Consider the following 288,358-nt stretch of genomic DNA (forward strand, 5'->3'; position numbering starts at 1 on the left):
GTTCTGAATGAATCCCAGTTATGAATTGTCCTTGCCACCATCACGATGGACATTCTTTACTGTAGGAGAACTTTTTTTGCAGTGAACAGGATTTGGTTCTATAATAAAATCTATCAGCAGTTCTTTGGAAAAACAAATAACATGAAGACAAAGACTGAACCAAAGTGGTAAAAGCAAAGGTTTATGTTATAAATGACAAAGGAGATACTGATCATAAGCTGAATGAGACAGGAATATTGTTAAATTGTTTTTCTAAATGTTTTTAAGAATAAGATATAACATTGTTATTTTGAGGGACATCATAATGTCAGCACCATAGTGTCATCATAAAGAAATCATTGTGCTATACTTGACATGTTAGATCATTGGGAAATAGTATTCTAATTTTAAGTTTGAGGGCAAGATTGTTTTCACTTTAGCACATAGTAATCTTTTAATAAATGTTTGTTGATTAATTGATAAATGCTGTCCTTTAGAATTAGATGGCTAAGAAAAACAGAATCAACAAAACTATACCTGCAGGGTCAAGCAATATGATGAGAGATATGTGTGGATAGGGGGAACACTGGCTTTAGGATTAAAGGACATGGATTCAAATTCTCCTTTTACTCTTGTTATTTATTACTGGGAAGTCATTATACTTGTTTCCTCTTCTGTAAAATGAGGAAAGGGATTGAACTTGATCAAGGGTTCTTAACCTAGGGTTAATGAACTTGTTCTTTTTTAATATTTTTTTGGCCAGGCAATTGAGGTTAAGTGACTTGCTGAGGGTTACATAACTAATAAGTGTTAAGTATTTGAAGCCAAATTTTAACTTAGGTTCTCCTGACTTCAAGGCCAGTGCTCTATCTACTATGCCATTTAACTGCCCCTTTTAAAAATACTTTGATAAAGGAAACTAAATTAGTTTCCTTTGTAATCCTACATATTTTAATACATCTAAAAATAATGTTCTGAAAAAAAAGGTCCATAGATTGTATTAGATGGGAAAAAAGAGATTCATGATACAAAGAAGATTAAAAACCACTGGCTTAGATGGATTTTAAGATTCCCCTGTTCCCCATCCAACCCAGATTTACATTAATAGTCTTATAATGCACTGAATTGTGGGTTTCATAGTTTATTTCTCTACTAGGTTCATCCATTGGCACATTTTCTTTGTAGAACATTTATGAGGAACCATTTTCTCCACTGTGTACATCAATTTTCCCCAGGGAAATTTAGGAAATAAAAACAACATGTTTTTTCTATCTAGATAGAGGTCTATACTAAATACAAAACTCATTAAGAGTAAGGGTGCCCAGCTACAGAAGGATAAAGTAAACAAGAAATAATGCTTTTATTTGGTCTAAGCCAAATGGAACATGGTGTTCAGAAGTTTCAAATTAAGCTCCAAAATTAGAACTAAATTTGGCAAAATACATTCTCCTGCCCCTTAGGAATCTTATCAGTTGAATGTCAGTGCTGGCTGCCTGTCTCCATGATTCATTTCAGTAGCTCTCAGGAGGATGGAAGATCTGACCTCATGAGTTTCTTGACAGACCTAGTGCTGGCCATTGCCAAATCTGGGTCTCCTCTTAGGAGAAAAACAGGCAAAATCAAACTCTGTGGATGCATGACCTATCCATCTTTCAAGGACCTTCTCAAGGTTGCTCTTCTCCACCTGACATTTATCTTTCTGTGAGACACTCAACACCAATGCACTGAGCATCTGGCATTCTGTAAAATATATCTAGAGGCCCAGAGGTCAGTTCATTAAGTGCCTGCATTTCCATAAAGTCTTTGGCCACTGAGAGGACATAGGACCATAGATTTAGAACATGAAGGAACCTTTGAAGAAGAATTCAATTCCCTCATTTTATAGGAAATGGAGAAATAGAAAGATTGTGACTTTCCCAGCATCGTGGAGCTAGAAAGTGTTCAGATAGGATTAGAATCCAAATCTTCCTGACTCTGAGGTCAGCATCTTTCATGACATTGCTCTGATTCTGTATCACTGAGCTTCTGGAGTGATTGGGTGAAACAGATCTGGTCCTAGTCCATTCCACTGGGTCTTTTGGGCAGACATCATGGTGGAACTTAAGGAACACTGTCTCTGGAGTCACAAATCTTTCATTCAAGTTTTCCACAAATGATTTTTCTCTAAACCTGAATTTCCTCATATACAAAATGGGGATGACAATAACAATTCTTTTATATATCTACTAGAGTTGTTATGAGGAAAGTTCTTTATAAACCTTAAAGTGCTGTGTAAATGTCAATAACCATTATCACCATGATGTTATATTCCATAATTGCTTGCCATTTGACTGAGGTATCATTAGAATGAATAGTGGGCGGTCATGCATTTCAGGAGGCTAATAAATGTACTTATAGGTACTCAGGAGGAGGACAATGGACTAGACTGCATTTGAGAAACTGAAAAAGTAGTTCTGAAAATCCTAAATTGTTCATCATAGCAAAACAAACAAAACCCATCTTTTTAATACTAATATTTTCTTGTCCCTGGAATACTATGATCTCAGAACAAACTGAAATCACAAATACCTCAAAGTTTAATGAAAAGATGCATAATGGGAGAAAGCAGGCTACAGCACATCGTCAATGAGTGCAAGATATGGCATAAAAAAAGTTATCACTGAGGATGTGTATGATTAGAGAAGGAGGTAGGTCAGTCACGTAGCAAGAATGAGAGATGACATGCAGACAGGCTGAGTGACCCAAAAGAACCTCCAGACACTGAGAAAATGAGAAGTCAGCTTTGATGGAAGATTCATGAGAAACCATGGTCAAGAATTACTTAGGAAGAGACTCCAGGGCTATGTTCCATATTGATGAAGAGATTATCCATAGGAGGAGACCATGGCTCTTCCTTATGAATATCCTATAAAATATAATTTCCTCGTGTATGTATGTATGTTACAACATTCCTTCCAGCTGCTTTATTGCAGTGACTCAGGATAAAGCCAAGAAGAAAATATGATTAGATAAACAGACTCACTTACAGACTGATCTTTCAAAGCTCATAGTAGCACTGGGAATGATGGAAAACTAGCTTGAACCAAGAAGCACTTCACTGTCCTGACTCATCTAGCTTTATAAACAAAAATAACTTTATGGATATGCTTTTCCTTTGGTTACACTATCTTTATTGATCATCCTCATGGATTCTTCCCATTTCTATAGAAGCCATTACAATCTATCAATGGAAATTGAGGCTCCCCATACCCCTCCAATAGTGAGTGGGATTTGATGATTATCTTGCTTTGGCTTGCTTATTCTCACAGGCTAACCTTTCCATCTAGCAAATCCTAGAGGCTCCCACTTCAGCATACTGGTAGCCAGGTGGTACACAGGTAGAGAGCTGGATTCTAGAGTCAGAAAAATGATCTCAAATCCAGCTTCAAACATGTAGTAGTTGGGTAGTCCTGGGCAAGCCATGCAGCCACAATCTGCTTCCATGTTCATAAAATGGGGATGGTAATAGCATCTTTGTACAGTGCTTTGTAAAACCTTAAAACTCTATATAAATGCTTGTATTTGTATTATCATTTTTAAAAAGCACTATGTAAATATCAGTAATTATTCCCAAGACAATTGTAGTTCCTTGAGGCAGGGACAAAACATGTAGATCTTGGGGCAAAGGTCTTTAACTCTTCTAATCTCTCCAACTCAACCAATTTCTTTAGTTTATCTTTTATCCAATTTATGATCAGAAACTTATTTTAACTCATAGTTCTTATTATCTCTCTCTCCCCTCCCCTTTCTTCCCTTAATCAGGTAAATAACTATTCAAACTTAAAAATTGTTGAATAACACTGAAATAAGGTAATTGCTTTCACTCTCTCTTTACCTTCTGTTGTTCCATGCAAATCATAGTCTTGTTTAAGAAGATTTAAAATCCTAGTGACCTGGATGATACTCTTGTCTTCTTTCCTCCCCTCTTTCTCCCCCCCAAAAAAATCATAGCCCGGGCTTGCTTTATTTCTCTGCCTCTGCCTCTCTGCCTCTGCCTCTGTGTCAGTCTCTTTCTGTCTCTCTGCTCTGTATATGTTTCTGTCTGTCTCCATGTCTCTGTCTGTCTTTGACTCTACTCTGTCTCTCTTTGTTTCTGTCTCTGTCTCAATCTCTGTTTCTCTCTCTGTCTCTCTGTTTCCATTTCTCTCTCTTCTCTGTTTCTGTCTCTGTCTTTCTGCCTCTATCTCAGTCTCCCTGTCTCTGTCTGTCTCTATCTCAGTCTCTCTCTGTCTCTATCTTCCTGTTTCTGTCTGTCTTTGACTCTTTGCTCTGTCTCTTTGTTTCTGTCTCTGTCTCTGTCTGTCTCTTGTCTCTGTTTTTCTGACTTTGTCTCTCTCTGCTTCTGTCTCTCTGTTTCCATCTCTGTCTCTGTCTCTGTGTTCCTGTCTTTGTCTTTGACTCTTTGCTTTGTCTCTTTGTTTCTGACTCTGTCTCTGTCTCTGTCTCTGTCTGTCTCAGTCTCTCTGTCTCTGTCTGTCTCTTGTTTCTGTTTTTTTGACTGTCTCTCTCTGCTTCTGTCTCTCTGTTTCCATCTCTGTCTCTGTCTCTCTGCCTCAGAGAAACGCAATAACAAGTGTCCTGGCTTAAAGGGTAATAAGTTACAGAGTAAAGATGAAAACTCAATTCTTCTGACCCCATATCCAGTGCTCTACCCATTATATCATACCGCATTATATGATACCCTGCATCCTATAATCGTGCCATTGATTTTTTAAATCTATGTAGGACTTTCTATTTATCCCTATCAAACTTATCCCAATAAAATTCTCCTTCTTACAATTTATCCATCATCTTAGCTTGTCAAAATCTTTTTTTTGGATCTTAACTGTCTTCCAAGATTCTCTCATGTGTACTCAGGATATCCAGGATCTTCCTCTGGAGATTTACATGGAGGACTGATCTCAAATGCAGTCTTTTAAAGCAGAGCTTCCCCTCAAGCAGACTGAAGGCTGCTGGTTTGGCTCTTTCTTCTTCCAGTGGAATCTGGCTCTCTTTGCAAATCACATTGTGTTTGGGAACACAGTATTCTTAATATTTTCCCAATACTAAGCCATAATCAGCCTGTTCCTCATCATTCTCAAAGGTGAAGGAGCTGATGGCACAATGAAAAAAGGCCCTGAGGCTAAAGGTTAACTGGAAGGGTTTACACAATCCTGATTAAGTAAACACACAATCCTTAGGTCAATCCAGTTAATTAGGGCAGATATCATTGCCAAGCTTGGGAGCCCTGGGGTCTTATTGCCCCAAAAAACAATTAAGTGGCCTGGGACAGTAGTCCAGAGGCTTTCAGAATAACCTTCCTTTCTATTTTTTTATCTTTATCTTTTATTTTATACACCTGATTTATGCCTTAACTACTAGTCTGCTTTGTTTTTCCCAGAGGACTTTGGTCTCTGGCAGTTTCAATTGCTCCCTACTATTAAGAACTACACTTAAAAAAAATGACTGGAAAGAAAGTATGTAGGTCACTTGAGGGCAGGAGGGAAGTTAACCTGACCCAGTACATCCCAAGGGCAAGGTGGGTTCAGGGTAAAATCCAGGATGCAATTACATGGACAGGAGCCATGTTTGATTCTTCTGGTTATGGCCAAGCCAGTAGGACGGAGAGCACTGTGTTCCCGACAACAGACTTGACAATAATAACATCATCTGTTTCACGTCCAAAACCAAAAATGGTTTCTCTGTTTGAGAGGGGGAGCTTTCTTCCAAGCCCACGGATGTGACAGCTGGACGGGGCTTCTGAGCACAGAGAATGCCGGCCTCCATCTGAGAGATCCGCCGTGAAGGACCACCTGGCAGGAACGATCCATTAACGACGAACAGCCGTCCCTCATCTTGGAGCATCTTCTCTCTTTTTTGGCCTTTGCTGAGTGGGGAAAATTTCTGTCCAAAAGCTTTCTTTTTCTTATTCATCATCCTGAAACACACTAAGACCCAAGGCTCTGGGCTCTTTCACAGAAATTTAAGTCTGGGGCCAACTGCCTTTCTCAGATCCCCAGTTCTCACCAGTGGGAATGGGTGACTTTTCTTCAGACACATTTTCCTCAGTTGCTTGGGATCAGCTGGTGCTATTCATCCTTTGTTCTCAGAAAGAACCAATGACATCAGTAGAGTAAGATTCTGTATTTTACCACACTCCTTATGCATATTTGGAAATAAAAATTCTATAAAAATACAGTCCTGAAAGAATGGGGCATCTCAGATTGCAAGGAATCCCCTGAGGTCCACTTCATCAGAGGGGAACTTTAGCAAAGTGCCTCAGTCTCTTATATTGTAGGTTGGACAGTTTAAATCTCTACACTAGTATCTCTGCTAAAAAAAACTCCAAATGGTCATGAGTGAAACAACTGAATAGCAAAATGGGATGGGTTCCCCTTATGGGAGGTACGGGAGTCCCCTTCTTGAAAGTCTTCCAGGAGAGCTTGGATGTCCAATTATCAGCTTTGTTATGGGTTTGGGATATGGATTGGACAAGATGGCTGTAATGGGCTGAGGTTTGAGCTGATGCACTGAGGTCCCAAGTACATGAGGCTAGATAGTAATTGGGCTATACTCTATTAATATACATGACTGGATAAGAATGGTCCCTCCCACTTCCGTTCAAGTCCTGATGTGTTGTATGGAAATGACGATTTTGGTGGGTGGAGGCAGAGAGGGGAAGAAGACAAGCTAGGAGAGATTGGGCTGGAGTTCGAGACTCAAGCTGCTGGTTGTGTGGCTGCTGTCGAGCTAGCTTCTTGACTCAGCTGCACACATTGCTATTGATTCTCTTCCACCTCCGATCCTTCTTCACTGAGAATAAAGACTGGCCGATTTTCCCTAACCTGAATTCTGACTCGTTCTGATCTTAAAATACGATCTTAACTTTTGGACGTAGGGATATGGTCATTAATCTCTTCATTGTCTTCCTCCTTAATATCACAGCTAATTTGAGGAGGAGTGGAAGAAAAGCAAGGGTTTTTCTTTCTTCTAAGGGATTCTTAGTGCTAATTGAAATACATTGATAAATAAAATACCTCCATGGAATTGAATGAGACCATATTCTCTGAAATGTATGAACATCTCTTTCCAACAAGGGACCAGTTATCTCGAGAGATCTGCTCCTCCTCTACGATCAAGGGAGATGCAGTTTAATATACCCAAATCTCGCTATCTGTTCCCAAGTTATAAGTAACCCATGTATTTCTGTCAGCTTAATCATGCTTTCCATACCCACTCTTGGGTGGGGTTGGGCGAGGATGGAGAGTCTTTGCTTACATTTGTCCCTTGCCAAAAAAAAAAAAAGATTACTGGTTTAGTTTTAAGAAAATAAGTTCCTTTTTGTCTGGTAACAATACTCACCCAAGTTCCTGGTCACGGAGACTTCTTCAGTCCTTGGTTCCCACCGTTGGGCTAAAAGTTAAGGCGTGTATTTTAAGATCACCCGAGTCAGAATTCAGGTTAGGGAAAATGTCAGTCTTTATTCTCAGTGAAGAAGGATGGGGTGGAAGAGAATCGCGATAGCAATGTGCAGCTTAGTCAAGCTAGCTCGACCAGCAGCCACACAACCAACAACGTCCGAACCCAGCCCAATCTCTCAGCTTGTCTTCTTCCCTCTCTCTCTGCCTCCACCCACCAAAATCTCATTTCCTATACAACACATCAGGACTTACCGGAGAGTAGGCAGGGACCATTCTTATCAATCATTGTAATTAATAAGTATGCCCAATTACTATCTAGCCTCATGTACTTGGGACCTCAGTGCATCAGCTCAAACCTCAGCCCATTACATTTCCGCTTTCTTTATTTAGAACACGGTGGTCATGTCCCTGACTCCTCAGGGAGGTCAAACCCTCAAGGGGAAGGTGATCACGTCCCCTAACTTCTCAGGAAGGGAGGTGAAACACCGAAAGGAGGTGATCACAAGCCTCCTGACTTCTCAGAAAAGCGGTGAAAGCACCAAAAGGGAGATGATCCGCCTCCTGACATCTCAGGAAGGAGATGAAAAGCACCAAGAAATGGGGGTTGCTAGCGGGTTTCTGGGCTGAAGGTTATTATGCACAAACCCATCAACATGGAGGTATTACCAGCACACTGAATAGCAGGGCTATTAGGATGACCCTCCCCTCAGTCAATGCAGGCTCGTGTGATGTAACAAACATGATTGTACACACAAGTAAGCGAATAGCAAACAATATAAATCAACATGGTGTTGGAAAAGATCACCAGAAGTCCTAGAAGGTGGGTATTAAACAACAGTCACACATACACCTTCTTCAGCAAGAGATAGTCCAAACCAATCCTATTGTCCATTGTTTCACATGTCAGGGAATCAATGATCCCCTGAGTTTTGAAGTCCTGAAAAAGTCTTTTTATGTGTTAGGGAATCCAATGATTCCAGCAGATTTTGAAGTGTTGTAACAGTCTTATCATTTCTCAGAGAATCAATGATTCCTGAGGTTTTCAAGTCCTATGTCTCAGAGAATCCAATGATTCCTGAGGTTTTCAAGTCCTATGGCTCAGAGATCAATGATTCTGGGGTTTTGAAATCCAACAATCTTTGATGTCCATGGGTCAAGCCATGCTCCACGCTCTTTCAATGGTGGCACAATCAGCACAGCACCACCGATATTTCTTGGGTCTTCTCCTTTGTTTCAAAGGTCTGCTCTGTCTCTCACGATGGACAAAGGAATGGCTCGTTGGCAACCATCTGATTCCTTCTCCACCTGTAGAGATACAAGCAAACCCTCTCCCAAAGCAGTTAGCCTTCTGGTCCCTTTCCATTCCCTTTCTGGATCTCTCCACATCACCTGGCGTTATCTAAAGATTTGGAGCTGCTCTTACCCTGGACACTGACCTTCCGGTGGGTTATAAAACCTGTCAGCGGGCCAGTGCATCTTTTCAAAAATCAAAGTTAATAGTATAAGAGCTAGATTTAGAAGTTCTCTAGGGTTACCTGTGGCTCCCCCTTTCTTTTGTTTTGGAGTAGTGTCTTAATATCTCTGTTTCTCCTCTCCACTATTGCCTGTCCTTGAGGATTAAAAGGTATGCCTTGGTGTAAAATCTTATACTGTGCAAAAAGTGTACAAAATGTTTATATAAGCAGGACCATTGTCTGTTTTTATTTTTGTTCAACCATAATGCAAATCTTGTATGAGAATTCAGTGACCCTCGGGCTGTCTCTTTTTGCTGCTGGCATTGCAAAAGTGAATCCTGAAAGTATCTACAACATGGATGAAAGACAGACGACAAAAGATTTATAATGGGTCACATCCATTTGCCAGATTTCATTGGGTCTCAAACCACGGGGTTCTTCCCTGAGGCAGTGTAGGAGGCGTGGAAAGGAGGCAAAACCATTACAGGCTTTTACTATGCTCCTAGCTTCCTCTTTTGTTATTCCAAATTAAGGAATCCTCTGAGGTCCACTTCATCAGAGGGGAACTTTAGCAAAGTGCCTCAGTCTCTTATATTGTAGGTTGGACAGTTTAAATCTCTACACTAGTATCTCTGCTAAAAAAAACTCCAAATGGTCATGAGTGAAACAACTGAATAGCAAAATGGGATGGGTTCCCCTTATGGGAGGTACGGGAGTCCCCTTCTTGAAAGTCTTCCAGGAGAGCTTGGATGTCCAATTATCAGCTTTGTTATGGGTTTGGGATATGGATTGGACAAGATGGCAGCTGAGGTCCCTTCCAACATCTCCACAGAATAATGTATGTGAATATATGATCATGAGGCTAACTCTGAAAGAACAAGTAGGAGGAAGTTAGAGATCCTAGGAATGAAGAGAACATGGAAACAGCAATATTATTAATATATTATATATTATTAATACATTTATTATATATTATTAGTATATAATATTGTATATATTATAATTACTATATTATATTACATGAGATATATATGTGTGTTAATATGAGTTCTTAGTCAAAAGTTCAGTGCTTGTAACCACCAGATTGCCTGCATAAAAAAACATAAATGACCACAGGTACACTGAAAGATACAGGGAAGTTCACTGAGTCACTGAATCTTATAGAATGTGACCACTAGAATGGACACCAGAGACTATTTAGTCCAATGCCTACCTGAGCCAGTGACAGGAGGCTAACCGCCGTAGAGGCGTGAGGAATTACAGCGTGGAAAATGATTTAGGAAGTCTGTCCAAACTGCTCTATGGATTTCTTTCCACCCCAAGTTTCCCTGTGTACCCATACTCATCTCTTTCATTTAGTAACTGTGACCATGAGCATACCTCTTTAACTCTGTGTGCCCCAGGTTCTTATTTGTAAAACAATAGGGCTTTTTTGAAGTTCAAACAAGATAATTTATGTAGAGGACTATATAAATTTCGGTTATTGCTGTTAGCTTCTCTTAATAGGAGAGTGCTCTGGGGTTTGGACTTTGAATCAGATTACAGAGACTGATATGAATTATAACATGATATTTCCATTGAATCCTGGGGAATCAGGAGACCTGAGTGTAAATGCATTTCTAACACTGTCTGAGTGACTTTATTTTGGTAGGACATTTCACTTAACTAGCCTCAGTTTCTGTATATCTCAAATGGGAGTGTTGGATTAGATCCTTCAAGATAATGTAGCCCAGGAAGCAATGATTCCCTCTTTCTCCTCTTTGTTCATCTCAATTCTTTGGATAAGAAGCAGTGCAGAGCTGAATGTTGTCATCCCAGCATCTAGTTGGCATTGAAAGGCTGAAATATAGCATCCAAGGGGGCACAAGGGCCAGGAACAGAAACAGTTGGGTTCAACTGAGTCGAAGCAATCAGAAAGCCCCCTGAGAAATAAACTGTGCCCCAGGGATCCAGGTGTGTTCCAGTGAAATCACAAAGTGTTGGGGAGGGGAGGGAATGTGTGGTGCAGGGAGAGATTCAACAGCAAAAAGAGAATGCCACTTTCTCAAAGGGCCATCAGCTCTCCTCCCTGTGAGAAGGAGAACAAATCAGCTGAAATAGGGTCCTCAGAACTGAGGCTGCTGAGAAATTGGTCAGTAAATGGCCGGAGTCAACGGCCCCATTAGGAAGAGGCTGCTATTTGCACTTGCTAAGAGAGGGAGGCACAGTGAACAACAGGTGAGGTCAGAGGGGGAAGAGAAGGACAGGGATAGAGAAGACATTTAAATTATTAAATTTAAGTATGTGTGGGAAAGGTCATTTTGTTCTTATGAGAGAGAAATAAAAACAGATATATTATATATATATATATATAAATTATATCACATATATAAATAAAGTATACGTATAAATATATTTATATATGTATAAATATATACATATAAATTTCCCTATATATATATATATATATATATATATATATATAAAATGTTTCTGTCTCCCATATGCCTCATTAGAACATATATATATATATAGAGAGAGAGAGACAGAGACAGAGACAGACAGACAGAAAGACAGAGAAACAGAACAGAGAAACAGAAACAGAAAGACAAAGCGAGACAGTGAGAGAGAAGGAGAGAGAATTATTGGGGCTGAGGTAGCTTTCTTATTTGGAGCTACTTATGGTCTTTTTTTTATTCAGTGTTTTATAAAAATCATTTTGGGAATTAATGACAAAACTAAAGAAGAGAGTGCTTGTATAGGATAGATCTAGTGATGAGAAGCCATGAACTTCTCAATAAGGGATGTCATGATGAAATGGAAGGAGCATTCGCCTTAGAGTCTCTAGTTCTGGACGGGAATTCATTTTCCACTGGAGAAAGGCAGCCCAGACTTTGAGTTGGGAAGAACTGTTTTTAAAACTCAACTTTGACACTAGTTGTGGTCTCTTGGGCAAGTCATTTAGATTCCTCAAGCCTCAGTTTCTGCATCTGTTTTGTTTTGTTTTACAAACAGGGATAATTGACCTACCTCTTAGAGTTGGTATCAGCCTCAAAGAGGAAAGATATATCAATTGTTACTAACCTGTATGACCCTCATTTTCCTCATCTGTAAATGGGAGAAATAATTCTTATGTTACTGATTTCCCAAGATTGTTTTGTTGGAAGTCTTCTGTAAACTGTAAAGTTCTATATAGATGTGAGGTATAATTTATTATAATAAAAAATTTGAAGTCAAGATTTTCCAGGTAATTTAAATCTAAATTCTGCTTTCAGAATTGTGGCTAAACCAGGTGGAGGAGGAGGCCATAATTAGGATCTGTAATCTAGAGCTGGAATGGACAGTAGAGACCCTCTAGTTCAATGCCCCCCTCCCAATTTTACAGATGAGGAAATTGAGGTTTAATTAAAATTCAAAATCATTCAGTTAATAAACTGCAGAGCTGGTATTTGAACGTAGGTTCTTTGACCCTAGTCCAGTGCTCTTTCCAATGAACCTGGCCACTTTACATATTATTTGTTCACTTTTTTGTATGTGTGTGTTTTTTTTTTTTTTAAGAAAAAGAAAAGAACATTCTTCAGAGGAATATCTTTATTCTTCCTTAATAGTAATTCTCATTTCTTTCCTTCTTTTTTTTTTTTGCAAATGCTTTCTTCACACAATGAAATAGAAATATTATTTTCCCCCATTTTTCAAATGATGAAATTGAAACAGAGATTAACTGACATTCTCAAGGCTACAGACTCACAGACTCAGAATCCAGGTCTCCCTGTTCTCCTATAGGAGAGTCAATGTCAGACTTGTTTCTGGCACATGACACTTTATCTCCCAATTCTGAGAATTTTCACTGATTGTATCCAGCATCACTAGGACATTCTTTCTCCTCTACCTCCTGGCCTCCTTAGATTCTTTCATATATTAGCTAAAGTCACCTTCTACAAGAAACTTTTTCCAATCCTCCTCCTTATTCTTAGTGCCTTTACCCTTGAGAGTACCCCAATTTATCCTGTAACTTTCTTGTTTCCATAATTGCTTCCATATTGTCCTCCTCATTAAACAGTAAGTTCCTTAAAAAGAGGGACAACTAGCAGCTCTTAAAAAATTCCTGTCCAATGTCTATTAACTCCTATTTTGAGATGGTCTTGTATCTAGTTAATATAAACCCCCACTCCTCAAATTTGCTTATTCCTTTTCTGCTCTGTCCTGTCTGAAGATGGAGAGCAGCAAGTTGATAGTCTTCTTCTTCCTTGACTTTTTACCTTAAGGCCATGACATGGATACAATCAAAAGATTTTCAAATATTAAGGAGAAAAATGAGTAAGGGGGGGGAAAGAATCTCTACAGCTAATCCTTGGAGAGAACCATAATGTCACAAGTGACAGTACTTAAAAATAATTATAAAAGTTGAGAAAGAAATGTAGAAACTATACTCCAACTTCACATCAGAGCCGCCAGGGAAGCAGATTATACCATACAACTTTCTACCCATTCCCCAGTCCTCATTATTCAGTAGGGCAACTCTTTGCTTCCTGACTAATTAGGCATGAATACAGCAAAGTCCCTCTGAGGTAATTGTATAGGTAGTCTCATAATCTCCTTTTTGTTAATGGGAGTGCTGGAGCCAGCTCTTACCTGCTTATTTAACCATTATTAAATTTTTAGTGCAAGAATTTACACCTTAGAAATCTGCAGAGGCTATAAATCAGGGCTTGGTTTATTTATTTATTTTTAATTTATAGAGTTAAGAAAATAATTTTAAGTGTTAATAATGCAGGTTAAACTTAAAAGTGTGTCCTGGGTACATTTTTTCACCTTGTTAATTATTTACCAGCACACTCTTTGTGTGTGACTGCACTGAGGCCTTTTCAGGGTGCGTGATTTATCCCAGTTTATACAGGAAAGCAGAAGTAGAGGTCCCCAAGTGCTGGGTTTAGCTCCAGGCAGAAAGTCTAAGTTTCTTATTCATGATTTTTTTTTTTTTTTTGGTGAGTCAACTGGGTCAAATGACTTGCCTAGTTTTAAGTGTCTGAGATCAGATTTGAACTCAGGAACTAGTGCTCTATGTAGCTGCCCCCATTATTCATGATTACTCTTACTGGAAAAAATGAGCTAAAATGGGTTTGAGAATGCAATTGTGCTCAAAAGACAGAGGTGTCCAAATCTCAGCCCACAAAATTCTCTTGTATAGCTAAAACAGGTTATTATGCAATTAGGAAATATTTCATACAATAAATAAAAATACAATAAAAATAATGCCATTTTGTGGTTTTCTAAGTTAAATAGGACCGATAAGAAACTTTTTGTATTGTTTGTTGACCTCTTTCTATTCAAGTTTGCCTGCACTGATCAAAGAGAAAGATTCCTAAACTAAGGAAAATGATAAAGAATGAGTAATCTCCTGAGTGGACAAGTATGCTTTAGGGATCAATGTGAAGCTAGTAAGTCCACTAAGATCTTCCTTAGTATTGGGAAAGAAGAGTCTTGTTAATGGTCTAGTCATGAACTTCTCACTTGGCAAGAGAGTCCTTGGGCTAATAATACTACCTATGAGGGGTGTAATGTGTAACTTACCAACAAAGGCAGGAAATAGTGAGAGAAAGCTGCAGAAGATGACAGTTTTTTTTTTTTTTAATTAAAAGAGAGCATGAGACCCAGAAGAGGAAGCAGCCATGGACAGTGAGCAAGCTTATGTGCCTACATGATGGCAAGAATTTCACTTTGTTCAGGCTAAAGAATTTCTTGTTGAAGGAAGCACAAACTACAGAAAGCAGGAGACATTTTTTTCCCACAGCAGTGGTCCATATGATCAATCTTATCCCAGAAAATAATAACCGAGTGATCAGGAGGTGGTTTAGAATTACTTTGACACAAGCTTTTTTTCCCTTATTTATTTCAACTAACATTTATTAAACCCCTCCTAGTTGCAGAACACAGAGTTGGAGGGGCAAGTGAGTTTAGAAAAGGTATCCTGTCTCATTATATTCTCTCCAAAGTCCTGGTGAGGTAAATGCTATATATTCTATTATTATCGCTATTTCCTAGCTGAGGAAACTGAGGCTGTGAGGTTAAGTAATTTATCCAGCTTAACACTTCTAAATGCCTAATGTTGGATTTGAACTCATCTTCCTTCCTTCCTTCCTTCCTTCCTTCCTTCCTTCCTTCCTTCCTTCCTTCCTTCCTTCCTTCCTTCCTTCCTTCCTTCCTTCCTTTTCCCCTTCTTGGGGCTCACAAACTAGACTTCTTCCTTAAGCACCATATCTTAAACTCAGATCATTTTGGCTCTTTTTACTTGGCCAACAATAGGTCCCAGGCTAAGCTCCACTTGGTCTTTGGTCTTTGGGCTCTGGTTGCTTCAGAATGGATATAAGTAGCCCTTGTTTCTGTTTCAGCCAGAAACCTGAGGGTCTTCCTCTCCCAAACTGATTTTTTGGACATTCTTTGCCTCCCTTCTTACCTAGCTTTGATGACTGATTGGATGTTGCTTCAATCAAACTGAAGCATGTTAAAGACTTCAGCTTAAGCAGACCAAGGTCTCCCATTGCATCCAGGGCCATCTCCAGTCAATTTGATCCACACCTGGCCACTGGACCCAGACGGTTCTGGAGGGGAAAGTGAGGCAGGTGACCTTGCAGCCTCTCTCACTTAAATCCAATTCACTTGCATGTCATGATGTCCCCTCCCTGATGTCATGGTTGTCTAGACAAAGAAGAACAAACAGCAACAACAATCCTGACCTCAAGTATAAAACCTTCTCTATCCCTTGCATACCTGGCTACCCTCATCCTTACCAGCTAGGTGCCTTGCTCAATGTCTCCTAGCCTAATGATTGGTAGAGTCACAGTTTAAACTCTAAATCTAGCCCTCTTTTCACTGTGCTTTTTTGACTCTTCTGAAAGAAGTAGCATTTGATCTAGGCAAGAATTACATTGTCTGTGAATTCACATTGAAGTTATTTCTGTGTCAATGCCCCAAAATGGGTGATTTGCAAATGGCCTACTTCCCAATTGCAAAATACCTCCTAGTAGGGGTCCATGGGTAAGGAATAATTTAACTCAGAACTTAAAAAAAATTTAAAAGAAAAATAATGTAACTTCTCATTACATGAGAAATGTAAGGAAGGTCTAATGTACAACATAGAAGCTTAATACATTTGTTGAATTTGTTTTTATAAAGTTAACTCAAAACACTTTTATTGAGTTAGCCAATAGAGACTTCAAAGAAAGAAAAGGTTAGGGAGGGGGAAACTTTCATGGACTTCAAAAAACAGAGAGAAATTTATTGATTTGATTGTTTTTCTGAGCTTACTGCTTTTGAAGTCAACACAACTGCTTTTTAAATTACTTTCATTGTGCTTCATCTTGTTTCATTTTTTACATCCTGATTTAAAAGCCTTTTTTCTGCATCCAGCTAAATTTTGCCTGCATGTTTTTCATTTCTAGTTAAACATGTATATTTGTCTTCTGGGAGGTAAGTATCATAAGCATAATTATGTAAAAAACCAAAGCCCCATCAAACTTGCTACTGAATCTCAGTGCCTAGAAAGACAGGTTTCTGAGGACTTTTTTTTCCCCCTGGGGAGAAAACATTGAGAAATCTTAACAATTTAGTAATAGGCAGAGCCTTGGACGAGCAAGTTGATGTTTTGGAAAGTGTTAGATGGAAGAGGGATTGGGTATGGAAGCCCAAAATTGGATATGGTGAGGATTAGAAACTGAACCAAGAACCAAGAGTTTTTGTTTACTACTCAGGAAAACATTTCTGACAGGAAGAGAAAATTCATTTTGATTGTATGGAATGTCACTGAAGTTAGGTCTATGCCAAGCTGGAGGAAAAGAGGTTCAGAAATATAGAGCTTTCAGACCCCAAGCAGTCCAACTTCCCCTCATTTTATACATAAGGAACTGAGGCACCATAAGGTGAAGTGATTTGATTGAATTAAGGTCTTCCTAATTCTAGGTTCAGAGCTCTAACCATTATTGTAACTGGTGAAGACAGTAACAGTAATTGTATTTAACCCATTAAAAATAAAATGGAATTTAGAGTTGGAAAGATTCAGTTCTTGTAAAAGGTCACACAGCTACTAATTGAGTCTTTATTTGAACTCAATTCTGTTCCTAGTCTAGGACCTCATGCTTCCTTGCCATTTTCAGAGTGTAATTTCAACCTACACATCCACCTGTACCAGCCCTTTGCAGTTACTTAAAAGATAAACCACCACTACCGAGGATAGAAGCAATTTGCTTTGTAATAATTGCTTTTTTTCTTATTGCTTTTAAAATGTAATTCTTAAAAAACACTCTTATGCAATCCCAGCCCGTCTAATTCTTAATGACTTTCCTTGGTTCCCCAGTCATTGACCTCACCACTAGAACAATTATCCCGATAACTGGTAGCAATTTTCTTTTCTTCAGTTCCTTCTCATTACTTTATGGTCCCGTGTCATGCTGAGCAATTCTCAGAAGGCCAGTTGGCTGGGATGAGAATACAGCCCAGGTCTGAGTCTTAGAGAAGAGTTTTTTCTCTCACCACGTTTGGGGCAGCCAATTGTCTTGTGATTGTTAGTTTCCTTTGTGAACCTTATTTTTCTCCAGCCGTAAAGTGAAGAGGTAGGACTAGAGTGACCTCTGAGGACCTTTTGTGATTGACATCTATATAATCTTTCTGTCTGAAATAGGATTTGTGCTGCCAACGAGACACACAGACAGACACCTTCAGGCTTGGTGACCAGACCTGGGATTTCACTGGCATATGCAATTCTCAGGGAAGACATTCCCTCTGCCAGCGCAGGTTAGGCCCTGCATGGCCACTTCATAGGTTTAGAGAGTTAGCTGAGAGCCCTGAAAGATTTAATGACTTGGTCAACTTAACTTGCCAACATGAGTCAAAGCTAGGATTCCTTGCCAGGTCTTTTCAGCTTCAAAGCCAGCTAGGAAATGTCACAGGCTGGGTTTGAACTCAGCTTATCCTGGCTCCAGATCCAGCACTATTTACTATACCTTGGGGCCCTTCATGCCATACATCTTTATTAGTGAAGATGTGTGTGTGTGTTATAAATATTATATATGTGTATATGCAATCTATCTTATATATCTGTGTGTATATATTTAGAAGTGTGTAATGTGTGTGTATATTTATATGTGTGTGCATGCAGGTGCACATACCTATATGTACTGTGTATATGTGTATACTACATTGCATATAAGAGTGTATATAATCTATATTTATATATCTATGTGTATATATTTATGTGTGTGTATATATGTGGACATGTATGCATGTGCATGCACATGTGTATATGGACATATTATATGAGATATTGTGCATATGTGTATATAAATGTATATTTGTATATGTATATATCTATAAATGTGTACATAAGTGTACATGAATTTATTATATGTAAGTATGTTGTATATTTATGTATACATGATATATTTATATAATTATGTGTATCTCTCTATATGTGTATCCAAGTGTGTATATGTGTATTACATACAAGTATATGTGTGTATGTCTATATAATTGATATTTATATATCCAGGTGTGTATCTATCTACCTATCTATCTATACACATATACACATATAGGTGCATGTATATGTGTATGAGCACATATGCTATATATTTGTGAATATATGTGTAATGTATATGCATTATATTACACATAAGTATATATGTATGTGTGTGCATGTATAATAGATGTACATATATGTGTATAGAGACCTATATATGTGTACATAATGTGTATATGTGTATTATATTACATATAAAATATTTATATGTTTGCATATGTGTGTACATGTGTGCATATATGTATTCATGCATATGGATGTGTATTGTATTGTGTCATGTGTATATATTATAAGACATTTATGTCTATGTTTACATCTATATACATGTATGTACATAAAGGTGTATATATGTATGCATAAACATGTTTAGGTGTAGACACACATGTATATGTGTGTGCATATATGTGCACAAAGCACACCTATGCACTGCAATGCACACATTATCTTATATGCTCATGTGTGTACATGTATGTGTATGTAGTCATATATGCATGTGCACGTACATGTATGTGTTATATCATGTATATTATATTGTGCACATGTATAATATATTCTTATATCTATGTGTGTATCAATATGTATGTGTACATATATGTATATGCATTGTGTATATATGCATTATAAATATTATATATGTATATATTACACATGTGTGTGTATGTGTTTGTCTAAATGTGTATATATCAGTACATTGTACATGTATATATACATGAATATGTATATATATATATATATATATATATATATATATACATGTGAACATAATATTTATGCAGCTCTGAATGTATATATCTATATATGTATGTATGCATGTATACAAGTGTATGTGTATATATATGTGTGTATATATACATTGTATTATAAATATTATATATTATATGCATATTATATGCATGTAAGAATATATTTAGTATATATATACATATCTATATGTGTGTACTTATGTATATAAGTGTATATATGTATGAATGTATATACCTTATGTGTGTACATCTATATGTGAGTATAAATACTATATGTGTGAACATGTGTGTATATATTTATATATAGCATATATGCATAGGTGCACATGTACATATGTATATACACGTGCATGTATATGTTGTGTGTGACATATACACACATATCTATACACATATGCATAAATATAAATTCTTCTGGGCAGTTAGCTAGCACATTGTATAGAGGGCCAGTCTTGGAGTCAAAAGGACCTGAATTCAAAAACAGCCTCAGAAGTTTACTTAGCTGTGTGACCCTGAGCAAAAGGAAAAGGCAATTAACTCCAGTATCTTTGTCAAGAAGATGCCAAATGGAGTCGTGCATTGGTATATGTGACTGAAATGACCCAACAATAAAAATATATTCTTATGTTATGTACCATATCCAATTACATCACATCAGGTATCTCATTATCTTGTGTTATGTGTTATGTTATGTTATATTAATTCCTATATAAAAGTGTTGAAGAAGTTAGGAAGACCTGCATTCAAACATTGCCTCGGAGGCTTGTGAACTGGGGATAGCTGGGTTACCTAAAACATGTCCTTTACCTCCCCAGGCTTTAGTTTTCTCATCTGTTAAATGGGGACAATACATGTAGTAGCTGATGGTGAGGCTCATATGAGATAATATTTGTAAAGTGTCTTGCAAACTTAATTCTCAATATGTCAGGTATTGTATATAAATATATACGTGTCTATTTGTGTTTGGGTAGACACATGACTCCTACATCTCATTCTCTACAAATCCAGAAAGTGGATTGGGCAGAAAACCTATTCCTTTGGAGTCTCCATGTTTCTGGGCTCTGTACACTGACATCTATTCTTTTTTGTCTTTCCCTCCCACTCAGTTCTTTTTTTTTCCATGGGGAATCCCCAGTACTAGCGTGAGGTCAGTATGTGTCTGGGTGTGTAGTGTGGTGAGTCACGCCAGCCGTCCTCCCCGTCCAATTGGGAGGAAGTTGAGTCATGGTCTTCCCACGGGGCGTGCAGTGATGCTCCCCGGCCCAGGAGGAGGGTGTGGGGAAGCGGGCAGAGGGGTCCAGCCCTGGATTGGCTCCGCCTGGAAGGTTGCCTCCACAAACCTAGGAAGTAAGCCCTGAGGCACCCCGCACACCTGGGGTTGCCAGGTTCCCGGGCTGGCAGCCCCGCCCTAGTGGTACACAGGTGTATCGGGGCGCTACGTAAATGGGCCGTGGCTGACCTGACTCATCCGGCATCACCCCAAACAAGCCTGAGCCCCGGCTGCACCCAGCAGCACGGAGCAGCGTGGATGGCGGGAAGATGGCTTCTTCTCATTTGTCATGAGATGGCCCAACACTCTCTCAGCCCAAAGAGTCTTGGAGCGCTTCTCCCATGAATCATGTGGGCACGTCCCTCTCAATGGAGAACTGAAGCCCTTGCAGATGGCTCTCCTCTGCAGATTCACTTTCTTTCCCCTCAGATGGTGAGGGAGTGGGTCACACGGCTGGCCATAGCTTCGGATCAGCATAGGAAACATGGCTGATGTATAAGCTGAGAGAGATTTTAATGAGGTCTGAAGAGCAAAGTTGAGAAAGGGAAGTCCAGAGGACAACTTGCGTCTTGGGACATGGAGACTCCTTTGATTGCTACCTCTGCTTTTACCTCTGATCGTGGCAGAAGGAGCAGACAATGTAGGGATGACCTGTTGTTTGTGTCCTGGGAGTCAAGGAGACAGACCTCTGTCAGGAAAAGAGACAAACTTAGGAAGCCAGCTCAGTTTTTAGATCTGGACTGTTTCCAACCTCCAGCTTGCTTATCAGTCCCAAAGCTATGTTGAATTTAATGATTTACAGCGCTCTCTCTCTCTCTCTCTCTCTCTCTCTCTCTCTCTCTCTCTCTCTCTTTCTGTTTCTCCTTTTCTTCCCTCCACCTTCCCCTTCTATTCCTTCCCCTCCCCCCTTTTTCTCTGTTTCTGTCTCTCTCTCTGTCTCTCTGCCTGTCTTTCTCTTTTTGTGTTTGCCTCTTTTTCTTTCACTTTTCTCTATCACTCTCTTTTTTCTCTTTCTTCCTCTCTCTCTATCCCTCTCTGTCTCTCTTTCTTCCTCCCTCCTCCCTTCCCCTTCTATTTCTTTCCCTCCCCCTCTCTCTGTCTCTGTGTCTCTGTTGCTGTCTTTCTTTTTCTTCCCTCTTCCCTTCCCCTTCTATTCCTTCCCCTTTCCCTGTCTCTGTCTCTCTTTCTCTGTCTCTCTCTTTTTTGTGTCTGTGTCTCTGTTTTTCTTTCTCACTTTCTTTTTTCTCTTTCTCCCTCTCTCTATATCCCTCTCTGTCTCTGTATGTCTCCTTTCTCTCTCCATGTAATTAATATCACATAGTGAATAAGGAGTGACCAACAGGACCCATAGTGCCCTGTGTGTGGAAATAGCCATGTCTATGGACAGCAGCTCACCTTTCAAAGCTCAGCTCCAGGGCCACCTCCTACATAAGACCTTCTAATTCCAATCTCTTTCCCTGACTGCTAGTACCTTCCCTAAATTACCTTGTTTTATTTTGTATGGATTGGGGGAGGCAGATAAAGAGCTGGACTAAGAACTAGGAAGTTCTATGTTCAAATCCTACCACCGACACACACTAGCTATATGACTGTGGGCAAATCACTTAGTAGAGGGAGTTTTCTCATCTAGGAAGTTCCCAACATTTATGAAATCAAACCTTTATTACCTCTTGCTATTTATTTTTATGGATTTATGTAGTGTGTGTATGTGTGACACATGTAGGATATATATGTATCTACACACATTAGCTATCTAAATTCAGCTTGTGAGGAGACATGAATGGATATTTTGGGAATATTGCCCATCCCTCTCCAGTGCAGATTTTGATTACTGCTAGGAAGAGAGTAGAAGGCATCACAAAGCTGGCCTCCATGCTCTTCTCAGAACAGGGATACTGGATCAGAGTTAAAGCTATCTCCCTGCTTTAAATATTGCTAACCTAGGAAAATGATTCCTTTTCTCTCTCCACTCCCCAACTCCCCTTAGTTCAATTCACTTTCCTTGTCACTATCCTTTAAAGAGGGACATCTAGGTAGCAGAGTGTCCTGGAGTCAAACAAAACAAAACTTAACTAATCTTCTTCAATTCAAATCTGGTTTTAGAAACATATTAGCAATGTGACCTTGGGCAAGTAATTTAACCCTGTTTTCTCAGTTTCCTCATTTGTAAAATTAATTTGGAGAAGGAAATGTCACTCTAATGTCTTTGCCAAGAAAACCTTAAATGGTGTCAAGAAGAGTTGGACACAACTAAAAATTATTGAAGAACAACAATCCTTTAAAGAAGATGCACCCCAGATCTGTATCCAAAGGCTTGACCCTTTCTTACCAAATGCAAATTACACAAAAGATTATCACAAATGGTTAACAACACAAACTCATTTACTCAAGAAGATAGATGTCAGGAATCATAGAAGTCATATAGATTGGAATATGCCAGATGGGAAAGAGAATGAATGAGTTTTCCTTTTAAAAGCAACATAGCTCAGCTTCGCCAATAGAGAGACCCCAATATGACCCAAAGAAAACTCCCCTAAGTCTCTGGGGAGGCAAGAGGGTGGTCAGGAACATATTGCAGAATCTGTTTTCTCCTACAGATTTGTCTTCCAAGATCTTTCTAATGTGTGGATAGTTACTCCCTAGCCTAGGTAGTATGTCTTGCCCTATAGGAAATCCAAAACTTCATATGTCTTTTTGAAGTAGGAAGAAGCATTGATTCTATTCCTTACATAGGCACATAGAGTCAAGTCATTGTTCTCTCTGTCAATAAGGACATTATATGCAAAGATTCTAAGCTTGAGACCTGAACTATATTCTTATATGTTCAAACTCTTCTGACCTCCATGAGGTATTATCTTATTTTTGCTTTTGTATCTCAGCATCTCACAATATCTGGAATGTACTCAGCACTTAATAAATCTTTGTTGATTGATTGATTTATCTCCCAATAAAATCTAGACATGTGAACTAGAAGGAATCTTAGAGATGACTTAGTTCTCAACCTTATTATTTTATAGATGAGAAAACTATCTGTTTTGTTACCATCATCCTCATTTTTGATCAAGAAACTTGAAGCTTGGAGAACTTACGTCTCTTCTGGTTATAAATGTGTGATTTTATGGACCAGTGATCAGTGACCCTTAGTCAGCAGCAGAACAAGGACACAAAGGCTTGTGATTCCAGATTTAGGCTTTTTTATGCTATATGATGTGAACAAACCTGACTAAAGCAAGGAAAGGTGAAGAGGTAAGGAAACAATCGCATTGGCTCATAGGATGTAAGCTTCTTGAGGGCAGGTAACAATTTCATTTTTGCCTTTGTTTCCCCACTGCTTAGCTAGTGCCTAATATGATACACAGTAGGCTTAAAATAAATGTTTATTATTACCAGGTCAATAGATAGATATAAATACAAAATAGGGATAGAATAGACAGAGATAGATAGATAAAAGATAAAGTTAGAGTAAGTAGCTAATAGGTAGAAAATAGGTAGATCATTAATAGATGGATGATAGTGAGATAGTATATAGATAACAGACAAATAATGTAGACAGATAGTAAAAAGAGATAGGAGGTAGATAGATAATTAATTCACAGGGACAGATAAATAACTAGATAGATAATAGATAATAGAGCTAGATAGATGAATAGATACAGTAGATAGGCAAACAGATAATAGAGATAGATAGGTAAGCAGATACTAGAAATAGGGGGATGGATAAATAAATAGATGGATAGATAGGCAGACAGATAATAGGTAGTAGCTAGACAGACAGATAGATGATAAATACATTATAGAGATAGATAAATGAATGGGTAGATGTTTAGATAGATAAATAGATAGGCAGGCAGATAGACAGACAGATAGATAGATAGATAGACTGATAGAAAGAAAATAAGATTATAGAGATAAGTGGATGAATGGTTAGATGGACAGATAAGTAGATAGACAGACAGACAGGTAGGCAGATAGATAGGTAGATAATAGCTTATAGAGAAAGGTGAATGGATAGATAGAAGCAGATAGGTAGATAGATCAATTTATCAGTCAATATATATTTAGATAAGAATTGTAGAGGTCATTTAGTTCACTTCCCTCATTTTACAGGTAAGGAAACTATGGTCCAAACAATTGAAATGCCATGGTTACACTCATGGAGCCAATTAGTCACAATGGAACTGAGAATTCAATCCATTTCTCGGCATTCCACTTCCCAAGAAAATACAGAGCTTTCTAACTGTTTGGATCATAGTTTCATGGCTCTCCAGGTAAAAGGGACTTCACAATCCATTTAATCCACCCCTCCGATTTTACAGATGTTAGGGCATAGTTAAGGATATATCATATAGATAAAAGGATATAGAAATTGAGAGAAAGTTGAGAAATTGAAAGAGGTTGAATATTAGAGAATAATGCAGAGATAATCAAAGAAGAGGAAGAAATTTAGTCTCAGAGAAATCAAATGTCTTGCCTAAAGTTACACAGGAAGTTGTGTAACAGGTGGTTTTTGAACCCAGGCCCTGTGATTCCAGAGTATATACTTTATTTTTATTTTTTGGTGAGGCAATCAAGGTTAAGTGACTTGCCTAGGGACACACAGCTAATAAGTGTCATATCTGAGGTTGAATTTGAACTCCAGGGCTGGTGTTCTATCCACTGTACCACTTAATTTTCCCAGTCTGTGCTCATTTTACTGATCTAAGCATGCGTTCTTTAAGCCTGCATGGAGATTAACTTGGCCACGAGCACTCCCTTCTCTGAGATCTTTTCTCAAGGGAGCTCATTTCCAATCAGCCAGCCAGCTGGTAAACATCTACTGTGCTCGGCGTGGCAAGGAATAGAAAACATACAGATGGCAAAGCCTTCAGGAGCTTACAATCCAGCTGTGGGATCAGGGCCCACATGAGGCAAACACTTTTACAGGGAAATGAATCAACAGGTGTACAGTAATGCAGTGGAAATAGATTGCATAAGCATCGAAGAGGTGCCCAGGAGAGGAGTGCCATGAATTATGTCAGGTCAAGCCAGGAGATTCCCAAAAGGAAATGGAAACTCAGAATCCCAGAATGCTGGGGCAGGTAGAGTTCTCTGGGATCTGCTTGGCTCCATCTCATTTTATGGACTTTGTCAGAACTGAGTTTTCAAGAGAATAAGGGCTGTAGCTTCATGGAAAATAGGGAAGAAGAGTTCATTTCAGCAAATTGTGAATCTAGGGCAAAAAACAAGACATCTTGGCTGAGGAGGCCAGCCTGGGCAAGGGGGAAATGAGGATCAAGGCTAAGGAGATAGGGAAGTGCCAGGAGCTTGAAAATGAAGCCAAAGAACTTGATTTGATAAAGTAAACATTGGGGAACCACTGGAGGTGTATGAGATCCAACGTAACATGGTAAAAGGGAAGGAGCCATTTTTTCTCTGGGTTCTCTGAAGGGAAGATTTGCGCATCTAGTGGGGAAGGAGAGAGACCAGCTAGGAGATTGTGGCAATAGATCAGGATGGGGGTAGTGGCCTTGGAAATAGAGAGACAGAAGCAGCCTTAAAGAAGAAATTAGAAGCATTTTGGCTCTGGTAGATAAAGGAGAAGGAAGCCTTTTAAGATGATTTCAAGTTTGCAGGTTGAGGTATCTGGAAGGTTGGTGATATTGTTGACAATAATAAGGAAATCATTGGAATATTTCCATTGTGGTAGGAAGATGATGACCTAAATTGGTGACATTGTAAATCTGAGGTGGTGACAATACATGTTGGTAGTAATTCATAATACAGGTCTAGAGGAAGGATTGCAGACCTTGGCTAAGATTGAGGGGGCAGTGTGGTAGAGCAGAGTGAGTCAGAATTCCTTAGTTCCAATCCTGCACCTGCTAATTACAACCTACAACTAACCTAACTTCTCTTGGGTCTAAATTTCCTCATGTGTTAAACGAGGGAGTTGGACTACGTGACTTTCAAACTTCCTTCCAGTTTTAAATCATCCAACAATCCAATCCAGCAAGCATTTATTATACCCATCATGTACAAAGTACTGTGTTGACTCTAGTGTGGTATGGGGACCAATGGAAAAGCAAAGCCTACTCTCAAAAAGTAGGGGTAAAGGGGAAGAGGGGAAGCGAAGGGATGGAAATAATCTTATGTATATTTGGAAGTTGTCTTACATACTTTCCTTTTCAACTGTTTTTGACTGAGCTACTGAGAAAATCATTAAAGTATCTCCTCTTTCCTTTTATTGCAACACAGAGCCAAGGCAAAGTGATTCCAATATATAGGTACTCAACAGATTCCATTGAATTCTGGAATGAGGAAAGTCATTTGACCATTGATTGGAACTTTTCTCTGAAACTTCTAGTCTTAAAGAGTTGCCTGAGACCCTAAGGATCACACAGTCAAAAGTCAGAGGCAGTTGAAGAAAGTCCCCTTGACCACTAGTTGGAACTTTTCTCTGAAACTCCTAGTCTTTTTTTTTTTTTCTTTTTTGCTGAGGCAATTGGGGTTAAGTGACTTGCCCAGGGTCACAAGCCAGAAGTGTTAAGTGTCTGAGGCCAGATTTGAACTCAGATACTCCTGACTTCAGAGCTGGTACTCTACCCACTGCACCAACTAGCTGCCCTGAAACTTCTAGTCTTAAAAAATGACCTGGGACCCTACGGATCACACAATCAAGGGTCAGACGCAATTGAAGAAAGTCCACTTGACCATTGGTTGGAACCTTTTTCTGAAACTTCTAGTCTTTAAAAGTGACCTGGGACCCTAAGGATCACACAATCCTTAAGGTCAGAGGCAGTTTTTCTGGCTCCAAGATCAGCTATCTATCCACCATGCCTTCTAACCTCCTCCACAAACAATTCTGGGGGAAAAAAAAACCTGGTGTTCTGGACTCTCAGTCACAGAGAAGGCTGCTTAAGCTTGTGTGTGCAACTGATAGAAATGCACAAATGACCTTGGGTCTTGGCTGGGGCTTGGGTACTGATGCATGCTATGGGATGTCACTGAAGACTATAGATTGGCCCCTTCTCAATGTGGAGAGAGCCTTAGAACCTTGCTATGGGTTTGGAGGTGAGAGGCCCAGACCACAACTTTTGAAGCCGACAATCTCAGTAAACAAATGGAGGCTGAGAGCTGGAAAGCTGATGTAAGATCGAAAGAATGTCATGGAGGGGTATTGTTGTGAAAACGAGAAACAGCAACTGATACATGGTATAGCACGCATTTGTAGGACTCAATTGTGTGGCGTCTGACTGAGCATGTTAGCAAAATAAAGACAGATGGTAATGGATTAGCTCCAGCACTTCTTCAAGACAATAGCAGCCAACATGGAGATTTTGAGTGTACTCTTTTAAAAAGCCCTCCCCTAGCAGTTTTCTTCTGTGGGGCTCCATCAGCTGCCATCTAGTGATCCCTGAAGATATTGCATCTTATGTAAGGGCTAATGTTTATTTAGCACACACTGGAGGCCAGTTGCAAGGTTGTTTCTAGATAGGAAGAAAAGAAAATGGAAGGAAGGAGTGAAAGACGGGAGAGAGGGAGGAAGAAGAGAGGAGGAAGAAAGGAAGGAGGGAAGGTAGGAAGGGAAGAGGGGAGAGAAAGAGGGAAGAAGGAAGAAAGGAAGGAAGGAAGGAAGAAAGGAAGGAAAGAAGGAAGGAAGGAAGGAAGGAAGGAAGGAAGGAAGGAAGGAAGGAAGGAAGGAAGGAAGGAAGGAAGGAAGGAAGGAAGGAAGAAAGGAAGGAAGGAAGGAAAGAAGGAAGAAAGGAAGGGAGAGAAAGAAGGAAGAAAGGAAGGGAGAGAAAGAGGGAGGGAAAGAGAGAGGGAAAGAGGGAAGGAGGGGAGAGGAGGGGGCAAGATATCTGATTGTGTATGCTCCTGGCATTGTGAAAACCCTCAAAATTCCATGCCATTCCCAGAGTACAAAGCTTGGGATTTAGTTAACAGAGTGCTTAGAACACACAATTTAGAGTAAGAAAGAGTGGGGTTTAAAGTCTGCTTCTGACATTTACCAGTTATATGACAATGGATGTCATTTAAACTCTCTAAACCTCACTTTCATTATCTATAAAATGAGCTGGAGTTTAACATAATGTCTCCAAGGTCCTTTCCACTCTAGGATTCTATATGATGTCCTGTTCCATGCTAGGTGACAATTGCTTCTATTTCCTCATTTGTAAAATGGGTATAATAATCCCAAGGTTGTTGTGAGCAGCAAATAATATATGGATATAAAATATAACATAGAGATATAATAGCTGATATGTGCATATAGTATATACAATAATATATGTATTATGTATAAATAGCTAACATATATCATTCTAATGTTTAAAATCCATTTTACCTACACCATCTCATTTGTTCCCCATTGCAGAGATTAAGACCCAGATAAATTCAAGCATTGACTCAAACACTAGGAATGGGGTGAATGGAAAAGTCAGGGTCACAGCTCCTCAGGGCTTCGAGCACGCATTTGTATTAATGACTTTTCTTCCATAGCTTCCCTCCCATACCTACCACCAACCAGTGCTCTTGACCAAGAATGCTACATGACCTGTAAATTCAGGAGAGATTATCCTTAGACTCCTCAGTAAGAGTGATTGGTCTAGAGATTTTGAGAGAGTTTCCTTTGGGGTTCATATGCTGGCATGTCTGCTGCTTGCATAGCTAAATATGTTCTTGCATTTCCGCATTTCCAGTGGTAAGAGTCTGTGCTCCTAAGGGATCCTAATTGCTGGAGCAGCTATTGCCCAGGGCTCACAGTACAGTGGAAAACATGGAAAACACAGGAGCTAGACTTGGCAAATCAATTAAACTCTCTGTGCCTCAGTTTCTTTCTCTACAAAATGGGAAGTGGGATCTTGGACTGGATGGTCCTACCAGCATGAAATCCATGATCTCATCATCTCATGATTTAGAATGTATACTTTTGTTTCCTTAAATGCAAAAATGAGATGGTTATAGTTACAACAAAAATATACAATGTAATACAAAATAGGCATGGTTGATAGCAGACCTTAGAGTCTAAGTTCAAGGTCTGCCCCACTAACTATGTTGATCCTGTGTAAGTCACAACCTCTAAATTACACTAAAATTATCTGAATCCATTGGTAAATGATATTTCCTCACAAAGACTGTCTATGTCAGTGAAATCACTAGTTTGGAAAATACAACATTATATATTATATAGTATTTTTGTTATGTTATTGCTTATATCACATTATATGTAATATCATAAATGATTTGACTCTTTTGGGGGGGATTAAGTGACTTGCCCAAGTTTGCCCAGCTAGAAAGTATAAGAAGCCATACTACATCCACTTGACTGTAGGACCAGTGCTCTATCCACTGTGCTCCCCAGTTGCCTTCTTGAAGCTTAATAATAGCATTTTGAAGTTCGTCAAACATTTTATATATATATATATATATATATATATATATATATATATATATATATATATATATCATCTCATTTGATCCTACCAGTAATACTATGTTTGAAGTAGGTGCTATTTTAATGGCCAAAAATTTAGCAAGATCAAGGGACTTGCCCAGAGTTATCCAGTTATCCATCTATTGAGATCTTCCTGACTCCAGATCCAGCACTCTATGGACCACCCAGCCAAATTGCTGATGTCTAACACTAAATGTTCTGAAGACATGAAGTGACTTTTGGAGAGTTTCACTTGCTTAAATTTTGTTTACACAATTTCATTTACAGTCACTCTTTAGCTCCTCCTTTCCCATAGTCACCCCACTCTCCAGATCTATGTTTTGCACCTGGAAGAGGAGGTGCCTGAGGACAATAAAAAGTAAAAACAAGGAAGGAGATGGTGGTATGATTGCCAAGAGACATGCCAGGACTAGGGCAGTCAGGCAGGCAAGCCCTGGGGAGATGTGAGAGGCATGGGGGATGCCAGAGGAACGAATGGGGTGAATCAGATAGTCTTTTACTGTTCCAGGAAATGAAAAGACACAACCAGTAAGGAGTCACATAGAGTTGCCCAAGAAGTCTAGAAGTACCAAACCAGGCTGGGTTAGTCAGGTTAGTCAGAAGCAGAGTGCCAAATATCAAGGATCAGCTCTTTGACCTCAGGAGTGGTTATACTCAAACACTCCAAGCCTGTCTTTCTGCCTTTATGAGATAATCCTCTGCCCTCATACCTCTTAGGACATCTATGATATATCACCTCTCATCGGGCCAGATAAAATGGGAGCCCATCAACATCAGAGAAATAACAGGAACTCAGTACCAGACCCCCGTCTTCCTCCACCAAAGAGGGGCTACATCTAGATTGGGGCCCTCTGGACAAATGTGTTAATATCCAGAGTCATATTGTTTATTCTTTCTCTTTCCTTTCCTTTCACATCCCTTCTCCATTCTTTCTGTCCTACCTCCATCCTTCCTAATTTTGAATTATCTCTATAACCTTTCCAAATGTCGCAGAATGCCCAAATCTTAAATTTGGAAGGAATTTTAGAGATCACTTTGTCTAAACCCCAGCTTCTTAAACTGTGGCTGGAGATGCCTAATGGGGTCTTGTAACTAAATGTAGGGGGGTTGTGAAATTATGTTTTATTTCCAGTAAATGTCCATGACATCAGAGAGGTAATGCCATGCATGACCTTTAAGGAGTTGGATTTAAGTGACAGAGGGCTGGACAAAGTCACCAACCTTATTTTCTCCTCCAGAGTTGTCTGGTTCTAGCAGTAAGATATAGATCAGGATGCCTGGAGATGGATCTGGATGCAGGGGGAGACTTTGGCCTTTATCTAAGGTTTTTTTCCCCCTCCAGTTCTCAGTTGGATTAAAGTAATGCCCATTTAGTGATTAAGGTCCAAACCAAAAAAGCAAAAAAAAAAAAAAAAAAAAAAAAAAAAAAAGTGAATAAGAGGTGCATTGTGTTGTTTGTTTTTTTTTAAAACTCTCTCAGGGTTGTTGTAAAGAAGGTGTTTGGAAAGCTTTATATGCTTATGTCAATAAAATAAAGAGCAGAGCAATGAGTTGCATATGCAATTAAAAAAAACTAGAAAACATATTAAAAGTCCCCAATTAAATATCAAATTGGAAATCTTAAAATTAAAAGTAAGATTGATAAATATGAGTGTAAGAAAACCATTAATTTAATAAATAAAACCATGAGTTGGTTTTATGAAAACAAACAATAAAATAGATACATTATTGGTTAATGACTTTAAAAAAGATAGTATAAAACCAAATCACTAGTATTTAAAATTTTCAAAGAGTAAATATACCACTAATGAAGATAAAAATCAAAGAAATTATAAAGATTTTTGTCCAATCATATGCCAATAAATTTAACAATTTAAGTGAAATAGAAGAATATTTACAAAACTATAAACTTCCTAGATTGACAGAAGAAGAAATAGATATCTAAATACACCTAATTTAGAAAAGTAAATTGAACAAGTCATAAATGAGATTCATAAGAAAAAAGCATCAAGACCAGTTGGAGTTACAAGTAAATTCTACAAAACATTTAAAGACCAACTAATTCTAACATTAGTTAAATTATTTGGAATAGGCAAAGAAAAGGAGTCTTTCCAAATTACTTTCATGAAACAAATAGGGTACTCATACCTAAACTAGGAAGAACAAAAAACAGAAAAGAAAACCATAAACCAATTTTGTTAACAAATATGGATGTAAAAATTCTAAATAAAATACTAGTTAAGAAACTGCTATAATAACTAAGATTATACATTGTGACTAAATGGAATTTATATGAGAAATGCAGCAATGGTTTAACATAAGGAAAACTACTAATAAAATTGATTATAGCAATAACAAAAGTAACAAAAATCATGTAGAGTAATAGTTGCAGAAAAGGCTTTTGACAAATTTACACTTATTCATATTAAAAAACACTTGAAAATGTATAAAAGGATTTTTTCTTTAAAATGATAAGAAGCATCTACCCAAAACCATCATCAAGCATTATTTGTAATGGGGATAAGCTAGAAGTCTTCCCAGTAAGATCAGGAGAGAAAAAAAAAGATGGATATCAACACCAGTATTATTTAATGTTGTCTTAGAAATGAATGCTAGCAATAGAAATAAGAGAAGAAACAGAAATTAAAGAGCTCAGAATAGGCAATGAAGTAACAAAACTATCTATTTCTGAAGATGATATGATGATAGACTTGGAAAATCCTAAAGATTCAACTAAAAAGTTAGTGGAAACAATGAATAATTTTTGGCAAAGTAGCAGGATATAACATAAACCTCACATAAAATTAGCATTTCTATGTATCACCAACAAAACCTTGCAAGAAGAGATAGTAAGAGATGCCCCATTTATAATAATTGTAGATTATATAAAAAGTCTGGAAGTAGACCTGCTAAAACAAACCCAGGAATTACATAAACATAATTGTAAAATACTTTTTATATAAAGTCAGATTTAAATAATTGGGAAATATTAATTAATTATGGATAGGGAGAACCAATATAATAAAGAGACAAATTTACCCAATCTACTTATTTAATGCCATACCAATTAAAGTACTAAAAATTATTTTACTGAGCTAGAATAAAGGGTAACAAAACTCATAGAAGAACAAAAGGCCAAGAATATTAAAGAAACTAAAGAAGGAATGTAAGGAAGGAGAGTTAGCACTATTATATTTTAAACTACTATAAGACAGTAATTATTAAAAATCATCTGATACTGGATAAGAAATAGAAAGATAAATCAATGAAATAGAGTAGATATACAATACACAATAGCAAATGATTATGGTAACTCTCTGTTTGACAAATGTAAAGATTTAAGCTTTGGGGATAAGAATTCATTATTAAATTGTTGGGATAAAAATTGTTGGGAAAGCTGGAAAGCAGTCTGGCAGAATTTGGGCATAGACCAATATCTTACATCATTTACTATGAAAAAGTTAAGATGTATACATGACCTAGATATAAAAGGAAATAGAAGAAAATTAGAAGTATATGCAATATGTTTTCCATCTGAATTATGAATAGTAGAATAATTTATGAATAAACAAGAGATAGAGACCATTATAAGGTATGAAATGGATAATTTTGATTACATACTCTTTTCTAGACTTCTCCAGATTCTCAGACTAGAAAGCACTTTTCTAGATTCTTAACCTAGAAAACACTCTTCCATAAATTCTCAGTCTAGAAAAGATTCTGGATTCTCATTGGTTAATTCAACACTCAGCTTAAATCATAGCCTTTTACAGAAAACTGCCCTGGATGCTGGAGTCTTCCTCTTTGGAATTACCTTTCATTTGCTTTCTCCAAATCTTCTACATATCTATATAATTTCCCTCACTAGAATGTAAGTTCCTTGAGGGTGTGAATTGTTTGGGTTTTTTTTTTTTTGCTTCTTTTTATGTCCCCAGAACTTTGAATAGTTTCTAGCACATTGCAAGTCTTTGATAAATGCTCATTGACTGAATGAAAATGTCTCAGTGCCTTAAGACTGAAACCATAATTGAAATATAGTTTCTGATTCATATAGGTAGAGCCAGGTTCTCCCTTAATAGAAAACACGGGTCTAAACAAAATGGCCTTTCCTCACAATTATAATACAATAAAATTATATTTTACTGCAATATGTCCACATGGATAATAATCTTCCCTGCAAGTAGAAGACATTCATTTACTTAGGGTGAATTTGACTTCATAATAGGGACATTTTTTTCTTTGATGACCATCATGGGAAAAAAGAAATGAGTACAATATGTCTTTGAGCCTGGTCAACTACAATATGCTTTGTTTTCTCTTCCTTCCGAACTCCCAGAACCCTACAGTTTTGCATCAGATGGGTAAAAGATGGGAATGTAGGGGTTTGCCTGCCTCTTGCCCCAGATTCCCTGCCTAAAGAAGTACTAGTATCCACAGCTTTCCTTCTAAACCCAATTATGAATTCTTGTTCCAACATAAAGTATTCTTCTGCCTTAAACTTGACCCAAGATCAAGCAATTTTCCTTGTTGACCTTGAGAAAAAGGTGAGAAGACTAATGGGCAATGACATGTTTTTCTTGGCGCTGATCAGTGGTTGGTCCTGACATATAGGTAACCTGGTTCCTGACTCTTGACTCTGCTCTGATGCTGGCGTTTGACTCAAGTCTGGTCTCCTGACTAGTTCTGCTATACCTATTGGTTCTCATAGATTATCAGAGGACTCTGCCATTGCCTTAAGATCAGCCTGTGATATCCTGACCTATTTTCCTTCTCATCAAAGACAACCATCCCATTTCATAAAACACCAAAAGAGTCTCTGATGATTAAGGAAATAACTGTAGGGAGTCTGGGACAAGATGACCATGTCAAGAGTCTCATTAGCACCTGGTCTGAGCAAGGAGACTTAGAGAAAAGAGATCAGACCAAAAGTCATCTAGAACCCAATAGGAAGCAAAACACCTAATATCTGCAGATTAAAATGACTCTAATTGGCTCTGCGTAGAAGATAATTTTGGTTTCCTACAAATAAAGAAGTCTGGTCAAAATGAATGTGGGAGTGTGTGAAAGTATTGTCTTATAAGCAATTCTGTAAAACTATTAAAGCCAGAGCAGGTGCCTGGGAGCAGATCTTTCTGGGAGGAGGACTTTATCAACAAAGAATGCCCTATACCAATGACAATATAGGTATCAAAAAGTTTATCTGACAATGTATCTATTTCTATATCTATCCATCCATTATCTTTCTGTCATGTCTATCCATCTATTATCAGTACTCATCCATCTATAACTATGTAATTTATCAATTATCTCTCTGCATTATCTATCTATCTATCTATCTATCTATCTCCTACCAGTTGAAAGTTTTAGGGCAGATAGTGTGGAATAGAGTGGCAGAACTGGTGAAGTAGAAAAAATATGAAATTTGAAGTAAGACAACCTGCAGTTTTTACCACTGAAGAATTGGATCACTTCTGATAGACACTGTGTGATCTTGGGCAAGTCTTTAATAACCCCAATTTAATTGCCCCAAGCAATTCTCTAAGACTAAATCATGACAAAAGTGCAGATTTCCTTTGAAAAGAGGGAGCTTCTGTACTCAAAAATTCTCTTCACCAGTGAAATCACAGGTTCAGTCTCTATATCTGTCCTCTATTTTATATATTTATACACTTAGAAACAATGTGCTATAGTGGATGGAGAGACAGAAATGAGGAGGATACATAATGACCATATGACCATTAGCCCCCAATTTCAAAACTCAAACTCTAAGCTACAGAATAGGTGCTAAGTTGCATTCGTAGGAGTTTTCTCACTGGGAGCTCCCTGAATACCAGGTCTTATTTTAAAAATATATATGTATATTATATACAATACACATATGTGTACATATATGTTATATATATGTGTTTATATGTATTAAGCTTTAATAGTGTCTAATAATTCTAAGACTTTGGGGATAGTTTATACACACACACATATAAAGTGCTTCCTTGTTTAATGCAAACTTTTAGGCAGTACTCAGGATAATTACAGTTGTAGTGTTGCTACACACGTTTCTAGGAATTCCCGGATGACATGATGAGCACCTTGAGGGAACAAAACATATCTTACTTTTCTTCTGTCACTTCCCATGCCTAGCACAGATAGCACAGAATATGTACTGAGCACTCAGTACCTGCATGGTTGATGATTGATGGGATGCTATTGCTCCAGTGCTAAGCATGGCCGATGAGAAGTCTTAGCAGCCACTGGAAGCTTTCCTGTTTTCATCATTTGACCTCTCTGCTTCATCATCAGCCCATACTGTTTGTTCTGGGATTGTCCAGGACCTCTGAAATTGCCTCAGGCCTCTGCTGTCTGTTTTCTGGTCTTCCTTCCCAGCAACCAGTGGTGGTGTTAAACAGATTCAAATTATTGCTCATCATAATAAACAGTCTCAGTGGTGCAATGGCTTCATTCATTGCAGGATCTCTCAGTGCTTTGTGGATACTTAACAAATCCTTTGAACACAAACCACCATGGTGAGCGAGGGAGCAAGTCTTTTGATTTCATTATTGAGAGGTGTGAGGGTTAAATGACTTCCTGAATGGAGTCTATGATCCTTAACACAGAATCATGTCCCATTATTGCAGAAGCACAATGCTCATTGCCTCCCTGGTACTTCAATTCTAACCTTCTCTTTTCTTCACACACTAATTCTTTACTCCACTCCCATCTTCATAAATTAATCACACAGAATTTCAGTGTTGGAAAGGGCCTCAGCTGCCATCTAGCCCAACCTATAGATAGAAAGAACACATCATTATAACAGATTTGACAAGCCTGTGCTTGAAGACATTCAGTGAGCAAAGACCAACTATTGCCTGAGGTAACTTAAAGCATCTTTTTCAATAACTCTAAATGCTTGTTGAATGAAAGACTAAATTCCTACACTCAAAATATGTCCTCATCTTTACTAAAACAGGTGTTGGACAAATAACTTAATCTCCTGACTTCACTTTCCCCATCTGTAAAATTAGGGATTTACCCAATTGATTTTTAAAGCTCCTTCTGACTCTACATACAGCAATATTTTCATGTCTAACCTTTGATTTTTCCCTCCATTCTTTCGGAAGGGCTATCTTCATCTTTTTCTCTAAACTAACTCCTCTAGTTAGACTTTGTTTAAACCTATTACCCTTTCTAGTGAGCATCCACCTTTTCTCCTTTATTCAATAAAATTCTTTAAACATATGGTCTATACCCAATTCCATTTCATGTCCTTTCATTTCTTATTCAATTCTCTATAATTTGACTTCCAGTCATCCTTGCTGTACTGAAACTGGTTATTAAAAATCCAGAGACCTTCGGTAGTATCTCTCCTTTTTTAGCTTATGCCATACTATACTCTCCTAGTTCTCTTTTTATCTCTTTGGTTATTCTTCTACCTCCTTTTCTGGACCCTTTTATTATCTTCTAGATCCTTAATTATAGAAAGGTTTTGGTTTTTGTCTTTCTTTCTCTATTTCTATCTGTCTCTGTTTTTGTCTCTATCTCTCTGTCTATCTCTGTATCTCTCTGGCTCTGGCTTTTTCTGTTTCTCTGTGTTCCTGTCTCTATTTTGTGTCTCTGTTTCTATCTCTGTCTTTCTGTCTCTCTCAGAAATAATATCAATTCATCTGGATTATACAATTACTTTTATGGGATAACTCCCAGAAAGCTACTGATAATGCTCTTTTGCCCCATATTTCTAACTTCCTCTTTCTTTATTTGGGTAGACCACCATCTACTCAAAATGATCAAATCAAAACCTGAATTCTTAATCTCAGACTGCAAGTTGTCTCCCCCTTTCCAACAACAGTCCTTTTCAGGTGTGTTAACTCTTGTCTCTTAACTCAGTCTCTTAACCTGAGAGTAATTTGACTTATTTGACCTAGCTGAATTGACTCCTTTCCTCTCTATCTAAATTTTTCCTAATTTTTCAAGGCCAAGTTCAAATATAATTCCCTCCATGAAGTTTTTTGCTGACTACTCCAGATCTTAACTGATTCCTTCTTTGAGTTCCTATTATACATTTAGTAGTACACAATTTACTAGTTATTTTTTCTCTTATTGTGTCATGTATTTGGTTCCTTAAGGGCAAAGACTAGTCTTCAATCTCTTTGTTTTTCCCATAGTAAAGGGCCTGCCTTAGGAGGACTGAGTTTCTCCTCATTTTGTGTCTTCAGGTCACATGGTGTCTTGGAGAACGAACTCTTGTTCAAGCATAAAATTGGAAGGAAGGAAGGAAACAAGCATTTTCAAGTGCCTATTATGTGCCAGGCACTGTGCTAAGTATTTCTCAAATGTTATTTCACTTAATCCTTACAACAACCCTGGGAGAAAGATGCTTTTATTATCTCCATTGTACAGGTGAAGAAACTGAAGTTAAATGACTTTGCAGAATCACACAATTAATGTGTCTCAAGTTGAATTAGATAGAAATGTGGTTATTTGTCCTGGAGAAAACCAATAGGAGATATGATAGTTGTCTTTAAAATTTTTAAAGACTCTCATATGGAAAACGAATAGTCTGTATTAGTCTAGGAGTCCAGATGAAAATTCATGGCTAGAGGTTAAAAAGAGGTATATTCTGTTTACTATAAGGGGAAAGGGAAAATCTTTCCTAATGAAAAATCTGTCCAGTGGATAGATAATTTGAATAATGGAATAGACTTCCTTGGGAGGAAATGAGAATTTTTTTTTTTACTAGAGATAAAAAAAATCTGAATTTATCCTGTTGAAGAAGGGAAGCCACTTTAGTTATTTTCCAAAAGGGTAAATATTTGGAAGGAAGTATATTGTGGTAAAAGGAACGATGGATTTTGGAGTCAGAGAGTCCGCATTCAAGTCCTGACCCTGCCGCTTACTATCTTAGCAAACAACCTCTTTGGGCTTCAGTTTCCTCATCTATAAATAAGGAAGTTGGACTAAATAACCTTGAAGCTCTAACTCCAAATGTATGGTTCTATGTGAAAAGTAGTGCTTTAGGAAGAGTAAGATAGAGACAAATAGAGACAGGTAGACCAGTTAGAAAGATATGGCATTATTTCTCTCTTGAGATACCTAGAGAACTAGACTAGTAGCAAAAAGAATGAGAAGGAAGAGAGGTCTTAGGAGGGGCATTGGGAAAGAAAAACTTGCAAGACTCAGTGACTGGTTATGTTGGGTTGGCAGTAGTGAGGGGGAGGGGAGGAAGCAAACAGGATCAGATGCATAGTAAAAACCAACTAAGGAAGTCTGTTCTAGATGTGCTTTGAATGCCTTTTGGAACAGGGTAGGTTCAAAACAACTTAAAGCTTTTAATGTGTATTCTTTGAACATTATAAAGAAAAAAAGTGAAAAAAAAAGAATCTTGGGGTCAGGATGAGGCAGAGAGGGATGTAAACACAAATTCATACACATACACACCCTCATACACAAATTATATAAACCCACCCAACTCTACTCTCCAGATTCTGTCTTTCAAGTTGACTGGCTTTAGGGGATAACCAGTTTGAGTAACTAAGGAAAGGACAGACTTAGAAGTTTAGGAAATTACGCTGAAGGATTTTCCATCTTTGGGAAACCATAGGTATTGCCACCCAGTGAGCCAGCTTGGCAAAAGGGATTGCAGGTCTTGTTTTTCCCTGGCTGCCTCACTTCCCTGCCCCAGCCAAAGGCAGGGAATAATAGAAAATGGTACCACTCGGGCATCACTTTGATTGGCCAGCTCACAGTTCACCTCATCCACTTTGCATTAATGACTTGGCAGTGGGATTTGGGTGTTGCAACATATAATCTACCTCAAAAGTTGTTTTTCTCTGTCCTCTCTGTCTCTTTGTCTCTGTTTCTTTCTGTCTCTTTCTGTTTCTCTGTCTCTGTCTGTCTCTTTCTGCCTTTTTTGTTTTTCTCTCTTTCTGTCTCATCTCTTGTCTCTCTCTTTATGTCTTTGTCTGTTTTTCTGTTTCTCTGCCTATGTCTCTGTCTCTGTGTGTCTCTATCTCTATCTCTTTCTCCATCTGTCCTCTCTGTATCTTTCTGTGTCTTGTCTGTCTTGTCTGTATCTCTCCCTATATCCCTTTCTCTAACTATGTCTCTGTCTCTTTCTACCTCCTCCTCCTCTCTCTCTCTGCTTCGTCTCTGTTTCTGCCTCTCTCTGTCTTTTTCTGTATCTGTGTTTCTGTCTCTCTGGTTCTGTTTTTATGTCTCTCTGTCTCTTTGTCTCTGTTTCTCTGACTCTTTTTGAATGTCTCTGTCTCTGGCTTGTATGTCTGCCTCTACGTATATCCCTTTCTCTCTCTCTGTCTCTGTCTTTTTCTGTCTCTCTCTATCTCTGCCTGTGTCTCTGTCTCTCTGTCTCTCTGTCTCTGTGTCTCTGTCTTCCCTCCTTCCATCCTTCCCTCTCTCTCCATCTCTCTCTGTCTCTGTCTATCTGTCTCTCTTTCTCCCTCCCTCTTTCCTCCCCTTTTCTTTTTCTGCAGAAAACCAAACTCTGACTTTACATATTAATCTTTAAAACACTTGAGAAAGAACATCTCCCCAGTTGCTAACTCCACCTACTTGAGTAAGAAGAAACAACCCATTCCTTTAAAGTGAGTTCCCAAATCAATATTCAAGGCCCAAAGGATGACAAAACAACCTTGTGCATTGCAGAACCCCAAGTGTCACCTCCTCTTGATACCGAGGCAAAATTTCACATCCCCAGCCTCAGGGAATCAGAGTCAGACTTTCTCTGGATTCTTCTTTTGACTCAGAAAACCCAGTCTTATTCAACCGTCCTCTGCAGATACTTGATGACTCTTATTTCACTTTAATTGTTGTAGAAGAGGCTCTAGATCTAGGTTGCCTAGCAGCACCGCTTGTTTTATTAAAAACAAGTTTCTGTGAGGTAAGCAGACTCTTGTTTTCTCGAGGATTCATGTCTTCGACTTAATAACTGAGTTATGCAAAAGATTTCCTTCTTTTATTATCTAAAGGGATGCTGAGAGAAAGGGGCTGAGAATATATTTTCAGCAAATCTCTGTTTAACAGTTGACTGGAAATCTTTAGGTAACCAAGATACCATGTTTCTTAACAGGTACAAAAAAAATGAAGTGCTTTTTATGATAATAACTGGGGAGATGACATGTATATACAGAATAAAATATTTTTTGGTGCTTTAATGTTTACAAAGTACTTTAAGATCATGGATCTAAAGCAGAAAAGGACCTTAGAAACCATCTAATCCAACCCTCTCCTTTTACAGATGGAGAAACTAATGACAAGAAACATAAAATAACAATCTGGCTCTTGGCCACACAATAAAACAAAAGTAGAATTTGATTCTAGGACTTTTGGCTCCAAATACTTAAATCATTCCACATATGTTGCCTTTAACAGGTTTTCCTCATAACAACCCTAGGTGATAGGTAATATCAGTAATAATTCCATTGTACAAGTGAGAAAAACTAGTTTTGAGGGCCACTTAATAAGTCTTAGAGCAGAGATTTAAATGTGTTTTTTTTTCTGGGTCCATCATTCTTTATACTAAGATTTGCCATATCTCAAAATTTGGGGGTGACATTGGACGAAATATATATATTAATCTTTGTGAGGTACATATTGTAGTTATAGATATAATGACCTCATTTTCTAGGTCAGCTCCAATTAGGAAAGTGTCCTTTGCAAAAAAGCAAACCATAGGTCAGATATGGATGCTTGTTTTTGGTTCACAAGATATGGTTGCTATTGTTTGGGTGTGCTATCATCCAGGTGTAGGGGAAAATGTCAGGACCAGCCCAGTGCTTTTGATTAATTTTTGCCTGGGGATAAAGCACTAGTATCAATTAACCAGTAGAAGGGAAAAGAGAATTGGAGAGAGAATACACTGAGAGAGAAAAACAAAGACAGACAGAAAGACAGAGACAGAGAGACCAAAAGATAGAGACACACACAGAGAGACAGAAAGACAGAGAGTCAGAGACAAAGATTGACAAAGACTGAAAAACAGAGACAGAGACTAAAAGGGAGGAGAAGAGAGATTGATAGGGAGAGGGGAAAGGGGGGAAAAGGAGAGGGAACCAGAGATATTAAAAACAAACAAAAAGAGATATAGAGGGAGAGACACAGAGACAGAGTAAACAAGACAGAGATGGAGATCAAGATACAGAGCAAGGGAGAAAACAGAATCCAGAGATGAAGGAAAAGGGGAGAAGTCAAGACTCAACCAGTTCTGGGGAATTGATTCTAAAATGACAAATGGCAAGGGGCAACAGGCCAAGCAAATGCCAGGGAGGATAGGGACTCTTTTGCTTATGACTTGGCACATACAAGGTGCTTTAATGGTTCTTAAGTTGATTTGAGTCATTCAAGTTTGCTAACATGGTGGCTTTAGTGTTCTTAAGTTAGTCATTGAGCAAATATCTTTGTTAACTTTGGCTTTCTCTTAGAAATGCCATATAATTTGTGAATTTTCCCTCTCTTCATGAATAACAAAGTTGGTTCATGTCTACAATTGGGAAAAGGGAGTGTAACCTCCATGGACCTGGGTATCCTGGTGAAAGTGAATGCCAGGGACATTCAGGAGGTACATCAAGAATGGTACAGCCCAGAATCAAGTCTAATGTTTTGACTTGTGAGGCAGTGGAATAAGCCTGCCAGGAGATGTTTGTCTTGGCAATTCATCTGATCTTAGGGGCTGTCTGGCTCACCCTGGTGACAGAAGCCCTAGAGGTGCCTAAATCTAAGATCATATTATCACTCCAGGAAATAACACTTAGAGGATCTTTGGAGTTATGGCTAACTTTGCACTTTTTGGATTTCGCTGTGGGTTCCCTTGGGTTAAAGGAGGGACAATGTGTGTTCCTTTGGGTCCAAATGAAGGAGGATAAATTGAATGCAATGATTTGGGATATTATAGATGGACTAGTTCCTGTGGTCTGAATTATTGAACGATCTCTGTGTGGCTTGACCTTGTGAGGGGAATGACAACCTTTCGTCATTTTGCTCATATTTTGCTGGCCCTAAGGATGTTTAGGATGCAAATTGTGTCCAGCCTCAGTGCACAGGATCAGTGCTGAAATCTTTTGAAAGTCAGGGGATAGATAGATAGATAGACAGATAGACAGATAGATAGATGGATAGGCAGACAGACAGATAGATAGATGGATAGGCAGACAGACAGAAAGATAGTTAAATACATAGACAGAAGAATAGATAGGTAGATAAATAGAAAGATATTGACAGAAGGAAAGATGTGGATAGACAGACAATGACATAGACACAGAGAGATATGAATAGAACATTTTCAGTATTGAAACATACAGATTGTTGAAAGTTGTGAGAGTAGAGGCATCAGTTTTAGTCTACTTTCTCTTAAAAGTGGACAGAAAAAAGGCAGAAAGATATGTCATGGCAAACTGGCCAGTGCAGAGCAGCAAAGTTGAGAAGAGAGTTTTTTTCAGCATCAAGGAGACACTAGTATTTTTCTAGGAAGATGAGAACAAGATAAGGAAGCTGGACAAAAGAAAGATGACTGAGGGAGCAAAGTTGTGGAAGAAATGGTAAGGGATAGAAGGAAACAAAGTAGCATTTATTGTGTACTCTCTGTTCTCAGCACTAATGAATCCAAGTAAAAGAAAGGGAGTAAGACAGGATAGAGGTCTTTGACCCCATCAGAGAGAGCAGCGTCAATGAGAATAACATCCTTTAAGAAAGGTAGATGGGGAAGAGAATGAGTTAAGATACTGAGAAATGTTGGATTTTGGTGGGGGATAATTTGAGGGAACTCCCATCAGATGGGTTTGATCTCAGCAAAGTAGGGGCTAAGACATTTGGTGTCCTCAATTAGATTATGAGATTTGATGGATATGTGGGTTAGTTTTGCTGAAAATGTGGTTTTTCCCTTTTTTTAAACATTCTTTGTTATAAAATCTAGCTCTTTAAGAAGGGAAGATAGGCAAATCTACTTGGAAATGAACGTGATATAAAAACAAATGATCTCCATAAAAATAGTTTTAAAAATGCTTTTGGGAGAGAAGCAGTTGGAGGCTTAAGGTCAATGTAAAAAGTTTGAAGTAGGGAATGAGACATCAAGGAGAACCAATGAAAGATGAATAGAAGGAATGAAGATTATAGTGTGGACCCAGCAAAAGTTATATATTACATATTACATATATACACACACACACACACACACACACACACACATATATATATATATATATATATATATATATATATATATATGATGGCTACAATCAGCATAATATGATTTTCCTTGGCTCTATTAATCCAGAAACATGAGCAGAGAATTCAAATGGAGATGTTTCCCAGAGCTGAGATTTAATAGACAGAGTACAATAGAAGGCTGGATTAAAAGAGATGGATCCTGCAATGATGACTAGTGAATCAATGAATTGGTAGGCCATGGGTGAAGAATTTGTATGAATGCAAATGAAATGAGATTGGAAGAGTTCTGGCATAAGAGTTTATCTTGGGGTTAAATTGAAGGATTGGTATCCTTGGGAGATGGGGAAGAATAGGAAATTGTCATTTAACAGAGTACTATTTTAGAGTCTGGGTTCTTGGCGGTGTAGTTCTATGTGATGGCAAGGTCTAAGCTGTGACTTTACTGAAGTTGTGTAGACACAGAAGCAGTAAGGGAGAAAAAACTGGATTAATGAAAATAGAATGTTTACATGGAGGGCAGGAACTCATGGAAACTGAAATTAAAATATTTCACTTCTTTTTTTTAATTGTATCTATTTTCCCCCTTCAAACATCTACATATTCATTTTTGACCACCAAAATTATATAGCAATTTGATATTGATCAATATAGATAGTGATCCTTTCCCTACTTTCCTCCAGTAGAAGGTTGCCTTTTTGAAGGCAAGAACCAATTTGTTTTGTCTTTGGGTCCCTAGTACTTTGAAGACAGTAGAAACTTAATACATTTTCATTGCATTAAACCAATTACCATTTGTGGCCTTGGATTAAATTACTTTACTTCTATGGCCCTAGTTTGTCATCTATTAAATGAGAGAGTTGCTATGTTCCCTTCCACATCTAAAGCTATGATCCTATGATCCCATGAACTGATAAAAAGTCTCAGATAACTAGGGAGGAATAACTGGGGCTTTGACCTTAATAGCTAGAATTTATCAAGAACCAATAGAAGTCTTTCAACAATAAGGAGACAATTGAGTTTAGAGTCGAATTAGAAGAATAACTTATTAAAATAGGATGCTATAAGATAGCTAGTGGCCATCTCCAGATTATTTCTTCTTTATGTCCCCCTTTTGATTTTCCCCAGTTTCCATGACAACATTTAAGGGCACACTCCAATTGTTTATCTTGAGAATGAAAACTACTAGTTATGGTTCTTCCCAAAATAATACAGTATGATAGCGATAGCTCATGTGTACATGGCACTTTAAGGTTTGTAATGACCCTTACATTTATTTGTTGCTCATAAAAACCCTGAAGTGGATACTAATAGTATCTTTGTTTTGAAGAATCAATAACGGAGGGAGTTACTCTTAGCCAGCTTCCAGGGGCACCATTGGCCAGTTCCCTGGCACAGCTTGTACCTATTTTTCTGATCCACTGTGATTGAGCAGATATTTTAGGAGCAGCATCTCGGGAATTCAGGGATGTTTTTCTAGGGTAGGAAGAATTAGGGGGGTTGACTGTCTTTGGTCGGCAATCCAGTGAAGACTATTTCCTATTTGTTACCTGATAGATGCCAACACTTTATCCCAGTCCCTTCCATCAGCAGTTGCCCTTTAAATCCATTCTATGTGCCTTCTTTGTCACATAACTGACTGTTATCCCCTTCTGCAGTATCCTCTTCCACTTGTATTGATGCTGAGGATCTCAAGGGTCTCAGTTTCCTAATGTCCTGAAGGACTCGATGGAACAGAGAGACTGCAGGATTAGAATAGCCTTGGTATCCATGGGGACTTAGCTTTCTCTTTTACTGTTTTTGAATATGATCCCTGGAGCCATCCCAGATTTACTCTTGATACAATCTAGTCTTGATTTTTTTCCCTCCATAAATGGCTTATTGCACTAAAAATAGATCTGCCTGTATTTTTGTACGTCTGAAATTTATTCAGAGTTCCTGCTCAGTGACTGGATCTGACTTCATGGTTTTGGTTCAGTTCAGTACTGAGATGGATCACTTTCTCTAATCTTGTGAAACATCTTGGCCCAAATCCTTGAGAGTTTTAAGTTTCTTATTTTTTTTCCTTTATTCAAGCAGCCTGTAGCTCTCAAATTCTGTCCTTGACTCCTTTTTATTGATAAATCTACTGATGAACATTATATTAGCTTCTTGGTCTTTTTTGAAATTTCATGTGTCTTATTGCCTAGTAGAGGTATAACTAAATTGAGGTGATGGAGATTCTGCCATAAGGTGCTAAAATTTAGAAGGCACTGATAGAGCTGTAGTCCTTTACTTTCATATGGACCATTTGTGCTTGACTGGTAGTAGAGTCTTCTGAGTCTGTTCAGTCACAGTTGAACACATTGCACATCCTATAGTAATAATAAAGCAAAATAAGAAGCGTTTCCTTCTCTTCCTCCCATTATACACGCATGAGTTTTTTTTAGTCCATATTGTATCCTAGGTCTCTGACTCCCGGCCATGGGGCAATATCCCTGCTCTGTCATTTGAATTTTTCATAAAATTTTGACTTTTATACCATATGTTCTAGGTGTAAGATATAACTAGTTACAACTGTTCTCTAATAGTCTAGGGGTAGCTGGACAGTTCTCAAGTTACCATTTCCAGTTTCCTTTCAATTAAAAAAAAGGCTTATTTTCAATATTTTTTGGAACTTACCCAGAATTCCCACTTCCTTTAGTTTCAGCTCTTTTGATGTTTTAAGGAATCTATAGCCCCTTCCAATCATTTCTTTCATATGGTGATGTTCATGAGACACAGGCATTACCAGGTCTCTGTCTCCTGCTATGGGGTAATATCCCTGCTCTGTCATTTGAATTTTTCATAAAATTTTGACTTTTATGCCATATGTTCTAGGTGTAAGACATAATTAGTTACAACTGTTCTCTAGTAGTCTAAAGGTAACTGGGCAGTTCTCATTTTACCTCCTCCAGTTTCCTTTCAATAAAAAAAAGACTTATTTTAAAATATATTCTGGAACTCCCAGAATTCCCACTTCCTTTAGTTTCAGCAATTTTCATGTTTTAGGGAATCTATAGCCCCTTCCAATCATTTCTTTCACAGGATGATGTTCATGGTGAGACACAGACATAGCAACCACATGCACATAATTTTTAAGGAGCTAACAAGATTGGGGCAGGTCATTCATGTAGCCCATCTTTTACTCCTTTGCTTTGACCATTCTCCGTCCTAAGACCCTGGCTGACCACAGCTGTCCAGAACAATGAGGTTGGGGCCAGGAGTTCTGAGAATGGTGACATGATATTCCTTCCCACAAGATTTCTCTTTGAGTCTCTTACCCTGTAAGAGGCTCTGATTCTCCACTGGCTCTTATCGACCTAGACCCTCTCCCCATTTGATTTCTTCCCCTGGATATTGGATGGAAGACCATCCCTCCAATGTTTCTCATCCATTAGCCTGATTTTGGACCACGTGTGAGAGGGGACAAGTCACAGAGGTGCTCTGAGATGTCCCTGGGGTTTTGTTACAGAGCCAGAATGAGTAGCGTGCCATTGGCATGGTACTAGGCGCTTGCAGTCTCTTTTTATAGTCATGATCCTGGTGCTTAATTTAGAAATCTGCTTTTTCTTTCTCCTTTGCTGGCAGCATTGGGCTGTCTGGCACCAATGAGGTTTTAAGCTTTTGACCTATAGAAAGAAATTTTGTGGGAAAAGGCCAGCAAGCTTGCTAGTGTGGGGAGGTGGGAGCATGTGGCCGAGTTATTTCCATCTGCTTCTGGATACATTTCATTTATCATATCATCCTTCACCAGGAACAGCAAGAAAGCATGGCCCCAGACAAGCTAAGTCCCTGAAGAATGGCAGGAGCAAACTGAGCCTTGGAATCTGATCTCAAAGATCTGGTTTATGCTGGTCCAAGACACAGTGTCTGACTTCAGGAATGTCAATAAATACCAGTTCACAGTATGTCTTGCCTCAGTTTCCTTATCTTTAAAAGGTATGTGATTATTCCTTCCTTCTTTCCTCATCCCTCTCTCCTTCCTTCCCTGGAAGGTAGACAGTGAGGAATGAGCCAATCCTCTGAAAATTGCTTCAAGCTACTTGGAGAAAGGTGCTGACGTAAATAAATAACTAGGTATAGTTATTCATGAGTACTCTCTGACGAAAATGATTTCTACAATAGCAAACACAGAAGTAGCTGCTGCCTGCATGATTAATATGGCCACAGTGATTTCTCTAGATGGAATTTAATGGGTTCGTGATGAATTTGTTTTCACACTAGCGAAGTGATGTCAATTATTTACTAAAATGTAAGAGACTTCAAAGCTTGAGACATTCATTGTCTGAGAAATGTAGCGAGCTGCAGCATTTTTACATATAATGCAATGTGTCATTTTACCAAGAACCACAATTGGCATTTTAAAAATGTTTCATTTATTTGCTTATTTATCTATCTACTCCCTATTGAAAATCATGTATCTATTTCCACTCATTAATTCATTTATGTGACTTAACTGAATTGTTTTACTGGTGAGAAAGCTCTGGTAACCTGTACACAGGCCCTGTTTTCCAGAACTCCAGGATATTCACCTAAGGCAATACCAATTTGATCTGACAGAGAACTAGGTTGGCAGCTTTTCCTGCTTTTGTCTGTTTATTTCTTAGAACTGAAAATCTTTTACAATATAAAATTATGGCTGGGACGTCCCACTTTGTCATGTTGGGTGAGGACTGTGTGTTCCTCTGCATAATGGGCATTATCTGAACCACTCAAAAGCATTTCACAGTGCCAGACAGAATAATTTACCAACAGTCATTGCCCTTTTGAAAACTGCAATCTAAGGCATACTGAAACATTACTCCAGCTAAGCTCATTTTGGAAGTATTTTCCACATCTTAATTTTCATTTTTTTTTTTTTTTTGTAATTTAAGAATCAAAACTCCAACTAGACTGGGACACTTAATCTTTGTTCTGATCACTGACCAAGCTCACCCCCAGCCCCCGTTTTTCTTAAACATCAATGATTTCTATTTCTCATCCAGTTGTTGTTTTCATATTTCCCATGGAATCTTCCTGGAGTCAAAAGTATTTTGATTCACTCCTTGAATTAACCTCAAAGTATCAAGGAAAGTATCAAGGAACTCAAAGTATCAAAGAAAACATCCCCAGTTGGAAGATGCTATTAGAGTCACATGGAATAAAATATAGAGGCTTCTACACCCAAGCCCCTTGAAATTGTTTTGGGAATTTTTATTGGGAGTTATTTCTAGGCTTCCCCGAGTCAGCAGCTGCCTCAGTTCTGTGTCTGTAAGATTGACTGGGTTTCCTCCATTGGATCCATTACATGTCACTTATAAATTATTCTCCCTGCCCAACCAAATCCTTGGGCATACAAGGAATTCTGCACTTGGGACTACTTCAAGTAAGGGGGAGAAGACTTGAAATGAAACTTCTGATTTTAGAATAAAAGGTGCAGTGATGGCCCAGCCACATGAGGTTCAAGGCTGGGGTCTAGCAGACTCTTTCCTCTCCATCCCCCAACAACTTCATGTCAGTAAAGTCCTTATGGTCCTACCTGGCTTAAAAGTTCTATCCAAATACCAGTGGGGATGCTTTGCAAAAAAAAAAAAATAATAATAAGAATGATAATATCTATATGTATAAATACATAAATGCACATATATATGTATTTTTAAATATTTTGTTATATATAAAATAATTGTATATGTATATAAATAGTTGAGTATATGTGCATTTTAAAATATTTTTAATATATAAAATAGTTGTGTATATATGTTTACATATAAATAATTGTGTACGTATATACATATGTACAAATATGTGTTTTAAAATATTTTGTTTTATACATAAAATAATTGTATATATGTATATATACACATTTTAAAATATTTTGTTATATATAAAGTAAAAATATATAATTAAAATATATAAAATAGTGTATATATACATACATATATATGTATATGAGTACATATATATACACACCTTTATATTTTTGTTTTACGTTTATGAAACAGTTGTGTGTGTGTATATATATATATATATATATATATATATGTATGTATTAATACATATGAACATATATGGGTATGTAAAGTTTTTTTCCCTCCAAAGGCTACAGACTGGGGACATTGTAGCTGATTGTTCTACTGTGCAGTAGACCTCAGACTCCTTGGATTTTGTCACTTTTACCAACTTTCCCAAAACTCTGCCCTGGTTACTTTTAGTCATCCCTTTCACTTCTAAGAACATACTGTGGGATTGACAAACATGCCCGAGCCTGACTGGAAAGGTGGGGTTGGGGCTCCAGAACATTCTTCCTTCTGACGAAATCTCCTTGGTTACCGTGACAGGTTATGAGAACAAGCATCCATCACTCTCAATGGTCTTTCCATATTTGGGGGAGGTCATCAGCTGTACCAATTATCCATTTCTTTGAGACGGAGCCAAACTGGGGAGCAGGGAGGGCCCAGCTTCCACCTGCCTGGCCTTGGACTGCCGGATAAGGGCCTGCTCAAATGTGTTCTTGTGATGGACCCCAGGACTGGGTATCAGTATCCTGAAATCACTACAAAGGCATCTCTAAGCATCTTCAGACTAGACACACATGCTGAGAACGGCAGGACTGTAAATCATAGATTTAGACCCTGAAGACACTTCAGAGATGGAAGGACGAGCACTTAGCACACGTGTGTCACATAGCAGCCCCTGAATATAGGCTTCTTCCTTTCCCTTCATGAGAAAAACTCTGACTTTTGGGTCAGAATATTTTCATTTTTCTTTATTTTAAGAGTCAAAACTCTAACTAGGCTGGGACACTTAATCTGTGTTCCAGTCACTGACCAGCCTCACTTATCTCCCTTTTCTCATTCATGATGATAATGATGATGATTGTAATGATAACAACAGTATTTCTCAAGGACAGCTTCTCTGGGCTCAGTTTCTTCCTCTGTTAAAACAACAATCGTAATTAGATTTAATGACCTATAAAGTGCCTATTGGCTCAACATCTGTGATTCTATGAAACATCATTTGATGCTAGAACTGAGATTAAGAGCTCAGGAAGTTTTCTGATCTAAGGCCAGTGAAACATTATTCTACCACCCAGCAGGACTTGAAAAAACCCACTGAATTTGATTCTTTAGATGGTGCCTCGTGGAGATGGCCAGTGGGTAGGAAGAAACAATCAGGATCCCAACTAAGTATTGCCCCTTTGGCACAATAGGACCTGATGTTTTTGGTTGCCGAGTATCTTTGGGGACACAGCAAACAAGAAGGTATGGCATGGAGGATGTAGAAAGTGCTAAAAAGCAGAAAAGGGGTGTGTGTGTGTATCTATATTTATATCTTGCTATTTATATAGAGATATAATAGAGAACAGAAAAGGGGTGTGTGTATATTTATATAAATATCTTTATATATATAAATAGATATAGTAGAGAACAGAAAATGGGTGTATATATGTATATATATATGTGTGTGTGTGTGTGTGTGTGTGTGTGTGTGTGTGGTAGAGTATGGTATGGTAGAGAGTAGAGAGTTACATATATACATATACATATGTAACTGAGGAGTGTGTTCCTAAGGAAATTCTTCTGGTTAACTTCCTGAAAGATAATTTCAGAAGAGAAGAGTTTCAATCCTACCTTTGATATAAAGGCATGGGATCATAACCATCTATAAGTCACTCAGCTTCTGAGATTCACTTTCTTCATCTGCAAAACAGAGTGAATAATACCTGCCTCACAGGATTGATATGCTATTGTGTCTATGCATTGAAAACTCCAAAGCTCTCTATAAATGTCAGTTACTATTATTCCTGGAATCTTACCCCATCCTTGTCTTTTATCCCTGACCCCCTATTCCCCATCCCCAGGAGCAGACACTCAGAAAATATCTCAGATATAGAATTACAGAACCCTTTCTAGGGACAGAATGTGGCATGATATCCCAACTGGGAAATAAATCTAGGATGTAAAGATTGGTAAGTTTTTCCTTTGATGCTCAAGTTTTTCCTTTAATTCACTCTTTAATGGAAAAGAAAGAGGGAACTGATTTCAGTGTCTTTCAAGAGAAATTAAGGTTAATCCCAACTCAGTCTCTTCTTAGCTTTGTGACCCTGGACAAAGCCCTTCCCAACCTTAATTTCCTCATCTCTAAAATGGAGGAATTAGACTTTGTGCTTCTAAAGCCCCTTTCAGTTATAAATCTATGTGTCTGGCCTCTTAAAACGTTAAAGCTGGGAATTTTTGTTTTGTTTTGTTTTTTTGGTTTTCTGGTATCACATGGATTAGGGAGCAAATGCATCCGAGTCTGGCTATACCTTCTCAAGTAAAGCAGACTTACCTAGCAAGTATTAGCTCCTGGGGTATGTGAATAAGATGAAGTTTTTAGATTTGTCATGTTTTTCCTTCGATCCATGCAGGTAACCTCTCTAGTACGAGTCTCCCTAATTAAGAGACCATCCCTTGAGTAACCTTCAAGCCCCTAGTCAGTGCAGAAAGGAGAGTCAAAGATCTCTAGGAATCTCTAGGGAAAGGCAAGAATTGGGCTCCTGGGTCCATTTGTTCCCATGGAGGATGGCTTCCAAGCGACAACAGATTGGACTCCAAAGCTTCTAGTCATGTGAAACCAGGCGTACGTTCTTAACATTTCATAACCTGCCTCCTACAAAACATACGGCACACTTCCTTCCCCTTGTGTTCCTTGCTCCCTCGTTCTTGACATTTTTAATGAGGCGAGTCTATATCAGACTTTGCATCTCTCAGACCGCCTACTTGCCCTGGCTCTTGGTCCCCGCATAGATTAGCATCCCAGCCACAGGCTTTTTAACAGAGGACACTTTCAATTCTATTTCTTTCTGGACAAGCCTTGGGTCCTTGTTGTTCTGACATTTATGGTCTTGTTTCTTTGCCTCCTCTGTGCTAATAAATCAATGCTACTCATTATTAACTGCCCAGTAGGTATTTTTGGAGAAGGCAGAATTTGGATGTTTTTTCCCCCCTGCAATTGTTTAAATACACACACATACAAACACACAAGCAATCATTCTCCTCCTTGTCAGGCTTTTTAACACAGTATGGCTTTGAACTATAAATCTGGACACTATTTTTGCCATCTTGTCTGATCTGACCTGCACAGGTCATACGTAGCATATCTTCTTGCTAAGATCTTTTTTTTAAACTGACACAAAGAGTGGACTTTTATCTGAGTCTCTCATGATTTCTGGCCCAGAAGTACTGGTTTAGTACTTCATAAGGCATTCAGCCTCAAATCTTGAACCATCCTCAGACTCAAGAACCAAGAAATCAAGAACCAAAATGGTGGTTCTGTGGCTGACGCTGCATTTTGGGCTTATTCTCAGGCAAAAAATAGAGCCTATCCCTAGTTATATTAAGGAGTAATAGCTATATTTTTGCTTAGCTAGTCTAATGGGTAGGAAAGACAACAGGAGGAAAGGAAGAGGGAGGAAGAAAGTATAAAAAGAGAAGTATAAAGGAGGGGACTAGTTACTTTTGTGAATGAACAAAGAATTAATAGAAAAAAGCATTTATTGAGAACTTTTTGTGCTGTTATATGCCAAACACTGTACTAAGTCTGGAGATAGAGGTATAAAAGTACAATCTTTGTCTCCACGAAGCCCACATTCTAAATAGGGAGATAGACGATTCACATAAAGCAATGGTAGTTTGGAAAGAGCATTTTGGTCCAGGATAGTGAATGAGTAAAAATGAGTGTATTGAAATAATATTTATAGTAATAATAGATTGATATGACAATCGTGTCAGAACTGTTGGGTAGGCCTATGCCATATAGGTCTAAAAATTGCTGGTTTTAAATCGACCTCTCTCCAAGGTTGACCTGTCTCAAAAATCACTAAAGTTTATGATTTTATGGAAGAACTTCCTCCAAGTATTGCTTCCAAACTTCTTTTTTTCCCCGATTTTTTATTTTTTAAAGCTTTTTTATTTTCAAAACATATGCATGAGTAATTTGACGACATTGATCCTTGCATAGCCTATATTTCAGATTTTCTCCTCCTTCCCCCCTGCCCCTTCCCTTAGATGGCAAGCAACTTAATATATGTTATACTTGTTAACGTATATGTTAAATTCAATATGTATCAACATATTTATACAATTTTCTTGATGCACAAGAAAAAATCAGATCAAAAAAAGAAAGTAAATGAATAAGAAAACAAAATGCATTACTTCCAAATTTTCTCAACCCCTTTCCCCACTTCCTATTTTCAATTCTTTGCCCCAAAGGATATTCAGAAAAGTAGAATGCCTGGCACATCATAAGTACTTAATTCTTTTTTTCATTCGTTGACTTGGCAATATGCTTAAGAATTAATAATTCCAAATGACCTAGTTTTAGTCTAGATGTCCAGAACATACTGTCTAAATTTCTAGAAATAGTCTAAACTTACTGGTACTTCACCACTTCTTAACCATTCACTCTTTCCTTATATCCATCCTTTGGATCTGAATTTCATCAGCACCTCTCTACTAAAATTATTCTTTCCAGTGTCACCAGTGACAGCTTAGTGGACAAATCCTAAGATCTTTGTTTTTTACTCATTCTTTACTGTAACATATACTATTGGCTCTCTGCCTATTGGGGAAATTAGAAAGAAGTCTGGCAAAAATTAAATATGGATTAATATCTCACACTGCAGTATAAAATTAGCTCCAAATGGATATATGAATTAGCATAGTTCACTAAAATTCTTTTTTTATTATTATAGCTTTTTATTTACAAGATATATGCATGGGTAATTTTTCAGCATTGATAATTGCAAAACCTTTTGTTTCAATTTTTCCCCTCCTTCCCCCAACCCTCTCCCCTAGATGGCAGGTTGACCAATACATGTAAAATATGTTAAAGTATATGTTAAATACAATATATGTATACATATCCATACAGTTATTTTGCTGTATAAAAAGAATCGAACTTTGAAATAGAGTTCACTAAAATTCAGATTTAAAATGGAGAAGAAAATCTTTTAGGCAGTATGTAATGACAAGATATTTTTCCTACATGGAAAAGTAAGACTTGTCACTCCTATGAACATCATCTTTGACATAGCACTAGATAAAATTGGAAAACATTGGAGGTTCTCTCCAAGGAGGTGCTACTGGAAGACAGAGGGAGGAACTCATCAAAATAGGTCTTTAGAGCCACATAATAGGCACGGGGTACCTTGCTAGGAATTTTATAAACACAATTGTGTCTATCATCCTAAGAGATAAATAAAAGCAGATAAAAAGCATTTATGTTCCCCCAAACTTTGTCTCTCAATGGAGATTATTTCCTTGAATGTGAGATGGTCTTTTAGATCATTTATTTAAATAATAAATAATTATTTAACATCAAAGCCAGCTACTCATAAGCTGGGCTATTTTCTTGCCATCTACCTTATAGATCTAGGGACTGTGACCTAGTTGATTTAATCCACCCAGCTTTGGAACTCTGCCCTTGGGCCCCAACTGTCCTAATTGATCACTGTGTGAGGCAACTTCACAAGGTCCCAACTATGCTTTGTATCCCAGCTAATCATACATTCCAATCATTTCTTGCCATCTGTCCTATTTCTAGGAAAGTTTCTCAGTTGAGAAGGGGAACTATGAGTGATTTAAGGAAGAATGAAAAGGTTCAAGTGAGTGGGATAGCGAGTTAATTAAGAAGATGTAGAAAGATTGCCTTGCAGCAGTGAAGATCACATTGAGGATATGGAAAGTTAATTGTAGTGGACTCAGTCAGCACAGTTGAATGATTTTCATCATGTTTGTTTAGTGGTTCATGCAAAGGTTGCTATATGGAAATGATCCAAGACTTGGCAGGGCATAATCAGTGACATGATAAGGGAAAGGGAGACTAAAGGACAATGTAAAGTTAAAATAAGATGTCAAGCTGGGGAAAGAGAGAATATAGCTAGTACAGAGGTGATGGTTTGAGAAAGACCTGGAAGATCAAGTGATTGGGGGTCACAGTGTAATAAAAAAGTTTCATACAAGGCATAAAGGGAAAGGTAGAATGCATTAAATTGTGATCAAATAAGGAGATTTCAGAGTTCTTGAACATGGAGGTGGTGGCCATTTGTATGTGTGTGTAGCTTGAGTGGAGATAGGTCATGGAACCCAAGTAAATTGAGGAACCGGCAGGTGAGAGTATTTGAGGGAGCATCAGGATGTATGCTGAAGTCTCCTTAGAGGAAGGACCTGGAGAGGAAAGAAAGATTGTGAGTCAGATACTGAACTGATTTAAGAAGAAAAGGTTTATATACCACTATAAGGATTTAGTTTGGGTAGGAGATATGGATTAAATAAACCTCATAAAGAGAGAAGTTTTCTAAATTATTGTGGTAGGGGAGAACCTGGAATTTCCAATACAAAATCACCTTCTACAAGACTCCCCTAATCCCTCTTGATTCCAGGGCTGACCCTCTTTTAATTACTTCTCATTGGTTGAGTTCAGAGCTTCCTTTATTTTTGTTTGCATGTTATCTTCTCCATTAGCTTGTAAGCTCCTTGAGGACAGGAACTGTCTTTTGCATCCCCAATGCTTAGGACAGTAGCTTGTACACAGTAGGCATTTAATAAATGTTTATTGAGTTGCCTTGGATTGGATGGAGCAACGATGAGCATGGAATATCCCCTTTCAGCACAACTGCAGCTGTCTGCTGCTGTCCCACTCCACCACAATTTTAATTATCTCTGATCCCATTTTGATCCTAAACAGTATCTTTCTACATTAATTGGTCAAGTTCCTTAAAATAAAGTCAGTTTTACACAGCAGCATAGCAGAGAAGTTCCTGGATGATGTGATTTAAGACTCCCACTTCCCACCCCTGCCAAAGTCAGTTTACTTAAAACTATCTCTCATAACAGTCAATCATGATAACTGAAATTGCCACCATTTGAACTGGGCTAAACCAGAATGGGATTTTGACAATCCTTTGGTATGGCTCATTAAATATAATTACCATGACCATTGGTTGTCACCTCAAAATAGAGAAGGACTGGAGTGAAGAAAGGAGTGGGAGGGTGGTTGTCAGGATGTCACTAGGAGAAGTAAGAAAGCTGAAAAGCAGAAAAAGTCCAATATAAGAGCTTCTGATTTGACCAAGAGTAGGAGCTAGAATTTCCCAGTATTTGCAGAACTTTTTTTTTTTTTGCTTTTCAAAACTCATTGCTATGAAAACATTCTTTTCCTTGTTGGTTAGCACAACTTTAAATGTCTCTATATTGTAATATCATGTTAAGTCTTTCAAAGAACATACTATTATTGTTACTCACAGCGGCATTACAATTAGTTATAGCAATTTTTTCCTTCACATTTGCGTCACAGGCTGTACAAAAAGCCCTGAGGATTTGTACATGAGTATTTTTAAAATGGTATGTTAAAAACACACACACACACACACACACATACCTTAATTATGATCAATCCAAAATACATAATAGCAGTATCTTAGAGACTAATACAGGATTTCCAACAATGTATTTTCCCCAAAGGTACACTAGATTCAAGACTGATTATTTTGAGAAGACTAATTAATAAATTGTGTTATAGGAAATAAGTATATATAAAGTTCCCTTGATACATATGGGAAAGATACCTTGACAACAATTCCTGCAACAAGATAAACTTTTCCCCCCTCCCAAAGATCAAACTTCATTATGGTTAATTGAAGAAGTGAAAGAGAGGGAAAAGTAAATGGAAGAGGTAGAAAACAAGCTGACAAAATGCACAAAAACAAGAATAAGAAGTTGGTATTGAGAAATTTTGGATCAGTTCTACTTACTTCACTCTGTCCCAATTTCCAAGTGAAAAATATGTATCAAGGGAACTTTAGATACACTATTGAGTGTAATACTAACTCTGTTGTCAAGCAGAAATGACACTGTCCAATGTACCATTCTTCTTCAGTTGCTTTTTTTTTTATCCCAAGCTTTTGTGACTTTATTTATCACTGCAATTCCTTCAGTGGATTTTACATAGTAGGGGCTTCATAGATGTATAACTGTTGTAGTCAGTTCCCAATTTTGCCTAAGGTCACTCTTCTTCATAAAAGTCTAACTATTGTGGTCTGTTAAGGTCTAACTAAGGTCTAAGGCTAAGGTCACTTTTCTTCAAAGTATATTTGGCACACCAAAGGTCCAGGCAAATGGACTCCAACCCTGACTCATGTTGAACAAACATGGTCCTTGTACCAAAATCTAGACTATTTTAATTATATTTTAGCTTTATTCCATCTATGGAATCTTTATTTTGGACAATTCTCCTATGCAGAATAAAATATATATTTTATATGTTAACAAAAGCAGAAGACTTAGCTTTGTTCTCAATCAGGGGGTACTGATAAATGTTTAACAACAGGCCCTTAGGGAGGGAGGAGAGCAGGGGATATATGAATGATACAACTTTAAAAAGTTCAGTCTATGTTTTCCCATAATTTTCTTAAGTCTAGATCATCAAATTAAGTTGTAATTTGTAACATTTGCCAATTTCTAGGGTGTAAATTCTCATGATAAAAGTTTAACAATCAACTCCTATGAATCAGCAAGAACTGATTCCAACATATCGTAGTATCTCAGATCAGAAACAACTTCTATCACAATCAGAAAGTCACTTAAACTCTTTATGCCTCTGTTTCTTCATCTTCAAAATAGGAACAATAATTCTTTCAGAGTCTGTTTCACAGAGTGGTGAGGAAAATGCTTTGTAAAACAAAAGAATTTTATAAATGTGAATTGTCAGCAACCAAGCAAACTATTTCCCCCTGTGTTTTCTAAGCTGGTCCCCATCATACTATTAAAGTGGGAAAGTAGGTTAGTCATGGAGGGAAATCATAGGATAACTGATGGACTATCTTTGGGATCCATCAATTGAGGAAATGTGTGTAGAGCAGTTTCTCACAGTTAAATGATATAAAATGTGAATTATTATTATAACAAGCAGATTTGCAGTGCACCTAGGATCAGTGCACAATCCAACCACAGTCAGCATAGAGTGAATGAATAACCACTTACTTACAAGGTGGTTGTGAGGAAAATGTTTTGTGTCCCGAAAAGCACCATGTGAATATGAGTGATGGTGCTAGAGTTTATCATACTGATGAGGAGTTACAGAAGAATCTGTTGATGATAATTTGTAATAATCATGTATTAAACATGGATACCACGTGACCTTAGAAAGGATTCTGACTCCTCCCTTCTAGAAGTTTATTCTTTATGACATAAATGTAGAAAATGATATTGAAGGACATGGATACATATTCATACAACCAAAAAGATGATTGTCTTTAAAAACTAAATATTTCAACATATGATATATAAAATACACACATATATATATATACACATATATATACACACACATACATATATACATATACAAACTTACTAGCTGAGTGATCTTGGGCAAATCACAACCCTGTTTGCCTCAGTTTCCTCATCTATTAAAAAAAATCTGAAGAAGGAAACAGCAAATCATTACAGTGAGTTTGAAAAAAAAAATCCCAAAAGAGATCATGAAGAATGGAAAATGACTAAACAATAGTAAGGCTGGAGAATGAGAATATGTGAAAGTTTTCAAAGGGAGGTTAAATGAACAGTTGTGAGGATTATATTAGAGGCCATCAGAGGATCATAGTCCAGAGTTGGAAGGGATCTCAGAAATCAAGTCATCAATCTTTCTCATTTTTCCAATGAGGAAATGGAGGCTAAATAAGTGAATATGGCTCACTCATGGTCATGTGGATTGTTTCCATCAGGTGAGGAATTTGAAACCAGGACTCTTGAATATAGGGCCAGTGCTCTTGCATTATAACAAATTTTTATTCCATTGAATTAATAGTAATTCTTTGCATTTAAATAAAGTCTTAAATATCCTTTGAGGTCCTTTCTAACCCTGAAATTTTGTAATTTTATGCACTTTTGACAGCCTGGTACAATGGGAAAAACAGTGGTCTTCACAGGGTTTACCATCTAATCCCATTTTTCCCACTGACTATCTGTGGAACTTTGATCAGGTCACCCTGGACCTCAGTTTCCTTATCCACAAGGAGATTAAATTAGATGACTGACTTCTGAGGTCATGTATAAATGATAGCTTCTCTGGATGAATGCATGCTTAGAATCATACATTTACATTCACTTATCCAGAGAAGCTATCATTTTCCTTACCTGAAAGTCCATCCTCTATTCCCTTTAACAAGCCAAATCCAACTTATCCTTCAAGTCTAGCTCGAATTCCATCTCTTCTTGAAGCCTCCCTTCATTTCACCACATGGACACACTCCCTCTTCCTCTGAACTCTTAGAGTGCTTTTGATTTGGGCCACATTGTACCGTCAATCACATCCAAGTCAACATTGTGAGTTACATATTCATGTATATTTAGCCTTATATCATCAACCAGATCATAGACTATTTAAGGCCAGTGATGATGTCTTTTGGACTAGCTAAAGTCTATCCCTTGGTACCTCAGGGGATACAGAATTTATCTACCCTCTTAGACTCTCCTAATAGGGTCTTCTCTCCAGCCCAGGCAATTCCTTTACATATCTTTTCCCTCACGTGGTGAGCCAATGCCTAAAGGCTGAGTTCATTGATCAAGCAAAAGCAAAGAGTGTCATAATAATATTTCTAATTCCTATAGTGCTGCAGAGTTAAAAGATAATTTAGACAGTATATCATCGGGGTAGTTCAATGATAAACCCATAAGATTGGCCAGGAAGGGATTTCTTATTCATTTTTTTTTAAGATGAGCCAACAGATTCAGTAAGGTTAATGACTTTCAATATTTGTTGTTGTTATTCAGTCATATATGACTCTTCATGATCCCACTTGGGGTTTTCTTGGCAAAGATACTAGAACAATTTGGCATTTACTTCTTCAGCTCATTTTACAGATGATGAAACTGAGGCAAAATGGGTGAAATGAGTTGTCTAGGATCACACAACTAGTAAGTTTCTGTGGCAGATCTGGCAGCCACATTTTTCATTTTTTTATTGTTTCTACTACACTATATTATGAAGCAGAACATTTTGGGATCCAGATCTGTGAGTATCCATCAAAAGACAGCCTTTGTCTATATTACTTCTATCTTGTCCAAAGGAGGAATTGCAGAAATCTAGGCTATAAGCTCCTCGAGGGGCACTATAATAATATATAATAATAATAATAGCCAACACATATGCACATAAACATGTATTTGTGCATATTTGCACATCTGCATATATTTTATACATATGCAGTATTCTATGCACAATATGTATGTGGATACATATGTATTGATATATGTCTTCTATAATATAGGTGATATATGTATTATAAAATATACAACATATAATATGTTATATAATATATGATATATACATATATTTTACATATGTGCAGTATTCTAACCATGTGCATGCATACACAATATGTATATGGACATGCATATGTATTGATATAATGTGTTATATAATATTTGTGATATATTATATAATACACAAGATACAACGTATGTTATATAATATGATACATAACATGTTCTTTATCACATGCACATATTTGTATATAAAATGCTGAACATTTTTGTGTATGTATATGTTTGTATGTATATAAATACACATTTTAAAATTTGTTTCTCTATTCTAGCACCCGGTTTCTTATGCACAATTTAGTAAATGTCTATTGTATTTGAATTTATTTTTGCTGAACACATTGTCCCAGAATCCACCTGACAGCTCAGCCACCCTGGATCTCAAACCCATAGGACATCCCTTTTCAGACTGTTTGTAACGCACTGTTGCTTTTATTCCCTGCAAATATTGCCTTAAAAGGAGACAAAAGAGGCAACTGGTGGAGTGCAGCCCAGAGCGGAAATTGTTCTCAGTCGAGGAAGCTGGCTCCTTCTTTTCCAGGGGCCTTCATCCCTATTGCTTAAGCCCAGGGGTCAGGAGCCAGCCAGCCTGTCAACAAATACTTACTGTGCACCTGCTCCTAGGCGCTGTTCAAGAATGAACCCAGACTTGGAGACTCAGTAAAAGGCATCTCTAATCCCTCCGAAGCAACTCCCTGCCAGCTCTTAAAGCACACTGATTTGCTGTTGTGCAAACCGAGTGCCTTTAAACCATTTCCAGCCATGTTGGCACCCAATTACTCACCAGTGGATAAACAAGCAAGGATAAGACCCCATCCTAAGCAGTTTTTTTTACCCACAGTTCCTTGGCAAGAACAGGGGAGCAGCCTCTCCCAAGAGGACAGTACTTCTTGTAGAAAAAAAAGTCATATTTCTCTAGATTGCTGGGGTAAAAACATACAGGGCTGGGAGTCAAAAGATAGAGCTCTGTGATGCTATGAAGATCAGGACAAGTCATTTTCCATTCATTCTGTCAAGAATCTATCTACACGAAGTGCTTTCCATCTCTAGAGAAAGAAAGAAACCTGAATATGGCTCAAAGATATTTTTTCATTATATTATTTTGAGTTTTTTTCAGTATTTTTTTTCACAGCATGACTTAGATGGAAATGTGTTTTGCATAATTACACAAGTATAACCTATGTCAAATTGCTTTACTTCTCAGTGGGGGGAAGAGGAAGGGATTGAGGGAGGGAGATAATTTGGAACTCAAATTTGAATTATATATATATATATATATATATATATATATGGGACAAAATATTTAATAAAAAAGACCTATCTACATTTTTTATATAGATAATGTTATATGAGGTACTTGGTGAAATATAAAACATAAATAAAATAGTCCTGGTCTTAGGGAGTTTGCAAATCAATGAGGTCAGATACTGGGGACTGGTTCCTTATTTATAATATGAAAGGGATAAAATGATCTAGATTTATAAGGTTTTTTCCAACTTTATTACATTCCTATTATCCAAAGCATAATTGATGATTTCTCACAGGGATTGAAAAGTAGGAAAAAATTGGCAATACCAACCATCAACAAAGGAAAGCAATGGAGGCCACTGAATTTCCCAAGTTTCAAGTGAATGAATTGGTACCCCACTTCCACTATCACTGTGATTTGATAATATTATCAGCACTGATAACAACTAGAATAGAGAAATGAATTAAGCAACAAAAATGTAGTCAGAGGACCATAGATGTGGAGCTGGGATTCAGTTCCTTCCTTTTATGGCAAAAGCGCAAAATAAAATTATTTTTCCAAGATCACAAAGGCAGGAAACAACATAGATGATATTTAAACTCTGACTTCAGAAGCACTCCTATTTCTATCACGCCATATGCTTATGTATAATAACTATGTTAAACTGAAGGAGGACAAGACCATTATACATGGAAGGCTACCTGACATTTACAAAGCAATTTAAGAAAATCCTTTTAAGATTAGGTACTTACATGCATTAAAGTCCTCATCTTAACCAGAAGGGAACTGTGGCTGAGAGGGATTTTGACTTCATAGTAACTGTCATTTATAAAGTACTTTGTGGAATGTACATTGCCTCATTTGGGCTTCACAATAACGGTGACAGGTAGGCACTAAAAGTATTCCCATTTTACAGATTCGGAAACAGAAAGTGAGAAAGGTGATATGGGTCCATTCAGGGTCACACATTTTTAGAAGCAGAATTATAACCCAGGATTTTCTGGCTTCAAGGTCACACTCTAACCTTAGCACTAAAACTCACACAGCAAATACATGGCCATCCCTGGAATTGAATCCAAGCCTTTTGATACCAAACCAGGAGCCATTATAAGGACACTACCTCTTTTGTGTGCAGGGCTGTTGACCTAAAGAGAAATGAAACAGCTCCTTGCTAAAGTTGGAAATCCGAGCCATTGTTCCTAGGGATAAAATGTTCTCAAGAACAATGAGATGCAGGTTGAAGCCAGAACTGTTGCCTAGAGATAGGAAGAATAAAAGGGGAGAGGGGGAGAAACTCTTACAAATAACTCTGAGTCTGCAAGCTCCCTCAGCAGCTTTCTCCTACTCAGAGAATGACTTCCTGGGGACCTGCTAAAGCAAGAGCACTTATAGGAACTGCAGGGGCTTCCTGCAACCAGCGCTTGGGGAAAAAGCCAGACTAGCTGAGGTGTAGAGAGAGACCACTGTCCAAGGTGGCAGAAGCCTTTTGTGCATCTGCCTTGGCTGGTGGTCTTGTTGATTTCACTTGCACCCAGTGACGTGGTTAATGATGCTCTATTTCTCCCCTGCAAAGGCTGGGGGTGGGGGTTGGGGACGGCACAGTTCCACTGCTCAGCTTTCTCCCTGCACCGATGCATCAACACGGCCAATTTACCCAGTGCTATTAGTCAATCTTAGTCCTGCAAGACTCAAGGAAGTTATAGAATTAATATGAGGTTAGGAATGTTAATTGTCCTATGTTGATATTTTTGTAGCTGGTGCTAATGTGAAAATAATTACTACCCTGTGTTTTTATAGCCCTTTTCATTGCCCTCTGGTGGATAAGGAGCTATACGGCTATTGACTGTAGTGACATAATGCAAAAGGGCTTTTATTGCCTGAGAAACACAAAGGGGGGAAGGGAATGGCAAGCAGTGGGAGATGTTGGGGGGGGGGGGCTGGGTTTGGAAATATTGCTTTCTTTGTGATGTTTTCCCAAGAACATTTAATCGGCTATAACAATAAAGAGGCTGAAAATATCAATATGTCTTCTCCCTAGATGGATTTTTAGGATTTGGGCAGAATTAAGTAAGGTGGGGCAACTGGGGCTTTGATCCAGAGAAGAAAAATTTAGAGGGCATTAAAAGTGCACACATGCTCTCTCAGAGGACAGAAATCACTGCAACATGGCACTTAGTTCATAAGAATAATTGCTTAAATTCCGAAAGATGATGAATGATGAAAAATGCTATCTCCAGAGGAAGAACTGAACTCTGAGTACAAATTGAAGTAGTCTTTTTTTCTTTATTTATTCCCCCTCCCTCTCTATCTGCGTGTATTTTCTCTTACAATATATAATATGGAAATATGTCTTGCATGATTTCAAATGTATACTATGTTATTTGCCTTCTCAAAGAGTGGTGAAAAGGCAGGAGAAAGGGAGAAAATTTGAAACTCACATTTTTTAAAGGAATTAATATTTTTTATATGTAATTGGAAAACATTTCATGAAATAAAATATATTTCAAACATGAAAATTAGTTAAAACAGGAAGGTCCCAGACACAAGGAAATTATTGATTCTGTCCCTAAGATGAGCTTTTCCCTCTAGGTGGTGTCCCCACCTATAGCTTCTCTGTTTCCCTTTCTTAGGACGTTTTGGGCAAAGGTTCAAGTGGTCTACAATCCCTACCTCAATTCATCTTTGAAGGTTTCTTTGAGGACAGCTTTTGGGTTGTGCCTGGTACCAGGACCACTAGTTTTAATTTCAGGACTCAAGGGTCTATTCCTAAGCACCTCTTTATTGAGAAGTTAGGACAAGGGTGGACCTCATTAGGACCTCCTAGGCTGAGATAGCAAGAGAGCTTCTTGTAGCTTAGTGAGGTCACCTGGCATGTCCTATATTATTCATATACAATATTCGTACACACTCACTTCTGTTTGGGAGAGATGTTCCCATTGGAAAGATACTTGGGCATACATAGTTCCAATTTAACTAACAGAAATGATCCTCTCTGTGGATCATGTTTTGATTGAAATATTGATACTTCAGAATAATTCAAGCTCTACTGAAAAGTTTTCAAATCATGATTAAAGTGTAGAGTGAAAAAGACTAGGACAAACTGATCAAAAGTTTGAATTATGAAGCATTTTTCAGAAAAGTAATCAAGCAAATATAATTTCAACTAGTGTTGCTGAATAAAGGTCTTGTTTGACTTAAACATAAGAATCCCTTGTAATTAGAGGGATCCAGACACACAGTTAACATGCCAGTTCTGCACAGACTTTTCAAGTAAGTATGTTTTAAGTTATATTTGTAGTAGGGAATAATCAGAGGAAGACCTAGTCAATTTGGTGAGTTTTGCCACCCTACAAACTATGTGAATTGATTTTGAGGGACTCACAAAGCTGATTAGGCATTCTTCTGTTGAACTGATATCCAGACCTTTACAAGCCTCATAAAGTAAAATCAACAATAATTAAGAAGAGACTTGCCTAATCACCTGTACAGGAGAAATAAAATGGATTTTAAAAATGCATATTTCTCAGACTATGTTGAACTATTGAAATAGATGGACAATCAGATGAGCTTATCCTGTAAGATCAGGATGAATTACATTTGGGAAATTGTGTAGTATTTATAATAATCCAAAAATGCAAAAAAACCCCACTACATTAATGCTAATATTCTTCTAGAAAGGTTCTATAGTGGGAAATCATGAAATGCCTTCATCTAAGAATTAAAATTACAAATAGCTCAAAGTGAAAGAGAAAGATCCATGTTACATGTCAACAGTCATGATTTACATTCAAGAAGTGGCATTAAAAATTTATTTGTAAAATATATAACCAGAAAAGGAAGTGAGGAAGAAATGTAGGCAGAGAGCCTGAGTGTTCTAGATAATAGAATGCTATATTTGGAATCAGGAAGATTTTGAATTAAATACTACTTCATATATATATATAGTACTTCATATCAGGATCAAGTCATTTAACATGTTGGACTTCACCCATCTATAAGATAATTGAGTTGGATTTTATGGGTCCATAGTTCCCTTTTAACTTTAATTCTCTGATCTCATATATTGTTGGTACCCTAAGACAGTAAAAACAAAACGAGATGGAAAAGAGAAATTATGAGAAAACATGAATAAGAATTATATAGGTCAAGATAGCATCTCAGTATTGCAATCTGCCTTGATGGAAGGAACATCCACATAGATGACTCATTTAGTATTTCTATCAACCTCTACTTCCTAACCTAATGATGTGAAAATAAATTGCCATAAAGATCAGTTCCAAATGCCACCAGTTTTAAATAAATGGCATGGAAATATTTGAAGTTTTATTAACCCAACTTCATTGAGGAGTCTTCCACATTTATCAGTTCTGCTACTGCAGAACTGATTTGACTAGGGGAGACATTTGACTGGGTCACTCCAGTCTTAAGTTTCTATTTTGGAAAAGTGATAATGGAAATAATGAAGAGATTCAAAGATATTTCCTATGGAGATTGGTTGAATTTCATATAGTTAAATTAGGAGGATGCTGAGAGGAGCATGACTAATACATTCAACTATTTAAGAGCTGCTATGTGAAGGTCACATGATATAGTGAAATGAGTCTAGACCTAGAGTCAGTCTACCTCATACTGGTCATGTGGGTTTGGGCAAGAAATTTCTTCTCTTTGTGTCTCAGTTTCTTCATCTATAAAATTAGGAGATTGAACTGAATCATCTCTAGAATCTCTTTCAGATTCAACAATTTATGAGGTTTATTCTATATAGATTGATTGATAAGACAATACAGAGACATACACACAGATAAGAAATAGGTGGTTAGATAGGTAATAGACAGGAAATATAGATGGACAGATGGGAAATAAGTAGGTAGGTAAATAGATGGATAGATAGATAGGAAATAAGTAGAGGAAGAGATAAGTATTAAGTTACTATGTGCCAAGCCCTATGTTAAGAATTTAAAAAAAAATACAATTACAAGTAGAAAGATAGTTCTTGTTCTCAAGGAATTTACATTTTAATGGAGGAAGATAATGCATAAAAGAAAAATGAAAAGTGCTCGGAGAAGGTACTAGTCTGAGAAGTTGTAGAGAAAGTCCAGAGAGTCAAGAATACATCCTGGAAACAGTGCAGCTGGTAAAAGATGAGAATGAGATAGATTTCAGAGAGAAGGCAAGAGTGAGGTGAAATATGGCTGAAATCCTTCCCAAAATGGTGTCTTCAGAGATGGAATTACCAATGAGGAGAGGGGAGCCAAGGATTGCAAATCTAAAGGGCAAGACTAGTACCACTGGATGATAATAGGATTATATTTTCCTCCATTTGAGAAAGAACATTCAAGCAACCCCAAAATGGAAGAGACTGCTTCCTGCAGCACTGAGTTCTGTATTACTGGGAGATGTTAAGGCACAGACTGGATAATCATTTGTTGGAAAGGAGAAGGGATTCACGTATGGGGGAGGACATTAGACTACTTGATCTATAAGGTCCTTTTCAAACCTGGGGTTCTATGATTCTATGATGATGGATAGAAGGCATCCTTCTGGATCTTAGCTATTTTTGACCTCTATAGAACATTAAGGATTAGGCCCTTGTAGAAAACTTATTTTAGCAGTTGAACTATTTCTCTCGGGCAAAGTTGCAGATGTCTTCGTTATTCAGGGCCTCAATATTCCAAATTATACATTTGAAATCCAATGTTCAAACTGGCCACAAAAACTTATTTTGAAATAAAGGTACTCTTGCATGTCGTATATGTGTAATACCCAGATCACTGCTATTACTGGCCTTTAAGATATTTGCCATACCTTATTAGCTTGGAATCATCTTTTAATATTCTTTATTTTCTTTGATATAGCTACTTAGAAAATGGCTTTAAACAGACTCCATTAGGCTCCTAATGGACTAGGCAGATCCTGGCCAATATTCTCTCTCCTTTCTAAAAGCTGTAAGCAGAGGATAGAACCAGGTGACCAAGAGCCCTGCAGCTGAGCACTGGTGCATGGAGTTTATCATGGTAATCAAATAAAACCTACAATAAAGACAACCTGGCATATTTAACGGGATGCATAATCATCCTTGTGCTTTGTGGTAATTAGGAACAAATGATAAACACTTCATGTAAACAACTGTAAAGAGTGTTGTTCTCACACACTCTAAATGAGAACTTCTGGACTCAGCTGGAAAGAGGGAAAGGGAAGATTGATTCTAATAGGAAAATCCTAAGAGGCCTCTGGATTAATAACCCAAATCAGATCATAAATCGAGAGATAGGAGCGACTTTTCAGTCGGTTATCGCTGAGCTGTCCAAAAGGGACATTAAAAACCTAATCCAAAATCCCCATTCTTACAAATGAAGAAACTAAGGGTAAATTGGCTAAAGTCTCACAGGTGATAAGTAGATCTGTATTTGAACCCAGACCCTTTGCATCGTGATTCAGAGATTTTTCTACTTCATTTCAGTTGCTTCCTACTGTTCATGGGACCCAGGTACACAGGTCCTCAAGTTTGGGGACCCAGAAAGGATGGAATCCTACTTAGTGTTAGGGCAGGACAATATTCTTCTTTGAAAGCTAAAGATCTAAGAAAAAATCAATAGCCTAAATTTTAGGAAGCTGGAGGAGAGAAGGGAATGAAGCAGTAATCTCCATCCTCCAACAACTGGGGTGAGGATGAGCCTTGGAGGAGAAAAAAGAATCACTGGCTTGTAAAACAGGGTGGGGGTTGAATACTCTGAATTCTCCTTTCAATTTTTCTACAAGGGAGTAGGCCCAGTCGCACTGCTTAAGGCAGTGTCTTCTCCAAATTACCTTCCCCTTGTCTGAAAATCCATCAGGTATTAGAGATTAATTAGATTAACAAGAAAACACTCCTGGGAGAGTTAAGGAAGATTGTCAGCCAGTCATATCATAGAATAAATGTATTTAATTAGTTTGTTTTTCTAACATCTGGCTGAGATTTACTGAGGGAATGGAAATTTGGAAGGAATCTAGGGGGAAGAGGTAATCTGGGAACAGAGGAGTACTTTAGAGGAGTCCAGGAATGAATAGAATCACCATTATAAAGCTCTGCATACCCAGGATGCCAGGAGGAAAGGGAGAAACCTAGGAGGGAAAAAGAAACGGCAATAGAGATAATGCTACTTAAAAGCAGGGCTCCCTTCTCTGCTTCTACTCGAGTATATTTGTGTTGTTTTTCACTTCTTTGTGACCCCATTTGGGTTTTTTGGGGGCAGATAGAGGAGTGGTTTTCCATTTCATTTTGTAGATGAGAAAATTGGGGCAAACATGGTTAAGTGACATACCTAGTGGGTCACACAGTTAAGTACCTGAAGCAAGATTTCAACTCAGAAAACAGTGTCTTCCTGCCTCAGGACTGGTGCTCTGCCTACTGTACCACCTAGCTGCCCATTATCACTTTTACTCTCCCACCATCATTAAATTCATTCCATTTGGTTGAAAGAGATGCCCCTCTGGCTCAAAATCTGTGCTCCTATGCTCTGTTCAGATCATGATTGTTGTCAGCTATGGATGGTCACTCTCTCTCCTCCTTTCCAAATTCAGAAATTCCCCACCAAGCCACCCCCACCAAGTTCCTTCCAAACCTCCTCCATTTCATGATTTCTCTGTTTCTGAGAAATTTTCAGAATTTCTATCTCTATTTATTTCCTGTCTCTTTTTCATCAAGCACACACCTCAGCACTCTTCCCCCCTGCAATGACTGAACCCAATTTGCTTCAGAATTCCTCTACAACCCTGATTGTATTCATCTATTTCCTTGAGATTGGAAATCTTCTTCTTCCTTTTCTTTTTCACTCTCAGGTTGCACAAAATCCTTGCCCTTGTCTGTGTTCTTTACTCAGCACCATACGCCCTTTCCCATCTTTTTATCTCCACTCCCACCCGCCTCTTCTCCCATCCTGTTCTTTCTTCCTTGATATATAGCACCTGTTGTCCAAAAAAACACAAGGTCCTCAATCATCGGTGTCTGTGAGGTAACTGGATAACATTATCGCCTCCTCGGGAGGTTGTAACAGGGAGGGTGGAGAGGTGGATGCTTTCCTGTCCCAGGGTGTGGGGTGTGAGAGTTAAGATAGGACGATCTCCAAGTTTCATTCCAGTCCTGTTGTTTTGTGATAGGAGACTATTCTTGGCTACCTATTCTTCGTAAACTGGGAAAAGGACTCTGAATTTATGCACAATTTCAGAGCCAACTCTCTATCTCCCGGTCAACATGCAGAATGCAAATTTGGGATTTTTTCCCCTCTTTTTCACATTGTCCTTTTAAAAAACCATTCTGTGGAAGCTTAATAATAATAAACATAAACATCCCTCAGATGAAAACAATTATTTCAATCACCAGGAAAAATTCCTGTCACAAAGCAAGGGATCCATGGCAAGCAGTCAGACAGCCTTTCCTTCATAACTTGTTGACCCAAGGTAATGAGGGACTTTGCCCCAGGGCAGTCATACTTATACAGCCCCAAAGTACCTATGGGCCCTAGTGAAGGCTACCCTGTGGGATTCTGGAAATGGCAGGTCGTTGAGTCAATGAAAGATGCATCCAGGGATAATGGGAGATGGACAGGCTCCTCGTGGACAGATTATGAGACTGCAAACTCTGCAGTCTTGCCTTCCACAGTCTGCAGCCCCCCCTTGCCCTCAGAGAGGGCACTTACCCATGCCAACTGTTGGACTTTATCAAATAATAAAACATGCACAGTGGGTATTGAGAGGCATGGAATTATTCTAATGAGTTTGGTGAAATCTCATTAGAGTGAACAGCAGGCTATTACAAAATGTACGATCTGTGTGCAAATGGATTCTTTCCCCCCCATCTGACTCGGTGAGGTTTCTTGGGCTCTTAGAATTGGAGCTGTCAGGGGGACAATTAGTCATTGCGATATAGCCTCTGCATGGAGCTGTTCATTTGGAAGGGTTTCAAATGTATCATGGTTAAGGATAGCAGTGACTTGAGACCCGGGGGATACCCTCGGGGCAAGGTCTTGGTGTTTCTCCCTGAATTCGATCAGCAAGTGGGGGAGGTAGCGATGTCGAGGAGAGCGGGGAGGCAGAAGAGCATCAGGGACCAATTTTCAGACTGAAAACAGACACGGTTTTCAGGAAAGGCAATGGCCAATCGCTAAAAGAACTGCAGGGAGCCCCTGCCTTGGTAGGAACTAATACTGAAGGAACATTACCTATTGCTCTCACTCCTGGAACTGAATGCTGGGGAATTCTTTCCCTATAATTATTAGCTTCATTACCATGATAAAATGGATCCTCCTGCATGCCTAGAGTGACAACAACAAGCCAGAGGCACTCAATAATAAAACCAGGAGATACTGTTCAAGAAAATGAGGTGGCAACTCCCCTGGAAGCTAGGACACCTGCTGTCTGGGATGCACCTGTGGTGCCTTTCTCCTCCCCCTAATTCCTTTGAATCTCTTCTCTTTTTGGTTTCAAATATAAATCTAAAGGAAGATCCATCATATAAACACCGAATTTAAGAACTGGAGGGGATGTTTGCAAAGATCTCATCTGACACTTTCATTTGACAGATGGGCCAGACAGGTGTAATTTGTCCTAGATCATGCTACCTGTTAGAAAAAGAGCCAGGATTATACCTTGTGTCTCCCGGCCATTACACTACCCTATACCAGCATCCTGTGGTGTATGACTCAAAGACAGCACAGCTAGGTGGTGGATAGAGTGCTGGACCTGGAGTTAGAAAGCCAATTTTTGGCTCAGATATTGATTAGGTGAATCATTGAACTTTTTAGCCTCAATTTCCTTATCTGTAAGATGGAAATTGTTGAGAACACATCCTAAAACCTTAAAAAATGTCTTTAGAAAAAATTTTATTGTCAGTTTAGCTAAGGAGAAAGCCAAACAAATGTACAGCTCTCCTTGAGTCACTGGGAAGTTTAGATTAAAGAGCATTCACACAAGGGTACCAGTACACAAGCTGCCTAAGATGTATATCAACAGGTAAGTAAAAACATTCAGCAAAACTGGGACAAAGCCAAAACACAAGGTATTGGGGAACTCAAAACATAAGCTTTGAGAGGATCTCAGACTTGGATGGGCAGACTCAAAACAAGACCCGAATGAGATCTAAGCATTTCTTACAGCAATTTTTGGCTTCCCTGCAGGGTTTCTGGAGTCAGCATGACCTACAAGGTTGTTTTCAGTTAGATAGCTTCTAGTCACATAAACCTATGTTCAAACAATATTATAAATAGTAGATAATAAATTAGAATAATAGCTAATAAAGAATTGTAGCAAATTATATTTTCTACAAGACAACAATATCAACTATCTCACAGGGTTGGTGTGAGGAGTAAATGAAATAATGTTAAGTAAAACATTTTGAAAATACAAAAGGGCTAAATAATGCTACTTAATTAGCTAGTAGCAGCAGTAACATCACAGGACATAGTTTTTTGTCCAAAGGTTTTCAGATTCTTTGTCATCAAAGATTCCTAATAAAACCCAGAATGGAACTAATCAAGGTGGAAAAGTGACATCCAATCAATCATATGTATGTCGAATTCTTCAACCCTTCCCTTCCCCAAAGGTAAACTTTCTTAAGAGAAAAACCTGTTTTTCATTTTGTTTCTGGATCCCTAAAACACAGCATAATATCTTACACATGCAAGTTATTTAGTAAATGCTCATTTTGAATTATTTTGAGTTGGAGAAAATAAAAGATTTATAAAACTGGTCAGAACAGCAAAAGGCTCAGCAGAGGGCACTTGATTTGTCTATAATAATATAATTACTAGTTACAGGTTATAATTATATGAATACTAAATGTATGTGTATAATTCTTCCTATTCTTTTTTTGGTGTCAGGGTCCTCCAAAGGTGAACTTCCATTTCAACCCCTGATTGACATGAAAAACAATTCAATGTCATGTCCTTCACAAAGTCTACTCCAGCCTACATGTAACACATAACAGGATGTGTGTATGTGTATTGAGCTCTCCATCTTTACCCCATTGCCATCTTAACCATAACTCTTCTTTTGCCCTATGGTTTTCAATTATATAAGACCATGAGAGAAGGAAGAAAAAGATGATATCTGGTGAGATCCACAGGAACAAATAGAACTAAGACTCTTATTAGAGACAGAGCCCACTGGAAAAGTTTAAGTTTCCCACTGGAAAAGAAAAAATCATGGAAAGGTCATAGGTATGATGCATTGTACAAGGAATCCCTCATACCTACTATGCTAAACTTCATCCTGTGATGAGGCTGCAATCCCCTTTTCTTGACTATATATAACCAGCATTTCAATACTCTAATTCATGATCATTCTTTATAAAATGCAAAAAAAAGTGTGATAGAGCAGAGAGCTAGATTTGATATCAGAACACCTCTGAAATGTAACTGTATTACCTGGGGCAAAACAATTAATCTGTCTAGACCTCAATTTCTACTCTGTACAATGAGGGGATTGCATGATATGGCCTCTATGGCCCCTTCAAGTCTCAAAACAATGGTGCTTTGTTATATTTTTATTACATAAAGTGCATATGATTAAGAGATTTGAGCTTAAAATCACCCCTCAGTTTCCTCATCAATTCAATATATTCAGTGTTGGGACAGTGAAAATATCAGTGGAGGTTTGATGGAAGAATTCCAAAAGAAGTAGTTCCTAAAAGACATAAAATTGGCCTTATTCTCAATTAAAGGCCTCTAAGTCAACTCTATTTCATCCATATGTGATGGATGCTTAGGTAGGGGTCACCTTAATTCCACTTGGTCTTCTTTCACCTGTAGTCCAGCCAAACCAGACTGCTTTTTGCCTCATGAACTTGCCTTGTACACTTCAGAGTATATTTTTACCCTTGTTCTTTTACGCTAAAAAAAAAAATCCTCTCTTCCTCTCTGGGCACTCCTCCTATTCTTTTTTGGTGGCAGGGTCCCTGGGGGTACACTGCCATTTCAAGCCCTACTATGATATGAAAAACAACTCAAAATGTCACCTCCTTCAGAAAATCTATTCCAGTCTACACATAACACTTTGTGTTACAACTTAAGTATACTTATTGAGTAATGTTGGGTATTATGGGCACTTGGACTGGTATCATACCTTTTGTTGTTCAGTTGTTTCAGGTATATCTGACATTTTCAAGTTCAATTTGCATTGTTAATATATTTGTCATTCCTTCAAGTCTAGACAAGTCACAAAATAGATCTCACCCTGATTTGCAGTACTTGCCAGTTTCCAAAGTGTAACTGCTTACATTGAAAATTTAACAATTAGCTCTTGTGAGCCCATAGGAGCTGGATCCAGAATACTTCTAAGGGGGTTGGGGTGGGAAGTAACAAGAAAGTAGATGGCATCCAGACGTGCAGGGATGCCAAATAAAGGCATTTGTGTTTTTACCTGAGAAGCAAAAAGGAGTCTTTTATTAAAAATAAATATTATTTAAAAACCAATAATAAATGTTTATTGGATTAGATTGAAGTATTTGAAGATTCCCAAGCACAATTTCATAGCTGGATCTGGGTTTTCTTTTCTTTTTTTTTTTTTTGGAAGATTTCTTTACCAATTGTGTAGAGGTAAAGGAATCTTCCCAAAAAACCCAGATCTACTCCCAATTTGTCGGGGAGTGGATTGGAGAGAGAAGAGGAAAAAAAAAGTAGGGAGATCAAGCAGGAGAAACAGAAAGACATAAATGAATATAGAGATAATTGTGAGGGTGCCCATTGTGGATGCTCTTGGGGTCAATTAAGATTTGATATGTGAACAGTGTTTTGAAAAACTATAAAAACAGTAGCTATTGTTATTGTTTCTTAATTTTAAAAAATGGACAGTATTTGATATCTGTGGCTATTATTTACCAATGTCCTCAAATCTTCCTGAGACGGACTGTTTGTTTTCTTGTTTGCTTTATTTTGTGTTCTTAGAACCTAACACAGAGCTTGGAACCCAGTTAGTTCCAATAAATGCTTTTTGGTTGATTACTGTTGAGTTGTTCAGAGAGCTTACTGTAACTATGTAAATATGGTAGCTGGACACTTTTAAAATCTTAGTTATCTTTCTCTCCTTCAAAGATGGCTGCATTTATGCATAAAACTGGTCAGAAATTCTTGAAAACAATGAAAGAGCCCCAAAGAGTGATCAATTAAAGCAGAATTTGATGTTTTAAAATATATTGGAATTCTTATAGCTGAATTCAGACTTTGTAAAAAAAAAAAAAGCTAGCTGAGAGTTGGTTAATATGCAAATGTGTTTGTGACAGGAACCATTCACCATCCTATTTATGGAGCTAGGATATAACCAATAAGGCGTTACGCCCTCCTTACATCATAAACTGATGTGGGGGAGGAAGGACTAGATGAAAGAAAATGTGTGGGGAGGGAGGAAGATGGCTAGGCTGCCAGTTGCTGGTCAGCCTAGCAACCACTGTAAGGATGTTGGCTGCATTGAGACTCCAGCCCTTTTTTCTGACTAATTCCTCTGACAAGAACATTTACAATTTGTTAGTGGTTGCCTTATCTAACTCCTTTTACATAATCACCCATAAAGCCAAAGTATTTTTTTTTTTTTTGCAATCCTGTTTCATCAATTATGTTAGAATTACTGACTGAAATGCAATGTGATCTACCTTCCCTAAAACCTGAGCGTGCCATCAGTGACTTCAAAAGACCCAATGATAAATCAGATAATTTCTTGATTAAGAGTGCTTTCTGTCCAACTAGATCCTCTCTGGACTCAAAACAGACTGTATTTTTTTTTTTTTTCTGATGGTGTTTGCCAAGTGTAGAAAGGTGATAAATAGCGTTGTGAATTTGCAAATGAGTTTGGTCTCCTTGTTTCTGAAAGTGGATATGTTATTAAACCAGAAAAAGTTTGGTTTATCATATCTCCCCAAACACACACATATAACCCCAACCCAATTATTTGTTAACAAAGCATCCTTCCAAATAGGAGTCATGTGTGAGTTTTCACTTTATTCTAGCAGAGACTATGGCTAGGTTGCCTCTGTTTTTGCTGTAGTTGTATCAACCTTTGCTAAGCACATAGAAGCAAAAAAATTTGGTTTATAGACTCAATTACCTACACTTTCTTGTAGATTCCAAATCAGGCATCCCTAAAGCATGAGCACTCACAATCCCCCAGCCTCCTCCCCAAAAAACCATCAAATACAATGGAGATTAAGGAGTGATTAACTATCAACTATTAACTATTAACTATCCATTCAATGGATAGAATTCTGGGCCTGAAGTCAGGAAGATTTCTATCCCTGTGGTCAAATCAGACCTCAGATTCTTACTAGCTGTTTGATCCTATCCAAGTCACTTAATCTCAGTTTTCCCATCTGTAAAACGAGCTGGAGAAGGAAAACATTTTTGCCAAGAAAAAAAAAAGCCCAAATGGGGTCATGAAGAGTCATACATGGCAGAAATGACTCAAAAATAAAAACCACAAAGGGATCTCTGACAAGTTGCCAAGCATCCAGGTAACCAGAATGATGGGGGGACTTGAACTTCCTTGAAATTTGAAAGGTGAAAATCAGTTAGCTGGGAATTTTTAATCTAAAGGAAAATATGGAGGTGGCAGTGTGGGAATAGGGAGCGTGAAGTCTGTCTTCTTATGTTTGAAGGGATATTATTCAGAACAGGGAATATTCACATTTGGCTCAATATGGAGGATAGGCAGAGAACTTTCATATAATAACAGTTGTCTAAAGTAGAGTGGGTTTCATCCATAAATAATGAGTTTACTGTCACTAGAGGCCTTCAGGCAAAACTGGGTGGCCACTTCCTGGGGATGTTGAACAGATTTTTATATCTAGCTCTTTCCACTATTCATGTGGCTCCATGTTGTCATATGCTTTATTGCTATTTTAGCTTAATATTCCCTAGATCCTAGATCAAAGGCAGTGACCTCCTGGCTGTTTCAGTGCTGTTTCAGTACTGTTTCTGTTCAGGGCATTTTTCCTGGCTATCCTCCATGTCTGGAATGCTCTCTCTCTCTGGCTTCCTTTAAGTCCCATATCTTAGTGGAAGCCTTCCCCCAAATGTCCTAATTCTATTGAATTCTATTTTTTTCTAATTCTGTATGTCTTCCTTCTGATAATGATTTTCTATTCATTCTTTATAGAGTTTGCTTTATATATATTTGTTTGTTTCTTATTTCCCCCATTAAATTGTAAACTCTTTGAGGGCAGGGACTGCCTTTTGCTTCTTTTTTTATCCCTGACATTTACATAGCATGTAGCATATGGTACTAAATAAATACTGATTGAATGATAAGTAATAGAGCAAACATAAGAAACACAGGTTTAATTTTCTCACATATAAAATAAAATCATTAAACTATATGGTCTCTAAAATTCATTCCAGATCTAACATTCTATGACTCTGTCTTACTAATGTAGAGTCATCTAGATCATTAAGACTACATATATATATTGTATTGCTACTATAACAACTATATATATATGCATACTATATATATTATATATATATATATTTTACTATAACAATTATATATAGATATAGATAGATATAAATACTATATATGCTACCTGTATTCTATATGTACTTCTATGACCATCTTTAAGTTCTAATTTAGTTTTAATTTTATTTGGAAGTTAAGGGTTGAAAGTGGACAATTATCTGCAGATATTTCCTGGATTAGGATTTTGTATAATCCCCATCCTCTAAGCACATTCCCATTCTAGAGAAAACAGGACATAACAAGGTTAAGCCACACAGAAAGTTAATGGCAGACATTTAGAAATATGGCCTTTGAATTTTCCATCTCCTGCTCTTTTCCCAGAGGCCTGAAGCTTGTGACCTAATATTGGGAAGAATCTGCTAAATCCCACTTTAATGCCAAATGACAGAATGAGGTGAGAAGAGACCTTTTCCTCATCCACATCTCAATCTCTGACTCCTCCCCTACTTTAATTCCCACTTACATAGATGCCAAAGTCAGATAATCACCAGGTGCAGCAATGGAGATCCCATTGTTAGATGTGTGAGTTTTCCTTTGAAAGGAACACCATTCCTATGTTTAGTTTATTGGAGCTATACTGAATGGGTGCCATGTGGTTTAAAGAGTTGGTGACAACTCTGAAGGTTATATGGGGAGAAACTGGGAGGGGACATCTCTGTAGGACACTGTGCTCTCCTATCCCATGCCTTCCAGGTTTGAAGTGGGAATCATAGGAGCCAAAAAATGCAAAATATCACCAGGGCTATGTTTAGATTATTTTAACCATCGGCTTGTTCACTGTTTATGGTTTTCCAAAGCAAAGCTGGATATTATAATAATAATATCTAGAATTTATATGGTGTTTCAAAGTTTTATATAGTGTTTGCAAAGTATTTAACATGTGTTAATGAGGGAAGACAGCAGACAAAAGGATATGAAAAGAGGGTCAGGCAATGAAGGTTGTTTTGTTCAGTTAGGTCTCTTTATGATTCCATTTGAGGTTTACTTGACAAAGACACTGAAGTGCTTTGCTATTTCCTTCTCCAGCTCATCTTACAGATGAGGAAACTGAGGCAAACCCAGAGTCACACAGTAAGGCTCTGAAGCCAGATTTGAATTCAGGAAGACAAGCCCATGAAATTACGTTGATGGACACTGCACAACCTGGGAATGAAGGTATTTGGTTCAGTGTGATGGTTTAGAAGTCCAGGAAATCTGGAAGAAGGCCAGGAGGAGAATAAATAGAGTCTGGGCCTTCCCCATTGAGGTGAATATATACTATTCTCAGAGATAAGGCCTTGGGAGTGAGGGCTGTTCAATATTTCAGTAAGAACATTCAGCAGGGGTAGAAGGCTGTTCCAGGAGGAGAAGTATAGATGCTCAAGAAATTTCCAGGATGAGAAAAGGGATGGTTTTGAGGAACAAAGTACGAAAAATGACCAAAAATGGGGATTTCATTGGTCTAGACCTTACTACAATCCTCATGAATTATCATAGTAAAAAGTTACTCTGAAAGCAATTTAAAATGACTCTCTCCTTACTTAAAGCTAAGCTCCTCAGACACTGGAATGAGTTGCCTTATCACGGGGTCTAAGAAGCCGTTTCTGTTGGTAAACACTTTCAGAGTTCATGCTGGGTTGGTATTATCTTCTAGAGCTCAGGGTCACCTTTATACCAGGAGGAATGAAAGATTTTTTGCTTTCCTCCAAAAAAAATATTCCATTAAAACTACATGTAATCCATTCCTCAGCATCCTAGCTTAGGGACCACAAAACCAAGTTCAGTCTTGAAAACTTTTATGAAAAAAAAATCTCTGCAATAAATGTGAAAATCACTTTGTTCCCACCCATGGAAATCCTAGAAACATCTGGATTTGGATTATTGCAAATCTTCCTCAAAGGGTTCTTCATTAGGCAGCTAGGTAGGTAGAGGGTAGAACACGGGGCTTGAAGTTAGGAAGTTTTGTTGTTTTGTTTAATTGATTAGCTGTGTCCAACTCTTTGTGACTCCATTTGTGGTTTTCTTGGCAGAGATACTGCAATACTTTGCCATCTTCAGCTCATTTTAAAGATGAGGAAACAGGGTTAAGTGACTTGCCCAGAGTCACACAGTTATTAAGTGTTTGGAACCAGATTTGAACTCAGGTCCTTTTCACTCTAGGGACAACACTCTATCCATTGAAACAACTAGCTAGTTTGGAATCTTAGGAAGACCTAAGTTCAAATTTTGCCTTACCTCTCTATTTAATTTCCCTTAAGCTCAGTTTTCTCATATGTGGAATGGATAGACTATAATGTGTCTGGTTTGGGGATCAGCTGATATAAAATGTAAAGTACTTTTCAAATGTTAAAGTGCTATATAATGTTAATTTTTAATTATTAATTTTTATTATTTTTAATTTTGTTTATTGTTTTTTCATTCATTTCCTCTGTAAGCATTAATCTGCCTACAAACTCTACAGAACAGGTTCATTCAAAGGTACATGAAGAAGAGAAAAGGCAATCTCATTTAAAGCATGTGAATAATGGAGCACTTACTAACTTATGTCATGCTCTTCCTCCTCTCTCCTCACTAGAGTCTCAGTTAGTCCATTCAAACCCACAGCATCCAACTAGACAAATCTCTCCCTCATTCCTTGCTGGTTCAGCTTACAGGATCACTGTAATATCAGCTGCCCCCTTCTTTTCTCTGGAGTCTGGGCTATCTTGTTCTGAGCCTTTGTCTTGGCCCTTAGCCACCGTCACCACTTCTCAACATAATTTCACAGTCATCCTGGTTTCTGAAGAGCTTCTGAGCCAGTTGGGGGACTCATCAGCTTCTGTATCCATTGCTTCTTTCCCTGCCCTTCGAGGGACACAGCACCTCTTCTTCCAGTCACTGTGACCTGCCCCGGGGCCCATCATCTCACAAGAAATGATGTCCATTTAGGGCTGCTTGCTTCATACACATGAAAGTCTTATGCTCACAATGAACTAGCTTCAATAGGTCTATTTTCCATCGTGTGATTTACAATGAACAGTCTAAGCTGATGGCAGAAAATGAATCTCGCAGTTCAGTTCTGTGAGCTCAACTCCCCTATGACTAAGAATTACAATGGCTTGGATGGTTTGCTCCCTGTTAAGGGGGATGAATTGTTGCCTGAAAGAGTTAGGAACTCTGTGTGTGTGTGTGTGTGTGTGTGTGTGTGTGTGTGTGTGTGTGTGTGAGAGAGAGAGAGAGAGAGAGAGAGAGAGAGAGAGGGAAGGAGGAGGGAGGGAAGAATGGAGGGAGGGAAGGATGGAGGGAAGAGAGAGACAGAGACAGAGAGAGGGAGGGAGAGAGATAGACAGACAGGGACAGACAGAGAGAAAGAGGGAGGGAAAGTATAGATACAGATATAGATTAAATTAGAGTCAGTGTATTCCCTGTGTTACTGTCAGATAGAAATGACAATAGAATATTAGAATTATTGAAAAGATATGCCTTTGTTTTAATAGGAAACTTGGCGTACAGATCCTGTGAACTTTAATGGGCAGTGAGGAGGTGCAGTGGATAGAATACTGGGCTGGAATTAGGAATTAGGAAAACTTCTTGAGCTCAAACATGGCCTGAGACACTTGCAAACTGTGTGATCCTGTGCAAGTCACTTCACCCTGTTTACCTCAGTTTCCTCATCTATAAAATGAGTTGGAAAGGGAAATGACAAACTCAACCCAGTATCTCTGCAAGAAATACCCCAAATGGGGTCATGGAGACTGAAAAATGACTTAGCTGCAAACTTTAAAACTTCCTCTTGATCCAACTCAATGACAATCCATATTATCTGTCCCAGATAGACATACAATACAGAAAGCACTAAAGGAGCTCTCTCTCTCTCTCTCTCTCTCTCTCTCTCTCTCTCTCTCTCTCTCTCTCTGTTCTTTTATTATAGATATTCTACTGATTCTGAAAGAAGTCAAAAGGCTTTAATCCTTAGAATATGGATGTCTCTTCATTCTCCAGGCTTTTCATACTCAGCCTAAGTGAAGGCCTTCGTTACAGTTATACAGATAATTCAGATCAAAAATCTGTTTTGGTCTAAATGATCTACATAACTGAAGGAAACAGTTTATGAGCTATTATTAGTTCCTGTTTTTAAAAGAGGAACACGTTTGGAGTCACAGGACTTAGATTTTAATCCTGGCTTTTCTATCATGAACAAAACACTAAATTTTTTCAAGTGTTCTCATCTATAAAAAAGGGGGTCAAACTAGAGTACCTCTAAATCTCTTCACATTTAAATCCATGATGTTGTGATTCTATGATACAGGAGTCGAGGTGAAGAAGAAACTTGCTTCTACCTCTTTTTTCATTATTATAGTCAAACCATAATCTTCCTTCAGATTAGGAAATTATTCTAGCTCATTCAGGTACCTACAGTTCCAAAGCCAACAGCTGGCACCCACCGGGCACTTAAGTACCCACCTCATTGCTTTGATCACTCCCTTGGGGCAGACCTTTTCAGATCTGTGCTTCTGGCCCAAGCCCCCTTCCTTAGATGTTGGCAGCTTAAACACCCTCTTCTGGGGCAACTGTTTGGAGGATGTAATCCTTTGGCCATCTGCCTAGTGAGCATTACTGCTGTGCCAGGCTGGGGACCACACTGGGCTGAGTGGATAAGAATGTTCATCGTCACATTTAGCCTCCGATGACATCTGGGCTGCAATCCACAATCTGAGGATAAAGGATGGTACCAAGGAACCCTGAGCCAAAGGGGGCCATGCAAAACAGGGGGAAAGTTGGTATTATTGTATATATTGCTGCTTCTTAAGGAGAGAAGAAAGGATATCAGCCACAAAAATATCTTGGCAGAGAAGGCTCCATAATGCATAGAAAATTAAACTTCAATTTAAGTTTTGAGGCAGGATTATATCATTCTAGCTGTACAAACTAGAAAGATTAAAATACTCAAGAACTAATAACTCGGGTTTATAATTCCATGTGAATAACAATGCTGAGAAATTCACAGATATTTTCATTGCTTTAGGGATTATCTCTCCTGGATCAGGATTGAGAGTTGGGATGATGAAGAGGGAAGTTGGGGGTAAATCTAGGTCACCGCATCTGGAGTTAGGAAAACCTGAATTCAAATCCTGCCTCAAACACTTTACTAGCAATATAATGTTGGGCAAGTTTGCTTCAGTTTCTCCAACTGTAAAGTTGAGATTTTTAAAAATACCTACCTCCCAGAGTTATTATAAGGTTTGAATGGGATATTATTTGTAAAACTGTTAGCATTATAGAAGAAACTATGTAAATCCTAGTTATTTTCATTTATTTATTTATTTTTGCTGAGACATTTGGGGTTAAGTGACTTGCCCAGGTTCACACAGCTAGGAAGTGTTATGTTTGAGGCCAGATTTGAATTCAGGTCATCCTGACTTCAGAGCTGGTACTTTATTCACTATGCCACTTAGCTGCCTTATTATTTTTATTTTTTAATAAAAATAAGAAGAATTATGATTTCTCTGGTATGGAGAAATTACCAATTCCCTCCACTAATTTGGATGTACAGTTATTTTTTTTAATAGATAAGCAAACTGAGGGCCTAAGGGATTTAAAGTATTTAGTGCTCAAAAAGATTTTAAATGTCACCCCTTTGTCTTATAGATACTGATATCTCATGTTTAGTCTCAGAGAGAAAAGGTAGAGTAAGTAGTGTGACAAGGACTTGGGGTTGGATACAAAGGTGAAATTACTATCACCAACTCACTCTAGCCTAGTGACCTTCATTTATGCAGAATTCATGTAATGCTTATTATCTGGATCACTTCAGCTAACCCTGAATTAGAGATTGCCTTTTATTGTTATCTCATAATTTCCTGTTCTTTATATTATCTCCCCCAACCAGATTGTAAACCCTTGTGTGGGGGGAATCATGTGTTAACATTGCTAATTATCTGTGTCTATTGCTGGAATTAGAAGGGGTTGTGATGAATTAAACCATCCAGTTCACACTGAGAGGAGCAGGTCCTTTTATATGAAGTTTTAAAGCAAAAGTCCACAGTAGAAAAATTGTGTATTTGAAGTAAAAATGCCTAAATATTCAAGAAATAGGGTCAACAAGGGAAGGGTCTAATATAACTCCCCATACTGAAGCCATGGCTGATAATTGCATAAGGTAGCCCACCAAACCCCTTATGTTGGGGATAGTTCTGGAAGACCCCAAAATGGGAATTGGAAAGGAAGGGAAAGGCTAAAACCAGGAATGTTACAAGTATCCTCTTGTTCAACATTCCTCAAGCCCCAGAAGGAAAAGGAAATCCACTCCGGCTTAGCCAGAGTCTGCTTCCAGAATTTAATAGAGAATACTAATCTGGGTCCATGCTTTAGGTAAGCTCACTGGCTTATGGCAGCTAATCATAGTTAATAATAATATCTAACATTTATGTAGCCCTTAATTTGTATCAGGCACTGATACAAAGCACTTTACAATTATTATCTCATCTGGTCTTCTCAACAACCTTGGGGGACAGGTGCTATTATTACCCCCATTTTAGAGATGATTTTCTCATTTGGTCTTCACTACAGTGCTGGGAAATGGGTCCCCATTTTGATCACCATTTTAGAGATGGGAAAATGGAGGTAAAGAGATTAAATGACTTGTCCAGAGTTGTTCAGCAAGCAAGGGTTTGAGCCCTCACTTGACTCAGGTCTTCCTGATCCCAGACCAGGTGCTCTATACACTGCCCCACAAAGCTGCCTACATCTCAGGGCAGCTCAGGTGTTTGATGGGGAGAGGTGGGATAAGGTAGGAATTGCTATCACACCTCTGGAGTCCCAGGCAGGGAGAGACAGAGGGATATTCCAGATGTGTAGGGTGCCAGAAAAGGTTCAGAAAAAATGGGGTACAGGTAGGAGAAAAGGAAGATTGTTGGCTAAAGAGCAGATGAGAAAATTAATCAAAGACCTTTCAGAAGTACAGAACTTCCGCCTCCCTAGCACCTAGCCTGATGCTCTCAAATTGTAGTCATAGCAACCCCTGAAATGTTAGAGCTTGAAAGGACCTGAGAGATTATCTAAATCAACCCCCTTCATTTTACATGAAGCCACGGAGGCCCAGAAAAGGGAAATCATTTGCTCAATTCCATGTACCAAGGTAGTGTTAGTGGGGGGGGGGTCTTTACCTCGTTCTCCTAACTCCCAGTTTCATCCTATTCAGCCAAGAATCACTGAATGAATATAGGAAGAAATGAAGAAAATAGGAAATGCTTATTGACCAAAGGAATAGACTGATAATACTCAGAATAATATAGGATTGGCTGTTAAAGATCACCTTTAGGTCAGGAATAAAGAGGAACCTCCAGATTCAGTTTTCAGAGAGAATAGACAATGAAATTAATACAATAATGAAATCTTTGAATCAATATTATTAAAAGCATAGCTAACAATGCCAGCCATAGAGGATAGAATATGGGCCTGGGAGTCAAGAGACTTAATATTACTGTGACTTTGGCCAAGTCATTCATCTCTGGGGATTTTAACTCCAGACCTAATCTGAAAAATGAAGGTGCTGGAATTGATTTCAAAGATTGGCAAACTATAGTCCATGGGCAAAATCTGACCCAATAAATCTTTACTTAAAAAAGTGAAAAATGTTTTTAGCTCATAGGCTGTATAAAAACAGGCTGGATTTGGCCCGTGGGCCATCACATACTGAGCCTTGAACTAGATCTTTACAATCCCTTCCAGATCTAAAATTCAATGTTGCTATAAATATACAATAGCCCACCTTATATTACCCAATTGTCCAAGTGAATTTACAAGCAAACCTATCTAGTCCTTCCCTGGAAAACCTCACTGGACTCTGATTAAAGAAAAGACACCAAATCAATATAAGATCAATCCCTGTCTATTAAAAATAATGAAATCAGAATCAAAGTCAAGAATGAGATATTTGGGGCTTCCAATCCAGATCTTTGGGAAAAGGCTTCCAGGCTCCAGATAACTCACAGCTATTTGGGGCTCACATGTTCTGCTGCCCAGTCCATTAAGGACCTCTGCCCATGGCATTAAAAGGAAGAATAGTGTTATAGCCTGAGTTGGCAGGCTCTGGGTAGCTTAGCAGAGATGCTGTATGTCATGGGTAGATAGAAAGCGATAATTAATTCCTGATGTCTGTTGTCTGATTTTGGCAATAAGCTTTTTTACCCATTTTCCTAGCACTTAACAGAAACATAAAAGCATTTCATGTCAAGAGCTATGAGGGGCTCCCATCACCCCATCCAGACACGTGGCAAGGACACAGGTCTCACTGCTATTTCTTTTAATCCTGGAATGACGATTCCCAGACAGACGCCGGGGGGGGGGGGGGGGGGGGGGGGGGGGGGGGAACGACAGGCTATTCTGAAAAGAGAACCAGAAGCACTTTGCAGGCAAAGAACTATGTAAATCAAGGTATTATTAGTACCTCCCGCCCACCTCAAGGCTGTATTTCCACCCACTGCCTCCATTTCACCATACTGGGCATCCTTACGCAGGGGACTGTCTGGTACCTACAGATGGAGACTTGATTCAGCATCCAAGGCCCTCACGTTGTCTCCCCTGGTGGATGACTGACTCACTGGATCACGCATAGCAGCAGGTGATGGGATGCTATAGATTTTATTTTTCTGAAAAAAATAGAAATAATATTATTACAACCTAACATACAGGGATTTGGGGAGGGGTATATTCAAAATGCTGGAAACATTGCATTATCTCATCTGCTTATTACCATCTTACAGGTAGGTAGAACTATAAGTAACTGTTGCTGACAGTAAATCATTCTCTTCCCCCAAAGTTCAGAAGCAATATGCATTGTTTCTCATAGTGTAGTTCAGGGATACCTGGAGATCTCTGAGACCCTTTCAGGGGATCCATGAGGTCAAAAACATTTAATAAGAATACTGAGATTTCTTTAGTTCTAAGATAGTAAATTTGATAAATATATCCTACATAAAAATCTTGGTTCTATGTATAAGTGTGTATGTGGGGGGGGGGGGAGGGCAGGAGGATCCTTGGTAATTTTTAAAAGTACAAAAAGATCCTGAGACCAAAATTTTTGAGAACCATTGATATAATGGATAGAGTTCTGGGTTTAGAGTCAAGAGACCTAGGTTCAAATTTTGCTTTTGACATTCATTATCAATGTGATCCTGAACTAATTGTTTGACTTCTCTTGACTTCAGTTTCTCTTCTGTAAAATTAAGAGTTAGATGAGATTTTCTGCACAGTCCCTTCAAGCTCTTGTGTTTATGATCTGTGGATGAACCTGGTGTGCTTTTCACTGATATTAGGAGTCTGGAGCAAAAATGGGGTTATCAGTGTCTCATTATGATCTTATCCTTCATGTTACAGATTTCCCCAAATAGTCAAGACAAAATAGGTCTTTTTCTACCTGATTTTTTAAAGCTACATTTATTTTTCAATCCAAAATAATATTCTTTAAAGCAGAGTCAACCTATGACTCCCTACTCAACCAACTCTGGAGGTTTTTCATTGCCTCTAGGATAATATATAACTTCCTGCATTTAATGTTCAAAACCTTTACAATTTGGCTCCAACCCATCATTCCAGGCCCTCTTGCATTATTTAGTCCAACCCAATTGGTCTTCTCTCACAATCCTACATCTCCCATCTCTTTGCCTCTCCATTGGCTGTTCCATCCTTCCTTAAGTGTGCTCAGTAGAGTTCTTCTTCCTTTAAAATGCAGTTCAAGAACATCTTTTTCATGAAGCTACTCTTATCTAGCGACCTCCCTTCCAATCTACTTTTTAATTATTTCATATTCCTACATGTTTATTCAATTTAAATATGTACCATATATATACATACATGAATTAAATTAAATATATATAAATACACACATATATATACATACATACATATACACAAAGTACTAATTATCTCTTCCATTAGAATTCTTTTGTTTTATTCTTTGTACTTACATCTCCAGAGCCTAGCATAGTATCTACATATAATAGACTGCTAATAAATGATTTCTGATTAATGAATTGATCGTACCCTTGAACTTCCTATTTATTCTACTAAGGCTTTGAAGTTTTGGAGGAAGGGAAAGTGATACTTATTATCATTATTCATTAGACATATTATAATCCCACTGGAAGAAGTCAGAATTATTAAAGCATAAAAATGTTTTGTCAATAAACCCTTTCCTAAGTTACATATCCCTTTTAAATGAGCATCATGATTTTAAAATATGGTTTGAAATTGTCATGACATTCTTGAGGTTTGGGAGCTACATGCAACTTGAAGGAATAAAATTCTTTATTTTCAATTATATTTTAACCATTAAGTAATACAAGTCACAAAAATTAACAAGAATCTTTTCCAATGATTTGTTTTGTTTTGCTAGAGCCTGATATGATTTAGGAGCGCAATTACTGATTCCAAATGTTGTGTTTGGGATTCAGCACCAAATGTTGAGATTGATATATGCACCAAATGTTGGGTTTCCGTCATATGAAGAATTCACAATGGCCATTCTCTTTAGTAAAGGGTAGGTTTATTTAGGCAAAGATGTTACAGACAAAAAAAGAGATACAATAGAAAGCAGGAATGGTAAATATGAAAAAAATTGGGAGAGCATAGAGTTAAGAAGAGAGGGATTTTAACAATTAATGATGGAAAAGTTAAGTTTCCTAGTGGAACCCACAATTAATCCTAGATTAGGGTGCTAAATCCCTAGCACCCTAAAAGAATTAGCTTTAAAAGGAAAAAAGAAGAGAAGTATGGTGGGGGATGAGAAGAGAAATATCATGTGGCATGGAGGAGGGATAAGGGGAAAGATACCCTGAGTCAGAGTACTGTGGTGGACAGCAAAACTGGCATGAGCCATGGACAGATTTATAAGGGAAATGTAACCTCAAGGGTTTGACATAACCCATATTTCTGACCAACCGTAGCAAGGCAGGGCTGCTGACAATCTCCATGGAGAGTGGAATCATGAGGTTAAACTGATCTTCATCAGTGCTTCCCTATTTGACAAAAAAGTAATTCCATTAATACTCAAGAGTCTCATCAGAGCCTTGGTTCTATAGGGAACTCACTCCTTCTTTGCTACTTAGATATTTGTAAACAAGTTTCCTGAATGTCTTGATGAGTGAGAGTCACAAAACTAATATGTATAAGAGAAGACTTGAACACACATCTTCTTGATATATTAATGCCTTCTATATTATAATGTCAGAAGGGGAGAAGATTGGAGATAAACTCTAGTGATTCTCAAAGTATGGTCTAGAGAATCCTGGGGGTTCTGAAACCCATTCAGAGTGTCTACAAATTCAAAATTAGTTTTTATTTCTAATATGGTAAACACCTATAAATATAACCCACATAAAACTCTTTGGACAGATCCTCAATAATTTTTAATAATATAAAGCTACTAAGAACAGAGTTTGAGAACCATTGGTCTAGAATGCTCATACCCTCAATTCTGCTTATTGATGACTTTATCTGGTCCTTATTGAAGAATAACAGTTCTTTTTTTCTTGATTTTTACCTCCTTGCTGGATGTACATATCACCATTAGTTTCCTGGAATCAATAGAAACTAGTTTCATCCTCTTTCCCTGATAGGTACCTTCTTTTTACCATTAGTGAATGGAAGCTCAAACAAGGACTTGTCTTGAAAAGATGAAAAGATTACTCTGAACCTTAGAAATCCCAGCTGAATTTTTCCACCTCTGTCTTTCCAGTTAAGAGAAGGGAACTTGCTCACCTATGATCAATCAATGACTGGATAACAATTTCAAAATGAGCTTGACTAGTCTTGGAGTCAGTTCTGGGAGTTCTAAAAGTTGGGAGACACTGGGGAGCAAAGTTTCTATAATAGATAATATTGACAAGAAGAGGGGTACAACCTTTGACTTGACTTGGAAGAAGATGTGGACCTAGACCTATGTAAACAAAGGGAAGATCTGAGGTCAAATGTTTAACCAATAGCTTTATAAACCATATGATTTCTTGATGTTTTAAGTGATTACCTCTCAGAAAATTACTGCAATAGTTTACTGTTGTTGCTTGTTTTTTATCAACATTTATTCTGGGATCTTTTGTGTTTATTAACCATTTTTTTTTGCATAGAGGAAAGAAGTAGCCTACCATACCCAAATCATATTGCACACCAAGTACCTTTATATTCCTTTTTTTTTCTTTAAAGATCTTAGACAAGAACCAAATCTAAGCTTTAGGTAATTTCCCCCCAAGGTTCTGGGATAAAAGAGGTATATAATTATCCAAAGAGTATGAGAAAAAGTTCCCAACACTTCATTTAGATGGTCAAGCTTCCCTAGGGCTGAACCTTACTATATAAGTCTTGAATAGAGAAGATTATTAGTGGAGAGGAAGAGAATAAAAGTGCCCCAATCCCATAAGCTCAAATTTTCTAAATGTTACATATGATTTACATATGAAACTGCTTAAGAGAGAATCAAAGATTTAGAGCTATGAGACCTCAGAGAGCATCTGATTTTACAGATAAGGAAACTGAGACCCAGAAGAGTTAAGTAATATGCCCAATATTACAGATGTAATAATAGAGTCCAGCAAAATCTAGTGCTCCTACTTAGTCACACTACTTTCTGCAAGTTTCTAATATTATAACATGGATTTAAAAAAAAAAATTGGTAGCACTAATGTGACGTGAAACCTCCCTTCCTTAACCCCATTCTAAATGTCTTTTTCTGTATCTCATTGTAATGTAAGGGCAATCCTGGGTTGGATTTGGGGGAATTATTTGTAATTTTTTAAATTTCGAGTTTTTTTTAACATTCATTCTTTAATTTTTGAGTTCTACATTCTCTTCTCCCTCCAGTCCCTTTCGTTCCTATTGAGAAAGCAAGTAATAGGATATCTACTATACATATAAAGTCATGCAAAACATACTTCTGATCCTGGGGTTCTTAAAGGTTACACCGATTAAGTGTAATATCTGACAGTTCCTACTAAGGCTTTAGTTTTGGATCCTAGATGTCCTGAATGTTGGTCATGCAAGGATTAACCTAAGGCCTAGGTAACTCACCACTGAAGAATTGAGCAAGAAGAGAATTTTTTGCCCATAGTAGCTCATTAAATGTCTCCTAAAGTATAGTGGATTTACAATATCCATCAGAAAAAGAACCATGGTAAAAATGGAAAAAAATAAATTAAATAAAAGAACTTGAAGATTTGAATATTAATAAATTATTAATATATTAATATTATGTATTATGTTTTATATATATATAATAAAATATTAATAAATATACTGGGATGAAATCTGTTTGTCTATTTCAATGAGTGCCTTCAAATTTTACCCTAAAATGTGTCCAATATCATTACAGAAAAGGAAGAAACTAACTTCAAGTTCAAATCCCATGTTAACTCATATGTCTGTTCTATTTGTGTTAAGTAAATTCTTTGGGCTTCCATTTTCCCATCCACAAAAAGAGAGGGATTGATGACATAACCTACCAATTCCCTTCTGGCTGTAAATAAAAATCTCCTTTCCATTCAGTGCTGTAGTCTTAGCTTTAAAAAATATATTTCACACCTCACATTCTGTTTGTCTTTTTTACATAAATAAAATGCCAAAATTCTTGCTAATGACCTCCTTCCCTTCAACAGAATGAATTAATGGAGCATATTCCATTTTCCAGATTGGTTAAGCTTCCTGAATCATCATAGGAGTTGGAAACAAGACTGTCTCTGCTTTTCTTCAGGCTGCCTGGTAACCGTATTCATGTCTCAATAACATCTTAGGAGACAATAATATTTGGGATGCAAATCTTAAGTCCTGATCTTCAATTTTCAGTCCCAAACTATAAAGACCATTTCCCGTGAAATTTCCGACAAACACATATCATTATCCTTTATACGCTGAGATGACAATCTCTACTCGTCTCTTTCTCAATGTGGCTAAATTATGCTTTTTTTCATTCTTTCCTTTCAATTCCCACCTCACATTGTGTAGAAAAGAACTTATTTCCTTCTCCTTCCTTTCTGCCTTTTATGGGACGCAGGAGGAGATCAAGCTGAAGAACTAGAGGATTCTGTTCTCTATACTCCATTGATGAGACAATAGCAAAGATTTATCTTACAAATATCATGAGCAGCTATCTGGGAAGGACTTACTCACTTGGAATATTTTGTTGTTGAATTGTTTTAGTCATGTCTGATATTTTGTGAACCCATTTTGTGTTTTCTTAACAAAGATATTAGAATGATTTGCCTTTCCTTCTCCAGCTCATTTTAGAGATGAAAAAACTGAGGCAAACAGTTAAATGATTTGCCCAGGATCACACAGCTAGGAAGTATCGGAGTCTGGATTGAACTCAGAAAGATGAGTCTTTCTGATTCTAAATCCAATTCTCTATCCCCTGTACCACCTAGCTGGAAAATGAAATCCCCTAATTACTCACTGATACTTGTTTAAAGAGGGGAAAATGTTATTTTTGTTTTATAATTGTCAATAAGGCACCGAAAAAATACTGGTAGCCCTGGAAGTGGAAGTATATTTATTTTATTTCACTCTCAAATATACATGACTAATATCACTGAGAGTCAGTCAGTCAGAAAGACGAGTTCAAATACAGCCTTTGATATTTATGCAAACTGGTGACTATGAATAAGTCATAACTTCTTTAAGCTTCAATTTCTCTATAAAATGAGATGGTCACCAGATTACCCACAAGTTTCTTTCTTGCTCTGAAGCCTCCTAGATCTTCCTCCTTTCCTTTCAATTTGTTATTATTTGGAGTCAAATGTCATTACAAAATTTTCACACATTACAAAACACAAAGTTCATGCAGAATAATAGAAATAAAGACTGGATAAAACCAAAGAAGGGCCCCACAAAATTGGTCAATAGTTTTTATTTTTCTTTGAATTCTCTGGGATTATTTTTTGGTCCTACTTCTTCATTTGTTGGATTTTATGATGTATGTGTATAAAAAAAAAGCCGCTAGTCACTAGAGACAAAACTTAGCCAGATATAATGGGAAGTAGACTGTGGGGACCTAAAATCTAGACAGAATCCAACACCACCTTTTCCCTAAGCTAGACTAACTATTTGGGATAGACAACTGTCTAGACAATTGAGTAATTGGTGCAGACTCAGTCTAAATTCCACGTTACAGGATTTGTGTGGAGAGCAAAGCAAGTCAAAATCAAGTCAACAATCTTTTATTAATCATCTACTACATGATAGGTACTGTGCTAAGTAATGAAGATACAAAAAAAGGCAAAAAACAAAAACAAAATGTTTCTGATCTCAAGAAACTCATAGTTCAATGAAGAGGCAGGATTCAACTCCCAGGGGGGACCTAATTGCTAAGCTTAATTGCCAAGATTATGACTTTTGCAAGCAGAAAAAAAAAATCCAACAACCAAGCATTCAGATTTTGTTGAGAAATAAGGTGGTTAGTAGTAAGAGACCCAATAGCCAAGATCCCAGGATCATCAGATACTATCTTTCTTTTGTACCCCTGGTATTTTTAATCTCCCCAAAGCCTCTGAGAATGCAAATCTTATAATATACATCACCAGGCTAATGGGACTGAATGACTCCCAATGAACAGCACTTGAGGTTAAGAAAATTAATGAAAGCATTAGACTGACTCTTTTGAAATGGTGGAGACAGAGTAAACAAGGAAAGATTTTGTTTTCCTTTCATCCTGGAAAAATAACATTTCTTCCTCTCTAGCTCTGTACAGTTGACTTAATTGGAGAGGAATCTGTTTTCTCTGGAAAGATTTATTTGCCCAACAGTAGTGTTTTTTTGAGTGTTGGCAAAAGCCAATAGGTTTTGCAGAACAAGGATGATCTTGTTAGCAGGTTTAAAGGGACCAGTAATTGGATCATTGGAAAATGGAAAAGACTTGGGAGCTGTCTTTCATATTATTTTAGATACAGAATATTGAGCTTTTCAAAATCCCAGCAGTAAAGTAGCAACGAATAGAGACTGGGTACTGAAGAGGAGGAAAAGTCAGGAATTATGAAGTGAATTTCCCATTATAGCTACAGTCAGTTGGTCATGTTCATTTCTTAGTTCACATAATTCTCAAGAGAATTCCGAAGTCTTTACAATGACTGTCAGGAGACAAGTATTAGGATTTCCATGTTTTTCATGGAAAGATTGTTTGGCTAAACAGTTAGTTACACAACTCACCTAAGGTCACCTGGTGAGTCAATGGAAAAGCTAAAAGTAGAATCCCCCCTTCTTCCCCTCCCCACTCCTCACAAGACTGCATTTCCACACACTGGACAGACATTTTCCATGATCAAACAAAGAATAATATGTGGGGAATCTTTCTCAGCAAATTTGCAGGAAGCCTCATGAATATTATTTCCCATTTCTATCTCAATGTGACACCACAAGGAGTGGATTGACTTTGGAAAATGAACAATACGTATTTTCTATTTTCTAAATAACTCTTTTCACTATAAGAGCAGCTAAGTGTTTCAGTAGGTTGCGCACTGGGCTTGGAATCAGGAAAAGTCATCTTCCTGAATTCAAATCTGGTCCCTGACACTTACTATGTGACCCTGGACAAGTCACTTAATTCTCTTTACCTCAGTTTCCTCATCTGTAAAATGAGCATTCCAGTATCTTTGCCAAGAAAATCCCAAAATGAGGTTATGGAGATTTGGATGTGACTGAAAATGACTGGACAATGAAATTTTCACTATAAGTAATATCTAGGACATTAATTTTTCTCTCATTGTGCAGCAGGATTTTTTTGCCAAAGGAAATTAGATTTCATTGTTTTGAATGTTCTTACAAAGTTGTTTGTTCCATACAGAATGAATCATTTTTTTTCTTTAATTTTTCTTATTTCTATCTTTTGGTTTTATATTATCTTTATTACCAAATATATTCCACTCTATTCACCCTATCCTATTCCCTGCCAAAAGAGCTATCTTAGGTAAGAAAGACAAAGAAAAGTGGGGGAAACACCTCAGCAAAACTTACTTAATGCACCAACCGAATTTAATAATAAAGGCAATATTCTCTATCCACAGTCTCTGTACTCTTCAAAAAAGGAAAGAAAACACATTTCTTATCTCTTCTTGGTCATTATAACTACACAGTGTTCAGTTTTGCTCATTTTTTTCTTTTTATTAACTTGGTTATTTTATGTCTATGTTGATTTTTGGTTTCTGCTTTCTTGACTCTGCATCAGCTAATATAATTCTACCAGTTTCTCTGAGTTCTTTTTCTTATGTGAGGAGGTAGTAGTATTCTATTACAATTGGTTTAGCAATTCCCAATCAATGGGCCATCTACTTTGTTTCTAAAAAATTAAAAGTGCAGTATAGGCATTTTTTTTTTTGCAAATGAAAAGCACAGCAAATTTCATGAGTTATAAGTCTGGAGATTATACCTCCTGTTTTTGCTAAGTATTAGAGCATCATATTCTTTTCCAAATCACACTAAGTCCAGTACTTTATCCACTGCTCACAGGTCAAAAAAATTGAAGTTCACACAAATGACTTCTCACTCAACCACTCTTGGGCTTGCCAGATAGTATCAGCCAAAATAAAGGAAGGGAAAGGTGTTTTTTCCCCTCAGTGGGAGCTTTAAATCTTTTACTTTATTTTTCCCACCACCTAATATCTGTTTTTATGGAAGTCCACACTGGCAGAAAGCAGGTCAGGATAAGAGCATTCCCTTGTAGCTCTTGGCTCCGGGGCCTGAGTCCATTTAATTTGGCAAAACACAAATAATTAAATGGAAGGGGGAAATGCAGTTTTGCTTTGATGGGCAAAATGATTTCCAGAAGGAGAAACCGTCTGTCAAATTCCAGGCTATGGAGTGATGTGGAGAAGTTCCACAGCCAATCAGGGATCTGCTTGCACAGTCTCCACATTCTCAAAGCTTTGGAAAACAGTATTAGGAAGGCTGAATGCCCTTCTAACTCACAACCACTTTCACCTTTTAAAAAATTTTTCATTGAAACTTTATTTTCATAATCCCAAAAGTATAATAATTATACTTAAAGGTACAAAAGTATACAAATTATAGAAAATTACAAAAGTATACAAAAAGTTTTTTCACTCCAAGGTATTTTATTCTTATCAATGATCATAATTAATACATATCATATAGTGGGAGCTGTCTGGAGAAATTATAATTAACTGTTTCTTTGAAGGACATGGCTATACAACATTAAAGGATCAGTGAAGAAAATCTTGACAAATTCCAAAGTGTTTTCTAGGGCAGGAGCATGGCTTTTCAAAATGTCTGTCCACATGAGAATGTTGATCATTTAGACAATTTTTAAATGATTTTTAAAGTGTTCATAACAGTAGCCCAGAAACAGAAATAACCAACTACAAGGAGTTTGGTTAGGTAGCATATGATTGGAACAATCATTGAAATATTAGTTGAGGTGTTTTGACTGACCCTGGTTTCCTTGTGCAACCTCAGACATGCAAGTTCTCATCTCGGAACCTCAATCTCTTCATCTGAAAGAACATTCATTCATTTAATATACATTTATCAAGTGCCAACTATGTGCGGTGGTAAGGCACTGTGCTAAGTGCTGGAACATGGAGTCTTAGATTCAGGGCTGGAAGGGATATAATAATTCATGTAGCCCAACCCTTTCATTTGACAGATGAGAAAACTGAGCCCTAGAGAAATTAGATTACTTATACAAGACAAAAAATGTTTTTAAAGAATGGAGCCAGGATTTGAACTCATGTTCTCCACCAGTGACTCACATGGTAAAAGGAAAGGTTTGAATTATAGGATCTAAGAATTGGAGTATGGAGACCTCCACCATATGGACAACATGTGGGCATTCAATCATTTTTTGAAGACCTCTAATGATGATGAATGGGGATTCATGATGCTTTGGATGGTTCTAATCATTACGATGACAGGTGGATGATACAAGGGATGGAGCTCTAGATCTGGAGTCAGCAGACTCACCTGTCTGAGTTCAGATCCTACCTCAGAGACTTACAAGCTGTGGATCCTGGGCAACTCACTTAACTCTATTTCCCCTCAGTTTCTTTATCTGTAAAATAAATAAATAAGGAAATGGGAAACCACCACAATATCTTTGCCACGAAAATCCCAAATGCGATCAGAAGGAGGTGGTTGTGACTGAAAAATGACTCAACAACAACAAAATTGGGGATAAAGAGTTAAACTAAAATCTTTAAAATTTTCTTTTTCAATTCTTAAATTCAAAATATAGGAGTGGGAATTCAGAGGTCATCTAGTCTATTCTCCTCATTTTTAAAATGAGAAAACTAAGGTTTTGTGAACCTAAGGGAATTGTCCAAAATCACATGCTTAGTAACTAGTGAGCCAGGAATTAAATGTAGATCTTTGGACTCCAAATTCCAGATGATTTCAACTGCATCCCTGTGATAAGAATGGTCCCTGGTCAGTTTTCACAAAAATCTCTTGAATCATGTTCATGTTGAATGAACCAAAAATGCCAGTGTCCCAGCATCAACATTTTTCCCCAAGGACAGGAAGGCAAATGAAATCTAAGGTTCACTATGGAACAGATTCCTATGGTGACAGAGGAAAGTGATCACTCATAGCACTTGTCAGCTATCTGACCTATTAGAACTGTATGTATGTGTATAGTTTATCAAATTGCTTGCCTTTGAGAAAAGGGAGAAGAGGGAGAGAGAAAATAGGGAACTCAAAATTAAAAATAAATGAATGTTAAAAAAATTTGAAGGAAGAAAAGAAGGAAGGAAGGCAGGAAGGCAGGAAGGCAGGAAGGCAGGAAGGAAGGAAGGAAGGAAGGAAGGAAGGAAGGAAAGAAAGAAAGAAAGAAAGAAAGAAGAAAGAAAGAAAGAAGAAAATTATATATATATATATATGGTGTTGTCATGGGGAAGTGGAAAATGAAACCTTTCAAATTCAGGAAATTGCTATGTAGGCACATTAGCTCAGCCACATGACACATATATACAACATTTTCTGGTTTTCCTTTTAATATGAAAAGTGTAAAGTGAAATGTTATCATCAGAACTAAGCACTAACCATTAAGTAGAAAGGATGTGAAGGCAATGTGGCCGGGCTAATGGGCCTGGAGAAGGCTTGATTTCTCAATTTCCTGGTATAGAACTGCCTGATTTTTTAAATTTGATTAGTGTATTGAAGTATTTTCTCAACCATACAGTTGAAGCCATATTATGTGGAAGACAAGCTACAAGATTGTTTTTACTAATAACCCATTGTTAAAGGTAAAGGGAAAAAAAGATTCACAATATGTTAGACTGAAAAGACCCTTTGAGGTCATTTAGGTCTGCTTTCCCATTTTCTTGTGTGTGTGTGTGTGTGTGTGTGTGTGTGTATGTATATATATGTATTTATGTGTAAATTATATGTATGTGGATATGCACATATATGTAATATGTGTTTGTATATGTATATATAATATATATGTGTGTATGAATATCTATATCTTTATCTATCTATATTTATATCTATTATCAATAGATAGTTAGATAGCTAGATGATAGATAAACAGATAGATAGCAGACAGACAGACAGATAGGTAGATAGACAGACAGATAGTTAGTTAGATAGATAGATAGATAGATAGACAGACAGACAGACAGATGATAGATAGTTTTGTTGGGTGCAGGGAAATCTATCTAGGTGAGCCATTCCTTCTTCCAACGCAGGTCAGCACCTTCTCTAAAGTGGTTAAGTGATATAGTCAGGATCACACAGCCATATATGATCTTTTCTTTGAAGTCATCCCACTAGTCTCTGCATCAAGCTGAGTCAAGCATAATCATGATAAAAACAGACATTTCCTTAGTGCTTTAAAATGCAAAGCTTGCAAAGTTTTATCTATATTTTATCATTTGAGAACCCTGTGAAGTAAGTAGGTGCTACTATTCTCCCCATACTACAGATGAAAAAACTGAGACCCAGAAGGTCATTTGCCTAAGGTCACATAGCTTGTAGTGACAAGTCCAATGATCTATCCCATTCTTCCTGACTGAAAATCTTGGGCTACCAAAAACTACAGGAATGTGCTCACTCTCCTTGCAAAGCTTTCTGCCTTGTAATTTTCTACATTATTTTCATAACTCATATTTCCTTCCGGGCTTTAAGGATTACAAATCACTAACAACCCGGGAATTCAGCATTTTTAAATTGAAAAAAAAAACACTAGATTCAATCAAAAGGTAATGGAACAACCATTTATTAAGTGTCTACTGCATCCTCATGCCAAAATGATCTCTCTTGGTTCCCCATAACAACTTTGGGAGGTAGGTGCTAGCATTGTCTTCATTTTACAAATGAGGAAACTGAGGGAAACAGATTAAGTGACTTGCCCAAGGTTAAATATATATATATATATATATATATATATATATATATATATATATATATATACATCCAGTGAGTGTCTGAGGCTGTATTGAACTCAGATCTTCTTTCATTTTAGCTGCTTCTAAAATCAAGGATACTAAATTTGAATCATGGCTCTGCCACTTAGTAGCTGAATCAACTTAATAGGGTCTTAATGTCTCTGAACCTCTTCTCTCATCAGCAAAGAGGATTCCTTTTTGTTTCTTTTTTTAAAAAATATATTTATTTAATAATTTATTTCAATTACTTGGAAAACAACAATTATTAACATCCATTTTTTGAAATTTTGAATTTCAAATTTTCTCCCTTCTGTCCTCTGCTTTGAGAAAAAATGATTCTTTAATTACTATTGAATTAAAATGTCATGATCCAACAGGATGATTTCAGAGAGGTTTGGAGAGATTTACAAGAACTGATGGTGAGTGAAATGAGCAGAACCAGGAGATTATTATACATGGCAACAACAAGATTATATGATCAATTCTGATGGACGTGTTTCTTTTCAAAGTGAGATGATTCAGATCAGTTCCAATGATCTTGTGATGGATGAAAAGAGCCATCTAAACGCAGAGAGAGAACTGTGGGAACTGAGCATGGATCATAACCCAATATTTTCAGTTTTTGTTGTTTGTATGCATTTTCTTTCTCATTTTTTTGCCTTTTTGATGTGATTTTTCTTCTGCAGCATAATAATTGTGGAAATATGTATAGAAGAATTGCACATGTTTAACATATTGGATTACTTGCTATCTAGGATGGGGGGAGGGAAAATTTAGAACTCAAGATTTTGTAAGGGTGAATGTTGAAAATTATCCATGTAAACAAAAGGTTTTGCGATTGTCAATGCTGAAAGATTACCCATGCATATCTCTTGTAAATAAAGTTATAATAATAAAAAAGAAAATTACCCATGTATATATTTTGAAAATAAAAAGCTTTGATTAAAAAACAAGAATGACATGATCCTGAACATCTATGTACATTTTAGCTCTTATTATAGAGCTGGGTTTTACTCTGAGAACAACTACAAGGTCTGTATTGAAGGCCTCTGCTGTGGATAAGGCCGTAGAGAATGATATTCAAAAAGGAAAGCTTTGGATGAAGTTTAAACCAAAAAAAAAAATGATATTATCACTCATAGCGCTAAACTTTAGTGATTTCTGTTATAGCCAGGTTCTCATGTCCAGTTCCCTCTTGTTTATAATCACAGTCCATGATCTCGATTTGCTTTTGGGTCAACTTCCCTTTGGGGAAGACTTTATGATAGAAGGTCAGGGAACTCGGAGTAATTACCAGACAGACAAAATAGAACATGGAGCCCCTTAGGCCTCTGGAGTCTGATATAGGGCTGCAATAAAAGATAAGCTTCCCCAGTGCTAAAGTTTCCACGATCAGATTATTGTGGGTGGTTTTTTTTTTTCCTATCATTGTTCATTAAACACAGAGTAGACTGCCCTGAATAGAAAATCGCAAGCTACAATCCTGCAAAAGTCTAGATATTCAATCAGATTAGAGAAAATCTATCCAAAAGAGAATTCTTTAACCTGGGGTCCATGTACCTTTTTCTTTGGCACAGATTTTAAGGGATCCATGAATTTTGATGAAAGAAAAATTACATTTTTTTCTATGATAACTTCTGATTGAAATTGAGCATTAACTTTCGGTTATGAAGGTAAGCAACAAAGTTTTTGTTTTGTTTTGTTTTGGTTTTTTCTGTGAAGGTGTCCAAAAGCTTCACCAAACAGTCAAAATGGCCCATGACATCACAAAGGTTAATCCAGTGTAAACTCGACAGCCACTGGTACCATGAAATCACTAAAAATTCTTTTTCTGAAGCTCAAATCTAACACTAGCTATGTGACCTTGAGCAAGTCACTTAATTAATTCTCTTTGCCTCAGTTCCTTCATCTGTAAATTGAACTGGAAAAGGAAAATGGCAAATCACTCAAGTATCTTTGAAAATAAAAAATAACCGAATAACAACAAACACTACCAATATCTCCAAGGCACTTCCATTACAAATCATCCAGACTCTTTGGAAGAAGGTCCCCTTCCTCTTCACATGGAAGATTGCATCAGCCAAGAACACTGATGGAGACCTAGTCACTGGCCCTCCTATTATATTTATCTATATATACACACACAAATATATAAAGGTTATACATATATATGTACACACATATATATGTATATACAGGTCTGAATCCCAAAGAGATTTTAAAAACTAAAAGAGGGTAAAAGACCTATATATACAAAAAATATTTATAGCAACTCTTTTTGGGGATGGCTAAGAATTGAAAGTCTATAGGTTGCTCATTAATTGGGGAATGGCTGAACAAGGTGTAATAGAATACAAATATGAAAGTTGTTCTGAAGGAAGGATGGACAAAATTTAGCAACATATTACATATATGTTAATACACATATTACACAAATAGGAGTGAGGAAATGAAAAAGATATGGGAAATTGCAAGGATGGTGGTACCCCAATAGTAATGCTTGTACCTCTTAAATGTATGCTTCTCTTGTTTTTTGGATGCCCAAAGTAAGCAATTTCCTTCTCTTTTAGTTTAACCTTTTCAAATTTGCAAATAAGGAAACCCAGACTGAGAGATTATGGTTCCCCCAAGGTCACTGAACTAGGGACTATCCAAAATGGGATTCAAACTCAGATCTGTCTGATTTCAAATGCAGAATTCTACCCACTGCACTGATTTTCCTCTATCAACATGACTATAATAATCATTGCAATGAATAGCAATGAAGTAAAAATAATAATAATTCAATATACATGATATATTGAACTAGCTTCAAAATAATTCAGTGAGATAAGTAATATTGCTATTAGTATTCATGAGTATTGATAATATTAATAAGGATTTATATTAATATTGATAATATTAATAAAATTAATAAGGATAATATTATTATTATCCCAATATTAATAAGTATGATTATCATTTTATAGAATAGAAAACTGAGTCTCAGATGACTTGTCCAAGCCTCCCCCCCAAAGCCACTGTGATGGAGCCATAGAGAATAACAAATATATGAGTCTCTGTGTACATGACTAGGTATGACTGATTCCAGGGTTGATGATCAAGCCTGGGTGTAGCAGGAAGTGCTTCTGCATACAGACCCTCAGAGCCAACTCCGCCTGGGGAGGAGAACGGGAAGGCTGGCTTCTGAATGGGGCCTTCCCTGCATTAGTCTGAAACTAGACATGGTAGAGTCAGAATGAGAAAGTGGGAAGGTCTGCAGAACAGGTAGAAGGATAAACCAAGATCCATCCTTTAGACACTTCTGTGTCCTATGAGCAATTAAAAAAACAACTCCTTAATCTTGTAAGAGTGTTGGCCCCTCTGTTCTATAATTATCAAATTACTCTTACTGCAGAATCAAGGCTCCTACAGGGCAAGAGCTGTTTTATTTCTGACCCAGGGCCTCACACTTTGGAGGCATTTTAATCAATGATCCCTGGAGTAAGTTAAATTGGTTGAAGGATCAAGAAGGCAGCTGAGATGGGAACTTTTAAAAAATACATTTTGAAAAATATATATATATGTATATGTATATATATATATATATATATATATATATATATATATATATATATATATTTTTTGGCTGAAGCAGTTGGGGTTAAGTAACTTACCCAAGGCCACAGAGGAATGTGTTAAGTGTCTGAGATCAAATTTGAACTCAGGTCCTCCTGATTTCAGGGCTAGTCTCTATCTACTGCACCACCCAGCTGCCTGGAAAACTGTATTTCTTTTGCAATTCTATGTACTTAATTTTATATATTCTAAAACATTATTCTGAGAAAGGATCCATAAGGTTCACAAGATGTGTGTTTGTGACACAAAAACAGTTAAGAATCCCTTATTATAAGGAGATCATCAATTTGTCAGAAGTCAGGACTCAGGTCCAACCAGCATCTTCCTGTATAACAGGAGGGCCAGTGGATCCTCCATCAATGTTCTTGGCTGATGCAATCCTCCATGTGAAGAGGAGGGGAACTTCCTCCAAAGAGTCTGAATGATTTGTAATGGAAGTGCCTTGGAGATATTGGGAGTATATTCAAGCATTCCAGAACTGGCTCTGGCCTGCTGATCATGTGTTGGACAGCAACCTATAACTGCATGTACAATTGCAACTGGGAAAATTTATAAGGTTCCTTGATCCTTTTTTTTCTAAGAGCTCTTCCTGCCTGAAGAGGATTGCAATGAATACAGGCAATTCTAGCCAATATTAGGATACCAAGAACTGTAACTTCTATTGGCTCCAGCTGCCAGGGTTAGCCCTTTTCTATGGTGTTGGTCACTTAGCCCCCCCTCAGGGCTGGGTGAGAACAGTGAGAGAAGGGCAATTCATCATGTCTTTCTCTGCTTTTCCATCCTCAGAAATAACAGAACTTGCTTTCTCCCATCATATAAAGTAGATGAGAGGATCTGGTCACTTCCAAGTTAACCACCATAAAAATCTCACAGGTGCTTCATGCCATAAAAACATACCCATCCATGAACTCGAGAAAGACATCATACCTTCAGAATAATAGTAATAACAGCTGACATTTATTGTACTTTACATATATTATTTCATTTTATCAGCATGTGAGGTAGATACTATTATCATTATTATTCCATTTTTGTTCATCTATTTCAGTCACGTCCCACTCTTTGTGACCCCCATCTGGGGTTTTCTTACTGGAGAGGTTTGCCATTTTCTTCTCCATACATCCTTCCTCACATACCTTTCCTTTCCAGTCCCATCTACTTAAATGTTAGCAGACTACTGAAGTAGATTTTTTGCCCATTCCCATTCTCTTTTAAAAATCAGTTCCCTCAACCTTTTTTTAAATCAATTAAAATACAATTCACTGGAAGAGTATGAAATGATTCCGCAAGTCTGTGGACTTTCAGATTTTTTGAGCTGTAATAGGAATAGAAGAAAAGAGCTTAGAACCTTGTGTTGTTTTTTTTTAACAGATGAGGAAACTGAGGCAAATAGCGTTAAGTGACTTGCCCAGGGTCAGATAGCTAGTGTCTGAGGCTAGGTTTGAATTTAGGAAGATGAGTCTCCCTGACTCATTCCATTCACTGAGCCAGCTAGTTGCCATTTTATAAATCTACAAATTAAGGCAGTTGGAGGTTAAATCACTTGTGAAGATTACATAGCTGAGGATTTGAACTCAGTTCCTCCTGATCCCAGCTCCCACACTTTGTCCACTACTGCTTAGCTGTACCTCTTTAGGAAACTATAACCTTTCCTTCCTGAGCAGATTTCCCTGTGAAGTTCTTTCCCTTGTTCTGACTTAAACATAGCCACCCTTCTACTTACAAAATTTATTAGGAATTCAAAACCTCCCCTCCTCCCTCAAGTCCCAGCCTTTCCTTCATGGCCAATTTATTGAGTCTCTAGGGACAATCAAGATAAATTCATATTTTATTTCCATTTTCCCCCTGAAAGCCAAACACCATCTTATGAACAGTCCAACTGTTGAGAAGGGCAAAGCAAATAGGGAAGTAGTCACTTCAACACTTTCAAATCAATTATTTGTTTTTGTTTTCTTTCCTCCCTGAGACAATTGGGGTTAAGTGACTTGCCCAGGGTCACACAGCTAGGAAGTGTTAAGTGTCTGAGGTCACATTTGAATTCAAGTCCTCCTGACTTCAGGGCTGGTGCTTTATCCACTGCCCACCTAGCTGCCCCTCAAATCAGTTATTTGGAAAGCAACCAGAATCCCTCCAGCTAATTAATAATGTTAATTTGAATGTCTTTGTAATAGAACAAGATTTTAAACCCTCTATCTTTCCTTCTATTCCTATAAATGTTCTAAAAACACAAAAACCTACAGACGGAATCATTTCATCCTCTTCCAGTATTTTAATTGATTAAAAAAAAAAAGGTTGGGGGAATGTCCCTCCAGAAGTCTGCCAAACCAGAGTGGATGGGACTGGGGAGGAAGGGTGTATGAGGAAGTAAGATGGGGGGAATTTAATCTTCCTTGAGGAACATGAAATTCTTTCTTTCTTTTCTACAGAAAAGGAAGTGGTTTGTTTCTTCCAATGTTGGAATTATAAAAAAGGAATGGCCGTTTGGGGCAGAAACTCTGTCACACCCTATCCAGCTTCAAACCTTTATGAACCTACAAAGTGTTTCTGTTCTGTTGGGGCTTAGGTAGGGTGGGGAGCAAAGTAGACAGAAGCTCATTTCTTAGGAGGCTGGGGAGGCAATGTAAAAATCACTTCATTTTGAAAGAGGCAAGAAAACCATCTTCCCATCTCTGCTCCCTCAGAGTTCTTCCTCTTTTTTATTCCTTCTGCTCTCTCCTATTTTAATTTGCTTATTTGTTTTATATCCCTTACTAACACATAAACTCTAAAAGGTCTTAGTCTTCTTCTTTGTATGTCCCAAGGTGTCTAGCACTTAGATACCTTGGATATAGAAAGCACTTAAGAAATAGTGGTTGAATGAATATACACTTTCCTATCTAAAAACAAATATAAATTCCCCTTATACTGTCATTTTCCAATTCAGTATGTGACATAAAGAATTAGGATACTGAATAACAAAATTATTTATGTTTCCTAAGGGATGGCCCATAGTAACAATGCTTTGTTGATCTGATTATAGGAGTGTTGTAGTTCAATTAGCCATGTACAAATCTTTTTACTATAATTCCTATCCATGTAATTCTTTACAACTGGAACTGCCCCAAAGTAGAATGAGTCTCCTCAGGAGGTATTGAGTTCCTAGAGATTTTCAAGCAGAGACCAGATGACAAATGGTCAGGGGGTGGGGATTAATGAATAGTTGAATTAGGTGATTTCTGGGGAGGAGAAGGAAAAAGACAGAAGAGGGCAACCCTTCATGTGATGACAGTCATTAATAGGAAAGTTGCTCTATGATGAAATTACTATTACTTTTAATTTAATTTAGTTTATTTATATTGTTTTAATTTTTTTTAATTTATTTTTACTTAATTTCATTTACTTAATTATCATTGATAGGACTAATTGGAGAAAAGAATAAGATGATAACACCAAAGTAATACACTTTGGGTTAAGAATGGCACAAAAACCTAGATTTTCTTACTCTTTATTAGTCTCTTCTTTTCAAGGAAACCTCTTTACTAATGAGACCCACAAACACTAGTCTCTATTACCTCAATAGAATAATAGGTTGGAAGTTAAAAGATGCATTAGAAATGACCTAGTTCAACCTACCCCCACCCCATTTTACTGATGAGAAAACTAAGGCCCTGAAAAATCAAATGGTTTACCTCAGTCCAAACAGCTAGAAAGTGACTTAGGTGGGATTTCAACCCAGAACCAGTGATAGCAAATCCAGTATTCTTGCCTTACACAGCAGCTTCATGGGTATTGAGCAACATTTTGGAATTTGGGATGAGGGTGGGAATTTTGTATATTTGTCTCCAGAGCAAAAAAATAAATCAGAGTTCACATAGAAGTGGTAATACTTAGTTTTGTTATAATCTGAACAGACCGAATCTAACTCAGGGTTATGAGATTTATCTCTTGTAAGTTAAGTGATCCCGGCTCTTAGAAAAGTGGGCAAAATGGTTTGGTTTTTCATATTTTATCTTTATTTATTTTTAACATGTAAGAGATGTAAGCAAAATGGGAAATGTGGGGTGTCTTTGTGGCCAGGCAACCTTAGGTCCAAGGAACTGGGACAGAGTTCATTATTTGCTACAGGCTTACCAAAAGGTACGGCGGGTTTCCGGGAAAAATCTGGGGCTTAAAAAACTGAGGGTACCTACCAGTGGAAGTCAGCGTCTGCTTCCCTTCCCCCCTTCCCACCAGACCAGAGGCTGCAGAGCTCCAGTGAGCTCACAAATCAATAACAACAATGCTGATTTTAAACAGCTGCCATTCTCAAAGCTAACAACTCTGCTCAGTGGACCCAGGCTAATGAAGTGAGTGGCGCTGCTTATTCAAACCCAAGAAAAACAAGCAGATTCTCCTCTGATGAAATTTAATTAGGGCAGAAAGCCTTGAAATAATGTTCTCCTTCTCTGCTGTGTGTAGAGTAAACAAGTCAGTGCTGTCACATAAAATTGCCCAAGCTGAGCCAGTGGGACTGGAGAAGGTTCCTATTTCACTCTGGTGGAGCATCTTCCTCATAAACTTAGGACCCTTCCTTTGGTGGACATTCCCTAGCTTCAGGTTCCCTTAATTAACCTGCTCACCTTTACAGGTGAGTGCTTCAAGGGGGCTGAGCCAATGGGACTGCAGAAGGTTCCTATTTCACTCTGGTAGAGCATCTTCCTCTTACACTTAGGGTCCTTTCTTTGGTGGACATTCCCCAGCTTTAGGCTGCTCCTCCCTCGAATAATCTTGCTCACCTTTACAGGTGAGTGCTTCAAGGGGGAGGTACCAATAGCTGAAGGCCCCTAAGAGACAGATAGTTGGTGCAATAAATCCTCCCCTATCTCATTCAGTCAGTAAGACCCAAATTCAAATCCTGCCTCATATATTTACTGTGTGACCCTGGATAAGCATTTAAGGCCTATTTGCTCCAACTGGAATATGGGGATCATAATAGCATCTACCTCCCAGGAGAGTTATTGTGAGAATCAAATAAGATAAGGTTTTAAATTTCTTAGCAGAGGACTTGACCCATAGTAGGTTCTATATAAATGCTGGTTATTATTATTAAAACTTTTTCCCCCCCATCCTATAGTACAGGGTTCTTCAGGCACTGAAAGCTGAAAGTAATTAAGGGACTCAGTAAATAGGCTCAATTAGAATTGGCAAATACTCCCCAATTTTGTATCCTAAGAGGTTAACAATAGCTTCCCCCTTTCCCTCAGGAAATGTCTAGGTTTCTCACAAAAGGATGAGAAGTTGCACATTTTGGAGTGTTGTGGAAAATTAAATTCAATATTTATTCCTCTTCTCCTCCAAGTCTGGCTTTGGTTTCCTTTGGTTTTGTAAGTAAGCTAAGGGACTCAGTGGTCAGAGCTCCAGGTCTGAAGTCAAGAAAATCTGATACAAGCTGTGTGGCCCTGGGCAAGTCACCTAATCCTGTCTGCCTCAGTTTCCTCATCTGTAAAGTGAGCTGAGAAGGAAATGGCAAACCACTCTAGTATCTTTTGCTAAATAGCAACATGAGGAAATCAGAAATGGCTGAAATGACTGAACAATCCCAAAGAAAGACTCAGTTTCCTTATCTGTAAAATGAGCTGAGAAGGAAATGGCAAACCACTTTAGCATCTTTTGCTAGATGGTGACATGAAGAACCTGAAATGAGTGAAATGACTGAACAATCACAAAGTACCATTGGGTGAATCTTTTTTTTTTTCTTCTGTATAATAAAGGAGGTCGTAGACCACATCCACCTAGGTTCCTTAAAGCTCCAAATCTCTGATATATAACCTTTAGACATCCCAGAGCTCTAAATGACCCTCTTTATTGTGTGAAAATCACAAATACTTTTAAAAAAGACATTTTCCCTACACAAAGCTGGTCAAGGTTGGTGACTTTATTTTTGGAGGGTAAATACTTGCCAAACGGAACCTAGGATACCTTCTTCCTTCTATATAAGTAGGTTATTTGGTTCCCAAGATTTTGTATCTGAGGAAACCAAGCCTCGGAGTGTTAAACTGAATTGTTCAAGATCACAACTGCAGTGATTAGCAGAGATGGGGTTGGAATCCAAATCTAATTACAGATTGCGGACTGTGATCACAGGATACGGATACAGGAGTTCTGATATCAGCTCTGGTCACCTTCCACTGCCTCCTCCAATGTAAGTATATTAAAATAACACGATCATTCCCTCAGCCTATAGCAGAGCCCAACCAGGGAGGAAAGAAACAGACATACATCTCCAATATTCAAATTTTATAGTACCACCTATAAAAATGATTTGGTGAGGCAAGGGATGGAGATGGATTGCTCACAGGAAGGTCATAGCCTCTATAGATTTTAACAATCTGTGGGAACCTCCTTGACCCACTGCCATAGATAATGGAGGATTATTTGTCCTCTGGTTCAACATAATTATGCTTATCTCCGTGTCCATAAAGCAACCAGAAATAACAGCACCAGTCCCTTTAAGCCAAATAATTACCAAGTAAAAATAACTTGGCACTGTATCAAGCCCAACTTTATGGTGCCCTTGGAATCACCCAATCCAGCACGTAGTCTCAGTGCCTGAGTAACCAGACAGAGCCGCTGGCTGCTTAGGACTGTCACTAGCTAACCTTGGGGACGGATTGTGACTCACCTGTTTACTGCAGAGTAAAGGTAACCTGGGATGTTATAACTGACAATTGCTCCCCAAGAGACAACCAGTATCTGGAAATGAGGAGCAAAAGTATGTACTGGGGATGTTTCCATGGAGCAAGCCCAGCCCAGATGCTCCTGTTCCCAAACATGTCCATGGGACATTTCTTGAGATGCTCCCCATGGAAAAGCACATATGACAGTATGCCCTTTAACAAGAGGCAGAGTCACCGCTAATGAGCATCAACTGGAAGCGTGATTCCTTCTTGGGAAGCTGGTGGGTGGCAGCTCTGAGGCTATTTTTAATTGACTCTCATTAGTGAACCCCCGGACCAACATTAAGGCGGTTAGTCGCCGTTGGTTACCCAGACCCTGTGATCTCCCCAGTGGACCCTTCTGGTCCCTCCCTAGCTTTGGCAGAGGAAGCTGAAGGGTGGCTCTTCTAATAAGCAGTGATTCCCCGCCTTGAGATTCTCTCCAGGGAGAGACAGAGTTATTCAATGGAGAGAGAACTGACTTTGGTGCAGAAGACCTTTGTTCAATTCTGCATCTAAAGATTACCACATATATGGCAGGTCATTTAATCTCCTTGGATACCAGTGTCATCTTCTATAAAATGAGAGGTGATCTCTAGATTTTAACTTTGAATTTCTAATCCATCCTCCACACCACTGACAAATGGATACTTAATTTTTTTCCCAAATTTATCATGCTACACAAAGAAAGATAATTGTATAAATATGTATACATCTATTGGATTTAACATATATTTTAACATATTTAACTTGTATTGGATTACTTGCCATTTAGGGGAGGAGATGGGGGGAAGGAGGGGAAAATTTGGAACGCAAGTTTTTGCAAGGGTCAGTGTTGAAAAATTACCCATGCATATATTTTGTAAATAAAAAGCTTTAATTAAAAAAAGATCTTCAAAACTCAAAAAATAAAAAAAATATGCTGCATAAGAAAAATCAGAGAGTGAGTGCTATATAAATGCTGGTTGTTATTACTAAAATGTTTTTTTTTTCCATCCTATCTTGTGTTCCAAATTTTTCTCCTTTCCTCCCTCCTTTCCCCCTCCCCTAGAAAGCAAATAATCTATGTGCAATTGTTCTAAACATATTTCCACATTTATTATGCTGCACAGGAAAAATCAGATAGTAGGTGCTATATAAATGCTGGTTATTATAATTTAAATGTTTTTTTTCCATTCTATTTTATGTTCCAAATTTTTCTCCTTCCCTCCCTCCTTTCCCCCTCCCCTAGAAAGCAAATAATCTATGTGCAATTGTTCTAAACATATTTCCACATTTATTATGCTGCACAGGAAAAATCAGATAGTAGGTTCTATATAAATGCTGGTTATTATAATTTAAATGTTTTTTTTTTCCATTCTATTTTATTTTCCAAATTTTTCTCCTTCCCTCCCTCTCTTCCCCCTCTCCTAGACAGCAAGTAACCCAATATAGGTTAAATGTATGCAATTCTTCTAAACATATTTCCACATTTACCATACTGCACAAGAAAATCCAGATCAAAAAGGGAAAAAAATAAAAGGAAAAAAAAAAAACCAAGCAAGCAAAGAAAAACAAAAAAGGTGAAAATACTATGTTGTGCTCCACATTCAGTCCCCACAGTTCTCTCTGGGCACAGATGGCTCTCTCCATCACACGACCATTGGAACTGGCCTGAATCATCTCATTGCTTCCTCCCAGGGTTGTTGTAAAGATCCAATGAGATAATGATTGTAAAGCAATCAGCACGGTGTCTGGCACATAGTAGGCACTATATAAATGTTAGGTATTATTATTTCTAGCTGTGTGATGTTGGGCAAGTAACTTACCTCTATTTCACTCAGTTCCTTCATATGTAAAATGGGATTAAAAATAGCAAATACTTCCTTGGGGTTATTGGAAGGATCAAATGAGATAATGATTGTAAAGCACTTAGCACAGTGTCTGCCACATAGTAGACACTATAAGTGTTAACCATTATTATTATTAAAATAGTAATATGAATATCCGTATGGCCCAGAGCCACAGGTTGAAAAATGAGATGACAGCATCTTTTTTGGAGCCTCTTGGATTAGTGGAAGCATCTCTGTCCCCAACCCCCCCACCTTCTCCTTCACCCTCCCCTTCTTGCCAGCTGGCCCGAGATAAAAAGCCTGGCTCAGCCTGGTAGGGAACAAGGAGGGAGAAGAACAAGTCAGCAATAATTGATTTTATTTCACTGATTGCAGTAACTGCTGGAATGTGTCCAGTTCCCCAGGGCGTAGGGGTGTGTGGAACCACAGGAACAGGTCATAGAGGGCCCAGCTGGGCTGGACCCAGGTGGTTCGGGGCTAAGACTATGCCCTTTGCCTGGGTCTCCACTTCTAGGGAGGCAGGGAATGGGCCAGGTGTTCTTCCTTGCTCCTTTTCACTTGTGATCCCCAGGACCTGGTCAGCTCAGGGCTGAGCCCGAGATCTCTTGGGTCTCAATAAACAAAGTGGGGGATGCACTCCTTTGAACTTTCTTAAAATCCCAGGAGAAAGGGAATTTGGCAATCTGCATTTTTCCATCATGGCCTTGGACAACTGTGAGAGGTCACCCATTCTCAGCCCCCATTGCTCTTTGCCAGCGGGATGACGAAGACCACTTTAGAAAGCTGTAGGAAAGGAGAGGTGGGCTTGGGGAGTTGCTTCTGTAACTCATGGAAGAGCAGAAAAATCACTCAACGCAGGGAAAAACAGGCAGTCTTTTTGTGGGGGAGGGTGATGCGGAATGTGCTTGATGTTGCACATTCCCCTTGACTTGACTTTCAGAGGTCTGAATTCCCTTTGCCTTTTTCAGGACAAAATGCTGAATCAGGGATACTTCCCAGTTTCCAGGTGAATTTTTCAAACCAAGAGGATATATTCAGAAAGCTTGGCTCTCATCTCAGAGATCCTCTCCAGAGCTGGCAATGGCTAGGCAGGGCAAGCTATAGACAAAGTGGGCTCCCTTGGGTCAGGAAGAATGGACTAACATTCATAAGGGGGAAAATTGGGAAGGGGAATCTGGACGTTCTTTTTTTTTCCATTCATTTTTTCTAGAATTCAACTACTTAAGTATCATTATAGCTCTAAAATGATATCTCTTTTCCTGGAAAACTAGTTTTTGAGTCTAAAATGTATTCTTAACAATGGGGAAAAAATCAAGGTCATTAGTTCATTGTGTGTAGGATTTAGAACTAGAAAAGATTTTAACAGATACCTAGTCTGCTCCTTTTGCCCACACTTCCCGAATACATTATTTTATTTCATTTTTGTTTTGTTTTGTTTTTTGTTTTTCACACATAATTTTATTTTGGTTTTGCTTGGTTTTTTTTTCACTTACAATTTTATAAGTGAGAAAATTGACATCAATAGAGACTAAGTGATTTTTTTTCAGGATCAAATAGAACCAGAGATAGAATTATTTCCTTCTGATCATAAAATCAATGTTTTTTTTTCTTTTTTTTATGTTAAACTTGATCTTGTGTATGAATATCAAATGTTTATTATGTACCTTCTGTGTGCTTAAACCAGCCTGTTTTGATAGATAAAGAGCTGGCTTCAGATTCAGAGAGCTGGATTCAAGTTATTCTGAGATATACTAGCTGTGTGACCTGGGGAAGGGCTGATCTGTGTAGGTATGTACATTTCCTGTCCAGTAGCATCCTGGAGAGATCACTTCCTCCCACCCCCTTCCCAACCTCCAATGGGAAAAATGCTAGGGACAAAAGAAATTTAAAATGTTTGCTCTAGAGCTTCATTATATTACTAGGTCTTAGTGGATCTGTGGGAGAAAGGGGAAGATATATGAATATATGGGACAAAAAAAAGCTCCAGACAGAGTCATGTAGGAACATTTGAGGAGAAAGAAAATGAGTCTTGGAAAGCCTTGGAAAAGATGAGATAGGATGGGGCTAAACCTGAGCAAATGTACACAGGTGGGAACTAACATACTGACTGGGGAGCCTTCCAGGTTGGTGAGAACAATGCTTGCCAATGTGTTTTGTTTCTCAAATTTCCTTCAACAACAACGTTAACATCAGTGACAACAACAGCAAACACTTATTGTGAACTCTCAGGGTAATTTAACATAATTCTCATCTTTAATTTAATTTAACATAACTCACAATATTGCTTATAACTTAAAGCACAATTAAATAATTTTTAATTTGAATCCCACTAAATGGAACTACTAGGCTAAAATATAGAAGACATAAAAAGAATAAAGTGGGGGGGAAATGCTGAAAAATAGATCGAGGGCTTTAAATGCCAGGATAAGCAATTATTATTTTATCCTACAGATCACTGCAAGCCCCCAAAATGTTTTAAGCAGAGGAGAAGCACTCAAGCTTTATAGTAGGGAATTGATTATGGTATTTATAAGTCTGTGAATGATGGATTGGAGAAGGTAGAGGCTGGTGGTAGAGTGTTCAGTTAAGAGAGCCATTTCATTAGTCTAGACCAGAGTGATGAAGGATGATGGTTGTATGAGTGGAGGTTTTGGACAGAAGCAGAATCTACTAAGTGATTATAAAAAGGTGTGGGAAAGGGAAGAATTAAAGATGACCCCGGCATTTCAAGCCTGAATGGTTGGGAGGATGTTGGTTCCATAAACAGAAAGAAGGAAGTTGAGGGAGGGTCAGGTTTAGTGGAAGAGGATGCTGAGTTCATTTTGGATATATCTAAATTAAAGTATTGGAAAGACATCAAGTTGGAGATGACCAAAAGGTTGTTAGAAACATGGAACCAGAACTCAGATAAGATAATCAAGCTGGGAATAGAGCCTTTGGGAGTCATCTGCCTAGAGATGATAATGGAATCCATGAGAGTAGATGAGATCAGCAGGAGAAAACATATAAAGCAGGAGTTGGCAAACTTTTGCCTGTAGCTCATGTCCAGGTCTCCTATATTTAAAAATGGAAAACCCTTTCTCAGCTTGAAGGTCCTACAAAAACATGCTTCAGCTCGGATTTAGCCCTCAGTTGTAGATAAAGAAAAGCAAGTTAAAGACAGAAGCTTGGGGGTGGAGGGTACCCACATTTAGCTGTTATTATTCCTGACTATCTCAGAATAAGTTAAATGGTCCCTTGCCAGAAGCCTAACTATTTATCGTCCCAGCAGTTTGGGAGGGCATATATTGTGAGGAACCTCAAGAGTTCAACTCAGATGTCAACAAAGAATGTTATAGAGAATTTCAATGTTTATATGACCTTCAAAATACCAATTCCAACAATCCCTTACTTGCTGAAGATTCATTATATAGGTTTTTGATGGCTTATGACTCACGAGGCTCTGGTCTATGTGGGAAAAAAGCAAAATGATTATGGAGTGGGAGCCTGAGTCAGAGTCTAGGGTACTGACATAGCTGACTTTCTCCCTTCCCCATCTCATTAACTTGGAAAGAAAATCCTGAATTGCCATTGTCTGAATACCTCAGGGGTGGTTGAAAGAACCCTAGACTTGAGGTCAGTAGACATGATTTGTCTCCTGGTTACCCATTGGTTACCCATTAGCTATGTAGCAATGGATAAGTTAATTAATTACTCAGCATCCTAGTTTCTGCATATGAAAATGAAGCTTTTAATTCCTATGCTGCCCACCACACAACGTTGTTGGGGAAAATGGATTTAACAAAACTAAAAATGCTTTAAAAATGTGAGATGTAAGAGAATGTAAGAATATTTGCTTCTCAGGCAATTAACACAGGATAAGGAGCCTTATTTTGCTCTGAAAGCATAGTTTTCTGCCTTCTGAAATTAAGAAGATAAAATTTCTATCTGGGCTCAGTTCTTGGTTCTCTGTGGTTTTCTACAGAGTTTACTCATTTTTTGCTCTGCCTAAACCCAATTCACTAGCATGGAATAGCATCACCTCCCTGATACATGGTCAAACAGCAACAAGCCATTCTTAATGTTGGGGACTGAGGAGGGGAGAAGGGCTGGAGCAAAGTCAGTGACTTCCTACCTAGTATAATAGATGAAGGCCCCCAAGTCTCCTTGGCTTTTCTCTCAATAGCTTCTCCTCTATATAGACCAGTGGTTCTCAAAGTATGGTCTAGACTCGGGCAGGGGTCCTCAAAGTATGGCCCGCAGGCCAGATGCAAAAGCTGAGGACGATTATCCCCCTCACCTAGGGCTATGAAGTTTCTTTATTTAAAAGCCCACAAAACAAAAGTTTTGTTTTTACTATAGTCAGGCCCTCCAACAGTCTGAGGGATAGTGAACTGGCCCCCTATTTAAAAAGTTTGAGGACCCCTGGATCCTGGGGATCTCTGAAACCCTTTTAGAAGGTCTACAAATTCAAAAATAGTTTTTATTTCCAATATGGTAAATGTCTATAAATATAATCCAGATAAACAAAAACGCTTTGGAGAGATCCTCAATAATTTTTAATAGGATAAAGATACTGAAAACAAAAGTTTGAGAACCACTGACCAGTATGGTCAAGGGGCATAGTCTCACCAGAAGTTCTTTAAGGTCTTGTAAGACCTTAACGGACCTTAATTAATTTCTGAGACCTAACAGCTGACCCCTGGGGTCTATTAGAAAGCACTGGTAAGGGAGGTGAGGGACAAAATGTGGAGGCTCACCAATGCCAGAATTAAGAGAATGATCTCAAGCAGTACTTAGTCATTGAAGGATTTTAATAAAAGGCTGAAGATGAAAAGGGAATATTTAAAGAAGTTCACTCTTGCAATAATGTGAGTAATATGGAAGAAAGGGAAGGCCTTGAAGAGAATTTAAAATTTAGATTGAGGAAGATAACCCAGAATAGAAAATATTTCAGCCTGAAGGCTATAAAAGGCAGTAAGTTATCATCTATAGAAAATTGTACTGAGCTTCTTTTAGAAGGCACTTTTACAGTTAATTGCTGCTCTTTAAATAAGCAAACATCAAGCTGTTCTAGAAAGACCAAAGTTCAGCGGTAAGTGGACTTTACTGGGTCAGAGGAAGAACAGAATAAATGCTGAAAAAGAACCCAAGGGCATTTGTTGTTTATTTTATTTGCTTGATTAAAACTTAGGGCCTAAAGAAGACTATCCCACAAAGCTAATTGAAATTGGGCAAACAGAGAAATTTCTGTCTCAATCCGTATGGATGTAAATGAATTTCATGTTTAGGAATAAAAATCAATACTCCCAGCTCCCTCTATTGTTTGTAGAGTGATGCTGACAGGGGCTGAAAGGGCACAGAGGTTACCTTGGGTACAGAATCTCAGTCCAATAAAGCTTGACTTTCCTCCCTTTTATTTTCCCCAGTTCACTGGAGAAGGTGCTCATGAGTATTGAAGCGCTACATAAGGAGGGCATAGAGAAGGAGCAGCCAAGAAAAAAGGGCCAAAAAGTCCAAGGTTAATTGAGAGGATCTGAACATTCTGAAGCAGGATGATATAATAGATGAGAGCCTGGCTCATGAATCCTGCCACATACTAACTGTATGACTCTGGACAAGCTCCTAAACCTCTCTGTGTCCCAACCAACCCTCTGAGACTGTAAATCAACAGGTTAGGTTGCTGGTCTGCCTTTGATCCTGCTCTAAAAATGAGTATAGCTAGCATTTATGTAGCATCCCTTGAGCTTTGCAAAGTGTAGTACAGACATTAATTAACTCATTTGATTCTCACAACTATCTTGTGATGGAAGTGTTATTATTCAAATGTCCCCCCTTTTTTTGGTCAAGCAATTGGAATTAAGTGATTTGTTTGAGGTCACACAGCTAATGAGTATTAAATATTTGAGTCTGGGTTTGAACTCAGATCTTCCTGACTCCACAACCAGTGCTCTATCCCCTGCACGATCTATAAAACACCCATTTTTACAGATGAGGGAACAGACTGAGAAAGTTTCAGCCATTATCAGTCCCCTGTACTTTAGAGAACAGAGATAGGATAGGATCCTAGATTAAAATAGGAAGAGATCTTGGAGGCATTCTAGTTGAGGAAACAAAGGCTGAGTTTCTGAGAAATTAAGTGACTTGCTTAGTGTCACATAGTCACATAATCTCAGGCAGAATTTGAATGTTCATCTTTACTTCAAGTCTAGCACTCTTACCCAATATGTTTTTCACTCCAAAAGCTATAGGGAAAAAAAGGATTTCAGTTGTGAGGAGCCAAAAAGGAAATATTGCAGGTGCAAAGCAATCTAGCACCATTTATGAGTAACAGACAATTATCTTTGCTCTCTTTTAATCATGCAATTTTAAATTTAAATGATTTTTTTTTAGAAATCAGCAATGAGCAAACTTCAGAAGATGCAATAAAACAGGATAATGTACGAGGCACAGGCTTGGAAGTCAGAAGAGGCAGTTTCAAATCTCATTTGTGATGCTTGCTACCTGTATGATTTTCTGTATCTTACATAATCTCTTTGGCCCTCAACTCTTAAATCAAGATTAGTTGGCTTCTAATGTCCCTTCCAGCTGTGACCTTATGATTATGATGTTTTGTGAAAGCTCACCTTTCGTTTTTTTGTCCTTCAGGGACTAGAATAGACAAGCCACAATGTCAAAAAAAAAAAAAGCCCAATATACAGGGTATTCTGAAAATCCTAGTGCATTTTTAACCTTTAAGCTTTAAAACAACCTGTATAATTTGTGGAAATCTGAACTTCTAAAGAAAAAAAATCAGGTGATTTTATGTACTTTATAAAAAGGATTTTCTACTTTTCAGGAATGTTCTTACTTAGCTGAGTGCTCTTGTACTTACTCTCAGTTGTTAGTACAAATCTACTAGACAGAAGTTAGATTAGAAAGGTATGTACCTTTCCAGCCTTACTTCATTCCACTACCCTTTGCTCAGTCACCCTCTATTGATTCAAATCAGAGTGGACCATTAGATTTTGCCATCTAGACTTTCACTATGGCCTCTAGAAAAGTACAAAGTAAGCATCCATGAATGAATGAAATGAATAAAGAAGTCTTTATTTCAAGCATTTTTCATGCTCTAAGCAACAGGCTAATTGCTAGGGATTCATCCACAAAAGAGAAACAGTCCCTGCCTTCAGGGAGCTTACATTCTAATAAAAGGAGACAAAATACATAGACAAGAGATGGCCAGTGAAGTGTCAAGTCATAAAGATAATGAATGAGGTCACAGGGCATGTCTTTTCCAGAAGACAATCTTAATTTGTGGCCATTTTCTCCCCATATGTGAAATGGACTTCCTCCTTATCTCCACTTTCTGAGATTATAGGCTCATAGATTTTGAGATGGAAAGGACCATTTGAAGAAACTGAGTCCCAGAGAAATGAAATTACACATCCAGGTTACAGAGTGGGTAAGAAACACAAGATCTTCCTGGAATGTACTCCAAATCTAGCATTCAATCCACTATGACAAACATATCTTCCTTTCAGGTACAATTAGGGGTGAGGTCCTCTATGAAGTCTTGTCTGAGTTCTCCCTTCCTTCCAACTTTTGCTAAAATCCAGATTTCTCTCTTTAAATTTACTACAGGGACTTTGAAATTCCCCCTTACCTCTATTGTATTCATCTCTACATCTTACTCATTTGTATCCACATCATACTCTACTGGGTGATAGTTTTCCATTTTTCTAACATGATATCTTGTCCATGAAAGGCACTTAATATCTAATCATCAAGTTGAATTAATTATATTGACTTTAATTGATATATGGAAGTATGTTTTGCATAACTTCACATTTAGTTGTTATATTGCTTCCTTTCTCACTGGATGGGGGAGGGAGGGAAAATTTGAAACTCAATAATTTTAAAATGAAGTTAAATTTAACAAGTTTTAATTGGGAAATATTTAATGCAATTCATAAAATACATAATTAAAAATAAATTAAATACTGGGAACCCTGTCAGTGATATCATCTGATCCATCAGATATTTACTTGAAGCATCTCTTAAATTATAATGTTAGCCAGTAAAAAAAAAAATTCAGATTATAAAAATGTCATTCACAAATGACTTTTATGGAAGCCACTTGTTGTCTCAAGTATACAATAAACTTGTGTTCAAGCATCATATTCTCCTAGATTTCTAAGCTAAAGCCCAAATTATTCAGAGAATTAAGGACTAATTACCACTGGCTCTGTTTGGTATTGGGAGTGATGGTGGTGGGAAGTGGTAAAGGTGTTTTATCATATTTTAGCTCAGAAAACTACTCATTGCCAGCCTGTGGACTTCATTTAACATTGACAGTGAGTGTCCTAGGTAGTCAAGCTTGGATTGTCCCTATCCCATGGGCAGAGGATTTATATCAATGGTTCTGTCTGGGAAGATGTCTAAAGCAGACCTCCAGCCTGAAAATATTGATGATGACAGTCTCTTCAGACTGTCTCTAACTCACTCACACGTTGACTTATTTTGTCATTGTCTCTTGGATCTTCAGCTATTTATTTCTCTCTTGGGACCCAATCCATTTTGGGGTAGAGGGACAAGAGACTTTAAACTTTGATGGAGTATCCAAGGAGCCTGAAATGGCTTTAACTTCACTGATTGGTCTCTTACAGAAATCCCCTCTTCTCAAATTTGGAAGCCCTAGGTTCAGAGTAAGTCACCCCATTTGAAGAAGGATGATTCCCTTTTGCTTTTGTTTGTTTATTTATTTATTCCTTTTACTTATTTATTTTTTACCTACCCCTAATGTCTGATTTTTCATAAACTGGGCTTGTGAGGAAGGATGATATCTTGCAGACTGCCCATCCTGTTGTCATTTGCATGAAACTATTATTTCTCTCTGTTGGAGCCTATCCCGACAGGTCTCAGAACTGATTTTTTTTTTTTGCCTTTTTGTGTGTGTGTGCATTTGGTGTGTTCCATATATTTGTTTTACCACCTCTAGTCTGTATTACAAAAGTGCCCTAGCAAACATTGACTCTAGAGGTGTGTCATGGCAGGACATCAAAATATTGACACTTGCCCCATCTGAAGGCTCCCACTGAGCCATGCAAACAAGCAAGAAAAGAGAAAAAAAATGAGTTCAAATCTCCAGGACCTGAGCTCGGAAAGACTGAGTCAAGCCAGAAAGCTAATGAGTCAGGGAAGTGTCAAAGGGGGTATCCAAGATAGATGCTGATATAGGAATAATCAAAACTCTGCTTGGAGAAAAAGGATGCTCACATGGGGTCATCTAAAAGAATTCTAGATCTGGTACCAAGAAATCTGGGTTCAAATCCCAGCTTTTCCACTTCCTACTTGAGAGATCTTGGGCTAAGTGATGCTTTCTAGGCTTTTAGTGGTCTTAGCCAGAAAATGAGGGGATTAGACTAGATTAATCAACCCACAAGTGTTTGTTTAACATTTACAATATGCCAGGTTCTGTGCTAGGGGATGGAGGTATAAAGGTGAAACAGAGCTCACATTCTATTGGGGAGATATATATTTATATACATATGTCTATGTTTAAATAATATATAATATATATGCATATGTATTATATGTGTAATAAATAACATCTATATTTAAATGTGTATATATATACATATATATATTTAGATATAGATATAAGAATAAAAGGTAAATTTGGAGGCAGAAGGTATGCCCATAGGTGTAGTGGGTAGATTTGAACTAATTTTAGACAGAAACTAGGAATTTGAAAAGGTACAAATGAAGAGATAGTAAATTTCTGTGATAGAGAAAAATCTATTCAAAGAATGGAGTTGTGTGAGGGAGGACAATACAACCATGTAGATAGAGTAGGTGGCTCAGTGGCAAAGTGTCACACGATGTCAGGAAGACCCATTTCCCTGAGTTCAAATCTGACCTCAAATACTTACCAGTTGTGTGAACCTGGGCAAATCCCTTTACCCTGTTGTCCTCAGTTTCCCAATCTATAAAATGAGCTAAAGAAGTAAAACTCCAGTACCTCTGCCAAGAAAACCTCAAATGGGGTCATGATGAGTTGGATATGATTGAAATAAGTGAAGAACAATAACAGAATATATGAAGGAAGCAGGGTGTGAGGAAAAGGTGATTAGAACAGAGTTGTGAAGGGTTTTAAATGTCGAGAGGAGCTTTGATTTGAAACCAGAGACAGTAGATAACCTTTGAAGGTCCTTTCCAACTCCAAACAGAGGATCCTATGATCCTGTACTCCATCCCCAGAGCTCCCTTGGGAGAAGATTTCAGACATCAGGGAATATTAAGAATGAGAAGAAGTTATGACTTAAAGGTCAAAGGAGCCCACTGTCTGCTCCCTTGTGTCCTGGGCTCAGAGGACACTTGGAATGAGGGAGCTGATGACCCTAACAGCCCTGAAGAGCCCACAGGAGATAGGTTTCTTTCAAACCCGGGGTCATTTATCCACATTAGGGTGAAGTTCACTCAACAGCCATCTTTCTGATAAAATCTACAAATTGCCCAAGAAGAAGCTGTTGGATCACCCAGCTTGTTCAAAGGAGCTCTTCTAATCTTGTCCCAGAGCCAAAGCCCAATGTCCATCTTGGTTCCATTCAGTCGTGATCCCGTTTTTGCCTGCTCTGTTGTTCTGTGCTCTAAATTCTGACTTAGGCTGGTTTAGACCAAGCTCTGACTGCTTTTGCACGCTGACTGCAATTTTATAGGCAGCTTGTATTGTGCCTTTGCCCAATTCTCTTCCATAATCCTGATTCAGCCTGGTTTTGGACCTCACTTCTGGCTGTCAGCCAAACGAATACCTGACATTCTTGTTTAGTTACCTTTTGCCCTCTGTCTATAGTTCTGGAAAGGAACTTCAGATGACCATACTTTTGGTGTTTCTTGATTCATAGGATTACAAGTATTAGAGCTCAAAATCATATTAAAAACTATTTAGTCCAAACTCCTTAATTTACCAAAAAAAATTAATTTCAGAGAAATAATTAAGTGTCTTTCCCAAATGAAGTTGGGATTGGTAATAAGTAGCAGAGCCAGGATTGAAATCTTGCCTACTTTGCCCCAAAGCCTCTTCAGCCTTGCTCATAGCCAATAAAATGCCTATTTAGAAAAAGCATGATCAGGTTTTCCCTGCCCCCCACCCCCAGACAATTAGAGTTAAATGACTTGTTTAGGGTCATACATCTAATAAGTTTCTGAGGCTGAATTTGAACTCGGGTCTTCCTGATTTCAGGAAGCACTCCTTCACATAGCTTCCCCACTTTTTTCAAAACACATATACACACTATGGATGATTTGATGGGGGTAGGAATCTAGCATCACACTAAACAGGAAAATAGAAACTAATTTGTGTCAGTGTAAAACAGAAGGGATCTGATCATGTCCTCTGGGGTTAATCATTTTGAACTACCTCTGAAAAGTACATGAGAAAAATAAATGGAAGCTAGGTTCTTGACTTGGAGTCAGGATGACCCGAGGTTTTTCTTATATCAGTTTACTACCTGCGTGATTCTGGTCAGATCATTTAACTCTGTGTGCCTCAGTTTCCCCATCTGTGAAATGGGGATAATAATAAAAGAATTGCTTTGAAGATCAAAGAAAATAATGTATGTAAAGCATTTTGCAAATCTTAGAATGCTAAAAAAAAAACTAATTATTTTTCAAATAAAGCCATGTCAATTAAAATCAGGGTTTTCACATGATTTATCTTTGAAATTGATGTCATTCTGTTTTGCTGTTGTCTTTGTGTCTTAATAACCTAATATAGGTCCTGGCATATAGTAAATGTTTAATAAATGTATGTCACTTCATTATTCCATTATTTAAAATAAATTTTAAAAACATTCCCATGATATCCATTTACAATGATGTCATTGATACATTATAACCAAACTCTAAACCAACAAATGTTGCTCATTAATTAAATAGTCTTCAAGGCACTATGCTAGTTGCTGGGGAAACAAAGGCAAAAAATTCTATCCTAAAATATATTTGGCTTGGATTTTTTTTTTTTGCTCAACTATTTACATTTTAAAAATAATTAATTTATTTAAAACTTTAACACAAATTAGAAAAAGAAAAAACATTGCCATATGCACAGCAGAGCAAAAGAGAGGATTCAAAATATAAAACAATAAATTTCCATTTCAAGAAAGCCTACATAATAAATATTACACATTGTGTTCAGAGTTGTCCATCTTTTCTTTTCTTCCTTCAGGTTTTCCTTTGTTCTCTACTATGCAATTTTATTTTATTCTTTTCCCCTTCCTCTCCTCCCCCAAGAAGGCTACAATTAAGCATGGATATATTTGTATTTGTATGTGTGCATCTGTACATGTATACATACCTGTAAACATATACATACATACAGATACATGTATGTGATATACATAGATATCTATAATCACACATATATAATTCATATAAATCTATGTAAAATCATATTATGTTTATTTTTCTTCTGTTTCTCTGAAGATGGATAACATCTTTCTTCATAAGTCCAAGGTTTTCCATATTTTTCTAATTCTACCAACTCATCATTTCCTACAACCTATTTCAACTTTATACTATCTAGTTATTTTAGTCTAAAACAATATGATTCACATGGTAGACATACAGAGTACTTTCCCTATTTTTTTTTTTTTTTGATTAAGTCTATTTGGCTTTGTCTGAAATCATAATTACTAACCCTCCTTTTTTTTTAGCTAATAAGTTTAGGCCACAACCCCAATTCTACTATTATTATGTTTGTATATTTCTCCTGTTTCCTATCCCTCCTGACTCCTTTACTTTACTTACTACCTTGCCTTCTTATAACTTACTCCACCTCCAAGGGTCCCTCCCTTATCATCTCCCCATCCCCACCTTATCCTATTCTTAATAATCTACATATCTTTCTATGACCGACTCTTATCTTTTTCCCTCACACTCTTATTTCTTTATGAGTTTAGAAAACTTTTATTCCCTTGCAGATGTAGCTCTTCTCTCTTTAACTCTGATCTAAATAGAATTCCCTCTAAAAATAAAATCCTTATCCTCTCCATTCTCCCTGTTCCCTTGCCCTTGTATTTCTTTCTGAACTTGGAAGACTTTTATAGCCTATTTAATCTATTCCCAATAAAAGTAGGGTTCCAGAACTACCAGCCCTTTTCCCCATCTAATTCCTGTTTTCTACAAGTTTTGTTTTTTTTTAAATTATATCCTACTCAGCTCTATTCCAATCTTTCTTTCAAACTACCCACTTACTGATGATAATCTTAAATATACAATTTACATTTCCATGTATAAAACATAAACAGTTGCCCTCATTGAGTCCCTTGTGATTAGCTTTTGATGTTTATCTTATATTTATCTTGGGTCTTATATGTTAAATTTTCTATTAAGTTCAGATCTTTTTGCAACAAAATCCCAGCTTGGCAATTCATTGGATGTCCTTTTTTCCTCCCTTCATTCAAGATTGAGCTTAACTTTGCTGGGAATGATATTTTGGGCTGCAATCCAAATTCCTTTACTCTTCAATATAGAATGTTCCAAGACTTGTGATCTTTTAATTTAGCTGCTGCTAGGCATTGTGTGATTCTAATTGTGGTTCTGCCATATTTGAATTGTTCTTTTTCCTTGTTGCTCATAATATTTTCTCCTTGACCTGGGGGTTTCAGAATTTGGTTATGATGTTCCTGTAAGTTTTCCTTATAGGATCTCTTTCAGGTAGTGATTTCTATTTCTATTTTCTTCTCTTGTTCTAACTTCAGAACAAATTTAATTATTTCTTGCATCATTGTATCAAAATTCTTTTTTTTGTTCATAGCTTTCAGATAATCCTACTATTCTTATGTTTTCTTTTCTTGCTTGGTTTTTCAGATCAGTTATTTTTCTTATGAGATTTCTCATATTCTCTTCTATTTAATTTTTTCAATTTAATATTTCTTGGTCTCATAACATAACTGGCTTCCCCTTGCCCAATTCTAGTCTTCATGGAGTCATTTTCTTCCTTAATATTCTGTATCTCCTTTTCTATTTGGTTAATTTTCTTTTCATAATCTTCTTATTTTGCTTGAAGTGTTCAAATTGAAAAAAATTTCCCCAATCTCTCTTGATTTTTTTGGTCTCATTGTTAATATAGAAAAAAATTATTTATATTGTTAAAAATCCTTTCTTATATCTTTTTTAAAAAAGCTTTTTGTTTTCAAAATATATGCAGAGATAGTTTTCCACATTTACCCTTGCAAAACCTTGTGTTCCAAATTTTTTCTCCCTCCCTTCTCACAACCACCTCCCTTAAATAGCAAATAGTTCAATATACATTAAACATGTGCAATTCTTCTACACATATTTCTACAATTATCATGCTGTACAAGATAAATTTGATCAAAAAGGAAAAAAAAGGCAGAAAGAAAGCAATAAGCAAGCAAACAAACAACAAAGTGATAACATTATGTTGTCTCATTTGATTTTTAAAGTCTTTTGTTGAGTTCTTCTATGAATTATTTTTGGACAGGTGATCATCTGATGTTACTCTTTGGAGTAGGAGGGATTTTGTTTTTTTACTTCAATATCCTCCTCTGAAATGAACCCCAGTATTCTGTATTCCCATAATAACTTCCTATGATTGGGTTCTTTCTCCTTTGCTTGCTTTTTTAAATTTTATAAGTGAATATATATATACATACATTATATATACAAATATTTATTATATATTATATTTTAAATATAAATTTATACTAGCAAGCTAGTAATTTATACTAGTAAGCTAATATAGTCACCTCTTGTCCTGAAGTGTAGAGGATGATTCCTCTGGCTTCAGGTGCTCCTTCAGTTCTCCTCTTTGATCTGGAGCCCCAAATCTAGAACTCCACTCTACTGTAAATGCCCCTAACATCTTTTGCATTCAAAAGCTGTGTCATGGTTCCTTCTCTTCCAGAGTCACCTCTTAGAAATACAGCTATCATTCCCTATCAATCTTCCCCGACTCAGAAGCCCAACTTTTCACACTGTCTAGGAGATAAAAATTTCTGTGGCTGAGGCTGAGGCTACCTCCCAGCCCAGTTGTCCACTGCTTAAGGTTTCAGAGATTTCTAGCCTGGGGTGTTTACATTTCACTGGTCCTAAAACTCATTCTGGTAACTTTCTTCAGATCTTCTCTAATTGCCCCAGAAGGACCACTGTTCTGCCTCAACTCATTTGTTTTTACAACTCTACTTTTGCCTTAAGTCACTATTTTGTCTTGTTTGTGGGGAAGATCTGGAAAGCTTATAATCTTCTAATCTACTCTGCCATCCTCTCTCTCATAAATATATTTTACATGATTGCACAGGTATAACCTATATCAGATTGCTTGCCATCTTGGCGAGAGGGGAGAGGCAAGAGGGAAGGGAAAAAATGGAACTCAAATTCTTTCAAAAAATGGGGAATGAAGAAAATTATCTTTACGTGTAATTGGAAAAAATAAAATGCTATTAGATTAAAAAAATCTACCCTAAAAAAAGCTTATGTTTACTGAGAAAAATGAAGTAAACCATCAAATGTTTCCATGATCATTTGAGGAAAGAGGGAACAGTAACTCTACTTTGCTACAATGTTATTGAGCCAATCAGCTGAGAATAACTCAGATATTTGGTGATGCCCCAGTGAGCTTCAGCATTCTTATTGAAGCTAAATTCCTTACTGCATCTGCAAGTGCACAAATTACTGAAGGTGATTCCCCACCTTCAGTGTTGTGTTCTCTGACATCACATCTTCGGGGAAACAATAAATGACATTTGTTGAGAAACAGTCTGTACATGCATGTTCAACAAGAATTAAGGGAATTGAGCCTTCCCACACTTTGGGCTGGATCCCAGGTGCTTCTGTCAAATACATGGCCCTCACAGAGATCTATTATCCTTAATTTATATAGTCAGCTCTCGTGGCTTAATCGGGCCACTTGTACATTTCCTTTTTCCTCTTCTCGCACTGCTTGCCTTGTGGCTATTTCATGGATTGTTAACAACTCTATCAGAATGTGAGCACAAACCCAGAGCAGAGACGAAATTCATATCTATCAATTTTGTCATATTGATAAATTGTCTGGGGGGGGGGGAGTGAGGTTGGGGGAGGAAAATAGCCTGGCCAAATGGGGTTTGGAGATTATTTGTGGATTCCAATTATTTCTCCTCCTCTCCATCTTCAATTCACACAGTTAATTGGAAATTTGTTAGCCATTGACAGAAGAGAGAAGGCTTGAATTTTAAGATTTCACCCAGATTTTTTTTTATCACAATAGCCTGAGGTTTAGACAGATGGAGGAACAGAGGGAAGGCATGCACCCTTGGTTGAAGTCACGTCATTAATTTAGTAGCCATGGGGAGAGGGGAAAAGGAGAGTGTTTCCAAAGATTTCGTAAGCTATTAACAGAAATTTACTTGTCAGAGAAGAAGCAGTGGGTGTTCAATGACTTATATTGTGTGGCTGGGGTGGATTTCTGAGTTGCTTTATGGCCCCTTATTAGGTATTAATAAATCATCAGATGATGTTCTTGCAGGGCTTAGTGGTCTGATGGATAATGATTCCTCTTAGGGAAGGAACTGCTTCACTAATAAGGGAAGAAATCATGGAATAATAGAATTACAGGGTTTGGCTTTTGCTGTTTGGATTTCTTTGGCAGTCTGAATGTTCCAATTTTGAATATGTTCAAAGGAAGATTTTTTTGTTTTTGTTTATTAGCACAATGCCTGGCACATAGTAGGCTAGTATGCTTATTTTTTCCTTTCTTTTTAAAATTCATAATTGAAAGAAGTGCTAAATTTAAGTTAGCGATTAATTAAAATATAATTCTTTTTCCATCCAAGTTCATATACTCCCTCCAATTTATCCATGGACTTCTAACCCCAGATTAAAATCCAGTCTAATCTTTTCTTTATACAGATGAGGTCCACCCAGACAGGTGAAATAGGTTGTGCGGAGTCTCACAGCTCATTAGGAACATCACTTTGCTATAGGGCAGTTAGGTAACACAGTAGATAGCTTGCCAGTCCTGGACTCAGGAGTATTTGAGTTCAAATCTAGACTCATATACTTACTAGTTATGTGACTCAGGTCAAGTCACTTAACTCTCTTTAGCTCAGTTTCCTCATCTGTAAAATGAGCTGAGGAAGGGTATGTTAAACTACTCTAATATCTATATGGGACCACAGAGTCAGACATGACAAAAAAAAACACCCAAAAAATTTGCTTTGAATTTTCATCAGGAAAATATACTATTTCAAGGAATTCTCCATCTCAGTTACACCACTATGAAAGATCAAATACACAAACAAAGGTGTGATTTTCACTTAGGCATGGTTTATTGAAAGTCAGGAAGTTCAGGTTCAAATACTGCCTCTGACCCATATGGGCAAACTATTTACCCCTTCAATGTTCTAGGTGAAACTCTAAAACTAATCTGCAAAGAAGGGACTGGGTAAGGTTGAGAGAAATTTCCTTCTCTGCGAATTTGTAAAGGTCCAGAGCCTATCCCTGAATTGTAAAAACAAAGACTCAGCTGGTAATCCTAAAGAAAAATATTATCTCTCGAAAAGATCCTTTACACAGTTATTTGTCTTATAAATAAGAGGATTGAGTCCATTGTAGCACTAGAAGGGAATCCTTGAAACCTGTTGCTACCATTAAGGAAAATCTTTCTGGGCAAATGTTTAATATAATAGAAGTCGGAATTTCCCAATTACATTTGTCATGTAATTCTTTTTGACTTGAAATTTTTTGAATGAACCCCTCTATGCTACCCTGGAGGGATCAGACAATATGGAAGACCAATAGAATAAAAAGAAATTTAACAAAAATCATTAAAAAAATAAGCCTATGTTCATGCCCTTAGAAGTGCCATGTATGATGCTATTTTCGAAATATATAATTTTATAGGGAGTTTATGTTTAACATTGGAAAATAACACAAACATTGACAGGATTCTATAGATCTTGGGGATCAATAGTGTACACCTTGTCATTGAGGGGAATGTCACCTTCACAGCCACACTGTGGGGCCAGAGAAATTAAAACAAGGTGAGCTACACTAAAGGGAGAGAAAGGATCCCAGAAGTCCATTAGAACTTGCTCACTAGGTACATTCCAGCATACTAGGTCAGAGATGGCTGAATATGGCCCATGGGCTTAAAAGCACTCTATTTCTCTCTTTGTAAGCTCCTAGCCTGATTCTTTTCTCTCTGAGAATACTTGTTTACTCCCTAAATGGCCACCACACCATATATTCAAAGCATTATCATTATGCAAGATCTACTTCTGAATAATTTAGCATATTATTGCCAGTTGCTGTGGCTGCTGGATGGACCAAATGGCCTGCCATGTTTGATTAATAGCAAACCCTCCATTTTTTCCTTTGGTTAATGTCAGCCAATGATTTCTAATTGTGCCCCTTAGATTAACCCCAATTCTACTGACTGGTTCTTGACTTTTTTTTTTTTTTTTTTTTTTTTTTAGTTCGAGCCTGTATTTGAAGAGCTTTTATCTGTAATCCCAGGTGTACTGTTTTGATTCTGCCTAAGGCAATATAGCCTTAGTTTTTCTATCTGTAGAGTGAATACAATAGGAGACCTATTCACCTAAGGAGAAAGTGACTTTCTAAAAATCCCATAGGATTAGTAACATATTACTTAAAGTTATGGTGTCAAACTCAAATAGAAATGGATCCCTCAGGTACATATTGATTTAGGAAAGCCACAAATTAACATCATCTGTTTTATTTGTGTTTTTGTTAATTTTTTAAAACTTTTCCCAATTACATTTTATTCTGGTTGGCTACACTCAAATGTGTTTCAGGCAAGCTATACTTAGTGGGCTTTGAGTTGGACACCCCTGAGTAGAGCATCATTACATCCAGAGATTTCTTGGCTACCAAAGAGAGGAGACATTGGCTGCCCATGGCCTGGTTGATAATGCATTATTAATGTTTTCTAAAAACCTTAGCATCACAGGAAGTTTCAAGCATCATTACTGCATTGCTGCTTGTTACTGTGTTAATGGATTTCAATTTTTCACTGTCACCCTCATGGGTAGCAAAAAGTTCATGTGAGCAGTTAAGTTCTGGCCTTTGTTTATATGTAAGGAGGAGATATGCTTCAAATTCACTACTCCTGGGGGAGTTGAATGGATTCATTTCTACAAACACTAAGAATTTCCTAGATGCACAGATGCATTTCCCCATCTATATCCTTACCATGTTACACATCTTCTTAGAAGATAGAATATAGAAAAGCTACATACATTTACTTTATAATTTCATGAGTATAGAATAAAAACAAAGAGAAAAGGTATTAGATAAAAAATACAATGAACAAAGATACAAAAGTTAAAATATGCAAGGTTAAGGGCAGAAAAAAATTGAGATCTTAGGATGGGGCAGAGAGAAGAAAAGAGAATGTTGGAAAGGTTAAGTAGGAGTTAGACTATGGAGGGTTTTGAATACCAAAATAAGGAATTTAGAATTTATCTTGAAGGCATTAGAGAACCTTAGAAAAGTTTTGATCAAAGGGAAGGGAAGGAAAAGAAAAAGAAAGAGAAAGTATTGATCAGGGAGGTAGTATAAAGCAGTGGTTCTCAAAGTGTGGTCCAGAGAATTTTGAAAGTCTCTGAAATCCTTTCCAAGGATCTGCAATTTCAAAATTAGTTTTTATTTCTAATATGGTAAATAGCTATAAATATAACCCAAATAAACAAAAATTCTATGAACAGATCCACAAAATTTTTTGAATGGTGCATTGAATTTTTTTGAGATTTTTAATAGTATTTTATTTTTCCAAATACATGTAAAGATAGTTTTCAACACTCACCTTAGCAAAATCTTCCAAATTTTTCCAAAATTGATCCAAAATTTGCATTCCAAAATTTATGTTCCAAATTTTTCTCCTTTTCCTTTTCCTTTTCCCCCAAACCCAGACTCCAAGAAATCCTATATAGGTAAAACATGAGCAATTTTTAAAAAACATATTTCCATATTTGTCTTGTTGAGCAAGAAAAATCAAATGAAAAAGGAGAAAAAATTAGAAAGAAAAAAAAGCAAACAACAACCAAAAAATAACAACAGAAGGTGAAAATATGCTTTGATCCACATTCAGTCTCCATAGTTCTCATTTTCTGTATGTGAAGGTCATTTTCCCATCCCGAGTTTATTGGAATTGCCTTGAATCACCTCATTGTTGAAAAGAGGCAAATTTGGCACATAATTTTATTGTTGCTGTATACAACGTTCTCTTGGTTCTATTCACTTCACTTAGCATCTGTTCATGTAAGTCTGTTCAGGCTTTTCTGAAATCAGGCTGCTCATCTTAATAACTGTAATATTCCATTACATTCATGTAACATAATAGTATAAAGATACTGAGGACACTGATATAAAGAATACAACTTTAATCCAGTCTTTTTCATGATTCAACCTGTTTGAAAGATTTTAAAGAAAATGATAACAAAATTAAGTAAAAATTTTGTTGGTTTGATTGCCCCCAAGCTGGACTGCATTGGACATGATATCATGTTGGCATTTATTTTTATAGAAGTTGTGTGTTTTAGAAGGTCTTATTTCAGCTCCTTAATATGTTTGACAATATTGCATTTCAAAGGCAATGATATTACCTTTAACAATGGCAAACATATTAAACATTAAATTTCATTTATAAGGTGTCTTTCTACCAGCTTGAAATCTTATGATCTAATGACCTCTGGACCTCAATTCCTTTATCTATAAGATCAGGGAATCTATCTAGATGCTCTCTAAGAGCCCTTCTAACTCTTCTGTGACTCAGCATTCAGAGTATATTGTTTACATTATAGCCTAAACTTGGATTTTAGACTTTTGAATAATAATTAAAGGATAATTCTGTACACAGTAAGGGATAACCATAAAAATGAGGATGAAAAAGTCTTCAAAAAGTTTTGGAGATAATTTTTGAAGTTCTTAGGATATGACCAAGGCAAAAACATCTGTGTCCAGAAAAAGAACTATGGAGATCGAATATAAATCAACACATGCTCCATTTCTTTTCTTTTTTTTCCCTCTCTTATGGTTTTCCCCTTTTGTTCTGATTTTTCTCTCCCAACAAGATGGATAAAGAAATGTGTATAAAAAAAAAACTAAATAAATAAATAATTTTTTAAAATAAGTTTTTAGGATTTGAAAGAAACCTTTTTACCCCATCTAATGCTTCAAATGACTCAATCCAAATGGAGGCCAAGGGGTGCTTACGATTTTCTCTCTGGAATTGAGCTGGGACAATGAGTGAAATTAGCATGAATGAAGGCTTTTAATAGTGAAGGAGCAGAGAGACTTATATTGCTCCACTTAGTCCCAGGACTTTGGGCACTCTTACAAGAGGAAGGTGTTAATCCAACCGGGGAAGGTGCACATTCAGAAAGGAAATCGTTAACTCTGCTAGGGAGCTGACTGTGAGATCACCCTTGGAAGTCTAGGTCTAGCCAAGACACTATGAGGTAATGGATATCCAATCAGAGTGAAAGAAGATATTTAAAGAAAGAGAAAATAATAGGAATGTGTGTGGTAGGAGGAAGGTCTTATTTTATCAGGGGGTCCCATCATGGAGAGTCATGAAAGCCTAGAAAAGAGATCCTGGGGTATATATTATTCATTTGTTATTATTGAGTTGAGAGATGTTTTATAGGTGCTGCTTGTTGCGGGGGCAAGCTCTTTTCTACTCAGGTTATTAATAAAAGCAATTCTCTATGTTATGTGCCAAAGATTTGCCTAGTATTATAATTGACTGCACATTAATGGGTATAAATCAGAGACATCTGGAGGTTAGTCACCTAGGATCATAGATTTGGAAAGAACTTTAGAGTTCTTTATTGCAAGACATTTGTTTTACAGATGAATAAACTAAAACCCAGAGACATTCAGTAAATTGGCCGTTTTAGACAGGTAACAAGCAGCAGGGTTGGCTTTCAGACACAGGTCTTGGAATTTCAGATCTTGCTCTGTGCTGCCTGCTTTTGGGTCCTTTTCTTTTCTGGATTTCCACTTTGCTAGGATTTTAGTTGTGACAATATGTAGGGATAGTATGTAGTAGAAAAAGGGCCAAATTTGGGTCTGGATTTGCTACTCAGTGTAGTGTAGTGTGCTGAAAGTAACATATACTACAGTATAATATAGAAAGTTTTCTGTACTTAGAATTAGATAAGAGACTTGCTTACTTAACTCTAACTTAAACGTGTGACCATGGGAAATTCTATTAACCTGCATAATCCTCAGTTTCTTTATCTGCAAAATGTTGTTGTAAATGTTGTTCATGATACCATGTTGGTATTTGTATACCACAAGATTGTTGTAAATATCAAATGAGCCTTAAAATACTATATAAATACCAACCTTTCATTGTCTTTTATACTACCTAGAGTATGTAACTACAACCACATACAAGTACACTTTGGACTATCTTTCCCACCCAGCTACATTTTTCTAATGCATGAAGCTCAAGAAGCTCTCTGCACATGATTCTCAGATTTATTTATCCAGCCCTAACATCTCTCCCTTGCCCTCCAGTCTCAGATCACAAACTGGATGTCTTCTTATCATCTTAAACTCAACATGTCCAAAAAGGACTCTTTCCCTAAGGCTCTCCTCCTTTTCAAACTTCCCTATCCATCATCAGGTCACCAGGCTTGCAACTTAGCTTTCACCCTTGATTCCTCACTGAACACACACTGTCGCCAAGTCCTACCAATTTTACTTTTAAAAAATCTCTTATATGACCCTTCTTTCCTCTGACATTGAAGTACTTGAATTAACGCCCTTATCACTTTACTCCTGGACTTCCTGCTTAAGTCCCTTCTCATTTCAGTCCATCTTCCATTCATGGGTCAAATTGATCTTTCTAAAGCACAAGTCTAACCATGTCAACCACTCTGTTCAATAAAATCCAGTATTCTCTGTTAATTTCAGGATCCATTGTATGAATTTTCAAGCCATTCATAACCAATCCCTTTTCTACCTTTCCAATTTTCCTATACCTTTACTATTCCCATTCAGTTATACTGAAAAGGTTGGATGGTTGGTTGTCCTTTGTTCTTGAAGAGGACCATGATATCAAGGAGTTAATACTATGACACATAAGTAAACTGAATTTAAATGAAGGAGGGCTGTGCAAGGTCAGGTACCTTACTTTCCCCTCCGGAGCCATGGGGCCAGTGGCCAGGTATGGATCAGAACTTATGTTCTTGGGTAGGTGGTAGAGGTTTGAACTAAATGACAGCTTTCCAATTCTAAGATTCTGCTGTTCTATTTTTTTTATTCTTATTTGTATCTACTAAATAATATAAAATACCCTATATACAGTGTAATCCATTTGAAGCAAAATAAGATAGCTATGGCATTCTATCATAATCAAATACCACAAGTTATTTAGCCTCTCCCCAATTGATGGGCATCCCCTCAGTTGGAGGAAAGTTTAAAAAATAAAACTTAAGAAAAGGCAGACTTATAGTGATGGTTAAAGATTCCTTATGAAACAGACTAACAATTATAGGCTGGGCAAGGGATGGATTTTATATAACCATGCCTAGAGGGAGAAGATTGGATTTCCCTTTCCCTGGCAGGAGCAAGGTCATTAGCAATACGTATAGAACAAAAAGCAGAAACATCCTCTGTTGGTTCCATGCAGAGTCCAGGGACCCAGAGGCAAGTCTGGTACATTTGAACACGATCACGCAATACACTCATTCACTCTAAGGCTGTACATTTAAACAGGAAAAGATGGGATAAATACAAAGAAAGTTTACAGATTTCTGGTTGAATGTTCTGAACAGTGTGGCCTGACAGTGGAGCCTGTAATCCCCTGAGAAAGTCTGCTGAAATCATGCAAAAGCTAAGTGCTCAGGGCATAAATAACTGACATATAAATCACAGCTAATATAATGCTTCTCTCCTAATAACCCTGTGAGGCAGGTAGTCAGGACAACCTTTATCCTCCCTATTTTACAGAAAAAGAAACTGAGTCTCAGTCTACACACACACCCATGTATATATATATATACACATAAAACATGAATATAAAACATGTATAAGCACAGATAATTTAAACTTATTCAAATGTGTAAATGTACAAAAATAAAGATGGAGGGAAAGAAGAAAGTGTCTGTTTTATTTTCTAAATGTTTATTAAATGTCAGCTGCAAATACTGAGGGCTATTCAAGATTTCTGTATCCTAAGACCTTTGGACCTCGCTATTCACACCAGGGCTGAACCCCAAAGTTCACAGATTTTACCCTCCCATATCTGTCTATTCCAATAGGAGAGCTCTGAGAGCCCAGCAGAGACTGGGCTTAGTTCTATTTGTTGTGTCTGGCACATATTGCGGTTGTTCAGTTGTGTCTAAGTCCTGTCTGGCTTTTCCAGACTCCCTTTGGGGTTTTCTTGACAAAAATACTGGAGTTGGTTTGCTACTTCCTTCTCCAGACCATTGTATGAATGAGGACACTGGGGCAAGGAGGGTTAAGTCACTTGCCCAGGTTCACATAGTAAGTAAGTATCTGAGATCATATTTGAATTTAGGTCTTCCTGATTCCATAACTGCACTCTAACCACTGATCCATCTAGCTGCCTCTGGCACATAGTAAGGGCTTAATAAATATTTTGTCTGCTTTTGCCTTCCTCTTTTCTTTCTTCCTTCTTTTCATCCTTCCTCCCTTTCTCTCTTTCTTTTTTTCTTTCTACCATCCTTTCTTCCTTCCTCCCTCTTTGGCCCTTCTTACTTCCTTCCATTTCCTCCCTCCCTCCTTCCCCCTTCCCTTCCCTTCCCTTTCCTTTCCTTTCCTTTTTCCTTTCCCTTCCCTTTTTCCTTTCCTTTTCCTTTCCCTTCCCTTTTCCTTTCCCTTCCCTTTTTCCTTTCCTTTTCCTTTCCCTTCCCTTTTTCCTTCCCTTTTCCTTTCCTTCCCTTTTCCTTCCCTTTTCCTTTCCCTTCCCTTTTTCCTTTCCTTTTTCCTTTCCCTTCCCTTTTTCCTTTCCTTTTTCCTTTCCCTTCCCTTTTTCCTTTCCTTTTTCCTTTCCCTTCCCTTTTTCCTTTCCTTTTTCCTTTCCCTTCCCTTTTTCCTTTCCTTTTTCCTTTCTCTTCCCTTTTTCCTTCCCTTTTCCCTTTCTCCTTTCCTTTTTCCTTTCCCTTCCCTTTTTCCTTCCCTTTTCCCTTTCCCTTTTCCCTTTCTCCTTCCCTTTTTCCTTTCCCTTCTCTTTCTCCTTCCCTTTTCCCTTTCCCTTTTCCCTTTCTCCTTCCCTTTTCCCTTTCCCTTTTCCCTTTCTCCTTCCCTTTTCCCTTTCCCTTTCTCCTTCCCTTTTCCCTTTCCTTTTCCCTTCCCTTTTCCCTTTCCTTTTTCCTTTCCTTCCTTTTCCTTGTCTTCCTTCCCCTTCTCTTCTTTCCTTTTCTTTCCCTTCCTTTCCTTTCTCTTTCCTTCATTCCCTTCCCTTTCCTTCCTTCCTCTCTCTCTTCTTCCTTCCTTCCTTCTTTCCTTCTTTCCTTTCTTCCTTTCTTCCTTTCTTCCTTTCTTCCTTTCTTTCTTTCTTTCTTTCTTTCTTTCTTTCTTTTCTTTCTTTCTTTCTTTCTTTCTTTCTTTCTTTCTTTCTTCCTTCCTTCCTTCCTTCCTTCCTTCCTTCCTTCCTTTCTTTCTTTCTTTCTTTCTTTCTTTCTTTCTTTCTTTCTTTCTTTCTTTCTTTCTTTCCTTCCTTCCTTCCTGCCTCTCTCCTTTCCTCCCTCCCTTCCTCCCTCTCTCCCTCCTTCCCTCCCTCCCTCCCTCCCTTCCTTCCTCCCTGCCCTGAAGGAATTTAAGATAAGACTTTTAAAAAAATGAAACAATTAAAAGACAATTAGGAGGTGAACCTTGAGGTCTAGACTGTACACTAAGTGGTATTATCTAACACCTTGAGTTAATATCTACACAGTGGTCTTTATTTGCAAGAAAGGCTGCAGTTCAATATTGACTTTGGTGGAGGCAGCCATTGTCATGCAAAGGGAACTGGAAAAAGAGGAGTGGCTTTGCAGCAACCAATGTGACCTTGGATAAATCTATAAAGGCCTATAGCTGTTGCTTTCTTTAGCTGTTTAAAGTATGTGGTAAGGAGGTCATTGAACTGGAGTTTTATGATTTCTATAGATTAATGGAGTTTTATGGTTTCTATAGACTAGGTGGAGTTAAATTTAATTATTCTGCATGGCTATTTTTAAATTTCCAAGCCCAGGCAATTACTAAGGAGTCAACCTGAGTAATTTACTTAACCTTTGTGATTTACAACTTTCTTACTGTTAAAAATGGGGTTATTGTGGGTGATGTCTAATGGACTTTCTAACACTAACATTCTACAAATCTTTCTCTTGTATATATACTTTCAAACATTCATTTAATCAACAAGAATTCATTAAATAGCTACTGTATAATAGGGGTGCAAATATAATGAATGAAATAATTCCTATTTCCAAATAGTTTACATTCTAAAAGGAAAGAGAACAGACTCTAAATATATGTATAAAGAGAAGACACATAAAGAGAATAAATAAGAAATAAGTACAAAACAGTTTATATATGTTTAAGAGGGAGGGCAAATTAGAGGGATTGAGAAAGAAGATGGTGCTTGAGATAGGTCTTGAAGGAAGAAATGGATCCTATGAAGTAGAATTTCAAGAATGCAAAACAGCCATAATATGGGAGATAGAATGTCTTTAGTGAGAAATAGAGGACTAGATTGCAAGGGGAGTAATGTGCAATGAAGCTGGAAAAATAGGCTGGATCAGGTTATAAAGGTCCCTAAAAGCTAAACAAAGGTGTTTGTGTTGGTTTTAAAAGCAAATGAAGTTACTGGAATAAAGTGAGTGAAGGAGAGACAAGGTCAGGTCTTCACTTAAGGAAGAAAGTTTTTGCAGCTGTGTGGAGGATGGACTGAAGTCGGGAGATGCTTGAGATAGGACCACTCATTAGATGAAAGGTGATGAGGGTCTCAACTAGGGCAATTACCCTATACAGGGAGAGAAGGGATCAGATATGAGAGATGGAAATTAAAACCTTGCTTAAGCAAGATTTACAAGTTGATTGGATTATGTGGTTGGCTGAAGTTAGGAGTTGTGGAAGTTTAATACCCATGAAATGAACCTGGAAGACTGGAAGTATAGTGGTACCTTTGGCAATGTGGATAGACTAAAGCAATTTCTTTTTGTGTAACCTGGTGCTGTTTGTATTTCAGGCTCTGTCCCGTTTGTAATGCCTATCTCTTTATACTGAAACAACAAATAAACTAGAACAGTTCTACCTATTAGGGTGGGATTATGAGAAATAACTAACCCAAAGAAAAGCCTTTCATGGTACAGGTCCCCAGTTCCGTCTCCAAGCCCCACCCTGTCCAATCAAAAGGTGCCCCACTGCCAACTACCTTTTACCTAATTGAAGCTTATAGAAGCCTTGTTCTTTTTGTTTCTTAGGAAACCTTTGCCCAAGAGGGTGAGGCTCCCTTGCTGGAAAACTCAATAACTAGTTCCAAAACTTTCTCATTCTGCTATAGATTAGTTGAGCACTAATCATTTTATCCTCAACAGAATTAGGAAATTTTGGAAGAAAGGCAGATTTTGGGAGAAAGGCGATGAGTTCAATTTTGCACATATTGTTAGTTAGAGAAATAGTTAGAGAAATGATGATTAAAAATCCATGTGAGTTGATGAGATCAGACAAACATGTAGACAGAGAAGTAAAGATGGTCTAAGACAGAACTTTGGAGAATATCTATAGTTAGGGATGCATGACCTGACTGATGAATCAGCAAAAGAAACCAAAGAGTAATTAGAAAGGTAGGAGGAGAATAGAAGAAAATAATATCATGGAAACCCAGAAAGAGAATATGGTGAGCATCATCAAAAATAGCAGATAAGTCCAGAGGAAAAGGACTGAAAAAAGACTATCAGATTTGGCTATTTAGAAATCATTGGTAACTTAAGAAAGAACACTTTCATTTCAGTGATGAGATTAACCAGATTGAAAGAAATTTAAGAATAAATGAGAGGAGAATACATGGTATATAAAGAGTATAGAGCTTTTCCTAGGAGTTTCTCTGAGAAAGAGATATATGTAGGATGACTATGGCAGGGGAGAGCAGGTTCTATTGAAAGGACTAACATATTTAAAGGCAATAGGGATAGAAACAGTAGATAGAGAAAGGCTGCAAATTACAGACAAAGTGGTCATTGGAGTTGTAACCAGCTGAAGAAAACAAGAGAGAATAGGAAATTTAAAGTAAAATCCATTACAATATTATTAAAGATATTCAGAAGTGTTTTTTTAAAAATTTGTTTGTGGTCAAGTCTGATTTTAAGTCTTGTCTGACTCTCCATGACCCCATTTGGAGTTTTCTTGGCAGAGATACTGGAATGGTTTGACATTTCCTTCTCTAGTTCATTTTACAGATAAGGAAACTGAGGCAAACAATTAAGTGGGGTCACACAACTAGTGTCTGGGTCCAGATTTAAACTCAAAAAAGTGAGTTTTGCTGACTTTAAGCTCAGTACTCTTATCTACTGCTCCGCTGAATTCAAATGGGATCTCTGCTACTTATATTTGCATGATCTTGAATCAATCACTGACTCTTGCCAAGTCTCAGTTTCCTAATCTGTAAAATACAAGGAATGGACTAGATAAACTAAAGGGTCAATTCCAACTCTAAATCTTTGGTCCTATGTGTTAGTCATTTTCAGTTACACATAATACTCCCAGTCATATTTCAAATTCAGGAAGAAAATAGAGTTGTAGGGTATAGAAAAGGAAAAGCGATTAAACCTTCATTTCTGAATCTGATATGAATTTGCAATGTGATGTTGAACAACTCAGTGACAATCTCTATACCTTTTTGTTTGTTTTTTTTAATCTGTAAATTAATAGTAGTATTCACCTAAATTATCTTAAGAATTAAGCTAACAAGTACTTAAAGAATATCTTGAGTATATAAATGCTAAATAAATATCAGCAGAAAGGGAATTTTTTTTTAGCTCCCCAGTCCAGCATTTAAAAACTATGATCTGGGTCCCCACTTTCTTTTATGGTCTCATATAATATTTCTTCTCTTCCCATACCTGTGCTGTACTTACACGGTCTACTAGATGTTCTCAATTCACAACATCAATTTCCAGTCTTTGTGCTTTGTACAGGTGACCCCATATTTGAAATGCCCTCTCACTCTTGGAATCTCTAGATTCCTTCAAAGCACAGCTCAGATACTATCTCAGAAATGAAGTCCCCCCCAAGCCATTCAATTATTACTCCTCTCTTCTTTCTGAAATTCCTCTGTGTATGCTTTCCATTTTTTAAAAGTACATTCTACTCTGTACCCTTAGTATAATGTAAGCTCCTTGAGTATAGGAATAGGATTCACATTTGTCTCTTCCCCAGCATCTAGAATAGTGCCTTGGATATAGAGGTACTTAAGAGATATTTGCTAAACTGAAGTGAATTATGAAAACAATTAACTCCACATGCTGGATAGTGATTGCTTAATAGGTATATATAATAGATAATATAATAAATAGGAATAATATAATAGATATAATAACAATATGTAATAATAACTGATAATAAATATATAATAATAGATATAACTAATAATAAATATCCATGTGAAGTGGCTATATATATGTTTGTAAGTATATATATATATATATATATACACATATATATATATACACATGCACACATTTTATATAGATAGATTTAGATATATCTATATAAAACAATTTGACTTTCCCCAGAATCTGAATAGTGCTTTGAATATAGCAGGGGCTTAAGAGATATTTGTTGAACTGAACTGAATTAGGAAAGCAACTAATCCACATATTGAATAGTGAAGCTCATAGTTTGTTTAATAGATATAGCTAATACTAAATAAGCATTGAAATGGTATATTAACAATCAATATGACTTTCTGTAAGAGAAAAAGAAGCAGTCATCATAACAAGAGGTCCTTAGAAGAATATTGACATCCAAAAAGTTCTTAGAAATAATCCACAACTTTAGCAAAGTTGCTGGTTATAAAATAAACCCACATAAGTCATCAGCATTCTTATATATCACTAACAAAATCCAACAGTCAGAGTTACAAAGAGAAATTCCATTTAAAGTAACTACTGATAATATAAAATATTTAGGAATCTATCTGCCAAGGGAAAATCAGAAACTTTATGAGCAAAATTACAGACCACTTTTCACACAAATTAAGTCTGATCTAACCAATTGGAAAAATATTAAATGCTCTTGGATAGGGCGAGCAAATATAATAAAGATGACAATATTACCTAAACTAATCTATTTATTTAGCGCTATACCAATCAGACTCCCAAAAAACTATTTTAATGACCTAGAAAAAATAACAACAAAGTTCATATGGAAAAACAAAAGGTCAAGAATTTCAAGGGAATTAATGAAAAAAAAATCAAATGATGGTGGCTTAGCTGTACCAGATCTAAAATTATATTATAGAGCAGCAGTTACCAAAACTATTTGGTATTGGCTAAGGAATAGATTAGTTGATCAGTGGAATAGATTAGGTTCAAGGGATAAAACAGTCAACAAATATAGCAACCTAGTCTTTGACAAACCCAAAGATCCCAGCTTTTGGGATAAGAACTTACTGTTTGATAAAAATTGCTGGGAAAATTGGAAACTAATATGGCAGAAACTAGGCATTGATCCATACTTAACGCCGTACACCAAGATAAGGTCAAAATGGGTTCATGACCTAGGCATAAAGAATGAAATTATTAATAAATTAGAGGAACATAGGATAGTTTACCTCTCAGACCTGTGGAAGGGGAAGGTCTTTATGACCAAAGCAGAACTAGAGATCATTACTGATCACAAAATAGAAAATTTCGATTATACCAAACTGAAAAGTTTTTGTACAAACAAAACTAATGCAGACAAGATTAGAAGGGAAGCAATAAACTGGGAAAATATTTTTACAGTCAAAGGTTCTGATAAAGGCCTCATTTCCAAAATATATAGAGAATTAACTCTAATTTATAAAAATCAAGCCATTCTCCAATTGAAAAATGGTCAAAGGATATGAACAGACAATTCTCAGATGAAGAAATTGAAACTATTTCTAGTCATATGAAAGATGCTCCAAGTCATTATTAATCAGAGAAATGCAAATTAAGACAACTCTAAGATACCACTACACACCTGTCAGATTGGCTAAGATGACAGGAAAAAATAATGATGATTGTTGGAGGGGATGCGGGAAAACTGGGACATTGATGCATTGTTGGTGGAGTTGTGAACGAATCCAACCATTTTGGAGAGTAGTTTGGAACTATGCTCAAAAAGTTATCAAACTGTGCATACCCTTTGATCCAGCAGTGTTACTACTGGGATTATATCCCAAAGAGATTATAAAGAAGGGAAAGGGACCTGTATGTGCACGAATGTTTGTGGCAGCCCTTTTTGTAGTGGCTAGAAACTGGAAACTGAATGGATGTCCATCAGTTGGAGAATGGCTGAATAAATTGTGGTATATGAATATTATGGAATATTACTGTTCTGTAAGAAATGACCAACAGGATGATTTCAGAAAGGCCTGGAGAGACTTACACAAACTGATGCTGAGTGAAATGAGCAGGACCAGGAGATCATTATATACTTCAACAACAATACTATATGATGACCAGTTCTGATGGACCAGGCCATCCTCAGCAACGAGATCAACCAAATCATTTCCAATGGAGCAGTAATGAACTGAACCAGCTATGCCCAGAAAAAGAACTCTGGGAGATGGCTAAAAACCATTACATTGAATTCCAAATCCTTATATTTATGCCCACCTGCATTTTTGATTTCCTTCACAAGCTAATTGTACAATATTTCAGAGTCTGATTCTTTTTCTACAGCAAAATAACGTTTTGGTCATGTATACTTATTGTGTATCTAATTTATATTTTAATATATTTAACATCTACTGGTCATCCTGCCATCTAGGGGGTGGGGTGGGGGGGGGTAAGAGGTGAAAAATTGGAACAAGAGGTTTGGCAATTGTTAATGCTGTAAAGTTACCCACGTATATATCCTGTAAATAAAAGGCTATTAAATTAAAAAAAAAAAGAAGAATATTGACATTAATTGAGTATGAAAATGAGCCTTGTTGCAGCTGAACATATTTTCTGAGTCAGGCATCACTGGCAATATTGGAAGGACTTTAAAAGGGTTACAGATCATATCAAGGACTTTGTACTAAATCTTTAATTGTGGTTTTATCCAGGAGAAGATTTAAGAAAAAAAAGATAAGATTGAGCAGCTGCCTTGTCTTCAAATGAAGAATTACTGGATTTGGTTTGTATTTATTAGCTGCCCCACAGCTTCACTTAAAACAATTACATGGGTAGTTATGGTCAGCTTGAAAACACCTGCTACATAAGATCAGCCATGGGACAGGTGATAGCTTCCCAAGAATCATCCTCAGAGCTACAGCTTATGAGAGTAAAAACTGTTCTCACTATTGCCTCTCTTCACTTGACATCAAAAAAGATTTATCTGCTCTAAGGAACAACTTTGGAGCTTGTGACTGATCATACATTCCCCCTCCCAGTCATAGCTACTACTTTTATCTGCAAACAGTCTAGTCATGGTGATTAAAAATCCCAGTCCAGCAAGCTTTAGCATCTTCACTGGGAGTTATTTATACACTCATGCTTCTTTTTTTCTTGTTGTTTTACAAAAAAAAAAAATTTATTTGGATAAAATAAGATAAGTTGGTCCTGATGGTCAATTATAATTTGCCAAGCTAGTAAGAACAACAACAGAGAAAGTCTGCATTAGACTACACTCATAAAAAAACAAAAAGAAAAAGTTTGATGAAAGAGAAAGGAAATAACAAGTAGAGATACTAACTTTTTTAAAGGTATCTTAAAGCAGAAGATGTGGACTGAGGGAATTCCCTTTACCAAAAAGTTTTCAGAAAACTGTTTCTTTCCCCTACTATTTCAAAAACAAGGAAGAAAGAAGAAGGAAGAAGAAGGAGGAGAAAGAGGAGGAAGAAGAAGAGGAGGAGAAGGAGGAGGAAGAGGAGAAGGAGGTTTGCTAGGAACTGTGTAAAATGTTTTACAATTAGTACCTCATTTGCTCTTCACAATAGCCTTGGGAGGTAGATGCTAACAATATAATACCCATTTTAAAGATAAGAAAACTTAATCAAACTGAGATTAAATGACTTATTTAGGATCTTAGAACTAGTAAGTTTTGAGAATGGATTTGAAATCAGCTTTTCCTATAAATTAACTACTTAAAACCTAGAGAGAAATATAAATATAAAGTTTCATTGAGAATCCAACCTTAATTTAAAGGTGAGATTTTTTTTTATCATCTGGTATCTCAGATAACTTCAAAGTTTCTGTTCAAAATAAAAATCTCTGCAATTTAAACTCAGAATCAGAAAAGGACTTTAGCAATGTTTCTCTGACACAGAAGATAGTAAATTGAGACCTACTATTCCTATCACACAGAGAAGACATATCACATAGAGTCATGCTTCTTAGTGAGACACTAATGAGCTTATATTAGATGTGTTTTGCTTGACACCTTGTATCTTCATTGTCCAGAAGGTTACTTTGTTCCCTCTTTCCCCAATAAGGTGGATGGATACATATATATCTCTCTCTGTCACTATTTCTGTCTTTCTGTCTCTCTCTCTGTCTCTCTATGGGTCTCTGTTCGTCTTTATTTCTGTCTCTAGTTCTGTATTTATCTCTATCTCTATCTTTAGGGACCAAGGATCTGGAAAATAATTCACGGAAGATATAAGGTATAATAAATATAGTATTTCTAGAGGGGAAGGAGAAGTTGAATTTGAGCTGGTTCATCTCCTGTTTATAGTGGGCATTGATGAGAATTGACTTCTGGATAGTCTGGATAGACTCAAATATGAGAGTATGAGATCCCAGCAGTGTCTAGCTAGAGTAGGAGCTCCTGAAAAAATATAGTTGATTTATAACCACGCTCCTATTTCATAACAGACTCAGTAGTTGTGGGGTGGAGTCATTTTCTTAGTGGGTGACCAATAATCTATAGATATGGGAGATGGAGATGTGTTCAGACTTGGATCATAATTTTCTAGAAATAATGTTACAAATGCTAGTCCACAAAAACTAAATTCCAGTTGAGTTAAATAATAATTGATAACAGTTAAAGGATAGAGATCTAATTCTACCCATGGTGTTTATCTTTATCCTTATAGATGATCACCTTTTAAAATATAGTATTGTCATTTTTCTGTATAGTTATATAAATTTCTTTTTATTTCTAAAAGGCATAGCTGAGTGGACAAGAATACTGATCTTTTCTTCAACTTTGAAAAACGTAGTAACTGGTCAACAACCAACTACCAACCACAGTTCCAAAGGAGTCACTATAAAACATGCTCTCTAGCTTTGGTTAGGTAAGCCAATGAACTCAGAGTTCAGATAGAAACATATTTTCTTCTTTTTTTTTCTTTTTGGATAAACTATAGCAGGGAATTTATTTTACATGACTATCACTTATTTGTAATGGATTTTATGTTTCTTGTCCTTTCAATGGATGAGGAGAGGAAGGGAGGAGGGAGAAAATTCAGAACTGAAAATAAAATAAAATTGAATTTTAAAAAATGCTATTCTTTGTTTTCCAGTTAACCTTCCTGAGGGAAGCCCTGAGACCATAACTCAAATTTCTCTAGTCTATCTGAAGCTGATGTAAGCTACTCTAATTATATGCATAAAAAACTAAAAGAAATAAAACAGATTTTGAAGTGTTATCACCCTTGCAAACATAAATTTATGGTGTGATGACAAAATGTTATAGGGTCCATATCTTGGCATTAGTTTATCAGTAAAATGGCATTAGAATAAGTTGACTTGAATAAAGTACTGTGATTACTAAATCACCCTGGATGAAATCCAAAACAGATCTATCCTTGTCAGGAATTGCTTCTGCTCCCTCCCCCCACATGCCTCAAGCCAGACAGTCATTTCCGGTTGCCTTCCCTTTTGAAGCCCCCAGGGCTTTGCCACTCAGGTACTAACTCCCATTAGGGCAAGAGAGAAATATAGATCAGAGCTGACACAACAATCTCAGCCAACCTATTTGGTTTGATTTGATACCATATGTCTGTCTTGTTGGTTATTCTTCATATTTTCTCTGGCTTTCCCATCTTTACTCATGTACTTGATACTAATCCCAGAGCCCAAGAGGATACTTAATTTTCCATACAGTGCAAGAATCCCCTTCACAATGTCCCTAACACTCAGCCATCTCTGCAGAATATTTGGACAGAAAGGGAATTCACTACTTTGTGGGACAGTGAATTCCATGGTCGCTAATTGTCAAGATTGTTCTTTACACTGATTTAACATCTATCTCCCTGAAATTGGGACCTACTTCCTCACTGGAACCACACTGAATATGTCCACTTTCTTTTTCACATGGAAGCCCTATTAGCCCTCCACTGTATGTGTCTCTTTTCCAGGCTCAATTCTGTAGTTTTCCAACAGTTCAGCTGACTTCTGCATTTTGTGATATGCTTGGTTCCTTCTCTACCCCTACCTTTACTTATTTACTTCCAGTCTCTATATTTGGCTCTGTTGTACATTTTATCTGATTTTGGTACATGTGTGTACCATGGCTCATTTGGAGCTGTTGGGTCTTAATGTTTGCCCCGATTCTGACCCAGTATACACATTATCCCTTGCTGTAGCTCTCCATCCCTGACTAGTTGTCCTGTATTTACAGTATATATCCCACCCATATAAGAAATGACATTCTTATACTGGAATTCTACTTCAGAGTGGGAATAACATCAAGAGTTTTCATAATGTTAACAATAGGAATTTTATTTACGTGATTTTGAGTATAATTTGATGGAAAATTCACTTTAACTTGTATTTCAAAGAAAAATTATACATAGTTACATGAAGATGGTAGAAGAATTAAGAATATTATAGCTGCAAATTGATATAGGTAGCTGACAGTGCTCTTACTCTATGGAAATTAGGGCTAAATGACAAAGAAAGCAAATTGAGCGTGGGTACATTGGACATTTAGTCTTCAATCCATGGTGAATCAAGGATGGGGGAAAGAAAACTTGAACACAGGATAGGCTTAAGGACAAAAAGGAAAGAAGATAAAGATTGTCTTTGTAGTTGCCCATCCCAAAGCTGTAGTACATACCATTATACACCAGCATTTTACAACCTAGGTACTTATCAAGTCAAGTCAAATAAAAGTTATTAAGCCCTTGCCATACAGTAGATTCTATGCTCATTATTGAGTATACAAATAAAAGCAAAAAGAAAGTCAGTCTCTATCTTCAAAGTATTCTAATAATGGTATTCTAATTGGGAAAACAAAGAAGCTAAAAAGTGGGAAGAAAAAAGATGGGGGAGAGAAAGTACTAGGTGCTAGGAAAATTAGGAATGTTACAGTTATACTATAATAGAATATGATATGATATAATATAATGTAAATTATATTATACTATCACTATGTTATATAGTTCCCATGTGTATATATTCCCAGAGAATAAAAATCAGAAGCAGGAAAGGAATAAAAGGTGGCTGACTTTGACCTTTCCTCATAATGTTGCCAGGAAGAATTCACCAATAAGATAAGGGGTTCCACAGGAGTAGAGGGGTATTCCAAAATGAGATCACAACAAATGAAGGAATTTCCAGAATGAAAAGATAACTGAGGGTCAATGTCAATGTCCAAAGAGTCAAAAGCAGAGACAAGAAAGGAATTTCACATTTTAAAAAATGAGCTTTAAGTTATCAGGTTGGAAAGGATTAGATCAATTAAAGATTAAAAGAGCTGGATATATATCTTTACTTCCTCTGGTATGAACCTGTTAATACTGATGCTTCAAGCATTTTTGTAGTAGATGAGTGAGAGATATCGGATCCCAGGATCATAGATTGAGAGGTGAGGGGAACATCAGAGATAATTTAGTTCATTTGATCTTCATTTTATAGAGGAGGGAGCATATTGTAATGGTCTTGGCCAGCAGAGTTCCATCCCCAGCATGAATAACATAATGCCTCATGGTACCCGATTCTGGAAAATCATGAGAACAGGTAATGGAAGGCTCTGCTTCCTAATGTGGGACATACACAGAAATTCTTTAACTGATCTTCTAACTTTGGACTTTTGCAGATTGCCTGATGAGCTCGATATCAGCTACATTTAAAAGACTAAATGGCAAAAATGAATTTTCTTTTCTGCCTGGTTGTATTCAGGTAATGAGGCAAGGACCACTCTAAGTCCTGAAAAGTAAGAGAAGCTTCCAGCCTTTAACCCCTATCCCCATTCTAGCTCATGAACACATGATCTTGCTATTGCTTCTGTCTCTTCCCAATTTTAGGGGGAGGAGAATTGGAGATGGTTTTGAAAGGTCAGACTAGCAAGCACCAGAATTCCAAGAGCTGGAGTCTAAGTTGGTATTTGCTATAGACAGAGCACAGAAGAAGCCCAGAAAGAGTGAGCTACTTGACCCAGAGAAGTCGTACTAAAGATACAGCCTCATCATTTGACTGCATTATATTTATTTGGAAATGAACTTGGTGGTGTGAATTTTATGTAGACGATTCTCTCAAGGACAGAGGTAGTATAAGATGTTGAAGGAAAATGCTTTGTAGTTTCTGTTCTTACCATATTTTTGCAGTGAATATCCCCTTGTCAAAGCTAATTGATGATATTTATTTAAACAAAAATGAGTTGCTAATCACTATTCGTTAACACTGGGGAAAACAAATCAGAAAGGAGGCGCAATCCAATATTAGAAAAAGCTACTCCCAAATCCTAAGGGACATCTCTAGAACCCTATAGGGAATAGGTAGCTTACCTCTGGGAACCTGATCTTCTTGTATGAATATGGATTTAAAAAATAAGTTCAAGTAAATTGCTTAAATTGTCCCATTTCAGAAAAAGAAATAGAACAAGCTATTAATCAACTCCCTAAAAAAAAATCCCCAGGACCAGATGGATTTACATGTGAATTCTACCAAACATTTAAAGAACAATTAGCACCAATGCTTTATAAACTATTTGAAAAAATAGGGAATGAAGGAGTCCTCCAAATTCTTTTTATGACACAGACATGATACTGATATCTAAACCAGGTAGGTTGAAAACAGAGAAAGCAAATTATAGACCAATCTCCCTAATGAATATTGATGCTAAAATCTTAAATAAGATATTAGCAAAAAGACTACAGAAAATCATCCCCAGGATAATACATCACGATCAAGTAGGATTTATACCAGGAATGCAAGGCTGGTTCAATATTAGGAAAACTATCAGTATAATTGGCCATATTAATAACCAAATTAACAAAAACCATATGATCATTTCTTTTTTTTTTTTAAACTCAGCTCTTTTATTTATTTTTTTTATTTTTTTATTTTTTTTATTTAATAGCCTTTTATTTACAGGATATATACATGGGTAACTTTACAGCATTAACAATTGCCAAACCTCTTGTTCCAATTTTTCACCTCTTACCCCCCCCCCCCCCCCCCTAGATGGCAGGATGACCAGTAGATGTTAAATATATTAAAATATAAATTAGATACACAATAAGTATACATGACCAAAACGTTATTTTGCTGTACAAAAAGAATCAGACTCTGAAATATTGTACAATTAGCTTGTGAAGGAAATCAAAAATGCAGGTGTGCATAAATATAGGGATTGGGAATTCAATGTAATGGTTTTTAGTCATCTCCCAGAGTTCTTTTTCTGGGCATAGCTAGTTCAGTTCATTACTGCTCCATTAGAAATGATTTGGTTGATCTCGTTGCTGAGGATGGCCTGGTCCATCAGAACTGGTCATCATATAGTATTGTTGTTGAAGTATATAATGATCTCCTGGTCCTGCTCATTTCACTCAGCATCAGTTCGTGTAAGTCTCTCCAGGCCTTTCTGAAATCATCCTGTTGGTCATTTCTTACAGAACAGTAATATTCCATAATTTTCATATACCACAATTTATTCAGCCATTCTCCAACTGATGGACCTCCATTCAGTTTCCAGTTTCTAGCCACTACAAAAAGGGCTGCCACAAACATTCGTGCACATACAGGTCCCTTTCCCTTCTTTATAATCTCTTTGGGATATAATCCCAGTAGTAACACTGCTGGATCAAAGGGTATGCACAGTTTGATAACTTTTTGAGCATAGTTCCAAACTACTCTCCAAAATGGTTGGATTCGTTCACAACTCCACCAACAATGAATCAATGTCCCAGTTTTCCCACATCCCCTCCAACAATCATCATTATTTTTTCCTGTCATCTTAGCCAATCTGACAGGTGTGTAGTGGTATCTTAGAGTTGTCTTAGTTTGCATTTCTCTGATTAATAATGACTTGGAGCATCTTTTCATATGACTAGAAATAGTTTCAATTTCTTCATCTGAGAATTGTCTGTTCATATCCTTTGACCATTTTTCAATTGGAGAATGGCTTGATTTTTTATAAATTAGAGTTAATTCTCTATATATTTTGGAAATGAGGCCTTTACCATATGATCATTTCAATAAATGCAGAAAAAACATTTGATAAAAAATAAGTTCAAATTCTTGTTACATGTAGACATCTCTATGATCCTTATTTCATTTAGGTGTCTGAAAAGCCTGATTCTTCCTATTTAATCCCTTGCTATTCCATCTTCAGTCATTCAATTTTTATATTCTTTACCTTTCCAAGCTGTATTTACTATGCAGCAAAAGTAAAATCTTTTAATCTTATGTTTTGGATCCTATGTTTGAAATGGATTAAAAAACTAAGCCAAATTAGGTTTAAAACCTTCAATTTTCTAGGCCCCAGGCATCCTCTTTCCCTCTCTCAAAAAAAGAAGGTGGCTTGGAGCCATCTGCTACTTCCTGTAAACCATTTCCCCTGGCTGTCACTGTTGATTGTTGCACCCTTTTTTAAGTGGAAAAAAGAGTGAAAAAGAAAAAGAAAAAAAGATCAGCTGATGGCCACCCGCATGTTTGGCTTTGTTTACTGATCTTCCAGCTTCCTTGGGAGATCCTGCCAAGGAGAAGCTCCATTTAGCTGACAACAGCCTTTTCTCATTAAATCCCCTATTTAAACAAGACCCAGAGTGAAAAATTGCAAAACAGGAAGCCTATAAATTGCATCAAAGCTTTGTTATTAGACATTAGAGTGAAAGACCTCTTTCTTATGCAGTAGAAAAAGAGTAATGGATTTACAATCAGGAAGATCTGGATTCAAATCTGGATTCTGCTACTTACAAGATTTGGGAGCTAGATCTATTCTGTTAACTCAGTTCTTCCCTTGCAAAATGGCCATAATAGTACTCAGAGTATGTATCCCACAGAATTGTTGTGAAGATCAAATAATGCAATAAACATAAAAAGTGATGTAAGCCATGAAGAACTATATAAATGTCAATTATCATCATCATCATCATTTTTATTACTATTATTTCTGTTGATGCTCATATGTGACCTTAAGCAAGTAATTTAACTTTGATAAGCCTCAGTTTTCTGTTCTGTAAAATTGGTAAATTGGAGTAGATGGACTTTAAGATACCTTCCAGTTCTAGTTCAATGATATAGAAAAGAATAGAGTTTTACTCTTCTATGGGTGAGATTTAAGGATTTGTATTCAGCACAATCAGCGGGCTCAGGATGGATGGATTGTAATCAGCACTGTTGGGGCCTTCCACAATGGGAACAGAATACCTACAAAATAGTCCTTTTAGTCTCTGATGAATACATAGCTCATTGAAACATTTGTCTATATTACTGACAATCCTAGTCTTTCCAGGAGCTGGAAGACAATGATTAAGGAATATGTCAAGACCTTGACTTAATCACAGACTTACTTTATGACCTTCAACAATTCGTCTTCCCATTTCAGTGGAGAGGCAAGCATTGAATAAACCAAGAGAAACATAAAATTGTTCTTGCCTTTGGGGATATGGCATTCTACTGGTAACTAAGGAAAAATCTTCCTAAATTTGCCTTACAAAAAGACTTTCTAAAAATAGACTTACTATCAGGAATAGAATATAAATCATCTAACCCAACTCCCTAATTTCACAGATGAAAAAATTGAGACCAAAAAAAGTCAATGATCTATGCTATGATCATACAATAAGTAAGATCGACATTAGAACTGAGGTCTCCACAGCATCCTAAGTCTCTCTCCCTAGTGCTCTTTCCACATCATCTTACCATGATCCTTGCATCTCACCAGTCTTTTCAGGAACAATTTTCGGGTAGTTCTCATCTCTGAATAATTGGGCTACTCTATTCACAATGCCCTTTTTATAGAACTATTGTGTGTGTGACTTTGTTCACTGTTTCCATAGGTCTTTAAAATTCCGGAGGAGGAAAAATTGTTAGTATGAAATAGATATTCCCTAGGAATATAAATGAAGTATCAAGAAATGAAGGATTATAAATGAGATTTGTCTATAGATACTTTAATTTTGGTTTCCACATAGAAAGTTATTTTCAGAAAGATATTTTGTTGAGCTACAAGAGAAGTATAACCACAACTGTAGAGCAGAAAAAAAGTCTTAGAGGTCATCCTCTGTTATCTCTACCCTTTCACATATTTTCAATCTTTTCCTCTCTGCTGATTCCTTTCCTCCTGTCTACAAATGTGCCTTATCCTGAAAAAAATTACTAATCTAAATCAATGTGCTCATTTTATAGGTGTGAAACTGAGGCCCAGAGAGATTAAATGATTTGTCTTAGTTCACTTAGTAAATGCCAGTTGGAAGGTCTATCAATAAAAGTAGAGGGGAAAAATGTGTCCAGATGATATGAGTACTAACCAAGTGTTAGGATTGGTTCAAATCCCAGCTTTTCTACTTACTATATTTGTGAGACCATTGATAAGTCATTTAATTATGATAAGTGAATATTTTGTTCTTCAATTTTTTCCTCTATAAATTAAGAAAGCTGAGCTAGACATTGGATCCTTCCTACCTTTTAATCTATAATCTCTGATTCATTTAGGCATAATCAAGACATATTTAGAACTGCTGGGAGTAAAAGTTGACCCTTCTTCTTTCCAATAATAGGATAATTGCCAATTCATGAAATTTGATTGCAGGTGATTTTTTTTTTTAGATTTTTGAATCAGATTTGATAAAGTTCTACTTCTGGAGTCAGGAAAACTCATCTTCATGATCTCAAATCTGGCCTCAGACACTTACTAGCTGTGTAATCCTGAGCAAGTCACTTCATCCTATTTGCCTCAGTTTCTTCATCTATAAAAATCAGCTGAAGAAGGAAATGGCAAACCACTTTAATACTGATGAAGCCCCTTTTTCTCTTTTCACTGGCACCTCAAAAAGAATACCTTACTTCCTTTAGGACTTACCTCAAGTACTACCATCTACATAAAACTATTTTTGGTTTCTACAACTGCAAGCTCAATTCCTCCCTTGTATTTACCTTATGTGCATTTTGCATAAACCTGTATGGCATTCTTTTCGTATGGTATGGTAAACTCTTTGATACTGGGGCTATACTAATAATTCCCCAAGAAAACTTCTGATGAGATCACAAAGAATTGGACATAGCTGAAAGGATTGAGCAACAACATCAACAACCACAAAAGGTCAAACACACTAAGACTGATTGATTCAGGATCAAGTAAATGCAGGGGGGTGGGGAAGGTCTGTGCTCTTGTATACAGAACATAAAGATCTAGAATCATTATTTTTTAAATAGATACAAAGAATGAAACCGTCCTTATTAGCAAAGGAGCATTTAAATAGGAGAGACAATTAGGATATACACATATATACATATATGTGTGTATATATACACACATATATGTATATATATATACATATATATATATATATATATATATATATATATATATATATACATACATATATATATATATATATATATATATATATATATATATATAGCCAGCCTCTCACTGACAAAGAGAGTTGATGAGAAATGTAGTTTATACCAACTGGAAAGAGAAACAAAACAGACAAAAGCCCTTTAGCACAGGGCAAGCCAGAAATTTCTCCTCTCTGGGAAGAAGAAAGGTACAGGTCAAAAGAGAACTAGACAAGAAGCAATGGCAAGGCAGGATGCTGCTACCTTTCCCTCCCTCCTCCTCCCCCCCCCCCCCCCGCCCCTCACCTCCCCAGACAATACAGTCATGAGCTATGGGAGTCTTGTCTGGCTCAGTGACTCACTGAAAGAATGATGTGCATTTGCCTGCACAGAATTTGCTGTTTGCCAGGATGTTTCTGCTTAGCAGCTGAAGGACATGGTGAAGTTATCCCTTCTCCATCCCTCTTTTTTGCCTCATTACTATCTGATCCCTTGACATCACTACTTCCAGGAGTTTCCTGTTCTATTTTAGCCTCATTCAATTGGCTGTCTGAACGTCTCTAAGAGGTTTATTCTCTAGATAAAGATAAGCTGATTTACTGTGTTTTCTGCAATAGATTGCTATAAAGAAGGGAACCATATCAGGGAGGGAGGGTCAAAAAAGAATGAGACGGATTACTTTAATCTTAACCATGAGTCTTATTAAGTTCCCTTGCTGATACACAGAGGGGCCTCATAAAAATACAAAGAGAAGAAATACAAAGTAAATAAGTATATATTTATTATTTCTACATGTCCCCCTTAATCTTAGTGCTTCCCATTAAGATTCTCTCGAATTTATCCTATATATATCTTACATAGTTTATTTGCATGGTGTATCCCCATTAAATTGTGAACTTCTTGAGAATAGGAATTGTTTTTTTTTTCTTTTTGCTTTTCTTTATATCATTAATCTTAGTCCTGTACTTGACACACAGTAAGTGCTTGCTGATTATAAAACTACATATTAATCCCATATTCTTTTCTACAGTTATTATATGATAATCAAAGAAAAATGTAAATAAGATGTTCTATAAATTGTAAAGAACTGTATGAATGTAGCATACTTTAAGATTCAGCCCAAGCTCTACCTTCTTGATGAAGTCTTTCATGTAAATGACATTATTTTCCTTGATCACATTTCTGAGCACATTACCTTTCTCCTCTAGAATAACAGAAACCTTAAAAACTTTTCATGATCTGGTCCCGATCTATCCAGTATTTTCATACATTATTCCCCTTCCCACACTCTTTAGTCCATCCAAAATGGCCTTCTTGACATCTCTTATCTCCACACCTTTGTACTGTCTCCCATGCTTAGAATGCTCTTGTTCCACCTCCACCTCAAAGAATATCTTTCTTTTTTTAGAAGTCACCAAAGAACTACCATCCACAGAGAACTTTTCTTTGTCCTTACAACTGCAAGCTCACTTCCTCTCCAAACTACTTTGTAATTTGCATGAACCTATATGTGCATATGACATTTCCCTGGTAGACTAGAAACTCCTTGAGAGCAGGGGCTATTTCTCTGTATCCATACTGCCTAGCAAAGTCTCCCTACAACAGGTAATTAAATGCATTTTGTTGCTGAGGTTGTTGATATGCATCCTTACTGATGCCTTTTACATAAATTTTGCATGAAAATGTTTAGTAATATCCTATGGCCAAAACCATGTCTCTTGTCATTGGCTTTTAGCTTAGAAACAGTCTGCAAGCTCTAGAGATTATGGAATACCGTGATTTATAGCTCTGTAATGTCACTGGATGAATAATGATCTTAAAAACAGGTGTTTTCATATCAGGGAACAGCTTGAGATCATTGAAAAAACGGTTTTGTCTCTGGCTAGCATCAAGAATGCACTGTAGAATTCTGGGACTTAATGCAATCAGTCCAGGAGCATCTGGAGGACCTTACCATCCATAAGGGGTCCCTCTCAAAGATGGACTCTTCATAGGATGACAGTGTCAGACAGCTTTAGCCTGTGTGTCTCCTTGGATATTGATAAACAAATAATTAATAAAGTTTTCTATGGCTGAATGATCAAGGAATCTTTTATGATCTTCACATGTACACAGAAGAGCCCTCCTTTAGGGAAAAAAAGAACTGTTAAAGCTATATTTTTCTTTTTGTGATCAAAAGTTTTTTTATAACCTCCAAACAATAGACACGGCGGGATTTTGTATTCCCTAGACATTTCTGTCTATGACATCATCAAGACTTGATATTATCAAGACAGAAAACCTGTGGTCTGCTATAAAAAACCATCTGTGAATATCTGCCTGTTCCCTTCTCCTATTTTCATCAAGGCTACATTTGATGTGTAGATAATGCTCAGAAACACTTTACAGATATAAATAAAGGCATCCACAGAGGAAGTTGCTAATGCCTGTTGATTCATCTTGATGTTTTTTTTTTTTACTTTAATATTATCATATTTTTCCTTCTTTGAGAATCTTCCATTCTTTGATTTTTCGTGAAAACTGAACTCCAGGGAATAACAAAAACTATAGAGTACAGGCTGGGAACTCCTCCAATTTCCCCCTCCAAACAACTTTTAAATAATGCCTTGAATCAAATTCTGAATGGTAGAGCCAAAAAAATAATAAGGTCAGAGAGAGACACTTTTCCAGCCTAAGTAAGACCACTTGGGAGGTCTGTAGGAGAGATCTATAACATCAGGCTTGGGACAGGTCCAGAGCTTGAGGGGTACTAGCGGAAAGCCTTGGAGAGGGCAGTGATGGTAGTTAGCAGCAGCAGCTTTAGGAGCTTCCAGCCCAGAAAGAGTAAGGGGATCAGAGAACTCATCAGAAAGACACTCCAGGGTGCCTTTTGCTGGTGCTGGGTGCAGCTGGCACTGATGGGCAATTCTATTGCCCAGAAGCAGTTCTGGGTCATAATTTCAGGGTGGAGAGGAGTGTTTGTGATCACAAGAAGCAAGGGCCAAGAGGAACATTTGTGGCTATAGGAGAGCAGAGCCCCTTCCTGGATAAAGATAGATTACAGACCAGGAGAGGAATGACCAAACTTCTCTCAGGATAAAACCACTTTGGAAGCACTGAGAACTTAACTCCCAGAGCTAGCTCTGAACAAACAAGCACAAAAGCCTGAAGCTTGACACAGTGAAGTGACTCCCTATTAAGCTGAGTAAACCGAGTCCAACTTGATAACAAAAAGTCCAAAATAAGGTGGTACTATTTCTATTCTTCTATCATACTCTTACATATTTGAAGATGAGATTGAGATTTTGCATTTGCACTTTAAACTGGGTATGTTCTTATCTTCCATACATCTCTACTTGTTAAGGAGATCAGTTGCTTGTGGAGGATTTTTTAGCCTCCATTCTGGTGACTGCTTCACATTGATTAAATTTCTCCTAAGAGATGATGATAAACAGGGTCAATGTCTTTAATTTTATCTTTTCCCCATATTTCAGCCAACAGGTTATTTAAAGAAGAAAGTCTAGCTAGCCATATTTCTAATTTTTTTCTAACTTTGATACTAACTTTTACCTTTGCTCTATGAAGATAATGACTCTGTAAACAGATAATTCTGAAATGACTTCTATATATTTCTTACTAAAGATATATTCAATTCTATTTTTACTGTAGTCAATGCCTATTTTTATCTATATATCTATATTTATATCTATAGTCAATATTTGTTTTTATATTACTCAGTGCTCTTGGAGAAGGTGTCTTTGGGAGTAACCTGAGCAACTTTACAAAGTATAATATTGAGACTTTAATTCTGACTTTGTTCTAACCTCAAACAAATCTCCTTATGGACAGTGTGTTCATCTTTATTAACAAAAAACTGAGATTAAGATGATTGATGACACCTCCTTGATAGGGCTGGGGACTAGCACCAGTCTGGCTACTTGCTGATGCATTGCATTTTGGTGAAGATATTTGATTGAGTGATGGCTATTTTGGGTCTGGGCAACATCCAATTCTCCAGCCTATAAAACGAAGCAAAGCAGACTGAAGTGGAATTATATATATATAAATTGAGAACTGGAAAAGGCCTTAACCTAAAATGTTAAAATAGTCAGGGTTTCCCACTGCATCTAGGGCTATTGCTGGTCATCCTGACCTATGTCCTGCCCCTAGACTCAGATTTCTCTGGAGGAGAGAGTGAAGCTGAGGACTTTGCACAATCCTGCCTCATTTAAATCCAATTCACTCAAAAGTCAAGACATCACCCTCCTGATGTCATTGGTACTCTTCAAGAATGAAGGGCAAACACTCACATTTCTCTATGTACATTCATACACATATATGTGTCTATAATATATATACACATACATGCATATGTGTATACACATGTATATATTCTTATATTATATTGAATTTTCTCTGAAACTTTTCATATGAAGTTATTAGAAAACGGTCCACCTTTCCAATAGAGTTGCATAGTTCATAAAACTCATGATAGTGAAGATGTCCAGATTTATTCTTCCACAATATGACTCCATAGTTTGCTGTTCTGAAGTTTTTAATTCTTCAGAAAACTGCTCAGAAACTCAGTTGGAATTCCTTTTCTCTCCTAAAAATTGTGCCCAAAAACTCAATGCTGCCCAAAAAATTCCCTTGTTCTCTCTAAGAGTTTTTGTCCAAGAGTCCTTGCCATTCTACTGCTGACTCCAATAGCTTCCATCTTTGAGTTTGTGTGGTTCCCTAAGAAAAAGGCTGAGAATATAGGGAGGTTTCCTTTTGCTCTGGAATCTAAACCCATTCCCTGGTCACTGTTTTTCTCTATGTAGCTCTCTATGTGCCTCTGTCTCTGTCTGTCTCTCTGACTCTGTGACTTTCTTTCTCTGTCTGTCTGTCTGTCTATGGAAATATATGGAAAGAAAGGGAATTCCATGGACTTGTTGAGTTCTTAGATACATTCTCCAGGAGAAGTTCCATCTGAATTGTTATAGTCTCTTTAAAAGGACAGAACTCCAGGAACAGCAAACTATGGAGTTCCAAGGTGGAAGAGTAAATTTGAACATCTTCCTTTGCTATCATGAAATGTGTGAATTGTACTGGGAAGGTGGTTGGTTTTCTGATAATTTCAAATGAAAAATTCCCTTCAGAGAGGACCCAGACTTGGGATATAATGTAAGTGTAGAAAACTGTACAGGTTCCTGAGTAAAAGCAAAGTTCACCAGAACATAAGAGGGTCCTCTCTGCATCAGTCTCAAGAATGATTTTCTTCCAGGTTGGGCAATAATAGGATGAAATGTCTTTTTTCTCCAGAAACCTGGGAACAACTACACATTGGCAAAGAAATTCCTCTCTCTCCTACAAGAGGAATGACCCAGGACTTCTTACCACCCCTTCTGTTGCTATCCCTGAGACCAGAAAATTTTGGGAAGGGGGGCAGTGAAGGCTGTTTGAAGGAACAGGTTTCTCCTTCCCACAGAGATACAAAACTTATGTTATTTCATATCTGTCTGCATTAAGCTCTCCTTGTACCTCTCATCTATTTTGGTGTATATGTCTATTACCTTTTACTGTTTGCAGTCCTATAAAGTCAAGGATATTGCTTAGATCTACAACAACCATGACTCAAAGTATCATCCTCAACAGTTTTATCAATTTCTAGGAGTACCCCCCACATTCCAGTCAAGAAGTCATCTATCAACTCCATATTTTAAAAATGAGAAATTATACAATCTTAGAGCTACAAAGGGATTTTAGAAGCCATCTAGTCCAACCCAATCATTTTACAGAAAAGGAATTGAGGAGGAGGACTGAGACCCAGGAGGAGTTAAATGATTTGCCCAACATCAAACAGGTAATAAATATAGTGGGTGAGATATGAACCCAGGTCTTTGGACTCCAGAGTCAGTGTTCTTTTCACTAAACTCTTTCTTTAATTTCCAGGAGGAGATTCCCACTTTGTATAAATGGCTCTCTTTGAGACTAAAACAAAAGCCTAATGTTTAATCTTATCAAGTTGGCTAAGCTATTTATAGTCAGTAACTCCTCCCTAATACCTGTTAAATCCAGCACCTTCTGAAAGACTATTTTAAAAATATTTATGATATGTAAACATGGATTATCTATATGCCTTTGAGTACTTTCATTTCTTAAACCCTCAGTGTTAGTTTTCAAAAACAATTTTCCCTATTTTCCCCAGGACCACTTTTGTATAGAAGTAATTGAGCATCATGGTATATAATGAATTGATTTGGAAGATCTTGCCAAACTGTTCATATATTTTCTCTTCTTCACCCCCTGAAGCAGATGTTAGCAGACAAAAATTGTCTTGTACACATCTTAAGTGAAAGACATCTTGTGTGTGTGTGTGTGTGTGTGTGTGTGTGTGTGTATTTATACATTTAGCACTTCAAGATGAAATGACCAAGTGCCCTATGTAATAATGTTATGTGTTCTCTTGAGAAAATGCAATGAAAGCAACTTCACCAAGTCTTTTATTTGTCTCTCTGTTGAAAACTTGTGAGGGTTTTGTTTACTTTACAGTAATGTTTTTATTTCTTCAGCCTTCATGTATAGCAATATTCCTGTGGTTTGGTTCTTGTAGGCTCTCACCTCATTGATCCTGGGTTTGAATATATATGTTCACATGCTTTTTAAAAACTCCCATTAGATTGAAAGCTCCTTGAGGTCAGAAACTGTCTTTTGCCTGTTTTTATGTAACCTCAGTGCTTAGCAGAGCTCCTGGGACATAGAATTCACTTCATAAAAGTCACATATAACAGATACTTCATAAATGTTTATTGACTGATTATTAGTTAAAGATGTAAGGTCCATGACTGCTCTGGGATAAAGAACTCACTTATGGGAAAATGCATCTTCCCATTTGGTATCCATGTAAACCTTGAAATTTGTCATCTAAGAGAGTGGCTTGTGACCTCGAAAGGTCAAATCACTTATCCAAAGCATCCATGCAGCCAGTATGTCATAGATGAATCTGAACACTACAATTTGCAATGGACACCATATTTTATTAATATAGACAGCATGTTATATTAACATAGCTTAAGGTTGCATTAGTTTGCCTTTTCCTTCCAAATTATTGCAGCAGCAACTCATATTGCATTTGAATCTACCCTTAGTTATTTTCCGTATGAACTGCTTTTCTGCTTTATTTATTCCAGCAGTTGATAGTTTGAGCCCAAGTGAAGGACTTTAGATTTATCCTTATGAAATTTCATTTTATTTGCTCTATCCCACCCCTCCAGTATTTTGAGATTATTTTAATCCCAATTCTATCATATGATGTATTAGATAAATTTTCTAGTTTATGTTATCTGGGAATTTTGAAAGTACCCCTTTATTTATTCATTAAAATTGTTGATAAAAATATTGAATGCTAATACAGCCCAGAAGAGTTGCCTGTTCATCTCCATTAGAGACCTTTCCACAAGCTGACATTTTTTTACTGCTTTTGGGGTCAAGAAGGTTAGCTATTTTGAAATTCACCTAATGATATCACCATTGAGTATTCAGTTTTCAATGATATTGAAATTTATTTCATCAGAAGTCTTGCTCATAAATTGTTCCCATTGCATTTTCATCATCTATTAAGTTAGTCAAAATTACAAAAAGAAGTCACTTTGGAATGATTTATTCTTAATAAATCCATACTAGCTTCTAATAATTATTGTTTCCATTTCATCATTTTCAAATCATTCCTTTAAAAATTCCTAACAGGGGTTATGGTTCATTCAGGCTAGATTATTCATTGAGAATAGCGAGATACTCTCACCCTTATTCAACTATTTTATTATATTTTCTAGTGTCTCATGGTACCATGTAAAGAACACTAATTTGAGGGTCAAAGGAATTGAGTATAAATCTTACCTCTGACATATATTACCTGGGAGGTGTTGGGCAAGTCATTTAACATCCTGGGATCCCAGTTTCCTCACTTTTCAATGAAAAGACTGGGTTTGACTTCTCAGATACTTTCTACTTGCCTGAGTCTGAGTATTTTTCTTGTTAGAGAAAACGAAAGCAAAATGAAATTGAATAGTTCTGTTTACTCCCCGTTATCCATAATTATCTTCCCAATCTCTCTAATGAATTTATCTTCTTCTTGCTCTTTATATACCTCTTTCTAAAAGCCCAATTTTGGTAATCTTTAGTATTATTTTTCAGCTGTAGTTCATGCAACAGAATCATATCTTCTATAATTGCCATCAGTTACTTGCCTTCCCTTCTATCTTGCATATTCATCCTTTAAACATTATTATGATCAATTCCCTATTAAACCATGTTGGTCTTTTTAGTCATTGCTCTCCTTTTATTATTCTTTAAAAGAATGAATTTTGTGTCCAGGATTTCTGTATAAAAACAGAATCATAACTGGGAATTTTAGAGCCCTGGGTAAATTCAGTTAAGTATGAGGTAAGGGATAAGGGGAGGTTTGTATCCCAAGATACCCTGAGGCTGGACACCATTGTCCATATTGGATGTATGTGACATGGGACCCAGGACAGAGAGTATATGAGCAATCTGTCTTGATTGTGTAGTGGTAGGGAAAGGAAACTAGACATGATGGCAAGTGAATCCTCTAGAAGTGGTGGCTTAGAGCCAAGCAAGAAAAGGGATAACACGCTTCCCCTATGGAAAAGAAATGTGTCTCTTTCTGGTGTTCTGGAGCAAACCCCAGTGGCCCTGGGTTACTTACAGATCTACCTGAAAGTTACCTCTCTCTCTTGAGCTTATTGATAAACAATGTAAACTCTTCTCCCATGCTTTTAGTTTAATTTGTTCCTTTTGAATCCACAATAACTTTGCATTGCTTTACTCCATTCATAAAGACTCAGTAGAATCTTCATAATATCTATAAAACCATGTTTATCTTTTAGGAATTAAGGTCTTAAAAAACAACCTTTAAATGTTTAAAAAACATTTATAAATAGACATCTTTTGTAATGAGCATTTTTTTTTGGTCTTTCCTTCCTCTCTTTCCCCCCTTTTTTTTCTCTCTTGCGAATTGCTATGGCTATTTTTCTCATGTTATACCTTCTGCTCCCTGTGGCATCTAGTTTAACAGCTGTATCAGAACACTTTTCTTCCTCTTCCTGCCCTTTCAATTTAAGACCTTCTTAATCAGATCCTATATTCTCCCGGCAAATACTCCAGTTTTCCCTGGTCACCATTTGATTCACTCTGGCCCTGGCTAAAATCCATTATTTCTGCATTTTAATCTGTGGTCCAGACAGCCAAATTCCATTATTCACTACCACTTTCTGAGTCAGCTGTTCATTTCCCATATCTTGTTGATTTTCTAAAATCCCTACTTTACAGTTTTTAGAGTCCTTAAACACTCTTCTTAGGGTATTTTGGTAATATAACTTGTTTCATTATCAATCACCAGAAGTCAATAGTGTTCTGCCTGTCTGTCAAGTCTTAGGAAGCATTCTGAACCGCACTGAATAGATGCTCCTTTAAGGCAGCACACTTCTGGATAAACATGTGAATTTATTTATGCTCTAGTCTATATTACTCAGAAATATAATTATAGGTTGTTGGCTCAACATTTGATCATAGGTCTCTTATATGTGGAGCCAGTTACGGATGCTCTTGATCTTGGTGGTCCATGTGTATGTTCCTTCTTCCTTGGAGCATGAAAAACTGCTTCCTCCTCAGAATTTCCTGAAATAGCTTCTATGTGAAGCATCTCCTACTTTCTTGTGATGTTATACAGTACAATCTATAATCTCACCATCTTTTCCTCCCCCATATATTCCAGAATCACTGGTGCTTATTATCTTCACTTCTCCTGTGGATTTCAGGTCCCTCATTTGTTAGACCACATAAAAGATGTAACATTCTGGGATAACGGGAGACAGTCTTCTGTCTTCCTTTCCTTATCCCCATCTCAACATTATGAACTTCAAACTCTACTTTTGAGAATATATGGATAATGTGGTTATATCCTGTTGATATCAGTGTAACTGTTATCCCAATCTGTCCCGGAATCACATATTACTCATGTTTAGAAAGAATTGTGATGTTTGAATCATGGAAGGGGAAAGGAAGACAGAAGACTGTCTCCCATTACCCCAGAATGTTACAGTTAGAAGAGGCTTCATCTTTTATGTGCTCTAACACATGAAGGACTTGAAATCCACAAGACAAGTGACTTTTTTCAAGATCACAAAACTAATGTATAAAACCACATCTTAATCCCAGGTCTCTAAAATGCAATATCTTGTGGTCCATATTATGGAGTTAAAATTTGGCTTGTTGGTCAGTAGCTCACAGCCAAGGACTATGCTAAACATTGGAGATATGAAGAAAGACAAAAACAATTTTTGTCCCAAAAGGGGAGAAAACACAAAATAATAGGCACATTCAAGGTACCTGGTATGTAGAAAGTAAATTGAGAAGGAAAGGCTCTAGCAGCTGGGGGTGATTGGAAGCATCCCTATCCAGTGCAATCTCTGTGAAAACATAAACTATAATAATTTCTATGGACCTGGATCAAGGAATAAATAACAAGAAAATGTCAAGCATTAAAATCATTTTCAGTCTTCCATACAGAAATGGGTATTGATTCCCACAGAGTACTGTGTCAGTAAGAAAGGAAACAATTCTCTAGAAATGGCGCAAAATCTCTTAAGGCATTCTCACAGAGAAGAGAGAAGGGAGGAAGAAGCATTCCTGTATCTTTTGCTTTTTGCCATCCTAGTGGAATAAACATTCTCTGGTTTATACAATTCCAGGACCAGATTACCTATCTAGCCCCTCTGACTTCTAGTATCCCTGAGGGATTAGGTTCATTTTCTAATACTATAGGCTTGATCCCTCAGTGACTATATCCCAGCTCTATTTAATCCATTAGTACAAAGGAAATTTGTTTCAAAGGTAGGACAAAAACAAAAATACAAACATTTTTCCTCAATACTTTGGGGGCATAGTCTTCCCTATATGACCTCAGTATCTGAGGAAAATGTGCTCAGACTAAATGTGTTTTTTTAATAGCCTTTTATTTACGGGATATATGCATGGATAACTTTACAGCATTAACAATTGCCAAACCTCTTGTTCCAATTTTTCACCTCTTACCTCCCACCCCCTCCCCTAGATGGCAGGATGACCAGTAGATGTTAAATACATTAAAATATAAATTAAATACACAATAAGTATACATGACCAAAACGTTATTTTGCTGTACAAAAAGAATCAGACTCTGAAATATTGTACAATTAGCTTGTGAAGGAAATCAAAAATGCAGGTGGGCATAAATATAGGGATTGGGAATTCAATGTAATGGTTTTTAGTCATCTCCCAGAGTTCTTTTTCTGGGCGTAGCTGGTTCAGTTCATTACTGCTCCATTGGAAACGATTTGGTTGATCTCGTTGCTGAGGATGGCCAGGTCCATCAGAACTGGTCATCATATAGTATTGTTGTTGAAGTATATAATGATCTTCTGGTCCTGCTCATTTCACTCAGCATCAGTTCGTGTAAGTCTCTCCAGGCTTTTCTGAAATCATTCTGTTGGTCATTTCTTACAGAACAATAATATTCCATAATATTCATATACCACAATTTATTCAGCCATTCTCCAACTGATGGACATCCATTCAGTTTCCAGTTTCTAGCCACTACAAAAAGGGCTGCCACAAACATTCGTGTACATACAGGTCCCTTTCCCTTCTTTATAATCTCTTTGGGATATAAGCCCAGTAGTAACACTGCTGGATCAAAGGGTATGCACAGTTTGATAACTTTTTGCTCAGACTAAATGTAATTTCTACATAGTATTTGTCCCAGCAAGCTTCATGTTCAAATGTAGGAGCCCTGTGGTATGGATTCTCCTCTCATCTATCACTAGGCTGGGTCTGCTCTGAAGAACATGGACACTGGTAATCTGGTTGCCAAACAGCATAAATTTGACTTCTGGTTACCTATTTTCCTCATCTTTTCAAACTCACAAGATTATCATCTCCAATTTCTTGTACTTAAAATAAAAGGACAAACATCAAGACAATGACCAAAGTCTGTTTTCATGAGACCATATGTTGACCTCAGATATAGTGAGAACCCAAGGCTTCTCCCCTTACAGTCTCTTACCAGAAGGAAGATCTCAACTGACAAAAATCAATCCAAGAAAAAAGAGAGCAGCCTACGAGAGAGAGCAGAACCAGTTACAAAATGCCCATGTGCCTCTCCAAGGCCCTTCCATGATGCATCATCATCCTTCTCTTGTAATACAGCTCCCCAGACTCTCCACCGTGTGAGTACTTCATTAGCAGCGCTCAGCATGTTCTAATTCCCTATTATAACAGGAAGAGCAGGAGCTGTAGAAAGCCGTCCTGTAATGGGAATGACTCCTGTTCCATGTTAGGCTTGGTCTTTCCAAGTAGGCTGAGGATCCTGGTCTTCTCTTTCAGAAGACAAAATATCTTATATCCCTGGACAAGTCACATAACTCCGATTCCCTCACAAAAAAAAAAAAAAAAAAAAAAAAAAAAAAAGACAAAATATCACGATATCCAAGTCTGCTTCTCCAGTTCAATTCCAGGTCTCTCTTCCTTGCTGATGGGACCTCATACATACAACAAGCTGGCTCAACTTGTGTTCATACTCTATGGCAGACTTACTTCAGTGACTTATTTTTCATGTGTTTCCCATTAGAGCCTAATGCAAAATCTCACAGGATTTTCTGTGCTGGGATGTCTACTCAGATATAATAAGAAGTGTAATTTGGCTGGAAATGCTGGCAATTACACCTTGTTATATCAATATTCCTCCTGATTTTATCTTATATGTATGGATGATATTTATGTATTATAGCCAATCTAGTGAGAATTTGTCCACAATCTCAATAAATCATGAAACATTCACTAAGAACTTACTGTATGTCTGGAGCTGGGATAGATGCTCATGAAATACAGAAGAAATGTGGGGCACAGCCCTTGTTCCCTAATTGATTAGAACCTAGTTAAGGAGAAGATAAGTATAGAATATAGTCTTTGACACCAGAATACTATCAATCTAGTTATAATTTAAAATCCAATATCATATTTTCCATGACTAATAGACTAATGCCTATTAATATATATATATATATATATAATTCATAATAAAATATGCTTTTTAGATACAGAAGTGATATTCCAAAGTAAAGAGACAGTGTGGTAGATAGAGAAAGAGCTTCAGTATCAAGGAGATCTGAGTTCAAATCCTACCTCAGACTTTTGCTAATACGATCCTAATTAGTCACAATTTCTGTCAAATTTAGTTTCCTTATCTGAAAAATGAGGGAGTGCAATTCAATGGCCTTTAAAGTGTCTTCTATCTTTAAATCTCTTATTCTAGCTTTATGATCCTTCCAGTGTCATTGGGCAATTCTCTGAGTAATTCCTTAGATACATGTTGGTTATGGGTGGGGTGGCTTCCTCACTGGGACTTCCCCGTGAAAATGAAATAATAGGTCTAGAACAGCAACAACAAGATCAGAACTCCAACTAGGCATGTGGGCAAAGAGTATTTCTGAGTTTTATTTTTGAGCATTTACCATGACATTTAACCAGTGTCACCTGTTGCTTCCTTGTATTCTTGTCAGTCAAATGGACAAGGGTCCCAAATAACCTCCCCTTTAAGAGTCTTTGGGCTAATCTTCAACAATGAGATGAACCAAATCAGCTCCAATAGAGAAGTAATGAATTGACCCAGCTACACCCAGTGAAAGAACTCTGGGAGATGACTATGAACCACTACATAGAATTCCCAATCCCTCTATTTTTGCCCACCTGCATTTTTGATTTCCTTCACAAGCTAATTGTACACTATTTCAGAGTCTGATTCTTTTTGTACAGCAAAATAACTGTTAGGACATGTATACTTATTTTGTATTTAATTTATACTTTAACATATTGAACATGTATTGGTCAACCTGCCATCTAGGGGAGGGGGTGGGGGGAAAGAGGGGAAAAGTTGGAACAAAGCTTTTGCAAATGTCAATGCTGTAAAATTACCCATGCATATAACTTGTAAATAAAAAGCTATAATAAAAAAAAGTCTTTGGGCTAGCTTATGTAATGTATTAAATCTGCCACACAAGTAGTGAGTTGAATATCCTACTCTCCTCTCCCCCAAAATCAGTCATTCGATTGGCATTAATTCACTCTCTTTCAGGCAGCTACAACACACACAGTCTATGGATGTCCAAGATTTGACCCTTGCCTTCCTGGGACTTATGGCCCCAATGGGGAGACTTGGCTAACGTGTACAGGAATGTTATATAACTACAGAACACAACAGCATTGTGCTCAACAGTACACAATAAAGCATAGTTTACAAAAGCAGTTCTGAGAAAAGGGCGGACAATGAGAAGGAAAACCATCAGAGAGGGTCTACCTGCTTATGTGTGAATGTCTCTGCCCTTCAAGTGTCTCCAGAGGAAATTCTATTTTAAATACAGAATGATTTGGGGAAAAAAGCCCAATGTGCCAACTGGTTGTGATTCAGAACAAAATTAGCCTTAAATCTTCCATTTTCTGACAGTCTTTAAGAAGATAACACATTCCCCCTGTTTCCTTTGGTGTTCATTCATGGCTATAAGTTCATAGTATGGTGATCATTCCTGATTTCTTCCTTATGGAAACAAACCAAGATGCCATTAATGAAGCAGACAGCGACAGAGAGATTTACCATGCAGTGAAAAAATCAGGCATTTCTTTTTTAAACTTGGAGAAGCAAACTGTTTGGTTTGAATCCAAAGGTATTTGTGATTCTGCTCTCACACATGTTTCAGAAATATCCAAGAACAGTCCCATTTTTCTATTTTGTACATGCACTAGAAGAAATGATTCTACCATAATCCAATATTGGTAACTTTGAACTTGGAGCTCATGAGTTAGTCTGCATTCGATTCATCTAGTACAGTCATTAGCCATGTATGGCTCAGTTAAGGCCACTGGTGACTTTTACTGTTTCCTGACCTCTGAATATTTGTTTGAAATTCACTGCTCTTGGATCTTCTTAATAGAGGAACTGGTCTCCCCAGGATTTAGATTCCACCCTCAACTGGAATTCCCAAAGAATGGTTCTATTTTGGGCTCTAACGTAATTGTTGTTTGGTCATTTTTCAAGAGTTTTTCTTGACAGATTTTGAATTCAGGTATTTTTGACTATTATTGTTCTGTCATTTTTCAAATGAGTCTGACTTGTCTTGACCCCATTTGTGGTTTTCTTGGCAAAGATCCAGGAATAACTGGCTGTTTCTTTCTCCAGATCATTTTATAGTTGAAGAAACTAAGACAGTCAGGATTAGATGACTTGTCCAGGGTCTCATAGCCAATAAGTGTTTGAAGCCATTTTTAAACTCAGAAGAGTCTAAAAAAAGAATGTATATGTATAATAATTTTTTTTGTTTTTGTCAAATATATATATATTTTACATGTAACTGGGGAAAATAAAATAATAAAACAAATGCTTTCCTTTAAAAAAAAAAGCAGGAATCTTCTCTATAAAAATAACACATCAATAATTTACATTTTATAACATAGCTTTACATCTGGAAGGGGTTCTTCATTTTATAAAAAATGAAATGTAGTTTAGTGAATAGAGCACTAAACTTATAACTGGGAAATTTGGGCTCAAACCTTATCTTAGACAATTAGTAGCTGTGAGACCCTGGTTCCTCAAATGTAGTTACTGTGGAACTGTTGCTAGGTCCATTCAGTGAACCTAAAAGTATATTCATTATTATGGAGATTGTTCAAGATCTTTGGCATAATTCACCAAGAGTGAGAAGACCTAGATTCATTTAGAGTTATTAGATCAAGGATTATTAAACTTTTTTTGGGTTCATGTCACAATGGTATTATTTAGCATGAGGAATGTCTACATAGCAGAAAGGAGACTTGGGTATGCACCTGTGAAGGTAAATATAAGTTCCATACAATTTGGGATACATCTGGGAGATGCTGAAGCCTGCTCAAACCTTAGCCAACTGGCAAATTTATTAGAAATTATCAAATTATACAAAGGCTTGAATTATTGTCACTTTAACTTAATTGTTACTTAAGAAAGTGATGGAGAAAATTTGAAGAATGCAAATTAAACTTAAAAGTGTGCCATGAATAAATTTTTTCTCCTTTGAGAGCTGGTTGTCGAATATATACACACCTCCACTCATATCCCTCCCTGGCCATCATTCCGGAGTCTATTGTCTCCTCCTATTAGAATGTAATCTTCTTGAGGGCAGAAACTGTCTTTTTTGTAATTGTATCCCTGGCACTTAAACAGTACTTGGCACATAGTTGGCCCTCCATAAATGCTTCTTTATTCTTCCACTCAAAAGGCATATGAGGGAAAGGACATCTTCATTTTTCTCTTTATAGGAACAGAGCCAAGCATAGGATCTGAGACATAGTTGGTACTTAATAAATAATTATTGGATGAATTTCAGTCAGTAAATATTTGTTAAGTGCCTGCTACATGCTAAGCCTTATGTTTAAAAAATCATAATATACAACAAAAATATTGGCCTGGGATTTATCCAATGAGTTTACCCAATATGTAAGCATAGCTCTTTTCATGGACTAACTCAGATACACTATAATTTGCCCATTTCATTTGGAAAACCTTCTCCCTAATATAGGCTGTACTCATTGTTTTTTAAATTTTTGTTTTTTAATTTTTGGAATAAAATAAGCATTTCTATTGTATAGTGTAATAAAAAGATATTTGCCCATTAAATTACAAATTTATTATGCACAGCTTGTTATTCCTTTGGAATATTCATTCTTTTTTAAATATATTCTCTCCCCTTTTCCCTTCATCTCTTCCTTTCCCTTTTCCTATCTCTTTTCCTTCTCCCCTTTCCCTTCCTTGTTAAATCCCTCTCCTCTCATTCCCTTCCCAGCAGTTTAAAGAATTGAATTCAAGTTAAATTAAATGATCTTCCTTGTTCTAACCTACATGTCTCTCTGCCCCCCTCCCAAATCCTCTACAATCCTGGCAACTAAAATTGTTGAGCTCTTACCTGCAATCTCAGCCTAACACTTGATTCTAGAAACCAATTCCAGGCATAGGCTGGAGAGATAAAAGAAGTAATAAAGCAATTTCTTGCTGCCCCATCCCTATCCTCTACAAAGTGACCTCCTATGAACAAAGAGAGATATTTCAGATAAAGGCTGAATGCCCAGCAATTTCCTAAATCTGAGCTATATAGCTCATTACAGACCACTCCCGAGGTATAATATCTTTGGTTCATCAGATGGAAAAAAAAAGCCCAGATAATTGCATAATAAAGACCGTTCAAATCTTCTGTGTATCATTTTTTCAGAGTGGGGTGATCCTGAGAGCACACAAACACAGACAAAAGGAACATCCCCAGAAAATCCCATTGTACCACTCAGCCTGATAATCAACCTGGCTCCTCTTTATTCATCACTAATCACACACAATCTTTCTACAACCACAGAATTATGTCATTCAGGCTTACAGAAAATACTAGTAATGTCTGCCCTGTTTTCTTGACTTAAATAACATGTAGCTAATACGGCTCTGTACAGAGAAATGTGTCAACAGCCCAGCTCTGTTCTTCTTCTTGAAGGTCTCAATGTATTTATTGTCTTTTCTGTAAGCTAGCATTTGCCATGCTGGTGACCTCAAAGGGGCAGGAAGATAGTAAACTGGTTAGACCGTGCAGGGGTCCTCAAACTACAGCCCACTGGCCAGATGGAGCAGCTAAGGACGATTATCCCCCTCATCCAGGGCTATGAAGTTTCTTTATTTAAAAGCCCACAAAACAAAGTTTTTGTTTTTACTGTAGTCCGGCCCTCCAACAGTCTGAGGGACAGTGAACTGGCCCCCTATTTAAAAAGTTTGAGGACTCCTGGGTTAGAGGCAAAGGCCTGAAGTCAAGAAGGATCATCTTCCTGAGTTCAAATTCATCCTCAGATGCTTCCTGTTTGACCCTGGTGAAGTCACTGAACCCTATTTGCCTCAGTTTCCTCATCTGTAAAATGAGCTGGAAAAGGAAATGGCAAATCACTCCAATATTTCTGCCAAAAAAAAAAAAAACCCAAAACCAAAAACAAAAAACAAATGGGGTCAAAAAGAGTCAGACATGACTGAATAAAAAAAAAAAATAGTCAAAAAGACCTGAGTTTAAAATTTACTTTAGAAACTTACTAGCTCTGTGATTCTGGATAAATCATTTAACTTCCTTTGCCTTAGTATCCCCATCTGTAAAATGAGGATACTAGTAGCAATCTATTTCATGGATTGCTATGAGGATGAAATGAGATAACCTATGTAACAGTGCTTTACAAACCTTAAAAAGCTATATAATTGTTAACTACGGCTATCAGCACAGAGGTCAGCTTTGTGGCCTTCTGGTCTGACCTTGTTTTCCCTAGTTTATAGTAACAGGGCTTATACTTTGTCTCCAAGTTTCACAGTGACTGGCTTCCCTGCCTTACACTTTAGTTATCCAGTGACAGGACATCCTGATTTATATCTCTGTCCCAATGTTCCCTGTCTTTGACTCCTATTCTGTTCCTGGGTTCCTGATAATTGTTGCTTTCCTGTGTTGACCACTTGAACTCCAACTTGCTCTCTACTTGGGTATCCGCCTTGTATCTTAGATTTATTTTGGACATTGGCCAACCACAGTCACATCCCATTTGTCTTTTGCTTAATGGAATGTCCTCTCAGTCCCAGATCTTTAGATTCACATCCTCCTTGAGACACGAATCTTCCTAAATGAGCACTCTCTGACCTTTCTCTGACGACTCAAACACGGGTCATCACATCACAGCAGTTCTGGCTAGTCTCCCAAGCCTGTCCTTCCTAGGTTTGGCCCTTCCTCAGTATCAGGAAGGTTGAACCCAGATACAATCAGACACATGCAAAATTAGACATGTAGTTCAGTGGATAGGATGCCAAATTTGGCATCAGGAAGAACTGAATGCAAACCCCAAGGCCATCAAGATACTTAGCAGTTATATAACACTGACCAAATCAGGTTTCCTCGTTTGGCCTTAGTGCTCTCATTAGTAAAATGAGGGAGTTCTGGATGGCCTTCAAAGCCCTAATGGCTCTAAATGCCCATGATTCTATAATGTCTACACATTTTAAATCTATGGTCCTATAAAGCTTGTATTTACCCTCTGTATATGTCCCTCACGTCAATGGAGAAACTGAATAATGGCCTTAAAGATATAAAGTCTGGAAGGACAGGTTGAAGACTCCTAATTTCTCTGCAGACATTCTTTCCCCCCCTCATCCCAATGCAGAGACTCTCAAGGCATGGGACCTGGTCTCCACCAGCCGCTGCCAGATCTGTTAAATATCTGCCCTGGATAGATATCAGGACAAATTGCTTCTCTTTTCAAAGTTCTTTTCTTTTGCTCTTGACCTCATTATCACCCTACCTTATCATTCCAGATTACCTGATATGACTGACTTTGGACTCCACCCTCGTCTGCTTCCATTTGTGCCAGGATCCTTCATCTTTCTGATTAGGACTGGCTTTGAACTTTGCTCCATTCTGCTCTTGCTACCATTATTCTACCCCTTCACCCCCTTTATCTGAACCTATTTGACTTTGCACTTTACTTTTGTCAATTGTCCCTGGGGTTATTACTCCCTGGGTTTAAACAAGACTGGCCCCTATCTATTTGACTCCATCAAGTTGCTATCCAATCCAATCCTGCTTTCACCTAAGTGTCCAAAACCATATTTCAGTTTCCTTTCTTTTTTACCCCACTCCTCACCCCAAACTTTTTTTCTTGAAAAGATGAATGGCAGTCATAATGACCCCCACCCAGCCTTTATTGATTTTCCAGCCTATTCTTCTCTTAACAAAAATGTGAGAAACAACTTTTGTTCTCTGTCACTATCCCATTGTAACAGAGTTAAAAATCTACATTTGTGTAAGAAACAAAGATGAGGATGGATATACAATTAGATGAAAAGTTGATGAATAACAGAATAGAGAAGGAAAGGGTGATTTAGGGGAAAGAGAACTTCCACATTGATTATCATTATTCCTTCCATATTGTCAAAAGACATTCTGTAAAGCACTCCAACCTAACACAGTGCCTTGCACACAGGTCAATAATAAATGTTTATTGATTGACTGATAAGTTACTAGATAGAAAAATAGGGAAGCAATATTGGACAAAAGGGAGAATGTTGACTTTGGAGTCAAGAAACATGAGTTTGAATTCTGACTTTGATACGTGTTATCCATGTGACCTTGGGCAAGACACTTCATTCTGGGGCCTCAGTTACCCCATCTGTAAAATAAAGAGGTTGGACTAGGTGATCTCTAAATTCACTTCCAGTTCTAAATCTGTTATCCTATAAATTCTTACCTTTCTTTCCAAAACTTTCACTGAAATCCTTCTTCAGGAAGTATGGCACAAAGCTGAGATTGGGTTATTAAAAGCTATCCCTGAGGAGCACTCTGGCAGGTCCTATCGAGTTGGAAAGTCTTTAAAAGTTGGTTTAGTGGTACACGGAGTGATTGTCATTAGAAACCTAGCCTCTATAAATTCAGAGGAAGTCATCATTAGATGATTTTTTTGGGGGGGGGGGCTATAGAACCTTCCACCACAATGTTATTCAATGATTGTTATCTGTGAGAGTGAACAGAATCCTCATCAATTAAAAAGGGACCTTTGAGGACCTGGAGTCTTATTCTGAAATAAAGTGAGTAACTACTGCTGTTCTCTGGTGTTGTCAGATAGACTTCCCAGGAAGCAATGATTCTTGGACACAGGGCAATTAAATTCATTTTGAAATGAATAGAAAGTATGTTCTTGGACATGCATGAGCACATGCACACATGCTCCTCAGTGATACACAAATAGCCTCAGATCCTCTTCTGGACAGATATTCCTTTTGCCCTTCAAAATCAAGAGGAAATAAGAACAGAAGTCTTCCTCCATCTTCTCCGCTGGTAAGGATCACATTGGATGAAATATAAAAGCATCTCATCTTGCATATTTACCAGATTCTATTTTGTGGGATATTTAATTGTGCAGATGCCATTTCCCCTATGAGATTGCAAAGTCTTTGAGGGCAGAACTATATATTCTTATATATACTTATATATAGACCCTACACTTTTTATTCTGTTCTCCACATTCCAAATCAAATCAATCCCATTCCAGATTACATACTATATATTTACCGCAGGTGATCTGGTTCTTACTTTACCAAGAAAACCAGGGACATCCAACATGGACTATCTAAGCGCTACTCTTCTATTTCTTAAATCTTCTCTCTCCCTCTTCTTTCTTTCTCTTTATATAAAAATTTATTTTTCCCATTGTTTCCCAGTCCCATGTCATTGATTTGGCATAACAGAATGGACTTTTTTTTGGAGGGTCTAAAATTATATCCCAACTCTGCCATTTTTTACTCGTTGGCCTTGGCCAATAGGTTAATCCTGTAGGTTTCTATTACTCTATCTGCAAAATTAGAAGGGTTGGAATAGAGACCTCTAAGCTCACAGTTCTCTCACTCCTAGCAGTGATCTGACAATCTCATTATCTTCTGTCGTTTCCAGGACCTCACTTTAGTGTTCATCTCTGTGCACAACTAAGCCTCCTATTAGATTTGTGGGCTTCTATAGTTTTTTATGAGCAAGGACTGTGACTGACATCATCTCTGAAAAGCAGGTACTAGCATATTGTTTCTGTACAATACATATACTTAATTGTTTTCCTTATATTAATATTTGCTTAATAATAATGTTTGTTAAATTAAATTCTAGAGGGAAAGATCCTACGTTTCCTCCACCTTGATTCTCCTGATTTCTATTTTTAAAGCAACCATCTTCCCATGATTCCTATAACCTCTCCTCCTACCATCAGCCCAAATGATGCAGAATAGTGACTGTGCAATCAATCAATCAACAGATGAGCAGATGCAGACCTACAAGTGGGTACATGCAAAATTGAAACCATGGAATTTTATTGCTACTAAGATATCAGTTGAAACAGAAGGAAAAAGGAATGGGAAGCTTGATTCTGCAATGTGGATATGGATGTGGGGGAGTGTGTGTGAGAGAGAATGAGAACTGTTAATATCCTCATTTATTTTTAGAGAGGAGCTCTGTCACTTCATCAGGTACCATGATGATTTGGCAATGTAACTCCATGGATGGAGAAGCTGATTTCAAATCAGGAAATGATGAACAGCAAGTCATTTGACCTTCTGCATTTTGCAAGGCTGGAGTGTGAAGGTCCAACCCAGAATTTCCTTTCCTCTGGCATCACACAGTCTTAGCCCCATAACAGTTTTGAACAAATCTGGGTTGGTCAAGTCTGAGTACACGGTAATGAAGAGTATGGCTAGGGAAGTGAGAGTGCTATAGTAGATTTTAAAGTGCTTCATATGAAGCAAGAGCTCAATAAATGTATGGTGAATGAATGAACAAATAGTCATTATACTTTCACAATTTCAGTACTTTTCTTTTAAATTCAAATAGTGAACCATTAAGGTTTCCTCTCCACCAAGATTTTGTATTTTATCAACACTCTCCCAAGATGGCACAATGTAGAGTCCTAGACTTGGAGGTCTCAACTGAAGTCTTGCCTCAGACACTTACTAGCTCTGTGACCTTAGTCAAGTAATTTATCCTCTCTTCAGTTTTTTTCATCTGTAAAGTGATGGGATGACTTTCCTGATCAAAATCTATGATTTTCTTCCTCAATTCCTCCAGGAACAGTTAATTATCACTTACGTGTGCCAGAGGTCATTGCTGTCATAGCAATACATCTCTGAACAAGAGTGAGTAGAAGCTAGAGCAACTAGGTGGAGTAGTGGGACAGGGTACTGGCCCTAGAGTCAGGAGGACCTGAGTTCAAATTTGGTTTCAGATTCTTGACACTTAGTAGTTGTATGATCTTGGGCAAGTCACTTAATTCCAATTGCCCCTCCCCCCCCATCTCTCAAAAAAAGTAAGTAGCAACTTACTTCAGAATTGCTTCCAGAATGGGTTTTTACTATTGGAAGAGCCATTTGAATGTTGCAAAGATATTAGGTAATGACTTGTTTTGGGGAGGGGGAACAAAAAACCCATGTTTACAGAAAAATCCTTCACAAGAACTATTAGTAATCATTTAAAAGGCCATCAAGCTTAGGAAGGATGGATTCAACTTAGCTTAGCCTCTAAAATGTACTCTTTGTTTCCTGTTTATAACTAGAATACAATGAGTCTTGAAACCAAGCCTGGTCCTTTGGAATTAGTGATTGCAAGTATGACAATTGATTTGTGGCACAGGGACCAAGACCCTGAAAGAGGCACATTTCTGACGCCAGTGACACAAATAGGTTTCAATCAATGTTTTGACTTACAGGGATGTAACTTTCTCAGGGAGACACTCATGGACCAGTTTCAGAACCACCCTGCCCTCCGTCAACTGTTAAATGTTTACTCTACTCTCTCATAGCTATTAACATGAACTATTAAACCGTCTCTTGGACTGTAGCTTTAAGGGGAATTTTTCTGTTTTCCTTCCTTACCTTTTAAAGACTAGGCTGTTTGTGTTCTGTTGCTGTGCTGGGATGTGCAGAGCTGATATTCACACACTAATGACTAATGTGGGAGCTCACTTAGAAACAGCTCCTCCCATAGTTTCATTTCTTCTTTCTAGGATTGTTTTTTGCCCTTCATTTCCTTTCATATTATTTTCAAAGGGTGTTTGGCTATAAACGGTTTTAGATCTTCTGCAATTTTATTCACATTGCTAGTTTCATGTACCAAAAGGGCTGGAACAAATCAGCGACTGAACATGTGATGGGGAAGAGAGACAAAGACAAAGGAGGAAGGAGAGGGACTCTCCCTGTTGGTGGCTATTAAGACGTCAGTACTGTCTGTTTCTAGAAAAACTTGAGAGCGTGGAAATGTCCTGAGGACAGAGGAAGGAAAGGGCTAGCTGGTGGGAGAAGGGAAGTTATAGGAGTATACAAGAGCAATTAAGGTCACAAGAGTTGGGAACTGAAAGGGTTTGCTGAGTTAAAAGAAAAGACAGACAGTATCCATTGCTTGGGCTTATTTTAAGGAACTCTTCAGGCCTGGTTACAAAATAAATTGTGTTTCTTATGTTTAGAATGTGTATATGAGGACATAGTCACATATACATACACAAAAATGTATATATACATGCATATATATATATGCATGTGTGTATATGTTTATATGATGTACATATATATACATACATATATATATATATTTATACACATACACATATGTATTGAGGGTCAATATATTGACAAGGGTCAAGCAGTTAGTGAGAGTTAAATGTCTGAAGTGGAATTTGAACTCAAGTCCTCCTGACTTCAGCATCAGTGCTCTATCCACTGTACCAACTAGTTGTCCCCTGTTTCTCCTCTTGAGAATCACCTCTTCATATCCTTTGACTATGTAAGTGCAACCCTGTACGCTTTCATGAACCCTATTTCCACATGGACAACAATCTGCTGGACATTCTACCTGAATAGTTCTGTCTGCAGCTCAAACTTAAAATTTTCATAACTGAATAAATCATCTCCCCCTCCTCCATCAAGTTCACCCCTTTTGCAAGCTTCCTTTTCTATTAATGGTACTACCATCTTACTAATTTCTAACTTTTCAGAATTTTGTCTTTAAAATATTGTTGCATTAGGACATGCCCCTCAATCCACATTATTACTTTCCTAGACCCATCCTTCATTATTTCTTGCTTGACCTATTGCAATATTTGATTTATTTGTCTTCTGTCTCCAACTCATCCTTCAAATAGCTACCAAAATAATCTTCCTAAGGTATCAACAACAAACATTTGTGACATGCTTATTATGAGACAAGCATTGTACTAAAAACAAGTGTCTTATTGTATATTATAGCCCCACTCATATTTATCAGTGACATCCTATTGACTCTGAAATAGAAAACAAACTCTTAGCCTGATATTTAAGATCTTCTTGAGACTGTCTATTTCTGGAATGAAAATGCCCTCATCTATGCATTTGCTATTGTTTACCTTCAGATCCTAACTGGCTATTAACTATATCCCAAACTTGATATATGACTCCCAGACCTGTGCATCCTCACAGACTGTCTGTTACATTTGGGTGCATGCCCTCCCCATCTCTGCTTCTCAAATTCCTTATCTCTCATGTTGCATTTCCTTCAGTTAGTCTTCCAACTAAACCCTATCTTCTATCTCAATATTGCTAGAACATTTTGATCCTTCTTTCTATAATACCCATCTGTGTATGTGTGTGTTCCCAGTATAATTCAAGTTTGTAAACACAAGTACTCCTCTTTTTTATCTTCAGGACCTTGCATATAGTAGGTCTTTAATAATTTGTTTTTGGAATTTAAAAAGCTACTTTCTAAGACCCTTTCCAGCAATTATAATCATTTATATAACACTTCAAGGTTTCATTAAAATGCTTGACATGTTTTATTTCATCTGAATCTCACAGGCACTCTATGAGATAAGTACAAAAGGTATTATTATATACATTTTCACAGATGAGAAAACAAAGTGAGAGTAATCTGATGACTTGCCCAAGATCACACATTGAGTGGATATCTTAGGTAGAATTAAAATTTGGGTTTTCAAGGTTTGTTCAACAACACAATTCCACCTAGCCACTTCTTTGCTTCCAAAATTGTCCTAAGGGGATAGAAAGGGTGGAGAAAAGAGCATTACTAAATATATGGACTAACTAGACCTGACATTTCAATGGCATAAGAAGTTCTTGATGAGGAAACTCTTCTACCACTCTGGACTATCACTTTTTTTTTTATAATCTCTTGTGTTAGATTTGTTTGGAGATAACCAACTAACCCAGGGTCACAAGTCCATATATGTCAGAGATAGACCTTGAATTTAAGTCTCTTTGACTCGGAGTCTAGCTTTCTGTCCTGTCTTCTATGTTATCTTTTCCCTAGGTATCTAGTAGCTATATAAATAGAAAGGGAGTTGAGTTGGTTGAATTGCTCTTTGTGGCAGTCTTGCTTTTTAAGCTTTCTTCAATCTTTTCCAAAACTGAGTTCTGCTGAGGAATCCTTTTCTTTTTCTGAGTTCCATATCTCTTGCTGAATAATCATCCCATTTTAATTGTAAATGCTTTGGAAGGTTCAGCTGCTACTATTTTTTAGGTTTGCTTTGTCCTGGTCCAATAAATCTTGGCTTTCATTGGAGTTGTTAAAAAAAAAGTAAAATTTGAAATATGAAAAATAATCATAACTTTCATATTATCACTTCAAAGTTTGCAAAACACTTTCCCAGTATAATGGGTACAGTTCCAGTCTTTAGATAATGTATAATAGACCCTACCTAGGGAAACCTGGTTCTGTGTATGCACAATAGAATTCCCTTCACCCAGAGTAAGTGCCAGCATTCTATCGTTATTTCCTATTGGCTTACCACATGGCAATGAAAAGTCTCTCATTTAGCATCTGAGCCAAAACTGAGAGGGAACACAAAAAAGATTTAAGTGGAAAACACCATGATTTCTTCTTCCATGGCAGCTTCAACTTAGATGGAAGAATGATGATTCTTTGGGGATGGGAATGAGATGAAGCAGTATGCTCCCTACTTGGGTTCCATGTGGCCACAAAAGCAGGGGAGCCTTTGTTTCTGTTTTCTCGTATTTGTTATTCCCTGATTGTGAATGTCTGAGTATTCAGAAAAGGACCTGACCAAGTTATGACTCTGTGAGTTTTAAAAGTTCAGTAGAATGATTAAGGATTTAGAAAGTGGAGTTAATAACAGGGTCTGCTGGTAAACTCAGCAGCTGAGTCCATGTAAGTTATTGCTTGACTTATCCATTGGCTACATTATATCCCAGAAGTGAATCTGGTGAAACATTTGTAAAGGAAAAAATGTACTTTCAGGATGAAACTAACTCTTCAGCCATATCCCTAGACAGGTACTTCAGTGCCCTGTTCTTGAATATTGATCTCACTCTCACAGAGAACACTTGTCCCTGCGATGCTTTTTATTTCTGCCTTTGATATGCCATTTTAGTTTAAAAAGTATCTTTGTAAAAGCTAATTGAAAAAAAATTTTTTTTGAAAAGTTAACTGATATAAACTGGCTCATTAATGTCAAAGAAGATACTGGATAGGAGCCCATGGACAATAGTACTAGAATCCACAGAACCTTTCTGAAAATCTAATCCGATAGTTCAGTGAGAGTTGGGAAAGTAATCTCAGAAGAGAATGTGGTAAGTGAGATAAATCTTGCAAGTATTTATTAAGCCCATTTTAGAGATGAGGAAACTGAAGCTAAAAGGGATTAAGTGACTTGACTCTGATCACACAAATTATGTGTGAAGCATGATTTAACAGCAGTTCTTGTCTTTTGACCCAACTCATTATCTACCCTGAAGTAATATTTCTTTAAAAAAAAGAAAAGAAAATGAAAAACCAACATCTAGAGATACAAAAAAGAAACATCTAGCCATGTATTTTGGGATATAACTCTGCTGGACAATTTTTAAAAATATATATATATGTATATATATATTATTTTCCCCCAATTACTTGTTAAAATAAATTTTAAACATTTTTTTGAAGTTTTGAGTTTCAAATTCTATCCCTCCTTAATTCTCTCCCTTCTCCCATCCCTGAAGCAGTAAGCAATCCTCTATGTTATAAATGTGCAATCTCATGAAGCATTTTCATATTAGTCATTTTGCACAAGAAGATTTAAACAAAAAAAAAAAGGAAGAAAAAAAGAATACATGAAAGGAAGGAAGAAAGAAAAAAGAAAAAAGAGAAGGAAAGAAAGAAGAATACCTATTTCAATCTATAGTCAGACTATCAGTTTTTTCTCTATAGGTAGATTGCATACTTCATTATGAGTCTTTTGGGATTGTCTTGTATCTTTACATTGCTGAGAATAGCTGTTACTCCCAGTTTTTCATCAAGCAACATTGCCATCACTGGGTACAACATTCTCCTGGTTCTGCTCACTTCACTTTGCAATTAGCTCAGGTAAGTTTTTCCAGGTTTTTCTGAAATTATCTTGCTGATCATTTCTTATAGCATAATTGTATTCCTTCACAATTATATACCACAGCTTGTTTACTCCCCAGTTGATACACAATCCCTCAATTTCCAATTCTTAGCCACCACAATTCTTAGCCAATAGTGAACAAATAGGTCCTTTCTCCAAAAAAAACTTTTGGGAATATCGATCTAGCAGTGGTATTGCTGGATCAATGGATCCCTTTATGTATAATTCCAAATAGCTCTCCAGAATGGTGGAATTAGTTCACAACTCTACCAACAGAACATTGAACAGAATTTAAAGACAACACAGTGTAACAGGAATGTGTACTGGATCTGGGAATCAAAAATTCTTCTTTCACTATATTAGTTGCATTCCCTAAAGAATCTGTGTTCAAATTTTGACCCTGCTTTTTATTGTTAGTAAAAAAACAAATGACTTCATGGACAAATGACTTCCCAACTCTGAACCTCAGTTTCATTATCTATTTAACAGAGATGTGGACTAGATATTCATAGGTTTAAATCCTATAAAACTTTTAAATTCTTTTACCTCTGAATCTCAGTTACCTTTCTTATCTTCAAATGAAGCTTTTCTCTTACTCTATCACACTCCCTATTAATAGTTGTACTGTCTACTTCAAAGGAAAGTCCTATGTAAAAATACATAGTATTGTACGAGACATGAATTTTTGCCACTGTTATTATTATTCTATCAAAGTAAATGAACAGAAGGAAATTCTGGGAGAGCTGATACTTTCCAAATCAATTTCTTTCAAGAGTTCTGTGTTACATTTGAACAATCACTACTGATAAAAAGTCATCCTTCCTAAGTAATAGCAACAATAACAAAAATGGCTATAATAATAACAAAATAGGCAATTACCAGTTGTCAACGTATTAGGTATATTTACCTAAACAAACTGCCCAATGTCAAGTTATTTTTAAAAGCCAAAACTAAAATCAAATAACCTTTCTGACTATGGGGATTGAATGTGCATCACAACAGTGAATTGCTGGATCACAAACTTCTTTTGTTGTTATTTGCTTATTTTTTTTCCTTTCTCGTTTTTTTCTTTTTTTGATCTGATTTTTTCTTGTGCAGCATGATAAAAGTGATATAGAAAAATCTAGGGGAGAGGTGGGGGAAAGGAGGGAGAAAAATTTTGAAATAAGGTTTTGCAAGAGTGGATGCTGATAACCATCTTTGCATGTATTTTGAAAATAAAAAGCTATTATTAAAAACAAATCACCAAAAAAAATTGAAATTGTTTCATTATTTGGATTTGCATCCACTGTGCCTAGCATAGTGCCCAACATCTAGATAGGTAGTTAGAAAAGACTTGTTGGTTGATTGACTGGGAGATCAACTTAAAACAAAGCTGCTGAAATGAACTACCACTAGAAGAAGGACTGTACTCATTTGAACACTATGTGTCTTATTTGTAGTCATCATAAGACCAGCAGGCACTTGTACAATAGCATGCCCAGAAAAGATGTCCAAGACCAATAAGGAGCAAGCCCAGTGACAACAACCTGATGATACCACCAAAAAATATGAGTGGAAATAGTACACTATTTCAAAGTCCAAATCTTTTTGTACAGCAAAATAACTGTTTGGACATGTATACTTATATTGTATTTAACTTATACTTTAACATATTTAACACATATTGGTCAACCTGCCATCTGGGGGAGGAGATAGGGGGAAGGAGGGGAAAAATTGGAACAAAAGGTTTGGCAACTGTCAATGCTGTAAAATTACTCATGCATACAACTTGTAAATAAAAAGCTATAACCAAAAAAAAAAAAAGATATGAGTGGATCTGTACCATTGGAGGTGTCTTTCTCTTTCAATGAATGCACCTTCCTCTATGTGTGGATTTCATATGTACATATCTTCATTGATGGTAGATATATTAGTGAGAAAGTATCTAAAGTTTATAGTGGAAATATTTTATTACAACTTTATTTGATATGAAGTAATTGTCTTTTATTTAAACATAGTTTCCACTGCCTGATAATATTTTCCCAAATACACTGACTTCCTAGTTCTTCAGTCTCTTAATCCTTCACATTAAAGAGGATGACACCCTTGATCTTGCCTCTGCAATAAATGCCCCAATTCTATGATCAAGTTATTTAATCTGATCCCAATCTTATCTCATTCCTTCTCTCCCTAAGTCTAACTCTGTCCAAACCTGTTCTTCATACTCACCTTGACCTGCAGTCTCTCTGTACATCAGAATTCTGGGAGGTCATCAGTCCTGTTCTGACTTCCTCTCCTAAAACTGATTCCTTTTTGAACCAATTCAGCTCTTCTTTCTCCTCTACTTGAGGTCCTTGATCCCTGTTCCTATCATATCTCATACCTCACCAAACCCCAATCCTTGTTTACTCCCATTTCCCCACCTCTACACTTACTCATATGCTACTGAATAGAATAACAGAAATGACCAAAGCCATTCTGACTGGATTCATGAGAAATTGAAATTATCTAATCTCCAACAGACTCTCACTCCAGTGAGGCTATTTTATTACTTCTTCCTCTTTGATTTTCTCTCCCATTCTCCACAACTGTATTGTTGTTTTTGTTGTTTAGTTGATTAGTCATGTCCAATTCTTAATGATCCCATCTGGGGTTTCTTGGCAAAATTTTCCTTTTTCCTATTTCCTTCTCTAGCTCATTTGACAGATGAGGAAATGGAGGCAAACGTGGCAAAGTGACTTAGCCAGCATCATATAATTAGCAAATGTCTGAGGTCATATTTGAATTCAGGTCTTCCTGACTTCAGACCAAGCATAGGATCATATAGATAATGAGAGGTAAGATTTGAACTAAGGTCCTCCAGGACCAGCACTCTTTCCACTGCACCACCTAGCTGTCCCTACCTGGCTTATTCCCTTTCTCTTACTCTTTTGAGCCAAAAAAGAAAAAAAAGATATATTATAGACTTTTTTTAAACTCCATTTTTCCATATTAGCTAGAACTATGAAAAATATTTGAATATTCAAATTCAAGATCCATTAAAATCCCACAATTCAATTTGACTCATTTATTAAACATCTACTATTCATAAGGCACCATGACTAGGTGCTGAGAATTTAAAGACAGAAACAAAATGCTAGATTCCCTACCCTCAGGGAGCTTATATTTTCCTAAGGGGTCATAAGGAGAGCAAGAGTGGGAAAAGTGGGGAAGGGAACAAACTGATGCAATCCCCACATGAAAGAGGTTTAGGAACCTTCTTCTGAAAACGTATGATGACGCATAAGATTTTCCTGCTCTATGATTTGGATCAAAAGTAGATTTGCTATAACTGATTCCAGACTGCTTATCACCCAGTTAAGAGATGGACTGTTGCATAATAGGAAGGGAGGGCACTCACAGACTCTGGCTATTGCAAACTGAAGAGCAAAGCTGGTCGGTTTTGTGTCATGATGCCTTTGTGCAAACAGGTTCCACAGCTTTTTTTCATGTCTTTAGAGCATCAGCCAAGCATGCTATGCTAGATCATCAGCCCTGCCATGCTCAGGATTCCACCAATGTACCAGAAAACAAATGAGGAAACCCAGAGCACAGAGAGAGGAATTTTCAGGATGTAGAAAATGCTATTAATTGGGGATTGGGATTGAGATGATCAGGAAAAGCCTTAAGTGATTCTTGAGCTATATTTTGAAGAATGACAGGAATGGTGGAGACCCTACCATTAATGCCAATGGTGCCTCCTAGTGGAGCCATCAATGCCATGGGGCAGGAGAGAGAACAGTAAAGACTTAGAGTTGTAATAGAAGTTTGGGTCATCTACCTAATTCTCTCATTTCACAGATGAATAAACTGAGACTCAGAAAGGAGACCAGGTCATGGCTATAATAAATGCTATAATTAGGATTCAAATCCAGGTCTTCTGATTCCCACAACCAGAACTCTTCCAGGGCACCAAGATTGTGTGTGTGTATGTGAATATATGAATATACATATACATGCATGTGTTGTGCAATGGCATGCTGGTAAATGTTTAACAACTGGCTCTATAAATCAACACACTTTTAGCACATCTAATCTACACACACATTTATTATACACATACAAAAATTACAGGTATATTGTGTGTGTATATATATATTCACTTATACATATATACATATAATGTGTATATATATATGCCGATAAATGTTTTTTAACATATATACATATATAAACATACATGCATATATATTTAATGATATGCTGGTAAATGTTTAACAACTGGCTCTCTATTAATTAGTATGCCCTATATGTTATTTTTATTTCAATGCATCCTTAACATCTGATTTTTTTTTAGTTTCACACAATCACTTTATAATTTTTTTGTTGTTCAGTCATTTCAATCATGTCAGACTCTTCATGACCCCGTTTGGGATTTTCTTCAGCAAAGATATTGGAGTATCTTTTCCAGCTCTTTTTTACAGATGAGAAAAGTGAGGCAGAGTGAAGTGACTTGTCCAGATAGCAAGCTGCCACACATAGTTAGTAAGCAACTGAGTACAATTTGAATTCATGAAGAAGAGTCTTCCAAAATCCAAGCCCAATACTCTATTCACTGCACTACCTAGCTGTCTACCTAATGAGATAATTTATCCCAATAATAAAAATGTTTTCTATTTTCATTTGTAAAAACAAAGAAACTGAGAACTGAACAAACTGCCTCAAAACTGTAAAACTGTAGTGTTCCAGATTTTCTTGCCTTTCAAAAATATTAACTGACATTCTGGAGAGGAGGGATTCTTAGAAACCTTTTTTTGGATCATGGATCCTTTTGGCAGTCAGTGTGGTAAAGCCTATTCAGAAACCCTTCTCAGAATAATATTTTTAAATGAATAAAATAAAATCCTACCAAATTACAAAATAAAGCAATTATATTGAAATACAGTTATCAAAATAATAATAAAACAAGTTTATGGATCCTCTGCTCTGTAGCCATTTAGACCCTCCTGACCCATTACTTTCTACTAGACAACAACACCTCCTTAAATGAAATGCTGTTCCAAATATCTATGACTAGAGTAGTAAACAGGAGGTAGTCATAGGGGTAACCAAATCTCTAAACTCAGATATTAATGCCCTGGGGACAGACTTCCTCCTCTAGCCCTGTCAGTCATGAGCCCCCAAGGCATAGAAAGGTCCTGCCCTCACCTTCAGTCTTCTCTCCCTTCTTTTTGCTTCCTCCTGGGGCATTGCCTGGAGCAAATGCACTTGATTGGAATTGTCTATATTCTGTACATCCTTCCCTCACTCCCACCCCAGTTCAAATGACTTTGTCTTGAATGTCCAAAATTCTCCTTCAGGCTTCAACAACCACTTTTTCCAAAGTTACTCCTCTTCATCATAACCTGGTTCATTAATCAAAATATAATTTTTTAATTGCCAGATGGCATTCCTCAGCTACCTGGGATCATTACCTTTTGGTAACAAAAGGAATAAAAAGGATTTTTGGATTTTTCAACACTCATGATCACTCTTTGATCATTTAAATCATATTCACTACCATCAATTTATTAGACCTGTGTACCTGGCTTTCCTATAGTTTAGGTATATTTCTTTATGTCTCTTCCATTCCCCTTTCCCTTCTCTGGTTCTGTAACTCTTACTGCCTGCTGAAGGAAAACGCCCTTTTCCAGCATGATTCTCCATGAACTGGCCCCCCTTGTGTTTTCCAAGACAGAGCTGCCCTTTTGTTCTCAGCTCTGTGGGGAACAATCCCCCACACACGAGTACAGAGCCTCTCTTCATTCCAGAATGTGTGCCTTCTTCAACCCAATTTTGAGGGAGGTGAAAGTCTGTTGGAAGCTGGGGCATATGGCCAGGAGACCTGGGTGCCGTTTTTTTGGTTGTTGTTCTGTTCTGTATTTTCCAGAAAGAGGCTAACAGACGTGGTGTAGTCGGTCTTACAGAAGCACAATTTACAGCCAGTAATCTAAAGTGCTGAAGTATTCTTGCAAAATCAGCCTCTCAGATTACAGCTTTTAAAATTTCGCCTAAAAATAAATCACCTATTTTAGGCCTAGACTTGAAAAAGAAGAAAAACAAAGCTTAGGATAATTTTTCCAAGTTTTCCATGGCGCTTTCCATGACATGTTTCATGTTTTGTGCCAGGGGAGGTACAGGAAAGGGGGAAGCAAGATGTGGTGTTTTTTTTTTAAATGGAGATGAGGAGAATCAAGCAGAATTTTTCCCCTTAACCTGTTTATGAGATTGAATTTCCCTAGACTTATATACTATTTTCCATTTTATGACTTGCAAAATTAATTTACCATGTGTTAAAAATTATTTCAGATATATCCGTACAGCTCATGAAAAATATATACATATAGATATCAATATATTTATAAATGTACATATATATATACAGTACATATGTTAAATACATACATACACATACAATCAGAAATTTTCCTTCAGATTCAGTTAATTCTTTGTAGATAGTGTTTGTGTTTCTCGTTACCATGGTGATGGGGAAGGGTTAAAATCAGGGCCTGAGGAAATGAAGGAACTGTGTGGTAAAGTATTAAAAATTGTACCCTTGCTCATTTGAAATATGCTTGTCAAATACTTCAAGAATTTTAGTGCCACTTAATGGAAAAATAGTTTCCTGCTTTTGCTGGTCTGTCCCCCTAAGAACAAAAGGAGGGGAGGGGGAAATAGATTAAGCAAACAGCCTGTGAGGAACATTCTAGAGAATCTGCTTTCTCTTTCCCAGACCCTCCTCTCTCCCACAGCCATTTGTCTACACAGGGACAGAATATGTAAATGCCCAGGAAATAATTCTGGTTTTGCATACCCAAAGAAGATGTTCCCCAAACAAGAATCGAGTTGGTTAACTCTCTCTTTGATATCTTCCCTTTAAAGTCAGCATTTAGAAGGAAGGTTTTGAGTTTTTGCATTCATGCTTGTATGTGTGTGTGTGTTTTCCTCTAGTTTATTTAAGAGCTGGAAAAACAGCCCTGGACTACACTGGACTGTGCCAACTTGTTAAACATTTACCACCTGGAAGAATTCAAAAGCTTCTCTTTTATCAGTTAAGAGATAGCCTTCTATAGAATGAAGGCCCTTCTTATTAAACTAGGTGAGATTTTTTCTTTTTAAAACACAGGTTCATTTTCCAACTGTTATATAATGTGAGAGAAAGTTATCAATACCATTTCAACAACATTCAGGGTCTTCTCAGGTCAAACAAATCCCATGGAATCATAGATTAGACCCGGAAGAAGCCTTATGGTGTCCTAGTCCCCATCTTCTTAAACTGTGGGTCATAATCTCACATGAGATTTTTTAAGTGAGTGTGAGTCACAAAATTATGACTTATTATCTTTTTTTTTAGGTTTTCTTTTTTTTTCTTTTTTTCTTTTTTCTTTTTCATTTATTTATATTATTTTTATATTATATTTATTTATATATATATTTATATTTTTTATTATTTATTTATTTTTTTATTTAATAACCTTTTATTTACAGGTTATATGTATGGGTAACTTTACAGCATTAACCTCTACAGCCAAACCTCTTGTTCCAATTTTTCACCTTTTACCCCCCCCACCCCCTCCCCTAGATGGTAGGATGACCAGTAGATGTTAAATATATTAAAATATAAATTAGATACACAATAAGTATACATGACCAAAACGTTATTTTGCTGTACAAAAAGAATCAGACTCTGAAATATTGTACAATTAGCTTGTGAAGGAAATCAAAAATGCAGGTGGGCATAAATATAGGGATTGGGAATTCAATGTAATGGTTTTTAGTCATCTCCCAGAGTTCTTTCTCTGGGCATAGCTGGTTCAGTTCATTACTGCTCCATTGGAAATGATTTGGTTGATCTCCTTGCTGAGGATGGCCAGGTCCATCAGAACTGGTCATCATATAGTATTGTTGTTGAAGTATATAATGATCTCCTGGTCATGCTCATTTCACTCAGCATCAGTTTGTGTAAGTCTCTCCAGGCCTTTCTGAAATCATCCTGTTGGTCATTTCTTACAGAACAATAATATTCCATAATATTCATATACCACAATTTATTCAGCCATTCTCCAACTGATGGGCATCCATTCAGTTTCCAGTTTTTAGCCACTACAAAGAGGGCTGCCACAAACATTCGTGCACATATAGGTCCCTTTCCCTTCTTTATGATCTCTTTGGGATATTATGACTTATTATCACTAAATGTTACCTATTTTATATGCTCATGTACCCAGAGTCACATAAAAATTTCTCAGGTATAAATGGGTCACAACTAGAAAAAATTTAACAAGCTCTAATTTAATTTACCCTCCTTTTCTATCTTCAAAATAGATCATCTATATTAATCATATATATTCCTTAGATAATCAAACCGAGGTTTGCAGGTTGAGTCACTTGCACAAGTTCACACAGTTAGTGAAGCTAAGACAGATTTAAAATTCTGATCTTTTGATTTTAAAATATTGTCTTTCTTCTCTTCTAGAATCATCAGCAAGTACTTAGAGAAGAACAGCATTCTTAGTGTGACTCTCTATACCCAATATCCCTTTTCCCTGGAAATTGTCCCAAAGAAGGAGAAAAGGGTTTCAGGAGAGAGCTTCAATTGAAAAAGGGTTTCAGTGATATAGATGAAAAAATGCCATATTTGGCATCTAAGGAGCTGGGTTTGCATACTTACATACATACTTTCCTGTTATGATAGGTCTAAGGAGCTGGGTTTGCATACTTATATACATACTTTCCTGTTATGATAGGTCTAAGGAGCTGGGTTTGCATACTTATATACATACTTTCCTGTTATGATAGGTCCTCAGATGCCAAATATGGCATTCTTTCATCTATATCACTGAAAGCCTTTTTCAAATAAAACCCTCCTCTACAACCCTTTTTTCCAATCTACTGGACAATTTCCAGGGAAAGGGATGTTGGGTATAGAGAGACATACTTTGCTAAGAATGCTGTCCTTCTCTTGGCACTTGATAGGTAATATTTTAAAGCGGAAAGAACATCAGATGTGCAATCAAAAGGGTTTGAAACCTGGCTTGGCTACATGATCTGTGTGACTTTGGGCAAGTGATATTCAATAAACTCAGTCTTGGTTTCATCATCTGTAAATGAGAATACTTCCACTTTTTATCTAAAGCACTATAGAAATATGAATGATCATTAGAAAAGTGTGAATTGTTGACTCTCTAAGCAGATTTCAGTCTTTAATCTCTTGTTTGGATATTCAGGTTGTATTTCACAGCTTCCCATAGCCTAGAATCCTGAGCAATTACTTCTTATTCTTTTCTTTCTCAAATTATACAAATTAATTCCTATATGTTAAGAAATTTGTATCATAAGCAGTATCATCAGAGATGCTTTATCATAGACAGCATAACTGAGATGCAATTATTCTCTGCATTTTGAGAAAACATGGGGTTTTGGGTTTTTTTCTTCTTTTATACATGTCATTTCCAATATTTGTAGCATTTAATATATTAAGCTTAGCAGGCTCTTGAGTTGATGTCTCATCCATTATCATGCCATCTAGTGGAGAAATAGACACAGAGAGATGAAGGAACTGATCAGGCCTTCACTACAGAATCCATCAATAATGACAATGATAATATTAACTTACATTTTTGTAGCATACTAAGATTTGCCAAGTGTCTTACCCACAACTATCCTGTGAGTTTATAGAAACTCATTACTTATCACATGTTTATGGAATGCCAATTATATTTAAGACACCGTGCTAGGTATATTGTCCAATTTAGGAACATGGTTAAACACCATCCTTGACCTTAAGTAGATTTTTTTAACCCAGTGGACAGACAAGGCACAGTGAGACACAAATTTTGGGCAACCCATTTGTATGTCTCTGGGTTTTTGTTCCCTCCCCTTTGCCAGTGATGATGACTTATCTTTATATGATACTTAAGGTTTTTTATTATTAAAAACTTTTTACAAGTCTGTGAGATGGATTATACAAATGTTGTCATTCCCATTTGAAGATGAGGAACACTGAGGATCAGAGAGATTAAGTCACTCATCACACTTATAGCTGAAAAGTATTAAAATAGTGATTTGAACCCATTTAAGGACATTATAAATCATACTTATAGCTAGTAAGTATTTGAATGTAGGCACCTGTCTCCTGACAAAATCCAATCATCTCTTCATTATATAGTTACATGTCATAAACTGGGGAAATCGGTCTAGCTCCTTTCCAACTACAAGACTTTTAGATATAAAATAAAATAGCCAGTAAGGCATTATTAGATCATACCTCTAGAGTTGGAAGGCATTTCAGAAAGTATTTAGTCCAATACTTGTTTTACACAGGAGGAAATTTAGATTTTAGTGTTCAATGTCATATAAGCAATACTTTAGGGGTGGGATTTGAATCCAGGAATGACCTGAAGTCAAATATTTCCATCACCAATACTTGTCCCCCAGACAAGCAACTTAACTTTCTTGTGGCTCAGGTACATTCCTAAAATGTACCTACTAAATTATGGACCAATTTTCATTAGCACTGTTTAGATAGATTTGCCACACGAGAGCTCCCCAAGCAAATGAAAATCCTAGATCCTCCATGTCTTATTATGAGAATAATAACCATAATAATCATTCAATTAACTATCTTTTCTGAACTCCTATGGCACTTACCATCCGTGTCACAAAATTCAACTCTCACTTATTACTCATTAGTATTTTTCTCTGGTTCTTAAATGTTTCATAAGGATGAGTTTTGACTCCTTCCTTACTTAAAGTACCTTGAGGTTGAGGAGTATTTCTTCTCTTCTTTTATCCTTAGCACATAGCACAAAACTGGACATATCTCCAAAGAATAATAAAGGCTTGATAGATAAATTTTTTTAAAATAAAAAGCAGACTTTACAAAAACAAGAGTCCCTTTGGATAGTCAGGTAACTCTTAAATTAATGAGATCACAGCTCCATTTGAGGAATAGCAAGAAAAGAAAGATCAGGATGCTCCAAACAAGAGAAAAAGTAATCAGAAGTATAGAGGATAGTGTTTTTGCTGAGAATATTTTTCTAGTACTTTTTATTACTCATTTTGCTTCCTTAGGGAGTGAGCATTTCATTTCCCCCTTCAAACAGCTGCAAACCTGCTATCACAGTGTATAGATAGCCTCCATGTTATTTCTAGCAAACAATAGATCTTATGTGCCACCTGTGAAGGGCTTCTTAGTATATTAAATAGTATATATAGTATAGTAATTAAGCTCCGTCTTTTGTTTTCCCTTAGAATCATAAAACTAGACTTGGATGGTTCCTCGGTAACCATCTAGGCTAGCCCTCTCATTCTGTAGGTGAGGAAAGGAAAGTTAAGTGAAGGAACAAAGGCAGAATTTTAATCCAACACTTTTGGATTCAGAACTATTTATTTTTTCCACAGTGCCACGCTGTCTCCACCGAATAATAATACCAGTTTGAAATAATAATGTCATTTACATGGTGCTTTAAGGTGTTTTATACAATGTGCTTTATAAATATCTCATTTTATTCTCACAAAAACCCTGGGAAGTAAGTGTTATTATTAATCCCCATTCTACCAAGGAGGGACTGAGGCAGATAGAGATTAAGTGATTTGAACCACCGTGATTCAAATCTGAAGCCAAAATTGAACTCAGGTGTTCCTAATTCCAGTCTCAGCTCCACTTATGATTAGTTACCAGAATTTCACCATGTTTCCCTTGTTTTATGAGAGTGAAAGACAGGAGATTGGTCTTATACTATTTGTTTAGAACAGATGGAGTTTGGTACACTGATGGGACACACTCAGGGCTGCTTTTTTTCTTCTGTGTAAGTGAAGAGTTCTCTTAACATTACAATTTCCCAGCTCCATTGCTCCAACCCAGATCTGTTTCAGTCTAATATTCTCTTTATCTCTGCATCCTTTAGGCAACAAGAAATAAACTATTTGAAAAGCTGGACCTCCTTGAATAAACAGTTTTGAGAGAGAGGAAAATTTTAATGGGGATTAATAACCATATGGACTTAAAATTCAAGGGAATATAACTCTAAAGATAAAAGATATACAAATATCTTTGTAATGAAGATGGGCGTGGAGACAAATGCCCAGTTCTTCCTTTGCACTATGGAGGTGTATTCTAAAATTCCCCACAGAGTGAGGAATGAAGTTACTTCTTGCTTCTTTGTACTCCAAATATAGAGAAGAGAAGAGCCAAGAAGAAAAAAAGGAGAGTATTGTCTCCTACTCCTCTTAACCCACCAGAAATAGCTAGAAAGGAGATTCCTCAGTATTTTCTTGTCTTTAACAAAGGTGGGCACAACATACTCCCTGAGGGTGTTTATCCAGGAATTTTGATTTTTAAAATTTTTGAGGTTCACTTTATTAAAATATTCCATTCTAAAAGATTTTTTAATTCATCAAACTAAAATTTAACTTTTTTTATTCAACAACTAAACTTTATTAAACTAAAGATACAAACTTTTAAGGAATTTTTTAGATACTCACTTGTATGTATCTAGCAGGGGTCCTCAAACTACGGCCTGTGGGCCAGATGCAGCAGCTGAGGACGTTTATCCCCCTCACCCAGGGCTATGAAGTTTCTTTACTTAAAGGCCCACAAAACAAAGTTTTTGTTTTTACTATAGTCCGGCCCTCCAACAGTCTGAGGGACAGTGAACTGGCCCCCTATTTTAAAAATTTGAGGACTCCTGAAGGTATCCTTAGCTTATACTACCTGTACTCCTATGGTCATAGAATCATGGATTTGAAGAGAAATTTCTTTGTTTGCCTCAGTTTCCTCATCTTTAAAATGAGCTTGAAAAAAAATAGAAAAACACATCAGTTTTTGCAAAGAAAAATCCAAATGGGGTCATACAGAGTCAGACTTGACTGAACAACAACAATAATAACTACTAGTTCCAAGTTCTTTCCACAAGTTCAACCTATTACCATTGCTCTAGTCAAGTCACATGCACTTTGAATCTCCCAAGACTGCTGCTCAGTTCTTTTTCAACTAGAGACAACCTGATAGCATCTGTATTCTAAGTTCAGTAGTTCAGCAGAAATGGTTTTCCACACCTTTTTAAAAAATTTATTGAACTAAATACAAAATAAGAAAAATGAAATAGAACAAAAAAGACAGAAAAGGAAAATAAAACAAAACAAAACATTGTCATGTGCCCAGCAGAACATCAGGGAGAATTCAAAATATATAACAATAGATTTCCATTTCAAGGAAACATATAATAAAAGAAATTATATTCATGAATGTTCGTCTTTTCTTTGCTTCCTTCTAGCTTATTCTTTTGTTCTCAGTTGTGCACTTTTTACTTTATTCTTTTCATCCTCTCTATCACCCCATAAGAAGGCTACAGTCAAACATACATATATATTCATACCCATCCACAAACCCATACCCATATTCATATATCTATATACACACATTCATAGAGCTACATGCATACATAACCACAAATAATCAGATACATATATATATACCCACACAGACACATTTACCCATATGTAAACATGGATCTAAAATAACATTAATATGGCTTATTATATTTATTTATTATTATTATTTATTATTATTATGTCTATAATGTAAATTTCTCTCTTGATTGAATCTTTTAAGTTTGACTTTGTCTAAGATGGATGATTACTAAATCTACCTTTTTTCTAATAAATTCTACTCCTGATCCTTGCTATAGTGCTTCTGTATATTTCTTATTTTTTATCCCTGCTAACTCTGCTACTTTAATTCTGCTCTTTAACTTACCTTGCTATTACTTAACTTATGGATCCTTCTCTTATCTTCTCCCCTCACACTTTCCATCTTTATCCCATTCCCATTAATCTCCACACTTTATCCCACTTCTGTTAATCTAAAAGCCCTTCTGTATTCCACCTTATCCTATGCCTCCTCCCCAGTTTATCCCTTTCCCATTAATCTACACACTCTGTCCCACTGCCATAAATCTATACATCCTTCTATAACCCCACTATATCCTTTATCCCTTGCTCATTAATTTACACATCCTCCTGTTGCCATAAATCTACATTTCTTTCTATACCCCCCTTATCCTATTTTCTTCCCCCCCTTATTATATATTTTGAAGGGTACAATGGTTGCTTTTTTTTCTGTCTGTTCATCATTATTTTTTTTTTTAAATAAGAAATATTAGTGTAAACACCTCTAATTCTGGGGTGGGGATGCTTTAAGATGACTTATAATCAGTTGGAAATTTGGCACCACGGTTTGGAAATAACAATAACTCAAATTTGTATAGCACTTTAGTTTGCAAAGTGCTTACATATTTAATCTGGTTTAATTTTCAAAACAACTCAGGGAAGGAGGTGTTATTATTATTATCCCCATTTTGCAGATGAAGAAGCTGAGAAAGACAGAAGTTAAATAGATTGCTCAGGACCACACAGCTAATAACTGTCTAAGGCAGGATTCACATTCAAATTTAGCATGCTGCTACCTCGCTATCTAAATGTAATACATCTAATTGTCAGTCTTTCAGATAGAGATTTTTTGTTATAGGAGTTATAAAGAACAAATCATATCTTCAACTTTGCGGAGCTCTTCATAAAGAACTTTGAAATCATCTTATTGATTCTTAGTTAAATATCATAGCTTTTTAAAGAGAATCAATGATAGGGTGATGTTTTGATTCACATATGAATTGGATTTAGGAGTTGTACAGTGTTGTCCGTTTTACTCTGTCTTCCAGAGAGAGTCTGGTGGTAGCACAAAAGTTAGGATGACTGTAGATGGGTTTGGACACAGCGAATGACTTGCCATCTTTGATGTTTGAACAAGTTTTAGAGAAGTAATTCATTTTGGACCCATCTAAGATGAATGATTACTAAATCTACCTTTTTTTCTAGTAAATTCTACTCCTGATCCTTGCTGTAGTGCTTCTGTATATTTCTTATTTTTTATCCCTACTAACTCTGCTACTTTAATTCTGCTCTTTAACTTGCCTTGCTATTAGTATTAATCAATCAGTATTAATCAATTTGATAGAATCATATCAGAGTTCTGTACATAAGGTCTCAGAGTTATGCACTTCAGATTGTAAGTTCACTTGTATGTATGTGTGTATATGGATATATGTATATGTGTATGGGTTTGTGGGTGGGTACGAATATATATAATCTGTTTAACTTTAGCCTTTTTGGGAATGAGAGGGGGAAGTTAACTAAAGGCCCTCTATACTTGTTTTGCCTTGTGATGATGACCAAGCCAACCACAGCTTGTTCTGTCTTCTGGGTCAAGTAGAATAAATCTATCCCCCTTCTAATACTTGAAGATACTTATGTAGTCCCCCAGTTTTCTCTTCACCAAACTAAAAAAGTCCCCAAGTTACTTCAACTGGTCTTTACCTAGCCTTAAACACTGAATGGGTATTTCCTTAGTCAATGAGACCTGTTAAAGACCTTAGCATAAAAAGTCTAAGGTCTTGCACTAAATTCAGGGCCATCTCCAGTTATTGTGATCTATGTCTTGCCATTGGACCCACATGGCCCCAGAGAAGAAAGTGAGCTGGTGACTTTTCATAATGTCTTACTTAAATCCAATTCACTTGCATGTCATGGCACTAGGGAAGTGATTCTCTTCAAGAATGAAGGATAAATAACAACATATGTAAATTATACAAACATATATGTCCACAGACATGTATATATGCATATGTATTATACACAGATATATCTATCTTTAAATATAAATACATATAGATACATCTACACATTCATATGTACATTTATGTATAAACCATTTACTTTCAGATGATATTTCAGGTTCCACCCTTTTTTTTCTCTGTAGGGTTCTTCTCTCAAGCCCTGTGGATTTCCTTTAATTACCTTCTACATTCAGCCCCATTATTTTTCTTTAAGAGATCCAATCTAACTCTATACTCTATCCAAGCTTCCCACAATGGCTGCCACTTGTTATCCTGGAAGGTTTCCAATAACACATGAAGCCATTTCCCAGAACTAGGTCTGCTCTGGGTCAAATTTACAGTCATATAAATGGCACAAATGACTTCGAAGACAGGTGGAGTCAGTTGTTCTTCTTGGCAAGGCAGGGAAATCCCCTCAAATCTTCCCAACAGATTGGCAAGTTGGTGAATACAAATTGTTTGGTCACTTCCACCTCTGGGAATGACCCTGACTCCAACTTGGAAGGTCCAGTGGTACAATTAAAAGAGTCTAGAATTTGAAATCAAATGGCCTCCCTTTTAGTTTTAAAAAAGCATTTATTAAATGCCTACTATTTGCTAGGCACTGATATTGTACTGATTACTTTCCAAATAATATCTCATTTTATCCTCACAATTATCTTGGAGGATAGATATTATTCCCATTTTACAGATGAGGTAACAGAGGCAGAAAGTGACTTTCAGCCCAGAGTTACCCAGCCAACACTGCCACCACTTGCATGAACCTTTGTTTTCCCTTTGTTGATTATCTCCAAAATATTCTACATATATCTCATTTATACAGAGTTGTTTGTATTTTGTTTATTATTATTAGATTGTGAACTCTTTGAGAGTAGGAAACATCGTTTTTGGTTTTTTTCTCTCTCATTTCTTTGTATCTACAGTATTTAGGATTATGAGGCAGGGAGAATGCTCAGTGGATAGAGCCCTGAGCCTGGTCAGAAAGACCCAAATTCAAATCTGGCTTTAGATACTTACTAGTTGTATGATCCCAGACATGGATGTCAAACCAATTCAGTATCTTTGCCAACAAAACCCCACAAACAGTATTGGCTATGGTCTATGGACTCACCAAGAATCAAACATGACTGAACACCACTAACAACTTAGCATGATTGCTGGTAAATGGTAGGCACTTAAGGCTTGCTTGTGTGTTTGTTGTTGCTATAAACTTTCAACATCTGTGATATGATAACATTGGGCAAGATGAATTTATGAATGTGTATTTGTTCACATTCTGCTTGGTGGGACAGGCTGTTCACTGGGCTATTCCCCATTTTATAATTCATAAGAAATAGAGAAATTCCTCCCCAAACTTCGGAAAATGCTTGAATGCTTGAACTGTACCTTTCTTCAATAAATCTACAAATACCCACCTTTAGATGTACAGGCTTCTACTGGAACCAGGAAGCATGGTAGAATATACCCTTATTCTCCTTCATCCAATATCAGAATATGATATAGAATCCTCCTGTTTTGGCAAATCAGTTTGTTGAGAATTTTACTCTAATTATTTGCACTGAATTAACCCATTTGTAGACAGTCAACAAAATTCCCAAGTTCATCCAAACAATGTTGCTGCATTCAACCCTACCTATGATTATGACTGATGTTATAGGGATTCCTCCATACATCTCCTGGTTAGCTCTCCATTAGCTTAACATGTGACAGAGAAAAATCTCTACCCTTCTGGTGGTCCCAGTTCTTTCTTATCTTTATTGGAAAGATTATGGGTACCTATCACCCTGGCACTGGGTCATCCATGGATCAATCCACTTACAATTGTGGGCAAGGGTGGATAATGTCAGCCATTCCTTACTCATGGCTTCCCTACCATCTACCTGCCTCAAACTCTCAATATCAAACTTTTAAACTATAAGAAGCTGTCCATTAACAAAATAAAAGGGCCAAGCATCTCTAGATCAATGTCATGTAGGCACATTAATATTGTTTAGCAAACTCAACTTCACTGTCACATTTCAGGTTTCTGCAAACTGCAGCTAAATTGCTGTCATGGAAACCATGACTTAGATACTAGATAGATTGACCAGTGTGATATATTCTCCTGAAAATCATGCTTGATCACCTAGTGACCAGCCTTCTGGGGATGTCTCTTTCTGCCAAACAGTCGCTTTTTAATGGATGTAATATAAAAGTAAGCCCTCTTTTTTCATTCCCTCTATCTCAGCTTAATAAGCACAGGTCCAGAAATAGAATTGATAAGTAGATGTTTGGAATAATTTTACACACATTCTATGTGTGTACACATGTATATATTTGTGTCTAATTGTAGCCATCTCTAGAATAGAAGAAGAAGGGAGGGAAGAATAAAAAGGAAAAAAAATTACATGATAATTTTGTTGTGTATTTGAAAGGAATAGCAAGTTGTACATAGATTTGCAGTTTCACGTGCAATCATCTTTTTTTATTCTATGTTATGGAAATGCTTGTATTATTTCATAAATTAAAATAAAAATTTGAAAAATGCAGTGGGAGGAACTAAAGAAACCAAGGGAGTGAAAGGAACATCTGTCATTAGAACATTGTTATGAGAGTTAATAAGTGCCTGGAAAGTTTTGCATGTTTATTGAAGTTCTCTGTCATTTCTTTTGTCTACCAAAGTGTAGATGATACAGTATCTGGAAAATTAGGTACTTAATAAAGGTTTATTGGTTGTTAGATTGCTCATTTAAGACTAAATTGTAAAATATGCAAAAACTTGTGTGTAAAGGGTATCACTTAGCTCTGGAGTCCCATTGCTACTCAGGCTAATATTCAATTTGTATTCCCAACCAATCTACCAACACCTAGGCAGGCCCTTCTCACCAAGTAGCAAAGTATTTAATGAGGACAAAAAAAGAGGTAACAACAGGAAAAAATTGAACAAAAGAAATTCTAGGCTCTATAGTAATTAATAGAGTGGAAAAGAGGGTAACATGAGCACCCTCAGGACAGCATTTTACATATTTTTAAAAAATTTTAATAGTATTTTATTTTTCCAAATACATGCAAAAATAATTTTCAATATTCACCTTTGTAAAACCTTGTGTTCCAATTTTTCTCCCTTTCTCTTTCCCTTCCCCCTCCCCTTAACAGTAATAATCTGATATAGATTTAACATGCAATTCTTCTAAACATATTTCCATATTCATCATGCTGCACAAGAAAAATCAGCTCAAAAGGGAAAAAAGCATATCAAAGAAAAAGAAAAAAAGAATCCAACAACAGCAAAAATACTATGTTTTGATCTGCATTCAGTCTTAATAATTCTTTCTGGATGCAGATGGCTCTTTCCATCACAAGTCTATTGGAATTGATTTGAATCACCTCATTGTTGAAAAGAGCCAAATCCGTCACAGGTGATTATCACATAATCTTTTTGTTACTGTGTACAGTGTTCTCTTGGTTCTGCTCACTTCATTTAGCATCAGTTCATGTTAAGTCCAGGTTTTTCTGAAATCAGCCTGCTCATCATTTCTTATAGAAATATTGTTCTATAATATATAATGTATGATGTAATATTCCATTACATTCCCATACTATAGATTATTCAGACATTCCCCAACTGATGGGCATCCAATCAGTTTCCACTTCCTTACCATCACACAAAAGGGCTGTTACAAACATTTTTGCACACATAGGTCCTCTTTTTTATGATCTTTTCATGATATAAACCCAGTAGAGACACTTGGAGCAAAAGATATGCATTTATAGATCATTGGGGAATTATTGCTAGGAGAATACTTTGGTTCTCTCTTTACTCAGGAAGGATTTGTCAGGAGAGTTTTTAACTTTTCATCTTCTCACTGATGTCACTGGTCCCCAAAATAGCAGTGGCTGCTGGTGGAGTAAATATCAGGATCTGAGAACAGCCAGACTCATATGAGAAAAAACAAAGTTTTAAGCCTCTATAATCCTCACTTTATATTTGCCTACACACAGTCTCCATTTCACCAAATCACCATAAGATTCATATTCCAAGGTAAGGTTCTGCTTTTCGTTGAAGCTAGAAACTATTGCCTGAATTTGCCTTGTATATGGTCTAAGGATTCCAATTTTCACTGAGGCTGAGAAACACAATTTTCTCCTTCTTTCTAAGTAGGTCATCCACTGAGGGTATGGGGGGTTATTATTCTAATACTATAGTTCACAGGTTCCTGCCAGTATGTTTCTTCTATAACTATCAGTTCTATCAATTAGTCAGCTAGACGATTAGCTTTTTAAAATCAGTATTTACTCAGATCATGTATTAAGAGAGAAGTTGGGAACAAAACATCTCCCCAGATCTGTGACCCACTGTCCTACTAGAATCTAGAGAGTTCTGTATGTTTATGCTTATTTTTTCTCTTTCATCTGAATAGAAATTTTATTGAGAAATCTGCCAGAATAAAAGATTACCTTTCTTTCTTAAATTCATGACCAAAAATCAACAATAGTAATTACAATATATTAATGGATGATGGGTATATAAAAATGTATGCATGTGTGCATGAGACAACACAAAGAGCAACTAGCTAACATTTAAATTGCAGTGTCTTAGATTGATGCATTTACATTAAAGAACACATGTGGCGAGGTGGTAACTGATAGCTTCTGAAAGTCTTTTTGCTGGAATCTTCAAGATGTTCCCTTTAAATATGGTGTCGATTTTTATCATGAGCACTTTGTAGAATTTTAACCCTGACTTAACTTGTTGAGAACTGTGTGTTTTAAAATTATGATGCAAATACTGATACTAGTTATGGTGTCCTGGAGATAATGCTTGGACATGGAGAGGAAGCTGGGAAGTCCAAAATTCTTCAAAGTTCTCAAGATTTTCTTCTAGCCAACAGAGGTCTTGTGGAAGAGACTGAGGACCAATTGTCTCTTACACCCAAAAGCAATTCCTTGCCAAGTGATTGGTTGGAACAATTCTCACCACAAATTGCTGAATCCTCAATGGTTTTAAATCCATTAGGTCACTTCCTTTTTAATGGTTTCCTACAGAAAGTAGGACCAAACTTTAGCTAACTTCTCCCTCCCCAGACTTCCTGTTTCACTTAGGGAGGTATTCAGGCTTTCTTGACATCTAGTGAACTTGAGGTATGTTCTCACATGATAAATGGACCAGGGCTAAGTGGGATAGGTTGATTTGAGATCTATTCATATTACCATGAGGTTCCTCAAGCTATCTTCAATGTTGTCAGTGATCAATTCTTTAGTCTCTGTTCTGCTGGCTATGGGACTTCCCTGACTTGCTACTCCCTGAGAGGAATTAGGACAACTGAACTCCATTTTTCTCTTCTCTTTATTCTTTTGACTTTCTCACACCCAATCTCCCCCCAAACTAACACTTGGCTGTGCAAATGACCCTGAAGCTTCAATGCTCCTTTAGAAAATACCAGTTAGGTGGATAGGGAGATGATGAGCTGATGGTCCCTACCATCATTCCTTCCACCATAGCATTTTCATTCAAAGTGTGGTGAATCATTCTAATTTTGGACACATCCTCTTATTCCACTTCAGTTCTATGCTAGGACAATGAGGAATAGATTTTAAGCAGATGAGGGGGAGGATATCTCACAATTAGCCTGGATGAAAAAGCACCACTTAATCCACCCATGCATAGAATCAGCTCTACCCATTAATTTATTAAAAGTTTATTTTTATTTATAGATTTATCCATCCATCTGTTGTTTGTTTGTTTATAACAGTGTGTTATGACAACTAAACAGAATTTATTTTAAAAGGAAGGGGGAAGGGTGGTAATTCTTCCTCTTCATCTCTGAAGAATTATAGCTAATAGTTTGAATCTTCCTTGAAACCAAGGAGCATTTGCCTAGCTGTGCCTGAAGTCCCACTCGGAGGCAATCTGACTATTAAAGATTGGTCTTAAGCTGATGGTTATCTCGAGAGCCTGCCATACTGATCATTAAGCCAGTGTGGAGTAGCAGCTGAGTGTTACCATGGCAACAGGTACAGAGCTCTCCAGTCAGCTTGAGAACAGAAGCATTTTTATTATGGGTCATTAAGGGTAAAGGGCCTCTTTTAAATGATTTCTTTTAAAGTTCTGTCATTTCAGGTGTAACAATTCACCCTCACCTACACAGCTGTTTTTGAAATGGGTGGAGTTTTTTTGTTTTGTTTTGTTTTGTTTTAAGAAATGTGGGGTAGAAATTGGCAATGGATTTTTATTGAACTGGGTGTCCCTGTGTTCTGTAACTGGAGAACAGCATTTTAGCATCAGTATATGGGCTGAAGAGACATTGTGTTTTTGTTGTTGTTTGTTTATTATTTAACTCCTGTGGTTGTTGCTGCTGCAGCTGCTTCACAGAAAATTTTGACTTAGAAAACAAAATGTCTTAATCAATTTTTTGTCTAAACCTGAATCCCTCCTTTGATCAATGAACATGATTCCTTGGGAGCCCAAGTGGCGTATAAATATTGACCAACAAATACCCAATCTAAATGCCCCTTCATTCTTATCTGCCCCAGTCATCAGCTCTGTCCAAATCTGCTTTTTCCCAGTTGTGGCAGTCCCTCTTCCAGAGTTTAATAGGACTACATCCCTAAAGCTGAAAGTTGGAGTCCAGTGTAACCCCTTCATTTTTACAGATGAAGAAACTGAGGCTTAAAGAGTAATTTATTCAAGGTGAAAGAGGTAGTAAGTGATCCAGATCCTCTCATTCCAAACCCGATATTCTTCCAACTGTGTCAAGCTGCCAAACCAACAATAAGGTGATAGTGGGGCTAGAGAAAAGGGTGGGATCTGTTATATTGTTGTTATTCATCCTTCATTTTTTAAGAGGACCATGACATCAGGAAGATGACATCATGACTTGCAAGTGAAGGAAGACTGTGCAAAGTCACCAGCCTCACTATCTTGTCCAGAACCATGTGGGTCCAGTGGCAAGGGAGGACTGGAGATGCTCCCTTCATTGGAGACAGGCACAAAGCCTGAGATCCAGAAGTCTGGTTTTGAATCCTAGCTATGTCAACTGACATTTGTGTGTGACCAACTCATTTTACTTTTCAGTGTTTATTTCCTGCTAGATTCATTTGAATTGGACTCTGATCCTCAGGTGGCAGATCAAATATCTTTCATCCCTGGCCTCTTTCTAGCACTGTAGCTTTCTCTGGGGGCTATTTGTATGGCCAATATCTCTAGGTTTGCTATTTGTCCTGACTTTAGTCTTGTCACTGGATTCAATGACCCTGGAAGAGGAAGGAAGACTTTATGCAGTTCTTTCAGATCCGGATCATGAACAAGTCATCAAATAATGACCAGCAATGAAAATAACCTTTAGACTAAGGGCTTCTAACTTGGAGACCGTGAATTTCTAGTGGATATGTTGTGGGAGAACTCGGATGGAAAAATATATATATATATAGAAAGAGAAAGAGAGTTATCTAATACACACACATACATTTATATATATATATACACACATATATATCTTTAGATAGATATCTACGCACATATGTATATATGTACATATAGCATCTTTATTTCAATATTTTATGTTTCTCTTATAATCCTATGCAATTTGTTTCATTTGAAAAATATTCTGAGGTTTTCCCCTGACTACTAAAGGAAATCATGACACAAAATAAGTTTCAACTTTCTTCAGACCATTTCACCCTGAATTCTATGCTGCTCTCCATTAGCAATCACCTTGTTCCATCTGGTACTTGATATAATGTAGAAGAAATACTGGTTTCCTGTGCATAACATTCCATGTGTGCAATTGAACTTGAGCACTGGCAAAGGTACTATCAGGTCCTCATTAACTAGAACTTGCTGTTTCCTACCATAAAGTGACTTCTGAATAGTCAAATTCCCTTGCTCATGTATTCATCCAGTCACTAGGGGACTGGAAATCTGTAGGGAAGGCCTCATCTTGTGTTTACCTTTTCTCATAATGCAGTCAAGTCAAATTTTCTGGTGTTTAGAATACATTCAGAATCTTCCTGTTCTGATAAATATTTGCAAGAAGCCCATAACAAACAAACTAACAAAAAAAACTTTTAATATTTAGAGGATCAATTCTGAAAGAAGTGGCTGTCTTCAGTTCAATTCCAATTGATCAGTGCTGAACAGAACCAGCTACATCCAGAAAAGAACACTGGGAAATGAGTGTGGACTACAACATAGCATTTGCACTCTTTCTGTTGTTGTTTGCTTGCATTTTTGTTTTTCTTCCCAGGTTATCTTTACCTTTCTAAACCCAATCTTCCTTGTGCAACAAGATAATTGTATAAATATGTACACATATATTGTATTTAAGATATATTTTAATATGTTTAACATGTATGAGACTGTCTGCCATGTAGGGGAGGGGGTGCAGGGAAGAAAGGGAAAAGTTGGATCAGAAGTGTTTGCAAGGGTCAATGTTGAAAAATTACCCATGCATATATTTTTATCTTTTTTTAAGGAAAAAATAGAAAGTGATAGTATAAAATGTTTCAAGGCTAATTTGGATTAATAAATGAGTTAAAATTGAAAAAAATTTCTGTACAAACAAAACCAATGCAGCCAAGATTAGAAGGGAAGCAGAAAACTGGGGGGAAATTTACATCTAAGGGTTCTGATAAAGTCCTCATTTCTAAATAGAGAATTGACTCAAATATATAATAATACAAACCATTCTCTAATTGATAAATGGTCAAAGAATATGAACAGACAATTTTCAGAAGAAATTACAACTATTTCTAGTCACATAAAAAAAGCTCTAAATCACTATTGACCAGAGAAAGGCAAATTAAGACAATTCTGAGGTACACACCTCTCAGATTGGCTAAGATGACAGGAAAAGATAATGATTAATGATGGAGGGAATGTGGGAAAATTGGTACTTATACATTATTGGTAGAGTTGTGATCTGGTCCAACCATTCTGAAGGGCAATTTGGAACTATGTCCAAAGGGCTATCAAACTGTGAATACCCTTTGATCCAGCAGTGTCTCTACTGGGTCTGTATCTCAAAAAGATCATGAAAGGACCCACATGTGCAAAAATGTTTGTAGCAGTTCTTTTTGTAGTGGCAAAGAACTGGAAACTGAGTGGATGCCCATCAATTGGAGAAATGGCTGAATAAGTTATGATATGTGAAAGTAATGGAATATTATTGTTCTCTAAGAAATGATGGTGGATTTCTGAAAGGCCTGGAAAGACTTATATGAACTGCTGCTAAGTGAAGTTAGTAGAACCATGAAAACATTGTACACAGCAACACCAAAATGATGTGATGATCAATTGTGATGGACATGGCTCTTTTCAACAATGAGGTGATTCAGGCCAGTTCTCATGATCTTTTGATGAAAAGAAACACCTGCATCCAGAGAGAGAACTGGGAGGAGTCTGGATCACAACATAATATTTTCACCTTTTTGTTGTTGTTTGCTTCCTTTTTGTTTTCTTTCTCATTTTTCCCCTTTTTGATCTGATTTTTCTTATGCAGCATGATTACCGTGGAAATATGTGTCAAAGAACTGCATGTTTGACATATATTGGATTGTTTGCTGCCTATGGGTTGGGCTGAGGTAAGGGAAGGAAGAACTCTGGAACACAAGGTTTTGCTGGGGTGAATGTTGAAGACTATCTTTGCATGTATTTTGAAAATAAAAGAAACTATTATTTTTAAAAATTAAAAATTTAAAAACAAATGTAGTATTTCTTAACATTATTCTGAAATGAAGTTCATGGGCTTCACCAGGTTTCTATAAAGGTTCATTACACATAAAAAATGTTAAGAATGACTGATAGAAGATGATTCCATACACTAAGTGGTACAGTTAAGACAAGCTACCCTGAGAGTCTTAGGGAGGAATAGCAAGCTTGGCTGATGCCTCAGAGAGCCTGCTGATGTTGGATCAACAGTGTTGTGTATTATATGTGTATTTCAAGTAGGAGGAATTATTTCTGATTTACCAGATTGGAGTGTGCATATGATTAAACATTAAGAGTTGCTATTAATCACAAAGGACTAGGACAGTATGCCTATTCCATTCTTCATTAAGAGATCCCTCTACTCTGGAATTTGGCATACAGTCTATATCAAGTTCAATCTTAGGGGATCCTGACCTCTCCTGAAAGGTGGGGCTAGCCTCCCTTTTCTAAAGTTTCAAATCATTAATATCTCATCTTCCACTAACAAGATATTATTTAAAGCTTAGATTATGGCTCATGTTCTCTCCAAATGTGGGAAGTAAAAGGATTTACAATATAAATCAATTATGGGGCAGGTGTTTATTTCTTACATAAGAAAAAATGCTGATGGACTTAAAAAAACTCACACTATATATTGACAGAACACCTTAAAACTTTCAGTGACCATTATACTCTCTGAGGAGACTGATACCTCTTTTTTGAAGGTCCGTTATTTAGTTTTTTTATTTTTAAAATTTATTACTTAAACTGAATCAGAACATAAAGTAATTTGTAAGATCTGGGATTAATCATTTTATATTTCACCTCACTCTGTACTATCCAAACAACTTTTGGCCCAACTTCCAGCGAAAGGGCCAGATTTGGGGCAGTACTTTTGGTAGTGGTTGTATCCAAGAGCTAAGGGTAAACTAGCTAGGGACTTCTTCCCTTGTTTTCATTTAACTCCTATCTAAATAGACCATTCATCTTCACACCTCCTGAATATACAAGTATCCCTTTAAGCAGCACAAAGGGAAAAGAGTGTGGAGATATTCCTTTTAAAATACCCATTAAAACATTAGTCGTTCTAATCTGCAGTCAATAAGGTTATTCTTCATCATCATCTCATAAACAAGCCATACATGGTCAGAAGCAAGCTCCAAAATTCCTACTTTTTGATCAAAATCAGGAAGAGCAGTTCTGAATATGTTCTCTGGGGTGTTCCTTACTGTATATGTAATCTTTTATTTTAATTTTATCTTATTTTAAATAAATAAATGAAACAAGCATTTCTATAACATAGTAATAAAACAAGAAGATTATACATGAAATAGCAAAAATATGTACAACTTGTTATTCTTTTTAAATAAAGTTATTATATAAATTTCTTTTCCCCCTTTATTTCTTCTCTCTCTCACCCCATACAGCCCATAATAATATTTAACATTTATGTGGTACTTACTATGTATCAAGCATTGTCCCAAGGGCTTTATGATAGTAATTTAGGTCCACTTTTTCTTTTCATATGGAGCTCTTTCTCTTAGTGAGCCAAAGGAGAGTAATCTGTATTTCATCCTCTCCCTTCCCCTTAGGCTCTGTGGTAATTTATCGGACCTTAAAACTTCTTCTTTTGCCCTGCGTTCTCATGGGGAGAACCAACACCTGCAGAGCACCTAAAACTGATTTTGAAGGCAGCCTTAAGTTTCTTGGCAGAAAGTTTCTAAATTCAGTAAAATCATAATATGTATCTGATTGACCACAAATGCTTGCCAACTGATTCATTTCAGTTCAATTTAAATGAGCATTATCCATTTTGCATTTCATAATATACTCTAATTCTTCTTTGACCACAAATTCCTTCTTTCTCCAGAGATCTGAGAGGTAGATTATTCTTTGTTCTTCTAATTTATGTATAGTATTAAATTTTATGTCTAAATCATGACCCATTTTGACCTTATCTAGGCATAAGGTGTCACTTAATGCCTAATTTCTACCATACTATTTTCCAATCCTCTCAGCAATTTTTGACAAATAGTAAGTTCTTATTCTAGAATCTGGGGTCTTTGAGTTTATCAAACACTAAATTACTATAGTCATTGACTATTGTGTCTTGTAAAACTAACCTATTCCACTGATCAATTACGCTATAAAATATCTAATTTTTAAACAACAAAAATCTATTTAATCCCTTCCTACCCACTGAATAAAACAAAACAAAATGAAACAAAACTCTTGTAATAAATATGTAGAGTTAAACAAAGAAATTCCTGTATTAGTCATGTGTCAGAAGATAAGAAAAATGTTTTATGATCACTCCTCTAAAATGATGTTGTCATTGTATTGATTGGAGTCCTTGAATCTTTCACAAAAAATTGTAAGCATTTATTTTATTGTAGATACAGCTTTCTCTTTGTTCTACTTAGTTCACTCTGCATTGGCTCTTGCAAGTTTCATCAACTTTCCCTGAAACTCATCATCTTCATAATTTCTTACAGCATTCTGTTTTATATATATATATATATATACATATATATATATATATATATAATTGGTTTTATCACATTGTGTAAATGTTCATCTCATTGAATTTGGCTCAAAAAAGAGAATATCAGACATATTTAGTTTAATATAGAAACTTGTCTCATTCTATAAGGAAGTAGGAGAAAGGGAAAAGGAAAGGGAGAGGTGACAGAAGAGAGATCAGAAGTACAAGGGAAAAGGGATAAGAAAGTGGGAGGGAATGTAAAAGGAGAAGGCAGAATGAGGGAAGTGTTAATCAGAAGCAAAACACTGACAAGAAGGAAAGGGGGAAAGAGAAAAATATAATGAAAAAAATAAGATGGCAGGAAATAGAGTTAGTAATTGTATCTGTGAATGTGAATAGAATGAATTCTCCCATAAAATGGAAGTGGATAGCAGACTGGATTGTTTACAAGAAACAAGTTTAAAGCAGAGTGATACATACAGAGAAAAAGTAAAAGACTGAAGCAGAATCTATTATGATCTCAGATAAAGCAAAAGGAAAAATAGATCTAATTAAAAGAGATAAGGAAGGAAACTGCATCTTGTTGAAGGGTACCATAAATCATGAAGTAATATTAATACTAAACATATATGTACCAAGTGGTATAGTATCCAAGTTCCTAGAGGAGAAATTAAGGGAGCTTCAAGAAAAATTAGTGGAGGATCTCAACCTTGCTCTATCAGAACTAGATAAATCAAACTACAAAATAAGAAAGAAGTTAAGGAGGTAAATAGAATTTTAGAAAAGTTAGGTATGATAGATCTTTAGAAAACATTGAATGGAGAAAAAAAGTAGAAAATATCTTTTTTTTTCCTCCATGGTACATAGAACCTACATAATCAGCTCTATCATTCCCTAGTTGATGAATGCCCTCCTGGTTTCCAGTTCTTTGCCATAATAAAAAGTACTGCTTTTTCCACTATCTTTGATTTCCCAGTAAGTACAAACTAGGAACTGTATCTCTGGAGCAAAGGGTACACATGACTTAGTAACTTTTGAAACAGTTTTAAGTTGATTTTCAAAATGGATTTAGCAACAGTTCCTTAAGGAGTGTGCTTATAAATGTTTAACAACTGTCTGTCTGAGGGGATATTATGTACCCAAAGCCCATTTTAAAGTCTAATCTGCATTATTAACATTTTCGTCCATAACACCAATCACAACAATAGATATTTAGCCTTGATGCAGCACAGTAACTCAGTGCCCTGGGAGTTTCTCCCAGCATCAGGTATTGGTTTCACTTATTCACAATCCAAGATCTGCTCTCCTATTCTCTAGTTCCCTTCCTTCCCCATCAGGTGGGCCCATTTAATTGTTTCTCTTTGTCTTTAATACCAGTATATCTAAGGTTGCCCCCTCAACAAATGAATCCTTCGTGGAAATAAAAAATTCAAACTGAGAAGGAGCACATAGGTTATTAAACTGCAAAAGTATTTCTCAATTTTCACATTCAAACTCGGTTTCTTTTTAAATTCCACCCCCATTGCTCAATGCAGCCCTTTTGGTTTTTCCATCAGTCACACAGATAGGGCACATTTCTGGACTATAACCATTACCTGGAGTCTTTCAAAGGCCAATGAGTGCTCAGAGATTAAATTAGATTATACTAATTAGTATATTATACTAATCAGGTGAAATCTCTCAGCACCATTTCCTTGCTGGAACAAGCAGAGTCAAATATAATCTTAAAATATACTGATATGTAAAGTAATATCCTGAGATTTCTTTAGCATCATGCAACTGTAGGAAATAGCCTTCAGCCCTCATGCAAAGGGAGGAGAGAACAGCCCTTATGAGAGATAGTTTGTTTACTCTGAAAAATGACTGGAATTTAGTTAGGTTGGAGCATGATAAATGAGATTGCCTTCTTTCTCCCTGTGACATATCACATGGTATTATGTCTGCATGTATAACACAGGGATAGTTTGTATCATCGGCTTAAACTGAGTTTTGGGGCATGGGGAAGGAGGAATAGGACTCTTTAATTGTTACAAGATAAGTTTAGCTAAAAGAGAGTGCTTGACACATTGAATAGTTTTTTTAAAGGATTTTGCTCAAGGAGGTACTTTATTTCAGAAGGGATTAATTGTTTGGCCTCTATCAATGAATATATAACTATAATCAAAAAGGTCAAAGCTCTATATATTTAGGATTCATATATATGGTTGTATATATACATATATATAGAGAGATCACTATGAAGATAGAGATCACTATTTATAACTGTGTATGTGTGTGTGTGTGTGTGTGTGTGTGTGTGTGTGTATATATATAAACTGATGATCTGATGATGCTGCATTAAAAGGCTTTGTAAGAACTACGATCCTTCCATTTCCCTACTTCTCAGGATTAAATACCAGATAACTGTGAATAAGATATTGGAAATAAAGAGTTTTTGTCATAAAACAAAGATAATCAAATTGGATTTAGTTAATACATTAAATTCATCTCTTGTGGGGGGAATCTAGTTATTTTCTTTAATAAAAGATATGCTAATCATTTCTAAAAGGCTAAAATATTGGGGGGTTTCCTTTCAAATTTCTTAGTAACTGAGCCCCACACAAATTTAAAATATTTCAGAGATTAGATTTCAGGAAGGATAATATACATTTAAATGAATATTTAGTAAGTAATGATAATAATGAAAACCAATGGATACTTTCTCCAAGAAATAACATGAGACTCTAGTGATGAAAGAAAGACAAAATAAAACAAAACAATAAAAGCTTGTGGACTCCAGGAGCTTACTTAATTACAACAGGAGAGTAGGGTAGGGAACAACAACATACATGCATTTGCCATAATGAACTACCATAGTTCATTATATTAAGTTAACCTTTATGTAGAGCTTCCTCGTGTCAGGAACTATGCAAAGCATTTACTACCTATGGAGGTAGGTGTTATTAATATCCCCATTTTGCCAATAAGGAAACTGAGGCAGGCACAGGTGAAATGACTGGCCCAGAATCACCCAGCTATTAAGTGTCTGATCCTAAATTTGAATTCAGGTCTTTCTGACTCCAGTTTCAATATTCTTATCCACTATAACGCTTAGTTACCTAGCATTAAGTCATTTATTAAGAGCTTTTTATCAGCATTAGTGATAGCCTATACCAGTGGGTCAAATTCCAATATAAACAGATCCCTTCCAGCCTCATATTGACTTATAAATTAACAAATTAACATTAACTATATTGTATGTTTATTTTATTAAACACTTTCCAATTATATTTTAATTGGGTTCCTTGGGATTTGAGTGGGAACCTAACTCCTCAAATTCATCATGTCCCTCTCTGACTGACTGGATTGAGCTGCCAAGGGCAAAAGGGAAAAGTTCATGCATGATGATGCCTTTTTAGTGCATCTTATTATTACTCAGAAAGAAACTATTTAATTTTTTCTTAACGTAATAGTGTAGATAATGAATATAATAATAAGTTTTGCATAGGGCACCTGGAATGATATCTCTACATGGGGAGAAATGAAATAATTTGGTTCCCAGAGAGCCGTGATCAAAGTAAGAGAAATGCCTTAGAGAGGCTGGAATACGTATGGATCTTCCAGTGTACTAATAATGTGATGAACTCTGATTATCTTTAGGGTCATTCAAAAAGGCCTGTTGTCACCAACTACCTCCTGTTTTTGTCTCACTACCTCAAGAAAATCTTGGTAAAATTGAAGATATTTTTCATTCACAACATTCAGTAAGAGAAGGGTGGTATAAAAAGACAAAGTTTCATTTTTGATGGATGCTGCCTGTGTGACTATGGAAAAATAATTTATCCTCTCAAGGCCACAGGGAGTTTTTTTTAACATACATAATAAATTATAAATGAGATGATTGTCCATATGTATCCATGGAGGGAGTATTCACACTAGCAGAATCCAGACTAAAAAAACGGTTTCTATGTGGAGCAAATGCCCTCCCAAAAAAACTTTAAACAAAAGTTGGGGTGGGAAATCAAGGTTTGATATGTCATTGAAGCAAAACAAAAATTAAAATGTCATTGGGATGTTTATCACTGTCACCCATGATTCAAGACAGGAGATGTTTGTTCTATCCACAGAAGAGATCCAAGCATCTGAATTTCTTGACTCTGCTTGGGGGAGGCTGATCTTTAAAAGAAGGATTATGCACTTTCTTTGATTCTGTCTCCCTTCTAAGAAGTCTAGAGAAAATCTCTTAGGTAGGGTTTATGTTTAGCATCTCTACTCAAATTAATGGGATGTCTTTTAGAAAAGCATACTGTACAAAAAGCCTTTTAGAAAAATATATTTGCTTTACAAAAAGTAATCGATTTTGGATTTTTCTAGGCCAATTAAATGACACAATGGATGGAACACTGGGTCTGGAGTCAAGACTCACCTTCCTGAATTCAAATCTGTCCTCAGACACTTACTAGACAAATCACTTAACCCCATTTACTTCAGTTTCCTTAGTTGGAAAAGGAAATGGCAAATCATTCTAGTATTTGCCAAGAAAATCCCAAATGGGCCCACAAAAGAATTAGCTATGGCTGAACAACAACATTTATTATTTCCATTTCAGATAAAATGCTTGAGACACCATTTTAATAAGTATTTAACACATGCAACAGTAATCTCATCACCTCTATTATGTTTTTTAATTATGAAAAGACTCACAGGAGTTTTGTAGGATTGCTGAACCGATATTTCATATTTACTTTACATTTGTATTGTCCAAACAACTCAAAAATCGAAATCTTCTGTTATACTTGAGCTTTCTTATCTCAATTAATTTTATTATTATATTGATATGGGTCTTCTTCTCTTATCAGAAAGGTGTGGTTGTAAGAAGCACTTCCTGACAGGCAACCTGTCTTGACTCAGGAAATCTGTACCTCTTGAACTCACCAGATAGCCCTTAAGACAGGAAATATCTATCTGGAAGGATTACTATATAGATGATCTGTGTTCAAGGAAAGAAACACTGTGCAGAAGAGGTATCTGGAGACCCAGCATCCTATTTCAGGCTCCTCTAGGCAAGCATATGTTGTTTGTGATTGCCATGAACTTGAGCCCCACCTTTGTTAACAACATCAAACTTAGATGTTTCCCAGAAGTAGAGAGAGTATTGATCCCACAGCCCTTATACCCTACTACCCGAGTTATGATTTGTGATTCATTCACCTAGTATTTTTCACTCATCTCCTAGTTACAGGGACCCACAAAGACCATTTTGGAGCTAATAGATCCCATGCCTATACATGTTCCGGGGAGAGCCCCTATTACACAGCATTTAATTAGTTAATTTTTTAATTAGTTTATTCAAATCAATGTAAGAGTGTAGATAAATTAACTTTGGACTCCAGTTGAATATTCCTTTCATACCCCCTTTTTTTCCCACAATGAACACACATTTGAATAGCATTTTAATAAGCTCCAACAGGCCTTTCACTAACAGATTTTGAACTTGTCAACTTGTTGGATAAGAGTATTATTCATGCCTTCTTTGTTTTAAAAGAAATGGCCAGAAGTGTCACAACATTTTTCTCTTTAGGAAGAAGAGTTTGCAGACTAATTTAGAAGCTATAATAGCCGGCCCTGGAGAGAGCATTTCTAAAATGGTTATCTCAAGCTTGATTAACAAAGAGATTCCCTCCTGCTGACAGTGAGATTTCTAAGGTTATCATAGCAGAGGAATAGCATTGCTTTCTTATTTAGGAAGTACCTGTCTCTAAGGAGTTTTAAGTGTTTCACAGACACTATCTAATTAGTCTCCTCAGCAACTCTACACGGCATCTTCTTGTTTTAAGAAGATTGTGAGATGCTTTCTTGAGTACTATATTTATGTTGATAATAAATTTATAGCATCTGCATTTTTATTATTAAGAGGAAAGAAAAATACTTATGATTTTGAGGCTTTTGGGGGGAGGGGGTAAAACCTATAATTTAATTGGTCTAGGGATATTAACAAAGAAAAGGGAAAAAGAGGAGGAAAAGAAGAAAAAAAACTTGTAAAGATGGGATTAATATAGGGCCATGAACAGTAATAAAGAAAATAAGTGTGAGTGAAAAACCTTGGTTATACTTTTAAAAATAATATTTATTAAATTTCCTTACTCTAGACAAGAACTCAGGCTGTGTCTACATACACAAACTAATTTGGTGAGCAAGAAAAAATTAACGGATTGAATTTCATTGAATACTTGTGTAGTTATGCAAAGCCATTGACACAAATGTTTCAGTCAAAATATTTTTAGTTCCCTCATCCCCCAAAACCCACATTTAGATAGCTGCAGCAAAATATTATTTTTTGGCAGAAAGACCTTGTTTTTTTTAACTGAAAATATTTTCTATAGGAGGGCTTCTTAAACTTTTTCCACTTGCTACCTTTTTTTGCCTGAGAAATTTTTATGTGAATATAAAATAGGCATACAAATAAAACATTTACTGTTGATAAATATGATTTCATGATCACCACATTCAGTTATGTGATCCCACATGGGGTTGCTACCCACAGTTGAAGAAGCAGGATTCTATAGATCTCAATTTCCCCAGTTGCAAAATGAGGGGATTGGATGATGTGAGGTTTCTTTTAGCTATAAAAATCTATAATTCTTTGATCTCTACCATATTTTCTTGGGTCCCTGGTAAATTATGGCACCTAAGAGAGCATCCTGGAAGTACTTATACGCTTGCAAGTTTTTTAGTGCAAGTTCTTTAAGAAGTCATCAATTCCCTTGACAAATGGCAACCTTAGTAGCGTTTTCCATACTTATTAATCTCTTTTTAAGCTCCTGGATAATTGAGGAGTTTGAAGAAGCAAAACCTTTAAGCTGGTCTGTCTTTCTAACACAAAGAGACAGGGGACCATAAAGATACAAAATGGATTCTTGCTCTCAGTCAGCATTTGCTTTGAAGAACTTGCATTTGTGCCTGAAGAGTCCAGACTTTGAATCAGAAGACCAGCATTTGAATCTTGTGACTGCCACTTACATCTTGGGTGATTTCAGGCAAGTTAGTTAACTCCTTAATTTCTTTCTAAAATGGAATTAGATTAAATAATCTATAAGGTCCCTTTCAGCTTCTAGTCTATACTTCTATAAATCACAACATCTTGAGTCTCAGTTTTCTCATCTGAGAAGTGGGGATAAAATTTTAGAAACTATGTTATGGGATTATGGGAAAGTTAAAATGAGATAGTGAAAAAAAAATCAACATAGTAAAACTTAAGGAACTATGTAAAAGGAAAGTACTGTTTTGTAGATTTATGGGTAGGCTCCTTAACCAGGTGTTCTTGTATAGATGTATTTCACATGGGTGTATTTCATTTCATACAAAATAATCTCTCAGGAGAAGTGTGTGAAAAACAAATATTTGTTCAATAAAAACACATCATTCTTTGTAGCACTGTGCTAAGCATTAATGATACAAAAAAAGACAAAACCAGCCCCTGACTTCAGGAAGCTTACAGTCTAAGGCAGGGAAATGACCTGCAAACAACTTCTATATACTTACAAAATATGAATAATGAAAATTGAAGGTCATCTCAAAGGGAAAGCACTGACTGTAGGGAAGACTGAAGAAAGGTTTCTTTCAAAAGGTAGGTAAAAATGTCAAATTTGATCACTTTTGATATTTCAAGAACCCATAATTTCACCTCCCTCCTTTAATGCAGATCACTTCTCAAGACAGGGTCTTTAGAGGCAGCTAGGTGGTTTGGATGGATTGATGATGGGGATAAAACCAGGAAGACCTGAGTTTAAATTTAGCTTCAGATCTTTAGTAGCTATGTGATGTTGGCCAAATTATTTAATTTCTGTATGCCCCACTTTGCTCCTCTGCAAAATAGGAATAATAATAGTACCTACCTCCTTGGGTTATTGTGAGGATAAAGTAAGATGCTCTTTGTAAAGCTGTATATATAGCTATTGTTGTTATTTTGGTGATGGGTTGTCTGGAGATTAATCTGCCTAATTAGGAGAAAAATATAGCCCATTTTCAGGCTTGTATATAAATTTTTTCAGGCATGGTAGGATTTACCCTATTGGTCTTGCCTTCAAGAACTAAGGATCCTCTCAATGCCACCATAAAACATCAGAGTAGGGCTTTATTGGAGTTAAATATAAATTTAACAATTTAACATTTGACATAAATTTGACATAAAAAATGTCATCAACAACAAATCAACATATAGTATAATATATATTAATATAACATAATTATATGCAACATATTACATACAATACATTATTATATATCACAGTTGTTCAGTAGTTTCTATTTTGTTCAACTCTTTGTGACCTCATTTGGAATTTTCTTGGCAAAGATAATAGAGTGGGTCTTTAATTTCTTCTCCAGCTCATTTTATAGATGAGGAAACTGAGGCAGACATGGTTAAATGATCTACCCAAGGTCACACAACTAGTGACTATCTGAGGCTGGATTTGAACTCATATCTATCCAGACTCCAAACCAGTTTTTTATCCACTGAGCACCTAGCTGCCCCATATGACATCACATTATAATATGAGTACACACTCACCTAGTGATTTGTAAATATCACCTCACTTATCACCAAGACTTTGATGGTTTGAGACTCATAATAACCATGAGAAAATGGTTCATTCAAATGAAATAGATCTGATCCAAGGAGCAGTGGACTATAGCTACTTATGGAAAGATAGATACTAATAAATCACAGCAGGAAGAAACTTAGGCAAAAAAAGAAGAAGAAGAAGAAGAAGAAGAAGAAGAAGAAGAAGAAGAAGAAGAAGAAGAAGAAGAAGAAGAAGAAGAAGAAGAAATTATATTGTTGACATAATAAACTATTGGTGTATGGTAATTGGAGATCCATTACAATTTTAAATTCTGTCATTAAAAAAAACTTCATTCCTAAAACAACATCTTAATTTTACATATTTATTAAGTATTCAGGGAAGTATTTTGATGAATAATGAATATAAGTAAATGTGCACAAATAATTATCAAAGTATACAAAGTGTTAAAATTCTGTTATCATAGGAAGTCCTTTGAGGACAAAGATTTTATTCTTTATTTAATAGTATAAAAATTCTTAAATTTCTCATTATATAAAGGCAAAAATAAAGAAGTTTTACCAAGAATTATCAGTCCCTTGATATGTTCTCCAGAATTTCTATATGGAAAAAATTCCCAGGTTACAGAATATTCAAAAGATCAAATTTCAAAATGATGAAATCTCTTAGATAAAACAAATCTAAAAAAAGCATCAACTGTGTTAGGAACCAGCCAGACCACAGACCTGTCATCGAGTTGGCCAATTCTTTCCTCTTTAATTGTTGAGTGGAAAATTTCTTGTGGCTCTTAAGAGGCAGCTTAAAACCTGCTTCTGGCTCTCAGCATTAAATTATTTTCCTTCCTTCCTTCCCTCCCTCTTTTTCTTTTTTCCCCCTCTTTCTCCCTCTCTCTCTTTCTTTTTTCTTTCTTCCTCCCTTTCTTCCTCCCTTTTTCATTCTTTCTTTCTCTCTTTCTTCCTCACCTTTTCGTTCTTTGCTTCTTTCTTCCCTTCTTTCCTTCTTTCTTTCCTTCCCCTCTCCCTTTCTCCCTTCTATCTTCCCTTCCTCATTTTCTTCCTTCCTTCCTTCCTTCCTTTCTCCCTTCCTTCCTCCCCTTTTCTTTCTTATTTCCCTTTTCCTTCTCTCTCTTCTTCCCTCCCTCTTTCCCTCCTTCCTCCCCCCTCCTTCCCTCTCTCCCTCCCTCCCTTTGTTTCTTTCTCCCTTCCTTCCTCCCCTTTTCTTTCTTTCTTCCTTCCCTCCCCCCTTCCTTCCTTCCTTTCTTCTTTTTCTCTTTCCCTCCTTCCATGTGGAATAACCAGGAAAAAACCAAGTAGCACAACAACACTATCTGTACCTATATATAAAGGATATATGAATATCAGTGCTGCTTATAATCTTTCCCCACTTTCCTTCCTTCCGTCCCCTGGTGATTTCTCTTCAAGGGTTTTACTAGAATGCCATGGTTGCTCTAAACTTTGAAAGAACTCCAATTCTGTACTAGCCTAATAACTTACAGACAATCCCTGGTTTCTTTTTCTGCTTACACACAATTCTTATGCAATGTCATTCAAATTCTAAGGACTTTTGGTACTTAATCAAAACCTTTGATTGATACTGATTAATTAGGTGTTTAATCACTTACTTTAAGTGGGGAGAGGGATGGGAAGACTTGATTGATTAAAGCAATGAAGTCTATCCTTATATGTCCAAGAAATTACATGTGGTTAAGTATCATTGCAGATATTTTGCTCCTTACCTATTAAATAAGTAAGATTAGGGACTACGCGGTCTACTTTTGGAAAGATCATATTTTCTGACAATCAGCTTTTTTTTTTTTTTTGTTTTTCAGGAGGGACTATTGAATTTTGTAAACTGAAGTGTATGGAACACAATAAGTAGAGTCCTCTCCAGATGCAGAGTCAAAGAACCTTGGATGATATCTTAAAATCAAAGAGAATTCCAGTTATGCCTTCTACTTAGTGGCAAGAGGGAGAGTGAAATAAATCAGAGGCTATATAAAAAATAATAGACAGAAGCCTGAGAGTTCATTAAAGTTTATGGCTTTTTGAAAAGGTAAATCTTGGGGAGTGCTTCTGTGTGAGAGGCAACACTCAATTAAAATATGCTTGGCTGGGCCCCATGGCAGGTACATCATTAAGCTTTAATACAACCATATTTTAGGATGGAACAGAAACATTATTTCCCTGGTGCAAGGCATCAAATTGCTAACATTTATTAAATAATAAGACCAGTTTCTCATGTCTTGGGATAGCCTAATGAGAAACATTTATCTATTATGAAAAGCTTTCAGTCCTAAACCTGTACTTTCTACTCCAAGGGAACTTTGTTTTTTTGTTTTTTTTTTTTTTTTTTTAATTTTTTTTTAATTTTTTTTTATTTATTTTTTTTTTATTTAATAGCCTTTAATTTACAGGATATATACATGGGTAACTTTACAGCATTAACAATTGCCAAACCTCTTGTTCCAATTTTTCACCTCTTACCCCCCCCCACCCCCTCCCCTAAATGGCAGGATGACCAGTAGATGTTAAATATATTAAAATATAACTTAGATACACAATAAGTATACATGACCAAAACATTATTTTGCTGTACAAAAAGAATCAGACTCTGAATTATTGTACAATTAGCTTGTGAAGGAAATCAAAGATGCAGGTGTGCATAAATATAGGGACTGGGAATTCAATGTAATGGTTTTTAGTCATCTCCCAGAGTTCTTTTTCTGGGTATAGCTGGTTCAGTTCATTACTGCTCCATTAGAAATGATTTGGTTGATCTCGTTGCTGAGGATGGCCTGGTCCATCAGAACTGGTCATCATATAGTATTGTTGTTGAAGTATATAATGATCTCCTGGTCCTGCTCATTTCACTTAGCATCAGTTCGTGTGAGTCTCTCCAGGCCTTTCTGAAATCATCCTGTTGGTCATTTCTTACAGAACAGTAATATTCCATAATTTTCATATACCACAATTTATTCAGCCATTCTCCAACTGATGGACATCCATTCAGTTTCAGTTTCTAGCCACTACAAAAGGGCTGCCACAAACATTCGTGCACATACAGGTCCCTTTCCCTTCTTTATAATCTCTTTGGGATATAATCCCAGTAGTAACACTGCTGGATCAAAGGGTATGCACAGTTTGATAACTTTTTGAGCATAGTTCCAAACTACTCTCCAAAATGGTTGGATTCGTTCACAACTCCACCAACAATGAATCAGTGTCCCAGTTTTCCCACATCCCCTCCAACAATCATCATTATTTTTCCTGTCATCTTAGCCAATCTGACAGGTGTGTAGTGTATCTTAGAGTTGTCTTAATTTGCATTTCTCTGATTAATAATGACTTGGAGCATCTTTTCATATGACTAGAAATAGTTTCAATTTCTTCATCTGAGAATTGTCTGTTCATATCCTTTGACCATTTTCAATTGGAGAATGGCTTGATTTTTATAAATTAGAGTTAATTCTCTATATATTTTGGAAATGAGGCCTTTATCAGAACCTTTGACTGTAAAAATATTTTCCCAGTTTATTGCTTCCCTTCTAATCTTGTCTGCATTAGTTTTGTTTGTACAAAAACTTTTCAGTTTGGTATATTCGAAATTTTCTATTTTGTGATCAGTAATGATCTCTAGTTCTGCTTTGGTCATAAAAACCTTCCCCTTCCACAGGTCTGAGAGGTAAACTATCCTATGTTCCTCTAATTTATTAATAATTTCATTCTTTATGCCTAGGTCATGAACCCATTTTGACCTTATCTTGGTGTACGGCGTTAAGTATGGATCAATGCCTAGTTTCTGCCATATTAGTTTCCAATTTTCCCAGCAATTTTTATCAAACAGTAAGTTCTTATCCCAAAAGCTGGGATCTTTGGGTTTGTCAAAGACTAGGTTGCTATATTTGTTGACTGTTTTATCCCTCCAAGGGAACTTTGATTCAAAATCTGAGAAGTATCACCTAGGCTAAGGGAGTCATTGAATGCAGAGTATATGCTAGGTTTATGTTTCTTAACTGAAGTAGATCCACTAATACATCATCTCCTCCACTCCATCAGTGTCTGGACACATGTTTTTGTATGGATGATTCCAAGAGAGGTATTAAATCAAATTTTTAAATGATTTATACTTATAAAGAAAGCATCTATGTGATATTAGAAAAGTGATTACATTAACCCTTCTCAAAATAATGGTTTAAAATTAATAAAATGCATATGATTATAAAGCAAACCAATTATGTTGAAAGTTATCAAAATATTTTCCAAAACAAAGTTAAGAATCTCTGCTATATACTACAAACCATCTATCCATACACATACATAAATTTCTATACATATACAAATATGTATGCAGCAGGAGACATTGAAGATGTGTGTAGCAAGAGATAAAATATTGAAGATGTATGTAATGAAAGAAAAATGAAAAATAACTATCGAAAAACATGGTAAGATAGTAGGAAATTAAGATGGTTACCCCCCCCCCTCTCTCTCTTTGCTATTAAGGGATCCCTTTCTAGGGACTTCACAAAAAGGAGTTGGATCCCTTTTCTTGAAAATTCTGACTCTTTATACCTCCACTTAAAGTTTAGATTTTGTTCATGTCTTGGGTCTCACCAAAAGGGGTGAGTAGAAAAGTACTCAAATGCCCCAAATACTCACTAGCCTGCATTGACTTTATCATTTAATCATGAAGCAGTAACCTTAAAAATTATCATTATAGTGTCCTAAAAGGTTGATATTTAAAACATCAAAGCAACAGACATTCCCAGAGATTGCTGAATCTTTATTTCACTTCTGCTTAGATTTTTCAGTATCCAAATGATTTCATCCAGTTCCATGTCTTTTGACCAGCAATTGAACTCATCTCTTTCCACTGTTACACATTCCCTGTATTAACTGTAAGGTGTTCAACCTATAGTGTTTCTGGCTCAAGCTATGGGACACTGAATCTCCTGACTTTTCAAATTCACAAAGTTACCTGCAAATAAACCATCTCAGTTGTTTATTGCTCAATGAACTCCTCTCTTCAAAAGCAACATAAAACAGAAAAGGAATTGAGGGATCCATTTTTAGGCTCAGCTCACTTAGTTGAGCCCCCACCCTAGATGTGACATGCAAGAAATGGGCTATTTCTGCATGGACTGAGAAGAGATCTACTTGCACATTCCAGGACAGGGGGAAGAATCAGAGGACAGAATTTATCAATCGCTTGAGTGACCACACTCTACTGAGTGAGTTGCTTTTTGTAGCATCCTCTCTGATGCAGTTTGGATGTAGCCTTTCTGCAAAAGGGACGTTGTCAAAACTATCACAGAGAGAGAGAGAGTAAGGAAACCAAGAGACCAGGCAGGTTTGCTTTAAAATTTTATCGTTTTTCACTTTTGAGTCACATTTCCTCCAGAAGTTGCCATGGAAGCTCAGAGACAGTGTTATGGAATTATCTATTAGAATTTCTCTGCATGTGGGGTAGATTTCAAGGGGTGGTATATTCCAGTGCATCCCACTACACCCCCATATACATTTCTTTATATAAAAATATATAGGTACACATATATATATGTGTGCATTAACATGCATATATGTATGTAATGTATTTTTATCTATATGCTACTTATAATAGGGAAAGGGAAAATAATTTGAAAATAATTTATTGTCACAACACCAAAAGGATAGAAATAAATTTGCCATTCTCTCCCACTTCTCCTCTTTTGTTGGAGGAATAGAGGGCGGAACACTGAATGCCTCCCAAATCCTTCCTTTATAGAGAGGACTCATATTATTGCTGTGTGTGTGTGTGTGTGTGTGTGTGTGTGTGTGAGAGAGAGAGAGAAAGAGAAAGAGAGAGAGAGAGAGAGAAAGAGAGACAGAGAGAGAAAGAAAGAGAGAGAGAGAGAGAGACAGAGAGAGAGAGACAGAGAAGGGCACATAATAGGGGCTTAATAAATGTTTATTGAATTGAATTTTCCAAAGTTATACATAACAACAGTAAGATTATATGTATATATATATATATATATATATATATATATATATATACATATGTATATATATATATGACACACAAACTTCTCTTAACCTTTTTTCTTTTTAATCTTGTTAGGCATAGTCTCACTTGTGTATTTTTGTATGGTATATTAGAGGAAGGTATATTAGACCAAGATACTGAAATTTGTAAGAAATTTGTAAAATAATTTTCTTTCAGACTAGAATTTGATCCTGTTGTTTTCCTTAGTGTTACATTGACAAAATAATGTCTGACAAAAGTCTAACCAGGTAACCATCCCATTTATAAAATAATTGTAACTAACAAGTGTGCAACATTTTATAGCTTATGTGGCACTTTACACACGTTATTCATATTCAACAAATATTAACTTAATGTCTACTGTATGTGAATCCTTGAGCTCAGCACTGGGAAAAATAGAGAGTTGGAAGTAAAGAATAGTCTCATAGATCTCATAGAGCTTACAATGTATTAAATGAATGACAAAAGAATAGGTTTATCATAGAGAGGCAATTGATGGTAAGTGCTTTCAAGGGATACAAATTAAAAAACCCTTTTTGAGGTCTAAGCAATAAAGTCATTATCCACAAAGGAGATCTGAGAATACTTGTGGAAGACATGGTATTTGAATTGGGATTTAAAGAACTGCTTGGAATTCAATAAGCAAAGTGGGGGAAGAGATGATACTGTAGGTATAAGGAATAGTAAGAAGATAGTTATAGAGGCAGTGAATCACAAAGGTTGTTTGGGGACCAGCTTAATCCAGTTTGAATAGAAAGAGTAAATTTTTATTTGGTCAACAATAGGGATATGTGCAAGATTCTTGGGCAGAGGAATAACAGGAACATATCTGTGCATAAAGAATATAATTCCAACATGAGTATAAAGAATAGCGTTGAGGGACTCAAGTTAGGGATGGGTAAGAGGAAGCAGGAAATGGAGGAGGAATAGTTTGGGTTGACAATAATGAGACTCTATAATGGGATAATGGTAGAAGGAAGAGAGGTGAAGATGGAGACAGGAGGTAATGAAGTGTATGATTGGTTGGATATTGGAAGGGAATGTAAGAGAAAGAAAGCATTAAAGAATTCCAAGGTTTTATACATGAAGAATGGGAAATGATGGTGTCAGTGACAGAAAAAGAGAAGTTAGAAGAAGGAACAGGTTTAAGAAAAAAGATAATAAACTCCAGTTTGGGCATTATCTTGTTTAATCCTCTGTAACTTGTGGCTCAGAGACAGACAAGATACTGGGCTTATATAAACTGGGTTTGATACTGGGGACTAACCTTAAAGGGGCCAGTTTCTGTCTTTTGTTCATTGCTCCCACCTGGAATTATTCCAGGAAATCTCAAAAATAGACCTTATTGCCATAAGCAAACTCAGAGACCTCTGTGAACTAATGTAGTGGTAAATGAGCAGAACTAGTAAAATAATATAATGAGAAAAAACTATTTTGTAAGACTAGAACTCTGATTAATGCAGTGATAAAGCATTAGTCAGAGAAGTGAGTTATTAACTATACTACTCACCTCTTTTCTGTTAGAGGGATGGTGAACTTATAATGAAGAATAAAAGTAATTTTTTTGACATTGTGTGTGGTAATTTGTTTTTTAAGTTGTATATGTTTTATGGGGTGCTTTTTTGTTTCTATCCCTTCTTCTCCTATGAAAGATATAAATCCATCCTAAATTGCCACAGAATGCTGCTGATTGGCCATGTCTTCTAAGTGAGCCTAAGATAACATTATTTGACCTCTAGTCAATAAATCTATCTAGTGAGAGATGATTCCTCATCTGTCCAAGTGCTCTGGCTATGAATTGGATCTCTTCCATCTGCTTCTGCAGGACCTGTATCAATATCTTGACTGTTGGTGTCTCTTGGACTGGGAAAATTCATTCTCAGATAAGTTTAGTCACTGAACTATAGGTAAGTGCATGAAACTTTCATGTGTTCTTACTATAATGAAGCTATTATTAATTCCTGTAATGGATGAGTGGAGGAAAAGAACAATCCCATCTTCTTTATTTCTTTCTGAGTTATAGGGAAAAAAGTATCATGGGAAAAGATAATGAAGGAATCCAGAAAAAGAGAGCTTTTATGCTCCATGGAAAGTGGTGGTTCCTTTGAAAAAGAATTCATCTTTACTCAGTCCCAATCAACCAATCATCAGGAATGCCCTGGGCTCTCTCTACCTTTCACCAGTGGAGTAGCCACACTTCTCACACTGATTGTAAATGGCAGGGCCCAAACTAAAACCCAGTCATTCATTCAATTCCAAATCTAGCATTCTTTCCACTCCATAATATCTATTTGTAAATGTCAAATATCCGTTGCCTAGGGAAGACAAATACAATTACTCAGGTATTCTGAAGGAAGGTTCCTTACTGGTTGAAATAGTTTAAACTTAGTCATATTCAACTGAAATTTTTTGCAAACTCAAGCAGACACTGGTCATCGGTATGATTTGGGTCTCTAAACAACTGTACTTTTATGTAAATGGAATCATGATTGATGGGGTCAATTAAAAACCACCATCTAAATCTTCCCAGTATATTCATCACTGACTCTCTGTAGTGTGACTTTAGACTCTCAATTTTGCTAGCTCAAATATGATGGTTGAAGGAAAGGACTTTCTAATGGTAACAATTCAAGAAAATAAACACAAGTCTGTGACTATTATGATAGTGATGCTGTTCTCCTTTTTCCTTTTTTATCCTCAGTAAGTTGAATGGATAAGCTAGCAGATGCGCCAGCTAGGGTGTACCTGTCACAATGATTTGTCATCATGGGCCTTAATTGCAATGTTCAGATGGGGTGTTGAAAGAGACAACATCCACAGCTGTTACCGACAAATTGAGACTGGGAAGTCAATAAATAAGGGAGCTTATTAGTTAATTTGAACTGCTTTCGTGAAATTCTTGACATGTTTCTTGAAATTGGGGGAAGAAGCAAAAATCAATTCCATGTTTCTCTGTCAGTAGTTTCTTCATGTTTATCAATTTCAATTTTTAATAAAGAATTTTAAAATATTTTTGAAGGATAGGTTGGAATTCAACAGTCAAAGGGGTATAAAGAGGGTATTATCTAAAGATTAGTGTGAGTAAAGATACAGGAGTATACAGCATATATTGGGAGAAGCAGGAAACAAAGAGAGCTGAATAATATTGTCATCTAATTGGCTTTCTTTACCTTTAACTGAGAGTGATGTCACAGAATTATAGAATCTCAGTGCTGAAAAGTTCAGAGATCATTGGAGTCCAAATGATAGGATAATATAATGATAGGAATCATTTCTACAACATACTTAACGATGATCACAGGCATTCATTTGAATATCTCTTTTGCCCACAACTCATTTGCCCACAAGGAAACTTATTCTGGACTGTTCTAATTGTTAGAAAAAAATTGTATATATCAAAATTTACATATCTGTAAAACTTCTATTATTTCTAAATCTGCCCACTGGGTTTAAGTTCCTATTTCATGGGACAAATGACTGCCCTTGAAAACTATTGTCATGGCTTTCCCCTCCTATAAAGTCTTCTTTTTTCTGGACTAATAATTCCCAGTTCCTTCAGTCTCCTAGACATATAGGACATTTCCCATCTACTCAACATCATTGTCACACTTACTGTTTGCTGCCTAATCTTGCCTTTTCTTAGTAGAAAATCCTAATATTCACATAGGGTATGTGTTGACTAGCTTTTGACAATTATTATTTACAGATAATTGAAATTATCATTGTTACTGTCAAAGATTACCATCATCATTGATCATTTTATCATTGAAAGGTAGTGGGAAGACTAGGTAACAAGATGTACCTCTGACACCTGTTGGCTGTGTAACTTTCATCAAGTTGCTTAACCCCTTAGTCTCCTTCCTTGGGAATTCCCTACGCTAATGAAATCATAGCTCCAGCTCCTAACCAGGTTTCAACATTGCTTCAAGCATCTTTACCTTTTGAAATAAAACTAATAAGCAATAAACAGTAAAAGATACATTTTTGCATCTACAACTTATGAATTCCACATCTGTTCCTTTACAAAATGTTACATAAACATTACTTTTTGTGAAGGCAATTTTAGAGAAACTGTTTTCCCCCATGATATTAAACCAATGTGCTTCTCTCTGATTGGCATTAAATTTGTGTCTTATTTTTTTCTTTTAGGGGGAAAAAACTCTGCTGCTTTGAAGTTCAACAAACCAGATGGCAAATATTCTGAAATATTTTCCAACCTACAAAGTGAGTCAAGTCTGTCACCTATTTTAATAAGCAATGATCCCAGTGGATGCTTAATAAAGAATTGCTGCCTCTAGTTTAAGAGGAAAAAGCCAACAGGAGAAAGAGGTTTTATAGCTGATAATAAGATTTAATTAGAGGATATAGAATCCTAGAAAGTAAAGAGCTGGCTAGGCTTATTTAACTTGCTCATAGCTTAAGATGTTTTGCTGTTCTGATTGAAGAAGACCAGCATCCTGGTGAGTGAATAGGCTAGAGTGAAAAGATCAGAGATAGCTAGCCTGATGAGCTTTTCAGTTTTCTGGCTTAAAGAGCAGCATTATTCAAATGAATGGTGTAATATATTTCCAGTGTTCTTTTAAGGGTGATTGTGGGTTGAAGAAACCCCAAATGGAATCACAAAAAGTTGGACATGACTTAACAACAATAATAAACTTAACAAAAATTAAAAAGTTGAAGATGCTTTTAAATGTCACAGTGATTCAAATATAGAAGAGGAAGATTTGCCAAGCTTGAGAGCAGTGAGAACCAGTAGACAAGCAGTTAGAAGAATAGAGGTTAAATGTAGGAGATGTTCTTTAAATAGACCTTAACACCAAAGCTTGAAAAATGACCAGGATTTTAAATTATTCTGGGCACATGAGTTTCCCTTCCTTATGTATTTTCCTGCCAAAGTCCTTCCAGTATCTTCCAGTATCTATTTCCCCTGCTCCAAATAGTATATTGGTGATGTGATCCGGGTGTATGCAGGATTATGATGTGTTTATTATTATCATTATGTAGTTATTTTAACATATTAATACCTGGGATATTGTTATTAATTTTGTTTTATGCTAAGTAAATGGTTATGTTTAAGATCTTTAAAAAATGTCTTTACTGTGACTAGCTGTTTTGTATAAATAGAAACACATTGGTGAAGGTCCAAGAACTAAAGAGGCATATTTCCACTAGCCTTATCCTTTGGATTCTGAGAGAATCTGAGTATAATTATAAGGAAGGTGGCAAAGACTCTCTGGGAACATAGACTTAATAGGATGAAAGCAGTTTCATTCTTGTTCACTATTATGAACAAATCTCTAAGCCCAGAGAATAAGTGTGAAGTGTGAAGCTTTTAGAATATGTTGGGTAGTCACTGGCTATTAAACAGAATATTTACAAAGTGACTACAATATAATTTTGGGAGTAATTAGGAAAAACTATGAAGGAGATAGCATTTGAGCTGTCTTAAAGAAAAAAGGCAGAAGTACAGAGTATATTCCAGTCTTCCAAGAAACAGAACTAATTTTGTATTTTAGGGATGGGGGATAGTGAGGAAAGAAGGAAGATGTTATTTGAGGAAAAGGTGGGAAAGTCACTTTGACTGGATTGTAGAATGAGGAAAGGGAAATAATGTATAATAAAGCTAGGAAGGTAGATTGGATCTAGGTCTTAAAGGATTTTAAAAATAAACCTTATATTTTACCCTACAGACAATAGGGATCCACTGGAATTTCTTAAATAGGTGAATGATGTGACTAGTCATATGCTTTTAAAAAATTCACTTTGGCAGCTGTGAGAACAAAAGATTTGAAGCTGTGCAGGATAGTAAACACCCAATTCCTGCTATGGAAAAGGTTAAGGCTGCTGAATTGCTTGAGCTCAGGAATATTGAGTCTCAGGAAGCTAATGTCTATTTAGTATCCATCTTTAATTTTGCCCTCAATATGATGAGTCCTTGTGAAGGGGGGAAGGTTCACCAGGTTGTCCTAAGGAAGAGAGAATCGGTTCAGATTGGAAACAGAACAGATTAAAGCTTCCCTGAAGAGCAGTGTTTTGTTTTTTAATGCATTTGAAAGGAGATAAAACTGATTTTAAAGCTATTGCAGTAACCCAGGTGAAAGATGACAGATAGACAAAGCATTTATGAAGTGTTTACTACATACTAAGAACTGTGATAAAAGTTTGAACTAGAAGCCTTGTGAGTAGTTAAAAAGACATATGCAAGGATTGCTGTGGTTGTAGAAATAACAAGATCTGAAAAGAAAATGGATTTCTTGGAGTGAGGTGTAGAAAAGGAGTCAAGGCTGATGACCAAGTTTTTGAATTTTAAGAGACTGAAGTTCAGTGGTATCTTCGACAGAAATAGGACAGTTCAGAAGAAGAGTAGTTTGTGAAGAAAGATGATGATGAGTTTTATCTTGAGAGATGGGACCATACCTAAAAAATTTGTGGATACCCTTCAATATTTATAAAGTCATCATATCAATATAAAAATGAGTGAGCATCAATCCTTGGCCAAAAAAAAAAATCCAAGTTCAGTATCATGATAGGGCTCCATTTTTTTTTTTGCCAAGGAATTAGACCCTTTAATGAACCCATACTCATTGAATTACTAGATTTAGCCCATTATTTTCCTTATGAGGGGGATGTTACAAATGGGAACGTGTCTCTGTCTTTTCATAATTGAGCTTTATCTTGGGGAGGGACAAGGGGAGATGAAACAGAGGCTGCCAAATGACACGCTTTTTAACAGAGCCAGCTTGGAATGTTAGGAGAATTGTCTTTGTGAGAAGCAGATTTGAGTCTTGCTGCGATCATCCCTCCTGACTCTTTCCTCAACATGACTTTAACTCTTAAAACTTATTTGAATTCCTCTTCTAAAGGTAATTAGTGTTGGTCACAGAGGGATGAAGAATTGTCACTAAGACATAAAGGACACAATATGAAACTGCACTGCAGTTTGTGAATTGTACCAAGAAACTCTACAATTAAACAGATAGGATAATCTATTGGATCTTGACCATCTATGTTTCTTGCAAGGGTACAAGTTCTTTGTAATAATAACAAAAAGAACTCTCATTTAACACTTTGAGGTTCTCAAGGTATTTTAAATGTTATTTGATTCTCACAAAAACCCAAGGAACTAAATGCAATTATTATCCCCCTTTTACAGAAGAGAAAACAAAGTGAGAGATTAAGAAACTTGCCCAAGGTCACACAACTATTAAGTTTCTGAAGCAGAATTTGAATTCAGGTCTTCCTGACTCTAATTCTGGCTTTCTATCAAAATGCAAATATCCACACTATGCCAAACTATGCCTAGCAATGCTTTTGTAGGGCCTGCTCCTACCCTGCTATGAGAAAATAATGCTTTCCAGTTACATTGGAATCAATCCATGTCCTTGAAGACATGGTCTGTCTCAGCCCTCTCAGTTTTCCCTCCCTTCTACTCCCACATAAATAAAAAATAAAATTAATTGTCCCTAACCTAGGGCTGTTTCTGTAAACTTTTTCTTATGTGTCTCCTTCCTCTCCCACACTCCATCACCCCGAGAAAAACAAGAGTCCTTCTCATACTACAACAATTAAGTCATGAAACAAACAATTGGGAACAATTGGTCTGCTGTACCAGTTAATCAAGTCTGGAATCCTGCTTCCTGGAAAGGCCCATCTACGGATGCTTCACAGGAAGGCAATGCTCCCCCTTCGTGGCCCTCACGGGCATGTAATCCTATAAAGGGGGGATAGGGTACGAGAATTTCTCTTTATTATGTGGCAATCCAGTCAGCCCTTTTTTTTCTCTGGCAATATTGCTCTCTTTTCCGATGCTTTCTCAAAATGAACTTTTAGCTCCATAATTTCCTTTCTTCTCTGTCACAGGAGTGGGATAATGTTATGGAAAATCACTCAGCCTTGTGCTTACAGTGCTGGATTACAGCCTTACTTACCTGGCTTTTTATTCTTTTCTTCTCACATAGTTGGCCATCAAGGACTAGAAATTTTCTGGAATACCCTTTCTTCTTATGAATAGAGAGTCATTAAAATGAATCCCATTTATGTCTCTGATTAGTATATCTAAAAAGTTAATCAGTCAATCTTCAAAAAAATGAAATAAAATAAAAAGCTTGGAGATCAAATCAACTCTAGGAAGGTGAACTTTCTGTTCTATAGAAAATGTATCCCCTCCTCTCTGTAATCTAATTAATCTATACTGACCTCATTCTGGGCACATCCTTGTAGTATATATATGGAAATATGAGATGATCCCTGCGAAGTGGAAGGACTGTCTCAGTGCTCGGAAGACCTGAGTTTAAGGACTGCCTGAAAACATAAAGGATGTTTGACTCTGGGCAAGTCAAACTAATTTTTCAATCTACCAAAAATATTTAGTAAACACTTAACCTCAGTGACTCCCTACAAGGCTCTAAGAATTCATAGAGTAGAATAACTACTACATTGGTACAGAGAGTTTATTACCCAGAAAGTTCTCTGCCTCCAATAAAATCACAAGTTCAGACCAGAACAAAAGGACTATGGAAATATAATTGAATTAGTATCTACAACTCTGTACTTTATATTTTGTCTCTGAGTATATATATCAACACACAAATTTTTCATTATGTGATTGGATAGCAGATGTTTAGTGGGGTCCTTCTTAGTACAGGACCTGGAACATAGTAGGCACTTAAATATTTATTGACTGCCTGACTAAAGGAGTCATAGCACGGGGAGGATAAATAGAAATTAGGTTTTTAGCACTCTATGTGCTTTCACAGTTTTAGCATGGTAAGCAGCTAGGTGACATAGTGGATAGAATATTGGACCTAGAGTTAGGAAATGGAGATTTAAAACCAGCTTGAGAGGCTGGGTGACTTTGGACAAATCTTTTAATCTGTTTGCCTCAGTTTCCTGAATTGTAAAATGGGGGTAATACCTCCCAGTTGTTGTGAGTCCCTAAGGAGATACTATTTGTGAAGCACTTAGTCTGGCACTATATAAATACAACATCTAACAAAATAATAATAATAATAATAATAATTAGCATTTATACTAGCATTTTGAACACCTAGCACAGTTTCTGGCACATATAAATATTACTTATAGTTTCTAAGAAAATAATAATAATAGCTAGCAATTAGATAGTACAGTTATATAGTCTTTTGAAGTCTACAAAAGCTTTTTACAGTGTTATTTCATTTGGTACAATATAAGTATTATTATTATACCCATCTTATGGATCGGAAACAGAAGCCCAAAATTTAAGTGACTTTCCAGGATCATATAGCTATTAAGTGGAGAAGAGGGAACCTCTTAGTCCATTACTCTATGTACTCTATACCAGGTCTTTTTAAACTTTTTCCTCTCACCACCCCTTTTTATCCAGGAAAATTTTACATGACCCTGTCTTGAATATGAGCCAAGATGTTTCAGGCAACATTAGCACATGCACAGTATAAAGTGCACAAGCGTATTATATGTTCAGAACCAAGGCTGCAGTGAAATCATGTGATACAACACAGGTGAGCACTGCCAGAAACTCCTCAGATTCATCACATTGGATTTTGTATGAATTTTTGGTTGCTATATTCACAAACCTTTTATGTGACCCCCACATTAAGTTATGTGACCCCATATGGGGTCCCAACACAGTGCAGGAAGCTTTAACTTAAAAAAGTTTTAAGGAACCCCCTAACTTCCTTTGACACAGACCCGGAGAATCAAGAAAACCTGAGTTCAGGTTTTACCTCTGACAATTGCTCTGTGACCCCAAGCAATCACATCTCTGAACCCATTTCCTTATGTGTAATATAGCAATAATAATGCCAGGAGGAGCTAACTCAGAGGGTGGATGCATAAAGAGATCTGTAAATGTCAGTTATTATTAAACTCCATAGTCCTTACAAGGCTTTCAATGCTTCAAATTTTATTTTTCAAAGGCAATGGGGAAAGGCGAGGATGTCTATAGATCCCTGGCCACTGCCTTCCGAATTTCTCTATCCACAGCAATTACATTTGTTCTGATGCGTGAATTGTAAAATCTCCAGCTCCAGTGGCAAGACCATGCTGTTTTGCCCAGCGGGTCTGTGACTTAAGTCTCTTTTCATGTAGGAAGCGAGGGGGGGAAGGCTTAAACAGCTGATGAATGAGAACTGAACATTTCCTATTGAAGTACAGCGTGACTCTGGTCCCCCTCAGAAGTAAAAATGACAAAAAAAAAAAACCCAAATCAGGGCATGAAATTGAAGCCAATAATTAGCCAGTCAGTCCCAGAGAGGAGATCTTGGCAGTTTCTCCTGAGGCTTTATGCTAAGTGATTATCTAGGTCAAGAAAGAAGCTCCACATTAGCCCCCAGGGTTCAAACAGGTTTTACTAAGACTGCAGTGAGTGGAGCCCAGGGGTAAGAAAGAGGAAGAGGGAGATCAAAGGATTGGCTCCGTTTGGGCCCTTAGTTCAAAGCTGAGGCTCTGGCTTGGAGAGCTACCAAGGATGGTTGCAGAGGACCAGCTCCAGCTGAGCTATCCCCAAGTCTCTGGGGCCCTCTGGGCTGAGCATGGACCCTGTGGTCTGCCCTTTTCCAGCATGGATTGAGCTTTTGATCTTTGCACCTCCCTTTTAGGCTTAGTCCAGCATCAAGGAAAGGAGGGAGAACCATAGAGAACAATCCATCCAGTTGCTTCCTTTGGGAGGAGGCAATCGTCTTCCTTTCACCAAGGAGATGAGGTACAAGTCACCAAGTGTTTCTCGGCATACTCATTGTCCATGCCCAGTTCCCTTTTCCCTCCTCCTTTTGTCCCTTTCCAGGTTTGCGTCTTAAGGGTTATCCCCGATTTATAGCATACAAGCATTCATCATTGTGCAACTGGAAGGGAGGGATATGATGGGGTTCAGCCCTGGCTACATTTGTTTGTAGGCAAGACAAGAAAGGCTTGAGTTTATTCTATTTAAAAAGTACTAGAAATATCCCTATTCCTTCATAATAGAATAATAGCATAATAGAAATAGGAAATATTCTCATTATATTTATAGGCTCTGCTTAAAAGAGCAACCAAAAGCAAAGGGGTTCAGGGCAAGCAACCTGATCCATTTGTCAGACCTTGTTTTTTAAACTTTTGGGTCTCAGAATTGCTTTACACTCTCAAAAATTATTGAGGACTCTAAATATCTTTGGTTTATATGTTATATCTACATTTGCCATGTCATAAATCAAAACTAATAAAAATGTATAAAATATTAAAAAAAAATTGAAAACAATAAACCCGTTTCACATCAGTCATTTTCCAAAACAAAACAAAACCAAAAATCAGTATGAAGAGTGGCATAGTTTCATATTTTTTTACTAATCTCTTTTAATAGAAGACAGCTGGATTCTCATGTAATAGCTAATATTTGCATAATAGTGGATGAATTGCAAAGCACTTTGCAATTATTTTTATTTAATTAATTGTATTATTTCATTTTATCCTCACAACAACTTTGAGAAGGAGGTGGCTATTATTATTATTATTACCCTCTTTTTACAGAGAAAGGGAGAGCTTAAGTGACTTGCCCAAGATCATACAGCTACAAAGAATGTGAATTTGAATCCAGGTCTATCTTGACATCAGGTCCAGCACTCTATCCACTACAGCACCTAACTAATTTCCTCAAGAAATATATGAGGAACATTTCAGCCTCACATAGGTAGCTAGAAAAGGAAAGAGTATTTTAATAGGCAATAACATCTTAGTATTATTATGTAAATAGTTTTGATCCCCAGCACCACCTGAAAGGGTGTCTGGGATGGAGGGAGGATCATTGGATTACACTTTGAGAACCTGTATAGATTTAGGGAGTGCCCCCAGCCCTTGTTCAGATTTATCTTAAGAGAAATCTGCAGAGTATTGGAGAGTTTGACCCCTTACTCAGGGTTTATAAGCTAAGATGTCCTAATACAGGGGTCAGGAATGGCAAAGGGTATTCCCATGGACCCTTAAGAAACAGCAGGAAGGTTGGAAGAAGGCAGCAGGTGAAGCAAGAGGTTTATTTATCAAAAGCTCATAACCAGTAATACCTGGAGCAGGGGAAAAGCTGCCATGAGTATGGGTCGGTCATTCGTGGGTTGAGAGCAGTATCAGAGATTTGGGCTTACACAGGAACCTAAAATGGGTTTTCTAAACTCTTAGTCCGTGAGGTTAGATGAGGTTAGGGAATAATATTAAACCTGTTCCACTAAGGAGGTAGGGGTTGAAGGAGTACCACTGATTGATAATAAAGAAGCACTAGACTCAGGACCTGATAATCCTAAAGAGGCAGAAAAAGCTCCAATAGTGAATGGGTTGGTTAAAATGTTGGGGGGCAGGGATGGGGAACAAAGTAAGCAGACCCAAAGTCACTATAATATCAAAACATCGTTTAGAACTAGAGAGTATCTCAGAAGTCATCCTCCTCACTGTCTATAAAAAAAAGCTTCTTAAATTGTGGGTCCAGACTCCATCTGAATGAAGGAGTCATGAAATTATGATTAATTATCAATAAATGTTTGATTTGTAGAACTATTTTATATACCTATACTTTGTCATGTAAAAATTTCTCCAGCTAAAAGGAGGCACAATTCAAAATGTTTGTGGCAGCCCTGTTTGTAGTGGCCAGAAGCTGGAAAATGAATGGATGCCCATCAATTGGAAAATGGTTGAGTAAATTGTGGTATATGAATGTTATGGAATATTATTGTTCTGTAAGAAATGACCAGCAGGACGAATACAGAGAGGCTTGGAGAGACTTACATGAACTGATGCTGAGCGAAATGAGCAGAACCAGGAGATTATTATATACCTCAACAACGATACTGTATGAGGATGTATTCTGATGGAAGTGGATTTCTTCAACAAAGAGAAGATCTAACTTAGTTTCAATTGATCAAGGATGGACAGAAGCAGCTACACCCAAAGAAAGAACACTAGGAAATAAATGTAAACTGCTTGCATTTTTGTTCTTCTTCCCAGGTTATTTATACCTTCTAAATCCTATTCTCCCTGAGCAACAAGAGAACTGTTCAGTTCCGCACACATATATTGTATCCAAGATCTACTGTAACCCATTTAACATGTATAGGACTGCTTGCCATCTGGGGGAGAGGATGGAGGGAGGGAGGGGAAAAATCGGAACAGAAGTGAGTACAAGGGATAATGTTGTAAAAAAATTACCCTGGCATGGTTTCTGTCAATAAAAAGTTTTTTAAAAAAAATAAAAAATAAAAGGAGGCACAATTATCTTACAAAGGAAGAAACAGAGCAGACATTAAACTACTTGCTTAAAGTTACAAATGAAGTACTAGGGGCAGGATTAAGGTGGGGTTTTTTTGGGGGGTTGTTTTTGCTTTTTGTTTTTTCCCCCACTGCACAGAAATGGTACCTCTAAGGCCACGGCTAGCAACTGTAAAAGCTATAACTTGAACCAAGTCCTCAGGCTTCCAGTTTAGACCTTTTTCATTGGAGCAGGCATTTAATCTGCTCTCATGATTCTTTGGAGGTCAATGAAGAACCTGAAACTCTGTCTGGTGACTCATTTAGGATCACCAGTTAGTTAAGTGTCTTAATCAGGATTAGAACACAGGTGTTACTGATACCAAGGACAGCAATGCTATCCTCTCTGCCATCAGTTAAATGATCACTTGAATGTAAATACCCAGAAACCTTCTTCAGTCTTCTTCCAATATTCAATAACTTTTCCCCTATAATTAAGCTTGAAGTTAATTTTATTATATCAAAATAGTTTTGATGGATTAGTAGTGATTATGAAAGGTAGGTCATCAGGGTTTGAAACTTTCTGCTATTAATCAGAAATTAACAAAGCTGCTAATATGGCTGTTGTCATTGGCAAACTATGGGCAAGTTAGATCCATGCAATGAAATGTCAAATCTTGGCTTCCCTGTTAAGAAAGAATTTTAGCATCCACTTTTTGGTAATTAATTCTTGGAAAACATTAGTGATTCCTATGAGCACACATACTGACCTGGAACTTCTAACTGAACTCATTAGCTTAAAGGATAAAAAACAGGAATCCTTATATTTACAGTCAAAATGGCCAGAACATAACTAAAAAACCTATAGTGATTTTGGCAAGAACCAATTTGTTCTAGTCCTAAACTAACACTCATGCTTTCAACTAGGTCATACAGACCACCCCAGCAGAAATATTGGCTCTTGACTTATGGTGAGCTAGAAGGATAAGACACTAAAGTGGTTTGTGAGAAGGGAGAAAGGACATAGCAAAAGAAGTGGTCTCTATAAACTCCATCCCTAGTGTGCAAAAGGAAGGCTGGAATATAATTGGGCTTCAATACCAAGGAGCTAGAATGAATGGAGAATACAGTCTTCCTGGACCAAAGGGAAAGAAAGAAAGAGAACAGGTCTGTAAGAGCTCAGCTTTGCTGAGTAGGTAGAGAGAGCAGAAACTGAATCTTGGGCTGAAGGAAAAGTAAGGGAACAGCTCTGGCAAATCTCAATAAGGGTATGTGCTTTCTCTGTCTCTGTCCCTCTGTTTATCTCTGTCTGTCTCTATGTTTGTCTGTCTGCCCCTGTCTCTCTCTTTCTCTCTCACTCTCTCCCTTCCTCCCTCCCTCCCCATCTCTGTCTCCTTTTCTTTTTACCTCACCCTTTTTCTCCCCTTCCCCCATCTCTCCCTTATCCTCTCCTTTACAATATGCACATAAAAATGTATCTTTTTTCCCTAAAAACCAAAACAACTTCATAAAAAGAAGAAAAAAAGAAGTCCGGAAACCAAGTAATCCTAAACATGTACTAATGTCCCCATTTCTCCCATTCAAATTTTCTGGAGGGATTGGAACTGCTGTTAAATTAGCTCCCCTGGGAAATTCAGTCTGAATCAACATCCTTTCAGCATAATTATTTGGGTGTTTCCTTAAAAAATAAATTAGAAAAATAAACATTTGCTGAATAAATATTGTTAGGTGAAATAGGCTGCAGATGATGAAGGTTATTGAGAAGCAAATTAGATTTTATAGGATATCATATCTTTTTGAAACCCTGTCCCCTAAAATTTCTGTTTGTTAGTTTTACTCCTTAACCCAGGAAGATGGGAATTCTACTGGTTTGCTTCACAAAGGTCATCAGAGTAGGAATGAGAAATTGACTTTTTGGGGTGACTGAAGGTAATGGGGATCAATGAGAGATACTCTCAGTGTTTCTTGCTAAATGCAATATCTGGCATTAGATAAAGAGTTTTTGTTCCTTGCATATAGCCCTTTCTTTTGGTTAATTTTAGTTAATCATTCTAAAATATCTTATATTGGGGTATTATTCAAATCTAACTTATTTAGCTAAGCTAGGTGGCACAGTGGAGACAGCACTGGGCTTGGTATCAACAGTGATTCTCATGAATTCAAATCTAGCCTCAGATACTATGACTTTAGTCACTTAACTCAATTTGCCTCAGTTTTCTCACCTATAAAGTGAGCTGGAAAAAGAAATGGCAAACCAATTTTTTATCTTTGCCAATAAACCCCAAACAGGACCCTAAAGAGTCTGAAACACCTGAAAAACAAAAAAACAGCTAAATAGTCAACAAGCATTTACTAAATTTCAAGAAATGTTCTAGTGCTGGGGATACTTAAAAAAAGACAAATCCAATCCTTACCCTCAAAGTCCTCTCCTGGGGGAGACAACTTGAATGATAACTATAGTAAGTCTTACTGAAGTGGTCCAACAAGGTCACAGTTTGTTGAGGGAGTGATTAATATGTTATGTTGGCTGACTATATGTTATTCTATTTCTTGTTCTGCCTTAATTCATTTCAGATTTCAAGGATGAAGTGATCAGATAGTCAAGATTATTTCAATGATGGACACTGCTGACTATGAGAATAAATAACCCAGAGAGACTAGGGGATGGAGCCAAGACAACCCTCACACTAATTACAAAATCCAGCCTCTGAATTAGCTCTGGACCACCAGAACCCACAAATATTGGGAGTGAAACAAATTATCAACAGAAGATAATTTTGAAGATTGCCAGAAAAGGTCTGTTTCAATTGGAAACGGGAGGGAGGCAGCAAAGCACAAACAACTAAGCACAGACACCAGCACAGAGTCCTGGGGCAGTGAGGACTCCCAAGGGCAGTGAGGACTCCCTAGGTGTTGCTGACTCTAAGGGGCAGTGCAAACTCCATTGGCAGAGAATTTATAGATAGGAATATGCAGAATCTAAGGCAGTGCTGACCATTCTGTCCTGGCTGCAAGCCAGTAGATCTTATAAGTTATAAAACAGAGAAGTTATAAAACATCCAACACAAACACAAAAGGTAAATAGTGAACCCCAAAACGCCAGAATCTCAGGGGACCTGGCCACACCCATCCAGCACTGGGAGTGAATCAGCACTGACCCAGCACAGTCATTGCTTGGAAAACCTCCCCCACCTTAAAGGCAGACCTTAACTTTAAAAAAAAAAAAGAATAAAAAGATATAAACAGTTTTTACGGCAAAAGAGAAGAACAGATTTCAAACCCTAAGGGGATTAAAGGCAGATTGTTTCCAGATAAAGCCCCAAAGGGTGATATGACCTGATTCCCATCACACAAGGTTCTCCTAGAAGAAATTAAAATGGATCTTAAAAGAGAACTAGAAGAAGAATGGGGAAAGGAAAGGAAGACTTTGCAAAAGGGTTTGGAAAAGGCATATAACTCATTGAAAGATAGATTTGATAAAAATGAAAAAAGAAAGCAACTCCCAGAAAAACAAAATTTGTGAAACAGAAAAAGAAAATAACTCCTCAAAAACCAGAATTTGTGAAAAGGAAAAAGAAAATACTCCCTAAAAAACAGAATTTGTGAAATGAAAAAAAATTCCATAGAACAAAACAACTCACTTAAAAATTCAATTGAACAAATACAAAAAGTAAAAAAAAAGTAAATGAAGAAAATAATTCACTAAAATTCAGAACTGAACAAATGGAAATGAATGACTGATTAAGACAACACAAATCAGTCAAGTAAAACCAAAAAAAATGAAAAAATAGGAAAAAATGTTAAATACCTAATTGGAAAAACAACTGATCTGAAAAATAGATCTAAGAGAGAAAATTTAAGGATTATTGAACTCCTTGAAATACATGATGAAAAAAAAAGAGCCTAGACATGACTTTTCAGGAAATCAACAAAGAGAACTGCCTGGATATCATAGAATCAGACGGTAAAATGACCACTGAAAGAATTCACCAAAAGCCTCCTGAAAAAGACCCCAAAATTGAAACCCCAAGTAGTATTGTGGCTAAATTTTAGAACTATTTGGGCCAAGGAAAAAATATTACAAGCAGCTAGAAAGAAACAATTCAAATCCTGAGGAGCCACAAAAAGGATTACTCAGGACCTAGCAGCTTCCACTTTAAGGGATCAAAGGACCTGAAATATGGTATTCCAAAAGGCAAGGAACTTGGAATGCAGCCAAGAATAAATTACCTTGCTAAACTGAGCATTTTCTTTTTTTTTTTAATAACTTTTTTATTGACAGAACCCATGCCAGGGTAATTTTTTACAACATTATCCCTTGCACTCACTTCTGTTCCGATTTTTTCCCTCCCTCCCTCCACCCCCTCCCCCAAATGGCAAGCAGTCCTATACATGTTAAATAGGTTACAGTATATCCTAGATACAATATACGTGTGCAGAACTGAGCAGTTCTCTTGTTGCACAGGGAGAATTGGATTCAGAAGATATAGATAACCCAGGAAAAAAAACAGAAATGTAAACAGTTTACATTCATTTCCCAGTGTTCTTTCTTTGGGTGTAGCTGCTTCTGTCCATCATTGATCAATTGAAACTGAGTTAGATCTTCTCTTTGTTGAAGAAATCCACTTCCATCAGAATACATCCTCATACAGTATCATTGTTGAGGTATATAATGATCTCCTGGTTCTGCTCATTTCACTTAGCATCAGTTCATGTAAGTCTCTCCAAGCCACTCTGTATTCATCCTGCTGGTCATTTCTTACAGAACAATAATATTCCATAACATTCATATATCACAATTTACTCAACTATTCTCCAATTGATGAGCATCCATTCACTTTCCAGCTTCTAGCCACTACAAACAGGGCTGCCAGAAACATTTTGGCACATACAGGTCCCTTCAGTTCTTTAGTATCTCTTTGGGGTATAAGCCCATTAGAAATACTGCTGGATCAAAGGGAATGCACAGTTTGATAACTTTTTGAGCATAGTTTCAAAATGAGCATTTTCTTTTAGAGAAGAAGATTGATATTCAATGAAACTGGTGAGTTCCATTTATTTTTGATGAAAAGACCAGAGCTAATCAAAAAAGTTGATCTCCAAATATAGAACTCAAGAAAAGTATAAAAAGGTAAAAAGAAAAAAAAAACTCTTTGAGAACTGTATTTCTGTATACATTGAGAGTACATGTATAATCTGATTTTACTGTTATAATATAAAAAAGAAACTAGAAATGGAAAGGGGATTAACAGAAAAAAGGGGGAAAGTGGAGGTAAAATGAGAGAAATTTTTTCTCAGGAAGAGGCAAAGAAACCATATTGTAATTGAAAGATGGGAAGGTGACAGATATTGTATGAATCTTACTCTCATCAGATTTGGCCCAAAGAATATTAGATATATTTGGTTTCACCGAGAAATATCTCTTATCTTATAGAAAAGCAGGAGGGGAAAGAGGAAAAGGGAAGGGGTAGGCTAAATAGAAGGGAAGAGAGAAATAGTTGGGGAAAGGTATAAGAAAAGGGGAGGGTCCCTAAAGGGGAGGACTAATTGAGGCAATTAGTGCTTATAAATAAAATACTGGAGAGGAGGGAAAAGGGAAAAGAAAAAAAGTATAATTTGGCAGGAAATACAGAATTAGTAGTTTTAACTGTAAATGTGAATGGGGTGAACTTTCCCATAAAACGTAAGTGGATAGCAAACTGGATTAAAAGCCAGAATCTGACAATATGTTATTTACAAGAAACACATTTAAAACTGAGCAATACATACAGAGTAAAGGTAAAAGGCTGGAGCAGAATCTTTTATGCTTCAGGTGAAGTCAAAAAAAGCAGGGGTAGCCATCCTGATCTCAGATCAAGCAAAAGCAAAAATTGATCTAATTTAAAGAGATAAGGAAATGTAATGGGCTGAGGCTTGAGTTGATGCAGTGAGGTCCCAACCACATGAGGCCAAATATTAATTGGGCCATACTCTATTAATATATGTGCTTGGAGAAAGAACGGCCCCCACTCACTCTCTGTGCAAGTCCTGATGTTGTATAGGAAATGATGATTTTGGTGGGTAGAGGAGAGGGGCAGGAAGAGAGGTGGAGAAAGACTGCTGGCTGGTTTCTGCTCTGGGGGCTTCTGGTCTCGTGGCTTCTAGTCTGGCTGGCTTCTCTTTTTACCTCCGATTCCCTTTTACCTCCGATCCTTCTTCACCTCTACTGAGAATAAAGACTGAAGATTTTCCCTTAACCTGAATTCCTGACTCTGGCTGATTTTAAAATATGCAGTCATCACAAGGAAAGAAAATAATCTTGCTAAAGAGATCATAGATAATGAAGCAATATCAATATTAAACACATATGCACCAAGTGGTGTAATATCTAAATTCCTAAAGGAGAAGTTAAGAGAGTTGCAAGAAGAAATAGACAACAAAACTATTATTGTGGGAGATCTCAACTTTGCACTCTCAGAACTAGATAAATCAAACCACAAAATAAATAAGAAAGAAGTAAAAGAGGTAAATAGAATACTAGAAAAACTAGATATGATAGATCTTTGGAAAAAATTGAATGGAGACAGAAGTATACTTTCTTCTTGGCAGTTCATGGAACCTATACAAAAATTGACCATATATTCTGACATAAAGACGTCAAAATCAAATGCAGAAAGGCAGAAATAGTAAATGCATTTTTTCAGATTATGATGCAATAAAAATTACATTCAATAAAGGACCAGAGGAAAATAGACAAAAAATAAATTGGAAACTAATCTCCTCCTAAAGAATGAATGGGTGAAACAGCAACTCATAGATAAAATCAATAATTTCATCCAAGAGAATGACAATAATGAGACAATATACCAAAATTTATGGCATGCAGCCAAAGCAGTTATTAGGGAAAATTTCATATCTCTAAATGCTTATTTTCATAAAATAGAGAAAGAGAAGATCAATAAAGTGGGCTTGCTACTAAAAAAGCTAGAAAAAGAACAAATTAAAAACCCCCAATCAAATACCAAACTTGAAATTCTAAAAATAAAAGGAGAGATAAAAAAATTGGAAAGTAAAAATAAACTATTGAATTAATAAATAAAACTAAAAGTTGGTTTTATGAAAAAAACCAACAAAATAGATTAGCCTTTAGTAAATTTGATTAGAAAAAGGAAAGAGGAAAATCAAATTGTTAGTCTCAAAAATAAAAAAGGAGAACTATCCACCAATGAAGAAGAAACTAGAGCAATTATCAGGAATTACTTTGCCCAACTTTATGCCAATGAATTTGACAACCTAAGTGAAACTGAGGAATACCTACAAAAATATAGATTGCCCAGATTAACAGAAGAGGAAATAAATTACTTAAATAGTCCCATTTTAGTAAAAGAAATAGAACAAGCTATTAATCAACTCCCTAAGAAAAAATCCCCAGGACCAGATGGATTTACATGTGAATTCTACCAAACCTTTAAAGAAAAATTAACTCCCATATTATATAAACTATTTGAAAAAATTAGGAAATGAAGGACTCCTATCTACTTCCTTTTATGACACAGACATGGTACTGATGCCTAAACCAAATAGGATGAAAACAGAGAAAGAAAATTATAAACCAATCTCCCTAATGAATATTGATATAAAAATCTTAAATAAAATATTAGCAAAGAGATTACAGAAAATCATCCCCAGGATAATACACCATGACCAATTAGGATTTATACCAGGAATTCAGGGCTGGTTCAATATTAAGAAAACAATTAGCATAATTAACTATATCAATAACCAAACTAACAAAAATCATATGATGATCTCAATAAATGCAAAAAAAGCATTTGATAAACTCCAACACCCATTCCTATTAAAAACACTAGAGAATATAGGAATAAATAGACTTTTCCTTAAAATAGTCAGTAGCATCTATTTAAAACCATCAGCAAGTATCATATATAATGGGGATAAACTAGAATCATTACCAATAAGATCAGGGGTGAAACAAGGTTGCCCACTATCACAATTGCTATTCAATATTATATTAGAAATGCTAGCCTTGGCAATAAGAGAAGAAAAAGAAATTAAAGGAATTAGAGTAGGTAATGAGGAAACCAAATTTTCAATCTTTGCAGATGAGGTGATGGTATACTTAGAGAACCTCAGAGAATCAACTAAAAAGCTGTTAGAAATAATCCACAACTTTAGCAAAGTTGCAGGATAGAAAACAAATCTATATAAATCTTCAGCATTTTTATACATCACTAACAAAATCCAACAACAGGAGATACAAAGAGAAATTCTATTTAAAATAACAGTTGGTAATATAAAATATTTGGGGATTTATATGCCAAGAGAAAGTCAGGAACTATATAAGCAAAACTACAAAACACTTTCCACACAAATGAAGTCATATTAAGCAACTTGGAAAAATATCAAGTGTGCATGGATGGGTCAAGCGAATATAATAAAGATGATAATACTCACTAAACTAATCTATTTATTTAGTGCTATGCCATTCAAACTCCCAAGAAACTATTTTACTGAACTAGAAAAAAATAACAACAAAATTCATCTGGAAGAACAAAAGATCAAGAACTTCAAAGGAATTAATGAAGAGAAAGGCAAATGAAAGTGGCCTAGCTGTACCAGATCTAAAACTATATTATAAAGCAGTGGTCATCAAAACCATTTGGTACTGGCTAAGAAATAGAGAAGTTGATAAGTGGAATAAGTTAGGTTCACAGAACAAAATAGCCAATGACTATAACAATCTAGTATTTGACAAACCCAAAGGCCCCAGCTTTTGGGATAAGATTTTACTATTTGACAAAAATTGCTGGGAAAAATTGGAAACTAGTATAACAGAAAGTAGGCATAAACCCACACCTACACCATATACCAAGATAAGGTTGAAATAGGATTCATGATTTAGACATAAAGATGAGATTATAAACAATTAGAAGAACATAGGATAGTTTACCTCTAAGATTTGTGGAGAAGGAAGGAATTTGTGACCAAAAAAGAATTATTGATCATATTGACCAAATATTGACCAAAGAAGAATTATTGATCATAAAATAGATAATTTTGATTATATTAAGTTAAAAAGTTTTTGTACAAACAAAATTAATGCAGATAAGATTAGAAGGGAAGCAATAAACTGGGAAAATATTTTTACAATCAAAGGATCTGATAAAGGCTTCATTTCTAAAATATATAGAGAAGTGACTTAAATTTATAAGAAATCAAGCTATTCTCCAATTGATAAATGGTCAAGGGATATGAACAGACAATTTTCAGATGAAGAAATTGAAACTATTTGTAGCCACATGAAAAGATTCTCCAAATCACTATTGATCAGAGAAATTAAAATTAAGACAGCTCTGACCTATCACTACATATCTGTCAGATTGGCTAAGATGATAGGAAAAGATAATGATGAATATTGGAGGGAATGTGGGAAAACTGGGACACTGATACATTGTTGGTGGAACTGAGAATGGATCCAACCATTCTGGAGAACAGTTTGGAACTATGTTCAAAAAGTTATCAAACTGTGCATACCCTTTGATCCACACAGTGTTTCTCCTGGGATTATATCCCATAGAGATCTTAAAGGAGGAAAAGGAACCCATATCTGCAAAAATATTTGTGGCAGCTCTCTTTGTAGTGGCAAGAAATTGGAAACTGAGTGGATGCCCATCAATTGGAATATGGCTGAATAAATTATGGTATATAAATGTTATGAAATATTATTGTTCTATAAGAAATGACCAGCAGGATGATTTCAGAGAGACTTGGAGAGACTTATATGAACTGATACTTAGTGAAATGAGCAGGACCAGTAGATCATTATACACAGCAACAAGAAGACATCAATTCTGATGGACATGGTTCTCTTCAACATTGAGATGATTCAAACCAGTTCCACTTGTGCAGTGATGAAGAGAGCCATTTACACCCAAAGAGAGAACCAGCATATTGAATACGACATAGCATTCTCACTTTCTCTGTTGTTATTTGCTTGCATTTTGTTTTCTTTCCCAGTTTTTCTTTTTTTTCCTTCTTGATCTGATTTTTCTTGGGCAATAAGATAACTATATAAATATATATACATATATTGTATTTAACATGTATTTTAGCATATTTAACATGTATTGTACTACCTGCCAGCTAGGGGAAGGGGTGGGAGGAAGAGGGGAAAATTTGGAACAAAAGGATATACAAGGGTCAATGTTAGAAAAATTACCAATGCATATGCTTTGTAAATAAAAAGCTTTAATAATAATTTTTTAAAAAAGCATCCAAGATGACTTGGAAAAAAAGAAAGAAAGAAGATAAACCATATATTCCAAAAAATCATAATAGTTTTGGAGGAAAAAATTCAGCAAACCTAAAAGAAGTTACATACACTCTTTCCTCTTTCATCCATTTTAATTCACTTTCCACTAAGATTTGGCTTGCAGTGTAGGTGGTAACTTTGAGGGCTTTCATAATAAAATAGGGGATAAAGAGAAAAGGGGCAGATGAGCATGGTGGTACAGGAGGAGGATGGAACTTGAACTCAGGAACTCTAAGAACCTATAGCAATTGTGCTGGTACCAACATGGTGAGCTCCCACTCCCCCCTCAACCCCGAAGGAATGCAAGACCATCAGGCTGCCCAAGGAGAGGAAAACTAGTGCAAGTTAAAAAAATGGAGCGATCAACATACCAATCAATATTAGAATTGCAACAATGACTGTCTGTTGTACTTCTTAGCCTAAGCACATTAGAAAGACCCAGTCTTAAAAAAAAATAAATGGAAGGGAGTAGGAAAACATCTGTAAGAAGATGTGCAATTTTCCAGAGAAGAGATTTTTGAAGATCTAAAGATTTTTAGAAATTGTTTCTAAGACTGGTGATATTCAACTATGAGAAATATTTACAAAGTTCCTACTATGTGCAGAACTGTACTAAGATTAGAGAAATTTCTTTTCTTATCTTCATGGAGTTCACAGTCTTATAGATAGTATAAACCTCAATATCTATGAGATCAAAAGGTACAAAAAGTGATGTAAATCAAGTGCTATATGAATTAGAAATGGGAAGAAGAACTATTGAATATAAGAATCAAGGAAGAGGTGACACTGGAACTAAGGTGGGGAAGAACAACAGAGCCTTATGACTTTATGCCTAGCAGAACAAAGATTTATAAAACCTACGGGTTAAAATTCTCCATATGTCTTTGATGATATATTTGCAAGTTCTGTGACCTCATGGAAATCGCTTAATTTACTCAGTTTCCCCATTTGTAAAAGAAAAAGAGAAATGTTCATAATAGGTTTGTCACAGGACCACTGAGAAAAAAGATTTGTAAACTTTTTAAAAGAAATTCATGATTCTGAGCTTTTCTCCCCTTGATATTCATTTTGAAAACTATGAATTCCAAATGCTATTCCAGGAAAAGGGATGACTTCATTGTTTTTTTTTCTCATAATAAAATAAGGAATTCTTATTTTTGGTAAACCCAAATGTCCAATAATGTACTCTTTGCAAGTCTTTGCCTGCATAAATCACTGAGTTACACCTTCAAAATGGCTCCTAATAGCTTCCAAGATTTCATATCAAACAAAAAGTCACAACTACTTGTTTTTGTCTTGACTTACAAACAACAAAAATAATATTTTTTACAAGTCATCAATTAGAAGATATTTTGTTTTATATTGTTTTTGGCAAAATAAGAATATTTTAGATAGTAGGGAGGAAAGCTGACAAAAATTGTTTTGAAATCCATCTTTTGGCAAATGTAGGCCAAGGATGCACCTGCCTATGCCTTGAGTCTTCCATGTGTCATTTTCTGATAATTGAGGCCCAAGAGAAAAAAGGCAATTTTTTGGCAGCTTTGTCTAATAATCAAGGGCATGACTCACTCATTTGGGTTTCTAGTTGTCAAATATTTCAACTTTCAGCCAGATCTTTTAGCACATGGCCATTCTGTATTACCTGATTCCAGGTATGACACTCTATCCACTGTGTCACCCAGCTATCTCTACAGATAGTGCCAGATCTTGACTTAGGAGGAATTGAGTTCAAATCTGACATAACTATTTTAGGCAATTTACATAATTTATCATTGTGTTCTAGAATAGTTGTACTAATTCATGATTCTACCAACAACCCCCTCAATATTGATGATTCCCATTTATTTTCTTCTGCCAATTTTATGAGTATGAGGTCAAACTTCTGGGTTATTTGACTAGTCTTTTTCTTCTCATTAGTGATTTAAAATATTCTTTCCCATAATAATTCTTCATTTAACAGATTAGTCATATCCTTTGATCTCTTATATACTGAGGAATTGTTTTTAATCTAATGTATGTTACTTATCTATATAATTTGAATAGTAAGTTCGTATCAGAGATATTTAATACAAATATTTTTCCTGTTCAATTCCTTCTCTTCTTGTACTAGATGTACTAATTTGTTTTATATACATGGAAGTTTTTCATTTCCATTTCATGGAAGTTGAAAAACTTCCAATTTAATGTGATCAAAATTTTGTATTTATCTTTTGTAGTTGTTTCTATATTTGGTTAGGAATTCATCTATTCATAACTAGAAAATATATATGATATGCTTCTCTTCTTTTTTAATGGTATGAGTTTTGATATTCAGGTCACACATGCATTTTGAATTTATTGTGAAATATGGTATAAGATATTATTTTAAATTCAATTCCTGATATACTTCTTTCCAGTTTTCCCAGAATTACTTATTAAATATAGAATCCTTTGCTAGGTGATTTATATTTTAGGATTTATCAAATAGTAGATTATTGAGTACTATTATTTCTGAATCTCCCTTGTCCAGTCTGGTCTATTAATCTAATTTTCTATTTTTTAACTAGTACCACATAGTTTTTGAAGTAGAAGCTTTATTATAATAATTTTAGGTATAGAAGTTCTAATACCCCTTCATTCATTCATTTTTTATATTTTCCCTTGATCTTGTAGATTCTTTTTTCTTCTTAATGATGTTATTATTCTATCCAACTCTGAAAGACCAAGCCAGGAGCACTGAATATTTCTCTAGCTATTAAATTTGTTCTTTGTTTCTTTATGTAGTATTATGGAATTGAATCTATAGAAGTGTTGATTGTTATTTGGCAGATTGATGCCCAGATGTTTTATGCATTGTGTGATTATTTTGAGTAGCTATTTCTATAGTTATTTCTATTATTGTCTCTTGGATTTTGTCAGAAATATATAAAGATGCTATTTTGTGATTTTATCTCATAGGCTGCATCTTTGCTAAATCTATTATTTCATCAACCAATTGGTATAATTTTGTCTTCTCTTTGTCTGTTTTCAAGTCTTTAATTTCTTTTTCTTGTATTATTGCTATTACTAAAATTTTTAAAACTATATTGAATAATAATAGGAACAGAAGGCATTCTTCTATTACCACCATATTTATTTTCAAAGTTTCTAGTATGCCATTGCCTATGATGGTTACTTTTGGTTTTTAATGTGTAAAAATAATCTGTGGCAATACATTCTTAGGGTTTTTAACACAAATGAGTGTTATCAATGTTTTTTTCTGCATATATTGAGATAATCATGTGGTTTGGGATAGTTTGTATTTTAATATGAGTAATTATGTTGATTATTTTCCTAATGTTTAACCATTGTTGCATTCCTGATAGGAATTCAAATTGATTGTGATGATTGATTTATGGAATAAACAGCTATATTTTGCAAGATTTTAATTAAAATTTTTTGATTGCTATTCCTTAATGATATTAGTCTGTTGTTCTCCATTTGTGCTTACTCCTTCCTTAACTTATATACTAGAGCAATATATTTTGTCACAAAATGAGTTTCATACAATGTTTTTGTCCTAGTACTTTAGAATAATTTGTGTAGTAAAAGTATTAACTGTTGTTTAAAAGTTTGATAAATTATTCTTGAAAATCCATCAGTGTCAGAAGCTTATTTTTTTTTTTTGCTCTAGTGATTTTTTTTTCAACTAGCTTAATTTCTTTTTCTGAGATCAGATTCTTTATAATCTTTATTTGCTATTTTGTTAATTTATATGTTTAATTTTTTAAGGTAATTCTTTTTGGTGTGTTCTTTTTTGTACTTAGTTTTTCTTACATATAACTATTCGTAGTGACTATATTTTAACAGACAGGAAAAGACTTATTATGCAAGTGGGTGTTATCCCTGAGTCAACTGTCTATGTACAGTCAGACCATTGACTCATCAGAGTTAATATCAGAATGTATAATAAACAGAAAGGAAGAACAGTATTGAGAAAAATATATAGTATAAAATTAAGAAGATTTAACCTTGAATTATTTCAACAATTTATTGAAAATCCAAAATTATAAATGGACAGCAGAAATCACATCTGCACTAACTATAAAAATGTTATTCAGAAGTTTATCACATGGAAATTAAATACTATGACAAGGAGACCAAAAGAACCCAGAAAATACCTTAGATATCAAACATTTGATTTTCTTGATAAATGGAGAAAGATGACTACCTAAGGTAATATCAGATTAGAATCTTACAAAAAAAAAGATGATGGATGATTATGGGCTGTATGATTTCATAAGGCAAAGAGAAGTAGTAGAAAGTAAAAGCAGCCTAAAGAAAGTCTGGCAAGAAATCCAGCTAAACAAGGTCATCCTCATGGCATTCAAAGATAAAAATGCAAAAATGTCTAAAAACACAGGCAAAAAAAAGGCTTGCAAAAAAATTACAATAAGCTATTTTTTCCATCAAGGATAGTGGAACCACTATAACTGCACCCTAACATCTCAATTCTTGGGATATTTACAGAAAGAACAGAAAACACTAAGGAGAACAAAGAGAAGAAAACATTCAGATTGAATCGAATATATACAGAGGATATACACACACATACATAAATAAATAGATCAGAAGTAGTGATACAATTGAGGGATTTATTTACAAGGTATCTAATGGAAGGAAGATTCAAAGATGATGGTTACCCAAAAAAGGCAACCATAAACAAATAAATAACAACTGAATTATATGCCCACTCTTCTATCTAGAAGACCATCACGAAAGTCATCTATTCATAAATTGAGGGAATATTCATTGAGGATAACAAGTAGAGGGCAAACAGACTTTCATGAATATTTAACTATGAATTATTTTCTTTTGTGAAAATTTACTGGAAAGTTCAAGAAATATAAGATTCCATTGTGCTTGTTATCAATTATGGAAAAACATTTACCTAGGTAAGACAAGGTAATACTCTACATATTCTTTTACTATAAAGTGTCTCCTATCCATCTGTATCTATCAAGCTAATTCAAGATTCCTTGGAAAATATAATGGAAATAATTGTGTTCATTGACTCTGAGAATAAATGTTATATGAACAATAAAATCGCAAAATATATGCTAGCAACAAGCGTTTGTCACTGTGATGATGGAGGAGATCCAGCATAAAGTATAGGTCCAAAAAGGATTTCTTATACATGATGAGGTCTTCCAGATGCTGCAGAGAGGGAGGGGAAGGAAGGGAAGGAAGGAGGGAATTTCCTGGAAGGTATTTCTCATCAATAAAAAGAGTTTAGTCTCATCATCCACACAGGAATGACCAAATGGATGAAGAATATATATTGCCTAGATGTCAAAATATATCTGAAAATATACCAAATATACCTAAAGATCTTATCCAGTAATATATACATAAAGATATATCTACAGAAATAATACAGATGAACAATGAGCTGATCTCTGACAAGAAAAAAAAAAGAGAGAGAACATATGGTTCCTTTCAGGAAACAGCAAAATACTTACATGATGTATGTGGCAAGAAGAATGAAGCACATAATCAATGTATAACTTTTAAGAAGAATAAAAATAAAGGATGATATCAAAGAAGTACACAACAGAAAAAGAAGATGTACTGGTGGCAAAAGCAAAAAAAATGCCTTTGGGAAGCCAGAATACTCCAAAGATACTCTCATAACACTGGTGAAATTGAAGAAGGCTTCTATCGGTTTGGCAAGATTTTTTTGTAGTGAACGTCTGGGGAAAGTAAACATGGATGAGTTGTGAACTGCATCATTGGAAGGAACCCCTAAATTAATGAAATGACAACTGTAATGATTTTACTGTGACCTCTTTGTATAGCATGAGGGGGCGATCCTGAGTTTTCAAAGACTGTCCAAACAAAAGACAAAATCTATGTTTAGTTTCATTAAACTCAAAAGGTTTTGAATAAGTGAGTTTTATGCTTATCCTCCGAGCCCTAGCTTAGGAAGGAAAGCGCAGGCTTATCATTAGAAGGTTGTCCTGGTGCTAGGTAGATGATGTGTGTGTAGAGAGGTAATAGTATTGGCCACAGAAACTCATATCACAGTCAGCCAATGCATACACATTGTGCTCTGCATCCCTGGAGGAAGTAACTAGAGGAGTGAATAAAAATACCTTTAAAAAATTTAAGTAAGTCGATTTCTATTACACTAATGTTATTATGATTACAGATTATTTAATACTGAAGAACAAAACATCTTTAAATCTACTGTGACTGAGATAACCTTATCAGGACAAGTTATTATAGTGATTCATTGATATTGGATCAAACAATACTCTACTGGCTGTAAACAGTTTCTTTTATTTTTTTTTTTTCTTTTACTATGGCCAAGGTTACTGCCTCATGGCAAATTCCAAGGTTCTTTTTAAGGCATACTGAAGGGTAAGACTGAGCCAGTTACCATTTTAGGCAAGAATAGGTATGAGGGATATAGTCACTATAACTGAACCATATGAGCCATCAGTTAGGTGAAGGCATAGTGCAGTGGAAAGCATACTGGACCTGGAACCAGAGGAATTGAGCTCAATTATCAATTCTGGGCATAAATGTTTAACAATAGGTAAGGAAGTCTATTACTAGTAAATCAGAAGTTGGATTTGAACTCAAGTCTTCCTGATTCCAGTTCCATCACTCTGTCCATAGTAACACCTTTTTATTGCCTTTCTTCTCCTCTTCATTTCTTCTTTTCTGCAGCAATTGGTATGGGAATTTTGTACTAATGGTTTTCTAGACATAATTATAGAGTACAAAAAACATGTCTAACTGAGATAGAACTTTTGGCGAGAGCTAAGGCATTATGAAATTGTGCTTTGTTTATCCTCAATGTCCTTCACCAATAGAGAATTGAGTGGTCTATAGCTCAATAGATCAATTCTAGTTATCTTCCTAAGGCATACAGATCATGTGACTCATCCAGATTCACAAAGCTAATAGTTAAATGTCAAAGATTGGGTAAAAAGCCAAGTTTTCCTCACCCCAAGTTTATCATTTTATCTACTCTGCTATGTATGCTCTCTACTACATATAGACACTTAATAATATTTTTAATTAATTGATAATTAATGAATTTAACCAAATCATTATAAGTCAATGTCCTCATTTATAGTAGCAGAGTAAAGACTTTACTCAAATTGTTTCTAGTCTTCAGTAATTTTCTACTACTTATATTACATGTTCTTATTTTCAGTTATGCTATTTATCGTATTGATATGGATTTAATTAGTCATTCATGGCTTCTTTAGAATATCCTCTTTCTCTTCCCACATAAATCACTTTCTTTTTGCTCTTTCTCTTCATCTCAAGAACTAGGATTCTCACCCACCTGTATTTCTTTTTCTTAAAGGTCTTTGTCATATAATTTTATATTGAGTTTGCTGTCTTCTCTGTCCTCCCTTAATTTTCTTATTTCTCCCTCCTCCTCCTTCCTTGCTCATTGGATTGACATCTGATGATGAAGCTATTTTCTCTGAATAGGCACCCTCTCTGTTTCTCAGCAGGAGCTGCTTTCTTTCTGTTTTATTACTGTATTATTTGTTCCTCTCTAACAACATTTCCTGCCTTCCATCAGCTTTTTATCCCTCTTCTCTGACTGAAATCCATCTTCTTTCTTGTTCTTCTCTCCCCCTTTCTTTCTGTAGCCATCCACTGCCTTCTCATTCTCCTTCAGATTCAGGTAATGTCCTTGTGTTTATTTAGGTCAATGACAGACAGTCTTCTCTCTTAGGTGATAGTGGGTTGGACACCAATGTAATTTTGAAACCCTAAGCTCTAACCCTAAACTAAGGCAGCCAAAAAAGCTAAAAAACAAAAACAAAAACAAAACCCCACAATAGTTAAAAATAAAAGCCAACAGTATTTTAGACAGTGTGAACAGAAGCAGAGAATCCAGGAAAAAAATGAAGGTGATAGTATTCTGTCATACTCACATCATATAAGAAGAACTGTGTTCAGTTTATGGAATATTTTCAGAAAAGGGCAGTTGCAATATTGAAAGGATAGGAGGTTATATCACTTGAGAATCAGTTCAAAGAACTTTGAATGTTTAATATAAGAGGAAAAAAGATTTGAATAGGACATAAAGCTATTTTCAGATTTTTTTTGGGGGGGGGGAGCTGAGGCAATTGGGGTTAAATAATTTGCCCAGGGTCTCACAACTAGGAAGTGTTAGGTGTCTGAGAGCAGAGTTTAACTCAGGTCCTCCTGATTTCAGGACTGGTGGTCTATCCACTGTGCCATCTAATGGCACAGATTTCATAAGAGAGATTTCAGATTTCTTAAGAGTTGTAATATAGAAGCCAGATGAGACTTTTCTTGTTTGGATCTAAGGTTAGAAGCTTTGGAGGGAAAAAAGATAGGTATTGACTCAAAATAAAGGAAAAAAAAAACTTTAAAATCATTAGAATTATCCAAAAGTTGAATGAGCCTCTTTAGGAGGTAATAATGATTCCATTTCTAAAATGATTTTAGGTTTTCAAAGGATTTCTTAATAATAATCCTATGATATATGTAGCATAAATAATATCATGCTCATTTTACTAATGAAGAAACTAGCACTTGGAGAGATCAAATAACTTGTCCAATATCATTCAACTTTCATACACATAGATCTGAAGTTGGAAGAGAACTCAGAAATTATCTTGTATAACCTTTTCATTTTGCTTGATTCTGTGGGTAAGCAGTGTTGGTCAGTCACTCCTATTTACCTACTTCCATCCAACTAATGACTCATTTCTTAAATGGGTTTCCTAGTTTAAATATTACTTTTTGTCTTTGAGAAGTCATATCAAAGAACATATAATAAAATCATTTAAAAAAAACTGAAAATCTAAGTCTAAAATCTCTAAATCTATATCTCTGCAGGCTAGGCCTTAACCAGAAATGGAAAGTTGCCTAATAAGCAACACATAGCTTTGAAGTATAGAATACTTTATTTGAAAAAAAAATTCTGGAGGGAGGGAAGAGAAGGAGAAAAATTTGGAACTTAAAAATCCTATAAAAATGCATATTGAAAACTATCTTTTTTTTTTTGGAAAGAACTTCAGTAACAATTTATTCCAATATGTAGACAGAAGTAAAATCCATCATGGCATACCTGACAAGTGATAATCTAGCCCTGCTTGAAAGTTTCACTATGTCAGAGCCCACTACTTTCCAAAGCTGCTTATTCTAATAGTACTAATTGTTAAGAATTTGTTGAAAACTATCTTTACATGTAATTGGAAAAAAATAAAATACTATTTACAATTAAAAAGGAAAAAAAAATAATTCTCTCCTGTTGGTCTATGTAAATAAATGGATAGGGAAAAGGTACAGAGGAAATCTTTGCTCAGGGGACACATTCATTGTCTCTTCTGGCTACCCAGTAGCATTTCTAGCCTTTTCATATGCAAATGAGCTAATCAAACCTTCTCTTGTTTACAAGGTATAAATGAGCCAAGTTTTACATCTTTTACTGGGTAGAGAATGATTCACTTATATTTGAAAGGGGCTCACCCTTATAAAGACAAGGAAAGAATGAAATCTGAATAGTCTGCATCCTTATATTTTACTGCTCATATTTGCTCTTTACCTCCTAAAAATTGGCCAAAATCTTTTATACAGATGAAAAAAATATGGTCCAGATTTGAGATCCAAAGAACTTTCCTGAAGATATATGTCTGTGGTAAATGCCAGAAGCAGATCTGAAATTAGGGACTCAACCTTGAGAGTCCATATTCTCTTCTTTGTACCAGGTTGTTAGAACCAATATTCAAACCCAGCTCTCCAATAGTCTTTTGTGCTCTATTGCCTTTTCAAGGGGAGAATGGATGACCATTTGTCAAGGAAGCTATCAAGGAAACATTGTCATATATGTTTTCATCTATATTACTACTGAGATTTCTTCAACTCCTCTTCAGTGATCCTATAAAGGTGCTAAAAGGGAAAACTGGCAACAATTCTTCATCACAATGCAAAAGGAATTCTTTAATATGTAAATTTAACATATTGCTATCCTGGATGTTCCATATTCAGACAAAAAGCAAATTGAACTAATACTAATAGTGACAGTCTATAAAACACTTCTGAGGACCCTCAGATGTATTATTATTATTATTAGGCAGAAGTGCCACTAATATTACCTATTTTAACTGCTACTATGGGTGGAAATAGTTGGTCCCAAAGATAGATTCTCTTCCATTAATCACTTCTTGCCCAAAGAAAAAACTTTCTCTATCCCATATCATATATATACTATCTAACCTGATAAGATGCATAGATCTAGAGTTATAAGGAATCTTAGATCCTATCAAGTCTAATATTTCTCATTTTAAAGCTCAGGAAACTGAGACATATTGAAAACATGTGATTTATGAAGGGTTATATAGCTATTAAATATCTGAAGGGAAATTTGAATCAGATCTTCCTGAATCCAATTCCTATACCACATTGTCTCTTAGAAATAGCACCCAATCATTGTCTATCTGAATTTCTGGAATGTTGGAATCTTTACAACTGTTAAGCCATTAGAGTTGATAGAGACAATAATTATCTAATTTAGCATTGTTCAATGTGATTGATTTGATCTTAAAATGAGATATTTTGGGCCAGAACTTGAAACAAGGTACTAAGTACAACTGATAGAAATGATGCTTGTGTTCACACCTTTAGAGAGCTCATAGAAGCAAGAAATATTTAAGTACTCATTGGAGTTCACATGTTTGGGAGATTTCAGGGTTTAGAAAGAGATATTTGAATTCCATCTGATTCCTTCTCCTCCTGTAGAGATGCAAGCACTGGAATACTACTGAGACATAGGATGCTCCAGAGCCACAAAGAGAAAAACCAACCTAAATCATTAGAAGGATAGAACTAGAAAAGCAGGGATGAAAGTTTAGAGTTTTTTTTATTTAATGGAGAAAGAATATGGAAAGATTTGAATCGATGGTTCTTATCCTTTCAATAAAGGAGAAAGGTCATCTCCTGAAAGGGCAATGCTTAAGAAGAATAGAAAATGTTTGGAATGTTTGGAAGTAGCAAATAGGGTAAAATGTTAAAGTATATCGAAGAAAATCATTACAAAGGTAAGAGGACCCAGATGAAATTAAATAGCCAGAGAATCCAATCTGTATCATTTAGTGACATTCTCAGTTCACTATCAGAAGCCCTAGCATAAGAAATAAGAGAAAGAATAGTGAATTTGCTCAGTATTTAAAATTGTCAAGTTAATTGCCACTGACCCATTATCAAATGGCCAAGGAAAGAAAAAATTCTTGAAAAAGAATCACAGAAATTATTGATTCAACAGAAAGTCTTGGAAAAGAAGTTGATGCATCTTTCTGTAGCCTGGGAGGCATGTTGCTGGTTATAAAGACACAATAAGGACAAAAATTTGAACAAAGGATTTGAGGTACAGAGAGATGCATAGCTTCTTAGGAACCTCATTCAGCCTTTACTCTTCTTGCCTTCCCTTTTCCATTCATTTGCATGGAAAACCTAAGGATGTCTTGGGGTTCAAGAAAATTCAGGGATTTCAGACTTATAGCCCTTGTTTGTGTGTTTGTACATATGTATTCATATGTATGTATATTTATATTTTTAAACGTAGACCTTCCCCAATTGCTTTGTGATTTTTTGTATTCCTGTAAATGGATAAATGAAGAATAAAAAAAAAACTTCTAATACTAAGTCAGAGAGTTGTCCAAAACACTGGACCATTATTCATCTCAGACAAATTAAGTGCCTATAATTTCTAATTATCTTGCTGTATATTCTATGGTCCAAAAGAGGCTAAGATTCTAAGAAATGATAAATCTCTTTCCTTACAAAGGGAAAAGCCTCTTTTCCCTCAGCCTAATGTCTGTAGCTATGAAGGTATGATCTCTTCTGAGAGGAATAAAGTTTAGAAGCCTTTTCTAATCCCTCTTAATTTAAATGCCTTTTACTTATTTCCTATTTATCCTCTGTAAGCTTGTTTGTATATATTTGTTTGCTTGTTGTCTCCCTTTATGTAATAAGCTCCTTGAGGGCAAGGGATGCGTTTTGCCTAATTAGCATAGTACCTAGCATGTAGCATATGCTTAATGAATATTTATTGACTGACTGACAGATGAACCCTTTTCTCTAAGATTAAAGAAAAAAGTCAGAGGCTCTCTTCTTTTTTAAGGGGATAAAATGGGTCCTCAGTTAAGACCAAGGCTTAAATCCTGTAAATGGCAAAAGGGAAAAAAAAAAAGACTGAGTGAGAAGTAGAGAGAGAGTACTTACTACCTTTGCAGTACTCAGCATCAGACACATGATGATGTTTGGGTATCGTCTGAGCAGAAATCCCCAAGTGAAGGTCCAATAGGGAGAAGTTTCTGATGGTAGTTGGCATAGATCCATTAGCATGGTGATAACAGAAAGCATTAGTGACCCTGAAGAAAATGGAAATGTGCTTTGTTCCTCTGGGTATAGCCCAGCTACATGTAAACACTTATCAAAGATGTGTCCTAGACATACATTTTTCCTTGTGGGGCTGTTCCCATATAACAATCTTCTGACAGCATATTCTCTGCATCTAGTCTCTTATTGTAATTTCTGTGTCTATTCTTCCCACTGATAGAGTCTCTCTCTGTGGGGAAAATGGACCCCAAATTTGTGTGTGTGCATAGGGGGTAGGGAGGAAAAGGGTTTCCTATGGCTATTTTTCTCACTATTATTTTATTAAATGCCTTTACCTTGAATTAACTGTGTCTTCTGGTTAACTAATAAAGTAAACACATTGGTGGGGTCTCAAGAACTATGCATTTAAAGGAATATACATCCATAGAAACTATGGAGAGACTCATAACCAAAAATAACTGTCCCATTTTCAAGAAGGGCAATTTTAGACACTACGTTTCAATTGTTATATTGTTATTTTTGAAGTTGTCCATTTAACCATATACCTAAGTTGTTTTTTGTCTTTAACACGTTTTTCTAGATTTTATTAACTCAACTTTCTTCAGTTTTCTCTAGACTAGTTCAGAAACCTCTAAAGGAGAGGAAAATTGTCCTTTAAGAGATCCCCCAGATATTCAAAGAAAATCCATCAAGTAAACTTTTTTGAGGTGAGATATCCTATCAAAACACTTCCCCATGGGGTCCCCTTTGAGTCCCAAAGTTTCCCTGAAGTCAAGGAGAAGTGTCAGAACAGACATCTAAATACAACTTCTGAATGTTGTTATTTTACTTATAGTTAAATAGAGTGTTAGAAGCCTCAAATGAATAAAGTAACTTTCTAGCTGCTTATAGAAATCTTCACCAAGTATGTCTATGACATAATGCTATCAGTTCCCTGCCAAACAGCCACTAAAAATTGAATTAGGATCAGACACTCATCTCTTAATGAGGACCTGTGTTTTCTGTTCTATGGGGGCTCATTTTTGTCCCTGTGCAATCAGGAAGCCTCTGACTTGTTCAGAATCCATCTCCATGAACCAGTGACAGCTGAATTCCATTCAGTTTGGAGTAATAATAATCATTCGTGTTATTGATTTCTGCTGCGGCTAATGGCCGCTTTTCAGGATGAATAATGGGAGAACAGCGCCTCTGTGGCACGTGTTGAAAGTTCCATCTCAGTAATGATTGAATGCTCCCTTGGGGGGGCATGAATAAATCAGAGAAAACAGATGCACCAATTACTAAACTCTCTACTCCATTCACTGCTGAGGGAGAGGGGAAAAAAAGTTAATTAGCTAATGATAAAAAGCATACTATGTTCAGGTTATTTTATTCTAGGGTTTTCTCTGAAGTAAACAAGATAGGGTCATGACATATGATATTAAAGCATTGTCATCAAATAAGAAACTACCCAGTATAATCTGTCACCTACAGGCAGATCAAATGTCAGTGCAGACAACTCTCAATCTAAACAAGCAGGATTCCAGATTTAGCTTTTGGAGAACAAACAGCATATGGCCATTAAAAGAAAATTAGATTTTTTTTTTGCAAGAGGCCCTGAAAGCTGGAAGGAAAATATTGTTACCTACCTAGTTTGTTCTTTCCACATCCTCAAAATTAGGTAAGTCAAAGGGATGGAGAGCTGGTGTGTTTATGCAAACATTTTCTGAAGCTGTCAGTACTGGGTAAAGTGTTCAGCAGCTAGAAGTCTGTGGCTTGTCATTACTATTCCCAGATCATGCCCTGTGAAGCAAAGCTAAAAATGCAACAAAGCAGCTACCTTCCACTCAGGTGTTTTCCTTTCCTTGTTTCCCTTTCCTCTGCCTTTTCATTGTCATTCTTCCCCTGAGGAACAGTAAGCATGTTATATAACCTGTTTGCCACAAAGCTAGAATCCTCAAATCCACCACACAAAGTAGGTAAAAATTATTCAGGAAAATAGGAGAATTTACAAAGAATGGTAAAGGTTTGGAATAACCATGGGGAAGCACAGGAGGGAATCAAGAAGTAGTCAAATGATTTTTAAAGCAATAGCAAGGAACATGAAAAAAATGGTGAAATAGGAAGCAATGCTGCCCAACTCCCCTACAGTTAAGAAAAATGTCAGACTGAGTGGTGATTGGAAAATTTAAGTTTGATTCATTGTTCCAGCCCCAGATAACAAATTTGAACCACTGGCAAGTGATCAGAGCAGAAATTGCAGAACAGAAGTAATTTGAGATTGTGGAGTTCTGAACGGAATCAGTTATAGCTCCCACAGCCAGCCAGATAATAGGACCTGGGGCTGTACCCAGCTCCACCTAGGACTAAGTCTACAGCTGTTTTGCCCAGACCCAAACTGGGGTCCAAAGTTTAGAAAACTTGAGAGCTTAGCAGTCAAACTGTATATTTGGACAAAATGCTTAAACCCCTTGGAAAGAAAGACATATCCTGGCCCCAAACAATTCCTTTGTTATATCTGGACAAGTAGTGGCAAGACCACAGATAAAATATCCCAGGATTGTATAAAGTCTTAACAATCCCAAAAGAACTTCACACACTTGGCCCTAACACAAAGTTCCAATTTGGGGAGTAAAACTGGAAGACTGAATGAGCAAACAATTAAGCAAAAAAGATAAAGAGATATTAAGGTAACTGGGATGCCCAAGATACAAGACCAGAACTTAGAATAACTCCCAAAACACTATAAGCAAAGTTTTTCCAAAGAAAGATAGTTGGACCACAATATCAATAAGTATTCCTAGAATAAAAATTTTTAAGCATATTTTTCTCTTTTGTTTATAAATGAAATTATATAATAAGGCAAATGAACATGTTAAAGAATTAGAAAAGAAATGAAAGTTTTTGATGTCTAGGGGAAGGGAGTGGTGAGAAGAGAGGGAGAAAATTTTGGAATACAAGATTTTTCTTTTTTTATTTATTTATAGATTTTTAGTTACATGTTATATGCATGGGTAATTTTACAGCAGTGACAGTTGCCAAACCTTTTGTTCCAATTTCCCCCCCCTCACTCTCTCCCCCAGATTAACCAATACACGTTAAATATGTTAAAGTATAAATTAAATACAATATAAGTATACATGTCCAAACAGTTATTTTGCTGTACAGAATTGGACTTTGAAATGGTGTACAATTAGCCCGTGAAGGAAATAAAAAATACAAGGGAACAAAAATATAGGGATTGGGAATTCTATTTAGTGGTTCATAGTCATCTCCCAGAGTTCTTTTGCTGGGCGTAGCTAGTTCAGTTCATTACTGCTCTATTGCAGCTGATTTGGTTCATCTCATTGTTGAAGAGGGACACATCCATCAGAATTGATCATCATACAGTATCGTTGTTGACGTATATAATGATCTCCTGCTCATTTCACTCAGCATCAGTTCGTGTAAGTCTCTCCAGGCCTTTCTGAAATCCTGCTGGTCATTTCTTACAGAACAATAATATTCCATAACATTCATATACCACAATTTATTCAGCCATTCTCCAATTGATGGGCATCCACTCAGTTTCCAGTTTCTGGCCACTACACAGAGGACTGCCACAAACATTCTGGCACATACAGGCCCCTTTCCCTTCTTTATGATCTCTTTGGGGTATAAGCCCAGTAGAAACACTGCTGGATCAAAGGGTATGCACAGTTGATAACTTTTTGAGCATAGTTCCAAATTGCTCTCCAGAATGGCTGGATGTATTCACAATTCCACTAACAATGGAATAAAAGATTTTTCAAGGGTGAATGTTGAAAACTATCTTTGCATGTATTTTGGAAAATAAAAAGATATTATTAATTTTTTAAAAGAAATGAAAGTTTTAGAGGAAAGACTTCAAAAAAGAATTAACAATTTAGTACAAAATGTATAAAGTTTTACCAAAAAAAAAAAAACAGATTCTCTGAAAATTAGAATTGAATAAAAACAAGATAAGATGAAATATTAGAATAAAATCAACATATTGAAAAAATAGAAGAAAATATAAAGTATTTTATATTTAGGAAAAAAACAACTTATATGGAAAACAGATTAAGGAGAAAGAGCATAAGGAACTTGGATTTCCTGGTAGTCATAAAAAAGAGCTTTATTGTTATATTCCTTTTAATAAAAAACAAAAAAGACACTACCCAGATATATTTGAACAAGAGGACAAAATAAAAATAGAAAGAATCAACCAGTAACCTCCTAAAAAACTCTCAAATAAAAACTCCTAAAAATATCATACTCAACACCCAGAGCTCCAAGTCAAAGCAACAATGATCCCCTTAAAATTGGGTAGCAGAAACTTACATGGGGATCTCAGAATGGTTTCTTGGGAAAATTCTGTTGAATGAATGAAATAACAAATAAGTATATAGTCCCTAATCTTAAAGTGTTCATATTCTATTTTTTCCATTTAATTTTATTCTATTTTCAGTTCAGATTTTCTTTCTCTCACAAACCCTTCCCCCATTCATTGAGAAGGCAAGAAATACAAAACTCATTACAAATATGAAGTCAAGCAAAACACATTTTTGTATTAACCATGTTCTGGAGGGAGCAGGAGGGGAAGTAAAGAAAAGGAAAGGAAAAAAGAAAATAAATATACTTCAGTCTATACTCTGAGTCCATTAGTTCTCTTATCTAAAGATGGATTACATTTTCCAAGAACTTCATTCTAATAGAAAGTGACAACATATATAGAGAGATGGTGGCAAAGCAGGCAGTTTTACTCTAAGGAGTTTCAGGGATTATGAACAGCTGATTATCACGCCCTTTCAGTGAATAACATAATCTTGTTTTGAGCAAAAGGTGGAAAAGGATAAAGGAAATGGGGAAAGGGATGGAATAGAGTTATTGCAGGACAGATGGCAAGATACCCCCATTGGGCAGGACCTGATATCCTGGTTGGGACATTGATTAATTGATTGGATGGAATATAAAGCATATTAAAGACAAGCTTGATATAGTGGATTGGGTAAATTTGCCATCAGTCACTATTTAATAAGGACAGTTCAGTCCCAGTCCAAAACTGATTAGCTCAAGGAACTGAGCTAATTTCTCTGAGGAACATTTCTTAAGAAAGCTAGTCTAAATCACAGTAGTTCCTAGTGGGAGTAAAAAGGGGAGCAGCAGGGCAGGGCAGGGTACCTGGCTTGGCCCATGAAGCAAGAACAGAAAAAGCAAATGGTGGGCTGGAGTTCACCAAAGTGGGAGAATTAGCATAGCATACTTGAAAAAAGTTGAAAGGAACAAATGGGTCCAGGGGAAGAAAACAGCTAATACTATTCCCTACTCCCATCAGTATAAGGTCCTTAAGGACAGGAGCTATGTCTTATTTTACCTTTGTGTCCACAGCACCTAGCAAATTAACATAATTAATGCTTGTTGAATTAAATTGAATTAAAATTATTGATTATGAGGAACGAGTTGGATCTAATAGTAATTTCCTTTATTTCTCTCAGTTCTGTATAAAGGAAGCAACCAGAATAGGTTAGAATTATAGAATCCTTTTCAGAGTCAACACCTTTTTAAATCTAGCTAAGAAATAGCTGCTCTTTTGAGGATTCATTTGTTCGTGTAGAGGTGCAGTTTGAACAAGCAGTGATGACCTACATGAAATCTGTGGAATAGTGGGTTTATTTAATAAGTCCATTTGAATTCATCTAGTAAAGAGGTAGTTATTTTTTTCTGTAACAAAGAGTTATTGCCTGAGGGCAATTAGCAAAAAGTGGATGAAGAATATCTGGTGGAGGTTATGATAGCATGAAAACATCTCAGCTGTTTTTAATTCTACAATGTCTCTTAAATAAGTCCTCTTTTCTCCTCTGACACAGCCAGCACCTTGGTGCAAGACTCTTAACACCTCATGTCTGAACCATTTGCAGTGGCAATAAAAATGTGGGTCTGCCTCCTTCAAGTCAATCCTTGCTCCAATCCAGCTTCCATTTAGCCCCTAAAATCATTTCCCTAGACTTCTGGTCCCAGGTCCTATTACTTCACTTATCCCAGCCTTTTGTAACCTAACCCATTCCTACATTTCCATTCTTCTTACTCCTTATATCCATGTATATTCATGTATTCTTCAATTTAATGACTAGTTTTTTGGTCATTCCAAGAACAAGACACTCCATCTCTCTCTTTCCTCAGTCTCTTCATCTCTGCCTATTGGTATCCCAGGTTCTCTTTAAATTCCTTTTTCTTCAGGAAGCTTTTCCTAAAACTTAATTCTTGTGCCTTCCTTCTCTTATTTCCTGTTTATCTGGTATCTTAGAGAAATTATGGGTTCAGTTCCAGACCACCACAATAAAGCAAATATTGTAATAAAACAAGTAACAAGAATTTTTTGGGTTCCCAATCCTATAGAAAAGTCATGCTTACATTTTACTGTAGTCTATTAAATGTGCAGTTGTGTTATAGCTAAAAAGCCAACTTAACTTAAAAACACCTTATTGCTTTAAAAAAATGTTATTATCTGAACCTTCAGAGAGTTAACTTTTTGCTGATGGAGAGATTTGCCTTGCTGTGGACAGCTGCTCACTGATCAAGGTGCTGGTTCCTGAAGGTTGGAGTGACTGTAGCAATTTCTTAAAATAAGACAACAGTGGAGTTTGCTACATCAATTGACTTCTTTTTGTGCAAAAATTTCTCTATAGCAAACAATGCTATTTGATAAATTTTATCCATAATAGAAGTTCTTAAAACTAGTGTCATTCCGCTCAAATCCCACAGCTGTTTTATCAACTAAATTTATATAATAATTTTCAATATTGTTGTATCTTGAGAGAATAGGGAGGCCCAAGGAGAGGGAGATGGGACAATTACCAATTGGTGGAGAAGTTAGTCACATTTATTGTTTGCCATCTTATAGGGGTGAGGATCACTGCAACCTAAAACAATTTCAACAGTAACATCAAAGATCATTGATCACAGATCATTATAACAGACATAATAGTAATGAAAAAGTTTGAAATATTGTGACACATAGATATGATAGGAGCACATACTCTTGGAAAAATGGCACAGTTAGACTTGCTCGATGCAACAAAATTTCAATTTGTAAAATAAACAAAAATGTAGTATCTATGAATGAAGCAAAGTGCAGTAAAATGAGGTGTGCCTCTATATAGTTTTTTAATCCATATCTGTTTGCAAATTTTCTTCCCATTAGATTGTCCTTTGCCTCTATTTATATCTTCAATGCTTAGCATAGTATCTGGCACATAATAGGTGCCTAAAAATGTTTGTTGACTAACTTGCTTGACTAAGATGGTTTTCTTCAATAGAATCTAGTACAAGATGAGCACACAGAAATACAATTAATAAATACTTGATGAGTCAATCAATAAATCAATCAAACATTCATTAAAAACCTACTACGTGTCAGACACTGTACAAAATACTGGGAATATAAAGACAAAAGTCAAACTATCCCTGACTTCAAAGAGTTTACCTTCTAATGAGAAGACAACATATACACATAAAAATACAAATCTATGTAGAAAAAATACAAATAATTCAGAAAGGAGTGCATTAGCAATTAAGAAGATGAAGAAAGGAATTGATGGAGAAGGCAGTGCTTGGAGGAAACTAGGAATTCCAAGAAATGGCAGTGAGTAAGGATGGCCTTCTAAGTATAGTATACAAAGGACTCTTCCCATATGATATCTGGTGGGTTCATAAAAGACTGATTTGAATTGTCTGGGGTTTCTGATTTCAGAAAGAGAAATACTTACTACACATTTTGGATATCTTCTAGGTATAGAAATGTTGACTAATTCATTCTGCCCATGGTGTACCTGATTACTACTCTTGGAACTATTAAACCACTGTCTTCTCATTTTTCTCTGCATTCTTTCCTAATAATCTTATCTATTTCTACAGATTCAGCTCCTATGCAGACGATTCCAAAATGTCACAAAACTTTGAATGAAAAACGGCATCTGCATCCATAAAGAACTGTGGATACTCAATGTAAATCACTATACGTTATGTTTTAAATGTAATGAAGATATATATACAACTACAAACCCACTGATATTTTCTGGTGATATAATTACTTTCCTTTTTCTTGGTCTGTTCCTTGTTGGGCACATAGTCTAGAAGGGGATGGAAAGTAGGGGTTGAATGTCTGCTTATAACATATATAGCTTATAACTATTATAACTGCTAGAAGTTTCAGCTGAAAGGCAACTTCTCCATAAAAAGCTGAATGGATTCTATCATCTCTCTTCTAGCTCAGATCCTAGAAGAGTAAACTTTATTTCTTTTAAAGATGCAGACTCTCTATCCATATAACAATTATCAAACTAGGAGAAAAATCCTCACCTATTTTCCTCCCCACAAAGAGAGGGAAATTCATTAGTTTTTCAGAGTCTTGGCTATAGTTGAATTTTTTTTCTTCCAAAAGAAATGTCTTTAGTTGCAAGAGCTGAACTTTTAAGGAACATAGAGTAACTAGATTAATTAATGCAAACAGGCATTTAATTTGTCTTAGTGTTCCCATCTCTCAACATTCTCCAATATGGACTCTTCTTTTTTTCATTTTTGCCAAATTGCTGGATATGATTTGAAACCTCAGAGATGTTTTGATTTACATTTGGAGCATTTTTTTTATAATAGTTGTTAATAGTTTGCAAACCTTTTGACATTTTTAGTATTCTTTTACTATTTATCCATTAGGGAATTTTTTTCCTTAAATATTTTTGTTAGTTGCTTATATATCTTGAATGTTAGAGTTTTGTCTGAGACATATGATGTAATTTCCTCCTCCCCAATCTATCACTTCCCTTTTTATACTAAGTACATTAATTTTGTTGGTACAAAGTTTTTTCAATTTCACATCATTGAAGTGATCTATCTTTTGTAATTGCTTTTATTAGTTTTTTTTGGGGGGGTAATCACCCTTTAAACATAGCTATGAAAGGTGTGATTCTCTTCTGATTTTTTAAAATATCATTATCTATAATATCAAGGTCATACCTCCAAGGAGATAAGATTTCAGTTTTATTTGTTTGTTTTAGTGAAAGAGTAATTAGCATATCAAAGATTTAAGCTAAGAAAGGACCAGACATCATCTAATTAATCCAAATTTACTTAGGCTTCAAATTTCTTATTTTGCATATAAGAAATTTGAAGCCTAAATAATTTAGATTCCAGAGAGCTCACTGTCTATAGTTGAAAACCAGTCAGCAAAACTCCCCAGCATAGCAGAACTAGATTGAAAAGTAATTGGGAGGGGCAGCTAGGTGACCCACTGGATAGAGCACCAGCCCTGAAGGCAGGAGGACCTGAATTAAAATCCTAGCTGTGTGACCCTGAGCAAGTCACTTAACTCCAATTGCCTCAGCAAAATAAATAAATAAACAAACAAACAAATAAGTAAAAAGTAAGTAGATAGATAAATAAATCAATAAATAAGTAGATAGATAAAAAGTAATTGGGAAATGTCTAACAAAATAAATAAAAATATAGTATAACATGGATAAAATTAATTTGTAGTTTTCTAAATCAATATATAATGACATTTCTATTTGAGTTTGATAAGACCGTTAGCTAAAATGACTTGTCCATGATCTGTCCACAGAGTAACTGGCAAAAACCACTGTTCTCTAGATCTAAACTAGGCCCTCATTCCCCATGCTTCTTGTCATCAGTACCTTTGGAACTGAGTTTATATTTTCATACTATAAAATCCAGAACTTTCCATGGGTTGGGCTGGGCATTTTCTTAGAATTAACCTAACAGTATTTTATAGTGAGGATGGAGGGGGGGGGGTGCAAAACATTAAATGTTGGACTCCGACCAACCAGTCCCCACAATTGCCTAAGTGTATACTGGGGCCACTTAAGGAAAGACGCCATGAAATCAGCGAATTCCCTGGAACTAATTCTTCCATAAGTCCTTCCCCACTATTCCCACCCTCATTCCCCTTGGTGATGGTTAAGAATGTACATGTGTGTATGTTTGTGTGTATTTTAAATGATTTGCAAACTTCCCCGTCGATGACAAAAAGTTTCCACTGCCCCAATCAAGTGTCCCGGGGAATAATCCCTCCCTCTCCCCCAGCCCCGCTTGCCTCCAGCAGGGCAGGGGGGCTTCGTTTGCTTGTTTTTCCTGAGGTTCTGAAGCTCTTCTTTTGCAATAACAAGACACAGGATGATTTTCCCCGAAACGCCCCCTCTCCTCAGGACACGCGGTGACTCAAAACAGCCCCATCAGCATCTGTTTGGGCAGGTTGAGTAAGCAGCTGTAAAGGCACAGCGAGCTGCTGGCGGCTGCCAAGTCAGCCCCATTTTTCTCCCCCTTTGGAGGCTCAGCCATTTCTGAAGCATGTCCTAAATTTTCCATCTGAGCTCGAACACTCGGCCATTCTTCTTTGGGGCTGGGGGAGGGGGCTCCTCCCAGCAGCATCCCGCCCTGCTGAACACAGGTCCAAATTCCGACTCCAGTGGTCTGCTGGCAAGGATTCAACGTGGATATTTTAATGGGATGGTGACAGCGGTAAGGGTTTAATAGCCTGGCCCGGTGTGAGCTGAAGGGGTGAAGGCCTTGAAAGCTATTACACATCAATAGTCACCTTCAGAGAGTGTACAGCTCAGCAGAGGCCCCTAAGGGGCCCCGTGCAGTGGGGAATCTCAGAGATCTGTTAGGAGTTCTAAGAAGCTAAGAGGAAAAAGGGAAAAATAAAGGGCTTTGGGAGAAATAGAACATACACAATCACCACGGAGGGGATCCTCTTGTGGACCAGTCAAATCCCAAGGCAGATGACATTGGGGTTCACTTGGGTAGGGTAAAAAAATTCAGCCTGTGAGTGCTTTGAGAGCGGGAATTTTGTTTGTTTTCTGTATATAGATAAATAAATCCAGCATTTCGCACAGTTCCTGGCACTTAATAGGGTTAATTATATTAAGTAGTAGCTTAATCAATATATTCTAGTTGACTGACCTAGCTTCCCCATCTCTTCACGTCCCCTGTTCCTTTCCACCATGTTCTCCTTGATCCAATGACACTAACCTCCATCCTGTTCTGTGAACAAGACATTTCATCGATTAACTAAGGGCATTTTCACTGGCTCTTCCCCATGCTTGGAACACTCTGCCTTCTCAACTCCATCTCCTAGCTTCCCTGACTCTTAAGACTGTAACCTTACTTCCTTCTACAGGAAGCCTTTCCCAATCCCTTAATTCTAATGTCTTTTCTTTCAGTTATTTCTTATTAATTCTCTATATAACTTGCTTGTTCATGGTTGTTTGCCTGTTGTCTCCCTCATTAATCTGTGAGATTTGCCTTCTTTGATCCCCAGTGCTAGCAAAATGCCTGACATATAATAGGAACTCAATAAATTCTTATTTGACTCATTAGTAAAAATCAAACAAATAAGCAAAAACAAGCAAAAAAAAAAAAAAAAAAGGACTAGAAGAATAAGCCATAATTATACTCCAAAAGCCTAGGAAGTTGGAGAAGTATCACCATAGGAGGAACAGATCATAGTAGAAAGACAAAAAATGGCCCCATTGTAAAAGAATAAAGAATAAGCCAGAATAAGAGTTCTTAACCTTGTTTATTTGTTTTTAATATTTTTAAAATTTGTGTATTTAAAAACATTTCTTTCAGAGAAGTTCATTGACTTCATCAGACTTCCACAAAGCTTCTTAAACTGTGGGTTGCATATAGGATCATATAACTGTTTGATTTGTATACCTATTTTATATGCCTATATACCTAGAGTCACATAAAAATTTCTCATGTGAAAAGGGGTCTTGAGTGGAAAAAGTTTATGAAGCACTAGGCTAGAAGGCGAGTATAAGTATGGTTTGGGGATTAGTATTTTCACTGTGTTTCACTAAAATATCATCTATGAGTATAAAAAATTTAGTTAATTAGGTAATAGGCTAAAAGGGAGAAGGGCTATACGTACATGCAGAATCAGCTATCCATTGCAAGTCAATCAATCCATTAATTCTAACAGGTCAATTAGGACAGATAAACTTTTTAAAAATCTAATTGTGCTAATTAAATTGTCTGGGCTATTCAGTTAAGAGATCCCAACCAATCTCATGTATATAACCTAAAAAAACTACTTTGACATATCCTTCCAGTGTATTCTCAAAGGAGCTACCTATCATATTTTGTCATTGTTTATTTACTTGTATCATAAATCACATCTTGGGGAAGAGAAAGATGGAAATAAGAAAAAGGAAAAGAAATTTTGTAGAAAAGTCATTCTGCTTCAATTGAATTGGTTAGTCAGACCGAGAGACCAAGAGACCTTAATGGTATTTTTAATTTGGGCAACTCCTTAAAGCCAAGCAAAACTCTAGCTAATTTACAACAAAGGGCTAGCTGGAAAAACTTTTTCACACACAATAATTGACTAACTCTTGTAATAATCCCCCAAGTTAGTTAGCAGAAAAGCCATCACCTAGGAGAGGCAGGTGGGACTTTATCTCAGACTCTGATATCCAGGGCTAGGTTTCCTGGAAAAACATTTTCTCTCAGCTGACCCTTCACTCTCCTCAACATTATCAGCCAGCACATGCTCTAAAGGGGCAGGGTGAGGATTCTGCAGAAGTGAGACCCAGAAAACAAAGTTGTAGACAGCAGAAGCTGGAGAAGGGAATGATCCTTCTTCTCTGTTAGCAACTACCCCATCCCATGTGAGATTTCAGAAGAAAATTATATTCATATGCACATAGGTAGACTGTCTTTTCTGTTGCTGTTTCCTTCTCATGTTATGCTCTGAGTTACCAAGGCTAAAGTTTTTCACTACCTCACAATCTCTTCCTCCTTATTATTTTTGCCCTGGGTGAAAAAAATTCTTACATCTCTGTTTAGCTTTATTTTACAGCTATGGAAACTGAGAACCTGGACAGAAAGATAACTTGCCTAAATAAATGCCCCTCAAATAGTAGATATCTACTAATATATATATATATATATATATATACTAATATATATCATATATTATATATACTAATATATAATCTATATGGGGGAGGAGAAATACTGTAGGGCAATGATTCTCAAAGTATGCTCTAAAGAATCCTGGGGATCTCTGAAACCCTTTTAGAAGGTCTACAAATTCAAAAATAGTTTTTATTTCCAATATGGTAAATGTCTATAAATATAATCCAGATAAACAAAAATGCTTTGGAGAGATCCTCAATAATTTTTAATAAGATAAAGATGCTGAAAACAAAAGTTTGAGAACCACTGCGTAGGGTTAGAAGAGCACTCTGCTAGAGGATCTAATTTATAATCACTACTCCCTCATTTTCTATCTGTAAGGTTTTTAGTTTCTTCACCTGCAAAATCAGATTAGCCTAGATGATTTCTAAGAATCATTCCAGCTCCAAATCCTATCATCTCATGACTGTCTGATTCCAAGTCCAGTGTTCTTTATGCTGCACTATCTTGGGGCTAATATCTTGGGGGTAATTTCCCAGTGTGAGGTTTCAGATGATAAGGATAGGGAATCTGAATTCCCAGGCACATTTTGAACAGAACCAACCTAAGACGTCTCTGCCCAGATGGTTACAATAAACCCCACTTTCACATAAATGAAGAAACCAGCACTCTTGTGCATACCATTATCCCAGACAAACATGGGAAATCGACCATTTGAGTCACCCGTTTAAATCAAAGGCAATTCTTATTTTTAGTAGACAAAGTTACTTGTTATTTGATATTCAAGGGAAATCTAGAATCTTAAGTCAGCTCTCCAGTCTGAGGATTTGCTGATCCTTAACTGCCTGAGATGTTACTGATTATCTGAGTTCAGTTGGAGGCTAAACCCTGATGACATCATGAGCCCTATAGATCAAAGTTCAGTATGAAAGGTAATGACCAAGAAAAACCCACTCTAGAAAGCTTTTCTCAAATAATTTTTTTTATTTTTCCAAATAGTTTTCAACATTCACCTCTGTGAAATCTTGTGTTCCAAAATTTTCTCCCTCCCCTCCTCCCACTCCTAGAAGGCAAGCAAACCAAAACAGGTTAAACATGTGCAATTCTTTAAAACATATTTCCATATTCCTCATGCTGTACAAGAAAAATAAGATTAAAGGAGGGGGAACATGAGAAAGAAAAAAACAATAAAAAAGTAAAACTACTATGCTTTGATCCACATTTCATAGTTCTTTCTCTGGATGCAGATGGCTCTCTCCATCACAAATCTTTTGGAATTGGCCTGAATCATCTCATTGCTGAAAAGAGCCAAGTCCATCGGAATTGATTATCACATAATATATTATATATATATATATATATATATATATATATATATATATATATATATTAGATAACTAGGTGGTGATTTAATGAATAAGACGCTAGACCTGGAATCAGAGTGAAAATCTGTCCTCAGGTATTTTCTAGTTACATAATGCTGTGAAAATCATTTGATCCCAGCTATCTCGGTTTCCTCATGTGTAAAATGAGAATAGCACCCAAACCTATTGCAAAGATAAAATGAGATGTTATTTGTAAAGCAATTTGCAAACTTTAAGACACTATATAAATGCTAGCTATTATAGCTAGAGGAAGAAAGACAAACAATAGAAGGATAGATCAATTTAAGTTTTAACTGCACTAAGATTTTGAGGATAATCTGTGTATAATACATGTCTATATTATACATTCAGACATATATTCAGTTCATCTATTTATTCAACTCTCTCTCTCTCTCTCTCTCTCTCTCTCTCTCTCTCTCTCTCCCTATATCTCTCTCCATCTCTGTCTGTCTCTGCCTCTGTTTTTGTCTGTCTCTCTCTGTCTTTCTGTCCTCTGTCTCTCCATTTCTATCTCTCTGTGTCTCACTCTCCCTCCCTCTCTCTCTTCTCCTTCTTTCTCCTCTGCTCTTTCCATTCCCATCTCTCTCTTTCTGACTCTGTTTCTATCTCTCCATCTCTGTCTCACACTCCCTCTCTCTCCCTCCCCTTCTTTTCCCTCGTCCCTGCCCCCCTCTCCTCTGCTCTTTCCATTCCCATCTCTCTCTCTATCTCTCTTCTCTCTCTGTCTCTATCTCTGACTCTATTTCTATCTCTCTTCTCTCTGTGTATCTGTCTTTTTCTGTCTTCCTCCCCTCCTCTCTCTTTGTTAAAGAGTACAGAGTTGATTTTGCTTTAAATCCCGATAGATTCCTAATGCTAATAATAACCTGCCTGACTTTCAGGAGCCTTGAGGATCCTGGATACGAAATAGTCAGGTTCCACTAGAGACCAGAAAGTAGGATTCCATGGACTATCACTTTTAGACTCATCATAATTGTTGCAAGAATAGGAACAATGAAATATTTTAATAACATTTTATTTTTTTCAATTAAGAATTTTTTTCCTCTCTCTCCCAACCTTTTTCTCTTTTCCTCCCATCCTCCTTCTCCACTTATAGGAAAAAAGGAAAAGAGAAAAACAAAATCCTTTGGTGGAACCAAGTGAAATATAAGACATCCTTTTTTCTAAAAAAAAAAAAAAAAGTTAAGCTTATTTTTTTATAGTGCTGCAAAAAGAAATATTCATGGAACATGCAGGTTTCCAAGCTATTTCCAGAAATTTGGCTAAGGCTTCTTGAAGAAATGCTTACTCTTCCAGAAGGATTTAACTCTCTGTTTTAGATCTTTAGTTTCTAAGATTAAGAAACTGAAAATTATAGAAACTATCCAAGAACACAGTTGGAATACTCAGCAAACTTCAGGGGCACCAAGTCATCAGGCCTTAGATTGGTTCTGACAGCATGAGGCAGGAAGCTTTGCAAGCCCTCTTCCTTCTTGTTTAGGCTCACTGTTCTGTAACCAGCTGACCTTTATCCTTTTCTGTTTGTTTATGTGGGAGGCTAGAGTCATCCTCTTGTTGGCTCTCACATTTCTAGATCCCAGCATAGCACAATGCACCATCAAGCTTCTGGGAATTGTTTTTCAATTCAGGCTAAATCTGGTCAGCCAAGTAACTTAAGACCAAGAACAGTCCAGTGTTAGGAAAACCATGGGATGAGTTCAACCCCTCACTTTCCTTATCTTTTTGTTTGGTTGATGGGGAAAAGCTAGCCCAGTTCTCACAATAGTTGCAAAGTAGAGAAATTCAGACAAATGCCTTCTGCCATATTTGTGAAAATCAGATTTTTTTCCCTCATAAACTAATTTACTTTCTTGCTTTGCTGTAAGCTAACTAAAGATAAATAATAATAATTCATATTTATGAGACACTCTAAGATTTCTGAATTTGTTTTCTCCAAACAACTCTAAAATGGGGAGTATTACTCTTGGGCCAACCAGGATTAACAACTCATAGACTCACTGCTTCATATTTATGGGAGGGTATTTTCTGGTGAAGGGAACCTATGTGTACTCACCCCTTACTAGGAAACTAGCAAATTATAAAGACAGTTAAAGTTTAGATAATCAGTTATTTCTCTAACAATAGAAAAATAGGCAAACAACAAACAATTATCAAAATCATCTAATTTAAAAGGATAAAATATTTTTTAAAATTAGAAATATGCTCAGATACCATTCTCCAAATAAATATATTCCTATTTTTTTTCTAGTCTCATTCAGTGAGGAAGATATTACCTGAAAACTAGGATGGATCGTCCTATAGCTGGTAACCTTGAGCACCGGGTGATCATTACTGTGGATCTGCGTCCATTTACCACAGGATAAGACAACTTGGCTAACTCAATCCCTCATAGAAAGCTGGCAGTTGGTGGTCATCTAGCACATTATCACCTCCATATCTGTTTAGCCCTAAGAATTTCTCTTCATTCTTCCATTTATTTCTACATCCTATTCCTTCTTCCCCCATTTCCTTGCTATGAGCATAATCCCCTTACCACAAATGCAGCAGCCCATGAAAAGGCAAAGCTCCAGTCCTCAGAGCCTGCTGGGGGAGCCTGAGATAAAATGGGAAATGTATTTTCTAATTCAATTGGTCTGTCTTCATATAAAAGACTTCCCTTCACATAATCCTTGTTAAATACCTGCCCAGAGATCCATCAGCCAAAAGTCTATAGCCTATTTGGGAGACAGAAGCATAGCATGCTGTTATTTGACCAGGAAGAGAGCATAAGCTATTATAGAAATTAGGAAAAGTTTCCCACAGGAGGTGGTAGCTAAGTGAACCCTAGAAGTAGAGAAAGAGACATAGTATATTCAGATATCTCTTGTTACTGTCTCTGTTCCCTTGTGCATCCATGGTTTCTACAAGTTCTGTGAATAGATTGGTATACTTAAGCCCTCTGGTCTACAGTTCCAATTCTAATTCACAGAAATGGCCCAGGATAACCAGTGCTGTGTTCAGTCCCTAATAGGTCAGGCTCTTTAAGTTACCTGAAATCTCTTTGAATTTCTACAGTTGGGATATCAACAGAAAAGTCTCTGAATTCAGTCCCCTTTCCTTTCCTTTCTTTTCTCATGTAACCATCCATGAGATGGACAAAAGACTATTGGCTAGCCACCCCAACCTCGAGAAGATACCAATATGGGATTCCTTATTATTATTAATTTGTCCAGGATCCTTTCTATATGAAACATACGGAAATCCCCATTTATCTAATAAATTGGTGAGTAGGTCCTTCTTGGACAATGCTTCCTTACCTCACAGTCCACCTCTTCTATAAGCAATGATTAGTTGCAATAAATCACCTTTAGAGGGTCCTGACTATTTTTAAGGCTATTTTCTAGATTGATAAATTATCTAATCTTTCAGCTATTTTGAATGGGGGTGGCTCTTTTCTAGCTACTGTTATATTTTCTAATTTTTTTCTTATCCCTGATTGGAGGTTTCCTGATCAGAAATGCAGGATAATGATGTTTTTTGCTTGTTTGATTCTGAGCTCTTCTGAGATAATATCATAGCTAAGAGGTAGCTGTTCCCACAATTAAGTCATGAAAATATCAGTTATGTAATTCCATCTTCTGAGACTCCAAAGCACAAATCAATAGAGAACCATATCTTCTTTTTTATTAATGCTTTTTATTTACAAAACATATTCATGGATAATTTTTCAACACTGACCCTTACAAAATCTTGTGTTCCAAATTTCTCCCTCCTTTCCCCACTCCCTCCCCTAGATGGCAGGTAATACAATACATTTTAAATATGTTAAAATATATTTTGAACACAATATATACATATTTATACAGTTATCTTGCTACACAAAAAAAATGAATCAAGAATGAAAAAACTGAAGAAGGAAACAAAATACAAGCAAACAACAACAGAAAGAGTGAAAATGCCATGTTGTGGTCCATACTCAGTTCCCACAGTCCTCTCTTTGGGTGTAGATGACTCTCTTCATTATTGAACAATTGGAAGTGATTTGAATCAATTCATTGTTGAAGAGAGCCATGTCCATCAGAATTGATCATCATATAATCTTGTGGTTGCCATGTACAATGATCTCCTAAAGAATCATGTCTTCTAAAATGAAGATTAGCATCCTCCCTGTGACATGGCCCTGAAAGGGATATTCAATAGTATATACTTAAAAATTCTTGCTGTGGGTTTTCTTGGTATGGTGTAAGTTCTAAATTCATATTCCTACCAAGCACACCACTGAACAGCTGACTCTCAGTGTCTCAACCCTGCTTGGAATTTGTACACAATTTGAAGCTAAAATGTTGGCTAAAGGAATTAGGAGACAAGACAATCTTGAGAGGCTAGAAAAGTAAGTTGAATTTAAGAAGAGGAATGTTAGTCAGTATATATTTATTAAGTGTCTAATTATACAAAAACACATTCTCAAAGAGAATAATTTTTCTAATAAATAAAATATTGTAACATCAGGAAGTTGATGCTGTGGCATGCAAGTGAGTTGGATTTAGATGAGGAAGGGCTGTGCAAAGTCACCTGCTTTACCCTCTGGAGCTATCTAGGTCCAGTGGCAAGATAGAGATTGGATGCAGTGGGAGACTTTGGACTTTTTAAACTAAAGTCTCTCTCAGTTTGACTGAGGCAACACTCAATCAATAATTAAGGCTAGGTAAGAAGTGAAGCATTACTAGCTCGTGTGAACAAGATCTGGAGGTTATAATTGCAAGCTCAGTATGAATCATTATTGTGACATGGTAGCCTACAGAGGCAGAAGGTTCATAATGAAGGAAAATATAGCCCCAGTATATGTACTTTGTCCTTGTCAGACCTTGTCTAAGGTAATTTATTTACTCCTAAATGCCACTTTTTTAGGAAGACCAAACTTGAGTGCTAGGATGCTAACTAAAATGATAAAGGAATCCAAAACCATTACATCTGAAGATTGATTGAAGGAACCTTGGATGCTTAACCTAGACAAGAGAAAACTTGGGTGGAATATGGATAGTGATGGCTACCATTATTACTAATAACAGTAATTAGTATCATTACATTATGATAGTACTGGTTACCCATTAGGGTCTCCTTGAGATTGGTATGATACAGATCAAGACTATTAAAGTGTCTAACTCTTTAAAGAGATGTCAGGTAAAAAGAGTTTTACAATTATTCTACTTGGTTTCAAAATGAAAAACTTGGAATAATAGGTGAAAGTTGTAGAGAAGCAAAACTCAGGAGAGATCTATAAAAAACAACAGCAACAAACCTTCTAATCATCAGAATTCTATAAAAGTAGAAGGAGCTGCCTCAGGAGTTTTGTAATTTCCACCCAGGTTGATGACCTGAGACTTTTCCATCTTCAAGAAGACGATGAATGGCCCTTTGTTGGGGGATGCTGTCAAGGGAATTCCTTTGCAAGAAAGTTTTAAATAACCCTGAATTCCTATCCAACTCTGACATTCTATGATTTTTATAAAGCTAAAGGACTTTCTTTGTTCAGGAGATAGTTCTTTGGCTATTGGGTCAACCAACACCAGCAAACAAGAGTTAACAGAGAAGGTACCAATGGATCATTTCATGTTATACCAATGAAGGGAAAAAAGGGTCCTTGGAGATAGAATCAAAAGGGAAACAAAGTCAAGTGGTGACAACTTTCAGAGCCAATGATTAAAGCTGGGGAATGAAGGAGTAGAATTATCTTTACTAGTGAAAAAAAATTGGAAGCAGTAAAATGCTTCCCCATTCAGAAATATAGGAGACCAAGAACAGAATCTACTACCATGCCTTTACACCCATAGATTTTTGTGCCATGGTGGAATAAAAAGTAATGGGTAGAGGCACGTTAGAGACTTGAAATCAAGAGCTGTTTCCAAGAACTAAGTTCATGTTCGTTCATGATGATGGAACAATATATAGAACAATCTTCTATAAGATCAAGACCAAGGATTCCAAACTGGGAGCAGAGCCAAAAACCCATTTCTTTAATTCATAAGCCATTTATGCTTCCCAGAATGCTTCTGCACTTCAGCCTCTCTTACCTAACTTCCTCATAAACATTCAATGGGCTTTCTCAGACCATCCTCTGTGCTCCAGCATAATGAACCTCGGCTGGCAGCTGTTGTTTGTTCCCGGATCTAGCATTTATCACTTTCTTCCATTCCACCTAACTTTTCTAACATAAGTACTTTATCAAAGTATAGTTCAAAACTAGGGAGAAAAATTCTGTATAATTCTTGATTTGATTTTAGATTGAAAGAAAAGAAAAGAAGTTTTGCTATTTCAGTATCCTTTATAAATGTCGCTTAAGACTGAACTAAAAAATATCAATTTCATTTAAAATTACTGATGCTAATTATTATAGATTGTGACAAGGAATTCACCTTTATTTTTTAGTATATAATCTCTCCCTCAGGAAGGTTGTCATGGAAACTTAGTGGGTCTCTACATATAGGAATGTATTATTACTCAGTTTCCCAAGTTTGGGAATTCAAGGTCAAAAGTTAACCTTGAAAAGAATTGTTTTGTAGGAGAAGCTTTGTGATGTAAGTGAAGCCTTGTAATGCAGAAGTAGGGGGAGGTATGGACACGTCCAAGATCATGCTACTCCTGCCATGCTCAGGAAGGAGTACATTGGAAATGAGATCAGGAGCTACAAGACAATGATAATCCCCTGAGAAGAGATATGTTCAGACCAGATAGCAAGAGTTCTCTATAACGTACAAAATATCAGACTGAAATAATAGAGCTGAGTGGATGAGACTATCAGAATCTACTACCTAAGCCTCTTCCTTGGCAAGTTACCCCTCACTCCATCCACTCTTTATTTGAATGATCACATTCTTCCAATTCACTTTCTGACCAGTGAAGAAGAATATGTGGGAGAAAGACACTAAACCAGACATGTCTAATCACCACTTACTATAACTTTACTTTTTGAAATGGCTATTAAAATACATGGCCATTTACAACAATTCTTGTCCCAACCTACAAGTATGTAATTAAAATGGGTTGCTCACCTAAAAGAGAAAGGAGATTCTGGCCCAGTTCAGAGTAGAGTAAAGATGAATTATCTAGAGAAAGAATTTATGTAATTTTAGTAATATTTGATAAATGTATATCCTACACTGCATTTTTTAACCCAGAGAGAAAGTTAATAAGAAAATTAGCTCATAGCAATGAGAGGTGCAGGTTAATTTGTTCATTCAAATAATTCCATAGATTGCCCATACAAAGATCCACATGTTCACTTGTGGAATAAAAGTGATTTTTAAATGTAATGACACTTGGAAGTTAAATGACTTAGTATGTTAGGCTTCCATTCTATCTTTCAAAGCTGATTAAATATTACAATACCTGAGACTTTCTACATTCCATCCACAATGACCTACATACTCTTCATTATCCATAATATTCACCTATGCTCTCATTCTTTCGTATAGCTGTCCTCCATGCCTGAAATGTTGTTGCTCTTTACCTCTACCTCTTGGAATCTTGTTCTCCATTCAAGATTCAGCTCAAATGTTATCTCTTTTAAGAGACCATTCCCTGTTGTTAGATATTGTGCTCCTCCCTACCCTCAAATAACTTTGTACTTATTTTGCAGAACTGAGAATATATCTTATTATCCACACTTCCACCTAGAATACAAACCCCCTTAAAGCAGCAATCGCTTCACTTATGTCACTGAATTCCCAGTACCCAGCACAGAGCTTGGCATATAATAAGAACCTCAAATAGATTTGCGGTTGGATTTCATATAATTAAAATAAGTTCAATTTTATTATCAGTATTATCAGCATTGTGCCTTTGTACAAACAAAACTATTGCAAACAAGATTAGAAGGGAAGCAATAAATTGGGAAAACATTTTTATAGTCAAAGGTTCTGATAAAGGCCTCATTTCCAAAATATATAGTCAATTCTCCATTTATATCAAGCCATTTTCCAATTGATAAATGGTCAAAGGATATGAACAGACAATTCTCAGACAAAGAAATTGAAATGATTTCTAGCCATATGAAAAGATGCTCCAAGTCATTATTAATCAGAGAAATGCAAATTAAGACAACTCTGAGATACCACTACACACCTGTCAGATTGATTAGAATGACAGGCAAAAATAATGCGCAATGTTGGAGGGGATGTGGGAAAACTGGGACACTAATGCATTGTTGGTGGAATTGTGAATACATCCCACCATTCTGGAGAGGGATTTGGAACTATGCCCAAAAAGTTATCAAATTGTGCATTCCCTTTGATCCAGCAGTGTTACTACTGGGCTTATATCCCAAAGAGATACTAAAGAAGGGAAAGGGACCTGTATGTGCAAGAATGTTTGTGGCAGCCCTCTTTGTAGTGGCTAGAAACTGGAAACTGAATGGATGCCCATCAGTTGGAGAATGGCTGAATAAATTGTGGTGTATGAATATTATGGAATATTATTGTTCAGTAAGAAATGACCAACAGGATGATTTCAGAAAGGCCTGGAGAGACTTACATGAACTGATGCTGAGTGACATGAGCAGGACCAGGAGATCATTATATACTTCAACAACAATACTCTTTGATGACTAATTCTGATGGACCTGGCCATCCTCAGCAATGAGATGAACCAAATCAGTTCAGTGAAGCAGTAATGAACTGAACCAGCTATGCCCAGCGAAAGAACTCTGGGAAATGAGTGTGAACCATTACATAGAATTCCCAATCTGTCTATTTTTGTCCACCTTCATTTTTTATTTCCTTCACAGGTTAATTGTACACTATTTCAAAGTCTGACTCTTCTTGTGTAGTAAGATAACTGTATGGACATGTATACATATATTGTATTTAACATATACTTTAACATATTTAACATGTATTGTTCTACCTGCCATCTGGGGGAAGAAGTGGAGGGAAGGAAGGGAAAAACTGGAACAAAAGGTTTTGCAATTGTCAGTGCTGAAAAATTACCCATGCATATATCTTGTAAATAAAAAGCTATAATAAAAAATTTTTTTTAAAAAAGAAAAAAAAAAGAATTGCACATATTTAATCTATCAGATTGCTTGCTGTCTCGGGGAGGGAGGAAAATTTGGAATACAAAGTTTTAGAAAAATGAATGTTGAAAACTATTTTTACATGTATTTGGAAAAATAAAATATTATTGGGAAATTAAAAAAAGAAGTTTTGCACTTGACTTGATGTCCTTGACTGTGATCTTCTATTAGGGCACTTATACAATCATGTCTGTGTGCACGCAAATAAGTTCCTTATTTTTCTGAAATTCCTGGTCCCACTCCTCCAGTCTACCTTAGCCAGGATGGTCACACACTTTATGATTAATTTAGGGGAAAAAAAAAACCCAAACCTCAAACTCTGACATTACTCTCTGTTTATAACCTTCTATCATTAGAAATGTTCATTCCTAAACCTATCCTTCAATCACCAGCTCCTTCCCCTCTCAGGGCCTTCTCTGTCTTCTACCCTTCTACCCTTTAAATCTCAGTTCTATACTAAGCCAGTTCAGTTCCTCACTATCTACTCTCCTCTGAATCTTTTGGCTTTCTTATCTTAAACCTGTTCATGCCTTTTCAAATTCCAACCCTAGATTACTTTGGAAATAAACCTGACTAGGTCTTAGACAATATTTGTTATCTTACTCCAACTGTACCCTTACTGAATAAAGACCCTTTTTTTCCTTCCCCAATAATTATTCTGTCCCATTCATCCTCCCCTCCCTGGGGCTATTCTAAACTTTTTCTTATCTCCATACTTTTCCCATTTCTCCTTTCTCATACCCTGTCAACTGAAGAGCCTCACTTTTATTTTATTGAAAAAAATTGAGGTCATTCATCTCTTTCTCTTTGTTTCATTTGCTTAATTGTTCTTTCTCTTTCTTCATCTCAAAATCCCTTGACATTATCTCTTTCTGTTTATTCCCTAATCCAGTTTCTAGTATTAAGATGACCTTTTTCTCAACATGGATAATCTTTGTACAAGTCCTCTTGATTTCATCTTCTCCCATGTTCTCCAGAATATTTCAATTCATTTGAAATCACTTTTTCTCCCATCTTCAATCTCTCCATCCTAATGATTCTTTTCCTGCTGACTACAAATATTCTCCTATCCCCTTGGTTGTTTGTCTTTCCTTTTGAAGAGGTCCAATTGACATCACAGGGTAATATCTTGACTTGTGCATGAATTGGATTTAAGGAGGCACAGTTGCACAAAGACATCAGCCTTACTCTCTCTTCCAAAGTCATCATAGTCCAGTGGCAATTCAGAAGTTAGGACTGGGATGCAGTGGTTGACCTTGGTGTCTTCTGTGTCTGACTAAGCTCGAAGCATTCCACAGAACCTGCTTCATCGACCATCTTGACTGTTGGAACATCCACCCATTCTGCCAGAGGAAGTCTTTCCATGCTTAGGGTAGACACCCCCCTAATTTATGAAAGGGTTTGAGAATTGTCTGTTACCCTTAACCTGATTTAGCCTATCTACCAAGATAGACTATGGCCATTGCTTATACTCTGGTTTTTAAAGCTTCAAGTGAGAGTTAGATTCCAGGTATTCCCAAAGATGAATGAGTAGTATTGAAAAGAATTCACAAGCTCTCACATCAGAGGCCCTAGTACTCATTGAACACCCTATATACCTCAACATAGCTTAACTAGACTTTAAGCTATTGCCTATATCTCTCTTTACTTCCTCAATTAGGTTTCTAGGAAAAGCTGTTTATATCTGGAAAAAGTTGCCTCCATTTCCTTGCCTCCCATTCCCTTCTCAACCCTTTGTAATTTATTACAACCTCATGATTAACAGTGATTTTTTAATTCTCATAACTAGTGGATTTTTCTCATTTCTCATTCTTTTGGCATCTTTGCAGCATTTGATACTGTTGACAAATCATTCCTCTTGAATACTTTTTCTCTGGATTTTCAAGATGCTACTCTCTCTTGGCTCTCTTCCTACATGTCCAATTACTAGTTTTCAATCTTTTTTTTGCTAACTCATAATCCATATAATACCCCCCAACTGTGGGTTTGCCACAATTCTCTATGTGGGGTTTTCTTCTCTTTTCTCTTTTCTGTACAGTCTCTCATATAATGACCTCATAAGCTCCTATGGGTCTATTTATCAAATCTATGCTTATGATTCCTGAATGCATATGAGCATTTCTAGATTTTCAAAAGCTTCAGCCTCATATCACCATCTTCTGAATATTTCAAACTAGAAGTCTTAGAGATATCTCTAATTCAACACATCTAAAAGAAAACATTATTTTGCCCATAAATCTCATTCTTCTTCTGAACTCCTTAAGAATGCCTCCTTCCTTTCATTCTCCCATATTTGCAACCTTAGCATTGTCTTCCACTTCTTACTCTAAGTATATATATCCAATCAGTGACATCTCTTGCATCTTTTCCTTCCTCACTATTCAGTCACCTCTGTAAATTCAATTCCCTCCTGGATTATTACAATGGTCTCCTAATTAGTCCCTCAGCCTCAATCCATCTTCCACAGAACTGTTGAAGTGATTTTTCTTAATACTTATTCTATCTATGCTACTCCTTATATATAATCAATTCTATTGATTCTATATTTCCTCTAAGATAAACATAAATTCCTCTGTTGGACTCTTAAAGCCCTCACCTAGCCTATCTCTTCAGCTTTATTGTACATTAGTCTTCTTCCTGTACTCTACACTTAAACCAAATTAATCTTCTTGCTATTCTTCACATACAGCTTTCCATCTGCCATCTATAAACTTTTGTGACCATTAATATACTACTCACATCTGTCCCATAGTATCTCTTGATTCCTTCTAGACTGACCTCCTATATAAAGTTGTTCATGTTCTTTCAAATGCTGGTGTCCTTCCTTCATAAATTACCTTATATTTTATTGTTAGCATATTTTTGTATGTATATATATATATTATACACATATGTCTTTTGCATGTTTTTGCATGTGTATGAATGTATGTTGTATATATATATATATATATATATATATATATATATATATATACTTATACACACACACACATTGTCTCTCCTAATCAAATGTTAACCTCTTGGGGACAAGGACTGTGTTCATTTTTATCTTTGTATCCTCAGTGCCTAGCACAGAATAGGAAAAGATTAATACATTAAATAAATTTATAATTGATTATCAAGTGCTTATTGAATTATTGATCAATTCCCTATCTAGATGGTAACCAGACTATATTTCATCCAATGATCCTTTAGGGCACTAGGGCCTAATCAATGTGAACATCTTGTTATCTGCTCTACTACCATATGTTATGTCTATCATCTACAAACTCCCCTTGTTTCTGTCCCTTGTTGAGGAAACAATAATCAAATCAATATTACCATTGCTACTAGAAATGATGTTATAATTTACTAGAGATCTATTCACAATCACTGTAACTGCTAAACTATATCCCAGATAACTATTGCACTCTCATTAGTAGAATGCAAATGGCAAGAATTGTCTTAAATACTAGTTGATTATTTGATTGAAAGAAGGTGTTTCTACAACTATTATGAAAATATGTTTTGCATGATATCATGTATAATTGATAACATATTGTTTCCCTTCTCTGTGGAAAAGAGGAAAAGAATTTGAAACTCAAAATTTAAAAAAAAATGAATGTTAAGTAATGAATAAAAAAGTAGAAAGAAAGCATCATACATACATTTTATAAGATTATAGATATTTTACTAGTTTACAGGATGGTTTGGGTTGGGAGACATTATTCTAGGGATGGGAAGTTTTCAGAGGCAATGTCTGAAAATCAAAAAATCAGAATAAAGATGTTATAACAAATGAAGAGAGTTAAAGTGGAGGTTAAGGAGTGTTAATCAAGTCACATATAGAGGAATTACCAAGGAGTTGGATTGATTGTTTGGATATATAGGTTATCCTTATCTATCACTATAGTTCTTCAAGCCATAGGGAATGAAAAAAGGATGAGAGGAGGCATGTCAGAGGCCTGAAACCCAAATTTTCCAATCCAAATATATTGGGGTCAACAATATTTATAATAAGATAGACTTTTCTTGACTGGCCATCACCATCATCCCAGACACTCAGAATTGGCTATTTCAATTCAAAAGCGGGCAAAAAGGGTGGACAAAAAATTGAACAATACAGCTAAGGATTAAGGAATAAAAGAGATCAAAAGCTCATAGACTATACCAATATTTCGTGAATACTGGCTTCGATAAGAGTTTTGGGAAGCACGGTGTAGGGCAAAGCATCAAATAACTCAACACACAAGAAAATGAAAGCCCATAACTTAACAAATATGAAGAATATTGATACTACTGTGGGAGTCAATTA

The sequence above is a fragment of the Sarcophilus harrisii genome, chromosome 3, assembly GCF_902635505.1.
Source record: "Sarcophilus harrisii chromosome 3, mSarHar1.11, whole genome shotgun sequence".
NCBI lineage: Eukaryota > Metazoa > Chordata > Mammalia > Dasyuromorphia > Dasyuridae > Sarcophilus > Sarcophilus harrisii.